The 288,358-nt window shown below is 41.4% G+C and overlaps 3 protein-coding genes, 2 long non-coding RNA genes and 2 pseudogenes across 9 annotated transcripts; 2 read left to right on the forward strand and 5 right to left on the reverse strand.

The window, feature by feature from the left end:
- Positions 1-12,146: 12,146 nt before the first annotated feature.
- On the reverse strand, positions 12,147-13,358 carry LOC308653391 (sperm motility kinase Z-like; the record flags this gene model as incomplete). The annotated part of the gene is made up of 1 exon (XM_081301972.1): positions 12,147-13,358. One exon carries the CDS (start codon positions 13,356-13,358, stop codon positions 12,147-12,149), a length of 1,212 nt encoding a protein of 403 aa, XP_081158098.1.
- Positions 13,359-25,216: 11,858 nt separating this feature from the next.
- On the reverse strand, positions 25,217-27,237 carry LOC308653148. The gene is made up of 4 exons (XR_014022994.1): positions 27,106-27,237; positions 26,170-26,251; positions 26,007-26,073; positions 25,217-25,349 (listed from the first exon to the last, which is right to left on the reverse strand). It is a non-coding gene; the product is annotated as an uncharacterized lncRNA (long non-coding RNA).
- A 58,704-nt stretch (positions 27,238-85,941) lies between these two features.
- On the reverse strand, positions 85,942-136,588 carry LOC308653147. Its single transcript, XR_014022993.1, has 4 exons — positions 136,355-136,588; positions 102,744-102,879; positions 86,264-86,306; positions 85,942-86,158 (listed from the first exon to the last, which is right to left on the reverse strand). It is a non-coding gene; the product is annotated as an uncharacterized lncRNA (long non-coding RNA).
- On the reverse strand, positions 128,109-129,096 carry LOC308652727 (EEF1A lysine methyltransferase 2-like; annotated as a pseudogene). Its single transcript, XR_014024275.1, has 2 exons — positions 128,926-129,096; positions 128,109-128,837 (listed from the first exon to the last, which is right to left on the reverse strand). The product of XR_014024275.1 is annotated as an EEF1A lysine methyltransferase 2-like (transcript).
- On the forward strand, positions 136,003-199,858 carry MASP1 (MBL associated serine protease 1). 3 transcript variants are annotated; one of them, XM_081301651.1, is made up of 16 exons: positions 136,003-136,262; positions 141,580-141,811; positions 163,159-163,336; positions 164,902-165,033; positions 167,850-168,046; positions 170,770-170,917; positions 172,364-172,482; positions 173,482-173,560; positions 179,760-179,897; positions 181,594-181,668; positions 191,933-192,070; positions 194,190-194,303; positions 194,822-195,007; positions 196,786-196,853; positions 198,726-198,825; positions 199,159-199,858. In XM_081301651.1, exons 1-16 carry the CDS (start codon positions 136,258-136,260, stop codon positions 199,347-199,349), a joined length of 2,100 nt encoding a protein of 699 aa, XP_081157777.1. In that variant the 5' UTR covers positions 136,003-136,257; the 3' UTR covers positions 199,350-199,858. The 3 variants fall into 3 exon arrangements, with proteins under 3 accessions (XP_081157777.1, XP_081157776.1, XP_081157778.1); XM_081301650.1 differs by lacking the exons at positions 191,933-192,070; positions 194,190-194,303; positions 194,822-195,007; ... (1 more) ...; positions 198,726-198,825; positions 199,159-199,858 and adding an exon at positions 186,225-188,693 and having other exon boundaries at positions 136,007-136,262; XM_081301652.1 differs by lacking the exons at positions 179,760-179,897; positions 181,594-181,668; positions 191,933-192,070; ... (3 more) ...; positions 198,726-198,825; positions 199,159-199,858 and adding an exon at positions 175,939-179,753 and having other exon boundaries at positions 136,015-136,262.
- On the forward strand, positions 166,789-167,780 carry LOC308653477 (adapter SH3BGRL-like; annotated as a pseudogene). Its single transcript has one exon. The product of its transcript is annotated as an adapter SH3BGRL-like (transcript).
- Positions 199,859-217,039: 17,181 nt separating the features above from the next.
- RTP1 (receptor transporter protein 1) lies at positions 217,040-219,611 on the reverse strand (the record flags this gene model as incomplete). Its single annotated transcript, XM_081302736.1, has 2 exons — positions 217,040-217,559; positions 219,340-219,611. 2 exons carry the CDS (start codon positions 219,609-219,611, stop codon positions 217,040-217,042), a joined length of 792 nt encoding a protein of 263 aa, XP_081158862.1.
- Positions 219,612-288,358: the final 68,747 nt, after the last annotated feature.

Here is a 288,358-nt window from a genome sequence, read left to right on the forward strand (position 1 = left end):
AACCAACCCACGCTCTAACTTTGAAACCAAGTATTTGGTTCCCCTGGATGGGTGCACCGTTCCTGGAAGTACTGCAATACCAGGTTGATGCGTGGAGTGGACGGAGCAAGCTCCTATTCCATCTCCCTTCTCCCCAAATCCATTTAATATATTGTCCTCAGATAGAGGACATATCAGATAGTGAACTGATAAGAACAGAGACTATACTTGATCTTAGCCAAAAGGCCAAGAGTCTGTCTCTTGATGGGAACAGGACAGTCACATTTTCTTAAGAGCATGTGGACTGTGATACTATGTAGCCATAATACCTGCAAAAACTACAATGTGCCACGAAGATGATGAGCACACAGTATAGGGGCCAGCAAACATTTTTCTGTAAGGGCCAAAGAGTAAATATTTTAGACTTTAAAAGCCATGTGGTCTCTGTTACAATTACTCAACCCCACCATTACAGCATAAAGGTAGTCACAGTTGATACCTAAAAGGTTATTGCTGGATTCCAATAGAATTTTCCTGTAATTCCAGCAACTTGGAAGGTTGAGGAAGGAGGATTTCAAGTTCAAGACCAGCCTTGGCAATTTAAGAAGACCCTGTTTTAAAATAGGGGGAGAGGTATAGCTCAGTGGTAGAGTGCTACTGGGTTGCATCCCCAGTATAAAAAGAAAAAAAGAAAAAGAAAAAAAATCCACTTTATTTACAAAAGCAGAAGCAGGACAGTTTTGGTCCAGGACTATAGCCTGCTAACCTCTGCTATAATGCATGACAAATAATGAGAGTTCCATAATAGGAGCAATTGCTATTGTCAGTGTTACTGATGGCTCTTGAAAACCACCAATCCACTCCTCAGTCCCCCTTTCTTTTAGGTTTCTAATTCTTTATTAATAATGTCACAGAAAATCTTAGGATCATTGTCTTATTAGGGAAAACCATATAAAATTTCTTTCATATATAAACAGTAGACCTCCAAGAGGGCATTTCACATTTCTGAGTATAGTGACTTGTCATAAATACATTAAAATCAATACACGGAGTAACATGTTAATTAACAAGTTTGTTAGCATTTTTTGTTAACAAGTTTGTCATTGATATCCTTGTTGTAGTGGTTTTTTTAATCAGTTTTATATTATCATCATTGATACAGGCATTCCATGTCAAATCTTCAAAATAACTTCAAATTTTCCAAGTGTTTATATGATACACTTCACTCATTAATTAGATTATCAAACAACCCAAGAGCCTATCTACTGTCGTTATGGAAACGTTATCTTTTCCTCTTAATGAATTACTGCCTTTGGTTATTTTTGGTTTTGTAACAATTTGCTTTTCTACATCAGAAACTTCTATAAATTTCCTTACTCATCTTGATCATTATTATTTCATGTTTCATTAATTTTTAATATAGTCTCTGCACTTTGTTATGGAAATTTTCAAACATAAAAATATTGAATACAAAGGTACAATAAATATCCACTAATTTTTATCTGATTATCATTCTATTTTCCAAAAAATCATTTGTTCAAGAAAAAAACAACTTATTCATTTTTGATTCTCCACATCAAGTGTTATTAAACTCTCATTTGACTTATTGAGATATTCAATGTCTTTTCCATTGAAATGGTATATTTAAATTAACTAACTTTCTGCATACTGTTGTGCATCTTCATCATGTTTAGATAAATGAAATACATAAATACACCCCAGTAAATTCAGACTAAGTAGATCCCAAATTGAACTTTCACACAGCTCAAACCCAAAAAGGCTTTCAACTAAGTTTATGTCACTTTCCTACTAAATGTGAGATGAAGGCAGATTCACAGTGGAAAACAGTTTTAATTCAAAGTAATTTACTTTAATTTTGAGAATTTATAAGACCAGATGAATACATTGCCAATTTCTGATGCCTGATTTTGTTTATGGATTTTTTTGTTTCGTTTTTTTGAGAAAGAATGAGAAAGGCAAACAATAGAGTACAGCAAGATTTATGGACTCAAGATCAGCATCCTCTTCCAATAACTGGACTATAAGAGCATTACAAATCTCTTTTCCTCCCCAAGTCCAATTCTGTGTCCCCAGCTCAGTAAAAATCCACCTTATCCTAGATAAAAATGTGAAGATGTAGGGCTGAAAAGAATCCAGGTACCTAAGACCAAGTCATGAAAAGCTTGATTGACATGACGTTTTTGGGTTTTCATTATTTGGGAGTATTTTTCTCCAAACTTCATCTTTCTACAAAATGAAGGGCCAGAAGCTTATTTTTTTAACAAACTCTCCATTATTTTACCTCATACCTCATAAATATCATCAAAACATACCCGTTAGCTAGAAATAGATTATCCCAGATGCCAAAAGAAAAAAAAAAAGCCCACATAATTTTCTACACAATGACTCTAGAGAACCTTTTGCAGAAGACAATTGATTTCCACCAGTATATTCATTAATTTTCATGACATCGTCTCTAAGTTTGGGAAATAAATGAAGTTATTAATATTTGACGACAGTGGGCAGTATTTTGGGTCACTTCATTAACGGAGCTCCACAGTCAACTAAAAACAAGGAGGGGGGGCTGGGGATGTGGCTCAAGCGGTAGCGCGCTCGCCTGGCATGCGTGCGGCCCGGGTTCGATCCTCAACACCACATACCAACAAAGATGTTGTGTCCACCGAGAACTAAAAAATAAATATTAAAAATTCTCTCTCTCTCTCTCTCCTCTCTCACTCTCTCTTTAAAAAAAAAAATTAAAAAAAAAATAAAAACAAGGAGGGAATTCTAAACCCAGACTCTAGACCTAGAGCTGAGCCAATGGCAAGCCAGGGGCTCTCCCAATACAAAGGGTTTGGACACATTGAAGAAATCAAATTGATGTTTCTCATCCCATGTTAAAACACACACACACACACACACACACACACACACACACACACACACACTCGGAGATGGGTAGTCCAGGCCTGAATCTGGAGTGACACCCTCTATAGAGTCTGAGATTTGTTTTTATCTTTTAAACACAGAAAAAAATAATCCCTACCTCCAGAATACAATCTTATGAAATACCAGCATATACAAATGTTTTAACCAGAGAGCTATATATAAATATGAGTGGTAGTTCCCTTTAAATTAGCCACTTATTTAGAAAACTTTTTTTTTTTTTAGTTACCAACAAATTGCCTACCTGTTCAGTGATAGAGACCAAAGAAAGAAATAAGGAGCTGTGTTTAAAAAAATGAGGGGCTAACTGCCCAGGTTTCCCTATCCCACCAGTGGTGATGTTTGTTTATTCATTACTTCATTCATTTGCAGTGCTGGGTACCAAACCCAGGGCCTCAGGCACTCTAGGCAAGTGCTCAACCATTAAACTACATACCTAGACCATTGTGGTGATTTTTAAATGTCACTTTAATATTCTAAAACAGGTAGAGCCTTGGGCAGATTCTTTCCTCTCTCAGCCTCACTTTCCCCAGCTGAAAAGGAGAATGTGCATCTGTAACTTTAAAGCTTCCCTTCAGCTTAGAAAATTCACAGTTCTCTCTTTAACAGAGTCAAAGCTGTTCCTGTTGCTCTTCACCATTACCCTCACTTGTGGGAATTTCTCCATGAGCCAGGACAGTGGTCTTTCTCCTGCAGAGCTTGGGACTGGCTCAGGAGTCCTGCATCTGAACCCAGCCATGAAACAGTCTTGTGTCGAGAGCCATCTGTGGGCTGTGTGTAGACTACATGGGCATTGCAGCCTAGTGAATAGGAGAATCTGGTGTCTGGGAACTTCCAGTGGAAATTTCCTCTGGCTAAGACCACCCAGACATATGTGACACTATTCAAGTTCTGCCTGATCCCACACAGCACTGGAGATGGGGTGACCTGCTGCAGCCACACAGCCTCTCAGAGGTGGGTGTGACCTGCCAAGATGCCAATTAACCTACTGAATGCAAGACACCATGAAGCAAGATTCCATCCCTGAAACCTTATCCCTGCCTTTGATGTACCCCCTTAAATAAACCACAGGAGCCATTTTCTAATTGTCCAGCTCCAGCTCCTATGTGGGCTGGGCCTTTCAGGTGCTCCAAGCTTTCTTTAAAATTATTTTTTCCGATTCTGTGTCTTTTGTTCTTTACTAATTATTTCTGACTTATCTTCTCAGGTGGTTTACAGCCTTCACAGGCAGGAAGAAGGACCCCTTAGGGGGGCGCTGGCTGCCTCCCCATAGTCCTATAGGAGAAGGCATCTCAGGAGGGAAACATCACAAGGCTTTACTGACAGAGGACTTCCTCAGGAACACTAATATTCTCTCTTTAATGAGCTTAAGCACACGATCTTATGGAATAGTGTTTGCTTTCTCTTGATTTCTGGAAATAGCTTCGGTTTCTTCTGTGGGAGAAGAAATAAACAAACATACTACTTATTTAGACTTAAGAGACAAAATTCTCACCCACAGGTGCATAGGAATTATGCATGATACATGCCTTCACAGAGAAGAGAGATTCCAAGGAAGAGATTCCAAGAAGGAAGTAAATAAGGCCCACTATAGACAGAAAAGACTTCCTTCCTAAGGCTTGAAGGATGAGTGAGATTTGGACTGAGACCAAAAAAAAAAGGGGGGGGGGATTCCATATGTCAGTAAGTCTGTGGTCCCTACTGGTATCTGTTAGATCATCTGTTGAACAAACAGCCCAACCAATAATGCCCCAAAAGGCAGTGCAGTGGCCTAGGCCTGTAATCCCAGTGGCTGGGGAGGCTGAGGAAGGAGAATCACAAGTTCGAGGCCAGCCTCAGCAACTTAGCAAAGCCCTAAGCAACTCAGTGAGACCCTGGCTTTAAATAAAATATAAAAAAAGTTCTGGGGATGTGGCTCAGTGGTTAAGTACCCCTGGTTCAATCCGTGGTACAAGGAAAAAATAATAATGGCCCAGGTTCTTAGGACCTTCCGTTGGTTTTGTGCCCGATTTTCTGTTCTCAGAATCCCCCATTGTGCATTTTCACTTTCTCTAACATCACTTCTTAAGTTACTGTTTCCCTAACTAGCTTTTTCAGATTAATTTTAGATTAATGTTAATGTTCTCATTGGATCATTTGCTTAACTCTTTTGGGGGAGGTGGTGTGCTAGGGATTGAACCCTGGAGTGCTTTACCACTGAACAATATCCTCACTCCTTATTCATTTATTTATTTATTTATTTATTTAGAGACAGAGTCTTGCTAAGTAGCTGAGGATCTTTCTATGTTGCTGAGGCTGAACTCAAACTTGTGATTCTCCTGTCTCAGCCTCCTAAGTGACTGGAATTGCAGGTGTGTGCCACTGAACTCAGCTGCTTCACTCTTGACTCAGTATGTTATTCAATTTTTCATTGCTGTGACCAAAATACCTGATATGAACAACCTAGAGGAGGAAAGGTTTATTTTGGCTTAGGATTTTAAAAGTTCAGTTCCTGGTCGGTCAGCTCCAAGGCAGGAACATCATGATGGCGGCAGGAACATCATGGTGGCAGGACCTAGCAGAGGAAAGCTGCTTGGTTCATAATAACTGAGAAGCAGAGAGAGGAAAAGGAGCCAGAGAGAAGTTAAACCCTTCCAGGGAATGCTCCACGTGACCTACTTCCCCCAACTAGGTCCCAGTAGTCCATTTAGTCATCAATGGATTAATATGAGGTCAGAGTCTTCATGCTCTGAGCATTGCCTAAAAGCCACACCTCTGAACCTTGCAGCATTGGGGACCATGCTTTCTACACTTATGCCTTTTGGAGGACATTCCAGATTCAAACCTTAACATACAGTTTTTACCCTTGTATTCTATTTGTTTGAAATGGACAGAATTCATCAGCCCTGTAACAAAGTCCAGCTGTAGGGCAAACCTCAAAGTCCACATAGGCTGGTGGCCCCAGCTCTGATTTCCCATGAAGCTGCTGCATCCTCAGCCTATAAGTGAGACAGCTGCGGATGTTCCAGACTTCAAACCTGGCACAGGCTGTGCAGAGAAATTGAGAGTTTCTTCTCGAAAATTCTATGCTTTAGGTTAGGCAGGACTTTTTCAGAAGCCCACTGAAAACTTCTTGCACCCCACTGACTATTTTTGTGCTTCCTTCTGAACCACTCACTGGACAGGGAATATTATTTTCCTTGGATAAATCAGTCCATCCCTTGGAAGGAGGGATGAGGCATGGGAGCTTTGTGAGAGAGAGGTGGACACCAAGACACACTGAGGCCCTGTAAAGAGGAATGGAAATGGAAGCTGGGTCTGCAAACTACAACATGCACTGAGTTCAATGTTGACATCTCTCAGGGCTCTGAACTCATTTGTTCCATTCCCTTGCCTGTCCTAATTTTTCTGATTTTAGCATAGTACCAACAACAGTGGTCCCTACTTGTTTAAAGGTGGAATTTAGTGGCCAGAAAAATAGACTACATGAGAAAAGACACGGAGATGGTATGGAGTCGGGGAGATTGCTAAGCATAGTACTTAAGGACAAATTTGAGAGTAAGATTTCCAGCTCTGTGGTTGTCAGCCTGGGATCTTGAGCAAGATAAAATCTCACTAAGCCTCAGTTTCCTCCCCTATCAAATAAGGCTAATTGTATTGGCTTTCTTATTGCTGTGGAGATTAATTGAGATACTAGAAGTGGAATGTAAATAACTGACCTTTCCAATAGATGTTCCAAAAACATGGGTCTTTTATTACTATTTGGTGGGGAGGCTGAGACACAGTACATAAAGAAAACCCTGACTTGACACTCAGCCTGGAGAGAGAGGTTTGATTTGAGGAGAGGGGGAAATGGACTGCAGTCATTCCTATGTAGCTCTACTCTCTTGGTTTTATATATCAGGCCTCAGAGAAATACCCCTCACTCCTCAGCTGGGTTAGGAGGCAGAATACTAGCTCCCCCAGTGCAGAGAGCTCTGTTCCTCTTGCTTATCCCCCATACATCACGTACACAGAGCAAGAGTGCCTCAGCACAGCTGCATGGACTTGGGTACATTTGGCTCCTTATCTGGGCCTTCATTTTTCAATCTCTCATATTCCTCTGGCCATAATATACTGTACAACAAAGAAAAAAGAAATTGAAATCTTGGCCCCACACTTTCAAAAGTCTCCCATTTCCATCTCAGATTGTGTTCTAAACTTGGTATTATGATATTTCTGAACTTTACTGGCTATAAGGAACTTGGTCTTCTTGGATTTTTTTTTCTCTTCTTATTTTAGAGGATAAAACGACTGTAAAAACAAACCTGAGAATCGGGGCGTGGGGGTAGCTGACTCATTCTCCTCAAGTTATCTTTTGAGTGGTTAATAGCTACCCCGTGCTACCCTCTTCCTTATCTACCTGAATTCCATTTCAGACAAGTAAACAAGATGATCATGAAAAAGGCAATCTCAGAGAGACGCTGTCAAGCCTGATGGACTCTGGTAATGAAACTATTCCAACCTCTGCCACCCACACAGATCTGGCAAGAACAAAAGAACAAAAGGGTGTTTGTGCAGATGCCTTCTCATAGTTTGTAAGCGGCTCAATGTCATTTGCCTCAGGCTCCCAAATCTCTTGGCAAATAGTAACTCACTCATCCACAAGCCCCCCCAGAAGGAAGGCATTTGCATTCACTCTGAAGAGGAGCGAATTAGATCTTTCCTAAAGCCAAAACTGCAATGCCAGCTCCGTAAACCCACCTGAGGCTTTCTAGGTTCTGTTTGAAAGTTATCACCCCCATTTTTGGGAATGAGCTATTAGAGAATCCTTGAATTTAATCTCTGAAAGAATGTTCAAGGACACTATGCCAAACAAGCACACTCGGTACTTCAATCCAGTTAGTTAAGTATCACAGCCAGAGGGTCCTCAGGCCTCACTTGAAGGACTCTAATGAGGATTCCAACTGAATGTGCTATAAGGACTCAGTGATTCAGAGAGGGCGTTGCAGGGCCCAACATGGAGCCCAGAGATTCCTAAGAGAACCCCTAGAGCATGTAGAAGAGGTGATGGAATGGTCCAGAAATCCTGCAAAGTACTGAATCCTGTAGAGTAAAGAAGAAAGAAGGTCTCCAGACGAGGCCTAGGCTTTGGGGAATGTAGAGCAGGCCCCAGTTCAGGTTTACTCACAAGTAGGTGTTTGCATAAGCAACTGCAGGTAGGATGTTCAGGCTATGCAGATAAGAAAGGAATCTACCATTTCTTCAAGCATTACCAATTTGACTCTTGGACATCTTGGTCTTCCAGAATTACAATGCCGAAAGTATTGGTTTAGTTATAGGAGACCTCACTTGCCATCTTACATCTGCTTGCAATTACCATTGTGACCTTGGACAAGTTTAAAAAGCATCTGAAACTTGGAAATAAGCCAGAGAGATTATTAGGTGTTCTTCTAGTGCTTGACTTAACTATTTACTAGTTTACTTCACTGCCCAGTGAAACTAATAGCCCCAAAGTTTATAGTTTATGATCCTGTTAAATATAAACCAGTTTTTTTTTTTTGGTATAGCTTATAACCCAAAGAGCTATTAAATTGATTTTATGTATCTAGCTTCTCACATGCACTTGGGCCAATATCTTACTGTTCTCTCATTAATTAATGAGTTTCAGTAAAAATCTTTGAAATGTGTTCATTTACTATCTGGGTGAAAGATTTTACCCTTTTTAAAATTGTACTTTAATAGGCAACTCAGTTCTGTCTCCAAGGATCTGGTGTCCTTATCTGTTCAAAGATGCATTAGGACCAGAGGGTCTCTAAAAGCTTACTTTAAGGTATCTGAGCCACTAAGCCACCTGGGACCCCTCTTTCTCAACATCCTGGGGTCTCCAGGGAAAAGGACATCCTATCTCTGGAGCGAGAATAGTGGCTACAATACTGCTTCCGGCCATGCCCAGCCCCACAAAGAGGTGGTCAAATTGCATTAGAATGCTTTAGACCTTCAGCGACTCTGAGGTTGCTTGGAAGTTCTCAAGAGCCGGAATACATTGTTTGGTCCACTTTACCTCATTTCTCTGCCTCTTTCTCCACCAACCACTCCCTACTTCTTATTAAAAATGTGAAAGATTCCCAGTTCTACATCTACAGCTTTTAGTTTAATCCAGAGGTTAGGACATCACCCTTGAGTGTTCACCTTTTTGACATCCTTAAGTGAAAATCTGTGCCTTTGATCCCAGAGGTCAAACAGAACCACTCCTCTCACTGTGCAGAAGGGGGGGGAGTATTCCTCTCTAAAATCACTTCTGGCTCTGACATCACATGAATCTTTCCTTCCAAACCTCCAGAGGCTTCTCTTCTTCCACCCTCCTGGCCTGAGGATGTTCGGGGCATCAGGCTCCAGGCTAAAAGTGCCTTGTTCACTAGGGTGAAGATGCGAAGTGTAGTTGGGAGCAGAGAACATGACAGGTGGTTGAGGAAAGGTTGGGGATTGCATTTCATTTTCTTTGAAATCCATAGCTTTTGGCCCTGAGCTATAATTAGTTAACTAACACGTAGAAGAAAAACTTCTTCATTTCTGGGGATGACTGAATCTGTTAACAGCAGTTTTCCCCGTGCCTTCTCAGGTCAAATCTCTACTTAAGAATCATCTCGGTCCTTATGATACTCACAAAATAAATATCTTTCTGTTTCTGATTTCTGTTTAGCTGCCTGGCCTGGTTGATAAGTATCATTCAGGGCTTAGTGGGAGCTGCTGAATTTCTCTTCTCACCTTTCTTCCCTCCAGTACTATCCCAATCAATTTTTTTTCAGAAATAAATAAATTCCCAGGCATGAGGATAGAATGATGTTTCCCAGTATCCTCACTACTCATGAACTGATGTTGTTCAGAATCAATAATACATGATGATAATAAAAAATAGACAAGTTTTCATGACTTTCATTATGAATTAAAACTTTTCTACACTCAATGCACCCCTCTATTGGGTACGGCAGAGTCCACCTACCACCCCCACCTTATACTCACCTACAGCTCACAGAGTTGGATCTTAATAGTATAAGTAGTGTTAGTCTAGGGCTGTCTCATCATGGAAAAAATATTCTTCCATCTGAAAACTGTGAAGTTGTGACCATATCTAATTTCTGATGTTTGTAGTGAAACATTTTTATTCACATACTTCTCATTTTAGGTACATCCTATACGTATTTCTTTGTGGTTCCCATTGTGAGTTCCATTTAACAGGAGAAAGGGACATCACCCTGACGCAAATTGGCAGCAAAAAAAAAAAAAAAAAAAAAAAAAAAAACTTCAGTAGTGCAGAGATTGCTGGTGTTGTGCATCTCCATCCCCACCCCTCAGCTGCTGATGTCACAATGTTACATGTGTAGGCACTGTGTATTTAATACCATAGAATACAGTTGGGGATTTCTGCTACATTATTATTCTCTTACACAGAAAGAAAAGAAAAGTGGCACTAGCTTTTATAATTGTCACAAAATCATTTTACCAGAGATCTTTCTTTCTGCCTTCATGGAGATATGAGTTCCTAATCCAATGTCCTTTGGGTCAACCTAAAGGACTCCCCTCAGATAGGGCACATCTGGTGGGGACCAGCTCCCTGAGCTCTTGTCTATTGGGTACTGCGGTTGGAATGTGAGTGTTTCTCCAAAGTTCTTGTTGATGCTTCAGGTTCAATATGACAGCACTGAGAGGTGGGCCTTGAGGAGGTGGGTAGGCCATGAGACTCCAACCCCAGGGATTGATGTGTACCTTAAGAGTGTTTCTCCAGCATGTGCAAAAACCTGGTTCCCTTCTCAGAGCTCAACACCTGTGCACATACACATGCACACACATGTGCATGCACACATGTGCATACACACATGTGCACACACATATGCAAAAGTACATTTGTCAAGCTGGGAACAATGGCACATGATGGTGTTTTAATTAGTTTTTTCATCACTGTGACCAAGACACCAAAGAAGAACAACTTAGAGAAAAAATTTGCCTGGAGGTGGGGGGGTCATAGTTTCAGAGGTCTCAGTCCACAGATGACGTATTCCATTGCTCTGGGCCCAAGATGAGGCTGCCCATCCTGGGAGAAGGGCCCAGCAAAAGAAACTGCTCACCTCAAGGCAACAAAGAGGCAGAGACAAGAACTGAAAGAGGGTGGGGGAATAATTGCAGGGATACAGCACACTTACAGGACATGAACACTGTGACCCCCAGCCATGCCCCACCTGCCTACAGTTACCAGCCAGTCAGTCCAGTCAACCTAGGAGGGACTAATATGGTTTCAGCTCTCACAATCCAATCATTTCACATATGGATATACCTGAACTTATGTAAAAAACACGTCATATTCAAACTGACAGGTTGTAATCCTTTCTATGGGAAACATCAAGGCAGGAGGATCACACTGAGCCACCTTTCCCTTGTGTGCAAATGGGAACATGGAGATGATGCCACAGAACAGAGTCTCCAATGCCTTGACACATGTGTCTTCTCCAATAGCTGCCACCCACCCTCTCCACATACCTCAGGGAGGGGCCTGATGCCAGCCAGAGGGATTTTTCGAAACCAAAGCAATGAGCTCAAACAGACTTAAGGCAAGAGAGTCCCCATCTACACTGGCTCAAGGTGTTTGAGTCCCCATCTACACTGGATCAAGGTGTTTGAGTCCCATCTACACTGGCTCAAGGTGTTTGAGTCCCATCTACACTGGCTCAAGGTGTTTGAGATCCCATCTACACTGGCTCAAGGTGTTTGAGTCCCCATCTACACTGGCTCAAGGTGTTTGTGCCCTGGCTCAAGGGGCAGGAGTTTCTATTTACACTGAACAGGAGAGAGAGGCACCTTGGTCCAGGCCTTGGGCAGCATGATGGCTACTGGACTCCTGCCATTGCTCTGAGGCCTCTCCTCCTACTTTAAACATGTTTACTTTTTAAATAAATCATTGGAACATCAATCTTATATACAATTTTTAAGAAATAGAAATTTATTAAGAACCACCTCTGCTATGGCAGAGAAGAGCAGGGCAGGGGGAAGTGTCTGAAGGAAGAGTCTCTGATGTCTCTGGCAGGTGGGGGCAGAGGAGAGTCCTGGTGGATCCAGATGCGCTCATGGTTGGAAATCTGCACAGAGAAGACTGATCCAGTTGGTGCGCCTCACTTCTGAAGCTGTTGGAGTTCGCATCCTGACCGTTGCTGGCGCCATGAGATCCGGATGCTCCGAGCTCGGGTCTTCTGGCTGTCCATGGGTCTGTCTCACATGGGCATGTTCCCTGGAACCACTCTGTTGTGGAACCTATGGAGTCTGTGGCCCACACCCCTCGGAGCCACTCTGTTGCGGAAGGCGGGCCCACGGAAGCACAGCAGGCAGCAGCACAGTTGTTGCAGGCAGGTGGCCATCCGCCTGGTGACCCCCCTCCAGCCCCTGCTTCTCTCACCTGGCTGCCCTGTGGAGCCACCCTGGGAGGCCAGAGGGTCCTGCTGGGAGGCTGGCTTGGAAGGGGGTGTCTTCACGTGGAGAAGGTGGAGAGGACAGACAGACATGCTGGCACATGTGGTGTCCTTCTGCCCGGAGGGCGTGGCTTTGTCAGGCGGCTGCTGCTCACAGGGCAAGGCAAGGGCAGGCTCATTGGGGCACTTGTTGGGGTGGATGCTAGAAGGATCCGCCCCAGGGACCTGGCGACGCCCAGCCATCCCATTATGCACAGCCTTGTCCCAGAGCGCACTGACCGGCCCCTGGATTGTCTTGTGCTGGAGGAGGAGGTAGGTAGCCATGGCCCCATCGAATTGACGATTTGCCAGGGACAACCGGGCTTTGTATGGGTTGTAACTCATGTGGAGCATCAAGGTCATGATGCTGGGGTTGGGTCGCTTGGGGAGTGTCTGGCTGGGAGGGCTGAGTGAGGAGTCCTCGCCCTGGCTCAGCCACGGATGCCCCATTACCTGCTCTAGGATGGGCCTCTCCGTGGGGTCCTCCATTAGCATTTGTTGGATGAGGCTGCGCGCTCCCTCAGACACATACCAGGGGATGTTGTACCTTGCCCTCAAGATCTGACGCTCCAAACCCTTATTGGTGAGTGCCCTGAATGGCTTTTCCCTGTCAAAATAAAGAGTGACGCCCAGGCTCCAGACATCTGCTGGTGGACCCTCGAATTCCTTCCCCTGGATGATTTCAGGGGCACAGTATGGCAGAGTGCCCCTGAACCCATCCAGCTTCTGCCCAAGCATGAAGCTGGTGCTCAGGCCAAAGTGGATGAGCTTGGGGTGGCGGGCCCTGGAATCCACCACGAAGTTCTCAGGTTTCAAGTCGAGGTGCACCACGCCCTTCTGGTGGCAATATTGCAGGACGCGCACCATCTCTCTGAACAGCCTGCGGACCTTCACCTCCCTTATGCCACAAGTCAGGGGGATGTGACTCAGGAGCTCTCCTCCATGTGCACACTCCATGACGAGGTACATGTTGTCCATGGTCTCCATGACCTGGAAGAGCTGGATCACGCTTGGTGTTCTAGGACCTTCAACGAATCCCTTTCGCTTATCAGGGACTTGTCTTCCTCCTTCTTCCGCAGAACGTTCACCGCCACCTTGACCCCGGTGAGAAGATGGTGGGCTAGTACCACCTTCTCGAAGAACCCCTCCCCAATGGCCCTCAAGACCTGATAATGGTCTGTGAGGGCCTTCTGGTAGCAGGAGCTGCGCCCCTGCACCACTACACTACTCTCTCTAGGCTCTCTGTGCATCCCTAAACCGGAACACCAACTAAGCTTGCTAACTAAAAAAAATAAATAAATAACAAGCCCCAACAAAACACCAAAAATAACAACCAAAAAGCAAAACACAAAACAAACAAACAAAAACCCAAATCAAAAAACCAACATCTTCCCTCTCTACCTCCTCTGCTGTTGTTCAATTCTCTCCCCTTTTTCCCCCCTCCCCCTTGCCCCTCATAACCGCTTATAATTTTGTGTATCATTGAAGGTCTCCTACCATTTCCATATGCTTTCCCTTCTCTCTCCCTTTCTCTCCCCCCATTCGTCTTTGTTTACTGTTAGTCTTTTCCTCATGCTCTTCCTTCCTGTTCTGTTCTTATTTGCTCTCTTTATATCAAAGAAGACATTTGGCATTTGTTTTTTAGGGCTTGGCTAGCTTCACTTAGCATAATCTGCTCTAATGCCATCCATTTCCCTGCAAATTCTATGATTTTGTAATTTCTTAGTGCTGCATAATACTCCATTGGAGGGGATGGGAGGGGGGATAGTAGGGGATAGGAAAGGTAGCAGAATACAACAGTCACTAATATGCCATTATGTAATAATGTGAGTATGTAACAGTTGTGATTCTGCAATCTGTATTTGGGGTAAAAATGGGAGTTCAAAACCCAATTGAGTATAATGTATGAAAGATGATATATCATGAGCTCTGTAATGTTTTGAACAATCAATAAAAAAAAAAAACAACATCAAACCACCACAAACACCAACCACAACCACCAACCACCAAACGCGCTAGCTAGCTGGGAGTCCGACAGGTCACCACCAAGAACTTCCTGTACTTACGGACAAAAACCCACTCACGGGCCACTTTCTTATATACCCGGTGTTGGACATTCCCTGACAGTGGCTCCTTAGAGGTCAGAGCAAGAAATGACGCAGTCACACCTGAATGTATCCTCCAGGGGTCATCTCACTTGGGGCCTCTAGGACCTTTTTGACTTTCATGAGGAGAAGAAGAAAAAACCCCAGAAGCTTTTTATTTCCATGGGTTATGGAGACTGATATTTACCTGTTTAGACATGAAAACCAGTATGATGCCTCAACGGTCTGTTCATCTGGATCTGAAAACCCATAATAACTTTCAGCTTTTAAAGACCTCATCATATCTACACTCAAAAGTATTCAATTCCCCTTTCTTTCAACCCACAGTGATTAGGATCCAAGGGATGGGAGCGCTTCAGTCACATGGTGATGCTATAATAAAACTCTCTGCTCCCTAAGATGCTCTAGAACTAGGCATTAACATCTATGGGGTTGAGAGGGAGGGAGCGTCCATCATCATTTCCCCACAAGGTTCTCATCACATTTCTCACTAGAATCTCCTGGAACACAGCAGGTTGTGGGTTGGTATGTTCAAAGTGATGAGAAATCAAATACAGAAGCCGACATCCTAGAACCAGCAAGTGTCCTTCCCATTGGGCGAAGAAATGGAGGCATTCCCATACTCCTGGGTCCCTTTTGGCTGCTGTTAACAAAACCCCTTAGACTAGATTATTAGCAATAGAAATCCACTTCCCACCACTCTGGAGACTGGCAAGTCCAAGGTCGGGTGCCTTGTTGCTGTATCCTCACATGATGGGAGGGGCAGACATGCTGACCACATTCTCTCAAGTCTTGCTTTCTGTTTGTTTTGTTTTGTTTTTTTGTTTTGTGTTCTTTGGACATACTGGCCTTGGGCATGTCATCTACAGATGAAATACTTCCCTAGTCCCCCAACTTTCCTAGTGGTTTTTTTTTTTTTTGGTTTTATTATATTTTGTTTATTTTATTTTATTTTATTTTGAAAGAGAGTGTCTTGCTATGTTGCTCAGGTTGGGCTTCAACGTGTGTTCCTCCTGCCTCAGTGTCCTGAGTTGAGAGCATTACAGCCTATTATGGTTCAGTTGTGAGGTGTCCCCTGCACAGGCTCCTGTGCTAGTGCAGGAATACTCAGAGGTGAAAAAGTGGGATTGGGAGAGCTGTAACTTTATCAGTCCCTCCTACATAGAAAGGACTGGCTGATCACTGTAGGCAGATGGGGCATGGCTGGAGGAATGAGGTCACTGGAGCCATGCCCTGGGCCTGTGACTCCCTGTGACTCTTGCCCCACCCTCTTTCTGTCTCTGCCCCTTTGGTGCCCTCAGGTGCCCTCAGGTGAGCAGCTTTCCTGAGCCTGTCTTCCATGATGGGCTGCCTCACCTTGGCCATGTGTGCTCTCAGACCTCTGACCCGTAATCCCCAGGTACACTTTTCCTCCTCTATATTGTTCTTGTCGGGTGTCTTGGCCACAGCAATGGAAAAGCTCATTAAAACACCGCCATATGCCACTGCTCCCAGCTTAACAAAACTGTGTGTGTGTGTGTGTGTGTGTGTGTGTGTGTGTGTGTGTGTGTTGGAGGTATGCTTGGAAGTGAACCAGGTCCTTGCACATGCTGGAGAAGCACTCTTAAGGTACACATCCCATCCCATGGGTGGAGCCCATAGCCTAACTGCCCCCTCCAGGCCCACCTCTCAATGCCATCATGTTGAGGCTGAAGGGTCAACAGGAATTTTGGACAGACACACACATTCCAACCACAGCCACAGACAGACAAGACATCCCCACCAGATGTCCCCTGAGGGGAGTCTTTCAGGTTGACCCAAAGGACACCAGATTAAAAACTCAGATCTCCATGAAGTCAGAAACATCTCTGGTAAAGCAAATTCATGACAATTAAAACTAGTGCCACTTTTGTTTTCTACAAGATGTAACAGATTCGTGTAGCAGAAAACGCCAACTGTGTTCTATGGTACTGAACACACAGTGTCTACACAGGTAACCACTGTGACATCAGCAGCTGAGGGTGTGGGATGGAGAGGCACAGCAGCAGCAGTCTCTACACTACTGAATTTGCCCTGCTGCAGATTCACACCAGGGTCATGTCCCTTTCTCATGTTAAATGGAACCACAAAGAAAGGGAGCTACAGAGAAATACCTAGAGGACAGACCCCAGTGAGAGATGCAAATACTAAAGTGTTTCACCACAAACATCAACTAAACAGGAGAGAAGATGGTCACAGAAAGGCTTAAGTCATACTGAATCAAAACTTGCCCTGCTCTCCTTATAAGGAAGCAGGCCACACCGAATCAAGAGTCCACCTGCTCTCCTTGAAAGGACACAAGCCAGGATGAAGCAAGAGTGTACCTTAGCCCCTTATGACCCCATCATAAGTAACTACATCATAATAACGCCACTTCAGAAAAAAAGACCTCATCCTTAGGTGTGGAGTTTTGAACCTACACATGTCTTTGGGGGATATGATTTATTCCATAACATACCCTAGTCCTACCTGTCTGAGAGTTCTTATCAATGGGGGTTGAATTTTGCTGTATCTTTATTCTACATCAATCTTTACCATCATATGTCTTTCTCAGCTTGTCCATAAAGTGCTTTGTATAGATATATTTGGATCTACATTCACGATGGAATTCGGTCTTTAAATTTTGGTTTCTTTCATGGTGTTTTCCTGGAATCATTTTTTCTGGGTTCAGGGGCCAGGTAATACCAGCTTCATGAAATACATTGTGATGGTCTCCTCTGCTTCTACTTCCTGAAAATGTTCATATACAGTTGGCATTAACCCTTCTTCAAATATGTGGTAGAATTCTCAATGATGTCATCTATACCTGAAGATCTTTTTGAAGTTTTTTCCTACTAGGAACTTCATTTTCCTGATGGTCACCCAACCATCTAAAAGCAGGTACCTCCTGCTTCTCCAGAAATCTTCCATTTCATCCACATTGTATGGGTTTGTACACTGTTGAGTTATTCTTCGTGTTTATTGTTTTCCTTGAGCTGGTTTTGGGTTTATTTTTATCATCTTTTTCTGTTTTGAAAATGGTCATTAAGTTTTTTTATTAAATTATGTATTTATTCTAATTTGTTATACACAATGGCAGAACGCAATTCATTTCCTATTACACATATAGAGCACAATTTTTCAAGTCACACAAAGTATTTTTGCACCATTTGTGTCTTCATATATATACTTAGGGGTAATGATATTTGACTCATTCCACCATCATTCCTACCCTCTTCTTTGCCCTGTCTAAATTTTCTCCATTCCTCTCATGCTCCACGACTCCTGCCGCCCATATCACCATTATGAGTCAGCATTCTCAAAGAAAATATTAGACTTTTGGTTTTTTGGGACTGGCTTACTTCACTTAGCATGATATTCTCCAACTCCATCCATTTACCTACAAATGCCATGATTTTATCCTCTTTTAATGCTGAGTAATGTTCCATTGTGTATATATAGCAAAGTTTCCCTTATCCATTCATCTACTGAAGGGCATCTGGGTTGGTTCCACAATTTAGCTCTTGTGATTTGTGCTGCTATAAACATTGGTGTGGCTGTGTCCCTGTAGTATACTGTTTTTAAGTCCTTAATCCTAAATGCAACAGCAATAAGAGGTGGAAGGAGTGGGGTAGCTGGGTCAAATGGTGGTTCCATTCCAAGTTTTCCAAGGAATCTCCATACTGCTTTCCAGATTGGCTGCACTAATTTACAATCCCACCAGCAATGTATAAGTGTGCCTTTTCCCTCACATCCTCACTAATACTTATTGTTGTTTGTATTCTTCATAGCTGCCATTCTGACTGGAATGAGATGAATTCTAGGAAAGAATCCCCTTTATAATTTCCTTCCCCTCATCTTCTGATTTCTTTTTCTGGAGTTCCTGTTCTTTAGATATTGGGTCTTTGGACCTAATCCACTAGTTTTATGTATTTCCTGCTTTCTATGTGTGGGCAAATACACATAGAAAGCAGGAAATACAAGAGAAACCAAGAATGGATGCTCAGAAGACTGTGAACAGCAAATCCAATAAAACAATTAGGATTTCTTGCTCAGTCAAGATCTCATCCAGTTTTCAGACTCAACCCATTTTCTGAAAGAAGTGGTAATTTCCAGGGTATTGTCATTCAATTCACCCATCTGGCCCCTAGAAAAACCAATCATATCCTAGAGTATGACAGTGGGCTATCTCACACTCAATCCAGCAGAGGTATGATTGCGATTGCTGTGCCAGCAGTGGAATTTTGGCTAGGGTAAATTAAGATAGTTTTAGATGCATGGGATTTGCACATTGACCTGGCATATGCAATCCTTTTCATCTTGAGCATTTCCCCCCACCCCACCCCCAAGTTTGTGAGTTGGAAACTTAATCCTAAATGCAACAGCAATAAGAGGTGGATTTTTTATTTTTGTAAATTTTGGATGCTAGGGATTGAACCAAGGGCCTTCTACATCCTCAGCCTTTTTTAAATTTCATTTTGATACAGGGTCTCACTAAGTTGCCTAGTTTGGCCTTTACCTTGTGATCAAAACAGACTAAGACACTACTCTAGAGGTGGCAATGTTAGGGTTGTCACTTATCACTAGCCAACAAAGAAAAGGCCAATCTTGATTTATGCTCAATATGTCATGAAAGCTGAAAAAATACCTGCAAAAAAGGTATAAAAATAAAAGCCCCTCTAGGGGCAGCAGATCTTTCTGGAGGCTGCTTGTAACTTGCAACCTGTCATCCCATCTCTTCTTCTTTCGCCAACACCACTCATCCCTCAGGACCTTGGATCCCTTCTGGGGCTGAACCCTTGCACCCCAAAGCATAACTCTACTTTCACTTATGGATATAAATAATACCACTGCGTAGTATCCAATCTGCCAAGAGTATGTAAGCCCTCATTATGGTCTCATTCCTTGAATATAAAAACCAATAACATGGTGGCAAATTGGTTACATTACACTTCTCCCATCATGGATGGGGTAATGACTTACTTTGATTGAAAATGAACACATATTCCAGATATGGGTTTGCATTTCTCATTTGCAGGGCTTTGACAGGCACAACTCTCCCAGGGTTTATGGGTACTTGATCCCCAAACCTGGGACCTCATATGTTACGCATTGAATCTCACACCCCTAAATTCACATGTTGAAGTGCTAACCGCTGATACTTCAGAATGTGATGTTATTTGAAAATATGGTCATTAAAGATGTAATTACTTATGATGAATGCTAGGAGCCACAACCAAATAATATGAAATAATATGATGCATGGCACTTTTGGTTGTAAGGTGACACCAGCTAGCCATTGAGATGATATGATTATGTTAAGATTTACATTCATATGGAAATTGGACTCCTGCTGTTCACCTTGGCCTGTCATGTTGCGGGACTCCTGGAGAGTTCCCATTGGTTGGGGAAGGATAGTAGGAGGGAATTCCTGGGGAGGTCCGCCCCGGTTCCATAGACGCAACCGCGTGGGTGGACCGGCTTGCTTGCCGGCGCGTTCGAAGTATTGGCGGCATTTTCAAAAATAAAGTTTTGTTCCTGCTTGAGTGGCTCGTGATTCTGTGCCCAGCTAGACTGCGGCAGATGAAGTCATACTGGAGTCAGCAGGCCCCCACTTCAATACAACTGGTATCTTTATTTTAACAAAAGAACATTTTGACACATATAGGTACACAGGAGAATACCATAGGAAAGAGAGGTAGGGATCAAAGTGATGCATCTTTGAGCCAAGTAACTCAAATGTCTACAAACAAACCCCCAGAAGCTTAGCATCAGGCATGCAGCATCCTCACAGGCCCAGCCAATTAATAGACCACATAACATCCCCTTAGACCAAGGGACAGAATTTGTAGCAAAACTATCAACAGCAGTGCACCATAGGATTTCCTGGTTTTATCAATCATAAACTAACTGACAGATCAATGATCTTGAACATGCAGCATCAGAAGATGCCTTCTTCTTAAGATGAGCCACCATCTATCATAGCACCATGTACACCCTGGTCATTAAAAGATATCGCAACCCCAGTAGGTAGAATATATGGTTCTAGAAAAGAGAGGAAATAGGAGTAACCCTGCTTACCATTACTCACACCAATTTAGTTGCCTTTTGTGTGTTTCCCACCTTAAACTCATTAATACTGCCAAAGAGAAATCTTCCCTCTGCATATTTAAGGGTGAACAGGTAGGGTGTAAGACTGGGGAACTAGGCTTAACAGTGGCTAATGGGAGTCTCAAGATTCTGTAGATGGACTCTCACTGTCTTTTAGAGGCTGGGTGGCACCCTCTCAGAGGATTTCCTGAGCTCAGAGTCCCTGTGATAAATGTCTTCAGAGAATAAAGCTCTGCTCCTCTTGGATTGGGTAAAAAGCAGTCACCAGGTTACATGAGAATAGGAGAAAAGAAACTTGCTATAAAGGCAATTAGAATCCTACTTCAACATTCCTATTATCTACTTTCAAAGCTACTGATTGACTACAGTTTTGTAGGCTTTCTGAAATTGTGCCATGGTTTTCCCATATTTACCATAAATTCCAGACCTTCTATTCTTCTCAGTTGCCTATCTTTAGTCCATCCGTTTTATAGTTTCTAACCATTCTCTTTGCCCTTGTAAACTGTTGCCTTTATTCTCCCTTTTACTGTCACTCAGTGTGATTTCAAGAGAGATCTGAAGTAAATGCAAGGGTTCAATCCTCTATGTTTTACCTTAACCATTTTTTTTAGTTGAAGAAACTAAGGCCCTAGGAGGGATAATGGCTTGCACCAGGTTATACAACATAACCAGGCGACAAGTGAAGTCTCCAGACAGGTATTCAGGTCAATATTCTCTGCAAAAGAACCAAAAGGTATGAAAATAGGAAGATGCAGTAATTCAGTAGGGTGGTTTGGGGAGAGGAATAGGAATAAAGGCAGAGAGTATTGTGAGGGTGGGCTGAGAAAGAGATTTTTGATGTTTCCATTAGTGTATTATACATAATAGTGGGGTTCACTTTGACATAGTAATGAATGCAGGGAATATAATTTATTCCATTTCAATCCCCAGTACTGCTTCTTTCCCTCCCCACGTCCCTGTCACTGTTCCCTTTCCGCTATTATACTGGCCTTCCATTTATTTATTTATCTATCTATTTATTTATATTTAATTGTTGCTTTATAGATATAGATAAAGGTGGAATTCATCATGGTATATTCATATGGGTACATAGCATAATATGGTCGATTTCACTCTGCAGGTTTCCCCCCATGCCTCCTCCCTCTCCTTCAATCCCTTTGCTCTACTCCACTGCTGATTTCCCAAAGGATCCCCCCTACCCCTTCTTTTTCCTTTTTTTTTTTTTTTGCTCTAGCTTCCACATATGAGAGAAAAAATTCAATCCTTGACTTTTTTAGTCTGGCTTCTTAAATTAGCTGCTAGCTAATGACATAATCCTAAATATAGAAGACCCCCAAAAAATTATACTAGAATACTTCTGGAGTTGATAAACAAATTCAGCAAATTATCAGGATACAAGGTCAACATACAAAAACCAATAGTTTTTCCTGCACTCCAATAAAGAATCCACTAATAAAGAAATCAGGAAAACTATAATTTTGAAAAAAAAAAATTATACTTTGGGAATAAATCTAACCAAGGAGATGAAAGACCTCTACAATGAAATCCTCAAAACACTGAAGAAAGGAGATGACCTTAGAAGATGGAAAGATCTCCCATGTTCTTAAATACTATTATCAAAATGGCTATATTACCAAAAGCAATCAGATTCAATACATTTTCCAGCAACATAACGATGACATTCTTCACAGAATGAGAAAAAAAAATAGTTCTAAAATTCATTTGAAATAACAAAGGACCCAAAATAGCCAAAGCAATACTGAGCAAGGAAAGTGATGCTGCAGGCATCACAATACCTGATCTCAAATTACATCACAGAACCAAAGCAACAAAAACAGTATGGTAAAAAGCAAACATGAAGACCAATGGAATAGAAAAAGTAGAGAGAAATCCTTATCAATAACTGATACTTGACACCGGTGCCAAAACTATTATGTTGGGAAAAAGACTGCCTTTTTTAACAAATGGTCCTGGGAAAACTGGACATCCATATGTAGAAGAATGAAACCAGATGCCTCTCTCTCACCCTGCCTGCACAAAAGTCAACTCAAAGTAGATCAAAGACCTAGGAATTAGACCAGAAACACTGCAACTGCTAGAAGAAAATATAGGATCAGCACTCCAACATATCGACACAGGTACCAATTTCCTTAACAAGACCCCTAAAGCTCAAGAAATAAAACCAAGAATCAATAAATGGGACTGTATCAAATTTAAAAGCTTCTACATTAAAAAAAGGAAACAAGAGTGTAAAGACAGAGCTCACAGAATGGAGGAAAATCTTTGCCAGCTACTTCTTTAATGGGGGATTAATATTGAAAATATATATAAAGAATTCAAAAAACTTAACACTAAAAAGAGGGGGCCCCAACATAAATAATTGGGTAACAGAACTGAATAGACATTTCTTAAAAGAAAAAATACAAATGACCAATAAATATATGAAAAAAAAAATTTTTGAACATTCCTAGAAATCAGGGGAATTGTAAACCAAAACTGCACTGAGATTTTATCTCACTCCAGTTAGAATGACAATCACCAAAAATACAAATAATAATAAATTCTGGTGAGGATGTTGGGGAAAATGTACACTCATACAATGTTGATGGGACTGCAAATCAATATAACCACTATGGAAAGCAGTATGAAGATTCCTCAAAAGACTACTCAAGAACCACCATAAGACCCAGCTATCCCATTCCTTGGTATTTACACAAAACAAAAGAACCAAAATCAGCATATTATAGTGATACAGGCACACCTATGTTTATAATAGCATAATTCACAATAGCCCAAATGCCCACCAAAAAATGAATGGATAAAGAAAATTTAGTATACACACACACACACACACACACACACACATACACACACAGTGGAGTTCTACTCAATCATGAAGAAGAATAAAATAATGGCATTTGTTGATAAACAGTTGGAACTAAAGACTGTTATGCTAAGTGAAATAAGCCAGATTCAGAAAGTCAAGGAAAGATATTTTTACCCTTGAATTTTCTGGCTTCTATATTCAATATTCTGGCCTTTGGCTTCTGGTTGACTGTCTTCAAATTCCTTCAAATTATTCATTGTCTTCAGCAGCTCCAATCTGTTTGCCAGTGTCCTATTGCAAAACATAGTCCTATTTCTATTCTATATTCCTTCCCAGAAAATAGAATGTTTTCACAATGTGGTTGTACTCAAATAGCCCAGATCCACAAATGTTCACAATGATTCCTAACTACCTCTGGGATGAAACCCAAATCTCTTGGTTATTCAATAATGCTGAATTAAGTGGTTAGAAGGGATAACTGAGAAAATGAGAGGCAAGAGATGAGAGCAACCTGATACAAGAATATATGATGAAGGTTGGTGCCAGAAGCTAAACATGACTCCAAGGCCATAGGCGTGGGTGACTAGGGAGAATTAGGACAGGAAAGTCAAACATGCAGATTAATGTGGTTTCAAACATGGTAACAGAGAGAAGGTAGTGTGATGGCCACACAGAAATGAGGGGACAGATGAAAAGTAAGTGAAAGAGGTAATCTTGCATAATGGGATCACAGGATCAGTAGCTTTGTACATGCCTCCTGTTATGGTCTGTATACAAAATGTCCCCAAAAGGTTTATGTGATAGAGACTTGGTCCCCAGTGGATGCAGAGATGCACAGAGGTAGGGCTTTTAGGAAGGGACCAGATCATGAAGGCACTAAACTCATTAAAGGATTAATTCATCATGTTGAATAGACTATGGGGAGGTGGTGGAAACTGTAGGAGGTGACACCTGTGGGAGAAAGTAGGACTCTAGTTATTATCCCTTTGATAATGCAAAATGATCTGCCTACTTCAAGATCCTCAAAGTAACACATCTATAGGTCCAGGGGAGTACACATAGACATTCACAGGGGAGCTTCATTCAGTCTACTATAATAACTTTCAGATAACACTCATAACCATTAGGTTTTGTCAAGATTTGATCAATATGTATTAATACCAGGAGTGAGTGAATGAATGAATAAATGAAGACCTTTCATTAATTCAATACATATTTATTATTGGGTCCATCATGTGCATAGCCATGTTTTAGATTATCTTCAGAGTATGTTCAGGAAACCAGTGCTTATTTTACACAGTTAACCCTGCTTGATCTCAAAGCAAACCCTCTGTCATATTAGAATGGTCACCACTTTATTGACTAACATGGAATCAAGACAAGAGAACAAAGAAAACCTACCATTTAGACTTATTTTGCTCAGCACATATGACTATCCATACTATAAAAAATAGTGCAAAACAGAAAATCCTTATAATGTCATCTGAAGTAAATTCTAAGGGTGGGTCACCAGGAATCTCATTACCATACAAAATTAAGAATCCTGGGTTTGGGCCAGAACGTGGAGACTCGGTTGGCTTTTTGATAGGTACCTGTGAGCCCCTTACACAGATGCCCAGAATGCACGCCTCACAATTGCTCCTGTCATGGGGCCCATTCAACCCCACGACCGGAGCAACCGGCATCTTCCTGAAGTTATGCCCATGGTAGCTGTGCAGAATATACTGAGCCAGGTTGTTCAGAATTCTCATGGTGGTGTCTGAAGAGAACTCAGGATTCTCAAATTGAGACCAGGAACACTTCTGGCACCTCTGAGCAAAAATCCGCAGAAGCACCTGGCCATTGTATATCCGGTGCTGTGTAGACATGTGGCACAGGATCTTCACTTGAGCAGAAGCCCAGCTTCGATGGCACGAGGAACAACAGAACCTGCAAACACAAGGAAGAAACTGTGTGTCCTCGACTGGCATTGCTGACCCGAGGGGAAATGGCCTTGATCTGAAATCCCTTTCAATTATTTAGCACATAATTAGATAAAGGTTTTTCCTGTGTTCATCTGAGTTTCTGCTCACGGGTTGCCCCAAATCTGCCTCTTTGCTAATAAAAACATCTTTGGATGCCTCAAAAGAAAAAGAATTACTATCATTGGCAGTGAAATTTGTTCCCCATTGTGGTGACAGAAAACTTTTATGAAGTACCAATTTTGAGGCAGGTACTGTGATCAGTGCCTTACAATGTCATTTCACTTAATTATTCCTATAAAGTAGGTATTATTGAGCCCAATATCCAGATAAGGAAACCAGGTCCTAAAAGGTCTCCACAATCTCTTCAGGACATACAGGGTAAGTGGTAAAGGGATGTTTTCCAGTAGTAGTTCAATGTATATGAAAATACTTGATAAAATACAAAATGCTTTTCAAAAGCTGATTGATATTTTCCAAAAGCAGGCTGGTTGGTTTCTTTTCCCATCTCAAAATTACTATCAAATCAATTATCTAGTGTCAAAATGATAAGGGACATTGTGAGTCTGGTGTGGAGAGAGACACTTCACTGAATTACAAAGCAGAACAGAAGAACAGCACATGCGCTCTGGCAGGTGGCTTGAAAACTGTTCTTCAGAGCCACAGGAGGCTTCCTTTTAAAAAATCAGATTCTGTAGGTCAAAATGAATATATAGATTATATAATATTTTTAATATTAGATTATTTAAAAGTATATATTACTTTTATTATATATACATAGCCATTACCTTATAAGAATGTAGGAGAAGGAACTTCCTCTGCTCAGGAGGACCAGCAAAGGCCTTAAGGAGGCTCAGCCCCTTGGATGTCCTTGAAGGGTGAGTTGGGATAGAGTGAGGAAAGGGGCCTGCCAATCAGGCACAACATTTTCACAAGGATATGGAAGCCTGAGAGTGCATGTCCTGCTACTGGCTCATAAGGAGTGGCACAGAGCAAGCCTGAAGTAGGACAGGGATAGGCAGACAGCAGGGTAATAGGTAAGATAAGTAAACTGAGGTCTTGGTTGTCATATAGAGGACTTGATTGTCCAGGTCAGTCATGCTCACCCTACTGACATGGGTAAGGAAGCTGGTTCCTGAAACCTGGAGGCTTGCTGGGGGTTAAAGAGGGAATATCCAACAGGGAGGGGTGTTATTACAAACTCCTTGGACTGGGGTTTAGATTTGGATTTTGCAGCATCATTATCTCCTGTTATCCCCAGGTCTTTAGTAATGTTCAAAATGACTGCTTGATATTAGTAGATTGTTAGAATGTTAAAGCAGGGATCAGGTCCCAGACTAGTAACCAGTGCCAGGGCACAGAGAGTTGCTGCAGCTTGGGAGGCAGGTCAGGACTGGCTGATGAGAAAGACTGCAGAGGAATCTAGGGGTGATTGCAACAAATGAGTAATGAGAGACTAGGAGGGCAGATTTATAGAGCTTGGAGGCATTTTGCAAAGATTTCCAGAAACATTTAGGGAAGGAAACCTAGTAAAAGAGGAAACTTGCTGCATTTAAATAAGATGGAGTCTTACAGTCTTTTAGACCTTAAAGAGCACCATAACCACAGAAGCTTGGAGAACATGATGACATTTATTGTTTCAGCAAGCTCACAAAGGGATAACACAAGGCTGAGCTGAGCCTCTCTGCTCAGGAAGGCCTAATGCTGAGCAAAACCACACTTACCTCCCAAATGCTCTCTGCATGTACTGCCTCCATCCTCGGGCCATGCCACCGGGCTGAATGTTCTCATCCAACTTCAGGGTCCATTTGGCCCAGGGTTTCTCCTGCTGGATCAGTTCTTGAAGCTTCTGCTCCCATGTACTGATATCCAAATATATTCTCCTTCTGCCGAGCATCAGGATTTAATGAACAGGATTTCAGTTTTGGCCTAGGATGGGGAGAAAGGTAATCCTGTCTTCCCAGAGGTTAGAGAATGGGAAAGGGAGAGGAGAGAAAAACAACAAAACCACCGTTTGTTTCCCTTGTTCGGTTCAGTTTCAGTTTCCTTTTCCTAACACAGACTGTTTTTTTTTTTTCCTTGCATTTTGAACTGAAAACACAGAACAATTCTTTGTTCTGAAGACAGAGGGCAGCAGAGGGCAGCAGAGTTGCGTTATTTGTTAAGAGGCCTTGCTGAGAGAGAGCCGACTACAGGGCTCTGTTCTAGACTTTGGTGGCACATACAAGTCAGCTTTCATTTTATTTTTCTCTCAGTTTTATAAAAGGCAAAGCACTAATTTTGTCATTGGAATAAAGGAGGAATTTGCAACTAAAAAACAGTTCCTACCCCAGAAAATAGGTGGAGGGAGGATACGTTCAAAACTATTCTCACGTACCTGAGAAGTCCTCATTGCAGTCCCCCAGGAGAAGATTTTCCTATGTTTTGCAGGTAAGCCACACAGACAGCTGGGGTACCTTGCCCAAGGCCACACAGCAAGTAAATGGAACAGTGGTCCACCTCATGCTTTGAATATAGCTCATCCCACTCTGTCACTGAGGCTTATTTTAAAATGGAAATCTTTTTTCTCCTCTCCCTTTCCCCTTCCCTAACCTCTAGGGAGACAGAATCACCTTTCTCCCCATCCTAGGCCAAATTATATGTCCTACAGCACACATCCACCACAGGATCCAAATAATTTAGACTTCAGGGATGGCACAAGAAGATCCAAGAAATGGCTATCTCTCAAATTATCAAGTGAATCACTGCCCTCCCCCTTCACCTTCCAGGAAATACCTAGAATAAATTAATTTTCAAAAAATCTTCTGTTCTCCTTGATGGGCAGAATCATGCCTCTGGGACAGGAGTCCCCTGTGTTTCTCCTATGCTAGCAAAGCAATAAACTTTCCTTTTCTTCTTTCTCAAAACTGTGTCCTTCTTATTGACTTGGCATCATGGACAAAGACCTGGTTTTGAATAAAAGCTTGGCAACCCAGATGGGACTCACAAGTGGCTTCTGCTCTGGCTTTGTTGTTCAGGTCTGGCACTCCAAGCAACTGCCCTTCTGTGCAGAATTCCTGTGAGTAGAAAGACTGAGGGACTGTCCCAGAAGCTGCCAGAAACCCCCTTTGCTTTGGGGGAAATCCTGCCTTCTCCCCCTGAATGATACTTGTGGGAGACCAATCTAGCATGTGACTGAGTTAACTCCCCTGCTGGGTGATGTGGCGTCAGGCACCCACGCTGCTAGATTGCCGCGCTCTTCTAGGATTTGAGTGACTGTATCTTCATGCCTGGGCGTGGCTTCCTACAGCCCCATGGGTGGAGCTATGCTCACCTGTTCCTTTGTAATATTACCCCTTACCCTGTTTAGGATAGAATGTTCCATGGAAGTGCCTTGTGTGTGTCCCCTTCTCTTACTGTGCCCTTGGGTGTGGTCAACCTAGATGTCAGTCAACCTGCTGACAGCAGACATCAAGAAGATAGACTCAGCCCCCTTGAAACCTGACCCCTTGCCTTATTTGAATAGCTTCTCCTCAATAAAAGGGGTCAGCGTATTCTCTCTCTCCCTCCCCCTCTCTCTCTCTCTCTCTCTCTCTCTCTCTCTCTCTCTCTCTCTCGACCCTTAAAGTATTTGTGTCTCTTGTGTGGTTATTTTGCGCAGCCCAGTTAGTCCAGTTTACCTGGAGTGACCCCTGAGCCTTTTAGTCGTGAACAAAACCCCGTAGATACTGATTGCTCCATCTTGGTCTACTTTGAGGAAAAAAAAAAAGAATGCAGTAAGTTGTGACACTGTTGGCCATCTGGTTAAGTCCCCTAGTATGCACGCTGAGACCCTTCATTCCACACACCTAATTCTCCTTCATGGGAACGTCTGTGGCACCTCTGTCATAGGAGTCACAGTTAAGCGAGAATAAGGAATTTGGAGAAATTTTCCCCTATCTGGTCTGTCTGTTTTAAAGGTTCCTATCTTTCAGCCATGGTTTTGGGGGATCCTCTCTGGTCATCTCTCTGTGTGTTTTTGTTTGTATTTTTTACTGGCCCTTTTAAGACATGAGCTATACGTTGTTGGGCCACCTGTAGGTATAAGCCTGAGAACAAGATGCTATTTTTCTATAACACAATGTGGCCTTTAAATGGCTTTCTGAATTATTATACAATCTGTAGTCAGAGGAAAAATAAGTGGAAGAAATTCTGTATGTACAAGTATTTTTGCAGTTACAAGATAAGGAGTCAGAAACTTAGCTGAGGGTGCAGAGACCACTGCCTCTGGCGTGCAAGGACAGCAGGGCACCAATAGAAGGGTTTAAAAAATTAAATTCTTTCACCCCAGTGCTGCCAGTCCCAACACTGACTTTCCTGCCTGGCCCCAGGTATTCTCAGATCATCTCATTGTAGGTCAAGAACATCAGTCTTGTGCTAAGAGGGGAAAAAATCCCAGCCCTGGGTTTGGGCTATAGAGAAATGGGCAAGGAGGACCTGGCCTCTGCCCTGCCTTCCAGCCTCTTTTTGCTCATGTGATAAAACAAGCCTGAGAATGGGACTCAGTTCCTCGCTTCTGCTGTCAGGTGGGGTCTGTGATGGCTGCAGGCCTCATTGATTCTTCTCTGGGTTCTTATCTCACAGGTTCAAAGAATGAAATCCATGTGTTATGGTTTGGATATTAGGTGTCCCCCAAAGTTCATGTGTGAGACAAGGCAAGAAGGTTTAGAGATGAATGGTTGGGTTATGAGAGCCTTAGCCTAATCCATGGGTTCATCCCCTGATAGGGATTAACTGGGTGATTACTGTAGCAGGTAGGATGTGACTAAAGGAGGTAGGTCACTGGGGGCATCTTTCTGTCTCTAAGCTTCCTGGTGTCATGTACTGAGACACTTTCATCCTTCAAACTCTTCCACCATGATGTTCAGCCTCACCTCAAGCCCTGAGGAATGGAAACTGTCTATGGATTGAAGCCTCTGAAAGTGTGAATCCACCAAAGAAAACTTTCCTCCTCTAATTGTTCTTTTCAGGTCTTTTGGACATAGCAGAAGAAAAAAAAAAGCTGAATAAAACACCATGGATGGTGACAGAAGGCAAAAGTTAAAGGACCAAGATTGAAAGACGAGGAAAGATGGAGCTCCTAAAATGTAAGGGGTGCCCTGGACATAAGAAAAAAGAATCTTCAATGTACAGAGGGGACAAACTGACATAAACCCCTCACAGCCAGTTGATAGTGATTTTATGATATATATATATATATATATATATATATATATATATATATATATATATATATATATATATCTGGCAGGAATAGAAAACTAAAGCAAACCTTTGGGGGTTTTTGGCAGCCTCCACAAAGGGATCCTCAAGGAAGGAAAAGGATAAAGAGGGCCTCCCTCCAATAAATACCAATATGCCTACTGTAAGAAACCTCACCCCCCCCCAAAAAAAAAGCCTCTGGGTAAAATTGGCAGTGGGAAATTCACTTAAAGTTGTTAGCATTATGATAATTATAAGGGTGATCCATCAGGCTCAACAATAGCCTGTGCTCCAATCACTTGCATGCCACCTGGGAGAAAAAAGATTAAGGCACAATTTTTTGCATATGACAGATTGTCCAATCCCGCTCCTGAAATAAATTTTTTTTGTGTAAATTAAATGCATAGATAACATTTATAAGAGTTGCTTCAGAGTCATAATTTAAGTAAGGAAGGATCTAAAACTAGAAAAGAGATATAAGAAACATAGTTAAGAAAATATATTTTAGTTTGAAGAACTAGAAGAAAAAAAAATGTTATGGTGTTAGAAATACAGGGGTGCCCCCAAGGAATCAAATACATGCCTGAAAGTAGCTCAGCAAGGCAAATTTACCTCTGCTAGAAGGGTTTGATACTGAACATGGCTAGCTTGGGCCAGCAGTCTGCCTCTTTTTATCCCTAACACAGTACTGCCCTTGCTCTGTTAGGAGGAGCTTGGGATTGCAATCTATGAGACTGGCTAATTTTAATATTGGGGATGGCAAATGGGAAGGCTATAGTTTAAATAGATATTATTGGATCTTATAGCCCAATTAAAGCTAATTACTATATTCTGAAAATAGACACTGGACTGCCTATTTCTCACAAGGCCCCCATATTTTCTTTTTATATCTTTTGGTCTCATTTTCATTTTTTGTTCTTGTACCCTTTTGTATTGCCATGTGGAAATTGCCTACGGTCATGAGTTCTCCCCTTTTCAGCAGTTCAAATAGACACCCCAGTGATCACGAGCACTTGGTAAGATCCTTTAAAACTTAGTTGAGGATTTTCTTCTTTCTAAGTCTTGCTTAAAATCAAGTTGCCAGGCTGGAAGTGATCCTTTTCTGCAAACTCCAAAAGAGGACTCTGGGCAGCAGCTGATAATAATTATACCAGGAGAAAGAAAGAAAGAAAGAAAGAAAGAAAGAGAGAGAGAAAGAGAGAAAGAGAGAAAGAGAGAAAGAGAGAAAGAGAGAAAGAGAGAAAGAGAGAAAGAGAGAAAGAAAGAAAGAAAGAAAGAAAGAAAGAAAGAAAGAAAGAAAGAAAGAAAGAAAGAAAAGAATAGGAAAGAAAACAGAAAAAGAAAAAGAAGAAAAGAAGCACAGCACAGGTCTCAAATTGACTCAGAACAAACTTGTGGCTCTGACAGAGCTTTTTGTGATATTTATCGGGTACCTGTATAAAATCTCTTCCTTTAAAACCTCCCAGTTTTACTAATTTTCGTGAGGTCTGACACAAAATGTATATCTCAAGTAAAAGAACCATTGTCTTACCTTTTAAATGTCCATGTATGGCAATATTTTGGCTACATGCTCCTTCCAGGTGTTTAAGACCAAGTTGGCCAAAAATGACCTTTTTCCCATCTACTGTTAGAGTCAGCTGAGATTTGTCAGGGATCACTTTTGGAAACTTGTGAGAAGCCTCTTGGCTCCTTTTTGGCTTTTCATCTAACATTTGTGCCATCTCCCAGGTTGGATCAGGGTCTTGCTGACCTCATGTGTCTTCCCTTGGAAGCATCAAGGGCATTTCCTTTTTCCATGACCCTCCTCTTTGCAGAATGTTCACTGGTTGTCTTCCTGTTCTCTAGGTTCCTCTTGATTCCCCAGATTGGGAGGTCAGGTGACTCATTGGAGTTCCAAGACCTTTAGAAGGGTCCCATCATTCCCTGAATCCTTTCTGACCTTAAAGGGCAAAGGCCAAAATATTGGTTGCTTTTTCCTTGGCCCTTTTGCTTTCTTAACTTTGGTCTTCAAGTTTTGGTTTTAAACATCCAGCAGGTCAGTTTCACCACTCTTGAAAGAGGAGTACTGAATTTTGAACTTCAATGTCGATAATCTTATAGTTACCTCTTCCATTTAATTGGGATCAGTATTAAAACTGGAAGTCAACTTCAAATTCTATCTGTCCTGTATGTGATGGTTTTATTGTCTCAAACCTAACTCAAGTTGTTCTTTAGAAGCCGTAGTTCTGTAAAACACTATCAGACACAAACTTATAAAGTTCTATAAGGAGACTACAAAATGAAATTAACAAGACTAAAATTATATTTAGTTTATATAATAGCTTTCAACCAAGAAACGTAACTTCTATAATAACACTAATATATCTTTGGTACCTATTTTTTATCCATAAATTTATCAAATCAATCACAATAAGATACTTTATAAATTTTGCTTCCTTTAAAGACTCGTTTACAATCTTGAATACCTTTTATAATTTACCCAAACGCTTATTAGTTTTGTATCATATCCTTGTTTGTTTTTGAAATTGCAGTAATCTTTAGAACAAAAATTTACCTTAGATCATAACTTTAAATGAGCTTAAGTCTACTTTGGAGACATCCTAACTTGTAGTCAGATAAGAGGCAGAGCCCTATCTCAGGTGAAGTGGGGCTCTAGACGAATTCTAGGTAAAATATTTTATTTCTGAAGCTGATCTTTGCCTCTCTCTTAAATATCATTTTACAAGGTTCTCATATATTGTTTCCTGAATTTATCTGAATATTAGTTAACATAATACAACATTACATTTGAAACACAAATCAAATAGAAGGGCTGAGAGAGCTCTTAAACAAGTAAAATGCTCCTTATTACCTTGCAAAAACATATTTAAATTCCCATCCCAATGTAAAAAGTAACACAACATTCTATACATAACTTTCATTAATATAATAGTTACTTTTATCCAGCTACAGAACATTAAGTGGCATAAATAAATCCGTAATTAAATTTGCTATTTTCTATATAAATCTAAAGGAGGCTACCACTATAGACTGTAATGGATAACTAGCCCAAGCCTGTATGCAAAATAAACTAAGAACAGGGTCTTGAGAATTAGTGCCTGGGAAAGGGAGAGTCCTCCTCCCCTTTCTCCTCAGCGGTCTTCAGGGAACCTAGTTAATACCATGCACTCCTACTTTTGGGTTGTAAATGATTTCCTCTAGGATCTAACTACTTTCCTTTGAAGTGTAAATGCTCCTGTGGTGGTTCCAGCCCAAGGGCTAGAGAAGGCCCTGTATGAGGAGCCAGCTCTTCCTCCTTATTGCACTCTGCTTCTGCAAACATGCTTTCCACTTGAAACCCAGTGCACAACCAGGTATCGGTTAGACTAGGAAATTTATGATACTAGAAAGCCTAGAAATGTTGTGGAAAAACTGGAAAAAGGGCTCAGAATTTGGAGTCTGGTCTCCTCTGGGCCCACTGGTGTAAAATAATGTTTGACTTCTCCCACTTTTCAAGTGTTTGGCACTTCTTGTCTGATGCTCACAATATGGACCACTTTAGTTTGGAGAGCACCAGTTTGACAAAGTGCTCCCTTAAGCTTTCAGATGTACACATATCTCTAGTCATATATATGTGGGGTATCTGGCAAAGCTGACTCAATTCATGTTTTAAAAATTATCTAGAAGAGAATGGATCCCCAATGATGCTTACAAATTTATCTAGAAGAGAATGTCCCCAGTGATACTTGTCTTAAGGGGGATATTTATATATTTGTTTTTCTTTTCTTTTTTAAAAAAAAAATAAACACTTTTTTTCTACTTCAGATTTATCGCATTATTATACAGACATGCAACTGATTTTTAAAAATTTGTTCTAATTAGTTATACATGACAGTAGAATGCATTTTGATACATTGTACACAAATGGAGCACAACTTCTCCTTCCTATGGCTGCACATGGTTCAGTCACATCAGTAGTGTAGTCATACATGTATAAAGGGTAATAATGTCCATTTCATTCCACCATCCTTCCTACCCTCATACCCCTTCACCTCTCCTCACTCCCCTCTGCCCAATCCAAAATTCCTTCATTCTTCCCTCCCCCCATCTCCCATTATGGCTCAACATCCACTTATCAGGGAAAACACTTGGCCTTTGGTTTTGGGGGTTTGGCTTATTTCACTTAGTATGGTATTCTCCAGCTTCATCCATTTACCTGCAAATGCTATAATTTCATTCTCCTTTAAGGTTGAGTAATATTCCATTGTGTATATGTACCATATTTTCTTTGGCCATTCAGCTGTTGACAGGCATTTAGGAGGGTTCCATAGTTTAGCTATTCTAAATTGAGCTGCAATAAACATTGATGTGACTGCATCACTGGAGTATGCTGATTTTAAGTCCTTTGGGTATGAACTGAGGAGTGGGGTCGCTGGGTCAAGTGGTGGTTGTGCCCTCGCCAAGTCTGACTTATTTCATTTCTGTGGTGGATGTGAGTTCAAAGACAGATAACTCTGCCTAGGATGTGAAAGAAAGGTAATCCTGTTTTCCCTGAGATTTCCCTGAGAATAGGATAGAATAGGGAGGGGGAGAGAAAGAGGAAGAGAAAGAAACATGAGTGTTTTGAAAATGAATTTCAGTAGCAGAGAAGCAAAGGCTATTCAGAGCATTAAGTGGACCACTGTTACAGTGAGACAGGAATGAAGGTCTATGTGATTCCAAAGCCTGAGTGTCTTCACCCACTTCACTCCCAGAGGAGAAGCCAAGAATGGTGTTTCTGGTTCCAGGTTGGACCCTGTGCCGGGGGAGCCATCTTGGAAACCTGACTTAGCAGTTAGGTCTGGCAAGATTTCCTATATTCTGGGGACCAGGCTTCCTGAAAGGGATTATTTACCTCTATTTTCACATGTAAATTATCAGTTGAAGCAATTGGACAGGTGTGGGAGACATCTTTCAATAGAAGAATAGAAAGAATTCCCCCATTTAGAGGAATAGATAAACTTTAAAGACATGTTTGACTCAAAGAGTCTGTAATTGCAAAAAGTAAGCTTAATCCCTTGGAGTTTATAGTTTAATGGGGGATATAGGATAAGCAGGACACTTTGTCCTTCAAAGCCCCACTACTGGTTCTGTGTCCAAGACAGCCTGTGTTCTGGGATCTTCTTGGGTTTAATGTGGCCTCTTTAGGGGACAAAACCATCCTGCCCCACCCCCAATAGAATATTCTGCTCTAGACAAACTCTGCTTTTATAACCTTTGGAACTGAGGGCACATAAGTGAAGGCAATCCATACAGAAAACTCTGTGAACTTGGATTTGGATCCATTCTGTATAGAATATTAGTTAAAAAGCCCTTTGGAATCAGCTTGCTCTCTTTTACCCTCCAATTTTTATTCTTTTTTTTTTTAAAAAAAAGGAAGAAAGAAAAGTGAGACCCAGAGGAATGAAGTCTCCAGCCCAAGGTCACACAGCAAAGTAAAGTTAATACAGTACCCAGCATTGAACTTGGCTCTTCTGCCCCACCCCAAAATAAATATTTTCTCCACTCTTTCTATTCTTTTTATCCTTTATCTTCAGAATATGCCTTCAGAGTACCCTGACCACTGGATCCTTCAATATTCTGTTTTTCTCAAAATATAGACTGATCCCCTGCACTGCTTCATGATTTCCTTCTGCCACACTGTTCGGAGTGTTCCCAATGGCATACACAATCGCTACTGTTGGCCTGGTCTTTGACATGGAGGCTGAAGAGAAGGAGGAGATTAAGAGTAGGATTTGTAATTTAAGGACCAGAGCAAGCCCATACCTTCCCCCACACTGAGAAGAAAAAGATGAAAAAGCAGAAGACAGAAAAAGGAAATTACAAAACCTTTTGCAAACCCATGATACACTTAAACCACCCCACGTACATTTTATATCCAAGCATTGTAACTCCAAGATAATGGAATCGTGGGGACTCCATAGTTGAAAAAGATCATTCTGTTGAGACGCATTGAGGAAAACTGACTCATCTAAGGCATACAATGTGATTGTGGTTGTCTTCAGACTTTTTTCAACTGTTGGTGACTTTAACAGAGGTTCGCTAAAGAACTGCTGAGAGATTGCTGTAAAACAGAAAAAAAATCTCCAAAGAAAGAAAAACACAAATTAATTCTGGAAAAGGAAGGCATAGAAAAATCTAGATTCTTAGTGGTTTAGAGCTGGAATGAGTCCACAATAGCATCTAATCCCAAGATCCCTGATTTTTCAAGACAGACATTAGCAATCTTTGCTTTTACCTTTTTTTCAGGGCCTGGGTATGACTTCAAGAATCCCCCATATCACAGAGTTTCAGAAAACCACTACCAGATGCTTGGGAGATCCTTGCCATTCCTGCTATAGTCCAATTCCCTTATTTTACAAGTGGCAGAAACTGAGGATAACGTCTGGTTTGACCAAGGTTTAATGATTTTGCAATCTGAAGGACGCCCCTGTTTTGGGAATATCATATAATCTATCACAAATAGGACTAACACAAAGTTTAACACTAAGACATTGTAGGCTTGGAAAGAGAGAAGACCAAACATGGATGATAAGGTTTGATGAAGATCAAACTAAATGAGTAAATGAGGCCCTGCCATGGCACTTATCTGTGTTATCATTTATTTTTAAAGCTCTACTAGTTTGGCATGGATTCAGCTTGGTTAAGAGAGAAACGAGAGAGAGAGAGAGAGAGAGAGAGAGAGAGAGAGAGAGAGGCAGGAATAATATTATTTACATTTTAAAATGTTTTTGACTATTTGGCATAAACTGTAGGACTTTATAGAGCAGATAGAGAAAAAATACTTAAGATGACTGAATGGGGAACATGTTTCAGCTCTTTGGAGTAGAGGGAGATGAGTTGAACTAAGGCTCCCAGATGTGTTCACAATGGCAAACTCTACCTTTACCTCCCTTGACCCTGAGAGAACCACTTTAATAAGTGGTAGAGTCGGAACTCAAATTTCTTTGATGCCACACTAAATCTCAGTAAAAATGTATATATTCAAAAAGAGGGAATGAGTTGCTAATGGTGGAGGAATAGGCAGGAGGCACAAGGAGCTATTTGGGGGAATTCCAAGTGGATATCTTTACACTGCTCCTCTAAGGATTGCACTCTCTGGGGTCCCTGGGCACATGCAAGTGAAGCCAGAATTAGTCAGGCAGTCAGTGTAGATAGGTAAATCGAGTCAGGTCGGATCTAGGAGGCCAGTTTTGAGTGAGTCTGGGAAGTTGGGGACTATCCCCTGAGGGATCTTATCAAGAACCTACCCCCTGCTCCAACCTGTTGCCAAGGTTAACCTGTCCCAGGAATTTCCTCTCCCTCCAGGAAGCTATAAGGTTGTTAATGTGTCCTTGTCTACTCAATCCTGCTCTTCCCCCTTCAGCCCACTGGTTTCCCACCTTTTGTACATCCCACTGAGCATTCCTGGACCTAATCACATATGCAGGAAGGAGAAAGATAAGGGGGGAAAGGCAGGAGAATAAGGGAAGCCTAGGACATATAAAAAGGGCAGAACACCTCCCCTCTTGGGATACCATGATACCAGCTATGGTCCCCTTCTCCCTCGCAGGAGAAGATATGTTACCCCCTTTTAAATAAACCCTGCTTTATATGCTTGCCTCTGTGCTTCTCTAATGTTCAAACTTCAACATGCGGGGAAGCAGGTCTCGAATAACTGGCGGTATCACAAGTGTGGTCCACTGTACCAGTGAACACTACCTTGCCGCAGTCTGGTTGCAGCAAACTAACCGGGGGTTGACGAGCAACTTGTGTACATTGATATAGCAGGAGTGGGAGCCGTTTATTGTAGGACAGGAGGGGTATATATACATTCCACACAGCTTATCTTAATTAACATAAACTAGATACAGTAGTCAACCAATAAGGAATCTCCACACTAATGGCTCGCTGGCGTTACTTCACAAACCACTCCCTCTGGCAAAATGCCAGGCACCATCTTGACTTGTTTACAGACCCTAACACTACCTGTCAGCACAAGGTGAGTCCAGAGAGGAAGGAAGATGTCCAAATCTGAAATGTGATGGAAGGGGCTGCTTTTAGTCTTCACCATTGCCCCTATCTCTACATTATGGATAGTCACGACTATGTGTGACAGGAGTTAAGGAAAAGCACAATTAGAGAGTGGGCTTAAAAAATCAAATTACATATTTATCGGATGCATAAAATCCCCAGTTTTTATCCTTACTTTTAGGCAGGGCTCATTTCAGTCCAAATGACAGGCCTCCTGCCGACTCATTCCAGCTCTGAACTTCTGAGAATCAATTTTTCTACACCCTCTTTCACAGCTGATCAGTGCTTTTCTTCCCTATGGGATACTTCCTCCTTTCCAGCTGTCTCTCATTTTCCCCATGTCACTTTTGTGAATTTATTCCATGAGTTAAGAGCACAGATCTAAAGTCAGTCTGCCTGTGCTGAGTGCTATTGACGCCACTTACCACCTTGATGGCCTTGGCCAAGGCCATGAACTGTTGAGAGTCTCAGTTTCTCTCTATAAAAGTAGGGATAAAAATATTCCCTACTTCATGGGGCTGTTGTGAGTGACTTAAGAGTAGTTGCCAGCACTAGCAAATAGACGTGTTTGTTCCTCTTGTGGTTGCTATGTTGCATGTTTCTGTGAAGTTACCATAACATCCTTCTTGAAAATACAAGAGAAAATTATGAAATCATTTATTAAAAATTATAGTGTAGGGAGAAAAAAAGTATAATATGCCTAGTTGTCAGAGAGCACAATAGTCCTTAGGAATCCAGACTGAGTCAAATATATATTCCTGTCATACCATGTTATCTACCCCTGCCCCACTCTGTGCACTTCCCTGGGCAGTTTCTTCTCCAGGACATATGCCCCAACCCTATCTAGGTGGCTAAACATGCTGTGAAAGGTGAAGAAGTGAAACAAGGTGTGAAGTCTAGAGTCAGGTGCTGTTCAGGCCCAGAGATCATGTCTGCTAAAAAATATATAAATAAATAAAACCCAAGAGAGCAAAAATCATCCTAAAATAAATCTATGAGAAAGAATTAAGATAAAAATTTATAAAATTTCAAAGGGACAATTTGCTTCAGAATTTCTATGAAAACCTGCGTGGCTTCAGGCCTCTTGAGGTCCATCACTGGGATGCTGGGGTCGACCGCCATAGACAAATGGATATCGGTAGAAAATTTTTCCAAGTATCTGAATAAAGCCAAGACCCAGAGAGGAGAGGTGACCAATCCAGGGATGCCCAGCTAACTGAGGCTTCTGTGTTACCTTTTTGTCACTGTGACCAAAATACGTGACATAAACAACAGAGGAAAGATTCATTTGTGTTCATAGTTTCAGACTTTTTAGTTCATGGTCAGCTGGCTCCATTGCTTTGGGTCAGCCTGAGGTGAGGCAGAACATCATGGTGGAAGGGTATGATGTAGGAAAGCTGCTCAGTTTGTGGCGATCAGGAAGCAGAGACAGACAGAGAAAGGGTGGGTAATGAAAAAACACCTTCCCAGGACAAGCTCCCAGGGACCTACCTTCTCCAAGTAGGCCCACCTCCTAAAACTTTCACCACCTCCCCTAATGCCAGTATATTATTAAACCTTCAGTGGATTAACCTCACTCCTGAATGGGTTGCTTTTGGGGGGACTAAAGCTTTAACAAATGAAACTTTGGTGGACATTCCAGATCCAATCCATAACAGCCACTGTAATTAGAGCCTCAAATTCCATTCATGATAGCCGCTTTCTCCTTTTCAGCACAGGTGATCCATAGAGCCAGAGTCAGAACTCTTTGAACTCTGTTCCAAGGCTCTGGTGAACATACGTACGGCACAGGAGCAGGGTCTGGAACCACCTTGAGAATTCCAGGCCAGTGTTGGGAAACAAGCAGGCCAAGTATACCGCTTAATAAGTTTCTCCTGTCCCTGGCTCACTTTATCAATTTCTTGCTCTGCTGTCAGGGGTTGCCTCTCAAACTAACTACTTAGGACAAAACTACCTGCTAGAGACTCTGCCTGTAAAAGAACCATAACCAAGAAAGATCAATTTATTTTGTCTTTCTTTATTTCCTTTTTATGGAAGAAAAAGGCAGTCTCCGGTTTGACTTATAAGGAATGTAGAAGTCATCACTCCCACCCTCACAATAGGACAAAAGCTGAACAAATTGGAAATCAATATCTCTTCTTAGACCCATTAGAGAATTGAGGTCATAGGGCAAAATGCTGCCCTGAAAATTGGAGAGAGATGGATATAGAGAATCACTACTGAGACAGGAAGATGGCGGAAGTGAGCAAGGCAGCCCAGATCTCCTCACAACACAGAAAGGAGGCAGAGAAGGAAAAGCAGAATCGAGAGGTTGGTGACAAAATAAATGCTTTAAGACTCAATATTACATAGTCTGAGACCTGGAGAGATTGGAAGATAGGTGACCAGAGGAGAAAAGAAACTCAGAGCCCCCTCACCCCAAACCCCAAACAAGGGGGAAGGGCAACAGAGAGAGAAATAAGGAGTGGAAATTCTCTTAAGCTCACCCACTTAAAAACATTTGGAAAGACAGACACATTGAAAAAGAGCAACAATAACAGAAGGGTCCTTAGAATAGCACAATCGATTGACCTTCTATTCTTCTCATGTCCCCATTGTAGGGTAGCTTCCAAGTATCAGTGAAGACATCTGACCTTTGGTTAGGGGGATTGGCTTATTTCACTTAGCAAGATCATTTTCCTGTGTACATATATGAATGCACCACAGTGAATCCCATAATCTGGTACCTCCTCAAGAATGGGGTCATAATTAGAATAAGATATATTCCCTTCTTGTATAATTATATCAAAGTTGATTCTACTGTCATGTATAACTGAAAAAAAAAACAATAACAGTTTGTTTGTTTTTTGTTTGTTTGTTTGTGTGTGTGTTTAAAGCACAAACAGCTTAACACCAAATCATGAAAAGAAAACTGATCCAGGGTTCCACAGTCAACTTGTGGAGCCCTCAGCTGATCAGTCGCCCTTGTAAAACATCACAGCATCTTCCCATGCCCAAACAGCTGCAAATTAAACCAGAGGGAAGTCTTAAGAATCCAGCCAAGGGCTGAGGATGTAGCTCAGTGGTTAAGTGCTTGCCTGGTATGCAGGTGGCCCTGGGTTCAATTACCCACACACACAAAGAATCCAGCCAGAAAGAACTTCTAGAAGGACAACCTCAAGTCAAAAATTGTTGAAACCTCTTTTCCTTCTCCCTTGCCATGAACAAGGGAGCAAGCTGGTGGGGACCTATGCCAGGAAGTGCACCTAAACCTGCTCAGTCCCTGTGACCTATGCAAGGGTGGAAAGCTCTGTGCAGTTCCCACTTGCTTGAGTCAGAGACAGCAATGAAGCCACTTTGGTTCCAAACACAGAAAAATTGGATTTGCCACACCCCAACTACTGACATTAAAGGGGGGCACCTTGAGAAGTCTAGGGACAGTTCTGGTATAGTGAAGCCATACCAGAGGGAAGCTTCCTAGATATCACCAGTGATATAGAAAATTATCAGAGCACAGCAGGCAGGAGCTGACCCCAACTTTAACTGGTGCACAGCCTGACCCATGATCACAACTGGTAAGTGAAAGGGCATCATTTTGATAGTTGTGGGACCTTGAATCAGACTTGGAAAACTGAGGCATTCAACACCTGCCATTCACAATCTGGGGCAGTAGAAACCGGAGTCCAGGTGAACCACTTGAGACTTCACTACAGTACCTCGGAGAGCAGTGTCAGCCAGAAGAATACTTCTGCACCACAGAACACTAGTTGAAAACCCACAACCAGAGTTCCTGCACTCACTCACAGGCAGCAAGCAGGGCCTCCTCTACCTTGAAAAGGACAGAGGAGAAGAGATACATGGTGACATGCCATAGCAAACACATGGACACTCCTGCCTCCTGAATACTGCACACAATAGAAACAGCCAAGCTACAACACTGCACACTACAAGCAGTCAGCTGCAGGGCCCTGAGCTGACAAACCAGAAGCTGGCAGGAGTTTCTTAGTAACCAGAGAACTGGTTCCTGTATCCCTGAAACTCAGGAGAGATCCCCAGTCAAAGACTGATGGACATCTGCTAAATGTCCAAACCCCAGTGAAATCCAAACCAAGATTCAACAAGAATTTTCTTCACTTTGACATTATTCACTATAAACAACTTTATGTTAACTTTGATCATATAAATAACTCTTTAACTGGAACAATAATTGTTAAACCAATAGCCAACATTTTGCCTTTAACTCATTTGAATGTATTTTATTTAATGGTTTAAAGCATAATTGGAATCAATCTTCTCATCTTTGTTTTCCTAGCACTAGTTTATATTTGCTCCTCTTACCCCCTAGTCATCCTCTTGCATCCCCTGCTACTTCCTCAAATACCCAACATTCATCTAGTTCTCCTTTCTACCTTGTTGTAATTTTTTCTGTTATATCTTCCTTCTCTTTCACTCTCTTTCTCTTTCTGTCCACTCTCCTTTTTGCACAATTTTTCTTCTTCCACTCTTTTAGCCCCCACTTAAGGTTATAGTAATTTTACTAAATGTAACAACTAATATTTTAACCTATTCCAGACCTTTCTTATAGGTTTACATCTGAATTTGAGGGACCATGGAGAAAAATTGCAACAAGCTTTTGTTTCTTATAAGATTGAAAAGATTGGCTCTGAAGTGATTAGAGTAAACAGGGCTCAGTGGCATTTCTCAAAGTGTGGCTGATGTTGGACCAGAAAAGGTCACATGTTGACTTAAAATGTCTTTATCTGGATATTAACCCAACCCAGAGCTCTTAAGAGAAAGAAGCTCACAAAGTAGTCCTTCACTTAAAAGAAGAAGTCGGAATTATACCAATAGATAGGTTGACATACAAAAAAAAATTTAAAAATAGAAAATCAAGGGAACAAACCATCCCAAACAGCCCATAATGCTTTGACAACAGACTTTATTGACACCACAGTGGAGGAAATGTCAGAAAAGGAATTTAGAAAGTTCATAGTTATGCTGTTCTATGAGACAAAAGAACATGTGAGGTGTGAAATCAGCTACAAAATACAGATAGGAAAAGATCAATTCAATAAAGAGCTAGAGATTCTGAAAAAGAACCAAACAGAAATCCTCCAAATGGAAGAATCAAAACATCAAATTAAAAATTCAATGGAAAGACCACTTTGAAGATAGATTTTTTTCCAGGCCCCAAGGACAAAGTATGTAATCATGAAAATAAAGTCAACCATAAAGAAAAGATGTTAAGAGACCATGAAAGAATATTCAAGAAATCTGGGATAAGATTGAGAGGTCAATATTAAGATTCATTGGGATAGATGAAGGCTCTGAAAAGCCAACTAAAGGAATGCCCTGTCTTTTCAAGAATAATCACAGCTTACCAGAGTTGAAATGAAGGAACAGAAGTCCATGGCTGGAACCGGCTCTGATTAGGTAGGAACTCTTTATATTGTGACTGCAGAATTGCTAGAGGCACAGTGAAGACTAACTAGGCTGAGAATTAAGAGGGTCCACTTTCATGAGTTTTCCCTCCACAAGCCCCACAAGGATCTCACTGGGAAGACAGAGAAAGGTCTTGTGCTTCTGACAGGGGAGGAGAAATATAACCATTTTTTACAAACACCAAGAGTTCTCTGCTCTCCTAACATGGTCTGTCCTCAAGGGAATCTCTTTGGCACATGACAGACTTGAGTTTTATCAAAGTCTAACCTTATGAAGGGAAATACTCAATGCCAGAGGTCAGGAACCTCCCCACTCCACCTCAAGTGTGACTTCCTTTCTGCTAATAATGAGAACAAAGTCCACCAAGATGGCAGTGACCAGGAGAGAACCTGGTCTATGATCAAGAGTCAGGGCTGCCTGCACTTTGTGAGAGGAGCCAGGTCCCGCACAGTTCAGATTAATTCTCTACTCAGTTTGTAATATCTGAGGGAGAAATAAAAAATTTAATCAGTCATCAAATTGTCCAAAGTCAGTAAGAGTCAGTAAGCCTTCAAGCTAGAGGGGAGATTTTAAAAGTCCTGTAAGTCCCAATTCTTTCTTGCTGATTTTGTAATGATTAATGTTTGAATTATACATAAACTAGATAGTATGCCTGGAGTAATTCAAGACAAAAAGTAATGGACTTAAAAATTAGAAGTCAAAGGTATAAATTCTACTGTCAACATTTTCTGAGTTGCTTAACCTCTTTGAACCTGAATGTTTTTCCCTATAATATGGAAATAACAATGCCAACTGTATGGTATTTAAAGATATGTATACGAATATGATTTAGAGATGGACCATGATGACAAACTATTAGACAGAATTATTTCAAAAATGAAAGAATATGAGAAAACTTGAAATAATACCATTTGGATGGAATAAAACATTTAAACTCAATATTTAAAGAATGAAGAAGACATAAAGGCACACATATGGAAAGGAGAGAGGTATTTAGACCAAGAAAGTGTCTGTGTCTTGGTATTGGAGAGGAAAAAAGCAAAATATAAAATGAAGAACTAAAATTTAGAGCCCTTTATCTCTTAGAACATATTCACATACTTCCTCCCCCTTGCCCCACATCTACATGATCCGTATAATACCTCAAAGGCCAAGACTTTTATTAAGGAAGGTTCCAGAATGGATGCATCTAATGAAGCTTTGTAAAATGCCCAGGCCTACCTCTGGAAATTCTGATTCTGCAGGTCTGGGATAGGGCTCTGTATTTTTAAAAGCTTAAAGAATGATACTGAAATACACTTCTGGATACAAATCACTGTAAATAAAAAATCCTGCAGCTCAGGAAATGGGAGTGACTTGCCAAGATCTAACATTATGGAGGCAGAGACAAGATTGAAGCAAGGTATTTTGATTTCTACCTGTATGCTTTTTTTTTCTCCCTACAGTGAAATTATGTAAATCAAGGTCAGGCTTCATTCATCTAGTCATTATGGTTGAGTTGACCTGGCACCAGAAAGCAGCTAGATCTCTGATGGATGGAGTCCAGAAGACAGCCACAGCCATAATGCATGAATTTAATTAACAAGAGACCACATTGAAAGTGAAGGAGGAGAGCAATAAAAAATGGAGATAGATCATTCAAGGCCATTACAAAGCAAAACTGAGGAGACATTGCACATTAGTGCCACCAGTATCACGGAAAAGTGGGAACCTTTTTACTTTCTCAACATTGATCTGGATGTGAGAATGCAGCTCAGGCCTCAGTGAGACCCCTGTGTCAGAGAGAAGTTAAAATCTGTGCAAAGGGCAGCTGACACCAGGAAATAAGCAGGACCAAGCAGTTCACCCAGGAGTGACTTTGTGAATATATTAAAGGACTCCTGATCTTAGCTTTGGTGAAGATGTTTTGCAGAGACTCAGACTTGTTTCCCTAAGCACTCAGCACATTCATGCTGAGTTTGATTCATTTCAGAATTTGACCTGGAGTTTTCCACTGAAGTTATTGATTTCTCCCAAGTTCATCCTAACAGGTCATTTTCACAGTCTGTTTTGTGTACCTGTTTGAGTCCCTCTTTCATTCCTAGTTAAAAGAAGTCTATGCTTCCTGTGTCCCTGCAGACTCTTCATCAGAGGTCCCCCTCTGTTTTCATTTTTAAAACCCCAGATACATTATAACCTTATTTTATGAAGAAGCAATAGATCGGCCCTGTGAGGTTTAATTACTGGGTGTCAGTCACATATGTCAAATACACAGAGGGGGATCAGCGAGGGTTTCTGCTTCAGAACATAGCCTGCAGTGTTCGTGACACACTCTCAAGAAGCAGAGTCTGGGCCATCACAGGTGATGGATGCTGCTTGGGGCAGCAATGCGGTGGCACTATTTTCTCTCCTTGTTTTTCCCTCTCAGCCTCAGGATTTATAATGCTCTGTCTTGTCCATTTTTGGTCGAAGTCTGATGAATGTCATAAGGCTGTACACACTCTGAGGTTTTATTATTTTTGCATGTGTTTTCTCCTCCTTTTTTATAATCCAGGTCACCCAGTGGCAGATTAATTTTTGGATTCAATTTTTGTTCTTGTTAAGCTCCTGAGGTTTGAGAAGTGAATATTCAAAGTGAAAATATATAGCACTGAGCTGAAAAATTATTCAGGCGTAAATACCTGGAGAGAAGAAAACACAATACTGTCTCAGAGAATTTGATAAACATAAACAGAACCAGATCAGGTATGAGAAGACCTAGATTTAAATGCAGTTTGTGCCTTGAATCTGAACAAACTGCTTTGTCTCTTGCCTCAGCTTCCCTTTCTGCATAATAAAACACGAGATTAGCTGACCCCCTCAGTTCTAGTTCTGTCATTCTGTGGGTGGAACAGGTCTCTGGACCTTTGTGAGGGAAGAAGAGTCCTACTAGATCCATGGTAGTGCTATTTTGTTTTGGGACAAGTACTAGCTTGTTTCAAGGGCCTAGCTGAGTAATGACCTTGAATGAGGTCCTCTGGAAGGCAGGGGGCCTACTTCCCAGTAGAGCTCACTTTTCCCTCAGAGGAAGCTAGAAGAGGATGAGAACAAAGTGTTCTTATTTCCAATAAGAGGAGATAAGAAGGAAGGGTGGGGCTGGGGATATAGCTCAGTTGGTAGAGTGCTTGCTTCTCCTGTAAAAGTCCCTGGGTTCAATCCCCCTCACCACATTACTCAGAATCTGCACTTACCTGGAGAAAGATAAGATTCACAAGAATGATGGCTACTTGAAAACATCAAAGGAACACCTCTTATATGCAAGAAGCAGCTATTTAATCCCTGACATGCAGGAGAGAGAAGCTATTGGAAGAGTAATTATCTCAACCTAAGGGGTAACTGAATAAAACTGTCACTCAAGGCTAAACAAAGCTGGTAGGTGATCACAATCACCACCTTCCTCTCTCTAGTAGCTTCTAGGCTTGTGTGTGTGTGTGTGTGTGTGTGTGTGTGTGTGTGTATGCGTGTGCGCTTGCGCGCGTGCACACATACATACAGTGCTAGAGATAGAACCCAGGGCCTTGAACATGCTAAGCAAATGTTCTGCCCTGAGCTCCATCCCAGCCCTGCAGAATTTTGATGTAGCATAAAAAAGCCAGATTAAGAATTAAAGATCCGGATTCAACCTAAACTCTGCCAGGAATGGGGTCATAGTGGTCAAGTGAGGATACTGAATAGTTCAACACCAAGTATCAGTTGGAGGAAATAGCTTTAAGGCCTCTTTCTTCCAATCCCACATCTATGAAAATCTTGGGGTATATCTTCCCTTTCCTCCAAATCGAAAATAAAATATGGGAGAAATCAACAACACAGCCCTGCTTAGCCTGATACAAGTCAAACTCTTAGCATAAGTAGGTTAAGTGGCTGTTTGATTGCAAATGATTATCATAAAGTCTAGGCTAACCTTCATGTCAATGAGCACACAATGGTCTGTACTCTTTTGTAGCCTCCTGAAATGTTTCCATTATTCTCTGTATGATTTCCTTAAGTGCAAGTGCTAGACACATTTGAAGTATAACAAGTACTATTGGGTCTTGCTTTCTGGATGAAACAATTCAGAATTGAAACAAAAACATTACTCAGAATCTGTACTTATCTTACTTAAGAGACTTATCTACTTCTATTCTTCAAGACAAGTCAACTTTGATGAAGAAAATCCATTTTCTAATCCTGATTCCATTCATTTTCAATGACCTTCACTCCACTCATTTAAGTCACTCAGTTCTGTGGTCACACACTTAATCTTGTCATAGATTTGGTCATTCATCTTCCTAAACACATTCAGTTACTCCCACCAAGCCTATTATTAGACCTTGTCAGCCCCTGACTTTCTCATCCTAAAGTCTTTACCTCCTACTCTCTCCAGTTTAGGTAATGTGGTCTAACTTTAGGCCTAGTCCAATCCAACCATAAAAATCTCAACCTAAGATGAATTTACTTCCTATTTTATTCTCTTCTGTAAGTACCTATAGAATAGTGTTGAGAAAACACACACACACACACACACACACACACACGATGCCATTGCATATCCATGTTCCCCAATTTCAAAAGAGCCTTCCATACTGACCCAAACTTGTTACCAGAGGTTGAGGATCAACTGTGGAGCATTGTGATACTCAATTCTTGGATGTAATTGTCTCAGATTAGGCAATTACCCTGGTGCAGAAACATAAATATATAGTGAGGCAGAAATAGATAGTGTTGAGGGCAGGTTTACTGCAAGGTGAGAGAAAGGCAAGAGAGAGTAAGATGCACACCAGAGAGGGGGGGTGGTGAACAGATGGGCTAGGAGCTGAAATATGCTGACAGGATTGGGATTTGGGGCTTTTGTTAAGATAGGAGGTGAGAACTTGCAGTGGCCCACATGCTCTCTGGGCCCAGTGCTTTGTGCAGCTGCCGCCCATTTGGGGGAAGTCCTATGCCTTCACCTGGTGAAAATCAAAGGCATGCATTTGCCTTTCTGGTCTAATGCCACTGGTGGCAGTCATATAATGCTGAACTGACCCTTGGAGCACCTTGGGGGTGCATGTGTGACCTTGGGAACATGATGTGTGCTGGGCCTCTTTCTGGAGTCTGGTACCTCCAGGCCTATTGTTGGTCAGGGTCCCTTTACAGTGGCTTCTCTCTCCAGTCTCCTTCTCCCATTCCTTCCCATTCCAGCTCATCTCTAGCTAAGCTACCTACAGTAACAAAATCTCTCTGATTCATTTTCTCCTCATTTGCTATAACTATCTAACCTGAGTCCAGGCTCCACAAATTGCCTCTCAGCTGTTTGCCTGACTCCCTCTCAGCAGAAGATTTTACCTGGACTCTTCAAATGAGTGCTTTCTCAGCTACCTGGAGCAAACCTGTACGTTCCCCTTGATCTGCACCCAGCCCTCCCTCCTGTGCCCCTGCTTTGACAGTAGAGTCACCCTGTAACTCGATGGGGGCAATGATTTCAGTCCTTCTCTAAAACCTTGACATTTTAATTTACCCTTTTCTGTAGCTCTAATCTTTTCTCCCCACTGTTAGCTGCTTCCTCTCAGAATTCAAACACGGTGAAGTCTTTGTTGTCTCAAAAAGCTTCCAACCTTGATCCTGAACCCTCTTCCAGCTACCACTGAATCTTTTCTACCTGTCACAGCCATGTTTCTCCACAGGTCGCCCATAAGCACTCCTGAGCTTCTATGTACTCCTCATTGTGCTTCATCTGACTCCCAGCCTGAACACCACTGGGAGCCTGGCTCCCCATGGTCGCCCTCAACTCTGTTGCTTCTTCACACTATCTAATCCTCACCCAGGATCACATACTGCTTGTCAATTTGAAACCATCTTTCTTTGACCTTATGACACCATACACTCCTGGTTTTGTCTTTCTCCTCAAGTTTCTGGCTACTCTCATAGTTTTCTTTGGCATTTATTTTTTCTATGCCTGCTAGTTTTCTCTACAGTGTTGCCTTCTTATCTCATGCTGCACTTTTCTTCCATATTCCACATGTTCTCACAGGCTTACTGTATTATACACCTGATGCTCATGTGTAGTACCAATCTTTCCAGTTTCAAACCCCTACTAATTGAAGTATGTTTAATAACATCCTGGCCTCTACCCACTGACGCCAGGAGCATCACCACCCCAACTGTGGTAGCCAAAAATGTCTCCAGACATTTCCAAATAGCCTCCCTCAAGGTGAAATTAACCTCAGCCAAAAGCTGCTACTTTAAACCAATCCCTGGCTGCATCCTACACCCTGTATGTTTGAAATTCTAGTCAAGTCAATTTCTCTCATTCAACTAATGGACCATTTTTATTTATTTTATTATGTTTTATATTTATAACAGCTTTATTGAGATGGAATTCACAGAGCATACAATTTATCTATTTAAAGTGTACAAGTCACTGGGTTTTAGTATGATTACAGATTGGTACAACCATTACCAAAATCAATTTTAGAACATTTGTATCACTTGAAAAGAAACCCCATACCCATTAGCAGTCATTTCCTATTTTCTTCCAACTCTCCCAGCCTTAGGTAGTCACTAATCTGCTTTCAGTTTCTATAGATTTGCCTTTTCTGGCAAATAAGTGGAATCATATAATATGTGGTTTTTTTGTGACTGTTTTTTTTTTTTTTCACTTAGAATGTTTTCAAGGTCCACACATCTTACAGTATGTGTCATTATTTTATTCCTTTTTACTGCTTAACAGTATTCTATACAATGACGTTTCTGAGGTTTGTTTCTATCTTATGGAAATTCTGCACGTTTTCTTTCATTCAGACGCTGCCCTTACCTTCATTATACAATTGTCCTTGGCAGACTGCCAACCCACAGTCTCTACCCTCAGTTCTAGAAACAAAGGAGCTTTAATGGAGGGCTTTGACAGGCCAAACTTAATGTCATCTTGCCCTGATTTTGTGTTAATAATTGGGGTCCTCCTCAGTGAAAACTTTCTTAATTCTCTTTCTCTACTTTGTCCCCTATTCTTCATCACTCCCCCAGTGATTGCAACCAAGTTTGTAAGGTCAGAACTTTGGAGTTGTTAAAATAGTGTCCTCCTATGCATATTTTTCCCAAAGCACCAGATAATGTAATGCTTGTCTTTCTCACTATAGATGGTCCCTGACTTTCAATGGCTTGATTTATAATTTTTTTTTACTCTATGGCAGTACAAAATCAACAGGCATTCTCTAGAAACTGTACTTTAACACGCTTTAACCATACATTAATGATAATTACCATACAACCATACTGTTTTGACCTTCAGTATTATATTCGATAAATTACATGAGATAGTCAACACTTTATTATAAAATAGTTTGTTTTAGACAATTTTGTCTAACTGTAGACTAATGTAATCATGCGGAGCATATTTATGGGGGGCTAGGCTAAGCTATAATGAGTTAGGTTAGGTGTATTAAATGCAATTTTGACCTATGATATTTTCAACTTATGATGAGATTATTAGGATGTAATCACATTATGAAATGAGCATCTCTAATTTAAAATTTTTGAAGAGAAAGTCAATGTATTTATATTAATACCTCCAATAACTATCACATTTTCTGGCACATTTAAAAAATTTAATAATTTTTTTGCTACATAGATGAAACAAATGTGTTACTGCTTAGATAATGTGTTTGGTTTTGTAGCTTTCTCAGACCTAGGCCTAGCTTAGCTCTGATCAATCATACCAGAGATGGAGCCTCAGCTTTTCCCAGGGTATTACAGCTATAACAAGGACCTGCTCTCAGTATCTCTGACCAGCTACCTGTATCACTATCATCTGGCCTCCTTTTTTTCCTTAAATGTACACATGATCATCTCTCTGGGATTCCCCACTAACCCTCTTCATGTGGACTTAATGACTGAATTTCTTTCTCCCTGTTTCCAATGTTTTCTTCTCATCTTGTGCTCCAGCCCATCTTTGAACAGTCCAGAGGCTCATGATCATGGAAGAACAAAGCAGTGTAGTTTTGGAGCTGGGTCCATTATTGCAGAAGTCAGAGAATAGATATGGCTACCTTGAACAGGAAAACAACAAAGTAAATTCATTCTTATTCCTTATTGACTGATGTAATATAGAAAGATTATTTTGTTTTTTGGTATAAGACTTAGTTTTATGTAACAAAGTACTATTTGCAAGAGACTTATCTCATAGGCAAAGACATTCAGAGACTGAAAGTAAAAGGATGAAAGAAAATATTCCAAGCAAACTGAGCCTAAAAACAAGCAAGAGTTGCTATTCTCATATCTGATGAAGCAGATTTCAAACAAAAATTAATTAGAAGAGACAAAGAAGGTCATCACATACTGTTAAAGGGAGCAATCCAACAAAAAGATATAATGATATTAAATATTTATGCCCTAAATGACAGTGCACTTAATATACATAAAGCAAACACTTCTTGACATTATATCCCAAATAGAACCCAATAATGGTGGGTGATTTTAACATACCTGTTTCACTAATAGTCATTCCAACATAAAATCAATGAAGATAGTTTCAACATAAATAATACTATAAATCAAAAGAACCTAACAGACATTAGTAGAATATTTCACCAAAACAATCAAATTCACTTTATTTTTGGCAGCTCATGGAATCTTTTCCAAGAGCAAACAAATTCTAGGTCATAATGTAACTATTAGCAAAAACAAAGTAATTGATATAATATCATGCATTTTTTTAGATAATTATGGAATGAAATTAGATATTGGAACAAAAAAAATTATAGAAACCACACAAATATATGGAGATTGAATAATACTAATTTGAATAAGAAATGAGAGGAAAAATTTAAAAATTCCTAGAAACAAATGAGAATATTGATATACCATACCAAAATCTCTGAGACACTAATGGCAATTCTAAGAGGAAAGTTTATAGAAGTAAGTGCCTATACAAGAAAAAAGAAAAGGAAAAAAGAAAAGAAAAAGGAAAGAAAAGAGAAAGAAAGAAAGAAAAGAAAAAGAAAGCAGAAAGATACAAAATAATCAATTGCTACATCTCAAGGCCCTAGAAAAAGAAGAACACACTAATTTCAAAGTAAGTAGAAGACAGGACATAATTAAGATCTGAGCTAAAATTAATGAAATGGAGAATGAAAAAAACAACACAAAGAATCAGTGAAATAAAGAATTGTTTCTTTGAAAAGATGGATAAGATTGATAAACCCTTATCCCAACTAACCAAAAGAGAGAAGTCCTACAAAAATCAACAAAATTTGAGATAAAAAAAATGAGATGGTGACACAGACATTGCTGAAATCCAAAAGATCACAAGAGACTATTTTGAAAACTTATATTCTAATATGTTGGAAAATCTGGAAGATATTGAAAGACTTCCAGCCATATGACCTACCAAAATTGAACCAAGTGGATATAGAAAATCTAAACAGACCAATATCAAGTTATGAGATTGAGTAGTAATAAAAAGCTTTCAACAAAGAAAGGCCCAGGAAAAGATGCCTCTTCAGCTGAGTTCTAACAAACTTTTAAAGAAGAAAAAATGTCAATCCTTCTGAAATTATTCCATGAAATAGAAAGAAAGAAAACACTATGAAAACACTGTATGAAACCAGTATCACCTTACTTACAAAGCCAGATAAAAAAACCACATCAAAATATGAAAACTGAAGACCAATATCCCCAATGAACAAATACAAATATTTTTAATAAAATATTAGCAAGCCACATGCAAAAACATTAAGAAGATAATGCACCATGATCAAGTTGGATTCATTCTAGGAATGCAAGGTTGGTTCAAAATATATAAATTAATAGATGTTCTGTAGCACATAAGTAGAATCAAGGACAAAAATCCCATGATCATCTCAATAGATGCAGAAAAAGCCTTTGATGAAATCCAGCATCCATTAAGGTTAAAAATGTTGGAGGAAGGATAAAAAGAACATATTTGGATACATTAAGGCTATGTATAGCATAGCCAACATCATACTGAATGGAGAAAAACTGAAAGCATTTCCTCTAAAATCAGGAACAAGACAAGGATATCTATTCTCACTACTCCTATTCAGTATAGTTTGTGAAATTTAGCCAGAGAAATCAGGCAAGACATAGAAATTAAAGTGATAAAAATTGAAAAAGAAGTAAAATTATCTGTGTTTCCTGATGACTTGATCCAGTACTTGGAAGATCAAAGAAACTCTGCAGGCTCTAGAGCTGATAAACAAATCCAGCAAACTTTCAGGATACAAGATCAACACATGAAAATCAATAGCTCTCCTATACTCTAATGATGAATCTGCCAAGAAAAAAATCAAGAAAACTATTCTATTCACAATAGCCTCAGAAAATATTAAATACTTGGAAATAAATCTAACTATGGAAGTGACAGGCATATAGAACATTAAAGAAAGAAATTTAAGGTAAATTTGAAGATGGAAAGACCTTCCATGTTCTTAAATAGGAAGAATTAATATTGTTAAAGAGCCATATTACAAAAAAATTATACAGGTTCAATGCAATCCTCATCAAAATACCAGTGACATTTTTCACAGAACTAGGAAGAAAAAAAAAAAAGTCCTAAAATTTGTTTTGGAGAATAAAAGACTTGAAATAGCCAAAGCAAGACTGAGGAACAGGAATGATGCTGGAGGCATCACTATACCTGATCTCAAATTAGAGATAGAGTAACAAAAACAACACTTTATTGGTATAAAAACAAATACAAAAACCAGTGAAAAAGACTAGAAGACACAGAAACAAATCAAAATAAATGTTGTCATCTGATCCCTGGCAAAAAGTTGCTAAAACCATACACTGAAGAAAAGATAATATCTTTAACAAATAGTACCAGGTAAACTGGATACTCACACATAGAAGAATGAAACTAGATAACTAGCTCTCATCCTGCACAAAAATCAACTCAAAATAGATCAGAGATCTAGGAATTAGTCCAGAAGAGTAAAACTGCTAGAATAACACATAGAAGTAAGAAAACTTGGAATGGAACATCATTTGATCCAGTTATCCCATTCCTGCTTATTACCAAAAGGATTTAAAATCAGCATACTATAATTACACAGCCACATCAATGTTTATGGCAGCTCATTTCACAATAGTTAAACTATAGAACTAATCAACATGCCCTTCAACAGATGAATGGATGAAGAAAATGTAGAATATAAACATAATGGAATATTAATCAGCCATAAAGAAGAATGACTTTCTGAATTTTGCTGCTGATAAATGGATGGATCTGGAGACTATAATGCTAAGTTAAATAAGCCAATCCCCCAAAATCAAAGGTTGAATATTCTCTCTGATATGCAGATTTTAACACACAATAAGGGGGAAGGGAAGAACAGAAATTAAGAGAAATAGACAAAGGGAAATAAAGGGATAGGAGGGAAATGGGAATAGGAAAGTCAGTACGATGAACTAGACAAAACAATATATGAATTATTCATATATTCGGTTCATATATGAATACACGACCAGTGAAACTCTGCATAATGTACAACCACAAGACTGAGGTCCTAATTAAAATAAGTTAAGCTCCCTGTATGTATAATACGTCAAAATACACTCTGTCATGTATATTGGAAAAGAACAAAAGAAAACATAGAGGTAGAAATCCAACACATTGGGACAGGCATCAAATGCCTAAATAAGACCTTAAAGCTCAAGAAATAAAAATAACAACCAATAAGTAGGATAGTATTAAATTTAAAAGCTTTTGCACAGAAAAGGAGACAAGAATGTGAAGAGGCAGCCAACAGAATGGAAGAAAATCTTTGCCAGCTACTCTTTCAACAGTGAACTAATACCAACAAATATATATTTAAAATATTTAATATCCTTAGCAATCAGGGAGATGCAAATCAAAACAACACTGAGATTTCATCTCACCCCAGTCAGAATGGCAAGAATACAAATAATGATAATTGCTGGGGAGGATATGGCAGAAAAGGACTTATATGTGGTTGGTGGGATGACAAATTAGCATAACTACCTTTGAAAATGGTTTGGAGATCCTCAAAAATGGTATGGAATGGAGCCATCGTATGACCTAGTGATCCCTCTCCTTGGTATTAATCCAAAATATCTAAAATTAGCATATTATAGTGATGCATGCATACAATGTTTATAGCAGCACAATTTCCAAACTATGGAACTAGCCTAGGTGTCCATCAGTGGATAAATGGATAAAGAAAATGTGATATACAATGGAAAATCTACATTCCACACCAATGGAAATCTATTTAGCATAAAGAAGAATAAAATGATGTCATATGCTGGTAAATGGATAAGAATGGAGAGCTAAGTGAAATAAGCCAGACTCAGAAAGTCAAGGGTTGAATGTCAAGGGTTGAAAGTCAAAGGTTGAAAGTCAAAGGTTGAAAGTTAAGGGTTTTCTCTCATAGGTGGAAGTTAAGAAGATAACAGGACCGGCATGGTAGACACATCACCCCAATTGGACTAGGGGCAGAGCAGAGCCGCCGACAGCGCCCAGAATAGGCCCAGTGGCCCGCCGGCGTGGTAGTCACATCACCCCAATTGGAGTAGGGGCAGAGCAGAGCCGCTGCCCGCGCCTGCAAGGTAGGCGGACCTGTGACCGACCAGCAGAACAGGCCCAGGTGACCGCGGGTGTGGTAGACAAGTCACACCAACTGGAGGAGGTGCAGAGCAGAGCTGCCGCCCACGACTATAAGGTAGGCAGACCTCCGACCGACTGGCAGAACAGACCCAGCAGCCCGCCAGCGTGGTGGACAGATCACCCCAATTGGAGGAGGAGCACAGCCGCTGCCCGCCCTGCAAGGGAGACTTTTCAACTATACAAGAGCAATAAATATATAGGGGGAAAATTTAAAAAACACAACAGTTTCACCAAGCAGAAAGAAACGCGAGCAGTATGAAACAAGGAAAGAAAGGACCACAAGCAATGCAGGTCAACTCAACTTTAGAAGAGGTAATAGCTGCAGCAGATGGAATGTCAGATAAAGAATTCAGGATATACATGCTTCAGATGATCTGGAGTCTCAAGGAAGACATTAGACAGCAAAATCAGACAATGAAAGATCACTTCGACAATGAATTACATAAACAAATCCAAGAAGCAAAAGATCAACTATACAGGGAGATAGAGGTAATAAAAAACAAACAAACAGAAATCCTAGAAATGAAGGAAGGAATAAACCAACTTAAAAACTCAATTGAGAATACTACTAGCAGAGTAGAACACTTAGAAGATAGAAGATCAGACAATGAAGACAAAGTATTTCAACTTGAAAAGAGCATAGACAGCTCAGCAAGACTGTTAAGGAACCATGAGCAGAACATCCAAGAAATATGGGATAACATAAAGAGACCAAACTTAAGAGTCATTGGGATACAGGAAGGTATAGAGCTCAAAACCAAAGGAATGAGCAATCTGTTCAATGAAATAATACGAGTAAACTTTCCAGACTTGAAGAATGAGACAGAATCCCAAATCTTAGAAGCCTACAGGACACCGAATGTGCAAAATCATAAGAGATCCACACCTAGACATATTATAATGAAGATGCCGAGCATACACAATAAGTAGAGAATTTTAAAAGCTACAAGAGAAGCAAACACATTACATTTAGGGGTAAACCAATCAGGATAACAGCTGATCTTTCAACACAGACTCTGAAAGCTAGAAGATCCTGGAATAACATATTTCAAACACTGAAAGAAAATGGGTTCCAACCAAGAATCATGTATCCAGCGAAATTAAGCTTCAGGATGGAAGATGAAATTAAAACCTTCCACGATAAACAAAAGTTAAAAGAATTTGCAGCTAGAAAACCATCTCTTCAAAACATCCTCGGCAAAACATTACAGGAAGAAGAAATGGAAAATAACAATGAAAATCAACAGTGGGAATTAGGACAGTAAAGGGGGGAAAATAATCAAAGAGGAAAACAACCATGTTTAGTAACATAAATAAACAAATATGGCTGGAAGAACAAACCATATTTCAATAATAACCCTAAATGTTAATGGCTTAAACTCACCAATTAAGAGACACAGGCTAGTAGAATGGATCACAAAACAAGACCCAACAATATGCTGCCTACAGGAGATGCATTTGATAGGAAAAGATATACATAGACTAAAGGTGAAAGGTTGGGAAAAATCATATCACTCATATGGACTTCGGAAACAAGCAGGAGTGTCCATACTCATATCAAATAAAATAGATTTAAAGCCAAAGTTAATCAAAAGGGATAAAGAGGGACACTACATACTGCTCAAGGGAACCATACACCAACAAGACATAACAATCATAAATATATATGCCCCAAACAACAGTACAGCTATGTTCGTCAAGCAAACTCTTCTCAAGTTCAAGAGTCTAATAGACCACCATACAATAATCATGGGAGACTTCAACACACCTCTCTCACCACTGGACAGATTTTCCAAACAAAAGTTGAATAAGGAAACTATAGAACTCAATAACACAAATAATAACCTAGACTTAATTGACATATATAGAATATACCACCCAACATCAAGCAGTTACACTTTTTTCTCAGCAGCACATGGATCCTTCTCAAAAATAGATGATATATTATGTCACAGGGCAACTCTTAGACAATATAAAGGAGTAGAGATAATACCATGCATCTTATCTGATCATAATGGAATGAAACTGAAAATCAATGATAAAAGAAGGAAGGAAAAATCATGCATCACTTGGAGAATGAACAATAGGTTACTGAATGATCAATGGGTTATAGAATACATCAAGGAGGAAATTAAAAAATTCTTAGAGATAAATGAGAACACAGACACAACATATCGGAATCTATGGGACACATTGAAAGCAGTTCTAAGAGGAAAATTAATTGCTTGGAGTCCATTCCTTAAAAAAAGAAAAAAACCAACAAATAAATGATCTCATACTTCATCTCAAAATCCTAGAAAAAGAAAAGTAAAAAAAAAAAAACAGCAAAAGAAGTAGAAGGCAAGAAATAATTAAAATTAGAGCTGAAATTAATGAAATCGAAACAAAAGAAACAATTGAAAAAATTGACAAAACTAAAAGTTGGTTCTTTGAAAAAATAAATAAAATCGACAGACCCTTAGCCATGCTAACAAAGAGAAGAAGAGAGAGAACTCAAATTACTAGCATAAGGGATGAAAAAGGCAATATCACAACAGACACTTCAGAAATACAGAAGATAATCAGAAATTATTTTGAATCCTTATACTCCAAAAAATTGAAGATAGTGAAGGCATCGATAAATTTCTTAAGTCATATGATCTGCCCAGATTGAGTCAGGAGGATATAGACAACCTAAACAGACCAATATCAATTGAGGAAATAGAAGAAACCATCAAAAGACTACCAACTAAGAAAAGCCCAGGACCGAATGGGTATACAGCAGAGTTTTACAAAACCTTTAAAGCGGAACTAATGCCAATACTTTTCAAGCTATTTCAGGAAATAGAAAAAGAGGGAGAACTTCCAAATTCATTCTATGAGGCCAACATCACCCTGATTCCTAAACCAGACAAAGACACTTCAAAGAAAGAAAACTACAGACAAATATCTCTAATGAACCTAGATGCAAAAATCCTCAATAAAATTCTAGTGAATCGGATTCAAAAACATATCAAAAAAATTGTGCACCATGATCAAGTAGGATTCATCCCTGGGATGCAAGGCTGGTTCAATATATGGAAATCAATAAATGTTATTCACCACATCAATAGACTTAAAAATAAGAACCATATGATCATCTCGATAGATGCAGAAAAAGCATTCAACAAAGTACAGCATCCCTTTATGTTCAAAACTCTAGAAAAACTAGGGATAGCAGGAACATACCTCAACATTGTAAAAGCAATCTATGCTAAGCCTCAGGCTAGCATCATTCTGAATGGAGGAAAATTGAAGGCATTCCCTCTAAAATCTGGAACAAGACAGGGATGCCCTCTATCACCACTTCTGTTCAATATAGTTCTTGAAACACTGGCCAGAGCAATTAGACAGATGAAAGAAATTAAAGGCATAAAAATAGGAAAAGAAGAACTTAAATTATCACTATTTGCAGATGACATAATTCTATACCTAACAGACCCAAAAGGGCCCACAAAGAAACTATTAGAGCTAATAAATGAATTCAGCAAAGTGGCAGGATATAAAATCAACACACATAAATCAAAGGCATTCCTGTATATCAGCGACAAATCCTCTGAAATGGAAATGAGGAAAAACACTCCATTCACAATATCCTCAAAAAAAAATAAAATACTTGGGAATCAACCTAACAAAAGAGGTGAAAGACTTATACAATGAAAACTACAGAACCCTAAAGAGAGAAATAGAAGAAGATCTTAGAAGATGGAAAAATATACCCTGTTCATGGATAGGCAGAACTAACATCATCAAAATGGCGATATTACCAAAAGTTCTCTATAGGTTTAATGCAAGGCCAATCAAAATCACAACGGCATTTCTTGTAGAAATAGAGAAAGCAATCATGAAATTCATATGGAAAAATAAAAGACCCAGAATAGCAAAAACAATGCTAAGCAGGAAGTGTGAATCAGGCGGTATAGCGATACCAGACTTCAAACTATACTACAGAGCAATAGTAACAAAAACAGCATGGTACTGGTACCAAAACAGGCGGGTGGACCAATGCTACAGAATAGAGGACACAGAAACCAATCCACAAAACTACAACTATCTTATATTTGATAAAGGGGCTAAAAGCATGCAATGGAGGAAGGATAGCATCTTCAACAAATGGTGCTGGGAAAACTGGAAATCCATATGCAACAAAATGAAACTGAATCCCTTTCTCTCGCCATGCACAAAAGTTAACTCAAAATGGATCAAGGAGCTTGATATCAAATCAGAGACAAGGCATCTGATAGAAGAAAAAGTTGGCTACGATCTACATACTGTGGGGTCGGGCTCCAAATTCCTCAATAGGACACCCATAGCACAAGAGTTAATAACTAGAATCAACAAATAGGACTTACTCAAACTAAAAAGTTTTTTCTCAGCAAAAGAAACAATAAGAGAGGTAAATAGGGAGCCTACATCCTGGGAACAAATCTTTACTCCTCACACTTCAGATAGAGCCCTAATATCCAGCGTATACAAAGAACTCAAAAAATTAGACAATAAGATAACAAATAACCCAATCAACAAATGGGCCAAGGACCTGAACAGACACTTCTCAGAGGAGGACATACAATCAATCAACAAGTACATGAAAAAATGCTCAACATCGCTAGCAGTCAGAGAAATGCAAATCAAAACCACCCTAAGATACCATCTCACTCCAGTAAGATTGGCAGCCATTAGGAAGTCCAACAACAACACGTGCTGGCGAGGATGTGGGGAAAAGGGTACACTTGTTCATTGTTGGTGGGACTGCAAATTGGTGCCGCCAATTTGGAAAGCAGTATGGAGATTTCTTGGAAAGCTGGGAATGGAACCACCATTTGACCCAGCTATTCCCCTTCTTGGTCTATTCCCTAAAGACCTAAAAAGAGCATGCTACAGGGACACTGCTACATCAATGTTCATAGCAGCACAATTCACAATAGCAAGACTGTGGAACCAACCTAGATGCCCTTCAATAGATGAATGGATAAAAAAAATGTGGCATTTATACACAATGGAGTATTACTCTGCATTAAAAAATGACAAAATCATAGAATTTGGAGGGAAATGGATGGCATTAGAGCAGATTATGCTAAGTGAAGCCAGCCAATCCCTAAAAAACAAATGCCAAATGTCTTCTTTGATATAAGGAGAGTTACTAAGAACAGAGTAGGGACGAAGAGCATGAGAAGAAGATTAACATTAAACAGGGATGAGAGGTGGGAGGGAAAGGGAGAGAGAAGGGAAATTGCATGGAAATGGAAGGAGACCCTCAGGGTTATACAAAATTACATACAAGAGGAAGTGAGGGGAAAGGGAAAAATAATACAAGGGGGAGAAATGAATTATAGTAGAGGGGGTAGAGAGAGAAGAGGGGAGGGGAGGGGAGGAGAGGGGGGATAGTAGAGGATAGGAAAGGCAGCAGAATACAACAGACACTAGTATGGCAATATATAAATCAGTGGAAGTGTAACTGATATGATTCTGCAATCTGTATACGGGGTAAAAATGGGAGTTCATAACCCACTTGAATCAAAGTGTGAAATATGATATGTCAAGAACTATGTAATGTTTGAACAACCAACAATAAAAAAATAAATAAATAAAAGAAGATAACAGGGGGCTGGGGATGTGGCTCAAGCGGTAGCGCGCTCGCCTGGCATGCGTGCGGCCCAGGTTCGATCCTCAGCACCACATACCAACAAAGATGTTGTGTCCGCCGAGAACTAAAAAATAAATATTAAAAATTCTCTCTCTCTCTCTCTCCTCTCTCACTCTCTCTTTAAGAAAAAAAGAAGATAACAGGAATTAAAAGGGGCTGGGGAATCCTGTAAAAATAGAAGAGAGAGGAGTAGAACAGAAGCAGGAGACCACTGGTGAAGGGAATGGAAGACCTCCTGGAGGGAAGAGAAAGAAGAACTGGGGCAGAGAATTGACCAAATTATGCTATGCACATGTATGAATACATCACAGTGCATTCCAATTTTACATGTAACTACAATGTACCAATTTTAAACATAGATAAATAAATAGAAGGAAGACCAATACAGTAAAAAAAGGGAATTAGAGGGGGAGGAAAGGGGAGAGAAGGTGATAATAGTGGGGATTAAAATGGAAAAAAACAGTGTACACATTTATGAATATGTCAAAATAAATGCCATTATTCATAACTTCAGTGCACTAAAAATAAAAAAAGAGTAGTTCTCACATGAGTAAATAAATCCAAATATCCCTATTTCTTTTTTTAAAATTTTTTTTTAGTTGTAGATGGACACAATACCTTTATTTGTTTTTCTGTGGTCCCAGGAATAGAACCTAGTGCCTCACACATGCTAGGCAAGTGCACTGCTACTGAGCCACAACCCCAGCCCCCAAATATCCCTATTTCAATATCAAATTTTAGTATCATCCTATGAGCTTCTCTTAGACTACTTGCTGTCCCCTCACTGATTTGGATTAAGAGAGCCTCCAAGGGAACTAAAATCAAACTACCGGCTAAGTGGCTTGCCCAAAACTCAAACTCACAGTCAAAACTGGCTTACACAATTTTAGTAAACTGTTATATATTAGACTCACAAATCTAAGAAAAAGTCTACCCTACTGTATCTCCACCACTTCTGGAACTTGCCTCCAACTCTGAGAACACACCAAGAGGGACATTAAAAACCTGAATATATTATGGATGACTCCCTAGTCCTGTCATCCATGCAGCCCTTTCCCCAGGGAAGCAGGTGAGTGATGGAACGCAAGTGAACTGACCCTCTTTCAACCCTGGGGGACAGCGGGAGTGCTAAAATGGTTCTAAGTCAATTAGTGACATTTCATTGCACTTCAACTGCAAGTAGTTTGAGTCCTCCAGTCTGAGCCAGCCAACTGCCAGGTCATGTGGTGCCCTGAGAGGAACTCTGGAACTGAGGCAACTCTGTTGTTGCCTTAAGAAAGTCCATCTTTGGGGTGAAGCTAACGTCTTGGAGGTGGAGAAAGGAGATCAAAGGAATCTTGGTGCATGACAACATCACTGGCTGTGGGAAAACCCTTGTAGAGCCCAGCTTATCTCAGTTAACTGAACACATGGTTTTCCTTTACTATCTGAGCCTGTTGGAATTGTTTCCTAATCCTTGCAACATAAAGGACATACCAGCACACTGGAGCCTGTCCCAGGACAGACAAGCTGGTGGGACAGAACCCTGAGGGCAGGAAAATGAGGCCAGCAACGAGTTGAGGCTCAGATTGCACAGAACAGAAGAAAGGGAAAAGGATACCCTCATTGCCCCCACTCCCTCCTACCCTTTCCAGGCCTCAGGAATGCAGACTGGCCTGGAAAGCCAAGCCTTGTCAGTCTCTCATTGTTTAAACCAAAAACATTTAAATGGTCTATAAATACTTATTGAGAATTTCAGGCTCAACATTTGATATTGGGAAAGTTAGACTTCTGGAACCAGAGCAACATCTCTCTATTGTAAAATTGCTAAAGAAAAGACATTTAATTTGTATTCTGAGGCACCTTATTTCTTTGAAGAATACATGTAGTTTGTGGCCGGGGTTGTGGCTCAGTGGTAGAGCGCTTGCCTAGCGTGCGTGAGGCACTGGGTTCAACCCCCAGCACCACACACACAAAAATAAAAATAAATAAATAAAATAAAGTTATTGTGTCCATCTACAACTAAAAAAGAAAAAAGAAAGAAAAGAAAAAAGAACATCATGTAGTTTATAAAGGAAGAACTAAAAACAATGAATGCCACCACCAAAATACAAACAAGGGGACACTGGATATGGAGGAAAAGGAAAGCAGGAAAGAACAAATTCAACAAGGTCTCCCAAAATCTAAAGGAAGGGAGAAGTAGTGAGCCACTGAACAATAACCACACAAAAAAAAAATTAGGGAAAATGCAGAGGATCCCATTTAGGTATGAAATAAAATGTAAAAGAAAAACAGTACAAATTGAGGATAAATATTAAAATCAGGAAGAAAAGAGGGCAAAGAAGATGTGTGTATCACTTCGAAAGGATTTCATGAAGAGCAATAAAAATTAATTAGTAGACTTCTATACATGCATATACTTCAGTTTTTATTGTGAAATATATATATATATATATATGGAGTGGGAGAGCCTATATGCACCCAGGCAGATATGGAAGGAGTGGCTTACCTACAAGGAAACAAAAATTAGATAGGTTTCTGATCATTCTTAATATTAAAAGCCTGCAGAAAACGAAGTAACATTTGCAGAGTTTAAAGAAAATACATTCAAGACTGAAAAGCTATCAAGTCATTTTCAGTTGCAAGAGCGAAAAAACATTCTTAACAATACACACTCAGTACACATATAGGCACTTCCCAGAAATCTTATTTAAAATGTGCTTTGAAACATAATAAGAATAAAAACTCTAGAACAGGGATGTCTTCAGTACTTCAGAGTTTAGCATAAATATTTCTGTTAGATCTGATATTTTTTTACCATATTTAGGATGCTTCATGTTTTCACAATTTTGCATACAGTTTTAATCATTAATGTGCAGCCTCCACCACTTAGGGAGATTGCTTTTTTTGTTTTGTTTTGTTTTTGTTTAACAATACCCATACTACAAAAGCATCTAGCATGTAGTTGGTACAGGAGAAATATTTGTTGGAGGAATATTAAAGCAGATGCTTAACCAAGTCCAGGGCCTTACCCCTGCATGGTTTTTCTTATAAAATAATGTTCTGATTACGTTCATGGATTTCCTAATATTGAACCACACTTTTAGGAGTTGATACAAAATTAACTCCTAGTTGGTTTGAGCACTAGATTTTCTGGTCACAGTGAATGGGTTCATGCTGGGTATGGGAGCCTAACCAACCAGTGAGACCCCCTTCTTAGGACTTGGGCTAGAATTGTTGGTAGAGAGATGCTCTTTTCTGTTAAGAGTTCCAGGTTGATAGAATGTCAGCTTATCCCTCTAGGTAGACAGCCCGCCAGAGCCAGGTAAAAGTGTGCTTGAGAAGAAAAGAAGAACAAAGGCAAAGGTTAAGTGCTTATTCCTAGCACACCAAAGTACATACTCCCATACTTTTTGGTAACATGAAAAAATATGATTCCCCTTTTAAGTCAGTTTGACAAGATTACTATCATACTCTTAAACTAGAATTGCTTTTTTTTTTTTTTTTTTTTTTTTTTTTGGTGCTCTCCTTATCAAGTTTTAGTGTCAGGTCAGAAAAAGGTTGGGAAGGTTTTCATTTCATTACACTCTGGGATCCTGGAAAACCAATTACCCATATCTCCTTCCATCCATCTTTAGACGCCCTGAAAAAGAGGCACAGGACCTAAGAGGAAATTAAAACACAGTGTGCTCTTTATTACCTGCAAAGCTGGACTGAAGAACAACTGGAAATCTGGAGTCAAAGTGGGGTCTTATTCCTAGCTGAACTTCTCAGCGCCGAAAGGTTCCAGGAAGCCGTAGCATCACCATGGTCACTCCCATATGCACATATACAGAGTGGGGATGACTGGAGATCCCTTAATCAATTTGCTTATCAGTTAATTAATTTTCCTAAAGATTTGCACATTTCACTTAAATTTTTTAATCTAGCTATGCTTTTCTCCTATGCTTTATATTTTTATCCAAATTCCTAGAAACTTGCCTAATTTACAAGAATCATCTCTTTTATCCATTAGCTCTATTTTCGTATTTTTAGCATCCTGAGTTAATTTCTGCTCTTATTTTCTTAATTATATATGTTATTTTATATACTTAACTTGTTAACTTTTCTACAGTCTTGAGTATTGAAAGCCTGATGGCTATTTTTTTGCCTTTCCCATTTAAATCTATGAATAATCTTTAAAATACTTTTTGGCAGCAGCTTACAATTTTTTCTAAATACTATCTCCATTTTTGTTGATTTTTAGATAACCTTAGACTGTAGTTTTTATTTGGTTTTCATTTTCTTTAAAGAAATTGTGAAGTTTCATTTGTTTTAAAATTTTTCAAGGTTTCAGCTTCAAACTACCATTTCTGTGGCTCTAGCCTGATTGTGTAATGCTCCGAGAATTTGGTCCATAATTTTTTTTAAATATTGAAATATATTATTAAGGATATTCTTTATGAGTAAGCACATCATGTTTTTCTCCTGCTTCCATGGGAATGTGAGAATACAGATTCTCCACAAAGTACCATGTACTAGAGTATCTATAAATTTATCCTGCTTATTCTATGATTAAACTTGGTAAGACAGCTTTCGGTCACTGTGACAAAATACCTTAGAGAAACAAATCAGAAGAAAGAAAGGTTTATTTATTCAAAATTGCTCCCAATGACCTACTGCCTTGACTAGGACCCACCACTTAAGGATCTAGCATGTCCCAATAGCACCATCAACTAGGGACAAATCTTTAGTACCATAGCTATTGTGGATTGTTGAAGATATAAACCATAACATATTCTGTTTTTAATAAGATTTTGTCTATTTGGTTGGCCAAATAGATAGGGTATTAAAATTCTTTAATTCTATATCTGGGACAACAGACATTCATCACTGCTATTTTTCTATATTTACCTTGAGCCTCAATATTTACTTTATCTATTATTATATTGAAATCTTTGATATGTTTTTGCTTTGTTTTGATTTTTTAAGTTATTTTTCTTTATACATGCATGTATATTTATTTATTTATTGTACATATTAATGGGGTACAATGTGATGTTTTGATGTATGTATACGTTATGGAAGGGGTAAATCCAGATAATTAACATAGACTTCCCCTCACATATTTACCACTTTCTTTGTGGTGAGAACATTTAAAATCCATTCTCTTAGCAATTTTCAAGCACTGTATTTTTTTTTTTTACTACAATCACTATGCTGTTCAATAGATGTTCCTTATTCTTCCTGTCTAACTGAAACTTTGCACCCTTTGAGTGACATTTCTCCTTTACCCCTCACCATCTTCCTGGCCTCCACTAATTACCATTCTATTCTTTACTTGTATGATTTCCACTGTTTTAGATTTCATACAAAATGGGGCAAGGACAATCTCTTCAATAAATGATGCCGGGAAGCCTGAATGTTCACATGCAGAAGAACGAATTAGATCTTCATTTCATCCAAAATACAAAAATAGGAATAGATTAAAGCCTTAAGCCTTGAACTACAGTACTAATAGAAGAAAACATGGGGAAAACTCCCTGTCATTGGTCTTGGCAAAGATTGTATATGAGCCTAAAAACCCAGCAACAAAAGCAAAAATAGAGGAATGGGATTAGATCATACTACAAAGCTTCTACACATCAAAGGCAGCAGTAAACAGAAGAGACAACCTACAAATTGCAAGAAAATATTTGCAAAGCATATATCTAATAAGAGGTCAATATTCAAAATATATAAGGAATTTAACTCAGTAGCAGGGGAAAAAAATGCTGTTATATTTGGATGTGAGGTGTCCCCAAAAACTCATATGTGAGACAATGCAAGAAGGTTTAGAGGACAGATGACTGGGTTACGAGAGTCTTAACCCAATCAGTAACTTAATCCCTGATAGGATTGACGAAGTATAACTGAAGGCAGAGAGGGTGTGGCAGGAGGAGGTGGTCATTGGGGGCATGCCCTTGGGGTATATATTTTATATTTGGCAAGTGGATTCTCTGTTTCCTAGTCATCATGTGAGCCGTTCCCCTTTGACACAGTCTTCTGCCATAATGTTCAGCCTTATTCTTCAGGCTTGCCTTGAGGAATGGAGCCAGCTATCTATGGACTGAGACCTCTGAAACTGTAAACCCCCAAATAAATTTTTCCTCCCCTACAGTTACTCTGGTTGGGTGTTTTAGTTGCAGCAGCGAAAAAGCTGACTAAAAACAAACCCTAACTTAAAAATAGGTCCTTTTCTTCTCAAAGAAGACATCCAAATGTCCAAATGCTACATGAAAAAATGTTCGACATCACTAATCATCAGGAAAATGCAAATGAAAACTGCAAGATATCACTTCACACCTGGTTTAATTGAAAAGACGAGGATAAGTGCTAGTGAGGTTTTGGGGGAAAAAATCTTTGTATGCTGTTGGTGGGAATGTAAATTAGTCCAGCTATTATGGGAAACCATATGGATGTTTCTCAAACAGCTAAAAATAGAACTACATGATCTAGCAATCTCACCATTAATATATATCCAAAGGAGAGAAAAGCATTCCATTTAAGGGACACCTGCACTCCCATGTTTACTGTAATACTATTCACAATAGCTAAGCTAAATTAGCCAGGTGCGGAGTAGGGGTGGGAAGACCTTTGGGTTTTAGTTCGTTTGTTTTGTATTTTACTGATACATGGTGAATATTTTATCATGAAAGGTAACATACAGAAAAAATGCATAAAACAAATATATACTGTAAAGTACACTCATCTGACCACTTCCCAGGTCCTGTGCTAGGATGTAGGATGCTGACCAATCTCCAAAAACTGCTTCTTCTCAACCTTACCCTCAAATACTACTACTACTCTCACTCTTACAGAAATTGTCTCTTTTCTCTTTTTCATATTTTAACCACCTAAGTGCACATTCCTTAATCTATGGTTTAGATTTGTCTGTTTCTAAAATTTACATTAAAAATTAGTCAGCAATCTGTATACGGGGTAAAAATGGGAGTTCATAACCCACTTGATCGCTTCTCGGCCTTTTGGCTAAGATCAAGTGTAGTATAACCCACTTGAATCAATCTGTGAAATATGGTATATTAAGAACTATGTAATGTTTTGAACAACCAACAATAAAATAAAAAAATTAGTATAAATCTTTTTGTCTTATTGTTTTGGACAACATTACATTTTAAAGATTTATTTCTATTGTCTGTAGTTACAGCTTTTGAGATTGCTATTGATGATGCTTTATACTATTCCAGTATTTAAATATACAGTTATTTTCCTCTTCCTCTGTCACCTGCATCTGGGTTATTTCTAATTTTGGAGTTGTTTCATTGAATACTTTTGAACAAGTTTCCATTGGCTATGTAACAATAGGTAGAATTGTTGAAGAATGGTGGGTTTCGTCACATTTGATATTTAATAATCTGTTCTATAAAAGGGATTGTACCTATTTACAACTCATAAGCATGTATTTCTATTGAGTGTATTCTATAATGTATTTCTATTGAGCCAGGTTTTCTCCAATAGGAAATAAGGTTAGTCCTGTCAATCACAACCATTCTGGTGGTATGCAGTGATTTCTTTCTGTGATTTTAGTTTTGCATTCCTGGGATTACTACTGAGATTACTATTATTACAAGTTAATTTCTCCTTGAATTTTCTCTTTTGTGCAATGCCTGTCTGCCATTTTCTTATTGTTTTTTTAAATTCTATTTTCTGGAAGTGAGTCTAGTGTATAAATCATCTCCCACTCAGCAGCTTGTCTTTTTCATTCTTTTAATAATCTTTGAGTATAAATAATATACTCAAATGGAGGTCACCTTGATTGGGACACATCATCCTTTTTCAAATATTGCTAGAGCCTGTGCAGAACTATTTTAGGAACTTCCTGCTTAGGTAACCTCCCGGTTCCATTTTAGGACTATGTATCTATAAGTTAGAGTTACCTGTCATTTTCCTTTTCATGCCGTACTTCTCATATGTTGGTGTCAAGATGATGTTAACCTTAGAAACAAATTAGAAAGTACATCCTCTTTCAATTAGCTGGATGGTTTGTGTAAGACTGGCATTATTTCTTCCTTAAATGTTTAGTAGAATTACTTACCAAAATTATATTGAGCTTGACCTCTTTATTTTATATTTTCCATTTATATAATTTCTTATAATTCCTCTTTTTCCTTTCCTCACCTTATTTGATTTGCTTTTTTTTTTTTTTTTTTTGGTGGGGGGTGTCGTAATTGGGATTGAACTCAAGGGCACTCGACCACTGAGCCACATCCCCAACCCTATTTTGTATTTTATTTAGAGACAGGATCTCACTGAGTTTCTTAGCACCTCACCTTTGCTGAGGCTGGCTTTGAACTCATGATCTTTCTGCCTCAGCCTCCCCAGCTGCTGGAATTACAGGTGTGTGCCACCCTGATTTGCTTATTTTTCCTGGTGGACTGTTAATTCTACTGTAGCTTTCTATTTTACTAATGGTTCATTTTTAACATTTAACAAACACACTTAAACCTATTCAAAATGCAAAACTTGAAAAGGTAAACCATTATGTTGATATTTCCATGTTAAGAGACTCTTTGAATAGCGCTTCTCTATTCTCCTTCTGCATCTTTTTAAAATGATTAGAATTTTTACTCTGGGTTATTCAATATTCATCTTAGTGTTTCCTCTTCTGTGCTAAGAAACTTGATTTATATTGAAAAATGAGATTTACTGGAATCCTTGAGGATCAAAATTTTTCCTCATTCTGATATCGTTTTCCTGATTAAATTCTAATTTAGAAGGCATGCCGCACGTTCTTTGTAAAAACATTCACAGGTTCAGATTTTTTTGAACATTGCAGTCTTAGGTTGTGTAAGATTCTGGAATCAGTTCTTTTCCATTGTTATTCTTTAAATGTTTCCCAAAGTCTTCTGGCTTCCTGTGTTGTAAATAACAATTCTGACTCCAAAATCATTCTCTTTCCCGTGAAAGTAACCTAGTTTCTCTTTAAAAACTTGTAAAATGTGCTTTTCATTCCTGAAAATTAAAATTTAAGAAACAAATATTTGTGTAATTTTATTAATTGTTGGCGTAATTTTTTATTTTCAATCTCAAAATGTTGGTCATTATTCAGTTCCAGGAATTTCCTTTTTAAAATTACTATTTCTTCATTCTTTTTCTCCTCCAGAGCAACAAGTCTTTTGTGAGTGTGGGGAAGGTGGAGTACTGGGGATTGAACCAGGGACACTTTCCTACTGAGGTACAACTGCAGCCCTTTTTATTTTCTATTTCAGACAGGGTCTCACTAAGTTGCTGAGGTTGACCTTGATCTTTTGTCTCAGCCTCCCAAGTTGCTGGGATTACCTGTGTACAACACCATACCCTGCTCAGATATACATGTCTTTTTCAAACTCTCTGTTCTGAGTTTATCCTTCATTTTTCTTTATTCTCACTAATATTTTTATCAATTTGTCTTTTTTTCTTTATATTCTGAAGAATGTTTTAAGTGCATATTTTAAATCAATTATTTGATTTCAGCCCCCTCCATATCTCTCTACTTCTATAGATTAATTTCAGAAATGATTTTTTAAATAATTTTCTCAATTTTTTGGAGTTCTTTCTGATCATCTCTAATACATTCTTGTCTTAAATCTCATGAGAATTTTTTGGAGTTCTCTCTTTTTGTTCTCCTCTTTGCCCACTTTGTTTAAACCAACACCTCTTTATTTTGATGTGTCAATGTTAAATCCCTCCCTTTGGACTTCTCATTCTCTCAAAGCCACAGTACTTATTTCATAATATTTTACATTTGTGTGTGTGTGTGTGTGTGTGTGTGTGTGTGTGTGTGGCCGACTAGCACATGACTGTGTCTGACTTTCCTGCTGACTGTTGCATCAGGCAGTCATGCTGTGATCTGGACAGCCCTACTCTTCTAGGGTTAGAGCAACTGTGTCTTCGTGCATGGGCATGCCTTCCTACATCCTCATGAGTGGAGCCATGCTCACCTGTTCCTTTGTAATATTATCCCTTGCCCTGTTTGGGATAGAATGTTCCATGAAAACACCTTTTGTGTGTCCCCTTCTCTTACTCTGGCCTTGGATGTGGCCTTCCTAGATGTCAGCAACTTGCTGACAGCAGACATCATGAAGCTAGACTCAGCCCCTTGAAACCTGACCCCTTGCCTCATTTGAGTAGCTTCTCCTCAATAAAAGGGGTCAGCGCCTGCTCTCTCTCTTTCTTCCTTTAAGGTTAGAGGAGCCATCACAGCACCCCAAAGAAAAAGGTATTTCTGTCTCTTGTGTAGTTATTTCGCACGGCCCAGTTAGCCCAGTTCCCCTGGAGTGACCCCTGAGTGCTTTAGTCACAAGCAATCTGATATGTTTTCAGTCTTATGAACCTAAGCAGACACCTACCAGCACTGTCAGGCTTGTAAGTTTCAACATTGTGAAGGCCAGGCTTTGGGGATTTCAGGTGCTGGTCCCTTTTCAGATGGGTCAACAGCAATGGGGTAGACAGGCTGGAATTCCCAAATTGAGGAAAGGGGAAGGCCACTGGGTCCATAAACTTCTGAAGGCATATCTAGAGAAAAAAAAAAAAATGAGCACCAGAAAAGAGCAGGGCCCTGTAGCAACCCAGGGCTCCACCAAAACAGCTGCTGTGAGCAGGCAAGTTCCTCTGGGGCTGTGAACTGCACACTGCTGGAAGCCAGGCTGCCCTGAGGTTCACTCCTAACCTCCCAGAAGCCCACAGTCATGTACTCACTACAGGTAGATCCCAGGATGTTGGGGACAAATCACCCCGAGAATGAAAGCTAATGTTACTATTCGTATCAACAAGAACTAGAGCTATAACAAAAAAGAAATTCACTGCTTCAAATAGTAAAAAGTACTCCTGTCACTGGAAGTATTCACGAGGAAGTTGCATAACCTCCTAGGGCTGTTTGGGGACATTTATGCATAGGGCATTAGAACCATTCATCTCGGAGTTCCCGTTTCAATTTTCTGAAAGTCTGTGATTCATCTAGCACTCGGAAGCATTGTAGGCCCAGAAACCAAAATTTCCCTGAAGTTAATCTCAACTCAATATAGTTGAAGTCAAGTAGGAGCAAATATATATTGTAAATTAGGGTAAAGGATAGCCTCGATATGTGGCTAATGCACACAGATTTATCATTCACTAATGACAGGAAAAAAAAATAGGATGGGAATTTTTCCATCAATAACCAGCTGCAGCCCATTGGCACCACCCTGGCAGGCCGAGGGAGTGATGGACCCCAAATTTAATTAGCAAAACTTGACAAATTCTCTCACCCTGGGCTCCAAGCCCAACTGTTCCTATTGCTTCACGGGCTCAGAACTCCAAGTCTCCTGTCTGTGCCTAGATGTGGTATAAATTGATAAGTTTATAGGCTACAAGTTATCAAGAAAATTCATCCACCTAAGCTCAAGTGAAATCTAAGCAAAAATCATGGGCTGGGGATGTGGCTCAAGCGGTAGCGCGCTCGCCTGGCATGCGTGCGGCCCGGGTTCGATCCTCAGCACCACATACCAACAAAGATGTTGTGTCCGCTGAGAACTAAAAAATAATAAATATTAAAAAAAATTCTCTCTCTCTCTCTCTCTCTCTCTCTCTCTCTCTCTCTCTCTTGCTCTTTCTCTCTCTCTCTCTCTCTCTCCTTAAAAAAAAAAATCGTATCTCTGACAGTTACCCTGGCCATTATAATCTGAAAACTAAGGAGCCTTGTTTGAGTTACTTGACTCATTAATTCAACCAGCTGATAATTCTTCATACAGAGGGGAATCCATAAAATAACTGGTGACATGTTTTTTTTCCCTAAAGTATTTATAGTTTCAGGTGCCAACAAACTATGACAAAGTAGAAAGTAACTGTGATAAAAAGTAGGAGATTCAGTTAATGGAGAGGGAGATTGTTTCTTACTACAGAATCAGGGAAATTTTCCTGACCCATATTTGAGCTCAATTTTAATGAATGGGAAAGATGCAGATGTGCCAGGAAAAGGCCTTACTTGGGAAGCAGTGAGTATAGGACTGTTCACAGGACAGAGCTAATACATTTACCACACGTTCACTGTATGCCAGGAATTGAGCAAAGCCCTTGAAATAATTACTTCATTTGATGGAGAAAACTGAGACACAGAGGTATTTACTACCTTGCTTGAAGTCACACAGTTTATGATAGAATAGGTTGTAATTTGGGGCAGATATGTAATAGCTACAGATGCTAGATCATGAGGATATTACATGCCAAGCTTAGGTGGCAAATATATACAATTCTTGAAAGATTTTCTATAGCTTTTGTTCCCCAAAAGACTCAATGTGTATCTCTTATATTGCAGCTATATTTTCCATTTATCAAAGTGTTAGCCTTCTGTTGCTGTAACAAAATACCTGACATCACCAACTTGAATGGAGGGGTGGCTTATTTTGGCTCATGGTTTAGGATGTTTCAGTCCAGGGTTACTTGACCCTGGTGCTTTTCGCCTGGTGACAAGGCAGCACAACATGACAAGGAATATATGACAAAGGAAAACTCTCCCCTATTTGCACCCAGGAAGCCAAGAGATATAGATTGGGGTTATCTTCAACACATGGGCCACAACACTGGTTTGGGTAATGTTGAAAACCTGGACTTTGAGGATGGTGGCACACGCCTGAAACCCCAGAGACTCAGGAGGCTGAGGCAGAAGGATTGCAAGTTTAAGGCCAGCTTCATAGCCACTTAGTGATGCCCTAAGCAATTTTGGGACCCTGTCCCAAAATTTAAAAAATAATAATAATAAAAAAAGATAAAAGAAAACCTGGACTTGGACGGAAATGGAAATCAACTGCTGTGCTTTCTTCAGCACATGCTTCTCATCCTGAATAGGTGGAACTCTGGAGTGAACCTAAGTGTGTGTGTGTGTGTGTGTGTGTGTGTGTGTGTGTGTGTAGGAGGTGGGGGCACCCTTGCTATGGTTAGAACCTTCAACTCTGAAGGAGCAGACTGCAGAGCCTTGCCACAGGTAGGCAACTGACGGGTCCAGTCTGGTGGCCCACCATCCACTGCAAACTGAGAACAATAAACCCCATTAGATGGGAAATAGAAGAGTCTAGAACAAGGGTAGACAAGCCAGGGGTCAGGAAACCAGGCTGGCTTGCATTTAACATTTTGTCAAAGCAAAGTCACGTTAATTTATGGGGTTTTTTTCATACAATAGCAATGATACTGACCAGTGACAGCAGTACAACAGAGACCATGTAGACCACAAAGCCTAAAATATCTGGCCCTTTTCAGATAAAGTTGCCAACCTCTGAAATAGAAAAAACAGAAAATCTTAGCATAATCCCATTGGAGGAAAGGATGTAATCATTCATTGTATTCCTCCCACTTCCCCACTCCCTCCCACCCACATACACACAGACAGAGTCTGAGCCCCAGAGATTGGCCTACTATCACAGAACTGGTAAGGGAGTGTAACTGGGGTCCCTAATATTGTATTAATGTTAAATTCATGCTCCTTCTACCACACCAATCCTAAAAGAGTCAGGTAACTGATTCTCTAATCACTCAATAATCCTGAAGACACTGGGCACCCAGCACCATGCTTTCTCAGAGTGCTGCGGAGAATATGAGCGGCTGAAGGCTGGACGCCTTCCCTTCATGGTGTTAGGTAGCTACTCAGTCATGAGTGGGTGAGCAGAGACAGACTATGGAGGGTAACTGAAAGCCACAGGGAGCCTCATCTGACAGACAAGCACCTGGAATATGGGGCTGGGTATGTCAAAACCTCCCCTGGCCATAGCTATATCCCCTTAAGAAAAGGATGGTTTCAAGATGATGTCACACCTCGTCAGGTGGCCTGGACTCTCCCTGATCACTGAAACTACATCACAACCCTATCATTCTGATAGGCAAAAAATCAAGACCCTCACAAAGAAGAGTCAATCTCAAGAACCTGGGGTCAAGTAGACAGCAGAGTACAGGAGAAAATTTGTGCAGCTTCAGTTTCTGGAGAAGCCCCAGCCCTGTAATAATGTGATCTACTCCAGAAGTGGTAGGAGACCTTTCAGAATAGAACTGCACTTTAGCACCCTCAGCATCTGCAGGAAGATTATTCACCATCAAAATTTTCCTTAACACTCTCACAGGAGGGCCCCACCGTAGAAACTGACACTCATCAAAAGTGAGCCAAAGCCAGGGGTCAGCCCTCCAGGGCTGGGAGTGATTTCTGCTTTTTGGCAATGACTCAGATAAAGTTTCTGGTTTGCATTTAGCAGCCATGTCATTCAGGATGCCTCATGGCACCCAGAGAGTGAGTCACAGTGAGGATACGGCAGCATGTCACCCCCATCACACATAAAGACTGCCCGGGGTCTCTGCTTCCCAAGTAAAAGGCCAGGTGGCATTCCCACATCATTCAAATTACTTTTCTACTCTTCTTTCCCCTAAAGCTTGTGAAGTTAAATGAATGCAAGCAGGACTCCATGGAGTATTGGAAGCAATTTGAGAATGAGGTAGTGCATGTCAAAATTCTCAAGGTCTAGTAGAGATTGTGTTGGGGAGTGTGTGTGTGTGTGTGTGTGTGTGTGTGTGTATGTGTGTGTGTGTGTATGTGTAGGAGGTGGGGGCACAAATGTTCAGTGAGGCTGGGGATTTTTCTGAACAGAAAAGTCTTTCTGGAAATAGCAGAACTGGATTTTGTATCTAAGATTGACAGAATCTTATAATCTGAATGTCACTTGAGGGCCACTGATGCAGATTTAGCCCAAAGCAGAAAAGAAATCAATTTATAACTTCTAGTCCTGTCCCCAAAACCACATAAAATAAGTTTTTATATCTTTTGTCATGGTGGTTCTTCAGGTGTATGCCTAAGGCAGTCAAGATGCCCTTCCCACCCCTTCTTCTGTCTTCCTGATCATGGAGTATGAATGTGTGATCATGGAGTACGGAATGTGTATGCCTGCACACGTGGCAGGCACGTGTGTGCACATGTACATATGTATTTAGATGTATATGGGTGGGAAAGAGAGGGAAGTACAGCAGTTCCAAATTAGTAGAGCATAAAATGTAGGTGTAAGAGGGGGTTGAAAAAGGAGCAAGCTGAACTTCATGAGACATTATAAGCCAAGCAAAGATTGCTGGGATTTAGGTGGGAGGGTGACATAGCCAGACTGGCAGTTTGGCCAGATTATTCTCTCTGTATTATAGAGGAGATGCCTATAGGAGCAGGACAGGAAGGTCTATCAGGAAAGTTCTATAAGAATCCAAATCAAAGAGAATGAGACCTGAACAAATCAGAGGGCCCAATAATGGAGAGACAGAGACACATTTAAGGAATGTCCAGGAGGGTAGGTACTTGGCAAGCCTTGGTGACAGTTTGAAGTAGAAAGAGGGATCTGGTATGGAACCAAAGGATTTGGCTTGGAGTTATGGGACAGTGAACATATGGATCGTCTCCAAAAGGTTGCCACCACCAGAAAATTGCCTTCCACAGCCTCCTTGGAGCCTTCTCAAAGGAATTTCTGCATGGAGAGAAATGATGCATTAACTGCAGAAGTTGGCAAGGAGCAAAGAAAAGGAAACACTAATTACCGGCCAAGATAATTAACCAGCAAGTGTGGGATCAGCTGTGGGTAACCTCAGCTCATCTGCTCCTGAAAATGGCCAAGGGAGGATGTGAGGGGAAGAGAGTGGGCAGGACATTTTACAAATGCTAAGGGAGCAGCTGAGCTCAGACCTCAGTGACACTTGAGCTTGATGTGCTTGGCACTTTGGCTTCAGTTTCTGGAGCCCTTGGGGTGCCAAATGCATTGTAACCAGCCGGCCAGTTGTCCACACGTCATTCATGCCTCTGGGCCACTAATTACCGGGGTCCCCTTTAGCCTAACAGCTACACTCCATTAGAAGCTTGTTGGTGACATGTACAGGAAATGCATTGGAAGCCATTAGACCATCCAGGTTGGAAAAGGTCAGGTCTTGCCTCCTGGGAGAAAAGTCTGGGCACTAGTTTTGTAATCTGGCGCTAGAAGCAGGAAAAAGGTCAAGGGACTAGGAAAGAGGAATAAATTCTTATTGCAACCTAGTCATATGACTTAGACAACAAAATCACCTCAGTGCACCAGCCTCTATGACTCACCCCAGGTTGTGAAAATCAGGTGATGGCAGAGGCAAGGTGGCGCCTTATAAAAGGTAGATTCATTTAAGGAGCTGTTGTGGTGTTTAGGTTATCTCCTAACATGAGCAGTTATGTGCACTGGACTGGAAATGAATAAAATGGGGTTCTAGTCTGATTTCTGCCACTAATAGTTGTATGATCTTGGGCATGTCACTTCTCTCCATGCTTCAGTATCCCCATCTGACAATGGAAAACTTGGTCTAGATCAGGGGTCCTCAACCAGAAATGTACATGAGCTTAATAAAAATGACCAAACTTTTCCTCTGACCTATGTTGAAGTTAATCGTTAGGAAATCTCCAAGTTAGTCTCTTGTACCCACTGAGAACCATAGGAATGGACAGTGAAGCCCTGACTACCTCCCACCTCTACACATCTGCTCCCTCAGCAGTTGGTACTGCCTGGTCACCATCCTCAGGAAAAGGCTGACCACAGCCTCCAGCCCTATACTGTCCTCAAGTGGAGGTGTTTAAACAGCCTCAGACTAAAGCTCTGGACCTTTCAAGGTCCCTGGTGCCGAACTGTCTCTGACCTGCTATGACCAGCTCACATCTAACCCTGGCCAATATCAAGCTGTGGCACTCACCTCATTCCTGGGTGAGCTACATAGTGGCCTTGCCCAGCCTGCTTGGAGGGTATTGTCTTGCTCTTTTCAGAATCTGAACCTCAGGCTATTAAGAGGACCCCTGCAACTGGATAAAAGGTTGCCCTGCTCTGGGCCACATGATGGATTATGCAAATATTACCTGTTATAGGTCCCTCCTTTTGTCATGTCATTGACCTCACAGAGAAGCCCACTCCTCTCCTAAACTTGTGTTGGACACTGATACACTTCCACCATAGGACTGCATATGACTTGTGGCCTGAAAAAACAGGTGGCATTTTTCTGCCCACAGGCTGTCTTCTAGAGGCCTATGGCTTCATTCCCTCCCCTTGGATACTTGGTTCTTACCCAACCCAGGTCACTCTGGCCAGTAATGTCCCACCAAGTAATTTCAGTGGTTTCTAATATTCTGAAAAGTTAGTACCAGAGTGGTTTCTTTGGACTTCAGGAAAAGCTCTGGGCCACTGTGGGCCTCAGTTTGACTGTCTGTGGAACACAAGTGACAACATCTGCCTTCTAAAAACATTCTCTGGCTCCTTTCCTCCTCACCATTTATTAGCAAACTAACTCCAGTCTTAGGTCTTAAACATCGCTTCATAACGGAGATTTCCCTCTGCATCATGCTACCACCACAGTTCTGTGCTCTGATAGCAACCTGCACTTTTTCTTTGCAATTCCTTAAACTTGTGTAATTGTTAATTATCAGCTTTAAGTCTTTCTCCAGATCACAAGTTCCATGAGGCCTGACACTATATTTTTCCTACTATTACCCCCACCCCATGCCTGGCACATGGTAGACTTATAATACGTATCTGATGACCAACAGATGAAATGTTGGTTTTCCCATGCACATACAAGGTGCTCAGTGAATATTATTCCCTCCTGACCTCAGGAGGTGAACCCTCAGCACCGGGAAGCCCAGAGGAGGGCTCAGTTGGTGCTTGAGACTCATGCAGCCTTCCTCTGGGCCCTGTGCAATCTGCAACCCAAGCAGGAGCCACCAGCAAGTCCAGTAAGAATCATGCCCAGATGAACAAATAGCGATCCTGGAATTCTCAAGAGTTCTATCTGGGGATTTTTTTTTTTTTTAATTCTGGTGCCTGAGCCCTACACACTGAGATTTTTATTTAATTGGTCTGGAATGTGGCCTCCTTTGGCATCTTTCAATAATCCTTTCGATGATCCTAATAGGAAGCCATTGATCTGCTCTAATCACCATTTTTCAGATACAAAGGCTAAGGTACAAGAAAGAAAGAAATTAACCCAAGAACCCACAGTAGTTGAACAGAGTCGGATCTACAAGTTAGAAGAGTGAACTTTCCACCCACAGCTCCTTCCTGTGCACCAGTAACAACTGAAATCCCCTTTATCCATAGCAGAGGCGGTTTTCCTGGCATCAGACAAGGTTGGGAGCAGAGCATTTGTTTTTCCACCCTGGAAGGTCTGTTATTAAAAGCCTGTTTTTGCAAGAAGAATATAATTATAAGTAAATGAGTGTAATTCCTTTATCGCAATGAATATTAATTAAAGGTAAACACAGCATCAATATTCATTTAGGAAAAGATTGAGGCTGAAAGGCAGACGGCTCATCCTAGTGTTGTCAATTACATCAGAAAGTAATGAGATGATTGGACCCCAAATGCAAAATGTGGTTCTATTTTCCTCAAATTCTCTTGGATTTAGGAGTTAGTCAAGATGCAAATCTACTGTCAGGCTGGGCCTCCTGACTGAGCACAAAACTGCCTCTCTCAGGGCACAGCCCTCAGAGGGCTTCAGGCTGGGAAGACTCTTCTTTAGATAGGGACAGGACACAGGAGGGACAGCTGGCCTCTTTAAAGGGAGGGGATGAACAGGTGGCGGGACCAGTCATGTTGTTCTGAACTGTAAGCCCTGGGGAGAAGAGCAAAAGCACAAAACTTCCTAAGGAAGAATTCCCAAGGTCCCCCAAGGTCAAGGCTGATAAATGATGATCAAATAGGGCGGCTTTGGAAAGCACAGATGGGTCCTCCTGAATCAGTCTTCTGAGCATAAGCCTGGGAATAAGCATTTTAACAAGCTCTCTTGTAAATTCTGACCTTTAGCCAGCTCAAGACCTTCATTTTGCCGGGTCAGTTGGTCTTAGATGATTTCATTCATCTGATGAATGTTTACTGCCCCTGTGCTAGTCATGGATGAAGACAGAGACCTGTCCTCTGCTTTCTAGTTCTTTGTGGTCTAGCTAGAGAAACAGACACACAAGAAATGTGATTGCAACCCAGAGTTGATGGCTATTGCCATGGAGGGAGAAAAACTGGACTCTACGGAGGGATCAGGAAGACATTGCAGTAAGCAGACAACTTGGCTGAGCATATATTCCTTCAGCAGTGAAGGTACAGAGCCCTGGAAAAAGAACTGGAGATTGGATTGAACTGGAGGACAGAGAGAGGGGTGTTGCAGGAGGCTGATGAGTCCTGAAAGGTGAAGAGCATCAGGGTCATCAAAGCCCTATGGAATTCATCGTGTCAAAAGAAAATTATAGCTGGGTCACCTGACAGGATGTAACTATCAGTGAGAAAGGGAGGAGGTTAAAGATTCAGGAAATTGAAGCATTTGAAGCATTTAAAAATAAGGCCAGGTAAGGAGTTAATGTCTATTTCAGATCCAAGACAGTAAGTGTTTAACAATAGTGGAAAGCAGAACAAGAGATCAAGAGTTCAAAGAAGTGACATCTTCCTAAAGAAGCCAAGACACCCTGAACAGGCAGGAGGGAAAAGTTATTTCAGAGGCAAGGTTCGGCACCAGCCCAGCCACAGCACTCAGCATGGGCCCTAAGCCCTATTGCAACCCAAGAAAGTTTTTTATCTTTGTGGGAAAATGCTTAACAAGTTCCTAAGAAGAAGGGGGCATTGTTTAGCTACTACTGCAGAGCAAAGCAGCAGGGTGACCAGCCCTGCCAATCAGGAGCAGCTCTGTGCTCATATGGTTCCTATGGGGTAGAATTTAAAAGGGAGTCAACTGATTCCATCTTTTCTGAAATTGATCTCACAGAATCTGAGCTCCACCATACTCGCAGTGCCCACTGAGCTCCTGCATTCCAACACTCACAAAAGCAAATGACTTGAGAGTTCAGGGATCCTCCCGTTGTCAGTGCCATCTAGTACTACGTGAGTCTTTCTTCCTTGAAATACCAGTTAGCAAACTCTGCTGCACATTGGATTCACTTGTGGAGTTTTAAAAACTGGTGATGCATGGAATTCACCCCCAGAGATTCTTCCTTAATTAATATGGCAAGAAGGGGGCTTGGGCATTGAGCATTGTGAACATTACCCAGGTATATACTTGTGGGCAGCAAAGATGGAGAGTCACGGTCCCCATTCTTTTTAGTTAGATAGTCACCCAATAGGCATTAGAAAGAAGGTAAGAAATAATTCAATAATTAAGATACTAGATAAGGCTGGGTGTGGTGTCACATGTCTGTAATCCCAGCGGCTCAGGAGGCTGAGGCAGGAGGATCACAAGTTCAAAGTCAGTCTCAGCAAAAGTGAGGCACTAAGAAACTCAGTGAGACCCTGTCTCTAAAGTACAAAATAGCCAGATGATGTGGCTCAGAGGTTGAGTGCCCTTGAGTTCAATCCCCAGTACCCATCCCGCCAAAAAAGATAGTGGCTAAGAATGCTAGTCCTTTTTTAATGGAGGCATTTAAAAATTCCTTTTGTACATATTTTGCTCATTTTACTCTCAAGTTACAAAAGCAGTTCACACTTCTTACTGCAGTCCAAACAATACGTTAAAAATTTGGGGGTAATCTAAAATTAAACTGTATGTATATTTTTCCCAATTTTTAACAATAAAAGTGTTCATCTCCTCCTTCCTACATCCTACAAAGGGAATATTTTCTTTTGGGGATCTGGAATAATATTGATTTTGATTATTTTTAATAGTCAGCATTTATTTCATTTTCATTGGGTGTGTGTGTGTGTGTGTGTTTACTCAAGATCGTTTCTCTTCTGATTTCTCCTTTTATTTCTTTTTCATTTTGACAGACTAAAGCTTTCAGAAATTCTCATGAGAGTGTTTTGTGCAGGTTTTGTATGTCTGAAATACATTTGGGGGACTTTACATTTTAATGATCATTTGAGTAGGTACAGAATTCTAGGGTCAAATTCATCTCTACTCAAATCATTGAAGTCATGATTCCAATGTCTGTGGAAGCCATTATTCACAATCAGAAACTTCTAGTTCATTGTTAAGATTCTTTGTCTTTTATATATAATTGTGGAGTTTTTTTTTTTCTTGGAAACTTTTAAATTGTTCTCTTGATTTTTTCAAAATTTCATTAAAATATGTCTACGTTGATTTTTTTTTCACTTATTTTTATCAGAAACTTGGTGAGCCCTTTCAACCTAAAAACTTCAGCACCAGGCTTTTCTCTTATTACATCTTTGATTTTTCTCCCATTCACTTTGTCTATTCGATCCATGTTTGATTCTTCATATACAGACAATGGCACTTGGGGTCTGTGCTACAAGGGTCTTGTTCTCTCCATATGTTCTTTCTTGGTCCTTTTGTTTTAAGTTTGGTCAGAGTACCTAACTCAGTCTTACAGCACACTAACTTTCTCTTTGCTCATGTTCAAGTGTTCTGCAACTCATTTACTGTTTTTTTTTTCTTCAACAATTTTTTTTTCATTTCTAAAATCTGTTTTGACATAACAGCCTATTTCCTTGTTTCATACACGTTAATAGTAATCTTCTTCTCTGTATTGTATTTGTTGAATTTTCTCCTTTTTAACATGCTAATTTTTCTGTTGGCTATGTTTCATTTCTTTCTTTCGTGACATATGTTTTTTTTTTAAATATTCAGCAATTCTTGGTAATAAACTCAAATTTGTATTCAAGAAGTTTCTTTCAAAGTTATCTGAAAGTGTTTTTCCATCACCAAAATTGAACTCTAGTCCTGTGGTATAGAAATAAATTGTGCTCTAGGATATGAGTTGTATCTATGGCCAGACTCTGGTGGGGCTCCTGGTTACTCCATGCGGGTTACTGTTCCTGCCCTGCCTCTGTAGCCACAGCCCTCAAAGGCACTGTTCTGTAGAAGGGTGCTTGGGTCAGGAGTTTGCTGCTTGGCGCAGTGAAGGCAGGTGGAGGTGAGGACTGGCAGTACTAGCAGTGGTCTAAGTATCCTGTCAAAGCTCACTTGAAGGGGAATTGGGCCTCTTTTCAAATTTTGCTAGTACTGGGCTCAGAGACAGATGAGAAGTATATGAACCCAGCCCTCACTTAACTCAAAGTCAAAAGGATCTTTAAACATTTTGCTGTATTGCCTTTTCTTATTCTAGGGTGACAAGACCTGACACTAAATGAAAGACAGTCACTTCAAAAAAGCATTCTTGACAGAGTGTATTACTGTCACCAAAGGTTGTATATTATCCTCTTATTTCTTCTGTCTCCACTCTTTCTTTAAAATCATATGTTGAGTTGAAATTGACTTAGATGTCATTTATTTCAATCCTTTTATTTTTACTATTTTAAGGTTAATTAATATATTTATATGTTAAGGTTAAATAAAGCATTTTATTGTAGAAAACTTGGAAAGTACAAAAATGGTAAAATAAAATATTGAAAAAATCCAAAAGCCTATTGCCAGAGATTATTAGTAATAATATTGAAACCAGAATTTGAGGCAAAACCAGATTCTCTGCTTCTCTCAGTGGATAGAGTCTGTGTAAATTACGGGGTCTTGTGAATTTCTTTCCAGGTTGTCTCACAAATTTCAAGAATGAAATTCACAGATAATGAAGGGTGGATGTAAAAGAGTAGAATTTATTCCACTGAGAAGAAAAGAAGAAGCAAAGCTCTTACAGAATGAGTGGGGCCTGGTTGCAGCTTTTCATTTAAATGGGCTAGTCCAGAGTTAATATGGCCTCCAGGTCAAAAATCTATGCTAGATGGTATTAGAGAAGTGTTAAGGATGTTGGTTCAGTCCTGACCTCTGATTGGCTCTGCTTTATTTGGCCCTTGAGTTTGAACTTTCCCATCCCTCTCTTCAGGTCTGCCCCGCTTCCATTTTCCCTGCAACTCTGGGACAAAGGGCCTTTTCCCCACTTCTCCAGGACAAAGGTTTGGTGGGAATCTTTGGAATGCTTCTATGGATTAACTTCATGGAGTGCTCTTTATATTGAAAAGGGGCCGGGTAGGGGGACATTACCCTGACTGCCTGCCAATTTTACTGTCTATCCTATCTTAATATTAGTGTCATGATTTCTGAATTGTGGCTCAAGAAGAAAAATGGTGGGCCAACAATCTATCAGTGAACAGGTCATTGGGCAAGTTACCCCCAAACCAGTGTTCTGTACTCTCTGAATCAGAAAGACTTGGATTGTTTTTTCTAGTAGTTGGAGAAACACATGATTGGCTACAAACCTGCGTAGACTTACTGTCTCCTATAATAAAACCAGATGAACCTTCCATTCTGCCTGCTCATGACCTTTTCTGCCCATAATCTCATTGGTCACAGGGTCTGTCTCTTGAATTTCATGGTCTCCCTGAGCTGAGGAAATCATTTTGATCTTTGATTGTCATAAAGTATTAGTGTGCTATGTGTGTTGTCATTACAGGTACGAAGGTCCTGGCAAGATCATTCTGGGGAAGAGAACTATGAAGGATGTGCAAATATTCCCATAGCCTAAAAATCTCCTCTAGGATGTTTAAATGTCACCTCTATCATGAAGTCAGTCTTCATCCTGGGTAGTTGTTTGAGCCCAGATCAGTGCTTTTTAGCAACCCTTGCTCCTGTAGCATATACAGGCTATTTGTTTATGGGTCCATCTTACCTGATGAGTTATGAACTGCCTAAAGGCAAAGATGCAACTCCTAAAACAATCCCAAGCACGTACCAAGGGTTCAATGAAAGTTTAATGAAATTACTGAATTTTCAATTGAATAAACTTTATTAGGGATATTTACCAAATTTTCAGAAACATTTTTGTTAATATTAAAAGATAGCCCCTAGAACAAATAAGACAATTTGACTTATTGTACTAAAAATGATGCAAACAATGATTTGCTTCTTAACTCAATCACGTGACCAGCATTTCTTCTATTAAGTATAGATTTGCTCCATGATGTATCTAGAATCAAAAATAGAAGGCATGTGAGTGTGTGAGTGGTTAGTTACTCTAATGCCACAATCATTGCTTGAATTTATTTTGCAGAATCCCAGAAAGCTTGCTCACCTCAATTCATGACTCTTCCAGGTCATCAATTCTCCAATTCACCCTATTTCACATTCAAGAAAACACTATTTTCAAAGGGAAATATTTCTGAAGACACAAATATCATTGAACTTAAAGGTTTATTGAGGAAGTCGTTTTCTGCACCTATGCTATAGAGTGTTTGTTTTCTTCTAGTAGTTGCAAGGTTTCTCTTCTAACTCCAAAGTCTTTAATCCATTTTGATTTGACTTTTGAAGACTATAAGAAATAAGGATATAATTTCACTCCTCTACATATGAATGTCTAGTTTTCCCAGCACCATTTGTTTAAAGGCTATATTATCTACGACATATATTTGGGGCACCTTTGCAAAGTATCAGATGGCTATCAGCACATAGGTGTGTCTCTGTGTCTTCTAGTCTATTCTATTGGTCTTCATGACTATTTTGATGTCAATATCATGTTGATATTTTTACTGCTATAGCTCTGTGGTATAATTTGAGATCAGGTATTATGATGCCTCCTGTATCACTCTTCTTGCTCAGAATTGCTTTGGCCATTTGGGGTCTTTTGTTTTTCCAAATGAATTTCAGGACTGTTTTTTCCTAGTTCTGTGAAGAATGTCACTGGTATTTTGATGAGGATTTCATTGAAAAAACATATGTTAAAAAATTCAACATCTCTAGTAATCAGGGAAATGCACATCAAAACTACACTAAGATTTCATCTCACTCCAGTCAGAATGGCAATTACCCAAAACACAGATAATATTAAATGCTAGTAAGGATGTGGGGGAAAAGATGAACATTGCTGGTGGACTGCAAATTAGTATAAACAGTGTAGAGATTCCTCAGAAAGCTAGGAATGAAACTACCATATGACTCAGCTATCCCACTCCTTGGTATTTATCCAAAAGAACTAAAATCAGAATACTATGCTGATACAGTCACTTCAGTGTTTATAGTGGCACAATTCACAGTAGCCAAATTATAGAATCAGCCCAGATGCTCATCAATAGATTAATGGATCAAGAAAATGTGGTATGCATATAAAATGGAGCTTTACTCAGCCATGAAAAAGAATGAAATAATGGCATTTGCTGTAAGTGGATGGAAATGGAGAATATCATGTTGAGTGCAATAAGCCAGACTCAGAAAAACAAGAATTCAATGTTTTCTCTCATATATGGAAGCTAGGGCAAAATAAGGGAAAGAACTTAGGCAGGGTGGGGTCAGATATCATAAATAGATAGGGAAGATCAGTGGAGAACAAGAAGGAGGGAGGAAGGAAGAGAAAAGGGAGAAAATATGGAATGAACTAAACAAAATCATGTTATATGCCTATACTAATGTACCAAAGGGTATTTCACCTTTATATATATGAAGGAAGTACCGATCAAAAATAAATAAATAAATAAATAAATAAGCAAAAGGAAGATCAGTAGATCAGGAAGGAGAATAGGGGGAAGGAGGGGGAGGGAAAGGTAGTGAAATGGAGACTGACATCAAATTCTTTGTATGCATGATTTTGTCAAAATGAACCCAATCACAATACAATGTGTAACTATAATGCTCTAATTTAAAAAAATTAATAATGCATATTAAACACAAATAAATAAATAAAGTTAAAGGTTTAGATTTGAAGTCTAGATCTGCTATTGACCAATCTTTGGATTCCTGCAGCATTCTAAGCCTCATTGTCTTATCTTGAAAGTGGAAATAATTATTGTTATCAGAAAATGACAATGACTACAAAGTGAGAAAAATAAACACAAAAAAAACTGTCAACGGTGCAACATTGTATACCTTTAAGGGAAAAAAGACAGGGAGTTTGTGAGGTTGGTGAGGTAAAAGAGAATAGATCCTTCTTCAAAGGGAGGAGTCCCTGGAGTCCGGGAATATCCCGAACAGGAAGGCATTGATAATGGGAACAGCCTCGGGGCTCCAACCTGATACCCCTCCTTCCACCCTCTGTCCTCCCATCTTTCTCACCCTGTGTCCCTAGGGAGGGACCAGCACAGGATCTAAGCCTCACTGCCTGGGTTTGGATTCTGGTTCTTCCACTGACTGAACCTCAGAAAGACTAGACTTCTCATCTGTAAAATCCCAGTGATCAGATTGTCTCCACATAGAGTCCTTTCCTCCCAATTCCTTGATTTTATATCTGGAATCCATCACTACTGCTTCCTTGGGCTTACTCTCAGCTCCCTTTCCTCTCCTTCCCTCCCTGTGCTGTTCTTGCTTTGCAAAACCACAGACCTTCTTCATCATCCCTCTCCTGCCCTGGGCTGCTGAGTGAGGTGGAAAGAAATTGACAACCACACAAAACTGCTTCAGATACAAGACAAAGCGGCCGTGCCCGAAGGCTGCCCGGCTGCCTGCAGTATTTCCTTGTCTGCTCATTCTCCCACCTGCTAGAAACAAAATTCACAACTTCCCTTCTCCTCCATCTGCCACTGCTCACACCTTTAGCTAATGACCTTGCTTTTCACATCTCTGCAAAAATGAAAGTAATGAAAAGAGCATTTTTATGGATTTTTCACAAATATATCTATAAACCTGCCAGCATTTTCAAACAAATACTCTATCTTCCCTCCTATTAATAATGATGAATAGTCCATTTCTTATCTAAAGTTGTTATGGATTGAATGCACCTCCAAAATTGCATATGTTAAAAAGTCTTCTTCTTTTCATGCGTTGAAGTCTTAAGCCTCCCCCCAACCCCTACCCTTGACTGTGACTTTATTTGGAAATACAGTTGTTGCAAATGTAATTAGTTAAGATGAAGTCATACTGGAATAAGGTGGGCCCCTAATTCGGTATGACTGGTCCTTTAAACAAGGGGGAAATGTATTCACAGACAGGTGCACAGGGAGAATGATATGTAAGAATGAAGGCTGAGATCAGGGAGATGAGCCGGCAAGCTGAGGAACAGTGATAGTGGACAATGTCCAGCATGCCACCAGAAGCCAGTGGAGAAGCAGGGGACAGGGACGGAGTCTCCCTCACAGCAACCAGAAGAGCCAGTCCTACAGACATCGGATCTTGGACTTCTAGTCTCCAGGACTGTGAAAGGATAAGTGTGAATTCTTTAAGCCACCCAGTTTGGGTACTTTGTATAGCACGCTCTTTTTTCTCCGACAGTGCTGGTTCTCCCTCACTACTGTGTCATTCTCATCAGCATCCACACAGGATGTCAATTATCCCATCTTAAGAAAAAATAACATTTCACTTCCTTTGGCCCTTCTTCTCTTTAGCACCACCTCTTTTCTCTGCAACACTGCAGCAGAAATTCCCTGTCTTCAATTCTTCTGCTCCTGTTTTCTCTTAAAGGTATTCAGATGAGTCTTTCATGCTTATCACTCTATAAAAAGGGTCCTTCTCAGAGTGTCCAGTGATTTCCCCATTGCTAAACACAATGGTCAATTCTAAGTCTTGCTCCTACCTGAGCCACCAGTGACCAGAGACGTTGGACTCAGGGGGTCACTGCCTTCTCCCTGAGGCATTTCAAGAGGGTAGCCTCTTGTCCTGGTCCTTCTCCTCTGACTTCTCATTCTCCTGGGGTGGTTGCTCAGCTTTTCTCAGTCTTATGGAGTTGGAGGCCCCTGGCCCTGGGTTTTGTGGTTCTCTGTACATGTTTCTTGGTGAGCTCATCCAGGCTCAAGACTTTATCTACCATCTTTGTGCCAAAAGACTCCTAAATTTATATCTTCAGTTGGGTCTCTCCAATGAACTTCATACCAACATGGCCAACTGTCCCCTCTAATAGGATAAACGTAGCATATCCTGAATAGAACTCCCCCTCTTCCTCCAGCATTGTTCCCTACCTTAGTGAAGGGGAGCTCCATTCTTCCAGGTGGTCAGGCCAAACTCTGGTATCATTTTTTGCTTTTTGTCTTCTGTCCTACCTCAGATTCCCGAAGTCAAGAAGCCCTACTGACTCTACAGTTAAATGTATCTGAAATCCAAACCTTTCTCAACCTCTGTGCTGAGCTCTCTATCATCGTCTCTCCCCAGAATTATTGTGATGTCCTCTGCACTGGTCTCCCTGCCTCGACCCTGGCACCTTGTCTATTCTCAACACAGCAGTTAGATGGAGCCCACAAAACAAGAGTCACATCAAGTCAGCTCTCTCTCATTGTCCTCCAGTCGGTCCCTTCTTGGTCCTGTTCCATTTGAGAGAAAGTTGAGCTTCACGGTGTCTCCCCACAGGGTCTTCTCTTCTTGTCCTCTGATCACCCTTGTGTCTCTGACCTCTCTATCCCTGTCTTCACGCCAGTCACAGGGCTCCTCCTTGGTCCTACAGCACCCAAGTTACTATCACTTCAACGTCTTTGCAGTGGTGGGTCCCTCTGCTCTGGACACTGCGCCCCCAGGTGTCCATTGGGATCACTTTCCTACCACTTCCATCTCCACCCAGACATCATTTCCTCAGTAAGTTCTCTTGGATCAACTGTTGGACATTGCAGTCTCTGCTCCCCTCCCTTTCCATGCCTCATCACCTCCTAACATATGACGTATTTATTTGCTATGGTTACTATATGTGTTCTGTCTCCCGATGTCAGAGTATAAGGACTGGTTTTTCTGTTTCACTTCCTTAAGTATGAAATAAGTATTTGATAAATGTGCGTTGAATGGGTGAATAAGCACGTGAGTGAATATAAAATATTTAGAACAAGGTCTGACACCAAGTAAGTGGTTAAAAATCATCAGCCATAATCCACATTACCACCATCCTTCAGATCCAATTTTGCAGCTTAAAGCTATAAGATCTTGGTGGAAGACACCCCGGGAAGGAAAGACAACAGTTGAGGGGGGAGACCTGGGAATACTGGCAGGTTAATGAAGCTCATCCAATCGTCATTTATTTCCCCTTGACTTTGCTGGGCTTTTTCAGTTCCTGTCCAACTACTCTCTTGTGCCAGCCTTGGATGGATCCCTTGGATCTATCCTGGCAGGGCTCTGCTAAAATCACAGCTCTGGGCTTCTCAGGAGAACCACAGGCCCAATTTAGCTAACAGGAAAAAAAAAATAATAACCTCAAAGAAATCTCAGCCTATTTCTGCTCTTATCTCATTTCCAGGCTTTTTCAGTCATTAAAAGTAAATAAGAGAATTAAGTCCAAACCTAAGAGCTACTAGTAATTAATGCTATTAAGCAAAGGACAGGCAGATTCAGCACAGTCTGTAGGATCATTCTAAAGATCAGTAGGCAATCCAAATAATTTTCAGTACGTTTTGACGGAAGGGTTTACAAGGAAACCTTGTATGTGTTACATACGTATTTAAATCCCTGCCTGTGATTTAAAAATAAGAGTGTAGGGTGCACGGGCAAAAGTGGGGAGGAGGGTGATGGTGACTCCAACGCCAGCGTGGAGTGGAAAAGGGGAGAAACAGTCAGATTCAAGGAGGGTCATGGAAGTGGAATCCATCAGAATTTCATGTCTGGCTTGGACTGTGGCCCAAGGGGTCAAAACCAACTACAGGGTTTTGGGGGCTGAGCTCCGGGGAGGACAAGAGAAGGCTAATCGTGAGGAAGCCATCAGAGCAGCTCACGGGACCTTGGGACACTGTCAGTGTTCAGCAGCGCAGGTTGCACTATTGTTTTGTACATGAACATGGAGCCCCTTCATTTGGACATGTTTTCCTGTTGTCTTAGAAATAAGAAGAGAAGCCATCCTCAGATCCTCACTCAGTAATTCTTCCCCTTCTTATCTTTTCACTCTGTCCAGGAAAATGAGTTTGGGGAATAATTTTCAAGGTCAGTACCGTCCACACACCCAGGCCCTCTTTGGGGTGAACCCAGCCCCTTACATGAGGTCTGGTCTGAAAGCCTGTTTCTATTTAAAGCCACCCAGTAAGAGGAGTTGAGGACAAGGCGGGCGCCGGACTTTGAGCGGCCAGATTCTAGCTCCCCGGGTTGCTTTGGCCCAGGGCGGGGGATCCTTCAGGGACTCCAGGCTGAGGCCAGTTACAAATGGATTGTGCGCTGAGGGGCGGCGTGGCTCTGATTCCCGGAACAGTTTTGGCCCGGGGCTAGGGAGCCCGCGGGGACTGCATCTTTGACCCTGCCCCTGGCAGAGCGTACACTGAGCTGGGAGAGGTTGGAGCGGCCAGGCTCGGGCTCCCGGGGCTGCTTGGGCCTGAGGCTGGGGTACCTCTGTGGAGCCTGCTCCTAGAAGAGTGTGGCAGGGATCAGAGAGGCTGGGTTCTGGCTCCCGTAGCTGCTTGAGCCCAGGGCCGGGGAACCTGTGGGGACCGCGAGCTGAGGCCAGCTACAAGTGAAACTTGCGCCAAGGGGCAGCTGGTCTCTGACTCCCGGAACAGTTTTGGCCCGGGGATGGAGAGCCCTCGGGAACTGCATCTTTGACTCTGTTCCCAGCTGAGAGTGCACCGAGCAGGGAGAGTCTGGTGCGGCCAGGCTTGGGCTCCTGGAGCTGCTCTGACCTGGGATTGGGGAACCCGCGGCGGTTGCTCTGTGGAGCCTGCTCCTAGCAGAACGTGGCCGGGATCGGAAAGGCCGGCTCCTGGCTCCCGAAGCTGCTCTGGCGCAGGGTTGGGGATCATACAGGGACTGCTTCTTGGTCCGGGTCCTGCTGGGTGCTGCAGGGGCCTGGGGGGCAGAGTGGAGCTGCCACCTGAGCCCAGAGCAGGCTAATGGACCCGCCGGTGTGGTATCACGACACCCCAAGTGCAGCTGGGGCCGAGGAGAGTAGCCGCCCACACCTGGAACAGGACCAGCGGCCCGACGGCAGGGTAGCCAAGTCACCCTATTTGGAGTGGAGGCCGTGAAGAGCCGCCGTCTGATCCTGCAAGGTAGGCAGACCTGCGTCCCACTGGCAGGACAGGCTCGGCAGTCTGCCAGAGTGGTGGACAAGTAGCATCGAGGCAGTCACGTCACACTGGTTGGAGTGGGGGTTGAACAGAGCCGACGCCAGTGTCCGGAAAAGGCCCAGCGACCCGTTGGAGAGGCAGTTAGGTACCCCCACTGGGTGTGGGGGCTGAGCAGAACTGCCGCCCAAGCCCGCAAGGTAGGCAGATCTGAGACCCACTGGCGGAACAGGCTTAGAGGCCGGCCAGCGTGGTAGACACGTCACACCAATTGGAGTAGGGGTGGAGCAGAGCTGCCACCCACATCCGGATCAGGACCAACGATCCGAGGACGTGGTAGGTACGTCACCACAATTGGAGTGGGGGCAGAGTAGAGCAGCCACCCGCGCCCGCAGGGTGGGCAGACCTACGACCAACCAGCGGGGTAGATAGATCACCCTAATTAGAGGAGGAGCACAGCCACTACCCGCCCTACAAGAGAGATCTCCCAACTATACAAGAGCAATATAAATAAATAGGGGGAAAATTTCAAAAACACAACAGTTTCACCAAGCAGAAAGAAACGCAAGCAATATGAAAAGACAAGGAAAGAAAGGACCACAAGCAATGCAGGTCAACTCAACTCTAGAAGAGGTAATAGCTGCAACAGATGGAATGTCAGATAAAGAATTCAGGATATACATGCTTCAGATGATCTGGAGTCTCAAGGAAGACATGAGACAGCAAAATCAGACAATGAAAGATCACATTGACAAGGAACTACAGAAACAAATCCAGGAAGTAAAAGATCAATTTCACAGGGAGTTAGAAGTAATAAAAAACAAACAAATAGAAATCCTAGAAATGCAGGAAGCAATAAACCAACTTAATACCTCAATTGACAATACTACCAGCAGAGTAGATCACTTAGAAGATAGAACATCAGACAATGAAGACAAAGTATTTCAACTTGAAAAGAACATAGACAGCTCAGCAAGACTGCTAAGAAACCATGAGCAGAACATCCAAGAAATATGGGACAACATAAAGAGACCAAACTTAAGAGTCATTGGGATACAGGAAGGCACAGAGCTCCAAACCAAAGGTATAAACAATCTATTCAATGAAATAATATGAGAAAACTTCCCAGACTTGAAGAATGAAACAGAATCCCATATCCTAGAAGCCTACAGGACGCCGAAAGTGCAAAATCATAAGAGATCCACACCTAGACACATTATAATGAAGATGCCCAACATACAGAATAAGGAGAGAATTTTAAAAGCTACAAGAGAAAGAAAGCAGATTACATTTAGGGGCAAACTAATCAGGATAACAGCTGATCTCTCAACACAGACTCTGAAAGCTAGAAGATCCTGGAATAACATTTTTCAAACACTGAAAGAAAATGGGTTCCAACCAAGAATCGTGTATCCGGCGAAATTAAGCTTCAGGATGGAAGATGAAATTAAAACCTTTCACAATAAACAAAAGTTAAAAGAATTCGCAGCTAAAAAACCATCTCTTCAAAAAATCCTTGGCAAAACATTACAGGAAGAGGAAACTGAAAATAACATTGAAAACCATTAGTGGGATGTAGGACAGTAAAGGGGGGAAAGTAATCAAAGAGGAAAACTAATCAGGTTTAGTATCATAAATAAACAAATATGACTAGAGGAACAAACCAAATCTCAATAATAACCCTAAATGTTAATGGCTTAAACTCACCAATTAAGAGACACAGGCTAGCCGAATGGATCACAAAACAAGATCCAACAATATGTTGCCTACAGGAGACGCATTTGATAGGAAAAGATATACATAGACTGAAGGTGAAAGGCTGGGAAAAATCATTCCACTCATATGGACTGCGGAAACAAGCAGGAGTGTCCATACTCATATCAAACAAAATAGATTTCAAGCCAAAGTTAATCAAAAAGGATAAAGAGGGACACTGCATACTGCTCAAGGGAACCATACACCAACAAGACATAACAATCATAAATATATATGCCCCAAACAATGGTGCAGCTACGTTCATCAAGCAAACTCTTCTCAAGTACAAGAGTCTAATAGACCACCATACAATAATCATGGGAGACTTCAACACACCTCTCTCACCACTGGACAGATCTTCCAAACAAAAGTTAAATAAGGAAACTATAGAACTCAACAACACAATTAACAACCTAGACTTAATTGACATATATAGAATATACCACCCAACATCAAGCAGTTACACTTTTTTCTCAGCAGCACATGGATCCTTCACAAAAATAGATCATATATTATGTCACAGGGCAACTCTTAGACAATATAAAGGAGTAGAAATAATACCATGCATCTTATCTGATCATAATGGAATGAAACTGAAAATCAACGATAAAAGAAGGAAGGAAAAATCATGCATCACTTGGAGAATGAACAATAGGTTACTGAATGATCAATGGGTTATAGAAGACATTAAGGAGGAAATTAAAAACTTCTTAGAGTTAAATGAAACCACAGACAGAACATATCGGAATCTATGGGACACATTGAAAGCAGTTTTAAGAGGAAAATTCATTGCTTGGAGCGCATTCCTTAAAAAAAGAAAAAACCAACAAATAAACGATCTCATATATCATCTCAAAATCCTAGAAAAAGAAGAGCAAACAACAGCAAAAGAAGTAGAAGGCAAGAAATAATTAAAATCAGAGCTGAAATTAATGAAATCGAAACAAAAGAAACAATTGAAAAAATTGACAAAACCAAAAGTTGGTTCTTTGAAAAAATAAATAAAATTGACAGACCCTTAGCCATGCTAACAAAGAGAAGAAGAGAGAGAACCCAAATTACTAGCATACGGGATGAAAAAGGCAATATCACAACAGACACTTCAGAAATACAGAAGATAATCAGAAATTACTTTGAATCCTTATACTCCAATAAAATAGAAGATAGTGAAGGCATCGATAAATTTCTTAAGTCATATGATCTACCCAGATTGAGTCAGGAAGATATAGACAGCCTAAACAGACCAATATCAATTGAGGAAATAGAAGAAACCATCAAAAGACTACCAACTAAGAAAAGCCCAGGACCAGACGGGTATACAGCAGAGTTTTACAAAACCTTTAAAGAGGCACTAACACCAATACTTTTCAAGCTATTTCAGGAAATAGAAAAAGAGGGAGAACTTCCAAAGACATTCTACGAGGCCAACATCACCCTGATGCCTAAAACAGACAGAGACACTTCAAAGAAAGAAAACTACAGACCAATATCTCTAATGAACCTAGATGCAAAAATCCTCAACAAAATTCTGGCGAATCGGATTCAAAATCATATCAAAAAAATTATACACCATGATCAAGTAGGATTCATTCCTGGGATGAAAGATTGGTTCAATATACGGAAATCAATAAATGTTATTCACCACATCAATAGACTTAAAAATAAGAACCATATGATCATCTCGATAGATGCAGAAAAAACATTCGACAAAATACAGCATCCCTTTATGTTCAAAATTCTAGAAAAATTAGGGATAACAGGATCATACCTCAACATTGTAAAAGCAATCTATGATAAGCCACAGGCCAGCATCATCCTGAATGGAGAAAAATTGAAGGCATTCCCTCTAAGATCTGGTACAAGACAGGGATGCCCTCTCTCACCACTTCTGTTCAACATAGTCCTCGAAACACTGGCCAGAGCAATTAGACAGATGAAAGAAATTAAAGGCATAAAAATAGGAAAAGAAGAACTTAAATTATCACTATTTGCAGACGATATGATTCTATACCTAACAGACCCAAAAGGGTTTACTAAGAAACTATTAGAGTTAATAAATGAATTCAGCAAAGTGGCAGGATATACAATCAACACGCATAAATCAAATGCATTCCTGTATATCAGCGACAAATCCTCTGAAACAGAAATGAGGACAACTACTCCATTCACAATATCCCCCCAAAAAATAAAATACTTGGGAATCAACCTAACAAAAGAGGTGAAAGATCTATACAATGAAAACTACAGAACCCTAAAGAGAGATATAGAAGAAGACCTCAGAAGATGGAAAAATATACCCTGTTCATGGATAGGCAGAACTAACATCATCAAAATGGCGATATTACCAAAAGTTCTCTATAAGTTCAATGCTATCCCAATCAAAATCCCAACAGCATTTCTTGTAGAAATAGATAAAACAATCAGGAAATTCATATGGAATAATAAAAGACCCAGAATAGCAAAAACAATGCTAAGCAGGAAGTGTGAATCAGGCGGTATAGCGATACCAGACTTCAAACTATACTACAGAGCAATAGTAACAAAAACAGCATGGTACTGGTACCAAAACAGGCGAGTGGACCAATGGTACAGAATAGAAGACACAGTAACCAATCCACAAAACTACAACTATCTTATATTTGATAAAGGGGCTAAAAGCATGCAATGGAGGAAGGATAGCATCTTCAACAAATGGTGCTGGGAAAACTGGAAATCCATTTGCATCAAAATGAAACTGAATCCCTTTCTCTCGCCATGCACAAAAGTTAACTCAAATTGGATCAAGGAGCTCGATATTAAATCAGAGACACGGCATCTGATAGAAGAAAAAGTCGGCTATGATCTACATACTGTGGGGTCGGGCTCCAAATTCCTCAATAGGACACCCATAGCGCAAGAGTTAACAACTAGAATCAACAATGGGACTTACTCAAACTAAAAAGTTTTCTCTCAACAAAAGAAACAATAAGAGAGATAAACAGGGAGCCTACATCCTGGGAACAAATCTTTACTCCACACACTTCAGATAGAGCCCTAATATCCAGAGTATACAAAGAACTCAAAAAATTAGATAATAAGAAAACAAATAACCCAATCAACAAATGGGCCAAGGACCTGAACAGACACTTCTCAGAGGAGGACATACAATCAATTAACAAGTACATGAAAAAATGCTCACCATCGCTAGCAGTCAGAGAAATGCAAATCAAAACCACCCTAAGATACCATCTCACTCCAGTAAGATTGGCAGCCATTATGAAGTCCAACAACAACAAGTGCTGGAGAGGATGCGGGGAAAAGGGTACACTTGTTCATTGTTGGTAGGACTGCAAAATGGTGCAGCCAATTTGGAAAGCAGTATGGAGATTTTTTGGAAAGCTGGGAATGGAACCACCATTTGACCCAGCTATTCCCCTTCTCGGTCTATTCCCTAAAGACCTAACAAGAGCATGCTACAGGGACACTGCTACATCGATGTTCATAGCAGCACAATTCACGATAGCAAGATTGTGGAACCAACCTAGAAGCCCTTCAATATATGAATGGATTAAAAAAATGTGGCATTTATACACAATGGAGTATTACTCTGCAATAAGAAATGACAAAATCATAGAATTTGGAGGGAAATGGATGGCATTAGAGCAGATTATGCTAAGCGAAGCTAGCCAATCCTTAAAAAACAAATGCCAAATGTCTTCTTTGATATAAGGGGAGTAACCAAGGACAGGGTAGGGACGAAGAGCTTGAGAAGAAGATTAACATTAAACAGGGATGATAGGTGGGAGGGAAAGGGAGAGAGAAGGGAAATTGTATGGAATTGGAAGGTGAGCCTCAGGGTTATACACAATTACATATAAGAGGAAAGGAGGGGTAGGAGAAAAATTATATAAGTGGAAGAAACGATTTATAGTAGAGGGGGTGGAGAGAGAGAAGGGGAGGGGAGGGGAGGGGAGGGGAGGGGGGTAGTGGAGAATGGGATAGACAGCAGAATACATCAGTCACTAGAAAGGCAATTTGTAAATCAATGGAAATGTAACTGATGTGACACAGCAATCTGTATACGGGGTAAAAATGGGAGTTCATAACCCACTTGAATCAATCTGTGAAATATGGTATATTAAGAACTATGTAATGTTTTGAACAACCAACAATAAAAAAAAAAGAGGAGTTGAGGAAAGACTAGGGGCAATATTTTATACTTCTAAACATGTGGGGTATGGAGGAAACCTGTTTATAACCCGGAGTCCTCTGGTCAGGTGGACTTTGGCTGCTGCTCAATTGCAACCTTAGCTCCAACCCAGAGGCAGAGCCAATCCAGAGGGAACTCCTGGAGATGAAGAGGGGTTAAGAGTGTGAAATGGGAATGTAGAGTTCCCCAGCTCCTTGTTACTACTGTTAATTCACTCTACCTACACAGCCTAGGGTTATGCAGGACCATGTGAACCAACAGAACTCAGGGAAACCTTGACTAGATTGCTTGGGGTTATCCATTGGCCTGGGAGACTCAGGACACCGTGGGGAAGTAATGCATACAAAATAAAAGCAGGGGTGCTTCCAGTGCCCAAAGGAACCAAATGAGTTGCCCTGGCCAGGAGGGAACCAGGGACTCCGGCCTGTGACCCTGGAACGCCTGTGCAAGAGCAGTGCTTCAGCCTGTCATCAGAGGGGAGCTATGCTACGAAGCGCCTTCTGCTAAGTCAAGGTGCAGTCAAGGTGGTTCCTTAATAACTTCACCCTCATCCCTCATCCCCTTTGCCTTCTTGAAGAACAAAAAGATATGGAATTAATGCTTCAAGCTGGAAGTGTTGGTAACCCTGGGAAGGTCCATGAGAGTATGTCAGGCTGGTGGTCTCACAGGCATTGTTGAAAGGTGGAGGACAGCCATCTCAGGATGTAGGAACCCACCTGCCTCTCAGACCAAGAGGATCCGACGTCCTTCTGCAAACAGAACAAAGGGAAGCAAAGAAAGAAGGGACTGGGTGACAGGAGAAGAGGTCACTGGGAAGCTCCGCTGCTCCGTGCTTCCCCTGTAGCAGCAGATGTAGCATTAACGCAGGGAAACTTGGTGCTCTTCCAAGATCACACGCCAGTCATTTTCACTTTCTTTTTTTTAATTTTTATTTTTTTCCAGTCATTTTAACTTTTTAGGAAAAGTCTTTCAACCTTTGAAATGTTCCTCTATGAAGAGAAGATAGCCATTTTCTCTCAAGAAACCTGGTCTGGAATAGACACTTCAGAATGTGAGGTGGGATGAGTGATTCTGACCAGGTAGCACATCTCCGGTGCAGGGAAAGAGCCTCAGGCGCAAAATTTAGAGATCTTTTTTTCCAGTTTGGGAGCTGTCAGGGGCTGCACTGAATCTTTGTGGACACATCACTTTGGTTCTTTATGCCTCAATTTCTTCATCTGTGTAATGGATGAGAGAATCCTCTGGCCTCTTCAGCTAATAATTCAGTTCCATCTGCCAGAACAGTGGAGGCTGGATCAGGAAACTATAGCTTGGAGGTTAGGAGATGACTTACCTTGAGTTAACAATGAATTGCCAATGGATAACCCTAAGAAAGACCAGATAATGACTTGAGCACATTTATATCAGCTAGGTACTGCTGCATAATAAGGCACATGATAACTAACTATCTAGTATTTTTTCATAAACCTACAGATCACCTGGCTGGTTCTACTGGACTCTCAGATGAACTTGACCAGTCTTGTCTGGGCTTGCTTTATGTGTCTGTGGTTGGTCAGCTGGTAGGTTGCTGGGGATTCTGGTCAGCTTTTTTCTACCTGTCTGACCCATCTCTCCAGCAGCCTATCCCAAGAATGTTCTCATGGTAGTGGTAGAGTTCCAGGAGAGAAACCAAATGCTTTTTAAAGCCTCTGCTGGCATTAGTTTGCTATTGTTACAGAATTGTCAAGCATAAGTCTCATAGCCAATCCCCAAGTACCAATGAGAGAGAGAACCCAAGGGCACAGACACAGGGAGACCCACACAAAAATTAATGTGATCAGTCCTCTACAAAGGCAGCCAAGGAGTGGATGAATGTAAGAACTGCTAGAGGAAGGGCAGAAGGTTGAAACCAGCTGTGACCTCAGCACATCTCAAAAAGATGGACTGCGTAAAAGGGTTTTGAGAAATAAGAGGCTTTGCTTTAAGTGAGTTGGAGTTTGTTCCTGAATAGGCTCAGGTAACCCCAAGCCTGCATGACCAGGAAACAAGATGAGACCTGGTCACCACACTGCACAGTGAGGTAGGGGACTGGCGGGGAAGATGAAAAGCCAGAGAGGGAACGAGATTTTAGGAAAGGGGAGGATTCAGAACTCCTCACTACTTTGAGGTCAAAATCCTGTTCTTTAGAAACATCTCATTTTCTACAGCTTATAATTTTCTGTTTTATTTCTGTTATTTTATATCCCACTTAATCAACTATGCTACAGAAAAAAAAGAGGTGAGGAGTAGGGCTTCAGCTGGGGGAGGGCAGGAAGCTAGAGGCCCAGCAAGTGGACATGGTCAGGGTAGCAGGACTGGAGGGCGAAACCCTGTGGGGATGACACTCAAAAGATGCCCTGGGATGCCAGATCAGCACCGCCATCTTGCTCGCATCCATGTGATCATGCTTTTCTCCCTACATGCTTTGGAGGACTTTGTGTTCTGTTTGAACAATGGTGGTCCCAGTGGCCACCAAGTTATCTTCCCAGAGAAAGACTGCAATGGAGGAAAGAGGACAACGGGCAAGGCCAGCCCCACTGTGGTTTTCTGTGGACCAGGGTCAAGACCTATGGACTCTGTTTGGAGATACCTTCTCCATATTTGTGAAGTTTTCAACCCTGAGTCTGTGTTTCCTGCCACAAATTCCATAAAACCATTCAAACAAAAACAGAAAGAAGAGTGTGTCAATAGAGTACTTCATCGTTAAGACAAAGTGCTCAAATATGCTTCCTGATTTGATTCTCTAATAATCCTTGACTGTCAGCTCTATCGTGTCTATTTTATTCATTGTATCTACAGTGCTTGGGGCAGTGGGTGGCACATAAAAGATGCTCAATGTATGTTTGTTAAAAGAACTCTATGAGAAGAAGGAGTCATAATCTCCATTTTATATCAGTGGCCCAGAGTCCCTCAGTTAATAAATGGCAGCCAGAACCAGACTGAGACTCTTAATCCCAAGCTCATTGCTACTTCTTTTGTCCTATCATGCTTCTAGGTTACTAGCTTCAGAATGCAAAGAACCTTACAGGCATGAGTGTACAGAGCAGTTGCCCAGTGCAGAGAAAAACAGGCAGACTCTCTGGGGCTTCCTAGACAGAGAAAGATCTACAAATGAGACTCAGGACAGAGATGTGGATTCATACCTGGCAGGAAGCTCCATTTCCTTCCTGTGCAGCCAGGGCATGGTCTCAGAAGGCAGGCGAAGACAATGTGGCTCTTTAGCCTCCCCTGCAGCAGAGTTTCAGAATGCAGCCTCTCTACAGGGCTGAGGAAAGCCAGGAGCCAAAGGATGTCTCATGTGTTCCGATACACTCACCTAAATAGTGGGACTTATCACCTCCACTACTTCTTCTCCAGAGGCAATAACTAAATCTCTAATCTTACTACAGATTAGGAAGCTGCTGTACATAGCTGGTCATGAAGCATGAATACAAAACATTGGTTTCTTAGGACTAAGAAAAATCCTAAGTTGTCTATAGTGTGGGTTCCTGAACAAATGGTCTGAGAAAATGCTAAAATAAGATGCATATGATGAACATTCTGGAAGGAGGGTTCATAAATTTTATCATATCCTCAGAAAGGTTTCTGATTCAAATTGAGCTTCATGACAATCTAGAATGACCTCTTCAGTCCCCTAACTTCCCAGTTTTGCTCAGAGCTCCAGGGATGGTCCTTACAAGGCAGCTGATACAGTTTCCTGTGATCAATACCTGTTTGGGAGACAGTGAGGAATAGGGAGTTGGTCCCACTGAGACCAGAGCAGAGATTCTCCCTCCAGGTGTCCAGCACATGGCATCTGAACCACAGCTTCAGGATGAAAATACTGAGACAGTCTCCAAAACACACCTATAAACACAGCTAATGACTAGACATTTCATTGAGTCCCCCAAGATGAACTTTTCAAACAGAAAATGGAAACACATGAGAAATTTAAGTGATAAAGTCTGACTGTAGATCTCAGAGAGATTAGGCATGGAGCTGGTGGCACCTATCAGCCCCCAAATTCTATGGACCAACCAGGAAGAGGTGTAAGTAATGAAGACAAAGGCCCAAGTTGTACTGAAATACTCTGCTGCCATCTGGTGGCCACTATTATTACTGCAACCTTTCAACCATACTTTAGTATTCTTATCTTTTCAAGCCAAATTGAAGTTAAAGTCACACCTTTTCTTACAAGTGAGCTGGGGCTCAGACCTTGTGTAATCAGTGTGTCACACTACTTTCCAATGACAGAGTCTGGCAGGCAAAGGCGTCCCTCTTATTCCAGAACTCTTTTCAACTCTGCACAATGTTTCCACCTTTAACCTTCCATACCACCTTTTCCCTTCCCCAGGACAGAAAATTTCCATCTGAACCCAAGGTCCCTCCTCTGTGCTGCCACAGTCCTCTGCATTTCCCTCAGTAAAGCATCCTCCCTGCCAAGTGATCAATACTGCCTTTCACTGAACAAGGCGCTTGATCCAGAGAGTATTCACACTGTACCCCAGGACCTGTCCTAGAGCCTCACACCCATGCACGAATGAGTGACTAGCACCCATCACCCAGGAAAGCCATGCTTCGTGCCTCTGAACCAACAGCACCCTTGCCACACCCGCCTCCCCATTCTATGCTATGAGCCTGGAGAGAATAAGATGTGATCACATCATACTGTACTCAAAGCTGGTAGGAGGCCCAGTACTGAGCTAAAGCCGTACACACAGGTGCCCTAGGGCAAAGAGAACACACTTGGCTCCATCTGTGAAGCTCACAGTAGTTTCTGAGATTTGAAGGTGAGTTTAGATGAAATTTGGTGGAGTGCATTTTGGCAACAGGAAGAGCCAGGCTCAGAGGTGTGAGCAGACAGGAGTATTAAGTGTGTACCTGGAGTACAGACTACCCTCAAGAGTTCAAGGGACAATCCAAAAGTTGTGCAGGGGTAAAATCACAAAAGGTATTTCATGACAGAATGTGGAGCTTAGACTCTGTTCCTAGGGATCAGATCCCCATGAAGGATTTTAAAGAAGATGACAATGATGGTGGGACTGCAAATTGGTGCAACCAATATGGAAAGCAGTATGGAGATTCCTCAGAAAACTTGGAATGGAATCACCATTTGACCCAGATATCTCACTCTTTGTCATATACCCAAAGGACTTAAAATCAGCATACTACAATGATATGGCCACATCAATGTTATAGCAGCTCAATTCACAATAGCTAAGCTGTGGAACCAACCTAGGTGCCCTTCAACAGATGCATGGATAAAGAAAAAAAAAAAAAAAAAAAAAATATATATATATATATATATATATATATATATACACATACACACAGTGGAATATTAATCATCCATAAAAAAAGATTGACTTTATGACATTTGCTGGTAAATAGATGATCTGGAGACTATTAAGCTAAGTAAAATAAGCCAGTCCCCAAAAAAACCAAAGGCTGAATGTTCTCTCTGATATGTGGATGCTGACTCACAGTAGGGGGATGGAAATGGAGGTTCACCAAGATTGGACAGTGGAGAATGAGGGATAAGGAAAGAGGTTGGGAATGGGAAAGATAGTAGAATGAATTGGACATAACTTTTCTATGTTCATATATGAATACACAGCCAGTATAACGCCATATCCTGTACAGCCACAAGAATAAAAAGTCATACTTCATGTATGTATGATACATCACAATACATTCTACTGTCACGTATAACTAAAAAGGACAAATAAGTATACTATTAATAGGAAAAAAAAGATGAATCACAGATGCGGGTGGGAGGGGAATCTTTGCAAAGCATATATTTGATAAAGAACTTATCCGGAAAAAAAAGAAAAGAAGGAAAGACAGCAATGAGCTGGGGTGTGGGCAGTAGTGGAAATGATGGGCTAGAAAACACTGAAGAGCATGGCCCAGGGAAAGTCTGGGGTGTCTCCTGGAAAAATGGCTTCTGATGCAGATTCCTAAGCCTCCTGCAGAGCTTCTGACCCAGTGGGTATAGGCCATCATCAGTCAGGAAGAGCTTTGGGTGCTTCTTCTACAGATGGCTCTTGGAGAACCACTGAGAAGAGCAAGAGGAGGAGAGCCCGTGATAGAAGGCAGCAGGTCAGGCCCGGAGAGTGAAAGGGCCAAAAAGAAACTGTCAGTGATGTGAGAAGGAAAGAGACAAGCGTTTCCCCTCAAACTGATGAAAGATTGTTCTAAGAAAGGAGAAAAGAGTTCACAGAAACCCAACAGGAAAGTTAAATTAGCTATGAACAGAAAATGGGTTGATTGGATTTGGGTAACCACAGGGTCTTTAATGTTGTCTGGGACAAAATGTCCAACAAGAGAGAACAAGAACCAGCCAGAGAAGAGAAATATCAACATTTAGGAGAGGCTCCTCTCTCTAGAAGCTTGGCAGGTTAGAAAATGAGAAAGACGGAGCCTGATGGGGAGGGAGATGCTGTGCTGGAGAAGGATTTTGTTTTTCAGAGAGGAAAGTTGGTCGTCTTCCTGTGCCATGGAGGACGAGCAGGCCGAGTGACACGCAGCAGATGCAGGACGGAGGGTGCAGGGCTGGAGAAGGGAGGCGCCTATGTTACACTGTAGAGTTTCACTGGCTGTGAATTCATATATGAGCATAGGAACCTCCTATGGAGGGGAGGTCCAGAGCCCCAAGGGAGGAGGGGCAGGTGGGCAGGACAGAGCAAGTGAAGTGGAAGTACATTTGCAAGTTGAGTAAAAGTGGGGAAAACAGATGTCCAGATGACAAAAGCGCTCTGGGTAAAATCTGAGTTGATGTAATTATGGCATTTGCTGGTAAGTGGATGGAAATTGAGAATAACGTGCTAGGTGAAATTAGCCAAATGCAGAAGCTCAAAGGTCAAATGTTTTCAGGATAACATAAAGAACCAATCAAATATAACTTAATAAACAAGCAGAAGGTAGTCTAGTAGAGCAGAGGAAGGAGAACGGGAGAGGGGCCTTGGGTATAGGACGGAAAAGGGGATCATGAACTAAATGAAATCGATTTCAATATATGTGTGAGTTTGTTGGGATGAGCCCAACTACTATTTGTAACTATAAAGCTCTAATTTTTTTAAGAATTTTAAAATAAAAAAAAAATAAAAGCAAAGTGAAATTCTGTTGGCAATAACAACAACAAAAAATTTGGTATGTGTAAATACAGGAAGGCGATTGAACAATTAAAAGAATGAAGGAATGGTGTTCACCATTTGACTTAAAAGCATATGAGGCTTGTAAAAGCTAAGAATTCGAGGTTCTTGATGTGGGTTCTCAGTGGCAGATTCTAGCCCACCCTGTTTCTCCCTCCCTTTTTGAAGAGATGAAGGCAAAACAATGACAGGGGTGTCACTGTGGAAACAACTCATCCTATACTCTGCTTTGTAGATTTTTGTAAAAGACACTTATTTGCTAGCCTTGGTATTTTAGCCACAATTGGAAACTAATTTTTTGTCATCTATCTCAGAACTGATTCCACTAAAAGATGTCATCATGAATAAGGCTCATACACATCCCTGACTTTGTAAGAATGGAGATCTAAGACCCCGCCCCCCGCTCACCCCTGGGTCACACTGGGAGATTCTGGTTGCCTAGGTCTGGGGCCGGGCTCCTTGAATCATCCTGGTGATCTGTTAGGTTTGGGGCACTCTGCTGGTTGAGAGACAGGTGAACTAGATTGCAGGCAGGGGTTCTCAGCCTAAACTATTATGAACGCAGAGGCCTCCGTGCTTCATCAGTATTCAGAACCATCAGATAGGGCCTTCAGAAAACATAACAAACTTACATGCTTGAAACCATGGCTAATGATGGTTTATTAGGGGCATTTGTTGATATTGTGTATAAAAAAGTAGAGAACCACGTGCTGCAGTCTCAGCTGCCTGGAAGACTAAGGCAGGAAGAGGAGGTCGATCACTTTTCTTTAAAAAAAAATAGTTTTCAAAATAAGTCTGATTGGCATAATCTATACCTAACCTATTCTTTTTTTTTTTTTTTTTTTTTTTTTTTTTTAGTGTGGCCAGTCGTTTGAAAATGGCATCTATATATAAAGATGTGAAGAGAGACTAGTAAAGTGGTAAAGGAACTTTGGAACTAACTCAATGGACCCAGAGCACATAGTGCAAATGAACAAGTCATTTTACCCTTTAGGTTTAATTTTTTTTAGTTGTCATATGTCTTTGATATACAATTTACATACCATTAAGTTTTTCTACTCTAAATGTACAGTTTGAGGGTTGTTAGTAAATGGATACAGTCATGCAAATATCACCACATTTTCAGACACTTACATTGCCCCACTAAGCTCCCCCCACCTCCTGTTTACAGTCTTCCAATCCCAGCAAACCTCTGATCTGCTTTTTTGTCTCTATTGTTTTGCTTTACTAGAAATTTCATATAAATGGAACCATAAAATATTTAGTCTTTTGTTTTTGGCTTCTTTTGCTTGACATAATGTCTGTGAGAATCGTCCCCATTGTTACATGTATACATAATTCATTCCTTATTTTTAGCTCTTAGACTTGAGTCTGCAATGCATTTTTAATCAATTTTTTGTGCATCATATGAAGTGTCTAAGTTTATATATTTATGTATATATGCATTTATTTTCACATATGGAGATCCAGTTGTCCCACAACCATTCAAAAAAGACTGTCATTCCCTATTGTACTGCTCTGGCACCTTGGTTGGAAATCATCCCACCATAAATGTGTGGGTTTATTTTTGGACTCTGTCTTCTGTTCCACTGATCTACATGTCTGTCCCTATAGGAAGGGTATGTCTTGGTTTATGAAACCATTGTTTCAGTTACATATATTAAGTTGTTCTATAAATTGTATCTCTTATTAAGGACTGTGGTAACAATATTTTTAAAAATATTTTTTAGTTGACAATGGTCCTTTATTTTATTTATTTCTTTTTTATATGCAGTGCTGAGGATCGAACCCAGAGCCTCACACATGCCAGGCAACTGCTCTACCACTGAGCCACAACCCAACATTTGTCTAGGCAGTGCTGGATAATATTCATAATGAAACAAAAAAAAAAAGAGTCCAAGAATAAATGAATAGACTATTGGGACCCACAAAGATCATGGAACTCAGTACAGACTCAGGCTTTGTACAGGGGAAAACTGAGGTCCACAGGGAAGAAGCAGAGGAAATCCAGATACCCTTTCTCCTGGAAGCCCTATCTTCCCATTGCCCCACACTGCCTCCCTGCCCTTCAGCAACCCTCCCAGCTGTTTCACCTCATGGAGGTCCTGCAGCAGAACTGGCAGAGCCCCCGTGGCACAGGACTAGGCAGTGGCCCACCGTGCTCCTGTCCTGTCCTGTTCTGTACCTCCCACCTCTGAACCTCACTGAAAGCCACCCTGGATACTACAGCGCCTTGGTAGATCCAGACCCAGACAACTGCACCCTTTGCTCCTACCCCCTCCTTCTACAGGGTGGAGGAGATGACATTCCTTCAGGGACTCTTTTAAGAATGGAAAAAAACACTTAGCAGAGCCATGGACGTCAAATGGCTCTTTCACAATGGTGGCATTTTACTGAGAATTATGTAAATAGCCCAGAAACATACAAATTGAATTTCCCCCAACTTGCCCAGCAGTGCAATAAGTCAGGGTTATGAAGACAGGCTGCCACTCAGCCTTGGCACCCAAAATACTTAAGAAAGTTATTGTCTTCCCATCCCCAGAGCCTTCTTACTCTGGAGCACTCTGATTCCTCTCAAGTTCCAAGGGCTCCTGCACTCAGCAGAGCAGTGACTGGCTTGGCTCTATCCCTGACAGGCTGGCCTTGCACATGACAGGAGAAGTCAATGCCTACACCCTGTCAAGCAGCGCAGCATATGTTTCCTCATTAGTTCATTCACTCATCCATACACTTGAGCACTGCGTGAGAGCAGGAATACAACAGCAAACACAGAAACTCAGTTCTACTCTCAAGTCCAGAGAAAGAACTTTTTAGCACTCCAAGTCAGCAAAGTTTTTGGATGGGGTGAGTTCCCAGCAGGTATACAGCAGAGATTGATTGAAACTCAGCATCGGATGAAGAATTGGGTGGTTGACCTTCAAGATCCCTCCCAAGGCAAGGTTTAGGGGGGCAGTTATCCCTGCACCTCTACCCCTGCTCCCTTCCCACCTCCTCTCACCAGTCTAGGTGTCTTTGGTGTCACCTGCAGGAGCTGGGAGTCAGAGGCTTTGTGGTCCCTGGAGAAGCAATGACAGGTCCTGGAGAAGCAGATGCCACCTTTCTTGCCTGACAAAACCCTCCTCACTATTGATTTTCTTTATTTTCTGGCTTCTCTGTTTCCTCAAAGGAGATCTGGAAACTTTTCTCCTGAGTGAGGATGAACCGGAAGAATAAAACCAAACCACTCACACAAATGCAGAAGTTCTAGGTCAGATGTCTTCACTGGGGAAACTTGAGCAAAGCCACACAGGAGTTATCTGCATTTTTTTTCTTGTAGCTGAATGCAAATCTACAACTTCCTCAAAATAAAAAATTCAAATGCCCACAAATTCTTTTTTTTTCTTTTTTTTTATTTTATTGTTGGTTGTTCAAAACATTACATAGTTCTTAATATACCATATTTCACAGATTGATTCAAGTGGGTTATGAACTCCCATTTTTACCCCGTATACAGATTGCTGTGTCACATCAGTTACATTTCCATTGATTTACAAATTGCCTTTCTAGTGACTGATGTATTCTGCTGTCTATCCCATTCTCCACTATCCCCCCTCCCCTCCCCTCCCCTCCCCTTCTCTCTCTCCACCCCCCCTACTATAAATCGTTTCTTCCACTTATAAAATTTTTCTCCTACCCCTCCTTTCCTCTTATATGTAATTGTGTATAACCCTGAGGCTCACCTTCCAATTCCATGCAATTTCCCGTCTCTCACCCTTTCCCTCCCGCCTATCATCCCTCTTTAATGTTAATCTTCTTCTCAAGCTCTTCGTCTCTACCCTGTCCTTGGTTACTCCCCTTATATCAAAGAAGACATTTGGCATTTGTTTTTTAGGGATTGGCTAGCTTCGCTTAGCATAATCTGCTCTAATGCCATCCATTTCCCTCCAAATTCTATGATTTTGTCATTTCTTATTGCAGAGTAATACTCCATTGTGTATGTGTATAAATGCCACATTTTTTAATCCATTCATCTATTGAAGGGCTTCTAGGTTGGTTCCACAATCTTGCTATCATGAATTGTGCTGCTATGAACATCGATGTAGCAGTGTCTCTGTAGCATGCTCTTGTTAGGTCTTTAGGGAATAGACCGAGAAGGGGAATAGCTGGGTCAAATGGTGGTTCCATTCCCAGCTTTCCAAAAAATCTCCATACTGCTTTCCAAATTGGCTGCACCAATTTGCAGTCCCACCAACAATGAACAAGTGTACCCATTTCCCCAAATCCTCGCCAGCACTTGTTGTTGTTGGACTTCATAATGGCTGCCAATCTTACTGGAGTGAGATGGTATCTTAGGGTGGTTTTGATTTGCATTTCTCTGACTGCTAGCGATGTTGAGCATTTTTTCATGTACTTGTTAATTGATTGTATGTCCTCCTCGGAGAAGTGTCTGTTCAGGTCCTTGGCCCATTTGTTGATTGGGTTATTTGTTTTCTTATTATCTAATTTTTTGAGTTCTTTGTATACTCTGGATATTAGGGCTCTATCTGAAGTGTGTGGAGTAAAGATTTGTTCCCAGGATGTAGGCTCCCTGTTTATCTCTCTTATTGTTTCTTTTGTTGAGAGAAAACTTTTTAGTTTGAGTAAGTCCCATTTGTTGATTCTAGTTGTTAAATCTTGCGCTATGGGTGTCATATTGAGGAATTTGGAGCCCGACCCCACAGTATGTAGATCATAGCCGACTTTTTCTTCTATCAGACGCCGTGTCTCTGATTTAATATCGAGCTCCTTGATCCATTTTGAGTTAACTTTTGTGCATGGCGAGAGAAAGGGATTCAGTTTCATTTTGATGCAAATGGATTTCCAGTTTTCCCAGCACCATTTGTTGAAGATGCTATCCTTCCTCCATTGCATGCTTTTAGCCCCTTTATCAAATATAAGATAGTTGTAGTTTTGTGGATTGGTTACTGTGTCTTCTATTCTGTACCATTGGTCCACTCGCCTGTTTTGGTACCAGTACCATGCTGTTTTTGTTACTATTGCTCTGTAGTATAGTTTGAAGTCTGGTATCGCTATACCGCCTGATTCACACTTCCTGCTTAGCATTGTTTTTGCTATTCTGGGTCTTTTATTATTCCATATGAATTTCCTGATTGTTTTATCTATTTCTACAAGAAATGCTGTTGGGATTTTGATTGGCATAGCATTGAACTTATAGAGAACTTTTGGTAATATCGCCATTTTGATGATGTTAGTTCTGCCTATCAATGAACAGGGTATATTTTTCCATCTTCTGAGGTCTTCTTCTATATCTCTCTTTAGGGTTCTGTAGTTTTCATTGTATAGGTGTTTCACCTCTTTTGTTAGGTTGATTCCCAAGTATTTTATTTTTTGGGGGGATATTGTGAATGGAGTAGTTGTCCTCATTTCCGTTTCAGAGGATTTGTCGCTGATATACAGGAATGCATTTGATTTATGCGTGTTGATTTTATATCCTGCCACTTTGCTGAATTCATTTATTAACTCTAATAGTTTCTTTGTAGACCCTTTTGGGTCTGTTAGGCATAGAATCATATCGTCTGCAAATAGTGATAATTTAAGTTCTTCTTTTCCTATTTTTATGCCTTTAATTTCTTTCGTCTGTCTAATTGCTCTGGCCAGTGTTTCGAGGACTATGTTGAACAGAAGTGGTGAGAGAGGGCATCCCTGTCTTGTACCAGATCTTAGAGGGAATGCCTTCAATTTTTCTCCATTCAGAATGATGCTGGCCTGTGGCTTATCATAGATTGCTTTTACAATGTTGAGGTATGATCCTGTTATCCCTAATTTTTCTAGAGTTTTGAACATAAAGGGATGCTGTACTTTGTCGAATGCTTTTTCTGCATCTATCGAGATGATCATATGGTTCTTATTTTTAAGTCTATTGATGTGGTGAATAACATTTATTGATTTCCGTATATTGAACCAGCCTTGCATCCCAGGGATGAATCCTACTTGATCATGGTGTATAATTTTTTTGATATGATTTTGAATCCGATACGCCAGAATTTTATTGAGGATTTTTGCATCTAGGTTCATTAGAGATATTGGTCTGTAGTTTTCTTTCTTTGAAGTGTCTCTGTCTGGTTTAGGCATCAGGTTGATGTTGGCCTCGTAGAATGTCTTTGGAAGTTCTCCCTCTTTTTCTATTTCCTGAAATAGCTTGAAAAGTATTGGTGTTAGTTCCTCTTTAAAGGTTTTGTAAAACTCTGCTGTATACCCGTCCGGTCCTGGGCTTTTCTTAGTTGGTAGTCTTTTGATGGTTTCTTCTATTTCCTCTATTGTTATTGGTCTGTTTAGGCTGTCTATATCTTCCTGACTCAATCTGGGCAGATCATATGACTTAAGAAATTTATCGATGCCTTCACTATCTTCTATTTTATTGGAGTATAAGGATTCAAAGTAATTTCTGATTATCTTCTGTATTTCTGAAGTTTCTGTTGTGATATTGCCTTTTTCATCCTGTATGCTAGTAATTTGAGTTCTCTCTCTTCTTCTCTTCGTTAGCATGGCTAAGGGTCTGTCGATTTTATTTATTTTTTCATAGAACCAACTTTTAGTTTTGTCAATTTTTTCAATTGTTTCTTTTGTTTCGATTTCATTCATTTCAGCTTTGATTTTAATTATTTCTTGCCTTCTACTTCTTTTGCTGTTGTTTTGCTCTTCTTTTTCTAGGATTTTGAGATGATATATGAGATCATTTATTTGTTGGTTTTTTCTTTTTTTAAGGAATGTGCTCCAAGCAATGAATTTTCCTCTTAAAACTGCTTTCAATGTGTCCCATAGATTCCGATATGTTGTGTCTGTGATTTCATTTAACTCTAAGAAGTTTTTAATTTCCTCCTTGATGTCTTCTATAACCCATTGATCATTCAGTAACCTATTGTTCATTCTCCAAGTGATGCATGATTTTTCCTTCCTTTTTTTATCGTTGATTTTCAGTTTCATTCCATTATGATCAGATAAGATGCATGGTATTATTTCTACTCCTTTATATTGTCTAAGAGTTGCCCTGTGACATAATATATGATCTATTTTTGTGAAGGAACCATGTGCTGCTGAGAAAAAAGTGTAACTACTTGATGTTGGGTGGTATTTTCTATATATGTCAATTAAGTCTAGGTTGTTAATTGTGTTGTTGAGTTCTATAGTTTCCTTATTTAACTTTTGTTTGGAAGATCTGTCCAGTGGTGAGAGAGGTGTGTTGAAGTCTCCCATGATTATTGTATGGTGGTCTATTAAACTCTTGTACTTGAGAAGAGTTTGCTTGATGAACGTAGCTGCACCATTGTTTGGGGCATATATATTTATGATTGTTATGTCTTGTTGGTGTATGGTTCCCTTGAGCAGTATGCAGTATCCCTCTTCATCCTTTTTGATTAACTTTGGCTTGAAATCTATTTTGTTTGATATGAGTATGGACACTCCTGCTTGTTTCCGCAGTCCATATGAGTGGAATGATTTTTCCCAGCCTTTCACCTTCAGTCTATGTATATCTTTTCCTATCAAATGCGTCTCCTGTAGGCAACATATTGTTGGATCTTGTTTTGTGATCCTTTCAACTAGCCTGTGTCTCTTAATTGGTGAGTTTAAGCCATTAACATTTAGGGTTATTATTGAGATTTGGTTTGTTCCTCCAGTCATATTTGTTTATTTATGTTACTAAACCTGATTAGTTTTCCTCTTTGGTTACTTTCCCCCCTTTACTGTCCTACCTCCTACTGATGGTTTTCAATGTTATTTTCAGTTTCCTCTTCCTGTAATGTTTTGCCAAGGATTTTTTGAACAGATGGTTTTCTAGCTGCGAATTCTTTTAACTTTTGTTTATTGTGAAAGGTTTTAATTTCATCTTCCATCCTGAAGCTTAATTTCGCCGGATACACGATTCTTGGTTGGAACCCATTTTCTCTCAGTGTTTGAAATATGCTATTACAGGATCTTCTAGCTTTCAGAGTCTGTGTTGAGAGATCAGCTGTTATCCTGATTGGTTTGCCCCTAAATGTAATCTGCTTTCTTTCTCTTGTAGCTTTTAAAATTCTCTCCTTATTCTGTATGTTGGGCATCTTCATTATAATGTGTCTAGGTGTGGATCTCTTATGATTTTGCACTTTCGGCGTCCTGTAGGCTTCTAGGATATGGGATTCTGTTTCATTCTTCAAGTCTGGGAAGTTTTCTCGTATTATTTCATTGAATAGATTGTTTATTCCTTTGGTTTGGAGCTCTGTGCCTTCCTGTATCCCAATGACTCTTAAGTTTGGTCTTTTAATGTTATCCCATAATTCTTGCATGTTCTGTTCATGGTTACTTAGCAGTCTTGCTGAGCTGTCTATGTTCTTCTCAAGTTGAAATACTTTGTCTTCATTGTCTGATGTTCTATCTTCTAAGTGATCTATTCTGCTGGTAGTATTGTCAATTGAGGTTTTAAGTTGGTTTATTGCTTCCTGCATTTCTAGGATTTCTATTTGTTTGTTTTTTATTACTTCTAACTCCCTGTGAAATTGATCTTTTACTTCCTGGATTTGTTTCTGTAGTTCCTTGTCAATGTGATCTTTCATTGTCTGATTTTGCTGTCTCATGTCTTCCTTGAGACTCCAGATCATCTGAAGCATGTATATCCTGAACTCTTTATCTGACATTCCATCTGTTGCAGCTATTACTTCTTCTAGAGTTGAGTTGACCTGCATTGCTTGTGGTCCTTTCTTTCCTTGTCTTTTCATATTGCTTGTGTTTCTTTCTGCTTGGTGAAACTGTTGTGTTTTTGAAATTTTCCCCCTATTTATTTATATTGCTCTTGTATAGTTGGGAGATCTCTCTTGTAGGGAGGGTAGTGGCTGTGCTCCTCCTCTAATTAGGGTGATCTATCTACCCCGCTGGTTGGTCGTAGGTCTGCCCACCCTGCGGGCGCGGGTGGCTGCTCTACTCTGCCCCCACTCCAATTGTGGTGACGTACCTACCACGTCCTCGGATCGTTGGTCCTGATCCGGATGTGGGTGGCAGCTCTGCTCCACCCCTACTCCAATTGGTGTGACGTGTCTACCACGCTGGTCGGCCTCTAAGCCTGTTCCGCCGGTGGGTCTCAGATCTGCCTACCTTGCGGGCTTGGGCGGCAGTTCTGCTCAGCCCCCACACCCAGTGGGGGTACCTAACTGCCTCTCCAACGGGTCGCTGGTCCTTTTCCGGACACTGGCGGCAGCTCTGTTCAACCCCCACTCCAACCAGTGTGACGTGACTGCCTCGATGCTACTTGTCCACCACACTGGCAGGCTGCCGAGCCTGTCCTGCCAGTGGGACACAGGTCTGCCTACCTTGCAGGATCAGACGGCGGCTCTTCACGGCCTCCACTCCAAATGGGGTGACTTGGCTACCCTGCCATCGGGTCGCTGGTCCTGTTCCAGGCGTGGGCGGCTACTCTCCTCGGCCCCAGCTGCACTTGGGGTGTCATGATACTACACCGGCGGGACCCTTAGCCTGCTCTGGGCGCAGGTGGCAGCTCCACTCTGGCCCCCAGGCCCCCGCAGCACCCAGCAGGACCCAGACCAAGAAGCAGTCCCTGTAGGATCCCCAACCCTGGGCCAAAGCAGCTTCGGGAGCCAGGAGCCGGCCTCTCCCAACCCTGCCACATTCTGCTAGGAGCAGGCTCCACAGAGCAACCGCCGCGGGTTCCCCAACCCCAGGCCAAAGCAGCCCCGGGAGCCCAAGCCTGGCCGCACCAGACTCTCCCTGCTCGGTGCACGCTCCTCTAGGAGCAGAGTCAAAGACGCAGTTCCCGCGGGCTCCCCAGCCCCGGGCCAAAACTGTTCCGGGAGTCAGAGTCCCGCTGCCCCTCGTTGCAAGTTTCACTTGTAACTGGCCTCAGCTCGCGGTCCCCGCAGGTTCCCCGGCCCTGGGCTCAAGCAGCTACGGGAGCCAGAACCCAGCCTCTCCGATCCCTGCCACACTCTGCTAGGAGCAGGCTCCACAGAGGTATCCCAGCCTCAGGCCCAAGCAGTCCCGGGGGCCCGAGCCTGGCCGCTCCAAACTCTCCCAGCTCAGTGTACGCTCTGCCAGGGGCAGGGTCAAAGACGCAGTCCCCGCAGGCTCCCCAGCCCCGGGCCAAAACTGTTCCGGGTGTCAGAGCCACGCCGCCCCTCAGCGCACAATCCACTTGTAACTGGCCTCAGCCCGGAGTCCCCGAAGGATCCCCTGCCCTGGGCCAAAGCAACCCGGGGAGCTAGAATCTGGCTGCTCAAAGTCCGGCGCCCGCCTTGCCAGGGGCGAGCCCCGAAGAGTATTCTCCTCAGATTTTCCAGTCCCGAGCCTGAGTGATCTGTCTGCGAGACGCAGGCAAATACCAGCCTGGAATCACCTGTTCCGTAGTTGAATGAGCTGAGATCAGTAGAAAACAGGGATGATTGCATCAGCTCTCCAAGATGGCGGCTGCTGTCCTCCTCCGTGTTCCGACCAGTGTCGGGAATCGAACTGGACCGGTTCTCTCCTCTGTCTCAAAGCCGGAACTCAGCACTCAGTGCGGCCAGTGCGCCGCTGGCAGGAGCCTCCAGAATCCACTTCGCTGTAATCCCGCTCTGGTACCTCACCGCTAACTCACTAGCGCACGCCCCAGACTCCATCCGCGGAGCGGTCCGCCGACCAGGTACTGTTCCACAAATTCTTAATAGTTATACCATGATACGAAATATGTTACCATTACAGGAAGACAAGGAAGGGGATGTAAGGGAACTCTATTATTTTTGCAGGTTTTCCATTAATCCAAAATTACTTCAACATAAAAAGCTTAAGAACTTTTTTTTTTGAAAAATCAAACAACTATTTATTCATAAGGTAGAGGTGGAGCACTAAATTAGGAGTTGTAGTCGACCTTTTATGTGACCGTGGGCAAGGCCTTTCTCTGACCCTCAGTTTCCCCATCTGTAACATGAAAGTATTCAACAAGATGATCTTGACCCCTCCCTCATGTACAATCTATGCCATCTGTGGTCTAATCTATGGTCCCACATCTGTATTCCTGCTCCCCTCTTTTCTTCATCTTCTTCCAAGCCTAACTCTTTGGAGTCCCCATATATAATGAAGGAACAAATATCATTTCCTTTATAAAATCATTAGGTTAAAAATCAAAGCAACTGTAGATTCCAGGAGGCTGATCCACATTAGGTGGTCAGTAAACATCATGCCCTTGCCTCTTTCCTCTCCCTCTACACAAAGCACAAAGCAGCTATTCAAGCAGCTGTGTCTCAGCTCCCAGTCCCCCAGCAAAGCTTGAAAGATCCTCTGGGTGCTTGGCAAGAAGCAAAGTGGAATGCTGGGGCCCTCTGTTTCCTTTTATGTTGGTTCCTTAGAACAGCAGTTTTCAAACTTGAGTGTGCCTTGGAATTGCCTGGGGACCCTTGTAAAACCACGTATTGCTGGGCCCCATCCCCAGAGTTCTCATTCCACAGATCTGGAGTGGGACTATGTGAATTTGCATTTCTAGCAAGTTCTCAGGTGGTGCTGATACTGTTTGAGCCCAAAGGACAGCTACCTCCCCAGGTCTCAGAGAGAAAGCAGACTTCTGGGGAGCTTGGCTCTAGGGTTGGAAGCAAGAGCTCTGAGCAAAGGAGCTGGGGACCCAAGCCCAGGGAGAGAGTGAGCTGGGGTATCTCAGAGGGAAATAGTAGAGGGAGAAAGTGATGCAGCCTTTTCTCTTTTTTCTCTTCTGACCCACAATATACTACCCCCCACATACACACCCCCAACCCACTCTGAGTCAAGTGAGTTTGGAACTCAAGTACAGAAAGATAAGGATAGAGGTCAAGCTGAAGTGTTGAGTTTAAGGGAAGGGGGAAGGGAAGGGAAGAGTAGAGGAAAAAACCCAAACCCAGGGCACACAAGCTGGGAGGGACATAACAACTTGGTCAATTCCAGACTGGGTTGTTGGTGGAAATGTTCCTGGGTGGTATGGGGAACTGCATAAGTCAGAGGTTGCCTGTGGCAGTGTTTGTCAACATCCATGCGTTGTTGTGGAAAATGAATAAGAATAGCTAACTTTTATTAGACATTTAAGTAAGTGCCTGGTGGTGTGCTAAGTATGCATTCTATCTTCATGAAATAGGCATGATCCCCCATTTATTTATAGTAACTGCAAGTTACACAGATACCCAATGCATCAGACCCTGCTCTACGCAAGGGTTGCTTCCAAATCTCCCAGGCTCTGTCATTTCCTATAAGCTTTGTGACTTTCAGCAAACCAACTTTGAGCCTTAGTTCCTCTGCCAACTATAGAAGTTATGTCAAGCATTCTCAGAAGGACTTTGAGACTCAGATAAAATAGCAAGTGGAACTACTAAGCAAAATACATGTTGTTACACAAATGTCAACCACCAACCTAACGGTTACCAGTAATTACACTTCTGACATTCATAAGGATACACACTTAGAGATCTTACATTTGGTCCTGGACATCACTGAGTTAATATTTTCATCCTGTTTTAAATAAAACTATTACTCACTGGTGTAACTAATGTTTTATTATTACTAATTCCAGAACCATTACGCCATGGAGCCTGAGTTTGAAAAGAATTTAATTGAAGACCAAAACATGCTCAGTAGCAAATGCCTGTTTTATAAATATTTTCTGTTCTAAATTCTAACTTGGTTCAAAAAGTTATTTTGGTACATTTCATTTTTCAGTGTGTGATAGCCAGTGTTTCCATTGTACCTCTGTGGAGAATGCTGAAACGTTCAGAAGAGTCGTGATAACAGTTGTTCACCTTTGAACAGTGTCAAGAGCAGGACTGGGCAGTGCCTGGAGTTTCCTCATCATGGCGAAGGAAATGAGCTCAGGCCAGTTACAAGGGACACTCAAGATATTAGGCAGGACTAGAGCGGTGTCCACCTGTTATGGTTTGGGTATGAGGTATCTCCCAAAAACTCCTGTTAATGCAGGAAGAGTCAGAGGTAAAATGATTAGATTACGAGAGCTGTGTCTTAATCAGTCCATCCTAGTTTGAATGGACTGACTGGTGGTAACTGTAGGAAGGTGGGATGTAGATGGAAGGAAAGGAGGTGGGTCACTGTGGATGTTCGCTGGAGGGACTCTTCTTCCTATAAACTCATTTTCTCTCTCTTTCCTTCCTGGCTGCCACAAGAGAGCAGCTTCTCTTTGCCATGCCTTTTCACCATGATGTGCTGCCTTACCTTGGGCCCAGAGCAATGGAATCAGTTGTCCATGCACTGAGACCTCTGAAACCATGAGCCACAAATAAACTTTTCCTCCTCTTATTTGTTCTGGCCGGTTATTTTGGTCACAGCCATGAAAAACTATCTAAAATGCCACCCATTCAGGGAGCTTGGGTTCAGGCCCAGTGCTCCTTGTCTTACACCATATACATAGGACATTTGAAAGAAAGACATGTCTCTTTCTGTCCCATCAACCTCACCTCACTCCCCTTCCAAGGCCTCTCTTTCGTATAGGTGTATATTAGTAATAAACCAGGAAATGCTCCTTGAAAATCAAAACTAGTCAGAGTTGGGGAACATTGGAGCTCAGCTAATACTCTCTTTGAGGTATAGAAATTTTGATAAAGCAAGACACATGATCAAGACAGCATCACTGCAAGGGGCTAGGACCCTTGCCTTTTTTCCACTGAAGATGTGAGAGGAAATTTCACTTCTCCTGAGATGAAGATAAATGCTACCATCCACGGCCCTAGAACTCCCTAAAGAAGAGAGAGCAGAAACAAAAGGCACTCAGGGTACAGCTGTCAAAGGTTGGTGGGTGTGCCTCCAGAACATCATAATGTGGAAAACTGTGCATGTTGGGGGAGGGGTCCCAAATCTACGTTGTAATTCATGTCCTTGAAGTGTTGTTCAATTAATAGAAATATCAGTCATTGGAGGTGAATGAGATCTTAGTCTATTTTTCAAATGGGGAAACTGAATTTCAAAGACCAAACGTGACTTGTTCAAAGTCAAATACACTTGATTGTGACAAAGACATTATTAATAATATTTAAGTACTAAACCATGCACCAAATATAGTGGTAAGAGACTCTCATATGATTCTCCAAACAAATGAGGAGCGGGGCTGAGTGAAGGAAGACTTCCCCTAGGTCAAACATCTAGGATACGTAGAGTCTCCCTTCACCACTAGATATGTTAGGCTTCAAGCTCATGCTTCTGGCTCCATCCATTATTGCTTTTCAGTCTGTGTTTAAGAAGGATTGCTGGTGCACACAGTAAAAGATGAATTTGAAAAAGGGTCTTAGAAAAAGGAAAACTAGTTCAGTAGTGCTCAGAAATTTCCAAAAAGCACAGCGATAGCTTCAACTAGAACAGTAGCAGAGGGATGATAGGTAGAGCCATTTTAGCATTTGACCCATCCACTGCTGAGACCTGGCATGGCTGTTAATAAGAAGATAAATGACACCACCCCCAGGAAAGTCTGCATGACCCATAATATACATTCTGCAGGAAGTCATACCAACTGTGAACAAGATGGTAAAGGGTGTTTTTAACCCTTCTCTGACCATGATACATCAGACCTGGAGTACATTTCAGATACAGCTTTGAGCCAGCCACAAAGGAGCATGTCAATGTAAGTGGGTAACATTTTTAAAATATCTCAAACCAATGAGGATGAAAATAATATAAATGTATCAGGGACATTTTTGTAGAGATCTTCACCTAGGTTCAGCAGGGTCTTTCTGGAATGTCCAGTTCAATATCATTTCTGATTTTATTCATTTGGATACTCTTTTATCGATTCAACACATATTTATGGACTATAAAGCACTCCTAAATATGTGAAGCATTGTGCAAGTCACCTTGGGGGATTCAGCAAGGAGGTGGTTATAGGTACATTCCTCAAGGAGCTGAAAGTTTGATAGGAAATACAAGATACAGATATAAATAACCATAACACAAGTGGACAGAGATAGATAACTCAAAGAGAAAACCTGAAATGGTACTTCTAGTTGGAGTCATGTAAGGGAGAAAGCAGTTCAGAAGACTTCCTAGAGGAGATGGCAGATAAAAACGTGATTTTGAGATTTTTCCAGAATGTTTACAGAATTTCTCTGCAGTTCTCAGGGAAACACTGGAGGATAGATTGAGAAGGTATTGGGATCATTAAACCACAGAAGAGGGACCTCCAGGAAGTGAGCTTATTTGTAAACATTCATACTACCAGAAAGAAAGGAGAAAGTAGTACTAAATCCCAGATCTTCTGTTCTCCATCCTATTACCATTTAGGCCACGTTTCTGGAGTATTTAGAGAAATCTCTTTCATATAGCATAGGTCCCCTTCCTAATTCCCAATGGGCTGCTTTGCTTTTCTTAGATGCTGGGAAATGACTTTGAACTGACTTGACCAATTTGCTATTTGATGGAGCTTTGCTGATCCTGTTCTCTGGGCAGCTGGGTGGATTCACAGAGCCCCAGGAGTTTCCTGTTGGAACTATTGTCTCAGAAAGAGTCTGGAATGACTATCAGAATACTTGATTGTTTTTTATCAGAAATACAAGTATGAGACATATTCTGGAGTGTCTATTGACACATTCTCTATCTTTTTTATTTAATTGTTTTTATTTTTTTAATGCATGACAGCAGAATGCATCACAATTCTTATTACACATGTAGAACACAATTTTTCATATCTCTTTTTGTATATAAAGCATGTTCACACCAATTCATGTCTTCATACATGTACTTTGGATAATGATGTCCCCCACCATCATTGCTAACACCCTGCTCCCTCCCTTCTTAATAGGTAATAGAACATTGTGGTTAAGATTACAGATTCTAATATCACACAAACAAACATTGCCACTTGCTAGGTGTATGATATTAGACAACTTACTTAACCTAAGTCTTCAAGTCTGTGCGTTGCAAATAATAATAAGGCTTAATTCAGAGTACTTTTAGCTTACACTAAGCACTTGGTATGTGTAAACTCTTGTTTTAATTATGTCTTTCCTAACCTTCAAAATAACATACACTCTTCTGCTTCTAGTGAAAATAACTTTTAAAAATAGGAACAAATGAAAGACTTCTACATATTTACAAAATTTTGAAAATTCATCACCATCAGACCCACATTAAATGAAACATTCAAGGAAGTCCTTCAGACAAAAGAAAATAATACCCAATGGAAATATGCAACACAAAGGAATGAAGAGCATTAGAAATCATAACTACATGGGCAAATACATGAGGCTTTCTTAATTATCATTTAAATCTTTAAAAAATTAATTTCCTTCTTAAATTAAATAATGCCAATGCATGTGAAGTTCATAACACTTAAGAAAAATTATTGTCACATTGGTATAATGATGCAGGGCAGGAAAATGAAAATATGTTATTGTAAGGTTCTTAGGGTACACATGAATTAGTGTACTATCATTCAAATTATACAGTGATAGTTAATTCACAAAGCAAACAAAATAAAGAATTATAATTCATAAACTAACAAAAGAAATTTTTTAAAAATTGTAAGTACATTATTTCTAATGTGCATTAATATAAAAGAAGTCAAAAAATAAAAGTAAGAACAAAAAGGACCAAGAGCAGATGGAACAAATAGAATACAAAAAGCAACATTATAGACTCAAACCCAACAATATTAATAATCACAATAAAGGTCATCTGTCTGGGTCAACAAGATGGTAGAATAGGAAGTCCACTGACTGTTTCCCCCACAACAACAAGAATTTGGCCTTCATACATGGACAAAAATGTCTTTATGGGAGCTTTGGGACCCAGGGTTCTGAAGGGAGAAATGACTCCATGTGCCCTAGAAGGTACGTTTTCCAACCTTAGTCCCTCAGAAAATCCTGAAACTCACTTCTCAACCCTCTCATCTGGGTCTGAGAGCAGCCTTGTCTCAGATGAGGCACACTCATCCCAGCCCTGCAGAGCTCAGTCTCAACTGAGGGCCTTTAAGCCACTCTCTGACTTGGTCCTTCTCTCAGCCACAGTCCAAGAGCAGTTCTGATTGACTGGGGCCAACTCAGTGGCCAGTGAGAAACTTCCCAGGGACCCAGAGAGAGTCACAGCTGGTAACAGACCCACCATCTGTGGACCCAAAAGGCAAACCTGAAATAGAACCTTATTTCAATGCCAGTTCTATTGACCAAGATCCTAGAGGCTGTTCAGTCTTCCCAGGGACCAGATGACTCATGTCCACTCAGCCCCCTGGTAACAGGCCCAACAACTGCAGACACCTCTATAGTCTCAACAAAAGCTATGTGATCCAACTTCACTCAATTAGAAGCTATCAGTCCAGAGACCCAACAGGAGAAGGACTTCATCTGCTGAAAGCAGTCTATAAAAATGAGAAGAAATGTTAGCTCCTTTGTAAAACGCCAGGAATAATGAAGAGCAGGAGAACATGGCACCACCAAAGGAAACTCCAGCAATCATTCCTATAGAAATGTAGACCTATTTGTTGCCTATTAAAATACACAAAGGTATCTCTTAAGCCAAATGAGATGAAAGAGAACATAGTCAAACAATTGAAATCAGGAAAATAACGCACAAACAAAATTAGAAGTTAAATAAGGGAATAGAAATCATAAAAAAAGAATCAAATAGAAATCATAGAGTTGAAGAATACAATAGTAGGACTAAAAGTACACAGTAAAGCTTAAACAACAGATTCAGACATGCAGAAGAAAGAAACAGCAAACTTGAAGAGACAACATTTGTAATTGGTCAATTAGAGGCACACAAAATATAACAACTAACAAGAGTGAAAAAACCATAAGGAAACTATCAAACAAACAAGTATATGAATAATTGGAGTTCAGGGAGATAAAAGAGGGAGAGAAAGAGGCGTTAGGCTTATTTAAGGAAATAATGACTAAAAGCTTCTCATGTATTGGGAGAAATATATTGAAATCCAGAGTCCTGAAACTTAAAGGACTCTCAGCCAGATCAAACCAAATCAGAACATCTCAAGACACATTACAATCAAATTGTAGAAAGGCAAAGGCAAAAAAGGAAGGAGGAGGAGGAGGAGGAGGAGGAGGAGGAGGAGGAGGAGGAGGAGGAGGAGGAGGAGGAGGAGGAGGAGAAGATGAAGAAGATTTGAAAGCAGAATGAAAAAAAAGAGACACATTAGCATCAAGGAAACCCCACAAGGCACTGCAATTCCCATGGGGGGAAATGATAGATACGAAGGGTAGAAGACTACCTTCTGGAGAAGGAATGAAGGCATTTTGGGTTGCACCAGGAAAGTCTCCAAACTATCCAGTCTCTCCCCTTTACACATAATCAGAGAATAAAGAGAATTTGACAAGCTCAGTAACCTTCCAACCCCAAAATACTTGGTGATGCGGAGGTTCCTCTAGTGTTACAAACGTATTAAATGGTGAACTGGTTTGGTTAGGGATTTGTCTGTTGAAGAATACATACTTACACTATATCTAACATTAAAAAAACTCTAGTGCCTTTTCATTTGGCTAAGGGATGGCACATTCAAAACTATCTCTTGCTATTTTTTAATCAAATATATATGAATTATGTCCCTTTCGGACCTGAAAACTCTAAAACTTATTCACTTGTTTCCATGTTAATGACTACAAAAAGTGAAGCACTTTATAGATGCTTATTTGAAGATTTTAAGAACTTTGAATCATTTTAATTGAATACCCAAATTGTAATGACACAGATGGAATTGGATATGGTCAAGACCTCCAAAGGTGGATTTCAATGTGTTACCAACAAAGTTTTATTTTTTTCCCCATTCATCCCTATGCATTTGGTAGGAAATTCAGATGACCATGTGATAGAACAATGACAAAAAAACCTTAGTTTTAAAATGTGTCATTTGTCTGCTTTAGTGTTCCTTCCAGCTGATGAAATTCCAGGAGCTCTTAATGAATTAAAGCCATATTTGCCTGAATAATTCAGCAAAGTAACTGACTAGTTTAAAATTTATTATGTGGAGGGTAAGAAGCCACTTACGCAATGGTATTTGATTACCAGTACTGTTTCCACCAAATTTGTGGTCTCTATGAACAAATGAAGAATAGTTTTCTGTGAAGCCCACACAACTTAGAAGTATGGAACAGAAGATGGGAAAATTCAAGAGGGAGTGTTCATGCCAGTGTATATCAAATCACGTCAGAGTTAAGAATGTGAATGTGTTCTCCAAGGTTCCAAGAAAAAAAAAATAGCTATTCATCATGATGCAGCATTTCCAAATATAGTTAATAATTGTAAAAGATGATCAGTTCTTATGAATAACCTTTCTGCAGTTGTCCATAATGTATCCTGGTAATATACTTTTGTGGGGAAGGGCACTGGGGATTGAATTCAGGGGCACTCAACCACTGAGCCACATCCCCAGTCCTAGTTTGTATTTTACTTGGAGACAGGGTCTCACTAAGTTGCTTAGCGCCTCACTTTTGCTGAGACTAGCTTTGAACTTGCAATTCTCCTACTTCAGCCTCCCGAGCCACTAGATTACAGGCATGCACCTTTTTTATATGATGAATTCTCTCTTTGGGCTTTTTGTTTTTTTCTTTTTCATTTTTAGCATTTTTCTACTATTTTAAAGTGTTAGCATTAGTTTTATAATTCTCTATGCTATATATTTCATCTCTTCATTTCTAATACCAAAGATAAAAATTGTGAAAAGACTTTTAATATACTAATTTGTTTTATGCATTGTTTTGTGAATTTAACTCCACAAAAGTGCATTATTACAAAGTTGGCTTTGTGTGTAAACATTCTGCATGGATAGAAAAACATTAAAATTTCTTCAACAAATGAAAAGATGGCTTTTTGTTGTTGTTGTTAATCTTCGGGTGTGAACACTAAAATTTCTCAAGATTTCTGCATTTGGTCTGATGGCGTATGTGGTGGTGATCCACAGTGAATTAATGCTGGGGAATAGATGGTTCCTTTTATTGGCTTCAGATAATTTTGTGAAGGGAAAGAATAGAATCAACTGGGAATAGTTGGGCTCAGCCTCATGACCAAAGCATGACTGATGTCTCAAGCATCATCCAAGAGAAGACCAGAGGTCATGCTATCACTGGGAGATGTTGCAAACCTCAACACTATACCAGGTGGAGGAAAGAGGTGCTAGATGGTTGGTGGGTAATAGAAGTCGCTGGTTGTAAGCCCTTGCTGGCCCCACCAGCCTTGGAGGATGCTGGTGCCTGTCCAGTCATGGCTTTGATCAGTGCCACCATTTCCTTACCCAACCACCAATTCCTCCAACCTTCAAAGAGGCTGAATCTACACCCTAACCTGGGAAAGGGTCTGAGTGGGGCTCAGTGGCTGCCTCTGCTGTTATCACTATCTAAACATGTACCCAGCTAGCTCAGGGAGGAGATACCATATGTGTTTGATACAGGGTCAGCTGTCTTTCTGCTTTTTTGGGTACCTGGGGTGAATGCCACCTGGTACTGCCATTTGCTTGATCCAGTATCATGGTGTTTGATTGATCCCATCAAAAGATGTAGATTGTCCATTACTGAGTTTCAGATGTTATAAAGCTGGTGGACATGATTACCAACCAGAGTGATATACATTTATATATCTTACTCTTTTACCTATTTTCTTTATGAATATTATTATTTATTCATAACTATTATAGCTGTGAGGCTACCACTATCATTAATATACTTGAGTGTTTCTGCTTGCAAAAATATTTTATTTTTGCCTACTTTGTTGTGTAAAGTGTTCTATGAAGTGTTCTGTTGTGTTTTTATGTGTTTCTCAAAATTTATAAAAAAATTTTTAATGTTTTCTAAGGAATTTTTAAAATTTTTTAAATGAATTGTATTTTTGAGAATTTTACCTTTTCAGATTTTAACATTCAGAATTATGCTGTTCAGAATTGTGTCCTTTGTGATTATGGCCCAAACCCAGATGTAAATATGTAGTCAAATTCAGAATAGTGAAGGTCTCAACTTACAAGGGTTCAACTTATGGTTTTTAAACTTTCGATAGTGCAAAAGTGACACAAATTCAATATAAAATGTACTTTAAGTTATGAATTTTGATCTTCTCACTGGCTAGCAATATGTAATACAAAACTCTCATGACCAAAGGAAAACCCCCAGAGCCCAACTGCCACCACCGGCTTCCCACAAGCCTCTCAACCTCCCCCACTCCTCCTGCTCTTGAGGCCGATTGTCTGGGTCACGTGGGCGGAGCCAAAAAAAGTCCCCCAATGAGTAGCTCTGTGGTCTGAAAGGGCGGAGAAACAGCCCAATGAGCATAGAGGAGCCAATCAGTTGGCAGCTAGAAGTTTGCTGGGGCCGCTGTGAGCCAATCATCAGCTGGCAGCTGGAAGTTTGCTGGGGCCCCTTCAGCTGTGGCTCTCAACATCCCCCCTCTCTGTTTAAACAACAAGCATTGGCTTAGGGACTGTGCCTGCCTTAGGTTGTCCAATACTACATATGGTCCCTACCCGTCATCGGATGAGCTGACCTCAAGGCGTCAGCCTCCTGTCTTAGGTTGGTACCATTGCAATTGGATCTTACCCGTCATTGACTACCGGTCCAGTATACAGCCACACCTGTGGATAGGTCTTTGTACGGGGGGGGGTTCTTTGCCTCTCCGCTGTGTGCTGAATAGAGGCACCAAACCCACTTAGCCATGTGATCACAAGAGTAACTTGGCAGTCTACCATGTTTCTAAGCTGTGATGTCTAGTAGGTTAGGTATATTAAATATATATATTTGACTTATGATATTTTCAATTTACAATGGTTTTATAGAAATATATCTCCATCTTAAATCAAGAAACAGCTGTACTTATATGTAACGGTGGTGCATAAATGACTTTTAACTCCATGGTAAATTTTTTTTAGCAGATTTCTCTAATTTTATTTAACTATATATGAATGCCAATCTTTTCCCAGGTGTTAATTTTGAAAATAACCACCATTCTACCCAAAGTAGTATTTCTTATTATGGTTCATAGTTTAATAAAGTTGTTTTGCTTATTTTTCTGGCCCTGGAATGGTTTGGTCAAATCTTCAAAAATAGCTCCATTCAATTCGACTTTACCAAGGCACAAAACTAAAGAATACATGCTTTTTGTAAATTCATTTACTACTTTTAAGTTTTTAACTGTTTAGAGTTACAGGGGATTTTTTTTTAAATCAAAATGAAAAATATTTACATTTCAAATACAAAAGATTTTAAATTACTGTTGGTTGTCTACATGCTCATGATTCCTTTTTTTACTATGTTGTGTAGCTTCTTTTAAAAAGCTACCTGAAATTGTCCCAGGAAAAGTCTCACAATTTTTGGAAAACCAATGCTGCTACACTGTTTCCAGATCTGCCTCCAAAACTGAACTTGGGTGTCGGCAGCTCTTCAAAAAGTTCAAATCCTTCACTAAATTCATTTAGCAACTCTTCCGTGGTCCAATTACATGAAGTTATCAGGGAAAAAAACCTTTTACTCTTAACACGCTGGAGAGAGATTTCACATACTGCTTCCTCTTCTCAACTGCATTGTCAGGATTAAGGCTGATGGCATCAAAAGTTCCTTTATCAATACAAATATGAAATCCAGACAGCTTTGTGGAAATATTCAAAAAGTCTTCTACCTTCAAGTTAATGTTAGATAACCCTTCTTTCTCTATAATATTTCCAGAAAGCTGAATTGCAGAAGGAGAATAATCAATTCCAGTAATATTAGAAAAACCAAATTTTGCCTTTTAAAGGGAATGAGTGGAAGTTGTGCACAAGAGGATTCTATGGTGCTGGCAATGCTTTATTTAAATTTGTATCAGTAAGTTCAACCAGGAAAACACCATTTCCAGTTCCAATATCAAGCACTGAAGCATCCAGTGGAATCTTGTGTTTCTGCATCCACTTTATTAGTCGATTCATACTCTCTTCCCCAAACCAGATTTCTCCTGTATCTCCATATTCTTGAAAAGTTTGTAGTTCTCTCTCATAGACAGCAAGCATCCCAACGCCCCAGGCCTCGCCATCACGCCCCCCCCCATGGTAAATTTTTTTTAATATTTAATTTTTTAGTTGTAGTTAGACTCAATACCTTTATTTTATTTATTTATTTTTATGTGGTGCTGAGGATCGAACCCAGGGCCTCACACGTGTTAGGTGAACACTCTACCGCTGATCCACAACCCCAGCCCTCTACAATAAAATTTAAAGGACAAAACTATCTTCCAAATTGTAATTATAATGATTTGCTAATAGACACACAAAATAAAAACATGCAAAACGTGGCAACAATATCATAAAACAGAGGAGTGGTAAAAGTGTAGTTTCTGTATGAGATGGCTGCTATGTCATTATCAGGTTAAAATAAAACTTTATAACTATTAGATGCTTATGTAGGCCCCTTGGTAACCATAAAGTTAAAATCTCTTGGAAGTGCATAAATGGTGAAGACAAAAGAATATAAACCTACCACTCTGCCACAGATAAATCACCAAATCACAAGAGAAGACAGCAAGAAAAGAAAAAGAAACACTCAAACTGCACAACAACAACAACAAAAAAAAAACAGTTAACAAAACACAATAACAAAAGCCTTACCATCAAAACTTTTATTAAATGTAAATAAAATTCTACAGTCAAAAGATAGAATGACAAGACAAGATTTTTTTGTAGAAAACAATATGAAATAATTTGCTGCCTTTTAAAAGACTCATGTCACCTTTAAGGATACACATAAGGTGAAAATGAAAAAATAGTGAAAGGTATCACACACAATGGTAAACAGAGAGTAGGGGAGGGTACACTTATATCACAAAAATAGACTGTCAGTCAAAATTGGTCACAAAAGACAAAGATGGTCACTGTATAATGTTAAAGTGATCAAGAAGATATAAGATATATATATATATATATATATATGTATATATATATATATATATATATATATATGCGCTTCACATTGGAGCATCTAAATATAAAAAGTACATATTAACAAAACTAAATGGGTAAATGGACAGGAACACAATAATAGTAATGGACTTAAGATATGTACATTACTCAACCTGCCCTTTTCACCCAACAAAAAGGGTTGGAGTCAAATCCATATTGATTCATATAGATCATTTTTGTTCTTTCTAATTAGTGTTTAATATTTCATGGTATGAATACAACATTTTATAACTAGCCACTCTTTGTTGAGGTCCAGTTTACTCCTTGACAAATAATACTACAACAAAAATGTTTATACATGTGAGGGTGTTTTTAAAGTAAAATTGCTGATTTTTAAGATAAGCACATTTTTATTTCACTAATAGAACCATATTACCCTTTAGAAAACTGTCACTTTATACACTCACATGCATTGTATGAATATACCCATTGGTGTTAGTTAGCTTCTTTGCTACTGTGATGGAAAGACCTGCCAAGAACAATTTTAGAGGAAGAAAAATTTATTTGGAGTTCATGGTTTCAGAGGTTTTATTTCATAGATTTCTTTTTCTTTTTTTAAAGAGAGAGTGAGAGAGGAGAGAGAGAGAGAGAGAAAGAGAGAGAGAGAGAATTTTTAATATTTATTTTTTAGTTCTCGGCGGACACAACATCTTTGTTGGTATGTGGTGCTGAGGATCGAACCCGGGCCGCACGCATGCCAGGCGAGCGCGCTACCGCTTGAGCCACATCCCCAGCCCATATTTCATAGATTTCTAATTCCAGTGCTCTGGACCTGAAATCAGGCAGAATATAATAGCAGAAGAGTGTGGTGGAGGAAAGTGGCTCAGACATGGCCACCAGGAAGCAAAAAGAGACTGATCCCCTCCAAGGGCATGCTCCAGCAACTTGCCTCCTCCAGCCACAACCTGCCTTTCTATAGTTACCACCCAAATAATATCTATCAGGGGATTGATGTGCTGATTAGGTTAAGGCTATCCTAATCCAATCATTTTACCTCTAAGCTTTCTTGCAATGTCTCACACACGGACTTTTGGGGGATACCTCATACTTTTTAAACCATAACACCATTTCTCCACAGTATTGTCAATACTATCTCTAACAATTTTTGTCCCTCTTGGTGCACATTTTTCAGTAATGCTTTCTGAAAAGGTCTTTAATGGTAAATTTTAAAGTCTGAATATATCCTTGTTCCATCTTCAACTGTACATAGTATCTTTTGACTTGTGTACGATTATAAGTTTAAATGTCTTTTGCACATTAAACGATCTTCTATTTTCCCCTTATTTCTGGATGGCAATTTAGAAATCTGATGTTAATCTGATCTTCATTCTTTTGTAGACAATTTAACTTTTGTTCTCCAGTAATTTTTAAGATAGTTTTCCTTGATATACTGAAAGATTAGTAAATGCTCCTAGATATAACTCTTCTACTACATGTCCCAATTGTGGCTTAGTAGATCCTTTCAGACTGAGGCTTAATGACATATTTTTCATTTCTTGAAAAACTGAAACAAATATTTCTTCAAAGATGGAGATGGAACTGGAGACTCTAGTGTCCCCAGGGTTTTTTGGTTGGAATTGGGAAGGAGAGTGAACAACGGTGCCACAAACCTAAGTTCTTCTGGAAAGAGTGAAGGAATGACAGAGGTGAGAAGGGTATGGAACAGCCAGAGTGGAAAAAGAGCAGGAGAATTTGGAAGGAGGGTGGGAAAGTAATGTTCAGGAAATAGCTGTAGGGAGTTAGGGAAGCCAGGGTCCTAACTCCTCCCAGATCTGAGAGCTGTCCCCCACATGGTGGAACTCCAGCTGATTGTTTGCTTTTTGTGGCTCCTGGCTCCTGGCCCGTGGTCGAGTCTGCTTGCTCCATGTGACCCTAATTCCTGGAGAACTTCCAGGGAGGGGAGACACAGGGAGTAGACAGGACCGTAATGGGTACAGGATGGATTTAGGTGAGAAAATTAGTGAGGTGTGAATGGTATGTTGATGTACTAATAATTATTAATTACTCATCATATTAATTAGTGCAATCATGAATTAATTAATATATATGAATATATTCTTGCAGAATTCTGGAGGCTTGTAGTCAAGGATCAAGTGCTGCAGGTTTGGTTTCTTCTGAGACTTTTGTCCTGGGTGTGAAGAATGCTGTCTTTCTTCCTGTGGTCTTCCCCTGCATGGCTGTGTCTTCATCTCTTCAGAAGACACTAGTCATGTTGGACTGGAGCCTACTCCATAGACCCCATTGTAACTTAATCACCTCTTTATAAGCCACCAAAGTCATGGTCTGAGGTACTGGGGTTGGGATGTCAACATATGAGTTCAAGGGGGGCTTAATTAGCCCCTATCAGATCCTAAAAGTTCATCTTTTAAATGTAAGCTATTTTTTTTTCCTTCTCTGAAAAATTGTGTAATCCCATGACAGCATGACTCATGAATATTTAAATTCCACAGGAAGTATCAGAAGTCTGCAGATGAGGGGGAAAAATCCTGGATTTGGGATTAGGAGCCTGAACTCCAGACAATGATCATCCCTTTACAGACACACTCATTTTCTCTGAACAATGTGGTCTTCATCTGTAAAAAGATGTGACTATTACATGCAAAAACATACATGAAAGAGTGTGGTATTACTAGGTATTATCTCATCAAATCTAAGACACCATCAATTATAAGATGTACCATTATGTTACATTACCAAAAATGGCAAAATCACACCAGGGGAGATTCTAAAATTGCAAATTCAGATGCCCTTACAAAGATTCATTGAATTTAAATCTCCTGGGATGTAGCTCCAGGTTTGGCATTTTTAAAATTACTTTCAACACAGTTATTCAATATGTTGAAACACCCAAAGTTTAACTCTAGCTACGGTCTTTGGATCTATTTATCAGTTTCTTAGCTATTCTATAGGGAGCCCTGGGTCTCGGGCTTTGCCAAAAAACCTATCACCCAAATTCTTTGCATTGTCGGACACATTCATGGAATTCCAGAAACTTGCACTCAGGAGTTACACAAAATAAATACTTTGGTAGAACATGTAAACCAAAATCCTCCAGTGGTAGGAATGCTGTAGCAGTATTCCACAGAGGTAAGCTCTCTGAAACCCCCCTCTGACAGTAACCCAAGAGCAGCCAGGCCACCTCTAACATCATACACTTGTATGATTCTAAATAAACTATTAGTTCCTCATATTCATTTTTAAACCATTTTTATCAAACTTAAAAAAAAAACTCATTGAAACCCTTTAAGTGCTATTCCCCCCACCCCTGAATATCTATGAAGGAATTCTGAGTAATGAATGGTGACCACAGAAAAAGCAAGTGCCAAGATGATGAAGACTACTCTAGATACCTTGAGTACTCAAGATACCTTGACTCTTCAGTGGTCTCACGATCCACTGAGCCTCCTTCACACTATCGTTGCACGACCTTCACGTTCCCATTAGTGTGCTCCGTAAGTTCAGCCGAGTCCAATGCATGGATTTGATGGCTGAGCAAACTGATGTCCTCCCCCAAGAAAGAAAATGACTCTCCTAAGGTCACACACAGCTCACAGACACTGAGCCCAGTTCTCCTAGTCCCCGTCCCTTACATGCCTCCCCTGCCCCACCCACAATCTGATAATGACATAGGAGTTCACATCAAAAGCACAGGACACTGTCGCAAATGCGGTCTGACCCAATGTGGATCTGCGCTGGTTCTCCCCGAGATCCCTCACTGAGCCAGTTACAGTTCTCATGCAGATTTCCTCTGAGTCTTGGCTAAATCCCAGGGAAGCACACATATCAGATCTGCTGTATATTGGCAGAACTTTGGCTTCGAACATATTTCAAATGCCTGCCACTGAACACTGGCAGCCTTGGAAAAACACCGCCAGGAAATTATTCTGGGAGGCCTAATTGTTCTATGACACTTGAGAACAAGAGGGAACGGTGACTTTCTCTTCCAAGCTCTTCCCTCTGTGCCCAGAACCAGAACAGATGATTGCATTTCCCAGTGTGTCCCCTAAAATCGGGGAGGGCGAGCTCAGAGGCAGCATGAATCCAGGGAGTCTTTCCTGGGCAGGGCCCTCTGCGCAGCACTGTGTGCGTTTTGCCAAGTTCTTTCTCCTTTGGTTTTAAAACCTTTGTGTATTCCAAAAGAAATGCAGTCCATGTGTTTCTGATTCATTTACACTTAAATCATTAAAATGTTGTCTTGTGAGAGTTATTTGATGTCTGAGGAGCCTGAGATTCTTTTTTAATGGGAATTTTAAAGGCGGTTTCTCTTACCCTGCCTGCAATAGAAAGCAACATTTTGTGAAAACTGTGCCTGAGTTCAAACATATGTTCTCATCTGATATACTTGTACCTGTGTTCTTGACCACAGTCTCCTGATAACTCCAGGCTTGGCAAGACCGACATTCTCAAGTGGAATGAGATTGGAGCAAAAATGGGACATGACTTACAGTGAGAGCTCAAGTCATTGGTCCCCAAAATGTGCCAGAGGAATGGCGTCTTAGAGAGGGAGTGCACGCATTTGCCTCCTGGGTTTGAATAGCAGGTAGCTCTCTGGACAACTAAGATAGCCCTTTCACAGGCATAATCTCATCTCAAGCCTCATGGCAACCTCCATTTTGCAAATGCAAAAATAAGATAAGAGATATTAAATTACTATGCCCAAAGTATGCAATCAGCTTGGGTAAAAAGAAAAGATTATAGCTAAGTTCTGTCTCTGAGTCTAATGCTTTCCTCAAAATGAATCAAATTGGGGTTCTCGGTGAATTCTGCGTGTATGTGTGCTGTGTGTTTGAAATTCTTCATGCATTATAATATATTAGTAAGAAGCAATGATATACAATGCACAAGAGCTCAAATTCTTCCTCAAACACTATCTGTGTGACTCTGGGCAAGTTACTTAGCCTCTCTGGGCAGTTATCCCATATGGAAAATGGGAATAATATTACTATCCCCCTTTTTAAGATATAAAAATAACTGAAGACAATTAATCTGTTGTAGTAGTGGTGGGGAGTAATAAATACATTGCTAGGTAAACTTGGCAAATTAGATAATCTCTGAGCCTGTTTCCTCATTTGTAAAAAAAAAAAAAAAGAAAAGAAAGAAAGAAATATATAATAGTAGGATCCTCACAAGTTTGTGAAAGTAATTTAAGAAACACAGAGAAGATGCTGTAACACAGAAAAGATGCTCAATAAAACCTGTGTTTCACATTCAAACATGCCTCTCCCTCCTCAAAGTTGGTTGCTATATTGTGGAGGAAGTTCTTACAGAGGGACTTATCAGTGTGGAGGGGATCATTATCATAGAGAAGGTGTTTCTTATTATTCAGCTCAGCTCCGATCCAGTGTTACATTTCTCCACAAACCATCAACACAGACATATACATGGGCCCAGGTCTTGCTATACCTCTGGGGCACCTGGCCTCCTGGCACTGAGGGATCCTTCCTAGGCTGGACTGGACCTCTGCATACTCTGAGTTGGTAAATGGCACCGAGTTGCTTTTAAGTGGGGAGAGACAAGTAACTAACTGCAGAACTTGGTGCTCCCACATGCTGTCTGCTAGGGGTTTTGGCTCACAGGAAAACCTGTAGTCGTTTGCAGATAGTCGGAGGCTTTGGCATCTGCAACATGTTTTCTTCCTAGGGTAGATGCTAGCACTGCCTTCTTAATTGGCTCTTTCTGTGTAATTAATGTTCTTTTGCTGATGTCCTGAAGAAGAGCAAAAAAAATTTTTAGACATCAGACATGGGAGGCTGAAAAGAAATTAGACTTTGTCCCTCTCCCGCCCTCTTCCTACACACACACACACACACACACACACACACACACACACACACGGGGTGGGGGGGGCGGGAGTACCTATCTGAGCTCTGAGTTGTTTTCTTTCCAATGTTGGAGTCCGCCACACAGGATAAAGGAGGGGACTGGCAGAGCAGATCTCTTAAGGAAGAAGACAGATTCCGAGTGTGTAGAAGAGCAGTGAGAGCAAAGAGAGAGAGAGAGGAGAGAGGAAAAGCCAGAGGGAGAGAGGGGGAGAGGGGATCCGTTGCAGGCAGGGGAAGGCGTGACCTGAATGGAGAATGCCAGCCAATTCCAGAGACACACAGGGACCTCAGAACAAAGATAAGACATCGCTGACACCACACCGGGGACGATCTCACAGACTAGTCCGGCAGAGGGGACCCAGGCCAGGCAGTCAGGAGCGTGCAAGGCAGGAGAATGAGGTGAGTATCAGGGCAGGAGAGGGCACTGTGCCCTTTGGGGAACCAAGTGTCAAGTGGCCCAGAGGGTCCGTCCTCTCTCTGGGCAGGCTCACCTGCATGTCCTGTGGGTGGCCGGGGTGGAGGTTCTCTCCCACTGAAGGGGAGGCTGGATGCACGGGAGACTTGTCCCTGGGAAGCTGGAGTTTGTGCAAAAGCCTGCTCTGGCGGGCACAGCTGAAGCTGGAATTTCTCCCTCTGCCAGCGCAGGGTGCTGCCTACTGGTCAATGTGACCTCCTCCCGTTGCCCACAAGGCTGATTTTTCCTTTTCCTCTTCTGCAAAGACCATTGAGTCCTCTCTCCCAACACTTTGAGAGTTAGCTATGTATTTGTGTGTTTATTTGTTCTGACCGGAAAAGAAACCAGCTTCCCACAGCCCAGCTCTGTGGTTTCAGAAGTTTTCCTGTGAAACCCCAATTTAGAAAACTCAAAACCTGTCCCCATTTTACAGTTCCCTATAAATTTCTGCATTTCTCACTGAAATCAGAGGCAGCTGGTGACATGAATCAGGCTATGAATTGCACCAAATGGCTCTTAAAGGGATACCACAATTTCTTTAAGGATCATTTGGAGTTCCGAAGCCCAAGACTTTAAACTTTAAATTCCAATTGATTTGAAGCTCTTCAACCTTTCTTATTCCTCATCTTACTTAATGTTCCTTATCAGACATTCCTTACAAGATTTTTTCTGCAGGTCTGGAAACCTAACCACTCTAATTAGTTTTGCTATTTATAAATGTTATTGCTGCTAGAAATATACAAAAAAGTGAAAATATAAAAAAAAAACACCTTTCTCTCTATAAGTCCCTATATAGCTCTTTTCCCTTTGATTTTTCTCTAAATCGGGGGATGTTTCTGTCTGTTTCTCTTCTGCAAAGTCACCCAGCAACTTTGCTGAGTCCAGGCCAATGAGGGGCTTCGGCTGCATAACTCTGAATTCCAGTTACTTGTAGTGCAGAGAGATACTCGAGTCCTTAATGTTAATTCAATCATTTCATTCTTTTTAAATCCTTTGTAATTTTGAACTTGCCATCAAACTTCATTTTCCATTCTTTCCCCTAAAACAAAATTGTATTTATGCCCATCTACTTTGAACCATATCTGAATCACCTGCCAAGGAAATGAACCCACCCTACCACTAGTGCCCCAGCTACACCAAAATACAGGACTCAGTGACAATCCTGTGTCTTTGTATATGCTTGTCCCTTAACCTAGAGCAATCCTCCTCCTTATTTTCCACCTAAAAGATCTGTTGGTTTGATCTCATTCAAATATCACTTGCTTTTCCGATTTCCATCCCCCAGAGCAAGCATCTCCTCCTTTGTTCTGTTCTGTGCTTTGGAGCGATGTCTCCTATTGTCTTTGGAGTACCTCCTTATTTAAATGCCGACTTCTGTGACAAGCAGGGAGATCAGTGTTTTCATCTCTGTAGGACCAGCACCTAACATAATGTTTGTTTCCTGCTAGGCATTCAATAAATATTTGTTGAATTGAACTCAACTGCTGAATAGCAAAGCAGCGACTAGAAAAGTGTTTCACTACAAAAGTCTGTAAAGGGTCTTGCCTCACATGCTTGTAGCACTTCAGAGGTTGCAAGGCAGTTTCATGTGCACTGTGTCACCTACAGATTGAGGATGACGAAGGGTTTATGGATAAGTGAGAATAAAAGCAGTTGAGCAAGTTTCTCAAAGCCACACTGATGATCTGGAAAAGCCTCAGACACAAACTTGGATCTTCTTTGGGCCCCGAGAACAGCATTTTTTGTCCTACTATGTTCCTCTAGACTCTCAGTCCTGTGTACACTAGAATGACCTGTGGTGCTTTTAAATGCTCATGCCCCGGCCCCAGCCCAAGCCAATTAAACCAGAAGCTCCTAGGAGAAGGGCCCAGGCATTAGTAGTTTTTAAATTTCCCCAAAGCCATGGATTTTAAAATTATTTTTCACAGGGTTAATTGCTTTGGCCAGCTGCCTGGGCATGATATGGGCATGGACCCAACTTCTTCTGTGAGCCTTTGTTATTCCCTTCTTCGTTGAAGCAAATTCACCATATGGTCTTGGGCATGATGTGACATCTCTTGGGGTATTCTTTTCATCACCTGTCAAATGAGGGTGGAGCGTAAGGAGCTCAACAGTCCCTTCCAACTCTTCAACTTAAAAAGGGAGGCCTGGTGTTGTGTACGTTGAAGTGAGAGGAGTGAGTGTGGCAGGGCTAGAAAGTGCCATCTATTGCTCCGTCATATCCCCAAGGGGCATCTTTACACATCCCCAAGAGCTTGCACCCACGGAGGAGCCCATGAAATCCCAGCTCTGTATATTACTTTTGACATTTCAAGCAAATGGAGCTCAACTCTTTGATGAGCCACAGGATAGATAACAGGTGTCAGGAATTGTACAGCTGGTGCCTGATATATGAGAAGCCAAAACCATTCAGAGGGTGTGATGGGGAATGAAATCTGCCACTTAGATTCTTTGATTTATAGCCCCTAAAGCAAGCAAGCAAGCAAGCATATGCTCAGGCCCATTATGTGAAAGGAGATATTTGCTTCGTTATGTTTGAAACTGTGTTAGATGCCAACAGGCCTTCCTCCCATGCTGACCAATTGCCCACCACACATGGCAAGGGGCTTCTAGGATAGACGGACTAGTCAGCCACCAGCCCTTGACATATTTCAGCCTGAGGAATCTGAGACACTCCTCTATGTCGTCTGGAAAAAGCAGACATAGAGAAAGTTGACCTTTCAGCCTTACGTAATCAGTTGTCACTATTTCAGGGAAGTCCAGTTTGGGAGCCAAAGCTTATGCCTAACACCTGCTTTTTGGGAAGCAGCATGATGGAGTAATCAGCAATAATGTTTGCCCAGGGCTGGACACTTAACCAAGTATGTTCCAAAGCTCCTGAGGACAGCAGGCCTGTGGGAAACCATTATTATCACCAGGTAATAGACAAGAAAACAAATTCAGACGCTCCACTTCCTTAAAATGGGTAGGATAAATAAAAGCAGGGCCTCAAGTTGATCTACTCTCCCCTCCTTGGGATGGATGAGCATAAACTCCCAACCCTGTTAATGACAGTACGTTTCCTCACTTGAAATCTCGAGTCCTGGGCCCTGCAAGTTGGAGTTTCTGGAATGGGCCTTCCTAATTCACTGTAGAACTTGGACCTGTGCCTTCCCTGATCACTGCCTCTGAGGTCCTTCCTTCACAGATTGGTGTAAAAAGAAATATATTGACAGTGGCAATTGGATTAAAATATTTTGTTTTCTTAATAGCATCCCACATGCTGCTATTGTAAGAGCCTTGGGAAAAAAATATACTACTTTATTTTCCTTTTATTGAAAAAATAGCACATGGTCCTTCTAGACCAATGTGAATATTTTGCATACACAAAACTAAAAACACTCCTATTTCCCTTCCACCGACAACCACTAATAATACCTTGGTGTCTATCCTTGCAGACCTTTTTATATTTATCTATTTATATTTTATGTAAATAATACATGAAATAGCCAGATAATCTATGAATGTACTTCTCTTGCTGTGTGTATACACTCAAAAATTCATCTGTATGCATATATACAAATCTACATCTGAATGCGTGACTGGGAGTCCTGGCCAGGAAGCAACTTCCTGATTAGCAAAGATAAAACTACTAATCCAAAAATGCTGTCACAGTTTCCCAACGTTGACTTTTGTAATTCTTAGACTGGTCTGTCAGTCTCAGACTCTCTTTCCTCCCTTCTTTCTTTCAATTATAATCTACAATATAGCAGACTCTACACTGGATCCTTGACATATGTTATTGCTAATGTTCATATGAATCCTGTCAAGTAGGGACAATGATCCTCATTTACATATGTGGAAACTAGAACTCAGAGAAACTAGTTGCCCATGTTTTCATAGCTGTAAGTGGGAGAATTGGGAACTGAACCCAAGTACCCTCAACTTCAAAGGCTGCAGTGTGGCCGTCACTCCAATAGGGGGCTGTGGAATCTGGAGCGATGAAGAGATAATTCACAGCCCAGGAAAGAAAAATGGGACATCAGCAGAGGAGCAATGAGCAGGGCATGTGCCATGGGGCTGAGGCATGGAAGGGGATGGCCTGACTGGCACTGAGAGAGGGCTAGATGGGCAGATCAGCACCAGACCCCAAAGGGACTTTTCAGCCATTCCGAGGCAGGTGTTATACCTGCAGACACAGTGTAGCATGATGGTGGCATCTATGTCATAGGAAACCAGCTTTGGCAGAAGATTGCTGAATGGTATAAGGGGGCCAAAAGACCAGTTAGGATGCTATAGAAATAGTCCAGATAAGAGGGTTTAAATTTAAGGAATTGACTAGAGAGGAAGAGAGATGGGTCTCCAAAACAGGCAGAAGAGTCAAAAAGATTTGGTGACGATTATATGTGGTGTAAAAGGCAGGAGAATGGCAGCATTTCAGGCTGAGGGAGCTGGTGGAGGAGATCACCACTAAAAGAAATCAGAAACGAGAGCAGGAATCTGTGAGAAGACACGCTGTCCAGCCATGTTTGCATGTTTGAGTTCAAAGTTCCTGGGTGCTGGTGGGAAGTGAACATTTGCCAGTTGCTGGTGTGCAAGTGTTGACCATTAGGCTTCGACCAGCCTTGGTTACTCTGCCTCTTTATTGCGCCATCCGCGCTTGGCATGTTCTGAGAGTTTTACTGAATTTCCCTTCCCGCTTTTTGCAACAGTTATCCTGGATTCTTACAGAAATGAATTAGAGGCTTTTACCCTTGTATTAGAACCTTACCAAGGAAACTCCTTTGCTCATTCCAATTTTATTCAAGATTTTGCATGCCATGACTGATTTGGTAATGCAAAACTTCTTTCAAAATATTAAATTGGTTTAAGGTCTCCAGATTCCACCATGGAATGTAAATCTCATCCCAATATTACCATGCTATTATTACTTACATTTTAGAAAAATGCATAAAGAGTTTATGATTCCTAAAGGAAGCCAAACTGAAGAAATGAGACCAACTTTCACCTAATAATATAAGTTACCTTTTCAATAGTAAAATAATATGGTACTTTCTGGAAAAGTTTAATACTCTTATCAAACTTTTAAAAGAGCAAAACTAGAAGCAGCTTCAGAAATCACCTAGTTCCTTCCTCCCATATTACAGACGAGGTAAGCAAGGCCCAGATGAGGGGATCTACAGCAGGGTTATGCTGAGGAGTTGGTCTCCGGGCCGCTGACTCAGTTTAATGCTGGGGCCCTGCATCCAGGAATGTAAGTGGAACCACATTCGTGTCTTTCAGGTGGCTCCTTCTCTGTCATGCTCTGTGCTTCTCCCTGTTGAAGGCTTCATCCCACACTGTGGAGCTGAATGACATGTTTGGCCAGATCCAGTCACCTGGCTATCCGGACTCCTATCCCAGTGACTCAGAGGTGACTTGGAATATCACTGTCCCAGAGGGGTTTCGGATCAAGCTTTACTTCATGCACTTCAACTTGGAATCTTCCTACCTTTGTGAATATGACTACGTGAAGGTGAGACCACCCATGTGTTCTCTCATGAGGCCAGGCTCTCCTCTAGGAGTTAAAGAAGTCTAGGTGGGATAGACACTGTCTCTTCCTTCACAGGGCCACACAAGGACACAATGTGATGAATGAAGGTGGTAGGGGGTGACAAGTTCAAGCTGAGTAGGTAGAACTAGAAAAGACCACAAGGGGAACTTGGGCTACTGGTGTGTGAGCCAGCCAAACACAACATTTTTTGTTTTCTTTCTCAGGGTTGAGAGTGTAGTTCAGAGGTAGAGCGCTTGCTTAGCAAACCCAAGGCCCTGGTTTTGATCCCCTACACACACACACACACACACACACACACACACACACGTATACTTACACACAATTCTGTTCCCAGTCTGTAATGTCTTCACTAGTTCCCACTCCAAGGTTCCAAGGCAAGAGGAACAGAGACCCCCGAGGAAGCAGCAGTCAGACAGACACATAGCCATAATTGTGCCCAAAGATGAAGTATTAGAAAGCATTGCCCAATTCCCCCAAATAATTATCAAGTGTTTGGAAAGTGCAGGGTATGCTGGAGCCCACAGGAGGAAGCAGTGCTGGAAGGCAGGGTCAGGGTGCAATTCTGAAGGGTCTTGAATGCCAGGCTAAGGGGTTGGCAATTCACCAGCAAAGGGCATGGGCAGCAAGGGAAGTCGCTATCAGAAGGGTATTTTAAAAATGTCTTAGGGGAGAGCTGAAGAGGATACAATATCCAACAATATTTCCTAGAATCTAGAGAGTACTCATAAAAAATTGCCATAAGTGAGATATTCTCACTTTAAAGTGGGGCAGAGAAGGATCAGAGTATTCTGAGAGATCAAGTTTATTAAAGTTGTACCTACTTTTAAAAGGTGCGCAGATCCAGGAACCTACTTTCTAAGCTCTCTCTGGCTTCCTGGGAGAGGTTCTCATCAAATAACTTCAGAGTGGATGGTATGTGTTTTTAGTATTCTTGTAGCATTATTTTCCCACAGTCATTCAGCAAAAGGTAGCCTTGTAGACAATGTTTTATCCACAGCAAAGTAGTAAATTTGTAAGGTGCTTTTGAACTTATCATCTCATTTAAACCTTTTAACAAACCTATGAGATAGTAACTACTCTCCCATTTCACAACAAAGAAACAAACCCAGGAAGTTTTAGTAACTCACATAACATTGCACAGCTAGTGGATGGCAGATCAAGGTCCCAACTCCCATCTTATGGCCTTGAATCCTATACTCTTATGGCCACACCAAAGAGCCCACAAGCCATGCTCCACCGAGCCTCAGGCAACTACAGGTGTTTCCAAGGGCACAAGATGGGGAAGATCTACTAGAGGCATTGTGGCCCCACTCCTCTTTAACTCATTTTATACGTGGGGTGCTGTAACTAAATATTCTGAGTTCACAAGAAATAGCCCTTGATGCTGCATGTTGGGGTTTCTCGATCTCAGCACTATTGACATTTTGAGCCAGAGAATTCTGCAGTTTTGAAAACCCAAACTGTCTCCTGACATTGTCAGTGTCCTAGAACATTGCCAGGTGAGGTGCTGCAGTTTTTTGGATGCTGTGTGCTAGGTACTATCACCTTATCAGGATGCAGAAGATCTGGTCCCTTACAAAGAGAGAGGATTCTAGAAAGCAGGATCTCTTGGCATTTTAAAGAAACAACTCTTGAGGCAACTCATGGACTGATCTGCTACCTAAAGTGCCCTACAGATCTTGATCTTGATCTCTGAATTAGATGCATTTGTCTAATTCCTTTGGGGGAAATTGGCTTCTTTGGGGAGGGGGCTTGTATAGTGACTATTCTGGGAATGCCCTCCCTGCATGGCACTAGCCTCCCTGCAGCCATGTCCCTGGCAGCCAGGAGACATAAGCAGATCTCCCCCTCTGTAGGAAGCTGCATCCTCATCAGTTGACAACTGGTGCTCACAGGGAGACAGTACCCTGCATCCATGTTCACACACTCCTGAACAATTTCCCTCAAGAATCAAGAGCCCACAGAATGTCAGGCTGCAGAGGCACTCTGAAGGCACATCGACTCCTAGGTTGTTGATGTTTTAAAATTTTTTCTCCCTAGTGAACGTGTTCTTCCAATGACCCTTCAATTAGGCCCAATATAGAAAAGAGATAGAAGTGGAGTTGCCCAGGGTGAAGGTGACCCCAAAGCTCACTCTGCCTGCTCTTCCTCCTTGGTCACTACTCTGCAGCACCTCGAGAACTTATGGCTCGAGTTTTTTGCTCTTGTCAAGTTCTCACTGAATGCAAGAGACTGTAGTACTCCACCTCTGAATTCTGGATTAATCCAGAAATCTTATACACATAGTGAAACCTGTTCATTTTTTTTTTTCAAATTTCCTTTTCATTCCCAGGCTCTAGCGCTTTTTCTGGCTTTGAATGAGAGAGAAGGCGGTCTCTTTCCATTTGAATAAAAGCATAAATAAGTGTGCCTTGTGACTCAGGATAAGTCAACACCACTCTCCAAAACTCTGCTATATCACCTGTCAATGAGAAGGTGTATGAGATGATCCCTAAGGTACCTTAAATTCCAGAATTCTAATTTTAATTCTTCTTGCCAGAATTTCTCAGATGAACCCACTAAACCCTGATTATCCTAGATAGGATAATCCCAGAAAACAGGAATGCCTTGTTTACTGCAGCCAATTCTCAAAGTACCATGGCTATTAACACTCTGGTTAAAGCTTAGAGTCTGCTGAAGATGTCTTAGTGGCACATTATTAGAGTAGAACATGTAAATATATCCTACCACGACTGTCCTTTAAAAGGCATTTTAAATATGACTGATTTTCCTTTGGTGGATTAGATCCCCTGTTTTAAGGCTTTTTACTCCCTGACTGACCCTGCAGCTGAGGAGTGGACTTTAAAGGACCTTCCAGCTCATAGGTATCCTTTCCAGCCCAGTCCAAGCCCACAATCAGCCCCTCCCACCCAGGCCCATCCCAGGGGCCATGGCGGAACTGCTGACTGCACAACAGTAGCTTGAATAAGAACAGGATCCCAGTCCAGGGCTGTGGACGGGATGTTCACATTTATGAAAATTCCTCCCCAGCCTGGTTTCCCGCGATCCTTGGTCTTCAAGGCACGTGCACATCTGCACAGCATTATCTGCTTCCTTGGAATGAGGCTGCTGCTGTGGATTTCTGAAGTGCAGCGATGAGGCCTATGAATCGCAGCTGGCTGATGCTACAGGCAAAGCACAGGCACTGGTGTGGGGACGGGAGGCCTAGGTCCTGCTAGTCATTCTGTACTAACTGACCATGGACACATGACTACTACTGGAGGGGACTCTTTCCTACTCTGTCAAATGCAAGGAGTTGGGCCAGATGGTGTCTAAGTTATACCTAATCCTGATATTCTATGCATCTAAGACCTTAGAAATCAAGATCTACCTCCATCATTGTCATGTCCAAAACCTGGGGAAGGGCAATTCACTGGCCAGCATCATTCCTGCATCAGAATTTACATCTTAAGATACTCAGTCTTTTAAAAAAAATATTAATGGATTTATTAGTGGATTCCCATCTTGAGAATGATTAGGATTTTAAGTTGTAATATAAGGCAAATACCGCCTATGGTCAAATGTATGCTTAAAAATCCCCTAAGTATAAAAGAATATTATCTTTTAACATGTCAAGAAGGGACATTATTTTTCTGTAATGGAACAAACTACAGTTCCTTTGGTTGACCACCAGATGAAATGGTTGACTTATAAAGGAGCCGCAGGGCACTAGTTACAGAAAGAGGCATAATTATTTAGAAACCAGAAGCCCCAAGAGAACAGCAGATTCATACATGTCATTTTCAAGTTCACTTCATCGCATCTGTTCATTGAAAAAGGGGGCATGGATCACCTAATTGGGTCTCTCTCTCTCTCTCTCTCTCTCTCTCTCTCTCTCTCTCTCTCTCTCATTGTGCATAAATTCAGTTGATATCTGTTTAATGCTCTTATGATGCAATGCCACTATTCTCCTATTAGCCTGACCTTGATGAAATCAACATTTCTCCCATCCTTTCCACTTAGCCTTAGTTCCAATTCTTATTCTTCTTACCTAGTCTGTTGCAATACCTCCCAAAGTCTATCAGGTATCTGCTTTAGTCCATGCTTCACATATATCCAGAGGATTCTTAAGCATTGCTTTGATTGCACCACTCTGAAAACCTTTCATTTTCTATCATGAAATCCAAGCATTCTATTGAAAACCTATCCTACGCTGCACACTGTACCCAAACTGGCCCCACAAGGATAATTAAGGTAGCCCTGCCCTCCAGGAATTTGGTTTCATAGTATGTAATGAGATAATCACATAATTGATAAATTAAAGTCAAACAAAGCAGCATAAAGGGCATAAGACAACATATATATTTGGGAGTGGTCATTTCTGTGTGATCAGGAAAGCCTTCAGAAACAATTGATGCTTCTATTAAGTCCTGAAGGATACATAGGAATTCAACAGTGTGCTTCCTTACATGGGGTATCAGCAGAGCCACCATGGTATGGAGGATGGAATGAGACAGATTTGATGTGTTTTAGGGAGGTACAAGAGAAAAGCCCAGAAAGATCACCTAGGGAGAGACTAAGAAATGGTTGGTAAATGTGGGCCTCAGCACACATACCCAAAGCCACAAACACATGATCAACATGTTGAATTAATCCTACAGATGTATGTTATTGACCAACCTAGAATTGTCTGGCTCTATGTTTAAAAAAAAAAAAAAAAAAGAATAACAACAACAGCAACACAATGAATAATGTCAACATAAAATTTCTGATCTCACACAAAATTTTGCATCTCTACAACTGGCAATTTTGATGGTGTCCGGTATGCCAACACAGCTGGACCGGCTAGACGCAGTCCTGTAGGTGAGTCCCCCAATCTGGACAGCTCCCGCAGGCCAAAGCTTCCTCACCTCTCTCTGGCTTCTCATACCATGAAGAACATTAAATATTTTCCCCTAGTGCTCTACAAAAAGCAGAAGAGGTGAAAGCGATTGAGGACAGGAAAAATCCATGAAGATATTGTTTGAGAAGAATATCACTGTGCATTTCCTGTGCTGTATGTTTCTGTCTAAAGAGCACAAAGCAGCCTGTTTCCCTCACCCATGCTCTGTGCCTGGAATCTTTTGGCATTTCAGTCTAGGGGATTAGAAGTTTTGAAATGTTTGGGGGCGGGAGACAGGATGCAGGTGACACAATTAGGGGTATGTTTGAGGAATTTTGATCTGGAAAAATAGGTAAGGAGAGTTAAAAGAGTAAAGCCAAAGAAATTGGAGTCGTTGAAAAGGCCACGTTGAGGTGTGTATTGAATAGATTGAATGAGGCGCCAGTTGAATCTAACATATGTTTCAAGGAACCCCAGGAGATCTAGGGACACGGTGGAAGCCCAGGCAGAGATCCATGCAGGTAAACGCCACAGGGACTGGCTGTGCATGGGAGAGGGAGATGGAGGAATCAGAGGTTTCACAGTCAGATTAGGACGACAGAGTGCTACTCTCCCAGCAATGGAGATCAGGAACACTAATGAAGCCAGAATTCAAGACGGGCAGTCAGTATGGATAGGTGAATCCCGGTTGGATCAAAGAAATGAGGTCAATTTGGGTCCAGGAAAGTTGGAGACTGCCCCTGAGGGATTGAAATGCTAATGCTTCAGAGCCCTTCCTCCACCCTTATCAAGATAACCCCCCCCTCCAACCTGTTGCTAAGGTAACCTGTCCCAGGGATTGTCCCTCCCTACAGAGAGTTGTAAACCTTGTTCATTAATGTACCCTGGACCCCCTTCCTGCCATGATCACTCCACCTTACCCCTCCAGCCCATCTGTTTCTCACTTTTTGGGCATTCCACCAGAGCATCTCCTGGGCCTCCATTACCTCCTCAGGAAGAAGAGAGATTAATAAGGGGGAAAAGAGCAGAAGAACAAAGAAACTCTATGATGTTAAAAAGGTAGAACACCCTCACTTCTTGGGAGACCAGGATACCAACCATGGCCCCCTTCTTCCTCCTGAGAAGTCTGTTACCCCTTTTAAAATAAACCCTGCTTTATATGCTTGCCTCCGCTTGCTTCTCTAGCATTCTACTTCAGCATGTGAGGGAGCTGAACCGATCACCAGTAACTAGCAGTATCATGAAGAGGACAAGTAGATTTAGAGAGCTATAAAAGTGTGCGGAAGTGCACTGAGTTTGGAATCCAGCTGTCTGGGAAATGCTGGCACAGATTTCGAGACAGGGCTTAAAGACCCATAAGGGCAAAATTCTGCCTCTGCCACTAAGGAGTGAAGAGCCCTTTGGCCAAGCTTCTCCATCTTCCTGAGCATGAGTTTTGTCATCAGTAGAAAAAAAGTTCACAGTGGATACAGCATGTTTCTCACAGATTATGAGAGGGCGTAAATAAAAATGATGGCTGTAGGTGGAATCAACACTGCGAAAGACAGTGGCGCTCCACGGTTTGGGCCCAGGATTTAAAGACAGTCAGAACCAGGGACAGGTCCTACATCTGCCTGGGGCTGATGCTTCACCTCTCTCTGGTTCCCTTTCCCCGTCTGTAAAATGGAGATAATCATGATTCCCCTCTTGTGGGCTAATTGTGAAGGCCCAATGAGGTAAGAGCTTGAATCACAAATGCCTGACACATATGCTGTTAGCTCAATAAATGTGATTGTACTGGCAGTGATGGTGGTGGTGTGAGCAATGAAGTGCCTGACTGGCATCCCTAGGTGCTTGATGAACATCATCTTTCTCCTTTGTTCCAACTCTCCCACCAACTAGCAGTACAGGATGGTGCTCTCATCATTCAATGCTTCCAATCAATTCATGGAAGTGCCCTTTGAAAGAATTGCTGGAACACAGGAGGCTGTTCATTTGTCCTGTGTGTTTACCTTGTAGCCTCACAAGTTTTATGGCAGTTTCTAGTCAGTCACCTCATTCGATTCTCATGGGATAGGGAGACCAGGGATTATCATGCTTAACTTCCAGAAATGGAAATGGGGGTACAAATTGATTTGTCCAAGTTTATACAGAAAAGCCAGATCTCCATCCCTGGTGCTCATACTCCAAAGTCATGGTTCTGTCTCTCTAAGGGTCCTTCTTAGGCAGGTTGTATTCTGGAAAGGATCTTGCTAGGTTTCCTGGCCAGGCATTATGTCTAAGACAACAGTGCCTGCCATAGTGATTAAGTAATGTTTACAAAAGGACCTTGAGGGTTCTTAAGGGTCCCAATGATGTCTAGATTTTGTTAGAGGACTTTCGTTTATTCTGACTTTAAGAGAGAAAAAAAAAAACACTTTACAAAAGAAAAATAATAATAACGAATGGAATCTGAGCTACAAAGAATGGGAAACTGGTCTATTTATCTGGGCTCAAGGTCAATCCCACTGGACTGCAGCCCCATGAGTTCAAGGCCCATGTCTATGTTTTCTCCAGTAGCAAGCACAATCCTGGGGAAGGACAGGAAAAGACATACTGTATGTGAAGCAAAGGACTCTGGCCTGGAAATCAGTCACTGTCTCCTGTGGAGACCTTAGGAAAGTCCCAGGTCCATTCTGGGCCTCAGTTTCCCCAGTGAGAGAATTGGATTAAGTGACCTCTGTAAGCCCTTCCAATTCTGCTGGCTAGTGACCCTCAGTGCATTGCCCCTTCCCTGGGCCATATCCGTCAGTCTGCAATTTGCTGTATAGTTGAAAGATAAATCCTCTGAATGGGATCCTAATTCTGTGCAGTCCTCTGTTTACTTAGAACTGCACTGACCCCAGCCACAGCAGCAGCTCTGTTAATTCTCTGGGAGTGGACAGGAGGCCTTGGCCCCAGAAGGAAATGAGAAATAGATGAAAGTTTCTCATGAATTTCAATTGTACTCCCCAGCAGGATTCTCCCCTCCAGTGACACCAGGTCCCAAACACCAATTCCAGCTGATTCAGAAGAATCAGGAAGTGAAAATGAGCTTCCTGAAAGTGTGAAAAAAGCACTTTTTATGCAGGAAGTGTGAACAGCAGGAGATCTTGGGTGCTGCAAAACAGAGGGAAGGGGCCCAAGCTGGGCCAGGGAATGCAGTGAGTGTGGAGTGCCAGTATGGGAAGAGTGCTCTGCAGAGAGGGGGGCACAGAGGCACACATGCGTGTGCTTGTGCTCACAAAGAACACTCCTGGAAACATCTCCGTAAAAAACAGAGCCTGGATTTACCTTTTGGAGCCAAAAGATAGGGAAAGAGAGGTTTTTATTTATTCAACATGTATTTGCCAGGGAGGGGTTGCACACTAAACAAACTCACAAGCGAATCATGTAGTGATGACTAAGTTGATAGGCAAAGAAATGAAATCGAGCAGATAAAGGGGTCTGCATAGGCTTAGGAGGGTTTTGATTTTAATATGGTAGACAGACTAGGCCTCAAGGAGGTGACCTTTAAGTCAAGACTTGAAGAAGGGGAGGAAATCAGCCATGTGCTTTCTGGAGAAAAAGCATTCCAACAAAAGGGGATAGGCCCTCAGGTGGGAAAGAACCTGATGTGTTTGAAGAACACCAGGATGGTAGTATGGCTGGAGGGTAGAGTGAGGGTTGAAGATCAACAGGCACAGGTGGGAGGTAGGGAAGAGGCAGGGAATGGGGTCTGCAAAATGCTGCCAGGTAATGATGGAATTCATAAGCTGCTTCCATCCCTGAGTCTCCTTTGACCTCGTGACTCTTAGAGGACAGCATTAATGCCCACCTTTTATAGCTGAGAAAACCCATGCCTGGAGATGGTGATGTGTCTACCTATAAATGAATAGCAGTCACACTGGGGCAGGGGAGAAGGGGAGGAGAAAAGTGTACCTTGTACCTTGGCACACCATTTGCCATCCTGATACAATACACATTAATTACCTCAACAATGTGGATCACAGAGCAACAGTAAAATAATCAGGAAGTTATGAATTTCCATATAATTTATTTGTTTCTAATACAGTTGATTTAAGTATAAGTTTTAAGGGTAGCAAAATCCCCCAAAAGTTGACAGTGGGCTCTTTAATTGAGGAGCTCCCAGCTCTCACATACTACTGTCTGGGGATGTGGAAGTGACATCCCAGTGGGAGAGCTGCGACCAGAACCCAGGGTCCTTTGGTCCCTATTGCAGTGCCCTTGAAGAATTTCTGTGCAATGAAACTGCTGCCGGACGCTGCTCCACCCGTGGCAGGTCCCTTCTGTGCCCAGTACTGGCCTTATCACTGCCTCCACCGAGTCCCGACTGTGACATACCTTGAGCCCGGCAGCCTCCACCGCAGAGGAACACAGCAACCCTTTGTTCAGAGCTATTTTCCTGTCAGCCTCAGAGTTGCCCAAGAGATTTGCATGTGAATGAGCCAGTGGCTCTGAAGTCCCCGAAGTGGTGGGATGGAGGAGTCTGAGCCATTCACCAGCTGAAGAGAGTGTAAATCCTCCCTGGCCCTCCTTCCCAGTCACAGTTCCCAGACTCTTCCCCGCCCAGCCCCTCTGTATCCCTACTCCCACTGAGACGGTGGGCACCACTGGTTTCCCACCTGCGGGATGCCCGCTTCCCAGGCTCTGGGCAGGACCCCTCCCTACCAGCTCTTTCTTCTCTCGCTGCCCCTGCTGCCCTTTTCTGTCCAGCCCTCCCTGAGAGTGGGCCATTTTTCCTGGCAGCAGTGGGAATCCTGGACTCTCAGGACCTGCGCAAGCTCTTTCTCAGGCCCCCTCATTCTTTATGGTGTCTCGCTTGTGCATGTACACAATACCTTCTTAGGGGCTCACCCAGCTCTATTGGGGGGCTTTTACTCTGATTAACAAATACCAAATAAGAACAATGTCCTGGAAAGAGCAGTACAACTGGGCCCTCGTCTTGGCTCTGCCATGTGACTTTGAATGAGTCTTAGTTTCTCCACCAAGGAATGGTATAGATTTGAAGGCCTTGAGTGCCCTTTGCAGCTCTGATCTTCTGTAGTTTGATTCCAACTATTGAATCAGATCTGGGAGTCATGATATGTGGGGTTTTTCTCCCAGGCTTTGTGGCCTTGGAGAAGTCACATCACCTCTCTGGGCTCAGAATTACAATGTTTGCTTGAAGTGCATTTATTATATGATTGTTATTAGGAGCAAACAAAATAGTGAAGGTGAAAATGTTCCATTAACTAGAAAGAAGGAGGCATTATGATATTATGAACATCCATCATCATTATTATTGTTTATTCATTGTGATCAAATGACTTGGGCCAGGATTGCAGCTTCAACAGCCAGCACCTCTTATCTAAGCTCAACTGCAGTCTCAGATCTGTTAGTTTTACTTACATGGCTTTCAAGAGCCCCTGAAATGTAGCTCAACAAACAACATACAGCCAAGTGTGGTGGTGCACATTATAATCCCAGCAGCTTGGGAGGCTGAGGCAGGAGGATTGCAAGTTCAAAACAAGTCTCCGCAGTTTAGCAAGGCCCTAAGCAACTTAGTGAGACCCTGTCTCAAAGTAAAATACAAAAAAACGGGCTGGGGATGTGGCTCAGTCATTCAGTGCCCTCTGGTTCATTCCCGGGCACCCCTCCCCTCTGCAAGAAAACCCCAACACATATCAGGTGCATCTTTTTTTTTTCCTAGACCCAGATTCTTGCCTGGTATCTGATACTTTAAATTTCCTCCTACCTATGCTCTATAACTGAAATTTGAGGCTACCTGGCAAATAGCAAGATTGAGCCAATCAATCTTTGGCCTCAATTCCTAGGATAGCCTGGTGGACTTTTAGGGAAGGTAAGCTCAGGAAAACAGAGTATTCATCTGTGAGCAGGAGTCCTGTGCCCAGGGCTACTATTAGTCTACATTCACACATCTAGAAAAATTATTGGAAGCACAGGAAATTAAAGAGAGAGATTCCTAAACACTAAACTAGCCTTCTGTGGACAAAAGCCTTCAGAGATCTCTTCATTACTCTGGTCATCTCTTATACAAAAAAATACTTTCCCTTGCCATCCATTCCGGGAATCATTGGGAAGCTTTGCAAAGTGCAAGGAGTCAAGCAGACCTAAAGAGCCATCTGCCACATGAGGAGGCTGGCTGGGAGGTTTCTCTACGTTCCCTTCCAGTGCTGATGGCTTCAGTAAGATTAGTAATGAAGAAGTGAAATCTAGAAAGTGGTACATCCAGGAAGAATTTGGATCTCTAAATGAGACACACAAAGTTATCCAGGCCCCACTAGCTGGGAGCCCAGAGCAGGTCCTTCCTGTGGCTGGATCTCAGCAGTCCTTTTCATACTGATTTTCTGAGTGCTAACTACGTTCCAGCATTTCACATGTACTAACGCATGACATATGCACCACAGTCCCGTGACACAAATTCCACTATTTTCACTATTTGAGAAAACCTATATACAGAGTATACTATTTTCTTAACAACCATAACCACAACAATCCAAGTGTCTTAAAACAGCAAGAACTTATTCTTATGTAGTTCTAGAGGCTGGAACTCTGGGATCAGGGTGTCAGCAGGGCCCTGTTCTCTCTGAAGTTACTAGGGGAAAATTCTTGCCTCGTGTGGCTTTCTGCAGGTTGTAGGCCGTCCTTGGCATTTCTTAGCTCATGGCAGCCAAACTCCAATCTCTGCCTCTGTCTTTGCATGACTGAATTTCCCTCTATGAGTTTCTATGTGGCAATTTTTGTCTTTTTTGTAGGGACACCAGTCACTGGGTCAAGGCCCACCCTGCCTCTATGTGGTGTTACCTTGGCTAGATTATGTCCACAGAAGGAAACTTCCATAAAGTTCACATTCAGAGACACCAGGATTAGACTTCAACATCTTTTGGAAGACACAATTCTCTCTGTGACATAGAGAGTATAAGTGCTTTTCCAACCTCTAATAGTTGGCGAAGATCGTGGGCAACCCATATGAAAACAGGGTACCACATGATCCAGTATCAATAAGGGGCTACAGCCTAAGAAGTAGAAAACTTTTTTTTTTTTAGAGAGAGAGTGAGAGAGGAGAGAGAGTGAGAGAGAGAGAGAGAGAATTTTTAATATTTATTTTTTAGTTCTCGGCGGACACAACATCTTTGTTGGTATGTGGTGCTGAGGATCGAACCTGGGCCGCACGCATGCGAGGCGAGCGCGCTACCGCTTGAGCCACATCCCCAGCCCCAGAAGTAGAAAACTTTAAAAATTAAAAGCAATTCACAATTGCACTCACCCTCTTGTGTAACAAAGCAAAACAAAAGGCAGCAGCGGTGTTCTCATTGCAAACTTTCTTAAGTATCCAATATCAGTCCTGTGTGTGTGTGTCTGTCTGTCTGTCTGTCTGTCTGTCTGTCTGTCTCTCCTCTCTCTCACCCCACCCTTCCCAGAGACTTCCCATGAAGACTTCCCAAAGTCTTCATGATCTCCAGACTAAGAAATTCTTTTTTCTTTCCTAATCTGCAGTGGTTTGGATATAAAGTACACCCTGAATACTTGAAAGTGTGGTTCCCAAGACAGCCATGTTCAGAGGTGGGGATCTGGGGAAATGACAGGATCATAAGGGCTCTGACCTCATTAATGGATTAATCCATTGAAGGATTTGCATTGATGGCGTTATTGGCAGGTGGTAGAAAATGCAGGCAGTGGGACCTACTTGGAGGAAGGAGGCAACTGGGGATATGTGCTGATCCCTTCTTCCCGCTCTTTCTCTCTGCTTCCTGGCTCTCCCGTGTGCTGAGCAGCTTTGCTCTGCCACCCATTCTGCCATGATGTTCTGCCTCACCTCAGGCACAAAGTAAAGGAGCCAGCTGACAATGGACTGAAACCTCTGAAATGATGAGCCAAAAGGAACCTTTTCCTCCTTTAAGTTATTTTTATCTGACATTTTTGTCACAGAGGCAGAAAGCTAACTAACACATCATCCATCCGCTTGTACCCAACCACTCACTTGCTCTTGGATCACAATCATAAAATCTGCCCCGTAGCATGAGGCCTCCTAGTCTGGCCATACATTGCCAAACGGGAATTTTAGTTATTCTGAGCTTCTTGATTGTATTATCAACATTTTATTGTTTACAAATAAAAGGTTTCCACCTGCTATTCAACTCTGTTGGGACCAAATGGGTAGGAAAAAATGAAAGGAGGTAACAGTGATAAGAGCTGTCCTGCACACCATTTCCCACAAGGTAAGGAGGACAGAAGATGAGGGACCCTGAATTTCCAGTCTGGGTTAGTTGCCCTCCTGTGTGTTCCTTTGGTTTGTTGACCAGAACTGACTAATTTTATACCATTTGGAAGAAGACAGAGGAAGCATCCTTGGGCCCAAGTGGGAAAACAAAGGAAAAAGAATAATCTACAATTCCACTAGCCATTATTGACAGTTTGCATACATTCCTTTCACATTTTACTTTTGATGCATGCTATCAACATATACAATTTTATTTTGTTTTTTCACTTAGGAAGAATCACCTAGTGAGAGTATTTCTAGATCATCATACATTCTCTAGTAATGTGATAATTAATGGCTGCTTGACGTTTGCTAAAAGAATGCCAATTGATGCCTCTGGAATTGGATATTCATCTTGTTTCTCATTTTCTATTATATATTTTTGATTACTTCATCTTTGTTCATGAAAGTTTTTTCCATGTTTGGAATATATTCCCCTAGCTTAGATCCCCAGGTTTGAGACCAAGGTTTGAGACCAAGTTTCTAAGGTAAGTATGATCCAAAATGTCTTGATCTATACCTGGAGGTACTAAACTTCTTAACTTTGCAGCTGATAGTAATAAGGTGGTATGATGTTTGGTAAGGATGTAGCAAACATGAAGACCTGATGATTTTCAAGGCCCTGAGAATCCACTATATTATGATACTCTAATTTCTACTCACAAATGTCAATCTTACTGACTGTCCCAAATCACTTCCTTACTCCCCCATGAAAGTTATTTATAACTGTGCAATAAACCACTCCAATCCATGGTAGTCAAACAACATCCATTTCATATACTTTTAATTCTGTGGTCAGCATTTTGATCTGGCTTAGTGGGATGGTCCTTCTTTTGGATTTGCCCAAGGTCTTTCATGCAGTTGTTAAGAGCTTCACTAAAGCACAAAGGTCCAGGATGGTCTCACTTTCCCATCTGGTAGCTTCTGGTGAATGTCAGCTGGTTGGCCTAGATATCTCCACTGGACAACTCATCTGTGCCCTGTGTAGCCTTTGGTTCTCCAGTAGGCTTCCTGTGACTTTGTCACACCAACCTCAGGATACATGTGAAAAAGTGTTAAGGAAAAAATTGATACTTGTCAAAGAACAATAAGGCAAATGTTATTTAGGACCAACATGGTAAGTACAGGGACCACAACAATAGGATTTTGTAGTAGTACAGGGGAAGTTATGCTCAAGTATCAATACAGCATGGGCAAGTGGAAATCTATAGCCAAGGAGCAGAATGGCAGTGAATGGCAAAGTACTAGGAGGAAACATCAGAGTTAAGGGGGATTCTGGAAAAACTGACCTAATACAATTCTTGCTTAAGAAAGGCTAGGGTGATCAGGTATCATCAGGGTGATGGTGGAGGATGAGGAGTACAGTTAGATATCTATGGTTGAACATATCAGTTTATTAACTGATTAATAAACATATCAGTTTATTAATCAGTTAATAAACTGATTTATCATGGTTACTTTCTAATACCGGACTTCATAAGGTAGTATGCAGATGAGCCTAGGAGAAAGTTCAGAAGCTTGACTAAAGTTTGGACAGGCAAAGAATTTTTATCAATAACTACAAGGCTCCTTGAATCCTGAGTTTGGAAGTCCCATACCACTTCTACAAAGTTACATTGCAAAATGGACTGTGTATAAGAATGGAAGGAATTATTGTGGGTATTTTTTTTTGCAAGCAAAATAATTCATGTCCTCTTTATGTGCCATATATACTCTTGCCCTCTTTTCGCATTGCATTCAGAATCAGGCTTGAAGTCTGGGACCTCGTGATCTATATCAGGTTTACAAGCAGATGAACCACCAAGGATATAGATTCTTTGGTACAACTCCTTTTCCCAAAAGGAAAGTTATTTGTCCTCCATGTACTCAATATTTTCTTGATTTGGTGAGTCAAAAATAAGATTGCCACAATAGAATTCCCACTTAAAAAATGGGAGAAATGGGAGTTATGTAATAATTACTGCCCCATAGTAATTCTGAAATTCAGCCAGGTACGCAATGCCTACTCCAGATACTAGGAATGTTCTTTAGAGCCTAGTTCTGCTTCTTGGGAATGGTTCCCAGTTCATTGCTATCTGTGCCTCCTGATTGTCTTGACTCTTCCTCTCTCTTTTTAGCTTTACCTTCTGAGACATTCTTCCCTTTCCACAAGAAATGGGTCTTGTTTGCAACCAACGCCTCTTTCTGGGCCCAGAGATATCTTCTCATTTTGAAATGTCTCAGTCATCTCTTTTGGGTCTCCTGTTAGAACACACACACACACACACACACACACACACACACACACACGTACACATTCAGTGTTCTTTTCAAAATACCTTCTCTACTTTGCTAAGCATGTCAAAGTCCTTAAGATCCTTAGGTGCCTTTTAGTCTAGCAGATACAGAGTAAAAGTTACTGGCTTAAATCTTTTAGATCTTAACCTACATTTATTATAGTCACACACATGACATGATATTTACCCTGAATCTCTTCATGCTATTTTTTTCCCAACCCAGCCAGCCACTCCTGGGCCTGTCTGTCCCCTATGTTATTCTTACATGCTAAAGTCTTACTTCTTCCCAAAGACCTTGCCATACAGGATAGAATTGCAGGCTATACTTTCAAGATTCTCACTAGAGATCTTCTTAGCCAGATCCATAAGTTCACTGTGTACATTTTTCTACCTTTTTCATTACCCAAACACAATTGCCAATTGTGTCACCACTACAGAGTTCAGGTAGCTGTTTTTCAAGATTTCTGTAGTAGAATCCTCACCTATGTTCTAGCACTCACTTGTTAGCCAATTCCAAAACCAAGGCCACATTTTCTAGTTTTTTTGTGTGGCTACAGCAAGCATTCTACTCCTGACACCAATAACTCTATCAGTCCATGTTCAATCACAAAAGCAAAGCCTCTATGCATATTTTGAGACACTTGTGAGCATTACAGCTCATGTAATCATAGAAAGAACTGAGGAATTAATCATTGGTGATGAGAAGTTAGAGAACCACAGAAAAGGTCACCCACTGGTTCTTGTAGACTTTGCCATGGGTGAAGGTGTTGGCATCTGCAAAGAAATCTGGTAAGTCAAGTCTTTTGGACCAAAGTGGTACTGTGACTGCAAAGCTCATGAAAACAGGTGCCTGAAAGCTTTGAGCTCCAAAAAGCCTCGGTGGAATAACAAGCAAGCACCTGGTGATAGACATGGGCCACTCTTGGTCATCAGAGCCAATGGTTGAAAGGAAGCATGGGATGCCGAGTAAAGGAATGTGAAGAAGTTAAAACTTATTGTCACAACTGCATCTGTCCAAACAACCTTCATAGAATAATGGCTATTGCTTTTCAAACTTGCACAAATTCCTCTTTATGCCAGCTCTAACCTGAAAACATACAGGGAAGGAAATTCTGGAGCATGTAATTCAAAGGTTAACTAAATTGTCAATAAAATAATTGCTTTCTGCTGCCTTGCCTCAGTTTTGCCTGGGAACTTTGTGTTTGAGATATCTCATGGAAAACAAAGACTCTGCCTTCTCATCCTGAGATCTGCTTCCCGGCTCTCTACCTTCAACAGAGCCCCTCTCCTATACCAGGTGTTTGGAGCAGGGGACAATGGAACATAGTGGAGACTCTGGATACCCCAAGGCTTTACTATTCCCTCTGTTCTCCCCACCACTCCAATCCTCCACCTACTCTTCCTACCTGATAAATCTTACTCACCTGCTATTCCTTAGCTCAGAGGACTTTTTTTTTCCCAAAGTGTGTGTGTGTGTATATGTGTGTGTGTGTGTGTGTGTGTGTATGTATGTTTTGTTTTGTTTGATTTTGGTTTTGGTGGTGCTGGGGATCAAACCCAGGGCTTTGCATGTGCTAGAAAAACACAACAATCACTAATCAACATCCTCAGCCTCTATGTGTTTTCTGATCCCCTTCATCTGGATGCAGTTTTTCCCTTTAAGCCCCTGAGCCTTCCCATCTATCATTATAGTTACTATTTACCAATAATACTCTAATATACACATTTGAGTACTTATCTTATTTTCCTACTAAAATGTCACATTCCCAGAGGCAGGGGATATGCTTATAAAGCTCATGCTTTATAAGTGATTTTTTTAAATAAAAAGTAATTTTTTACATCCTCCACATGATAGTTCAGAAAGAACTTGGTACCTAAATATTTGTCAAATGGAGCTAAAAGAAAACAAATTCACTACATACAACCACATACTGGTGCCCTCAATAATTATAGTCTGCAAGGATGCAGTTGCCCACAAAAAAAAAAAAAAAAAAAATAGAAAGGGTGTCTGTGATCCTCAGCCACATGGTTCTCTATTGTTATAAATTTACGTCTTCAATAGATATGTTCCCTCCATGTTGATATGATAACCTCAGAGATGGGAGAATACAAACAGAAGTCAGGGCTCAGTCCTTCATCCCTATTCAGAGACAAATGATCTTTGTAGAACTTTATAATTCATAGCAGGACATGCAAATATTAACCAGGGCCAGTGACCCTTCTGTTTAAGTTAAGGCTGTCACTGAGCCACATCCTCTTTGGGAGACAATCCATGCACCCAAGATAAGGTTTTGAGAGGCTCTTGAGCCAGGAAAATTGTTTGGTCAAGTGTCTATGCCTTTTGTCATGTACTCTTTGGATTTGTGGCTCCTTTCCCCCAGTCTAAAAACAGTTCCAAAAGCAAAATTGACATCAGAAAATGCTCAGATTATCTGTTTACCTTTGTGTAAGTCACTCTGCCATTTCTGAACTTCGGTTTCCTCTAGAAGAAGGGAGATTGAAATAACTCTTCAAGGTCCCTGCCAGCCCTGATATCCCAGCACTCTATTCTGGGCTTCACATTTAATTCCTATGGCCCTAGGCTACTGTCTTTCTCCTCTGCTTCTCAAGTTTGTATGACTCATTTTTGTCATGGCTCTCAGCGGGGACATGCTTCCTTGTCCTCTGGAATAGTTTGGCTCTGCAGGCAGTGTGTTTATCTGTCATCATGAAAAGTCCTTAATTCCAGAAGTTAAGAGGAGGACAGATATTTATCACAGACCCTCAGTAGGTCTCTATTTGATTTAAATAACCTCTGGTAGGTTTCATTTGAAAGTGTCCATGCTCTAGGCACTACTTGGGGATGCCGGGTTAGAGGAAAGAAGTTGATGTGGCTGGAATTATTAATGCTCAAGGCACGACTATTCTTTGATAATCAATTTTATATTACATTGTATATTAGTCAGCTGTTTCACTGCTGTGACTAAAAGACTTGGTAAGAACAATTAGAGGAGGAATAATTTATTTGAGGGGCTCACGGTTTCAGAGGTCTTGGCTCATAGACAGACACCTCCATTTCTTGGGGTTCAAGATGAGGCAGAACATCATGGTGAAAGAGTGAAGGGAATGAGCTCACATGATGATCAGAAAGCAGAGAGAGAGAGAGATTCCACTCTCCAGTTACAAAATGTATACCCAAAAGCAAGCCCCCAGTGACCCTCCTCCAGCCACACCTTACCTGCCTACAGTTATACCTAGTAATCTCTATCAGAGGATTAATGCACTGATTAGGTTAAGGCTCTCATAAACCAATCATTTCTCCTCTAAATCTTCTTGCCTTGTATCACACAGGAGCTTTGCGGGGGACGCCTATTATCTAAACCATAACACATATATATATATAAATCATAAATAAGCTTAAATTCATTCATAAGCAGCAGCGATCTGTGTTGAAACTCTTGCTCATTGTTGGTTGATTTAATATAAAACAAAGACGATTTGTAAGAATGCTAATATATCCAACTTGGAAGGGAATCTAGAGTTTAGCAAGTTCCAACTCCTGACTTACAGGTGGATAACTAGAGCTAAGGATGGGATGATAATAGAGTAGTCTATGGTAGAATTAGGAATAGGACGTAAGACCTCCATCTACCAGGTTCATGCAACTTACATTACTCCAAAACTGAGGTCACCAAGATAGAAGCACATGATTCATGCAGTTATGCACAGAAGAATCCCTTTCCCAAGCCCTCACTCTCTATTTATTTAGTCTCCTTTTTATGAAGTTCCAAGAAGAACAACTCAAGTGGTTTCTAACTCATAACATATTAAAAATAAAAAGACAGGAAATGGAATAATACATAAAGAAGATATAAGAATTGTAAAGGCGAGTTGTTCGGCAGTAATTTCATGCACGGAAAGAATTACGTAATTCAGCATCCCCAACGGTCTTCTTTGAATGTGACAGTTAAAGTACATAAAAATGTCCATGGATTATTAAGAAAGAGTTACAGGCTTCACTACAAACAGGGCTTTGTATAAAGCACTTTTGTTTTTTAGGGGGCTGGGTACTGGGGATTGAACTCAGGGGCACTTGACCACTGAGCCACATCCCCAGCCCTATTTTATATTTTATTTAGAGACAGGGTCTCACTGAGTTGCTTAGCGTCTTGCTATTGCTGAGGCTGGCTTTGAACTCCTGATCCTCCTGTCTCAGCCTCCTGAGCCTCTGGGATTACAGGCATGTGCCACCGCACCCAGATAAAGCACTTTTTAAAAATAAATATTGTACCTAAAAGAAAATCATTTTAAAAAATTACAGTTAGGTGAACTTTTAACCAGTTAACCAAAATAATATAGCAGCTGGAACAGTCAAGGAAGTGAATTTTCAGCTGTGTGAAGAAGGGCACATTCTGCATAAGAAGACTGGTGTGAGTTCACTGGTATCAGCAGAGAAAAAATAGCAAAGCCATGATCTCATTTTCTGTTTACATTTCAATTCCCAGCGTTAGTGATTAATTGTCCTTGTGTTTTGTTGCCAGGGCAAATTGTTTTTCTTTAAAACTCCTTCTTATTTTAAATAAATAAACCATTAGTTTCAAAACAGAAGTGTCAAATGTCAAGATACTTCTGGCATACTAAGCTAATGAACAAAACAACAAATTTATTGGAAGCTAGCAGAGATGGACAGCCTTTGTGAACTTTCTTTCAGTGACTTTGAAAGACAGAAGCAATCATTCCTGGGAAGATTTTTGCCTGTATCTTGTCTAAAACATCAGCCCAGAGATCCCAAACACAAATGCAAGCTTTAAAAAATTGAGTTAGGTGTAAGATGATAGAGTAGGTCAAGTATTCATAGTCAAATGACTATACCAACCAGCTTCTACACTGTGCTTCCCAAACCAGACACACAAAATCAGCTTTAGGCAACCATGTAGAATTCCTGCTTCACTTTCTGAGCTCAAGCAGAGCCTTTAGCTCTTCCAAAGCAGGGAATTCTATCAGCAACTATGCAAAGTTTCCATCTATCTTACACACACACACACACACACACACACACACACACACATTTTATGTATGATATCAATAAGCAGTTTCTGTATTTTTAAGACTATCTATTATATCACACGACTTCCTGTTCAAAAGTTTTCCATATCTTCCACTTAGAGAATTAATGGCATTCAACATCAGCCATGATCTACTTTGTACCTCTCTTCCTACAGTACCTCTCTTCCTACAGTGTTCACAGGCACCCTGGCTTCTCATAGCTCTCAGAATAGGTCTCCTCTTTTAGTTCTTGTGAACAAATATTCATTGGACAACTGCTATGTGCCACGTGTTATTGCATGCTTTGAAGAAACAGCTATAAAGAGCAGTCCTAATCTCCTGTAGCAGGGGTCCTTCACCTCCTCCTGCTGCTCCTATCAGAGCACTTACCAGGCTGCACATTAGCTCTATCCTCACTCTGAACACTGCTGTCCTGTGCATGGCTCTCAGTCTTCCTCTTCTCTCATCATCCCCATCTCATGTTCTGCTCAGCGGCAGGCACACTGGATGCCCAATGATTGATTTATATTGTACATACAGTCTTTTTTCTTTGGAAATGTGATAAGTTCTTGTTGTACAGAGAACCCATCTGCAGAGTTATCTAACTCTTTGGAATTTTAACATTGAGTTATTTTCAGTAACTAAGCCACTTGACTGGCAACAAGAATGACAAATATCAAGCTACCCCTGTGGAACTAAACAATGTGAATGCAACTGATCAGACCGCCACATTGACTTAAGCTGTAGTCTCTCTCCCCAAGTCTAAGAATCCCTCATCCCCCTTCCTCGAGTTTCCCAGGCTGCCTAGTCTCTTTCTTCCACGAGATCAGGAGAGAAGCTAAATGTGAAGCTGCTCATCTTGTTCCCTTTCACTTTGACCTCAAAGGTAGAAACTGAAGACCAGGTGCTGGCAACCTTTTGTGGCAGGGAGACCACGGACACAGAGCAGACCCCTGGCCAAGAAGTGGTTCTCTCCCCTGGTTCCTTCATGTCTGTCACTTTCCGGTCAGATTTCTCCAACGAGGAGCGATTCACAGGCTTTGATGCCCACTACATGGCTGTGGGTAAGTGAGGGGACTGGGTGGCTCATCCTCCAGTCTCTTGTTCTCTGTAAAGGTGCAAGCTATCTGTGTCCTCTCCTAGACAGCAAACACCTGTTTACTCACGACACAGATTCTACCATTCATGTCTTACAGCATTAGCAAATGTCATCACCTGTCTACCCATCTATCTTCTGTTTATCCATCAATTCCTCTTTTTTGATACATCAAAGTAATTGCAGACATCAGGACACATCTTCCTAAATACTCCTTCATGGATATAATTTTGCTAGAGTTTTATATCTGTTCAGTTTTTTTCTTTAGTGCAAAATTTGCATACAATGGAATCAAAATCTTAGTATATATTTGTTGAATTTTTTAAAATTTATATTTGTGTGTAACCCACACCCCCAATAAGATATTGAATTTAAGCATCAACCCAGAAAGTTGGCTCATGTTCCTGCCAAGTCAATCCGTGTTCCCAATTCCCTTAGTGGAAATAATTCTGGTTTTTTTTTTTTCTGCCACAGATTAATTTTGTTTCTTTTAAAATTTCACATAAATGAACATACAGAAAATATATCTGAGGGTGAATGTTTTTACTCAGCATTATGCTTTTGAGATTCACTTATGTTGCTGCATGCATTAGTAATTTATTCCTTTTCCTGTCAGAATAGTGTTCCATGATAGGATTATACTATAATTATTTTTTATCTGTTCTCCCTTTGAGAGACAACTGGGCTCTACCCATTTTTTGGCTCCCATTAATAAAATTTCTATGAATCTTCTTGTACAAGTCTTTTTGTGAGCATATACTTTCACTTTTATTGGGTAAATATTTAGGAATAGAATTGCTGAGTGATAGGGCAGCTATGCTTAGTTTTGTGATAAATCGCCAGATCTTTTCCAAAGCCATCACATCATTTTATAAAAGTCCACAAATGCCTGGGAGTTCTGGCTGCTCGATATCTTCACCAACATCAGATGTTGTCATTTTTTTAATATTAACCACTCTGCTGGCTCTATAGTGTATCTCATTGTGATTAAACCACATTCCCCTGACAACTAATGATATTAAGCATCTTTTCATGAGCTTATTGGCTATTCATATGTCCCTTTAGGAGAAATGTATACTCAATGCCTAGGACAGGATTGGACCCATACTAGGGGCTTAGAAAGAAAGAGACAACATGAAGTAGAAGTTAAGAACTCAAGCTCTGCAGCCAGCCCATCCCAGATCTCTATGGCTTTACTTCATCATCTATAAAACAGGGGTAGTAACAGCCCTGAGCTTGCTGCCTGGCACGCAGTAATTATCACAGCTGTTAAAGGATAGTTCTTCTACCAGGAGTCAAGTTGCCTAGGTTTGAACCCCAGTCTCTGAGGTCTGGGATCAGCTGATCCACTTTTCTGAGTTTCCTCATCTGTAAAACGAAGATAATAACTACCTCTGGGCTTTATGTAATGATTAAATGAGACAACTCCTAAACCCCCAGTGGCCAGGGAGCAGGCCACACTAAGTGCTGTATATGTTGGGGGTCATGTTCATCATCACGCATGCCCTGATTGAGGCTCTATCTTCCTTGCAGATGTGGACGAGTGTAAGGAGAGGGAGGACGAGGAGCTGTCCTGTGACCACTACTGCCACAACTACATTGGCGGCTACTACTGCTCCTGCCGCTTTGGCTACATCCTCCACTCGGACAACAGGACCTGCCGAGGTAGGGCCTAGGGGTGGTTCTATACATTGCCATGACATGCCACACCTTCCAGTACAATTAGAAGAGGCTCAAGGGAAAGATAGATACACAGTACAGACAATTAACAATGAAGTTAGAGGTGTGCTTCAGATACCATGTGAACAGAGATACTGAAATAATGCTCCCTCAGCCTGGAAGCCTGGGTTCCTGTTCTCAGTGAAATACAAGAGAAAATATTTGACTACTAGGACATCTTCCTGGGCAGAATGTGTGCTGCATAGGTCCTGTCTCTTTTCCTACAGAGGGTGAACAACATGACCAAGGTAGGGAGAAACCTGGGGTCCCCAGTCCTTTCTCTCTGAGCCATGAACTAAGCCTCTCCCAGCAGTTCCTTTTTCTCTTTGCTTTTGATAGCCTCTAAGTTTCTCTATGACAGAGAGAAACTCAGTCCAAAAGGAGGAAGTATAGAGGCAAAAAGAGAGGCAGCAGGAAAACTTTCCACCCCTTCTCTCTCTCTGTTTTCACCTCCCATCAACATGGTAGCCATGCTGTGGGCTTGGGCTGAGTCAGGGATGGAGAGATGGAAGGGCTCAGCCACTCTGCAGCAGTAGTCCCTAGATTACTGGGGCAATAGTCCTATAAGCAAATGGTTAGATGCCGAAAGTGCAACATTTGCTACATTTATGTGAAGGAAGTGTAGATAGCTCAATCAGACCTGAGCTGGCCTGGAGAAGTGGAAAATACTCCCCCAAGATGATGACCCTTGGCAGAGATGAAAGTATAAGGAGAGGGAGGGCATTCTATGCAGGGAGAATGGCTTCTGCAAATATTCACAGGTGTGATAGAACTTGAGGCACTTGGGGAATTGCCAACAGATTCGTGTGACCCAGGGATCTCACACTAAACTTGAGTGAGGCAACATTGGAGGGAGGTGAGACTGTAGACAGGAGCTCTTTTTCTTTCTCCTTCAAAAACTGCTCATTTCTGAATAAAGCCCAAATACTTACTCATCAGAATAAAGCAGTATAAGACAAAAACAGCAGGTACATTTTCTTTGGGGGGGGTATGTTTTCTATTCTTATTCAGTAAGTATTTATTAGCTATCTACTCTATACTGAGGCTAGGGAGGGCTGAAGGTAGAGCAAGTTTTCTCAATCTGTCTTTATTTTCTGCACCCAGAAGCCCTTTTCTTTTTCTTTTTCTTTTTTCTCTTTGATACCACAGACATGCTGTATATCTGCTTATGCACTATATGTCTATGCATTATGCATAAGAACAGCAAGACTTCCTACCAAGAACCAATTTTAGTCCCCTTTGGGGTGAGATTACCCCTATGAGAATGCTTGTGTAGAAAATGAAAACAGATGGGACTTTAAGAGACCTCAATCTAAACCTTGTTCTGCAAGTTCTGTGGGACTTCAAGTTAGTCACGCCCCGCCTTTCTGGGCTACAGTTTTTTTTTCATTTGCAAATGAGTAGGATGAACAAAGGCTTAGCAAGCAAGGGCATCCCAGCTCTAGGATGGGTCAGCCAAGGGCAAAAGTTTAGCAGTAAACAAAGGTGCCTGGGCAGGGTTAACTAAGGGCCAGGCCAGGCCAGGCCAGGACGGAGGTCCCTGGTTGCAATAAATGCAGTGCAGAACAAAGTCAAATCCCTGAGCTCATGGAACGCACAGTCTAGTGGGCCAAAGAAACCAACAAATGAATATGTGACATAATGTCAGGCAATGAGAAGCACTGAAGGAAAAAAGTAAGAAGGACAGGGCTGGGGTTCAGCCTCTAGCTGGATCCCAGCCACCGCTGCAGCTGCTCCACAGCCCTTTCCAGGGCCCAGACAACTGCCAGCCGCTGGTCCCAGGATGGTGATTCGTGTATATATTGCATCTTCCTCCAGCTCTACCGTGATTAAGAAGAAACAGCAAGATGTGCTTGGTGCCAACAAAATAGGCTATACAGAAAAAGATCCTGTAGCCAGTGAAGAGAGTCAGAAGCGGATGAGAGAAAATGCACCTGAAAATAGTGGACCCGCCACAGGGTCCTCCTTGCCACCTCAGATTTTCAATGACAGCCAGAATTGTGGGGACTAGGATGACTTTTTGGAAGCCCAAGAAAAGAACACAGTGTATGCCTTTTTAGGCTTGATGGCACCACCTGGTTTAAAGGAAGCAGAAGGCCAGGCACAGCAGCAAGCAGGAACCTTAAGCATTCTGCTTTAAGCATCTTGAAAAATGCATCTCCATTGCTTTCATAAAATAACAAAATTTTCTTGGCTTCAAAAGAAATAGGCGTAATGTTGAAATAAATAGATTAGTTGGTGTTCCTGCATGCAAACAATCAAAATGAATATGTCCTTAAAATGTGAATATCATGGTGAAGGGGAAAACAAAATAAAGGAAGGACAGGGCTGGGCTGGGAGAGAGGGTATGTGTGAGGTCTATATTACAATAAGGACCAAGGAAGGGTTTGAGCAGAGACCTAAACGAAGTCTGGGCAAGGGGATGAGTAGGGTCAAAGAGGTCCAGATAACCCCATGACTACTCCATCCCAAGCCTCTTCCTTATCAGAGTCCTTCCTGCTCCTCACAAGTAGCAGAGAATCTGCTGAGAGGTGCCATCACACAGGGTAAATAACTCTGGACAGACAGAGACGTCTGCATTTGAGTTTTGACTGCAAATTGCTAGGTATCTAACTTTGGGTAAATCACTTCCCTTCATGGAGTTTCCCCCATCAGTGAAATGGGGATACTGGTTCCTTCCTGGCACTAGAAGGATCACAGTGACATAGACAAGAGTCTGCTGTGGTGTTGGTGTGCCATGTTCTCTGCTATGTTTCCCACAGTGGAGTGCAGTGACAACCTCTTTACCCAGAGGACCGGCCTGATCACCAGCCCTGACTACCCCAACCCTTACCCCAAGAGCTCTGAATGCCTCTACAACATTGAGCTGGAGGAGGGTTTCATGGTCAGCTTGCAATTCGAGGACATTTTTGACATTGAGGACCATCCTGAGGTGCCCTGCCCTTATGACTATATCAAGGTAAGCCTGCAGAAGGTGTTTGTCCTGGGAATGCTGGAAAATCTTGGCTGAATTGGGAAAATTGATATTCTGCTGTTTTCATCTTATCTCAGGATAGAAGGCCAGGCAGCTAGTTTATCAAAGTCATTATTAAGATAACATCTACCAGCTTAATTAGATCTAGTCTAAGAATCTTCCATGATCCAAAGCAAGCTCCTTGGCCATCAGTGTGGTTTGAGATAGACAGTCCAAGATTCAAGTCTGCATTAGCAAAAGTCCCTGGGGGTACACTTAGTTTCATGGACCTGCAATCTGTCCATGTCTCACAAGGCTCTATACTCAAAAAGAACCCATAGTTGGTTTACTGTTCTACTGTTGCTATCCTGAACTTCTTAATATATTTTGAACAAAGAATCTACATTTTCATCTTGCACTGTATGTACCCATAAGTTATGCTACTGGTCCTGCTTGGGAGAAGAGACTATGTAAAAGGCAAACAAAGAGGGAAGAGAATGTCACAGGCCAATAACCACTGAATTTGTGGTGATTCTACTAGTATAGATAAGATGCAAAGGTAGCCTAAATTTATGCTATTGGCTGGGATACTAGGAGAGATATTGTTTAGACATGTAGGAAGCAAATCAGCTATTCTTAGAGAGGGACCAGCCAAAACATCCAGGTGGACCTGCATGTTGGAGTCTGACCTCAGGAGAAATACTGAGCTGGGGAGAAAAAGGGATGCTACTCAAGTGTACAAATAGGTGCTTGTTTAGACTACATGAACAGTGAGCTGGCCTAAGACAGATGGAAGGCAGAACAGAGGCACCCTCGATGAAAGGGCCATAAAATGAGAGAGTCAAAAATGGACCTGTCAATCAGGCAGGATGGCATACGCCTGTAATCCCAGTGGCTTGGGAGGCTACAAGTTCAAAGCCAGCCTCAGCAACAGCAAGGCACTAAACAACTCAGTGAGACCCTGTCTCTAAATAAAATAGGGCTGGGGATGTGGCTCAGTGGTTAAGTGCCCCTGAGTTCAATCATCAGTACAAAAAAAGAATGAAGTTGTCTACAGTGGGAGAAGTTTGAGAGTCTATGAAAGAAAACTTGAGAACTTAGAGGCTGTCCTATCCCCTACTTGAATTCAGAGGCTAAGAAGCAGCTTGGCCACAGGTAGACTAGCAGAAAACACAGGACAGGAGTATTCGTTGCTGTGTAATAAACTGCCTCCAACATAAAAGCTTACAGCAATTCTTTTTACATTGTTTTGAAGACCAGAAGACCCAGAAGATTCACTTGGGTTCTTTGATTAGGGTTTCCCTAGATGGAAATCAAAGTATCAACTGGATGGGATTCGAACCTTGAGGCTCTGGGGCAGAATCCCATTTTCAGGGTCATTTAAAATTGTTAACAGATCCTTGTAGTTGTAGGAATAAAGTTCATTGCTGCTGTAGGACTGAAATCCCATCTTCTTTCTGATGGCCAAGAGTTCTTCTCAGCATCTAGAAGCTGTTCTCAGGTCCTTTTCTACTGTCCCCTAGGGGATAAAAAAAAAAACAACCTCTTTTTCCATGTAAGAAAACATAATCACAAAGCAATGCCAGGGGTGAAGGTTATGGTACTGTCTTAGAATTCTGGCTACCACACAGAGTTCCCAGGAGCTATGCACGGGAACCTCAACCAGACACTTCACTTTCTGGGGCTTCACTTTTACCCCCTCTCCATGATTAGATGAAGATGCTACCCAGGATTGTGGAAGTCACCAAATGCCACCTAATGGGCCCTGGTCCTGGTCCTCAGAGATGGAAGGAAAAATGCACAGGAAGAACCCAGGACTGGGAATGGGGGACTCTGGATCAGCAAATACTTCCTGCTACCTTCTCTCCTTCTCCACTGCCTCTGTCCCAGTCAAGCCCCATCACCTCTCCCGTGCTCAACTGCAAAACTCTCCAGCTGCTTTTCTTGCTTTCACCCTTGCTCTATACAGTCTATTTACCCATAGTCTTGAGAGTTAAAAAAAGAAAGTAGATTGGATCAAGATTTCACTTGGAATTACACATAAATTCCTCAACGCAATGTGGCCCTTGCCTGCTCTTCCAACCTCAGGTCATGCCACTCCCTCTGTCCCAGCCACATGGTTTCCTTCCTGTGCTCCACACTTGCCAAGCTTGTTCCCACCTTTGGCCTTGGCCTTTTCATAGCTATTTTCTCTGCCTGGAAAATGCTCCCCCCTCCTCCTCTTCAAACAGCAGGCTCCTACTCACCCTACACGTCAGATTCAATGTCACTTCATCACGAGACCTTCTTTGGGTACCCATTTAAAGTTACTAGCTATTATACTACTGTCTGTTATATAAATGATGGCAGAGATACCTGTGTTATGTTGATTATTGTTTTTTTTATCAGTCTCTCTTTACTCGACTACAAGTTCTTTGGCAGCAGAGAGCTCATCTGTTTTGTGTACTGGACAGGGCTATGTCCTCCGAGCCACAGTATGTTTGTCTTCGAGCAGAGGATTATTAACCTACCTTGTCCACTTCCTAGGTCATTGTAAATTACAAAATGAGAGAATGGAGATGAAACTGTTTGGTGACTGGAAAGGCCCACTCAAACCATGAGTGAAAAAATCATGGATTCACACAGAGGCTTCCAGAAGACTCTGGAAGGCAGTGCAGAAGAGTTGCCTGCAGCAGTGCTCTCAGCTGCTCAGATGTGACTCTTCTCTTTCTCTGTCTTGCCTTTTTTAGATTAAAGCTGGTTCAAAAGTTTTGGGACCCTTCTGTGGAGAGAAAGCCCCAGAACCTATCAGTACCCAGAGCCACAGTGTCCAGATCCTGTTCCGCAGTGACAACTCGGGGGAGAACCGGGGCTGGAGGCTCTCGTACAGAGCTGCAGGTAACTTGTCCCCTCTCATCTGAGTGAGCCTCTGTGCTCAGCATTCACAGAGAGGGTGGTTGGGAGGGGGTGCAGGCCTGGAACTTCTCTGGTGACCTTATGGGACTCTTAACTGAGAACCTTGGGACCAAGACATATGATCTCTCCTGACTCAGTTTCCTATCTGTAAAAGGGGCCCCAGGGCAGCAATGATGTTAAGTTTGAACTAGACTGGAAGTTTTCAAAACTAGCTGTATTTCAGCATCGTATGGGGAGACTTAAAAAAAAAAAAGAAAGAAAAGAAAAAGAAATCTAGTTTCCTGAACCCCACCCCTCACACAGTGATTCACTAAACCTGGAAAGGGCTCTTTCAGCTCCAGCCTTCTCTAAGTCTGGGGCTGGAATTTGAGCATGGGTTTGTAGTTTCCAATGTTTCATTATGGTGGAGCCCTTGTGGGCCCCTTGACTGGCAAAGCCTACAGGTCCCATTCCTCAGCTCCCCAAGGCAGCCAGTCCTGGCTCAATCTTGATAGAGGCATTTGACCCAAGAGGTCTGTAATAACTCAAGAAGAAAGAGGTGGACATCAGCCAGGTGTGACTTCATAGACCCTGAAACCCTGGCTCTGCCTGCACTAGCCTATCCAGTGCCCAGTCTGGGGAGAGGAGTGAGCAGGAAATTAACAAAAGAGAGTTTGTCCAGGAAAAAGTGTCAGGGATAAGCTCTGGCCATGAGGATCTTGTCATGAGGATCTTTTGAAAAGATGTCTCAGAAGTATATGATTCACAGTCTCTAAATGCTTTGAAGAAGGGTCTTGGGGGGAAAAAAGGGTAATTGGGGTCCTCTGCGTGGTCCAGTGAGTAAGATTTACAATGGAAGAGATTTCAGCTAAATAGGAAAACTCTGTTCATTTAATCGGAGGATTCCACATGTAGAAGTTATAGGTTTGGGAGGAATTGAGTTCCCTGTCTTATAGAAATGCAAAAAGATGTTGGGTGTCTACTGTGGAGAATGTTGTAAAGAAAACATCAGGACAGTGTTGGAGTCAAAGACACTTAATATTCCACCCAACCCTGAGTTAGCTCTTCACTGACTGTTGGGATCCAGGGTTATTGCAGTGGCTCTGACCCTGACTTATTCTGTGATTTGAACCAGATTCTTTACCTCGACTTGACAATAAAGAATTTGAACTAGCAGAATTTATGCAGTGATTCTAAAATAATATAGTCCATGTAAATCATGAAATCATCTGGCCAACCATCTAATTTTAATAATAAGCAATCGGGGGGGGGGGGGGGGTGGAGGAGTCTTGCAATTTGGAAAGTGACTTGCTTCTGGTTTCGGAGTAAGTCCGCGTGCAGTTCTGTCATTTCCCTCCTCCCTCAGGGCTTGCTGTGTGGGTCTGGCCCTCTACTGCCAGACTTTTCCTCGTTTTCTTACCTGCTGTCCTTTCATTTGCTTCCTGCCAGGAAACGAGTGCCCTGAGCTACAGCCTCCTGTCCATGGGAAAATTGAGCCCTTGCAAGCCACATATTCCTTCAAAGATCAAGTGCTCGTCAGCTGTGACACAGGCTACAAAGTGCTGAAGGTGCAGCGCCTGCCTGGGTGAAGGCCAGAGAAAATCTCAAGAGTTCCCCAGGGCAGATGGGCTGCCGGAACTTGGCAGAGTGCCAGCACAGTATTTCCTAGCTGCCACAAAAGCCTCCCAAATGTTCTAGAAATTCTAAAGCATGTGTCCCAGATTGTCTCTCGCTTCTGGAAGTGACACAAAAGTCTTTTATCAGAGAATGGGCTGGCTTGGATTAAAAAAGCAAGTGGGGGGGGGGTGCTGTACAGCTCTCTAATCAGGGCTAACAACCTTAATAAAGTTCATCAGGCTTATGGGGGTAGGGTGGAGAAATAAAGGTTTTAAAGGTGACAGGTACTCCTTACTTTTCCATCGTCTGAGACAATGGTTCTCTTACTTAGCTTTAAAAATTTATTTTTTTTAAAAAAGTCATCTCCTACATCTTAGTTGAGATTAATTAAAGCAATATCTTTGGGGTTGAAACTGAGGCTTGGCTTTTTTTTTTTTTTTTAATGTTCTCTAGATGAGCCTAAAGTGCAGCCAAGCTAGAGGACCACTGTTCTCAAGGAATAGTTCTCAATGAAAGGTCCCTGGACCAGTAGTATCAGCATCACCTGGGAACTTACTAGAAATGCTAATTCTTGGTTAGGTCAGACTCAATAAATCAAAATATTCTGAAGACACCGGCCAGGAATCTGTTTTAACAAGCCCCCAGGTGGTGCTGACCTCTTGCTCAAGTTTTAGAACCAGTGCTCTGAAAAAGGAGTCAAGGCTCCAGTTTTTCTTTCAGAGACAATTGCCCAAGCCCCCCTTGTGCATAGCCCTTGCCTCTCCATAGTACGAATGCAGAATATGAGTTCAATATCTATGTTTTCCTTATCTTCAAACTTGGCCTTGGAGACTTGGGTGGAAAATCCCATTGAGGACAGTGAGGCTTGGAATTTGAGTTTGTTTTGCTGGGAAGCAAACACTGACTCCACCCCTTCCTTCTTCCCACTCCCTTCTTTGGTTTCTTTCCAGGATAATGTGGAGATGGACACATTTCAGATGGAGTGCCTGAAGGATGGGACATGGAGTAACAAGATTCCCACCTGTAAAAGTAAGAAAAACAAATGGCTTGATATAAGGATAATGAGTTCCCTCCTGCTGTTGGGATCAGACCAAATTTCACACAGGGGTGACAGCCTGGCAGGAAGTCTCTGAGAGGGATGGGGGGAAACTCAACAGACACTTGGGGCCAGACAAAAACAGTATTAATGCCTCTTTTAGCGGTAAGACTTTAGCATCCCCAAACAAATGTTTTTTGTTGTTTTTGTTGTTGTTGTTGTTGTGGGCCCCAGTTTATTTTCTAAACACTAATTTTACCTCAGCCTGCAGACAGGTTGCCAGATTTGCTAGAGGAATACATGTCTCCAGGTCTAAAGCCAGCTCTGGCAATTGCTAATTCAGGGGACCAGTATGGCACGGATTCCCAGAGCTGAGTAAGCTTGTTAGTCTCTACATGGCCACCACCACCCATGGCAACTAACTCTTCTGGGTTGATTTGGAGCTTTGGAAAAATGACTGTGGGGTCAGCATAGTAGACCTAGTTGAAGCATGGAACACAACTCTTCACTTACTGTTGGGGTCCGAGTTCTTGCAGTGACTCTGACCCTGACCTGTTCTGTGATAATGAACCAGATCCTTTACCTTGACTTGACAATAAAGAATTTGGACTAGCAAAATTTATGCGGTGATTCTAAAATAATATAGTCCATGAAAATCATCTATTGAGTTTTGTAAGAATACAGATTTCCAAACACTAGCCCCTCTCCCTCCACATGTAGGGGATTTCAATACAAGAGTTATAAGGACAGCAATTTTAGAAACTTATGTATGGCAACAGTGATGAGAAGAGGCACAGTGACAGAAAGGGCCAGGAAGGAAGGAAGGAGGGCAGGGGTTTGCTTTAGAATGCAGAAATGAGAAGTCAAGAGTTGGGGTTGCCCCATCCATCCACATTTCAGGAGTGCTGTCCTATTCCTTTGTCTTAAATGGTTCCCATCCAGTAGGAAGATAGATCTCTTCCCACTGCCCTTAGGAGGTGCTCTCAAGCAGCAGGGCTCCTGGAGGCAAAAGCCAGGCAGAACTGGAAGCAGAATGTGCTTGTTTCCTCTTTTATATGGTGATATTGCTGCAGTCAGGTCTCAGTGTGGGAAGAGAGGAGCATCTCATGACTTCAACAAATTTTCAGCAAACATTTACTGGAAGCCTGTGCAGACTTAAATCCAGAACTCAGAAGGAAAAGTTAAGGTCTAGATAGGAGGGACTCGATGGCTCCTCTTAGTAGTGCTGTGACTGGATGCTGAGCCAGGCACTCAGCAAGAGAGAGCAAGGGTCATTTTGAAAAAGGTAAAGGAGGATTTGAGATTTTCAGGACAGAATCTGACTCTGGAGTCAGGAAATTCTGGATTTAAAATGCAAATTCTATCAGATGAGTGTCCCTATGCAATTTACTCATTTTCTGTTGGCCTCAGTCTCCTTCCCTCAAGATTGCTATGAGAACTAACTGGTTTAATATATGTACCATGCCTGCAGAGTGCAGGAATAAGCAAAAGCTTAATAAAAGCTTATTTCTTTTCCAGCCCCCAGCATCACCCCTCACTACCAGGAGGTTTGTTGTCTCTCAGTCTCACTTTTGGAAAGTAGGAAACATTATTAATAGTTTTCCCTGATGAAACACACACATACTTTGTGTTGTAATGAAAGCATTGATAGAGTAAGGCACTATTACTATTATTACTATTATTAGCACTATTTTGTGTTACTTATGCAACAGAATGCCTTGCCATGTTGTACTCAAGAAAACAGGCTGGATTAGGTTGATGAGAGCTCCCATGCAGACTTACCCAGCATCTTTGCCTAATCAATACTTACTATTGGCATTTCTCTATACCATGTACTATGCTGGATCCTATGGAAGATGCAAAGATAAGACTGAAGAATTAAGAGTCTCTGGGATGATGGCATAAGGGGTTGGGAACAAACAATAAGTGTGCAGTCTATAGTAAAGAAAGATGCACCAGAACAGGAAGTAGGAATTCTGGATGATTGTCCCAGCCCTGCCTTCACTTTGCTGTGATGACAAGTCCTGGTATTCTCTGAATTCTATCTGTCAAGTGTGGGTTTGGACCAGATAAATGCAAATTTCCCTGCAGGGAAAGAATCTATAATCCTTAGGAGCCAACAAGTTTGAGTGCAAATTCTCAGAATGGTACAAATTCAACAATCCCAAACTGTCCTTCACACTGGCTATTCCTAACTTACATTCTTAATGGATTCTGAAGGAATGGTTTCTGTATTTCCTGCAAGAACTGTTTCTGCTTTGCTTGCTAACTTTTCTCTCTCTCTCTCTTTTCTTTCTCTCATTTTCTCTTCCTCTCTCTGCTTCCTTTCTCTGCGTCTCCTGGTCCCACTTTGACTTCACCATGGTGACAGAAAGCGAGATCGATTTGGAGAGCGAACCCGAGTCAGAGCAAGTGACAGAGTGAATGACAAGAACCCCACACAGTGCAAACATCCAGGAATGGATCACTCACAAAGACCCCTGGGTCCCGAGCTGCTCCACCCCTCCCCACCCACCAACACTCCATCGCCTGCTTCAGTGTGAATTAGGATGGAGGCTGAGCCCCACCACCTAGCCCCAGCAGCGGGAGCCGCTGTGCTATGAGAATAAATTATCCCCTTGAGGGTTTGGTCATCACTCAAAATTACTCCAGAAAATGACAAAAAGACAGTGGGAATTTTTTTTTTAAGTATCTCTAGGTGGATTGTACTCTTCTCAAAGGAAAAATGCCTTCAGTTCTAGAAACACAAGATTTAATGCCCAGTCATGTGGTCTGTGGCCAACCAGATCGAAGTGGGCACTGGTTTCTGATCTGGTTCACATTTCAAGTTCAAATAGGCCAGAATGCTAGTCACTTGATGACATTAAACTTTTTATTTGATGTTACCTTTTTAACCATGAGTAGCTAAAATGAGTAATAACTCAGTGTGCATTTTTGAGAATCTGGGTATTTTCTCATTCACAGAAGTATTCCTTCCACCCATACATCACACAGAGCTAAAATTCCATCATTATAGGTACTTTCCCCTGGGGATTACAGTTTTGTTTTTCCCAAAATTCACTGACAACTTTAAAAGGATAGAAAATGCTCGTGAAAGCAATGGTCCTCAGCTCTGGGACCACAGACATCTCTAGGTTATAAACAATGATGAAGAAAGGGCTGAGATCAGCAGCCTGGACAAGGTCTGGACACAAATATTAGAGAAGCCCTGAATTGGAGGGTGGCTACCTATCGATTTTAAGATTAACTGGCCACTTGGTGAAGACAGAACCCTGCAAGTATAGACAATGAGCAGTCTGTAGTCTGAGGTGCCATCCTAGGATAGAGACAACTCTGAGAGAGGAGATGGGCTAGCTGCTAAAGACAAGTGCCAGCTGAATACATGTTTGTAAGCCCACAAAGTATTAACAGACTTCATACTTAGTGTAATAGAATCCCAATGTAAGAGGGAGAGTTGATACGTGCTCGAATAATTGCAATATCAGAGTGTATAAGATCATGCCACCAAAGAGATATGAATAAAGAATTCCAGAACAAGGTAGCTCCCCTGTCCAGTTAGAAAGATTAAAAAAGGCTTTCAAGAAGAACTAGTTTTCTGACCATGGCCTCTGGGGTAGCCACATGGACACAGAGTGTCCCAAGCAGCAGTATGGCATGGAAGTGGAGACAGAAGTGACACGATGATGGGTCTGGTGACATTGGAAGATGGGCACACTGAGGGAGGGTAGAAATTGAGGCTGGAAAGGGGAGTGGGACCTCAACTCTGGACTGAGTGCCAGGGTGAGCAAATTGTGTAGAGTTCCCTAGGAAGTCCCCAGATTATGGTAAAGAGACTCAGAATCATCTGCAGGCCAACGAAGGTGTATCTGGAGGAGAATAAACAGCAGACAGAGAGGAGAGTGGAGACGGGGTGTAGGGTGGTGTCCCCCACGCCCCAGAATGGTGAGCAAGGAAATGGGAGAGAGAAGTGTGTTTGGATTCCAGGGTGTGGAAGTGGGCAGAGAAAATTCAGGAGGACCCTTTCTAAAGCAAAGATGGCCTCGCTGAGGGTGCAGGATCTGACACCCGCTGGTTGTGCCAGGCAGAGTTGCTCAGGGCTCTTGTGAGGAGAAGTTGCCTCAAGGTCCCTTAGATACATGGTGTTTAACCTCATTGTACACTTGGGAAGAAAAGTGTGCCCTTTCCTCACTCACTAGCTGACCAGACTCTTTCTTTTCCAATGGACATGGCCCCCCTCTCTCTGGTTGTAGGACCAGTTGTATCAGTGGGCAGAGTTGCTTCTCTGGAGTGCAGTGAAAATAGCCCCTCTACCCAGAAAACATCTCCCCACCAGCACCAGCCACACAAGTCCAAGGACAGCCCTAGATTTCTTCTACTAGAAGCCAGGTAGTTAGATCTTGATGATGCTTTAAGACAAAGGAATTGCTAAAAAGTTAAGGGAGACAAGAATGATCTCAATATGTATGTATCAGTCAATGGCATTTCCTAAAGAGGCGGTAAAGTCCACTTGGAGTCTCAGAAAAAAAAATTAAAACTATTTGTAATTTTAAATAATAAATATTATTACTTCTTATTATCTTGGCATTAACCTTTGCACATTTATCTCACAAACTATAAGAGTGTTTCTAGTTTTGGGTGATCAAAAGAAAATGGAAATGATTTGCCCAAGGGGACTGGAGCCCAGTTTTTTTTGTATTTTGCCTTCGTTGTGGATAAGAAGGACACACATTTATTCCCTTCCTTCATCCCTTTCCTCAAACCTGGAATCATACATGTTTTAAGTTAGTAGTCAATTTTAAAAAGGTGAATTTGAAGTCCTAAAATTAAAATCACAAAGTCTGATTAGCACTCGGGGTAAGTCTCTCCTCTCTATTCCCCAAGGTGAACAAGTGATATTCAGGAGGGGGTAGAACTTTGCAAATTTCATCAGGATTCTGGAAATACTGACAAGAAATGTTCACCACTAGCCAGCTAATATGTAACATAGGCCATTTAACATAGGGCATTTAAACAATCCTGAGAAAGTATCAATACCATTTACTAAAAGATCACTGAGTTTAAGATCTTGTTCTCACTCTGACATTCACTCACTGGGTGACTTTAGAATAAATAGCCAAGTCTCCTCTCCAGGCTTATGGGCAAAACAAAGAAGATATTCTAGATGGCTACCACCAAACTCCTGCTACACCAGTCTCCTTTCCATCTGTCAAACTCTATGATTCCTTTAGGATTCTTCAACTTTGGCATGGGTTGTTATGTCAAATATGAAGATTTCCTAAGAAATGAGCAGCATTGTTTAAAGGATCCCCCCTAAGAAGACATTGATGAATTGGGTCCTTAGCCTCTGATGTGGCCATGAAGAGGTGCCCTGAATCTGAGCTGACTCATGCTGAGATCCCTCAGGGCCAGCAATTCCCCTAAGAACTGGCAGGACTGAGGAGCTCCCCAAAGACCATCTCTGAGGAGCAGGCATCTTTGGTCATGTCTTATGCTGTGACTGCAACCAGCCCCAATATCCAGCTACCAGAAAACTGGAGAAAATTGGAGACTAAAATTTGATTCATCCGTGACCCTCTTCTGCCTTCTGTGGTGGAGCAAGCTGCCTGTAGAGAGCCAGCAGGGTGGGGCTGTGTACTCATGCAGGAACTGGGTTTTTTATTTGTTTGGGTTTGTTTCTTTCTTTTTTTTTTTTTTTGTATGTGTGTGTGCGCCAAGCTCTAATATGAGCAAATTAACTGATCTTAGTCAGCCTGTGGTTGGGACTGGAAGAATGGAAGATTCTTTGGTTCAGGTCAGCCAGAATTTTCAAACTGAGCATGGGCTTCATGCTTGGGCAGAAGTAGCAGAAAGGATTTCACAATAGAACTAGAAGTTGGAGAAAGAGGTTATGGTAGGGAAGAGACTTGGATCTCCTTAAATCTCAGCAGAGTTGCCTCTACTCTGAAATTGACACTGGGCCAGGTGAGTTGATCATAGAGTAATGTCATGATGGAAAGACCCCAAAAGCAAGGGCACTGGGAGCTGCAGAGGTTGGACCCTGTAAAATTCCAGGGGCATCCTTGACTTATAACTTTGCTTTCTGGAGTTGTGCTCATTGCGTAACCTGCACATCTGTAGAAGAAAAAAATCCAACAGATGGTAACAAGAGGAAGAACAAAAGATAGTGAAGAGGTCTCACTGCTTCTCTCTTAGTTGTAGACTGTGGAGCCCCAACTGAGTTGGAACATGGACTGGTCACCTTCTTCACAAGGAACAACCTCACCACATACAAATCTGAGATCAGATACTCCTGCCATCAGCCCTATTACAAGATGCTTCACAACATCACAGGTGAGCCCTCCATACTCTCCCCCTCCCACCTCACCCTCTCTGGGCCTCTGGATAGGCTGGAAGCTGAAATCGCTCTGTAAGGAACAACTGCTCATAGGTATGGGGTGCTTAATAATGCAAAAATTGTCCTCTCACATATCACCTCATCTAATATAGAAGCTCACAGGCCAAAGGATATACTCGTTATTTTGTGCATTTTAAGGTGCAGAGACTGAGTCTCAGGACCAACACCCTGTCCTTTTCTTTCTTTTTTTTTTTTCCTTCTCACTTTAATCTAGCCCAGATTCTACCAATGAGCATAGATCTTTTAGGAGCATAAAGGAGTCAAATAGAACACAGCAAAGGGAAGATGTGAGAACCTAAGGAAAGCCTGGAATGTCCAAAAATGAATTGCTACATGTTGCCTGAGGCTGAGTTGAGGTTTCCAGAAAATGCCCTGTGTCTCCACTTCAGCCAGTCTCAGTCTTGGTTTCTGTCTGAGTGTAACATATGACCAAACCAGAGCCATTTGGCAAGCCTACTAGGAATCTTACTTCAAAGACCTGTTTCTATTTTATGCACAGGGTCCAGGTGGAGTGGGGAATGGGAAGCAGATCCATCTGTCTCCCGAGGTATCCCAGTGTATGCCCTGACCAAGACTCCAACACAGTTGGAGCTGTCCCAGTCCAGGTCTCATCCACACCACCTGCCAGGCTCCTGGCTACCCCAGAGGTCAGACAGAAGCTCACAGGCCAAAGGGTGAAGGACCACCAGTGGCCAGTACACTGGTCACAGTGAAGGTTTGGGAAGAATTGGGAAGAGACATATGTGGTGATATGTCCCACCTTACCCTAGAATGAGTCTTTGAAGCATCCCAACACCCTCATGCATAGTCACAGTCCTAGCAGAAAAGAGAACCTCTCAGAGATAGAAAGGCCTATCTCTGCCTCTATGGAAAATGAGCACTAAGAAAACTCTCGCTGGTCATGGTGGCACATGCCTCTAATCCCAGTGGCTCAGGAGGCTGAGACAGGAGGATCATGAGTTCTAAGCCAGCCTCAGCAAAAGTGAGACACTAAGCAACTCAGTGAGACCCTGTCTCTAAATAAAATACATTAAAAGGCTGGAGATGTGGCTCAGGGGTAGAGTACTCCCTGAATTCAATCCCCAGTACCAAGAAAAAAGAAAAGAAAACTCTTCTAATTTCTCTAAGTCTCCAAGAACTCACTTTTCAACAAGGAACAGTGATACAGCTCACAGAGCTATTGTGAGACTCAAATGAGAAGGTGGACAGAAATGTGGCTTATTAAAGGGTTTAAGTGCTGAGAGGCATGTGTGCTGCAGAGAGCTGTGTGAACCAAGGTCTCAGTAATTAATGAGAGGGAGAAAACTGCTAAGGGATGGACAGCACAGGGCAAGCAGCCTCAAACCAGCAGGAGTCAGACTGCACAGAGCGCTGGACACCACGAAGAGTGTGGTATTTACTTTTAAGGACAGTGAGGATCCACTGGTAATTGAACTGTGGTTAGATTCCCATTTTAGAAAGACCCTGCAAGTTGCAAAGAGGACAGGCTCAGGGAAAATGATATCAGAGAGGGCATTTAAAAGAATTTTTTACAATAATCCACATTAGAGGAATTAAGAATCCAAACCTATTTTCCATGTGCTACACATCAATCATTTTCTTTCTCTTCTCCACCCTTTTTCACTCCTGTAGGAATGTATACCTGCTCTGCCCAAGGGGTCTGGACAAATGAATTACTGGGAAGAAGCCTGCCCACCTGCCTTCCAGGTACCTTACCCTCCAAGTCTTCTGTCTCAAAGTCTCCTGTTCAAAGCCCTAGAGCCCCAGGTGCTCTGGCTGTTAGCAGATGCTGAAAGGGAAGATGCTTTGATTTTTTTTTTTAAGAGATGTCTTCAAAAGGTTGAAGGTCAGAGAAGCCTAGTCTCACACTTTCTCAAACTAACTAGACTCTATATTCAGCCTGTTCTGTTGTGCAGGAACCCCCTGTTGCCTTTCTGTCCAATTCCACTCCTTTTCTACCAGATTTTTTCATCCAACACAACACAATCTGTTGTGCCAGAGAAATCAAGAGAGCAGGCACCCTGTCCTCGAGCACTCACCAGGCTCCAATAAGAAACAACTGTAGGACAGAGGAAGGAGTTCTTACAAAGAACAATGCATGCGACTCTTTTTGAGCTCTGCCTTCCCTGTGTTTTATCTGCAGACCCCACTTTAAAATGGAAAGAGAAGTTGGTGGTAGCATAGCGGGAAGTGTCACTGTGCATATAGTTTGGGGGGGATATTTTCTTTAGTGCTGAAAGTATGGATGATTTACATTTTAAGCAATGTGCATATTTAAATAAACTTTAGAAATCATAACCCAAAAATGCACATAGGAGGGTTAAACAAATAACTCACAAAAATTAAATTTAACATTTACAACACAGTAATTGATACATATTTAATTTTTTTAAAAAATCAAGTATAGCACTAATTAAATGATACATCATTCCAGGTAGCATTAAAAAAACTGAAAATTAATTATCCTTCCTGATTCCATAGGCACATTTGCATGAACAGCAGGAGCTATTGTGAGGCTCAAATGAAAAGGTGGACAGAAATGTGGCTTATTTTATCTGTAGTATGCTGAAGCTGAGTAGCCTTTGTATTTCACTGAATTACAGCATTGGGTAAACTAAGAGTATTAGGGAAATGGCACACATTCACTCGGTGGGCTTCTAGATGTTAGGTTAGACGTTAAATGGAAGGCCCAGGAGTTTTCTACCATTGATTCTTATGAAGTGAAGAACATATTGACATTTGAGAGTCAGTTTTCAGCCATCACAGGTGCCATGGGATCCCAGAGAAAGAGGAATTGACTACACTTTATAGTGAGAGGTGAGCACCAGGAAGGAAGGCTTCACATAAGAGGTCTTATGCCTAAGAAAGAACCTGTGAAGAGGGAAATAAAGAAAGGTCATCTTGGCCCCATTATGCTATCCCACTCACCTCAGTTTGGCTTGGCCATGAACATACTCAAGGACTCCAGGTAGTGAAGCTTCAGAGAAGAGGAGAATAGTGGAGATGTGGTAAACTAAAGGTTCAGTTTTCTCTTTTGTTAAAAAACTAATGTCAGCCAAAGAAAACCAGGGGTGATTTCATCCTGGGAGGCCATGTTGCCACACTCAGAAGGGAAATGCACTGGACTAGGAGTCACAGGCCTGGGTGGTATGCCGGTGCTGCTGCTTCCTAACTATCATCCTTAGTAAGTAATCTCGCCTCTCTAGGAATGGATTCCACACCTCAGAAGTAAGGGAGCCACACATTCTTTGAGATACACCACATTCTATGACTTGTAATGGTTATTACTCTTTAAATTTATACAAAGAATCTGGGATATGATGAGTCATGAAATTCTCTTAACACCTAGAGTTGGCCAAACTATGGTGTACCATTGGATCAGGCTGGAAATTTCCAAATTCTTTCCTCTCAAAATACTGAGACATGGAACTGAGATGCAAACCAGGAGGGAAAGAAAGCCATTTTATCTAGCACCATAACCTTCCAGGGGGCTTATTAAGCAAATATGAGCTGCCCCTTTGCTTTACAGATAAAACTCAGAAAAGTAAGGATCATAGTGGTATAATGATTTGTGCAAGGTTTTCCCCAGAGACTTAGGAGCAGAACTAGAGGATGATCCTGAAATTTTTTATGTCAACACAAGTATTTTAGTTGGCTTTTTTGCTGCTCTGACTGAAAGACCCAATCAGAACAACTGTAGAGGAGGAAAAGTTTATTTGAGGTCTCACAGGTTCAGAGGTCTTAGTCCATAGAAAGCTGGCTCCATTCCTTGGGGCTTGAGGTGAGGCAGGACGTCATGGCGGAAGAGTGTGGCAGAGGGAAGCAGCTCATATGATGATCAGAAAGCAGAGACTTCATTCACCAGATATAAATATATACCTCAAAGCCATAACCCCAATGCCCCACATCCTCCAGCCACATCCCACCTGCCTCCAGGTACCACTAAGTTAATTCCATCAGGGATTAATTCACTGATTAGGTTAAGGCTGTCATAACCCAATCAATTATCCTCCAAACCTTCTTGCATGGTCTCACACATGAGCTTTTCAGGGACACCTCACATCTAAACCATAACAATCAACAATGTTGAGCTCTTTTTGAGTCAGTCATTTTTTATGCCATCCTCATGCACTCAGAGTCCTGGAATGTCACCTTTTTATTCTAAGGGCCCTTCTTCCGTGCTTACCATCCTGTAAGCCCAAATCTGGCTTTAGCACAGCCAAAGCTATACCATTTCAAGAATAGTCCTTTGTCTCAGAAAAGTCTGGGGGGAGAAGGGCAACAGCCAGTAATGACTGCATTTCAGCTGGGTACAGCGGCATGCCCTATAGTTCCAGTGACTCACAGGTTTAAGGCAGGAGTATTGCTTAAGCCCAGGAGTCTGGGGCCAGCCTGGGCAATATGGCAATAAAAAAAAAATCAAGAATGACCCCATTTCAATGAGCTCTTTCAAAGACTTGTTGTATTATTCAACCTCATGAAAAGACAAGGGCATATCAAGGAGGAAAAAGAAGCTGGAGTCAGGAGTAATGGGTTCTACTTCTTTCTCTACCACCAATGAGTTTGAGTATATTATTGGCCTTTTCTAACCCTCTATTTTTCCATCTGTAAATTAGCTACCCTCAGAGGTTGCTCTGTTCTGACCTTCTATGACCTGGGGTTTGCCTCTTTGGAGGAAGGTACCATTCAGTGCTGGCCAGGGGCATTGTAGTGACCATGATTTGAGCCACAGAGGTGTGCCTTACCAGATGAGGATCTTTCAGTGCTACGAGAATTGTTACACAGGCCAGGCATAGACCTGCCTTGAGATATCACCTTGTAGGCTGCAGCTTCCAATGGGAGGCTAACCTTGAAAGGCCAGGTCACAGAGAGTTACAAAGCCCCATCTATATCTGACCTGGGGTGAATGTCAGAGTGCTCCAGCATCAAACAAGAAGCATTTGGTGTCAGCATCCAAATAACATTAGGCTGTTGAAAACCCTCCCTCCCAAAGTCACCAAGATACAAGAAAACTCAAATGTCCCTTGGTCTCTGAAGGATTGTTGAGAATATCCAGGGCCAAGGAGTATAGTCTGGCCATTTACAACCATAAGGGGACCTTCACAAACCAGACCTACCTCCCAGACAAAAGCACCCTGTCCCTGTGTGCTTGTTCTTAGCCAGTGGGAGGGCTGGTTCTGAAGACCCACTGCTCATGAGCCAGAGGCATTTGGCTGCAGGAGGCCGGTGGTGCATGTGCATGCTCGGGGTACAACTCAGTGGAATGAAGTTTGCTCAGACCTTTCTCCTTCCCTTGAAGGTACTACAGGGCTCCTGGGTGCAATGATGTGTGGTCCAAATAAGGCCCATGCATCATTGCTTGTGGATTATGCCACCTTTCCCCTACATACTATGTCCTGAGACTTAATGCACAGGCATCAGTGAGTCCTTTAGCCAGATGAGAAAAGGTTTGAGGGTCTACAGCTAGGGTCTTAATATGTAAACTGTCTTAAGAATCCATTTAAGACCCTATTATCCAACTTGATAACAATGTCCTCTTGGAATAGTCTCTTAACTGTCTTCATCCATAAACTGGGGGTAGTCAGGGAAAATGAAATAAAAATCAAAGGAATTTGGAATTTGAAAATTCTTGAAGATCATCTTGACCAACTGTTTCATTTGGCAAATCAAAAACTGAAATTAAGAGAGAAAACGTTCTGATTCAAAGTCGCATGGAAATAGAAAGACCAGGTAAAGGCTCCAAGCATCTTGGTACCCAATCCAGTAACTATTAGAGCTTGCTAGATTGTCTTTTATAATACTTCCATTTCTCTGTGCCCATGAAGATGGAGAGAAAACTTGTAGAAGTTCTTCAAGTGCCCACAGTATGAACAACTTCTGGGATATGAAATACCTTTTTAGGGAAGAAAGGGGATAAGTGGATACTGCTAGGGATAGTCCTGGCTAAAGACGGTCCTGGCCAAAAGTAGTCATAGCCAGAGGTGGTAGTTCAAGAGAGAGATGGCCCAAACATGAAATGATCTGGTCTAGAGATGGCTCCAACTACTGGGTTGCCATCACTGCGGGAGATGGGCCATCCTATAGAGACCTAGATACAAACTGTCCCAGGACAGAGCTCTGTTAGCATGACTCAGGCAGGTTAGGGTGCCATGGTGGCATAATCCACAATGGGTAAGATATGAATTTTTCTTAGTGGCTCTTTTTCAAATGGTTGTCCTAATCAGTCTTTGTCTCTTGTCCCCACTCCCTCCTTCTCCTTACAGTGTGTGGCCAGCCCTCCCGCTCCCTGCCAAATCTGGTCAAGCGGATCATTGGAGGCCGGAATGCTGAGCCTGGCCTCTTTCCATGGCAGGCTCTGATAGTGGTAGAGGACACCTCAAGGGTACCAAATGACAAGTGGTTCGGGAGTGGAGCACTACTCTCTGAGTCTTGGATTCTCACGGCCGCTCACGTGCTGCGTTCACAGCGCAGAGACAACACAGTGATACCGGTCTCCAAGGAGCATGTCACTGTCTACTTGGGCCTGCATGACGTTCGGGACAAATCAGGAGCTGTCAACAGCTCAGCTTCCAGAGTGGTGCTCCACCCAGACTTCAACATCCAGAACTACAATCATGACATAGCTCTGGTGCAGCTGCAGGAGCCTGTGCCCCTGGGACCCCATGTCATGCCTATCTGCTTGCCAAGGCCTGAGCCTGAAGGCCCGGTTCCCCACATGCTTGGCCTGGTGGCCGGCTGGGGCATTTCCAATCCCAATGTGACAGTGGATGAGATCATCAGCAGTGGCACACGAACCTTGTCCGATGTCCTTCAGTACGTCAAGTTACCCGTGGTGCCGCATGCTGAGTGCAAAGCCAGCTATGAGTCCCGCTCAGGCAACTACAGCGTCACAGAGAACATGTTCTGTGCTGGCTACTATGAAGGTGGCAAGGACACATGCCTTGGAGATAGTGGCGGGGCCTTTGTCATCCTTGATGACTTGAGCCAGCACTGGGTGGCCCAAGGCCTTGTATCCTGGGGAGGCCCTGAAGAATGTGGTAGCAAGCAGGTATATGGAGTCTACACAAAGGTCTCCAACTATGTGGACTGGCTGTGGGAGCAGATGGGCTCCTCACAAGGTTTGGGAGAGCTCCAGGTGGAGCGGTGAGCTGACTTACTTCCTCAGGGTCTGTCTACCCTGCCCCAGCTCAAGTGAGACTACACCACACACCTCCAACAGCACACTCCATGTTACTTAACAGACCAAATAGAATGGAACACAGTGACCTACTGGGGCACTCATCCTCCTAAGATGGACCCCAGGACCCTGAGAGGCAGCAGTGTTGTATAAGGAAAAGGTTCTAGGCAAGAGACCAACGTCCACTACCATGGTCAATTCCATTCCCCTCACTGGCCTTCACTCTTTCCAGCAATACAGTGGGAAAGCTGGACCAGAAGACCTCTGGGCCAATCTAGCACTCCTCTCTGGCAAGCTTTATACCATGGCCTTTATTCACCCCTAATTATATATCAAACCTATTGGGCCCACTGCTGGTATATTTGAGCTTGATTATTATGAAATGATTCCTTGCATTGGACTTAACTCTGCATTCATATTTTGACCTAGCTCTTCACTCTGGGCCTATATCGAATCCACTCCCTCCTCTAGGAGAAAACCATTCAGGTATGGGGGATAGAGATCATAAACCTGGGGGGGGGGGGCTTCCTCTCTAGTACAATAACTTGGAGCACTTTTGCTCCTAGGATTCCTCTTCAACCTTCTTCCAGTCCAAGTTTCATCCTTTATATTCCCTATTAAAGAAATATCAAGGACAAAGAGAAAACCGGTGACTGAGGAAGACAATAGCAGTAGGAGGGTCCCTAAGCCCCTGGAATTCCTACATTCAGCTCAGAACATCACTTGTGCCCACATGCCACTCCTGAATGGCTGACATCCCAGGCTGTCAATATGTACCACTCCAGACAAGTGCGAAGCAACCTTTCATCCCTGAAATGAGTCATCTGAAAAAACTACCTGAGCCTTGAGAGCAAATGTGGAGAGAGACTTGGTTGTTACTTGGGGAAAAGAGAAGGTGCACACTGAATCCCACTGTGCTTCTGGACAGGAAAATGGAAGAAAGGGTGAACTCAGGACTCTAGGAGTCACCTACGTCCTGCTCTATAGCCAATGGACCTAGCTCAGCAGAGAATCTACCCAGTAGGATATTCAGAGAGATCCAGTCCTGTGCTTTCTGGGAACCAGAGATCAAGGGAAGCAGAGACTCATTGGTGACAGTGAAAAGAGGGGAGAGCCATGAATGCTGGTTTCTAGCCCTGTCTCTGTCTCCAACTGGCACTGGCTATATAACCTTTGACAAATCATTTTCCCGTTGAGCCTCAGTTTCCCTATCTGTAAGGGAAGTCATAAGAGCCCCTTAGGGTCTTTCCATCTCTTGCATTCAGCACTTCTCTGATTGCCAGCAGCCTGTCTCTGGCTGTCACAGGCTGATTGTGCACCCTCAGAGCTCTTTTCCCTGAGAATCTTCATCAGACAAATGCAGCCAGAGAACAATTGGGAAATGTTCACTTTTCCAGTCGGTTCATAAAAACACACTCCTATACCTATGAATGGTGCATGTAGAGAATGCTATATTTTGTATATTTAATATCACATGCTTTGCTACTCTGTAAGGGGCCTCTGCACTCTGTCTCAGCTGTCAGGGGTCCAAAGTGGAAATAAACCCTCTGTGGATAACCAATAGCCTTAGTTTGGGAGTTTTGTTATTGTTGTTGAAGTGTGACCATTTGTTTTGATTTTTTAAATTGGCCCCCTCATTAAACCAAAATTTCCCCTGTTACAGAAAAAAACAAAAACAAAAAAACACTTATGGCATCTGGGCATCACCCAAGAAGAAGTGTCAAAGAGAGGACTTTGTTATTGATATGTTCCCTTCTCAGAGGGTGCATGCTCCTCCATTTAAGTGCCTGTCATTTGAGTCCTTGGCTTCAAAGAGCTCACACTAGCATGGGAGACAAAGTTGTGTTTATCTAAGTATTAAACAGGCAAAAGGAATTGGACATCATAAGAGCAATTGCTATTTAAATATCATGGGAATTTAATTAAAGGAAGATGTGATTTTATACAGCTAGAGGGGATCAGAATGGCTTTGCAGAGACTTCAAAGATGTACTTGGAGATGGGCAGGAAGAGGCAGAGTGGGCAAGGTTATCAACACAGGAAAGTGAGCCACATTTGGAGTGGAAGCAGTGTGCATCGAAGGAGTTGAAAGAATCTAAAAGCTGTACTCTGCACTCTGACCTGTGACAAGGGATTTTCTAAGTTTGAAGTCTATCAATCAGAATCATGGGGTAGGGGTGCTTGTTAGGAATGTATATTGCTGGGTCTCACCCACTGAAAATTGAGAATTTGGCAGGTCTGAGAGCCGGTGGTGTGATGTGGAAAGTGGAGGGAAAGGGACTGAGCTAGGGAGAGTGGCTGGGAAACTACTGAGACTATCCTGGCAAGAGATGGGGAGAACCCACCAAACCAAGGAGCTGTGACAGTGCAAACACGAGGTCAGAAGTTTAAATCCATTTCGGTTGTAATCCCAGTAAAGGTTGGCTTTAGGCATCTCTTGAGATTGTGCAAGCTTTAGGGTGCAGGGGTTGATGTGAGACAACCTGAGAGTGAGGGCTCTCCAGGGGACACACACATGTCTTGCCTTTGTTTGGGGTTTGTATCATGCTTTTATTTTTGTGTCATGCTTTTCACACTATTGAGAACTGAAAGAATCCTAAATTAGACTTCATGCCTCGTATGTTGCTGGTTTCAAGGACTATCGTATCCGGTGTTCTACTACATTTCAGATTCTTGTTTTCTTCTAGATGTTTGGAATTTATGTTGTGACATACCAAGATGCTGAGGTTCTATGGAGAATATTGGGACATGGATGGGGATGAGGCATTAGGCTGCTTCTCCTAGTGATTCAACACCAACTTAGGGACTGACTCGATATGGGGGTAGAATAAAAGGGAGGCAACAGAAATGTGGTTGTTGCAGACATTCACAGAGGTCTGGCTAACAAGAGGAGAAAGTTCATGAAAGCTGGTGAACAGGGCTTAGCATCTTTAACTTTGAAGAGTTTAAGTAGGCAGTAAAGAATAGTGAGTTCCAGAGAAAGAGGGCAGATTTAAAGACACTGAGATGAAATTCATTAGCATTTAGGTAGAATATGGCAGAGGGGTGGATTTTCATCTATTGGAAATGTGCAGAAAACAAAAAGGAGCCTAAGGCCTCAACAAGGCAAATACCAGCATAGAGATCATGAAGAGATGCCCCAAGAAAGAAACAGAGCAAAAGAAAGGACCAAAAAAAAAAAAAAAAAGTAGGGAGGGAGAAAGGAGAAAAGAAAAAAGAAAGAGGGAGGAGCAAAACAAGAAGAAAAGTATTCAGAAGCCAGGGACAGGAAATCGTCAAGAAGGGTGAAGAGCTCAAGGGCATGCATTACAGCTGAGGGTCCAGGAGAAGGTCCTGGGGTGGATGTTCCCCAGCACAGGCCCAGGTCTCAATGGCCATCTCAGGCAGGACAGAGAACAGGACCCCCAGTTGCATTATGTCTTTCTCTCATTGTCCCTCCACCGGGGGTGTTTCCCTCCTCCATTCCTCCAGCCTCTTCACTGGCTCTGAGAAGAGCTTCTACGTACAGTAAAAATTATGCACTCAGTCCTCCAGGGTTTGATTCCCTATTGACTACACGTTTTTGTGTGTTTGTTTGCTTTTGTTTTTGTTTTTATTCTTACCATAATCCCTACCTCTGCAAATGAAAAGTCTCTTTGTAGACATTGGTTTAGGCTTTGCTCTTTCAAAAGCCAAAGCCTATCCATTCTTCCCCAATGTGATGGGTATCCCAGCTTCAGTGTTTGGGGAATCCCAGGACAAGGAGAACTAATGCCTAGGAGGAAGAATACATCAGACAAAATTTAAGTCTGTATAGTATGTGGCACTTTCTTCTTCTAAATCCAACTCCAAAGGAGAGGGAAGACTGAGCATCCACCCCTCTGTGCAGAAGCTTGACTGTGGAAGGGAAAAGAAGAAGCTGTGGCACGAGAGAGAAGCAGGGAAATGGAAGTTGGTTTTTAGGATGAAAATGCTTGACCTTGTTTTAGAGGCAGAGGAGAAGCAGAGATGGAAAATACAGGAGCTGAGCCAGGTCCCTGGGAGTTAAGTGAAGAGATCCAGAGCACAGGATTGGTTATGAAGAGAGAAAAATTGACAAGAGGAGGATATCAGTGGAGCAGACCGACACTTCTTGTAGGGCTTCTCTGAGAATAGGCCTCTGCAGTTAGAGCATGAAGTTCCTTTATTAGTCAGAACTTTCTTTTCTAAATGACAGAAATGCAATATAAACAGCATAAGAAGAAAAAGAAAGAGAGAGTGTATAGGTTCCCATAATGAAGAGGTTCTACCAAACGGTCTCAATATGGTTAGTTCAAAGGGCTCAAAAAATCGGAAGACAATCTCTTCTCCCCTAGTCTTCCAATTCCACTTTCTTCCAGGTGAATAGCATTATTCAGCAAACTCTTCATGAGAGTATCACCAGCAGGTGTGGGCTTATGGCCAACAGCCAAGCAACCCCTGTAGAAAATGACTTTCTCTTTTTCTAGTATGCTTAGCAAAACTTTCAAGCTAGGCTTTCATTGGCTTGGCCAAGGTCACATCCCATCTCTAAGCAATTGCTGTGATCAGGGGATCCAGGGTTTTGATTAGTCACAATTCTCTTCCCTGAAACCAGAGGTGAAGTCAGTCCAACTTAGGCTACATGGACCAAAAAATGGACCCTGAAGAAAACTCATGGTACCATTATCAGAAGGGGCAACAGATGTTGGTTCATCAAAACTAACAGGTGTTCCTAAAAGGATGATAAACTGGTAACCCTGGAAATGGGCAAGATGGAGGCCAGAGTATGATCTGTACCTTCCTCCCTTGGCTGCAGTGTGTGGTCTTCCCAAGTTCTCCCAGACGCTGATGGCCAGGATCTTCAATGGACGCCCAGCCCAGAAGGGCACCGCTCCTTGGATTGCCATGCTGTCTCACCCAAATGGGCAGCCCTTCTGTGGGGGCACCCTTGTAGGTAAGGAGGAGGTGGAAGGGGTGAAGGACTCAGGACTGGTGGCAGGGTGGGGGCTACCTGATCCTGTTCCTGAAGGCAGACCAAGTTCTCTTTGTTCAGAATCGCTGTCTGTAGCAGTATACTGTGGTAGAAGGAACTCTTAACTGGAACCAGGAGACGTGTGTTCCAATTCTTTGAGATGCCAAACACCTCCTAAATCTCATCAGTCTCTGGCCCCAAGAAGGACCCAAGATTCCACATCAGGGAATCAGACTATCAAACATGAATTAGATGTAGATGAATGTAGATGATTTCAAGTTCATTCGTGTTCTTACCTCCAGGAATGGGTGAATTAGCAAATGGGATATGTGAAGTCCCCACTCTAATTCCCATGAGAGCAGAGATGAAGGATCACACTCAGTGGAGCCTCAATGGGACACAAAGAGCAAGCAAAGGTGTTAAAGAAAGGAAGAAATAAAGCCAGCTGTGGCTGAGGCCACCCAGTGGGGAGCAGGGCTGGGGAGAAGACCAAGAAAGATGAGGAAAGGGAGATAAACAGAGGGAGCCGTTCAGCAGCAGAAAGGACCAAGAGACAGAAAGAGACCAATAAGAGAGACCTAGGAAATAAGAGAAAGGAGACTGAGGGGTGAAAAGAGAAATTAAAAGGCACAATACAACAAGAAGACAGACTGGTAAGATGTGTGATACCCGAGGAAGAGGAGAAATCATGGAAGAAGAAAGGGAGGGTGGACCCCCACGTGCAGAGAGGAAGAGAGGAGAGCTGGTGAGGAAGAGTGGCAGGTGAGCTGAAGCCAGGCCAGGTGGCTTGTCAGGCAAGTGAAAGAGATGGATGATGTGCCCAGTGTTTTAAGACTTAAATTCATTGTTTTAAACCTTGAGTTTTAAAAATCAACAACGTTTCTGCCTTATTCCCTACAACTCGTGTTTGAGAGTTGTTTGAAGTTCACTTCTCTACCCTCACCCAAGCCAAGAGCTCCCTCACGCCTCACCCTCCCAGAGCTCTCACAAACTAGACTCTCTTTCCTCTGTGCTTCGGTTTTATGGAGGGAAGGAGACGTAGGAGAGGGCAGGAGAGCCCAGAGGGAGCTAAGGGATGGAGGAGATGGCAAAGCACAGTCTTGATGCCCACAGGGAGGCTGGGCAGAGGGATTGGCAGAGCTGGAGGGTGAGGCCATGCAGACAAGCCAGTGCACAGTGCTGGGCTCATCTAAATAGCCCAGATCCCCTTTCTGAGGCAGCCTCCCCTAAACTGGGTATTTTAGCCAACCTTACCTACCTGAAAAGTCAACCCAACATCTCCTGACCATGGGTGGGGTCAAGATCAACTAGAGGGGAAAGAGGGTAGCCTTGTGATGGTTTATGTAGAGCCAGGGGCCGAGGAGTTTGGGATCTGCTCCAGAAAAGTACCTCTTCCCTTGACTTTGAACGCTAACCTAATAACCCTGACGATTACCCCCTAAGCCTAGAGCCTTTCTTTTGGCTTGGCTCATCCAGGGTATACCTCAGAGTTCAGCTACTTATGGACTTGTCATCTGTCTCACCTAAAGGATAGCCTGGCCTAAACTAAACAAAAAAGTTGAGGAATATATCTGCCCAGGAGAAGAAGATAGCCAAGACATAAGAAATATACTTGGCTGCTAGCTACTGATCATTCTACTCAAACTGTAATGAGCCCATGAATTATTTAGGGATCATGCTAAAGTGCAGGCTTTGATTTGGTTTTCATTTCAAAGGAGTTTCCAGGTGAGGCTGATGCTGCTGATCCAGGGACCACACTTTGAGAAGTAAGGCCAGAGAGGCAGCCAGTGAGCACAAGTTGTTGTGGGCCCACCTTCAGCTGTTTATCACCCACATCATAGGTTTAAGGGAACCCTGAAACTCTCTTTAAAACATTCAGTCCTGGTGTGATTTGAAACAGGCCATTGAAATCAGGTTTTATACCTCATCTTCCAATTAGTACCAAGTAAGTGTCTGAGACCATGAGATGCAACAGAGAGGGGTTTGGCCTTTGTAAGGTCTGAAGGGGTGCCCTGGAACAGTCTCGAGTCCCTTAGCTCAAGACACTGGGAGGCAGGACAAGGTGGTGAAGGACGTGGTGTTTGTGTGTTCTGTTCTCCAGGCTCCAACTGGATTGTGACTGCTGCTCACTGCCTCCACCAATACCTGGATTCAGATGACTTGACCCTGGATGACTCATACTTGCTCAGCCCTTCTGACTTTATGATCATTATGGGTGAGTGAGGTGCAAATGAGAAGTGGTTCTTGAAACAGAGTTCTGCTCCTGCCATTTTTCAAGGCTTTCCTGTATAAGATCAATAGCTGATTCAATTCAGGTATACACTCTGCCAGGATTGAATGACACATTGTCATGAATATCTAACTCCTGCCCACAAGGAGCTACCGTATAACAGAGGAACAAGATACAAATGCAGGGCCATCTGACCCAAGGTAGGAAGCAGCTCATTTGGTAGTAGAGGGACAGGTGAAGGGCCACGGGAGTTCATAAGGGAAAGATTTCTAACTGAAATGTCTGAGAGGCTTCATGGAGGAGGCAATGTGTGACCGAGGCACTGGGAGGTGAGGATATTGGACTGTGGCAAGAGGCATAGGAAAAGTTTACTAAGGCAATGGGTGGGTGAAAGGCAAGGAAAAGGTTAAGTCTGGAAGCAGGCGCTGGATGGCACCAGATGTGACAAGGTGGGACCTTATCCTCCATTATCCTCGTGCCTCACATGTCTTCCTCTTGCACAGGCAAGCACTGGAGGCTCCGGTCTGATGAAAACGAACAGCATCTCGGTGTCAAACATTTCATCCTCCATCCGCTGTATCAACCCCACACATTTGAGAACGATGTGGCTCTGGTGGAGCTGCTGGAAAGCCCAATACTGAATGACTTTGTGATGCCCATATGTCTGCCTGAGGAGCCCCCGCAGGAAGGTACCTTCCCCAAACCCCGATCCCACCTCCGCAGCGCAGCTGGGATCTGAGCAGGGAGTTCTCCAGTCTTGGGGAGGCTCTGGTGCCAACTGAGTCAGCCATTGGTGGCTACATAATCCCCTGGATGCCTGCCCTAAAACTGCAAAGTCAGAACTAGTTTGGAGGTAGTGATAGGCACATAGTGAAACAGGCAGGCCCACTGATCCAGACAGGAAAACAAAATCCAGAGTAGTGATGGCTACAGAGAGAATTTATGATAGGGTATTGGCAGAATAAATAAGTAAAAGGGAAAAGCTGACTACCAACAGGAAGAAACCTCTACCTCTAGGTCTTGGGGAACAAAAGGAAGAGGCTGGAATTATAGAACCTAGAGGCTTGGAAAGGGGCCCTTTGGAGCTAGAACTTAGACTTCCACAGAAGAGGCTGATGTGTTAAGGAAAATAGTTGAAACCAATTGCCACCAGTAGAGTGAAAAACCATTAAGGAAATCCTCCAGTCTCCCTGAAAATGCCCCCTATGTTCAGGACACCAGCCGGACAAGCAGAACTGCTGTTTCAGAGTCTCACTCCTAGCACCACAAAGCAGAGCATAGACAGGTAAGGCTGAAGCCAAGGCAGAGTCAAATCCCATTGCTTGCATCTCCCAGTTAAGTGATCAAAGGAAAGTACTTGGCCTCATTAAACCCCGTCCACTTACTTCTAAACTGGAGACAATATCCCTTGGGGTGATTGTGATATTTAAATAGATAATATAAATGAGATAACATAAATCCAACATATAATAAGAGACCAGCTCGTGCTGGTTGACTTCCTTTTCATTCTAAATTCAGTGATACCATATCATAATTCGTTCCTTTAGCTCAAAGCTGCTAAAAATTTTGCTAAGATAGAATTTAAGAAGTTCTTATGGGAAGTAAGCTGACAGAAAAGGCACAGAGTCAGCTGACTTTAACCATTTGGGTGCTGTGTACTTATCACGTGCCAGCTAGTTTGTATCCCTTCACTTACTACTCATGAAAGCCTTGCACGCTGGTATTATAGTCCCATATTATAGATTAGAAAATCGAGGCTTGGCAAAGTAAAGTAATTCATCCAATATATAGTCTATAAAAAGCAGATCTGAAGCTAGTGTCCAGGTTTTCTGACTTTAAGCCCAGTGCTATTTTCAGTATCCAGGCTCTTTCTCAAGTAAGATTACAGTTGTTCTGTTAGCATTCAATCCATTTCCACATTGTCCCCAGATTTGCCAACTTCATAGCTTCTAGAATGTCAGAGCTAGAAAATATTTAGAGAATGCCAAGTCCAGCTTCATCATTTTATGGATAAGGGGGCTGAGGCATAGAAGGAGAGAAATCTCGGATAAGTCTTCCTAAAGGTAGCGTAGCATATTGTTGGCTAGGCTGGGCTTTTAATTTATTCACAATAATTTGTTGAGCACCTACTATGTGTCAACATCCTTAGAGGCCAGGGGATATAATAGTGAACAAGGTAGATGAGATTACTGCTCTCACAGAGCCTATGTTCCAGGCTTGTTGGGGGTAGAAGAAAATAGACAAATAAATCAGGTGACATATCATAGAAACAAATGTCCCCTATTCTGTCACAGATCACCTCCAACTCAGCAGCCTTTCCCATCTTCCTCTCCATCTTGCTGCCTTTTTCTGAAGTAGCAAACTCAGCCCTTCCTCTACAGGCAGAGGGTGACAGAACTACAAGATGCAGCATTCTGAACACCCCACAGACAGCCCCTGTGTCCTGACAGTGTCTCCTCTCCTCCAGGAACCATGGTCATCGTCAGCGGCTGGGGGAAGCAGTTCTTGCAGAGGTTCCCAGACACCCTGATGGAGGTGAAGTTCAATCTATATCCTACAAACAATGACACCTTGGCCCTTGCTGGCCTTCATGCTTCACATTGCTTTCTCAGGATTTGGAGGCGTGGGAAGGCTGGTGAAAGAGAGGCCAGAAATCCAGTCTCCCCTCCAAAGTTCAGTGGGACTTTGGAACCCAGAAACCTTGACTTGTTTATTCTGATGATGGTGGACTCTAGCCTCCAAATGCTTTTCAATGTCCATGGTAGCTTATTAAAGCCCCAGATTATGGAAATTCTCCAAGAAAACGACAGGTTTGGACACCACAAAGGTTCATGATTCATTTTACACCACGAGGACGACATATCCAAGAACGGGACAGGCTCTTGCAAACCCCAGTCCTTGCAAACATAAACTTCACCATTGCATTTAGAAGGTCACATTCCTGTCATTTTAGAAAAGAACTCCAAACTAGACATAAAGAGCCAAGCCCTGGCTCCCCATCTTGGCTTCTATTCATTTATTGGATTATCTGAAAAAGTCATTTTGCCTCTTTAGGCCATAGCATACCATCTCCAACTGCCAAGTTCAAGGGCAACACTAGATGACCTCTATGAAATGCCTGGCTCTAACATAACTAATTCTGTGACACAGCTAGCTTCTAAATCCTTCAATATGCATTATTTTAACACACTTTGAAATTGCACATCTGAAACATCCCTTCATTCATGAACTCCCAGTTGTTTATTTAGTGTCTCCTCTATAGTAGCTGTTAGGTGTACTGGGGTGGAGGGTGGATAAAAGGACAGATCTGGTTCCCAGCCTCCTTGGGCTTATAGTCAAGTAGGTGCATCAGAAAGTACTTATGGGTGTGATAAAGGTGATGATGGAGAAGTTCAAGGGACCCTGGAATGTGGGGGATCCAATCTTATCTTGGGGATTGAGGAAGACTTCCCCAGGACATGACACTTAGGTGATATACTGAATGATCAGAAGAGGTTAATTGGATACTCAACAGTTTAGTGCGGACATGTCTCACAATGTGGCTTCCTCTTCCCACTTATCTAGGCAAGGCCCTAGCCCAAAAAGAATCTGAATGGCCTCTGGTTCCCTCTTAATAAGGACCAACAGAAAGTGTATGTTGGAGCATCTGGTCCATTCAATTCTTGGCCAGGTTGAATGAGATTCATGTTTCCCCTTTTTATTTCAAATAGTTACTCCAACATTTACCACATGCTGAATCCAGAATGATGATGATCACAATATCTTGTTTTTATGTATCCATTTACACCTCAATTTTTAAAAAATATTGATTATTTACTATTTTCCCAGTTATGTAACATAGAAATGGACAACATACAGACTCAGTGTCCAGAGGCACATCCTGTACTGAGGGAGAGAAACACAGTGAATGTTTGCTGTAAAGCAACACAGAATGACCCCTAAAGTACTAATAGTTACAGCTTTTATACTTTTCAAAGCTCTTGTTCATTCGTTTCCTCTGCAAATAACTCCACATGATTAGTATGTCAAACACGATGGCTCCCACATTTTGGATGAGGAAATAGCCTTGGAAGGCCGAGAATCAGTGATTAAGCCATAAGCCTCATCCCACGGTAAGAGCAAGGGAAAGAAACAGACCATGGTTCTTGTACATAATGACATATTTGAACTAATGCATATGCTAGGCAAATTGTAGTATCTCCATTTTATAGATATAAGAACTGAGTCCCAGGGAGGCCAAGTTACTTGTCCAAGGTCACATATACCAACTGAGATGGGACCAGAACATGAGCCCTGGGTTCTCCATTCAATTGTTTCTTCACTGGCACCAAATCTAAGGTGGATCTAGACGCTCCAGGGGTGTCAGAATGGCAAGGAGTGGGAACCAACAATAGCCTTGTGTTCCAGATTGAAATCCCCATTGTTAACCACCATACCTGCCAGGAGAACTATGCTCAGCGGAAGAAGATCATAACCAAGGACATGCTCTGTGCTGGGGAAAAGGAAGGTAGGTTATGCTGACATACAACATGGGCACCAGCGCCCAGCAGTGAAGGGCCAGAGCCCTCCCAACCTGTGGGGAGAGCTTCCATTGCATCCGAGAGAAACATGCTAAGGATTTCCATCACTCCTTTCTTGAACCAGCACTTTCTAAAATCATTTTGAGCTCTGAGGCCTGAGGGAAACGACTCAGAGCTCAGGTTTGGGTCACACGGTCTGCTGCGCCCTCTAGTGCCAAATTCTCTAAACTACAAGTTAGACTTGGAGAGAAGGATGCTTCCTCTGGATTTGGGCTGGGAAGGGACACCCTAATTTTAATCTGCATCTCCTTTACATCTAGGGGGGAAGGATGCCTGTGCAGGAGACTCTGGAGGTCCCATGGTGACTCTGGATATGAAGAGAGGCCAATGGTACCTGGTGGGCACGGTGTCCTGGGGTGAGGACTGTGGAAAGAAGGATCTCTATGGAGTGTATTCGGACATCTACCACAACAAGGGCTGGATCCAGAGGGTCACCGGGGTGAGAAATTGAGTTCAGCTTTCAGTCAGCACTGCCTTCTGCGGTCAGTCAGCAGCTGAAGATAATTATCTCATGCTCACAGTCACTTCTCCCTGGCCCCTCAGCCTTCTCCCCTTCATTCAGCCCACCTGTCAAAGAGCAAGTGCAGGAACATGCTGTCTCCTTCCCCCTCTCTTTAAGAGGCAAAGTAGCAGAGTGGGCAGAACTCAAGGCCAAATCCAGGTCCCCTTCACTTACAAGCGTCAGGATGCCGGACAACTGATTTGGCCTCTGACTCTGCTTCTTCATTCATAACATTGCAAGTGACACACCTTACCTACCTCATAAAAGTCTGATGATGATCAAATTAATTAACATATACATAGTTCTTAACCAGTGCATAGCCTAAACTAAGTGTCCCATAGATGTGACTTAGATCAACTATAGGCAAATGAAGTCCCCTTGCAAAACCCCTGGCTGGGTCTCAGGCCTGATTAGTGATACACCTGTCCTCCCCCATTGACCATCTCCTCCATTTGCTCTCTATGTGCTTCTTTGCCACATACAACTCTCCCAACCCCAACCCTCCCCCATTAAGAATTAAAACAAACAAGGGTCTTAGTCCTGCGGCTTGCCCCACAGCAAGGTGGTTATGCCCTTGAGCTAGGTACCAAGTTGTGACAGTGACAGAGAAGCAACTGCCAGAAGAGAGACTGGGGATGGGGTTCTGGGAAGTCAGATATTTGATGCTAGAAACAGTTTTGTCCCCCTCCCAGCTCATCCTGTGATCCTATGCAAGTCATCTCAAAGGGCCCTTTCCCCTCATCTCAAAGGGCCCTTCCAGCTCTGACAATCCAGGATTCAATGAAGTCCTATTTTCCCTGATGAGATGAGTTAAAGCCAAAGTAACCCAAAGGCCAAAATTTCATTAACTTCAAAGAGCTTAGATGGAGACAAAATGCTGTTGCTGCTCCTGCCATCTCCACCACTGTCCACCACACCCTGTTTCCCAAAGACAAAAACCAGGCAAAGTGCAGCCAAAAGATCTTTCCATATTCCTAAGAAAAGCAACTGCTCTGGACCCTGGGCTCCTTGCCTTCCCTAGTCCCAGGCTGCTGCAGGTGGGCACTGGCAAGCTAGACCTCAGGCCCCTGAGCTCTCTGTGTCCACTGATGGCCCCAGGCAGCCATTCCCAATTCCTCACCCCTGTGCTGCACCCTGAGCTCCCTAGCCTTGCAAAGTCATGAATGTTCTCAATCAGTAATCCTCCCTCATCCAAGAACCACTTCCTCCTTGCTCAGGGGGCTTGTAAAGAACTCCTCAACTCCAGAGCTCCAAGATACAAGCTCTCCAGGGATCAGAAGTCCCGAGTCTCTGTCTTCTGTTCTGCCAGAATGTCTCTTGATGGAAAATTTGAGCTCTTGACCTGCAAGGCAGCTGCTGTGGTCATTCTGGGTCTCTTGCTAAATGAGGAAGTAAGCAAGTACTCGTAGGCATTAAGCCCTCAGCTGAACACTCAGGGACAGCCATGCAAAACCTGCCTCGACTTCTGTGTGCCCTGCTTTTTCTTCTGCAAAGGGCAGAGGATAAGGAAGTCCAGCTTCATCAGATGCCAATCAGTCAAGCTGGAGTTCTGTGTAAAACACCAAAGAAGAATTGTGACATCAAATTTTTAAATCACCCCAACAGTCATCCCAAGACACTGTACCTTCCCATGTCACAGCACTGCCTGGGAGTTCCACAGGCTTGAGGCTGTGCTGTCTGCTGCACCCGGTAGTGGGATGAGAAGAGTATGAGTCACGCCTTCCAGGAGCTCCTACTGAGAGACGTGACACCTAGATAAGTGACTGCAGTGTACAGGAATGTACCCCACAAAGTGCTAAGTTTGAGAGAGGCACAGAGGTCAAAGAAAAGTCATTCTGGTATGGAGATATTGGGGAAGGAAATGCCAGAAAAATCTTCCAGGAGGAGATGGTCTTGAGGAGGGTGGGCATCTCAATGGGTAAGACAGAGGAAGCCTTCCAGATGGTGAGAGAACAGGAGTAAATATTCACTCAAGCTTCTCTAGGTTACCAAAGCTTCTCCCATGAAATGGCACATCCTAGAGACCAGTGTCTGTGAGGAGAACCAATATCTAAAGGAGCCTTTATTCTTAGAGTCAGAATACTAAACAGGGCTTAGCCTGAGGATTTATGCACAGATATTGATTTCTGATCCAGTTTATCCTCTTTATTCTAAGTGCAACTTCATTCTTATTCAGAGACAATGTGTAAACGGGCAGTGGAATCTTGGCTTCCCCTTGATCTATAAGAATCTATTAAATGTGCAACCCCTGCACTACTGCTAAGGTCCAACCAACCCAAATACCTCACAGAGCCACAGCAGCAGAGAATAGGGGTGTCAGGACCATCTTACCTCTCTGACCTCATTCCTGAACCTTTCTAATGATGACAAACTCACTACCTCCAAACACAGCCCATTCCAACTTTAAAATATGCTGCTCTTAAAAAGGTTTCTCTTGGGGTACAGGGGTGCATGATGTAATCTCAGTGACTTGGGAGGCTGAGGCAGGAGGATCACAAGTTCAAAGCTAGTCTTGGCAACTTAGCGAAGCCCTAAGAAACTTAACAAGAACCCGTCTCAAAATAAAAGATAAAAAGGATGCAGTTCAGTGGCAAAGCACCCCTAGATTCAATCCCCGGTACCAAAACCAAAACAAAAAAGTTCTCTCTTCTATGCAACCAAAATCCACCTCCCTAGAATGTAGTCTGGATAACTAAAGCTATAATTTCATACCTTAAATGCTGTTTTAGCACTACTGTATTTCATTAGCAACAAAAGCTGCTGTTCTTATGGGAAAATACATATTCGTTCCAATAAACATCTGCATTGAGTCAAAAATCTGTGTTTGGCTTGTATGTTTTTTCATGCACTGATGAATATAGTGAGTTGTTTTCATGTTTCAAAATTGTACTGTATTTGACTAGAATCACTGTTCCATGAAAAGAGTGAGAGAGAAAGAGAAAGACTCTGATGGGAAAGTCATGTCATAAACACTAAAGCATATTCTAGGTTTTTTGGGTACCTTGTGTTACTATTCCTGTGAATTTCAAAATATCGTATAATGCAAATGTTTCAGCACCCAAATTCTATCTTTTGAATGCCACCCACACTCTATTTTCGGGGGGGGGGAGCTTTTCAGGTCATGTATTCAATGTTTGATTCAGAAAAAAATTTTTTGTGGCACTGGGGCACTGTGTCTAGATTGACCTGCTCTGGGTTGGAGTATATTCTTTCCTTCTGCCATGAGCTAATCTCATTCACAGAGAGCATGAAGCAAAGATATACCAGCACTGAGAAAGAGATAACTCTTCAAATAAGAGGCAGGCAAGAGTCAGGGAGGGAGATCTAGATCACTCATATGGCATAGGTGCAGACAATCATGGTCTAGAATGGCTATTGAAATCAAGAGACTTAGGGTGATTAAGAAATGTATGTTGACTCCCTTATCCGTTTCATTTTACCATCTATAAAACTTGCAGAAAAATCTCCCCTGAGATTTTTCAGTCAAATAAATTCACAGATAGGAAAAAGTAATTTTTGAGAAACATAAACATATTCTATAGGAAATAATAATCACTAACATTTTTTGAGCATTTACTATCTTGTCACAACTGCACTGAGCTCTTACACCCATTCTATAATTTAACCCTGAAAACAACCTCTAATGAAAGAGCTATTATTATCCCCACTTTACAGCTGGGCAAACTGAAGCACAGTTAAAAATGTGGCCCAACCGAAGAGCAATGACTTCCTAGCAGCAATGAGCACGCGAAGTGCTCCCGTCTTGGTTTCTAATGCCATTCTCCAATTAAAATGACAAGGGCCCCTTAAAGAAATGCTTGATTCTATTACAGGGGCAAGAAATATTCAAGATGAACATGGAGCATCATTAAAAAGGTGCTCAAAGAACTCCTCAGTGGCAGGATATGTCAAACGGACCCAGGAGCCTGTGGAAAGAGCTCAACAGCCAAAGCTGAAACAATTCAAGCAACAAAACAGATGAAATAGTGTCGTATAATAACCCAAAATATAAATACAAATACAAACCCATAAATTGTAAGAATAGACAAGTTTCCCAATGGAGAAGAATGGCATAGAATCCATGTAAATGCCCTTGAGGACATGGAGCAGAAGTGTGCCTCCCTTAAGGGCCGGCAGCACATAGTGACTTCCTTCCAAAGGGTCCAGGATGGACAGGGGGAAAGCAGGAACTCTACAGAGGAGAAACATAGCAGTGATACATCAGAATTGGTTCATTCTGACCTATCTACCCTACAAATGTAAGATGATAATAGTAGATAAACCTGGTGCAGGGGGAATGGAATTTTCTAGAGCATTCTCACTACTTTTTGTAAATCTAAAACTATTCTAAATATGAAAGTGTCTTTACAAAAAAAACATCACCCAAGATCTCTGAACTAGGAGACAAAGGAAACCAAATTCAAAACTGGTTTCTGATGAACTCTGGAGTCCAAGGCCTGAACTCCTTCACCAGTATTCAGACAAGGCCACCCTCAGAAATCCCCTGGGGAGTTTAAGAAAGGACCATAACTAGGCCTCTCCTTATAGAGCTTGAGGTGTAAGGGTTCTGATGTAAGGCCTGAGCCTCGGGGGGTTTTAAAGGATCCCAGGGCGATTCTGATCTGCATCTTGTTTGAAAGTCATTGTTTCAGTGTATCCTACCAGAAAGGGTCCTCTGAAGAAAGGTAGGAGCCTCCAGTTCCCAGGCTTGGGGTCTTTGACTGACATAACTCATCTGGTAAGAGACAGAGATGGGCTAGGTTTTCTGATGTTCTGGCCCATGATCCTGAACTGTTTTGTGACTCTCAGTAGCAACACCACTGCTAAGACATTTCTGTAAAGAGCAGTGTTATTTTACTTTTCAGTAATAAACTAAAGAAGGGAGAATGCATTCCAGGAACTGGGGAATAGCATACAAGAAAACAGGGATATGAAAGGACCATGGATATACGAGGGAAACTGAGTGACATGGAACCCTGGAGAGAAAGACAGGTTGGGGGAAAGAATGTGACGCCTTCTGGGGAGATCTGTAAGTGTGGTGTCAAGAAAGGCCCTGGATGCTCAGCTTGGTTTGGGGAATGGGGAGACACTGAAGGTTCTGGAACAAAATAGAGATGAGATCACTTTACCTTTCAAATGAGGTATTAATATGGAAAGTGAACTCAGGGAGACTCCAGATGGCTGCAGAAGATCTGGCAACAGACAAAATGATCCTAAACAAGGGCAGATCCATGCAAAGCAGGGAGAGGAGTCTGCCCTTGGGGCTCTGAGAACCTAGGACTAGACCTAAAGAGTCTTTTATGGATTCTCCACCTCTGTTAATACTTGAGAGTGAATTTGTGGGAGAGAGGGGAAACAGGGCAAGGGACCAACCCCCAAAGAAATCATGGTTTTCCAGATCCCTGATCTTTCTGTGACCTACTGGCATCAGTGCTTGCCTTTAGAAAGGAAGATGGGGCTCTCTGAACCTGAGAGTAGGAGACAAATAAGGCCTTTGCAATGCTTCCCTACATCTGGTATGCATTGGCCTGTTTTGTTGGTTTTTTTTCCCAAAAAGATCAAGAAAATGTTATTTGGATGCAAAAACACAGACTCAATTCCCAGCATTGAGCTTCTGATCACAGGGAGAAAGAGCCAGGACAATTGCAACATCAAGGCAGATCACAAAGGCTTCAAGGGAGTCCCTGCTGAGGCATGAGTATTAAGACAAAGCAGTGTTACAGACAAAGGGAAGGTGTGTCAAGCCTGGGTAGTGCCCAGGGCATGCATGCTGAACCAATCAACATGGGCAGGAAATGTCTCCCCCACCAACATCTGCTAGCCTCTGTAGGGACTCTGCAAAATAAGATGTTGCTGTGGTATGAATGTGGGTAGTGTCCCCTATAAAACCACATGTTAAGGGTGTGGACCCAAGGGTAGCACTATTGGGAGGTCGTTTCTCCAGGAAGGAGGGCCAAATAGGAGGTCCTTCCATCACTGGGGCCTTCCCTCAAAGGGCAGGAGGCTCCCTAATCTCTCTATCTCTTTGTTTCTTGGCTCAAGATAGAAAGCTAAATCTAGTATCTGTTCCTCACCACTGCCATCCACTGCCCTTACCGGAACTGGGTCAATGCAGGCACCATGCCCTTGAACCTCCAGAATAGTGAGCCAGCATAAACCTCTCTTTACTTCCTAAGTAGCTTGTGTCAGGTATTTTGTTGTATTAACGTGAAGCTGACTGCTATAGAGGTTATAAAACCCTGATCCATGCCAACTGGCCAGCACCAACCAGAGAAAACTCTAGAGATCTTAAGGTACAGTGTACATGCAATCTAGACCCAACAGCTCTGAAGATGCTGACATATTTTAAAAGTGAAAATTCTCATCTTCCCTTGGGCTAACTGTCCTGTGACATTACTCCATCTTGCTTTTCTCCTGGGACCATGTGGTTTATTTAATCGGTGATCATCAATGCCCATAGTGACCAAGGCCTGCCAATGGGATCCAAGACGACAGAATCCTTCCTCTAAACAACTCTGACAACACCTCCCTTTGGTCGGAGTTTGTGTGTCCAATTCACAAATCCATGTTGGCAGCCTGGGCCTCCCACCATGTCTTTTTATTTTAGTGCATTTTAAAATTATGAAATACTTCAAACACTTAAAAAAAAAAAGACAAAAATCCATGTCCTGCTCAGACTTGTTGAAAACAACACATCCCACACAAGGAACATGAGCAGGATTCCAATCCAAGAAATGTGAGGAGAAAGGTGCCCTGGGCCAAGGCAAAGAGCTCTCAGTCCTGCCGGTGAAGACCCAGGCTCCCGGCCCAGCTCCACTTCCAAGGCTCAGAAGGCTCAACCAAATATGTTCTCTGCGCCTGAGTTTCCAGTCTCCCCATTGCTTTCTCCTCATCTTTTCAACCTCTATGCCTGGAGAGCCCCAAGATCCAGTCCTTGAGCCTCTTGACCATCTGCCCTCAATCCTGGGACATTCCCACCCTAGACTTGTGACATCTAATGTCCCCTACATGCCGATGCCTCTGATGTTCTCTCAACACCACCTTGGCGTTTCTTGTGTCGTTGTCAAACAGAATGTCTGAAAAGCATCCAATACTCCAAAACCAAGCTCCTGATATTGTCTCTGAATTTGTTCCTCGTAGTCTTCCTCATCTCAGAAAGTGGTAACTCCATTTTTCCAGTTGCCTCAGCCAAAACTCCTAGGGACTCTTTCTCCTTTCCTTCACTCATGTCGCACATCTGAGTTGTCAGAACATGCTTCCCTCTGAACCTGGAAAATACGGCCAGGCTCAACCACAGTTGCTCCCATCAAGGTACAAAGCCACCACCCTTGAACAGGCCACTGTTGTCTCCTGCCTGAATGACAGCGGGAACTTCCGGCCAACTTTCCCTCTTCTCATTCTTGTCCTCTTGACATCCTATTAACATAGTGACAGTAACTTAGATAACACTACCTTCTGTTCAACTCCTGTAATGGCTTCCTGTCTAACTCAGGAATGTCCTGTCAATGACCTTGGTCTATGACCTATGGTATATATGCTCTTATCCCCAATTTTAGTACTACTTTACTCCAGCTACATTGGCCTCCTCACAGTTAATAATTTCAGGCTGCTAATACCTCAGGGCCTATGCACATCTTATTGCTCTTAGTTCCTTCATCTTTTTTCAAATGTCACCTTCTTATGAAACCCTCCCTGGCTACCCAATCTAAAATTTGTAACTCTATCTCCTGCTCTTTCTATACCCTTTGACTCTTTTTTTTCTTCTCCCTGTACTTAGCACTACCTAATATACCATACATCTTCTGTGGTTTATTGTCTAGTTCCTCTACTAACCACAAAGGTAGCAATTTTGTCTCTTCACTCTCTGTAATATCCCAGTTCCTGGTATATAATATGCACTCAGTCAACATTTGTTGATTGAATGAATCTTGAAAATAGGAATGTCTTATCACTCCTCAAAATATCACTCTGACCCTATTAAGATAGGGGTGAAGAATTATTGGGCTTGTTTTAGAAATGAGGGGATAAGACAGAGAATGAAATTCCATCACTACCACCCAAGTCCTTATATAACACCCTGTCTTTCGGGGTAACTGCTTCTAAAAACTCAAATATCTTTAGAGAAAAGTGAAAGAGTAAGATTGATAAAGGTTTGTTTCTGGATAGCAAAGGAAAGGAAGCTGTTACAAATGTTTTAAATTAGAAGGACAAACTCCAGCCAGGCCCAGCGATGTATACCTTGAAACCCAGCTATTAAGGAGGCTGAAGCAGGAGGATCGCAAGTGTGAGGCCAGCCTGGGCAACTTAGTGAGAGAGCCTGTCTCAAAATTAAATTTTAAGAAAAGAGCTCAGGACTTGGCTCAGAGGCAGAATGTTCCTAGGTTCAACCCCCAGTACAAACAGAGGAGGAGAAGGAAAAGGAGGATCTCCAAACAAACCTAGGCAGACTAAAATCCTGGGTTAACAATTAGATGACCCATTGGAAGGATCCATGTGAGAGTACCATCAGAAATGCCCAAGGTCAGGAAAGGTTAAGCAGCAGTTTGTGAGCAAAGACAAAGCTGTCAGGGACCCTCTGATTATCTTACCTTACATTTTCACAGACAGGGAAACTGAGACTTAGGGGAGGGGAAGGATTAAGTCACCTAAGACCAGCAGCCTAGATGAAAGCTCAGCCAGGACTGACCCACAGGCTGCCTGACTCCTTCCCCTTCTCCACCCACCCTCACAAGACCCCAGTCACTCAACTGTTCTAAGACAGGCGGATTTCATTTCCTTCCTGCATGTGGCAGTACCCATGCAATGCCAGAAATGACTCCAGAGGAAATTCCTTAGCCGGGAGTCTTGCAGAGAATCAGAATGGGACTTGGAAAAGAATTAAATTCCTTCTGGAATATTCCAGCCCATAGGAAAGGAGCCCAGAATTCACTGATGTTTTCTGTTTGAGGAAATTTTTTAAATAGCTACCTTTGAAGAATGGAGAATGGCCACTATGCTTCTAGAAAAACCAAGTCATGGCTTTGAAATACATTGAACAGGAAGAAAAAGAAATGACTCTGCATGTATTAAAATAAACTGGTTTTAAACCTTGGGCTGGGAAATCATCATTGCCTTTTTTTTTTTTTTCCTAAAATGTTTACCAACAAGAGTTTGACTGAAATCACAGAGAGGAAGAGTCTGTCAGGCTTCGAAGGGGAGTCTGCAAACGAAAAGGGAAAGAGGAAGAAAGAAGAACATAAATACGCAGTAAGTATATTCTCTGCAGCAGGCATTGCCCAGACAGTTAGGTCTATTGCTCATTCCTTATAATAGCTCTCCAGGGCAGGAAGTATTATCTCCAATTGATGAGGAGGTAAATGAGATTTTAAGAGGCTCAGCTGACTTGCCTAAGGTAAGAGGGCTGATAAGAAACAGAACCAGCACTCAAGCATCCACTTACCCCAAATGTCATGATCCTCCCCTACCCCGTGCTGCACGGTGCTGATTGAGTTCTCAATATCTCTTCTGTTCCTCATCTGTGAGATAAGCTCCTAGTCTCTAATTTGACTTACAGTCTATGATCTATGGACTTACTATATTAGAAATTTTCCTTATTTAGCAGACTGCTGGGTCCTCAGAGTTCCTAATCCCAGGAAGAGTTCTGAATGTTTTGAGGAAAGCAATGGAGAAAGCACTTCTTGTGGACCCTATATGAAGAATTCCAGTCTCTGGAATTCGGTGCCTATAGGTCTCTGGTTGGTGTGAATCTCAAGGCCAGTGTGCAAACACTCTGGTGGCAGAGGGCTGGAATCCTGGAACGTCCCCAAGGAATTTATTTATAACACATAGGGTACATCTAACAAGTTCATCGTGTGGCATGTGGCAATATGTGTGAAGAAAGAATCATCCCAGGAGAGTCTCTGCAAAAAATAAGGGCTGAGCCCACGAACAAGACAAAAGTATCCTCGCATGAGAGTCCATAAGGGAGACAGGACTCTCTTTAAATTGTCAATATCTTCTCAACAGTGTAGGAGGAGACCTGGGAAAGAGTTATAGACTAAAGCCAGCCAGGGGTGGGCTTCTTATTCTACACTATTTGGTGTGTTTTTGGATAAGTCATTCCCATGTTCTAGTTGCATTTTTGTCATCTATGAAATAAAGTAATTGAGTCTTTAATCATTCTTCCAACTCTAACATCCCAAGTCTATAAATATCCGCTTCCCCTAAATAGACTTTCAGAATCATGAAGCCTTAACCTTAGCGTGGGAAGCAGGGAGGGAGCTATGGAAGGAGAAGCAGAGGGAGGGACACAAGGTCTTAGCAGAAGTACCAATTCTATTCTTGCATGAATGAAATGAAGAGGAAATAGTGTAGGCTGGCAACCGAAGAATCAGTTGGAATTAGCCTGGCAAAGAGAAAAGAGGAACAGATGGGACCGCGTTCAGGAAGAAGCATTGCTATGGCGCTGGGTAGAGGCTGGCTTGTGGGAGGCACGAACAGGGAGAGCCGTTAAATCCACTACAACAAAATGGCAGGCTAACCAGCTCCAAGTCCATGTCCCCCACAGAAATGTTCAAAAACAACCATAAAGTGGCTAAAATAACCTTATGGAAGCTCAGGAAAACAAAGGTCCAAAGTGACCAAGTGGGTGTCCAATCAAGAAAAACCCACATTTGAAATGAGAAATTTCATGGTCTTTTGCTCACCCTTGACCCTCTCACTCCTCAGTAAAGCACAGTCATGGTCTGGAAGAGGCATCAGCCCAGTTCCTAATTCCCTCCCTTGGAACAGAAGTAGTAGAATAAAACTTATTTGCCTATTCTCACCTGTCCAGGGGCTACTTGGTCTCTGTCTTACCTAGGGTCTTCTGTAGGAACGCAATTCTGGAAAACTACAGAAAGACTACAGACCCACAGAGCAGGCAAGATATTACAGGGGGAGAAACACAATAGGTCATCTAAGACCCAGAGGAGAAGTGGGTGAGACTCTGGGACGTGAGAATATTCAAAAGTAATTCTGCAAATGGGGAGATTTAAAAAGCCACAGGCCCAGGAAAAATGTGTGCTCAGAAAAGACCCAAGAAGACAAAATGCATGATCAGAAAAGACCAAGTTAGGCTTTTACCTCCAGCATACCCAACTAGCTAGTGAAAAACTTCTTGGCACAAAGCCAGTCTGCAAAGACTGGGAGATGTGGTTATTTTTTTCCAGATGCCCCATTTTTAACAAACAGAATCACACACACACACAATGAAGCATGGATTCAAATAGAAAATTGTTCACCAATTTTCATAGCAGCGTTATTCACACTAGTCAAAAGTTAGAAACAACTTGACATCCTTCAATAAATGGATAAATAAAATGTGGAATATACATACAATAGAATCCTAATCAAACTTTAAAAGAAATTCTTTTAATGATGATGAGCCTTGAAAATATCATCCTAAGTTTAATAGGTCAAACACAGAGGAACAAAGATTGTGGCTACCATGCCACTGGAAAAATGAAATAATTGCTTTGAAATAAATGGGAGGGGAATAAAAGAAATGACTTTGCATATATTAAAATAAACTAGTTCAAACAGTGAAATTAATAGAGACAGAAAAATGGATTGGTGGTAAAATTGATAGAGACAGAAAAAAAATGGCTGCTAGCAAGTAAGAAGGGATGGGGAATGTATCAGTCTTTTCTCTGTGACTATAACACAATACTTGAGGCTGAATAACTTCATAAATATGAGGTTTATTTATATCACCATTCTAGAGGCTCGTATCCACTCCCATAAGGACCTCATGACAGATGCATGTGCACATGTGAGAGCAAAAGATCATATCACCAGACAGGAAGCCAAACAGAGCAACTCAGGGGTCAGGCTCACTCTCATAACTACTCCCTTGGAAAATAACACAAAATTCCAAAGGAAATACCTTCATTCCTTCTGAGGGCAGTGCTCCCAATGACTTGTGGACTTCCCACCACTAAGCTCCATCTCTTAAAGGTTCTACCGCTTCCCAACAGTGACAAATCCAGGACCAAGATTCCAACACATGAAACCTTAGGAGACAAACTCAAACCATAGCCAGAAGATAGCAAAGAGCAAGTTTTGATGGGAACAGCTTCAGTTTAGGATGAATAAAAAGTCCTAAAGAGAGGTACACAATCACATAAATATACTTAATGCCACTGCATTGTACAATTAAAAAAATGGTTAAAATGACACATTTGGGGGCTCAGAATATAGCTCAGTTGGTAGAATGCTTGCCTCACATGCACAAGGTCCTGGGTTCAATCCCCAGCACCACACACACACACTCAAAAAAGATACATTTTATGGACCACCAGGTAGGAAAACAAATTTTGCAATCCATTTGGACATGGGGACTCTGAAACAGTCTCCAAAAAATGGAGATATTAAGTAAGAAGGAAGACCACAGGGCCAGAAGCCCAGGAAAGTTCAGGCCTCAAGGCAGAGATTTCAGTCATTCATCAGCATATACGTAATAAATAAACCCCCAGGCTAGATGAGATCACATGGACAAACTAGAGAAGCAAACAGAAGGCACATGATAGGACCCTAAAGATAGCGGCAGGCAGGAGTCAGGCCAGGGCCGTGAAACCTATAAAGAAGATTGAGAGGGAGCCAGAAGACCAAGGCACATCAGGAGCAGGGTGTCCCTGGAACCAAGCACACAGTGTTTGCAGTTGGTCAATATTGTTATCCTTTGAGAGGTCAAGAAGAAAACAAGGTTTACAAGTATATATTGAGGTTGGGGATGTAGTCCAGCAGGGGAGCGCTTGCCCAGCATGCAACAGGCCCTGGGAGCCATCCTCAGCACTGAAAAAAAGAAAGAAAGAAAGAAAAGTACATTGTATGTAGCCATAGCCTGCTGGTAACCTGAGTGGGGTCAGTTTCTGTAAAGTCATGGGGGTGGGAATCAGCCTGTAGCATCAATGTGAGGTGACAATGTGGAGACAGAGAATGTGGACGGTGTTTGAAATACTGGGTTTTGAAAGGAAGGAGGAAAGGCAGGATCTGGAGGAGAACGTGGGGTGGAGGGAGGAAAGGGAAGTTGAAAACTGAGGGAGAGGGCAGATGGGCACAGGTCTGGGGTCCATGGTCCGAACTGACCACATGGACTGTGTCCAGAGGGGAACAGCCTGGTGGACCCATTGGGATAGGCTGAAACACACAAACACCATCTAATCTAAGCATGAAAGGGAATGTACTAGGAAAGTATGGGCCAATTCGCTGAATGAATTAGTGTTAACATATTAATATATATTGGAGAATAAGACTCAGTAAAGGAAAAATTTGACCCTGCTGGGAATGTGAATAGCAGGAAGTGTTTTACAGCCGAGCCAGGGGGCCACCACTGGAATTAATATGCTCCATCTGTTCTCAGGGTTTTTATCATTTTGCTCCTCATTGAAATTCCAGTTGCCTCTCTTGAGCCACGTGTCCTTGGTTGGGAGCGGGGAGAGGAGCCAGCTCCTTAAAACCCTCCAGACTACCATCCACAGGGAGAGGTCAGGGTGCAGGGCCCCCACAAAGAAATACAAAGAGGATAGAACTGAAAGGGGGGAGCTTTTTCTTTTCCTGAAAGTCAGAGCAAGGACACAAACCTTGTTTTCAGACCCCATTCAGAATTTATCCACTTAGTTAAGGCACTCAGGGCCCAATCATGAGTCTTTCAGGGGTAAACCCTCAACTACAGGGGGGAAAGAACCAGAGAAGAGAACCACCCCACCCCCACCACCCTGAAACACGTTTCCCTGGCGTCTCAGATGGTTCGGTGGGACCCAACTGTTGAGAGCCACAGCCGAAGGGGCCCCAGCAAACTTCCAGCTGCCAGAAAACTTCCAGCTGCCAGCTGATAATTGGCTCACTGCCGCCCCAGCAACTTCTAGCTGCCAACTGATTGGCTCCTCTGCGGTGATGCTCATTGGGCTGTTTCCCTGCCCTTTCAGACCACGGAGCTGCTCATTGGGGAACTTTTTTGGCTCCGCCCACACGACCCAGCCAATCGGCATCAAGAGCAGGAGGAGTGGGGAGGTTGAGAGGCTTGTGGGAAGCTGGTGGTGGCAGTTGGGCTTTGAAGGTTTTTCCTGAGGTGCTGTTTTGTTTGATGTGTGTGGTTCTAAAAATAAAGTTTGTTTCTTTTGACAAGTGGCTCCTGAATTGTGCCCAGCCAGACTGCTACACCCAACTGCCAGTCACCAGCTGAGGCAGCCAACTTAAGACTGCTTCTGTTGGCTTTCTCAGCTGCTCCGCCTCCTTACTGAGGTCCTGAGTTCACAGGCCTCCAGAAAGTACTTCTGCTTCTGCTTCCTGGGAACCCAGCCCAGGGCAAAGGCCACAGGGATCTGGAGCCTGGAGGTGGGTGAGGATTCAGGGTACAGCATGAAACAGTGTGGCAGAGGATCCTGGCTGAGAGGATGAGACCTGAGCAAAGGCTTGAGGGAGGTCAGAGAGTAGGTCCAGTAAAAAACCACTCAAGACAAAGAGGGCTAAATAGAGGTTCAAATAGGGCCCTGGGCAGGAGCATGCCTGCTGTGTTGGGGAAGAGCAAGGGAGCCAGGGTAGCTATAGAAGGAAGGGGGAAGCATGCTGAAAAGTGTCACTAAGATGGCTGGAGCCACATCCTATTTGGCCTCAAAGGACCTGGATTTTGCAGAACAGCAAAGGGAGCAGCAGAATGGCAGGACCTGACTTTGGATAAAAGAATGACAGTGTTGAGGAAACAGGAAGAACACTCCCCAAGGGATCCCACTTGTAAGAGCTCAACCTGGCAGATGAAAAAAGACAAATCCTTCAGAGGGAGGCCTAAAAGGAAAAAGCCTTCTTTAAAAGGTCGAGCTATCCAACAGTGGCCTGAGCTGTCTTGGGTGGTAATGATCTCCCTGACCCTAGGGGTGCTCAAAAAAAGACTGCATAACCTGTCATCAGAGAGGATGTAAAAACAATGCTTTATATGGGTTGGAACAGGGTGATACAAAGAAAGACCTTGAGATGTTCCAAACCCTAATACAGTACCTGATATCCAGAGAGAATGATGATCAGCTGAAAGTCCCAGGGAAATCTATCTAAAATTAAACCAGGACCCATATAGCTCCCTGTGCTTTTAGGGTTCAGAGCCCCCATATACAAGCCCATGACACCTTCTGGGAAAAAATCAAAACAAACTATCTTCTTCCAAATGCTTTGATTTAAATAGTTTATTTGGGATATATGAATATAGAATCTAGGAAAAATAAGAGGTGAGGAGAGAAGGAGACTCCAAATATTGTTATTAAAAAGATGTGCTAGGGAGATAAGGATCTGATTGAGTATGACCTAGCTCATTTGTTCATTTAGTTGTTCAAAACAATTTATTGTGTACTTGTTATGTGCTCAATATAGGTGAATAAAATGCATGAAATCTGTGCTTCTTAGCTTACATTCTAAAAGGGAATACAGCCATAGATGAGTAATAACCATAACTCTTGATGTGTCCCAATAAAGGTGAAAGAACTCAGTAAGGGAAACTCTCAGGAGGATTAAGTCACTGCAGCAACACATCTGCAAGAGCAGAGGGAGAATCCCGAACAGGGTGGAGAGTGAGTAGGGAAGCTGAGCCCTAGTCCTAGAGAGTTCAGGGGAGATCATCAAGAAGAATATCAAGGCATAATTTTTATAAAACTAAATGCAAATGGAAGCATATTTCTCAATTGGAAAGTATTATACCAGGAAGCACAGATAGATCACCTGGGAGTTCTATTATTATACAGATGCTTAGGGCCCCCTCCTAGAAATTCTGATTCCAGTGGTCCAGAGTAGAGGCGGAGCAATAATGTTTCTTTAAAAATTCCCAAGATTTCTCAAGTGGAGCCGGGGCTGAGAACCTCTGTGGAAGGCAGAGCCCTCTGAGAGACAGGGCCTGCCCACTAAGTGCCCTCTGTATCTAGCTCCTAAATCATGACTTGCTGCAGAGTAGATGCTCAGGATATGTGAACTGGGTAAAGAAATGAATACTGTGAGAATCAAGTGAAGGAAATCACAGCTAGTTACTAAAATCAGAGCAAGAATCAAACTGATTTCCAGCATCCCATCTTAACTATGGACTGAATTGGCCCAGAGTTGAAGCTAGCTGCAACCTCACAGGGGGTCCCAGAAAGGGGAGAGGGAAAGGTTCTGGGGAAAGATGCAGAAAACCAATGGCCCAGTATATCAGGAACAGTATGGAGAATTCAAACATGCATTAATGACCTCTAAGCCCAACTGAAGACATTCTGTCTTTATTTAAGTATCCCATCTTTATGTAAATGGCCCTTTTCTCTTCACCACAACAGATGATAGTGACTTGTTATTAAAGAGGAAAGTTGTAGGGGAAGGAGGACAGGGAGTCAGGTTATTAACAGAGGTGGATGAATAAGGGCTCTTCAACATCCAGGGTGGTATCCCATCTCCTGCCCTCTGCCTCTCCCCCATCCCAACCCCTACTGCCAGTCTCCTCTCCTGCCATCCAAACAATATTACATCCTATTTTAAAGGAATGTGAGATCCTAGGTACTTCTCTATGGACAAATCACTTGGCATCCTTAGTGTCCCCTCCTCTTTTTGAGGACACTCCATCCCCACGGTGTGGGTAGGCAGCCAATCTTTGACAAGATGGCCCATGTATAGCTGATGTGGGGAAGCTACTCAACTATAGTTGCAGCAAAAAAAAACAAACAAACAAACAAAAAAAAAAAACAATGGAGGCCAGGCTTCAACTCCAGTGTTCTGGCTATCAGCACTGCTAAGAATCTGAACTTTGAAAACCCCTCATTAAATGGAGAATCGTTATATATGTTTCCTAGAGATTTTGTGCTTTACTTCTAAAATGCTGTCTTCTAAACCTCCCCCAAAATTCTGTGCCAGTTCATTTGTACCAAGTGGGAAGCCTTGCTCTATAGGACTCTACCCCACCACCATCTTTCAGCCAGTCAGGCTCCAGGATCCTTCTGAGTGGAGAGAAGCTGGAAGCTGGGAAACAGAGTCAAGGAACCCTGTAGACCCAGCATCAAAGCAGCAGCCTAATGCCCTCAATCTCTCTTCTTTAGAGGGAAACCTCTGCTGGGTGCATGAGGCAGAGCTGTGGGTGAGGCTTCTGTAGTAGGCAGAGGTGAATTTAAGCCTGCATCTAGAGGATGTGGAGATAATGAGGAACAGGAGTGGAAACCTAACAAGAGAGCCAGGTCAAACTCATTGTTGTGGAAAGGCCTTTTCAGATCACCTAGTCCTGGAATTTTCAAACATTTTTAAGGCAATTAACCTTTTTTCATAAAAATAACTAAAGTAGAATTCCACCTGAGGTGCAGCTGTTCTGATAGAAGCAAGAGGAGTAAGTAAGAATTGGAGGTGGGTTGTTGGACCAGGAGTAGGAAACCCACCCACTCAGTCCACTTTCCAAATCCAAAAGTCCCTAAGGCACCTGCACAGAATTTTGGGATACTTGATCTTCCTTTGAAACACCCCGATCTATCCCAGATGGGGAACATAGGTAAACTGTCCAGAGTCCCCACTGAGACAAGGACAGCATTAGAACTAGAACTTGATCCCATTCCCAGGCTAGGTCTCTTCTCACCCGCTCCCACCAGCCAGCAAACCCCACCCCAAGCCTCTGGCCCACCGAGGAGGGCTTAAAAAGAGCTGCGGAAGGAGAACTGTAGGTAGATGATCAACAGGAGAACAGTGGCCCAAAACAAGCACCAGGGAATAGAGCAGAAGTTGCAGCCCGAGCCCTCCTCAGCCTGAGGCTTGGTGGGACTGGGCGCCCTGGAGAAGGTGTAAGTGGTCGCCTCCTCCTCCAGCAACTTCTCGCTGGGCTTCCAGTGCACGATGCCTTCCTGGCAGGCCTCGCAGAACTCTCCCCGGTGTCGTCGGTGGTCCTGGCGGCTGGCCACGTGGATGCGGTACTGGCCGCCGCGCTCCCCGTAGCACTGCTCGCGCAGACTGGTGATGAGGTTGTCCACCAGGCTCTCGATGTTCTCCTCCAGCATGCTGGACTCGTCCAGTCGCGCCGTGCCACACTCGTAGCACAGCTGCTTGAAGACCCGCATGCGCACCGAGCCTGCACGCTGGGCTCGGTCCAGGTACATGTGGAAGAGGATAACCACGTGGGGCGATTGCCAGGTGTGCCAGCACCAGGAGCAGTGGAACCTGCAGACAGGGGAAAGGAAAAGAAGACCGGACTGTGTGGAGGCAGAAGAAACAGGCCCAGGAAGTGGGTGAAGGGACATAGAGGGTCAGCAGCGCCTGGAGGTGGGGGCGGTGTGTTGACAGCCCCTTGGGTTTATCAGCCCCTTGGGTTCCCCAAGAGGCTGCCCAACCGGCCCCATTGTTAGCACCCCTGGGGCTAGAACAGGTTCCTTGGGAGTGGCATCCCACTGTGCTGTGTCTCCTGGGTGCTTTACAGAGGCCTCTGCCCCCTCCATCCCAGTTTCTTCAGGACTTGCTCCCAGATCTTTCTCTCTGGGCATCATTTCTCATCTGTAAAATGAGTGCACTAGGTGATTCCTTCCTGCCCAAACTGCCTAGGAGTCTGATCGTACAGGTACAGCCCTCATCAGATTGGAAATGCACAATCTATCTGCACATTCCTATGTCAATGCTGTCTGTGGTCCAAATCAGGAAAAAAAACCACATTATCACCTATCAGTCTCAAGTCAGTGCCAGAGTTAATGCATGCCAAGGCCTAGAAGTAGGGGCAGTCTGCGCCCAGATGTCTATAATTTCCCAGGCTAACTGGGTCCAGCTGGGGATCACAGGTCACAGGCCAGTGCTGGGCCATAAACCCTCCCTACTCAGTCCCCCAAGTCTTTCATGCCTTCAAGAAGCTTCTGAGTCCTTCAGGCAAGTGGCATCCTTCCCATCTGTTGATTTGGGAGTTTGATGTTTTCATGTTCATTTCTTCTTATTTATTCATGTCATTTTGGGACTATTTTTCCCTCTCATCACAGACTACTAAACTTGAATTTTAAAATGTCAAAATCTCAGAAATCTCCCAAATAATTCTTCATTTTTCTCTGAGATACAGAACCTAAGAGAGCCATCCATGTACATACAGCCAGCGGGGCGCTGAGCCAGTGCCCAGTAATGCTTCTTGAATTGAATTGAATTGACTGAACCAAGCAAAGCAGGAAGCCTTGCTTCAGATTCCAAGCTGAACCACTCAACCTCCCCATCTTATGTCAAGAGGTAAGTCTTGACCCTATGACAAGACCCATAGACAAGAGTACTAGAAGGTTGTCTCAGATATTATTGCATATACAAAGCACTTAGGGAATCTTATTAAAATGCAGATTCTGATTCAGGTCTAGAATGGAGTCCAAGATTCTGCATCTCTAGCAAGTTCTAGATGATGCTCCCTGGACCACAAAGCAAAGAACTAGAACTAACCCTTCATTTTGCAAATGAAGAAAGTGAAGTCCAAGAAAAATATTGAATTGCTCAAGAGCCATGGAATCAATAGTAGAGCTACTTTAGAACACCACGTGTGTTTGATATTTTAAATCAAACCAAGCTGAGTTAAATAGATTAAAATTGAACTGGCCCAGGAGCAAAGCACAAACCACACCATGGACCTCAAGCCTCCCATCTTTCAGTTTTCAACTATTTGTTTTTAAATATTAAAATCTGAAAATGTGCAAGATGCTAGAGTTTAGGACTAATAATCTATCCTACCTCTTGATTCTCTGGATGAGGAAACTGTGAGAAAAAAAAATTACGCAGGTGATGGATCAGTAGAAGAGCTGGAATCAAAGGCAGGCATCTAAGCTCCTTTTGGGGGACTTACTCTGCTTCCCAGTCTACACTAGTCTGACAGTGAGATTGAAGCTAAGCACTTGGGTTCTGCAAATCCTTATCTTTCCTTGCAAGATACCCCAGGGCTAGGGACTTGGGGACTGCCTACATGGCCCCTACTTTCTGAGCTACTCACCTGCCTGAGGCATGCAGTTCCAGGTACTGCTTCCAGCCAGGGGCCAGCACGTTATGCTTGAGGTTGGGGTCAATGATGAGGTCCCAGCTGTCAGCTGGCTTAGCTTCCTCCATCTTCTCATAGAAGACTTTCTTCCACTCACCTGTGGTCACACTTTTACACATATCCTCGTCAGTGTTAAGGGAGGGCAAGCTCCACTTTAGTGAGAATGTGGAGAATGAGGGCAAGTGCAGGGCAGGGCAGCGCAGTCTCCACGGTCTAAAAATCCTCATCGACAGGACCAGAAGGAAGCAGGACCCAGCTCCCTCCTTTGTCCGCAGAGGAACCTGTTTCCAAGGCAACCAGGCAGGGCGCCAAGAGACAGAGCTTGGAGAGGAGAGAGTCTCCAAAGAGGTGTTTCAGGGCCCGAACTGAGACTGCAGAGGCAGGATTTGCAGGTCTCAGTGATCCAAGACAGCACAGGGGCCTGAAGAGGCTCTGAGCTTCAGACCATTCTTACCTTGGCCTGCAAAGGGCATGGAGAAGTGAGGACTTGAGAGGTGGCTCAATTTCACCTGTTGCCCCTGGAGGCATCATCAGTATCTGGCTGCTATGGTAACCATGATACCTTAGGGAGTCAAGTAGAAATAAGATGTGGGAAGATGTAGACTGCTAGTAGGTAGAGCAATAATAATAAATTTTTTCTCTGCACACTTACCCATCCCGTGACTGATACACTGCCATTTAAAAAAAAAAAAAAACATAATTGGAGGTCTCTTAAACCACAGTGACTATTAACATTGTACAGATCAGCAGCCTGGGGCTCATCTGGCCCATAAATAGAGCTTCCATTGAAATCAAAGATGTAGACCCCATATCAATTCATTCACTTATTTATTTCACATATATTTATGCACCAGCTCTTATGCCAGATGCTTGTTCCTGAGTATGTACCCAATAACCATAATGTGATGAGATTCCTGCTGTCAGGGCTATGCAAAAGAGCAGCCATCTGTGCACTAAGGTAGAAGCCATTGCATCAGCCAGGGAGGAGTAGACAAGATGATTTCCAGGGTGATTTTAGAGGGGCATTACACACACAGAAAAACTGCCTTTATTATAGGTAACTGCTACTTTTTAATAAATTATTTTTCCTCAAAAATTCATATGGAATTATTATGTAAAAATTATAAAAATAGATAATATTAAACAAAGGTAAGACTCTTCCATCATACTCCAGCCAAAATGATTATAATTAATATGATGCAATTTTCCCACACATGTATGTATGTGTATATATAAAAATCTACATACACATTGTGACATATTAAATAATAATATATCATGAATATTTTTCCAGGTAATTAATATTATTCCAAAGCAGTGTCATGTAGGGTGCCTACACTCTGTTGTATGGATAGGCACAATTTATTTAGCCAATCTAGTATTTTGAGGCATTAAAGTCTTATGTCAGTCCCTTACAAGTGAACCATGTATCTGTATAGTTTGATCAAGAAGTTCATGAACCTAGATTCCAAGCACCGGAGACAATGCTTCATGCAATCAGAAAACATGCCTCAACTCCATTCTTCAAAAGTTTGGTGTAGCTAGCAGAATCTGAGCAAAATCTCCAAACAGTGTGAATTATGGACAGCCTGCAGATCCTGAAGTTTGGGGATTTAAAAAAAAAAGAATAGCCTAAAAATCCAATCTCCCCTCTGAGGAGAGAGACCAAAGACCACCTTCCAAGTGCTCCAATGCCTCTGCATGAACCCTTGATACCTTGATTTATATTATTTTAACCTGCATTGATTTATCTTAGCAATAAGATAATGAGGACGCAGTGTACAGATCTCGCATAGCTTACTGAGGTTTTTTTTGTTGTTGTTATTTTTGGGGGGTTTTTTTTGGTTTTTAATTACCTTATGTCTTCATAAGTATCCATTCTGATACACTTAATATGCATCTTTTCATTTTGGTAAAATATGTGTGGATGTTAAATGTAGATATCTTTTTAGTTTGCATAGTAACAGTAATCACTATATAGTACTTACTGGGAACCAGCTATTGTCCTAAGCACTTTATACATATTAATTTATCTCTCCTTAATAACAGTCTTTATTTAGGTAAAATATTTTTCTTTTTTTTTTTTACTTGTCAATGGACCTTTATTGAATTGATTAACTTATTTATATGCAGTGCTGAGAATTGAACCTAGTACTTCACACATGCTAGGCAAGTGCTCTACTACTGACCTATGACCCCAGACCCCCCCAAAAAATTATTTCTTACCTATGGTAAGAAATAGCAGCAGCAGCTCCATTTTATAGGTAGGTAAGCAAAAGCAGAGAGGTTGCCCAAGATTCAGTAGCTAATAATTAGTTGAACTGGGACTTGAACCTATATGATTATCTCCAAAGCCTCAGCTTTAAATATTATGCTGTCCAGCATGATATCTAGAACATAACAATTGCTAATTAAATATATATACCTGCCCTATTTTCACTGAATATGGACATTCTGGACTCCAAGGATTAGAGACCCTAAGAATCCATATTGTTTCAGCAAAAGGTTCACTAGGCCACTTGGCGATAGTCCCCCATAAGAGGCGAGAGTAGAATTTGACCTTCCCGGCTCCCTGCTACCACTGAGGATGCTGCACACTTCTGGATTTCATGATGCAATAGCGTCCATAGACCCTGATGCTCCAGGTAGATATTTTAGAACTAAAAGAGAAGTTTAGCTTAAAATCTTGTCCAAAAAATATGGTACAGAAAGTCATCTCTACAGATGCACACCAGCCCTATGAAACTGTCATCATCTGAGGCCAAGCACTCTGCTTAGTGGAAAAAGCACTGAACCGGGAGTTAGGAGATAAAAATTCATACTCCTGCTCTGCCAGGGTTCTGTGACCTTGGGCAAATCTCTGTCTTCTCTGCCTTCATTTATCTGCTCAACAAAGAATTAGAGTAGATGACAAATCTAAGATCCACCTGATGGTAGCCATAGATAGTTGCAGAAAGATTTATACTTAGAAACCAGGCTCCTTGGAGAATAGGAGGTAGGATGGAGGAGGAAAGCTTCCAAGGCAGTGGGCCAAGTTGTGCCTGGAGCCAGGCTCTCTCTCCTTGGGGCCTATGACATAGTTGGAGAACACTGGGGAAAGTGTCACTCTGCTAGATTTGTACTGAAGAAAGTGAGAAGGATAGAAATCAAATCTAGAACCACTGAACATTAACACTGAGAAGAACTTCTAAGTTCTTTGGATACTTCCTTAAACAGTTAATCCTTTGGGTTGGCCTTTTTGTCTCTGAATTAAGGCAGTCGACCCCCAGATAAGTAACTTAACCCCCAGATAACAGACTTAACCAGCCTCAGAATTGTGAACAGGAGCTACCTCAGGTGGCAGGAAGCCACAGGCCAAGGTAAGAAGGCTGGTGACTCTCCAGAAAATATGTGAAGCTGAAAGGAACTTACAAGAAAAAGCGTTACCCACATCCAGAACAAATCCTCTAAAAGTATTTTGCAGTTGGTTGCTACAATAAACAGTATGATGAAAAACAAGACAGAAAGTAAGAATCACCAGAGCTGTGTGTGTGTGTGTGTGTGTGTGCGCGCTTGTGTGTGTGTGTGTGCATGTGTGTGTAGCCAGCTGATGCAATCCCCATTGGCACAAATTAAGTTTAATTTAGGACCTGAGCTTGCGATGCAGAGGCCAATGCAATACATCCTACTGTATAGCAGTGTTTTCTCTAATAAAAATAGTTCTAACAAGATAAAAAACATGTGCTGTTGCAACTTGCTCTTTATCAAGAGAGCTATGATGCTGCGGAATCCACAATTTAGAGATTGCCTATCTAGCCATCTTTAAAGCTATGGGCCTCACTCTGATCAATTTTCTTAGAGTTTATGATCATAGTTTAAATGCCTAAAATGGTTTAAACCAAAACCCCCTACCAGAAAATAGAGCAATTATAAGAAAAGAAAGAAACCTTGTCTCTACTTTGTTATTTAGCTCAATAGAAAATATTTTATAAACGGTATTATTTTATAAAAATGAAAACTGTCACTTAAAGATGATACATTAATAAAAAGTGATTTTCAACCAAGGACAATTCCCTGTGGTGTCTAAGTGGCATTTTGAGAGATGGAGGGATATGTTTGGGGGCTAGGCCAATGACGAGAAGAGTCTAATGACACTCAGTGACCAGGAACCAAGAATCTAAATGTGCCTAACTGTCCCTCAACAAAGAATCTTCCTTCCCAGAATGTCCCACCTATGTTGAGCCAGCACAGTAAACCTCTCCATGATCCATTGATTGAAAATGCCCAGATAGTAGTGTCAACTTTCAGTTCAAAGGAACCATTATTTTCTTCCCTTGTGGAAACCTTTTTTCTTTGGGAACCAAGATCTCAACAACAGCAGAGTTCAAAGCTATTGGGACGGGAAGGGAAAAAGAATCACTAGTTTACCATTAGGGATAATATTGAGATTGTCATTTCTTTTTCTATCTATCCCTTAATCCTTGGAACTGGGAAAAAGCAGCTGATTCAGAACATTTGTCACATTCAAGAGAACATTATCCCAGCCCTGGAAGGTGCTGTCACCCAGTGGCTTCTGTAATTGAGTCTTCCAAAAATTATCCTGCTATTATACCAGGCCAGCTTCTTCAGGGTGATTGATGGGCCATATGACAAAATTAATGAATTCTATGATCTTTAAAATGAGTCCTGGTCAGAAGCAATGCTGGGTGGAGCACCACAAGGGTAAACCAGGCATTCTCCAACTCCACTGCTAATGCCCAAATGCCTATAGCAGAGATGGACACTGGACCCTTGATCAGGGCATGAGTCTGTGGATAACCAGCCAACTACCAGGTGTCCAGATGATTACGCAGACCATTTCCATTAAAACAGTGATCTATTTTGATGGGATAGACCATGACTCTGGATATGAACCGTCTTTCTCTCTCTGCATTGCCTCTACCCTTGGTGAACTTCCATGATGCCCTTCTCACTATTCTGGTTTTCCTGTCTGGCCACTACACTTAGCTGCTTAAGCTCCCTTGCTGTATGTAGGTTGGTTTCCAAGAAGGCGCATTGCAAAAGGAAGGAAATGGAAGTTTCTGGTTGTCTTAGGGTAGAGTAAGAAATCCAGAACATCTCTCCTGTCATACTCTATTGGTGAAAGCAGTCACAGGGCCAGCTTTATTCAAGCAATGGGAAATAAGCTTCCTCTTTTTTTTGTTGTTGTTGTTGTTGTTTCTCAGAAGGCAGCTTTATTATATTTTCACCTTCAAGACCCAAGAGGAAACATTATTTTTATTTTATTTTTTATTTTTTTGACAGTTGCAGTAATCAATTTATTTTAAAATAACACCTTTAAGATAACATTGATTGTTTTTTACAATTTGCTTTGTAAATTAACTGAATTAAGAAAGACTACTCAATATATAGTCATTCTGAGAGATTTTAGTCAGAAAACCCTGTCAGATCTGATAGTGAGAAAAATAATATAAGCATTAACAAATTTGGGAGAATTTATAATGGAAAGCCAGCTGCCCAGAAACACAATCAGAATTCAGTTTATATCTATACATAATGATAGAAAGATATCCATAAAATTTATAGATTTATAGATCTATTGTTGAATTAATCTAGATTAAACACTAGAAAATGAACATAATTTGAGGCAGAATTATGTCTGTAGGTGCCGCAGTCCGGCTGCAGCAAACTAACCCCGGGGGTTGACGAACAACTTGTGTACATTGATACAGCAGGAGTGGGAGCCGTTTATTTTAGGACAGGAGTGGTATATATACATTCCACACAGCTTATCTAATTAACATAAACTAGATACAGCAGTCAACCAATAAGGAATCTCCACATTTAATGGCTCGATGGCGTTACTTCACAAACCACTCCCTCTGGCATTTTGCCAGGCACCATCCTGACTTGTTTACAGACTCTAACATTTCCCCCTTTTGTTTAATTTAAATAACGACCATAGTGGTTTTTACACAAACACCATAAATAATCTGTTACAAGCAGAAGGGGAGGATACAAAATGTCACAATACCAAGCCAATTGATGGCTCCATGCAAGAAGCCCTTGGAAAAATTATACCAGCAATGACACCATTAGCAAAGATACCGAGTTACAATTTGTTGTACATTACAGTTTATCTCAGTCCAGATAAAACAGTGTCTCAATAGATTAACTCTCAGGAAGCCTTACTGTGGTTGATGTCAGACTTACAGAATTCAGAGGACAAAGCAAAGCTCTCCTGCACTGTCCCACCAACTCTCACATCAGTCCACTGAGAGGCCACCTAGGATGCATGTCCATAATTTTTCCTTCTTTTTCCTGTTCTCCTTTTTGTCATCTCCTCTGTGATCTCTTCTGCCCTACTGTTCTGTCTTCAGGGCTCTGATTCAACTTTCCAAGTGGAGCATCTACAAGCAAACAAACTTTCCTCTTGCTAACACTGACCACTTCCCATTGCATATCCGTCATCTCTATTATTACTCTAACAAAGTTTATTTATGTCTTTGCATCCTATTATATCAAAGGCCTTCTACTCACTAAGGTAAAAGGAAGAAGGAAAGTAGAGAAAGGAGAAAATTCTGTATTGACATACACTGCCTTCCCTCTGACTAGGGTCTTTTCAAGTAAAGCAATAAAATGAGAAAGCTTGGTTCTCTTCTTTGGAAATTAGAGAAAACTCTCTAGACACCAAATGTGCATTTCATGGTAGACACAAAATAATTATGGATCACATTTGAATTAAATTACTTTGGCTACTTCTCTATCACATGACCAGCAAATATAAAGATGTACAGAACAGAGTCAAGGAGAACAAGGGGTCTTAGAGATGTCTCAGAATCATCTGAACTCCTGTGTCTTGTAGCCATGGGCCACTAGTTTAATCATTTGTGGTCAGAAATTTTCCATGTATTTTCATTTCCATTGTAATGACAACTTTATACATAAAAAATAGTTCAGGAGCTGGAGTTGTGGCTCAGTGGTAGAGCACTTGCCTAGCACATGTGAGGGACTGGGTTTGATCCTCAGCACCACATAAGAATAAAAATAAAGATATTGTGTCCATCCACAATTTTAAAAAAAATTTTAAATAGTTCAAATATGTTCCTCTTATGGCCTCATATACTTACCAGTAAATGTATATATTTAGAATATATAGTGTAAAAAACATGTGTGATTGGCTTAGAATGGTTTATCCAGGACTCTAACTTTACAAGGCAAAAGAATTTTCTATTAAAGGAATTTGACAATCCTGGGGAGCTATAAGAGTTAAATAAAATTCCATTTATTCAACATCTATCCATTGGTTAACTCCTGCATGCTAGACACTTACAGACTGTGAGAACATAAAGACACAATATGCTTCACTCTAATCTCTCAACCTCGTTTTCAGGGAAATTTATGGTGTTGATAAAAAATAAAAGACCACAGGGATTCCCCAACATCTGGAATGTTGCATGATGTATAGGAGATGCTCAAGAAATGTTTCTTGAATGAATGAATAAGAGTATTGCTGGATATCACATTCTAATGCCCAGCTTCTCAAAAATGAATTAATTATTCAGAGATGACTTTTGAACTTAGTGGAAAAAAATAACATTTACTCCCTCCCATTTTCATCTTTCTAAAGATACATAGTACTCATTTATGGAGTATAGTGAAGCATTTCAATACAAGTATACAATGTGCAAAAATCAGATCAAGGTAACCTCAGTCATTTATCATTCCTTTGGGTTAGAAACATCCAAAACCTTCTGCGATAACTATTTTGAAATCTAAAATAAATTGTGATCAACCATGTCATCCTACTGAACTATAGAATATTTGAAGTTATTTTTTATATCCAAATCACTCCTCTCTCCATCCCCCTTACCAAGGCTTCAACGTTTGATTCACTGTGGTTTGGAGGTTCATTTGGAGCTTTGAACATAATTTTGGAGTTGCAATATTTGACACAGGTGAAGGAATTTGGAGGGTCGTGTGTAGTGCAAACGAGACAAAAGACAGTGAAACAACTAGGTGCAGCCTTCCCTGCTGGTCACATCAGTTGTCCAATCAATGACTTCTCCAAACACTACTCTCACTTTTCTCTTAGAAGCCACTGTTCATCTTTCAAGGACCTTTGTTGATTCCTTTTAGATCTGATTCAGGAGGAGAGAGCTAAAGGAGTCCTCACTTGTTAGCCACTCAGGAGCCAGGAGTCCTCTGAGATCAGATTCTCCCAGAGCAGATAGTTTCTTCCCTGAAAATGAGGAAAAGAAGTCTTGGGAAGAGAGAGGCCTCATTTACATACTTCCTGGAATAAAGGCCCTTCCCTTGAGGTAGGTACAGGCCAGACCTGCTTTAAGGTTAAGAATGACAAGTTTGTTCATCACAGGCATGGCACTGAAGAGGAGGAAAGTGAGCTGAGACTGGAGCAGGTCACATCCAGGATTAGGGACTGGTCAGCAGGCACGTGTGAAGTGGGTCTTGTTGAAGACTGCCTGGGCCCCAGCATCAGGAGCTCCATGTCAGTTTCCAAGAGTTCCTGCCCAAGGAATCCTGGCAAGCACCACAGGAAGGTGGTGTGGCTTTCACACCAGGTAGAAGGGCAAGGGGTCTGTAGGCCCTTATTTGAGTACCTGCAAGGAGCATGTCCAGAAGCCCAATCAAAGAAACACTCCAGCAGGAACTGGTCAAGTCTGCACCAGAGTCAACTCCTGAGTCACAAAATCTGGTGTCTCCTTACATAGCAGCTTGTCCAGGGCTAACTAAAGGCTAACTAAGGGCTTTGGCCCATAGACTTTTCCACTGAGACAGTACCTTTATTATTTTCTTTGGTCTTTTTCCATTGTTTGACCCACGTTTCTGAAAGCAAAGACATCTGGCATGACTAAGTGATGCCACATACACTTACATGTATAACTAGGGCCATCTCAGGTATAAATATGAAATTTAATTAATACATATCTACATTAGAACCTACAGAAGAGAGAGAGTGAATTAATAAGACGTGGGAAAACAAGAAAGAGAGACAGAGGAGATCTGCATTCTGTCACTGCTTTGTCACTTTGCTATGTGACCCAGAGGATGTGGCCTGACTGCTCCTATGTTCACATGTCCCTAAACTCAGTAGAACCAAGAGAACTGTATGGTCTTAGAGTTTCCTCTCTATTCCAACAAGTTGTTGGTCACAGTTAGCATTGGAGGGGACAGGATCCCCTCTCCAAAAGACCCCATGACAGAGAAACCTGTTTATGGAGCTGCTTTCTATCTTCCCAAAGAGAGAATGTTCTTATGACCACAACTTTTTTTAGATGTTTTTTAAATAAATAAGGACTGCTGGTTATCTAGGAAGCGCCTCAAAGTTTTAAATGATTGAAGTTATAAAATACCACCACCTAAAACAGTTCTTGGTAATCTCTTTACCTGAATCAATGTGTTTCCCAGGTTTGTTTTGTTTTGTTTTTCCCTAATTCTTTGTAAACTCAACAGAGTCACAAAAGAATGATACCAAAATATGGGAATCAACACCTGCTCTCACACTTTAGAGCCATCCAACTGGACTAATTGTTTGGCAAGATACTCAGATTCTCTCATGATCTAGTCTCAATCTAATTTGCCAAACTGGCTATGCTTGTCCTTTCCCAACATAGGACCTGAAATCCTGGGTCTATGTCTTCATTCTTGTGCTTTCTTCACCCTGAAATGTCTTATTCCCCTCTGCACAAAGCCCCTTTTTTCACAGTCGGACATACCTACTCTCCCATACTGGGGTGAGGTAGAGGTGGGAAAATCCCTCTGTTCCCCTGGAGTAGCCCATCCATTCCATGCCATCCCCTTTATAAAGACTGCTAGCACAGACTGAGTGCTTTGCATGTGCCAAGCAGGTACCCTACCGAGAGTTGACATTTTCCCTTGCACTAACTCTGTGAAATACACTTTTGTTTTTCGACCTTTCATGGGTGACTCAAAATGTCTTGAAATGGTCCAAAAACTTGCCTTGGATCACTTAACCATCATAACATAAGAGGAGGGATTTGAACCCATGCAGTTGAATAGCAGCACCCTTTCTCTAAACCAGTGGGCCTTGCAATGGCAGGTTTAGCTGTATCTTCCCAACAAATGGTAAATTCTCTAAGGCCGGGTTCCATGTCAGCTTACTAACTGATGCAATCCCAAAATCAAGTATAATGTTAAAGAAAGTCAGCATTGAGTGAATGAGTTAAAATCTTGCTCCCATGGGAATATGCCCCCCTACCCAGTCTTTCTTTCTCTTCTAGGCCAACACCCTTACTTTGCCTCTATTCCACTTATTGTATTATTTTATGAATACCTTAGTTGTGATGACAACTATTTTAAAAACTCACAACCTCCTTGCAGCACTGTCTGCTGCTTAGGCTTTTGCATTTGAACCAAGGTGAACTGCAGGAGGCAAGGGCTGGACCCAAGAAACACAAATACACTTCCTGCCCTCAGGGACCCTGGAGTCCAATGGGAAAACTAGGTCACACATTCACAATGCCTCTCCAGCCTCATAAGAGAAACAAACACATCCAAAAATGCATTCTACCCTGCTTAGTAATCTGCCGCTTGATGACTGACAGTCAAGAACATGGCTATGTATTTGCTCTGAGGTAATAGGCAGTGAAGTGTCCATTGGGTAAAAATATTTGTAGACATTTGATAGATTACTGAGCTAAGTATCTTACCAAATGGAGGGGAAATTTGCTAACACACAGAGTCCTTTACAGTTGTTCCTGGGCTCTTCTGGCTGAGCATCTCAGTGTCACACCTGCTATGCAATGATGCCACAGGTCCAGATACCCCAGGCTTACAAGAGATGAAGGTGTGGGTTCTGGAATAAACCTGCCTGCATAACACTCTTGGCTTCACTTCTTACTGACTATGTAACAACTAAGTGACTTGATCAAATTCCTGCCTATAAAATGAACAAAAGAATAATGCCTACTTGGTAAACCTATGAGGAATAAATGAGGCAAAGGGAATCGGAAGAAGGAAAGAAGTCCTTCTTGGTCTGGCTGGGTCGCTCTTGATGCATATCTATGGGACGATCACTCCCTCCAGGGAGTCATAAGGTAGCATTTACTAATCATAGCATAGTATTTGGCTAATATGGTAAATGTTAAATAAATGTCAGCAATTATTGTTTCTGATCTGGAATGGACTTTCAAGGCCACCTAGGTCAAATACCATTCCAGTGAAAGAATATCCCTGCCTGCACTTCAGCTTCTGTTTGAGTATTTCATCCTCGTTGGTTCCGATTTTGACCAAGCCCTGCCTTTCATCGGACTCCTTCTTTGGAGGAGGTGAGCCACTTGCTTTCCTGTTTCTTCCACACAGTGACCTCAGCTTTGCTCTCTGACCTACACTGACTCGATGTTACCTTGCTTCTCAACTTCATGGCATCTTTTAGATATTTAAAGGCAGCAGCTTCTCTGATCCTTGGAGTTTCCCCAGCCCTCATCTCAAGACACAAGCCTCAGAAAATGGTTCTGTGGCTTAACTTCCTCTCAATAGAGGATGCTAAAGCCCTGGGGGAAAGGAGAAAGGATCTTCAGAGATCTTCATCCTGCCATTTGTGAGATGCTGACACAAGAAAACACCTCCAGGGCAAGGCCCTGGCTTCTCTTCTACCCCATCCAACCCCACACTTTAAAGGACATTAGGCCACACCCTAAGCTGTATTTTCTATATTTTTAATTTTATTTTTTTTATTGGTTGTTCACAACATTACAAAGCTCTTGACATATCATATTTCATACATTAGATTGAAGTGGGTTATGAACCCCCAATTTTACCCCAAATGCAGATTGCAGAATCACGTCGGTTACACATCCACAATTTTACATAATGCCCTATTAGTAATTGTTGTATTCTGCTACCAAAAACAATAAAAATAAAAATATTAATCTGACCAAAAAAAATTAAAAAAATTTAAAAAAAAATAAAGGACATTAGGCTTTTGGTGTAGGATGTCAGGACTTCTTTCACAATGATCTGGTGCTTGGTGACCTATACAGACTTCAGATACTTTCAAAAAAAAAAAAAAAAACCCTTCTTCTGTCTACATTTTTGTTGCCTTACCCCTCAACTTACCTTCAAATTGTGGCCTTTTCCTCAGGCCCAGTTCAAACCTACCTCAGGGAGCCTTCCCAGAATCTTCTCGTTCGTAGTCTTTTTCTTACTGCCTTATATTTTAGTCTGTTTTCTCTTTGCATCTTATATGCAGGCCCAATATATGGCTGATGAACCTGTGTCTCGTTCATTCCTGTGACTGCAGAAGGAAGGAACATGCTGGTGGGTGAAGATGAAACACCCACACTGTGTCCACCTCCTGGACATCACTCCAGATCCCACCCAGATCCCCTCCTCTCTGCAGATGCTTGCATCCCTCAACTGTAAATACTGGCTGCTGGTGGCTCACTGGCAATTACCCTTTAAAACAGGATCCCAAGGCCAATAACTAGCTACTATAAGAATGCAAAGGTCTGACTTGAGACAAGTCTGCAGTGCTTTCTCAGTTCCAGGACTTTCCACTGGATGGGCTCGGGCTTGGTTGCAACTACATTGCATGCCAATTTCTTGTTGCCATTCCTACTTCCTTCACCTCATAGAGGCAGAATTCTCAAAAGCACTTTCATGCAACTCTATCCCATAGCCTGTTTCCAGGAAACTCAGTTGAGGCCCTGTTTGACAGTGCATAGCACATCGCCACTGCCACACACCTGGTGCATCTTGCTTTTCTTAACAAGCTTCAACAAGTGGAAATAGGACCAAGGGGATAATGATGTAAGATGTGAACTCATATGCTGCAAGGAAAGGAGCCACAGGGAGAGATTTCTGCCCCCACCTGAGGCTCTGGGATTGAGAGGACCTGAAGCTTCAGACTCTGTCACTTTCTTCATGACATGGGATGGAAAATAAGGGGAGGATTTGATAAGGTTTCCGGCATGTCATCCTCAGCAGAGACTGACTACATAAGCTAAAAGGGAAAAATAGAAAAAAATTAGACACACAGGAGGGAGAAAGAGAGAGGAGATGAGGAAGGGAGAAAGAGGAGGAAGAAAGAAAACAAGAAGACTGAAGGGGAGAGACAAGGGAGCCACCAGAAGAAAGAAACAGTTTGACAAAGAAGGCAGATTCTTCACAAGCATGCTTTGAAAGCCAGTGTTTTCTTACTTTAAGTTTATACTGCCTTTGCTTTCACAGATTCCATTTGGATTGGACCATTTTTATTTTGCTTAATTTGGTTTGTTTCCCTACTTGCTTAAATTTGAAAGATGGTCCTCTGAGGTCCATTGCTTGCCAGCAGACAGGTATAGATTTGTCTCTTTTCTGCCTCCTTTCCTGGGTTCCCCTCACTCAAATCACACCCTGGAGGGAGTCATCGTCCCATAAATGCGCATCAAGAGTGACCCAGCCATACCAAGAAGGACTTCTTCCCTTCTTCCAATTCCCTTTTGGATGACTGTAAAGAGAAGATAAGTTTGGACTCACCTCATGATTATACATTACACAGAGCCACAGCAAAAAGAAGCACAGACTAAAAAGGCTTTGAAAAATGATGACTATGACTATTGACATCTCTCTCAGAGAGGTACCACATGGGGAATTTCCTCTTATACCAAAAGCAAAGTGGTCTAAGTTTTCTTCCCACTCCTCCAGTCCCCATTTCCCATAGGCAGCTATCCCTCTGAAAATATTTTGGTCTTTTTCTAAAACTCCATCCAGAACCCATCCCTGTCAATTACCTTCCCTCAACAAAACATATTCACTCACCCTTCCCTTCCTCCCTAGATCTCTTGAGTTCTTTCCAGAGTGGCTCTATGACCAATGGGAGGTCTCTCTGCTCCTTCCCACTCTCCTCATCTTCCCATCACTCATTTCTGTTGGCACAACAAAGACAAGCAGGACAAGGAAGGAGTGGGGATTATCTCAAGGAAACAGTCCCCAGACTCACTGCCCCTGGGCTCCAATTTTGCCTAGGCTGTGTTTATATTTTGTGCCAGGAAAAAAATTAAAACAAACTCTACCTCCATTGTCCTTTCACCCAAGGAACTGCTGTGTCCAGTAGATGTGGTGAGTTAGAGATGAAGCATTTGGCATGGCTGGAGAGTAGGGGAGAGGCGTGCCAAGTCCTCTTGCCAGCATCATCATGACAAGCCTTCTGCTCTGCTTCACAGTTCAAAGTGAGTTTTGGCCACCAAAAGCTTGTCATTTTTAAGTCCCTCTGTGTTGCACTTAGTGGGAAATTTCCCAGACATGGGCAAATGGTCCATTGTCACCCTTAATTCCCACCTGTTAATTGGCCATTGTGTCCTTTGTGTGGTTTCTGCGCATTTTGATAAGAAGTGGGGAGATGGCATATCAAAGATAGTTAGGCGGATGCTATTTTAGATGGCCATGTTTTGACAAGGACAGTTGGTTGGCAGGTTGAAGGAGGATTCAAATGAGGAGAAACATCAGAGTGGCCATCTGAAGGCCACAGCTATCATCTACCCCAGATGGGTAGAAAAGGGTTTGGCAGGAAACAGTGATTAAGAGCATGCCCTTGGAGCCAGACAGACAAGGTTGACTCTGCCACTTACCAGGACTGCATCTTTAGAGAAGTTTTTGTCTTCTGAAGCCATTCCCTTCCCCATTTGGCTCATGTGGAGGGTGGGGTTGGGGGAGGCAGCAATCATTTCTACCTCACAGGTTCTTATAAAAATAAATAAGACAAATATATGGAAATTTTACATTTAACGTTACAATCTTAAGAAATCAGAGTGGTGAACAGAAAAGGAAGAAGTTGCTTTCAGGGTAAATGCCAATATTAGCACAAAAAATTCAGAGCTAAATTCTGAACAGTGGAAGAACAAAACCAACTCAAGTTCCCGAATTAGGCCTAACAAAGACAGGCAGATACAGAATCCTTGGTCTATAGCTTCCATGGGCTGCTGCAAATACAAGGTCAAATCTTCTCTGGAGGAAAGAATCCAGAATCCAGGGGCTGGGGTTGTGGCTCAGCAGAAGAACACTCCCCTAGCACGTGCGAGGCCCTGGGTTTGATCCTCAGCACTGCATATAAATAAATAAAATAAAGGTATTGTGTCCAACTATAACTAAAAAATTTTTTTAAAAAAAGAAGAAGAATCCAGAATCCAGCCCTAGGCTTTCCACAGACTGCTGAACTGAATCAAGGACTACAAAACTCTTCTCTTTAGGGAACAGATTTCCAATCAGCCTCTAACTCATCAGGGAGCTGGCTCAGAAAGTTCCTTTCTAATGAAAGAATCCTCTGCAAGGCAGGATGTGGCTGCTCCTGTGGCTTTGCTCTTGGGCAGCCTGACTTCAGTTTTCCTTTAAATGGCAACTACACTTGCTAACACTTTGCTATGGATTTTTTTCTTTGGCCAATGCATTGGTTTTGCTCTGATTCAGATTATATTTTCTGTTGCTAAGTTTTTCTTGTTTTTCAGAAAGTTTGCCAGTGATTCCTGTAATTTTACTCCAGAAGACCTGGATTCAAGCATTAGGATGTACAGGAACGTCTGGTGTGACTCAGCTTTGCCTTATAGGTCTGCTTATCATTAGAAAGAAGCATGACTCCATGGTAAGTATTTGAACAGGCTTCAGTTAGTACATAAACTAGAACATATATAGTCACATATAGTTTATGTAACACTGATAGTCAATTTAAATCTGAATATGCCATTACCAGCAAACTCTTGGTGTTTTCTTCATGAAAACTCTATGCTCTGTTGAAGCCATAGTCCATATAGGTCAATCTCTATATGGCACCATATTCAAAATGCATAGTACAAGGGCCAAAAAAGTACAGAAGAATCTTATGCATTTGCTTTTCCAAAGGAAACAGAGGTGGATCAAATTCACAGCTCTAGCACTCTTTCCCATATATCTATTTTTTTCCACTCTACTTTGGGCCTTCTTTGTCCTTTAGAAAGTCTCACTAGCTGCCTTCACCTCCCTACTATGTGGTCTACCTCCCATCCTCCATGGCCTCAAGTTTTCTCACCTCCATCTCTCCACCTTTCCCTCTCAGTCATTCATTCTTCCATAAAATCATTCTCTTTAAAATTTTTCTTCTATTTTTTTATATATGACAGCAGAATGCATTATAATTCATAGTACATATTTAGAGCACAATTTTTCATATTTCTGGTTGTACACAAAGTAGAGTCACACCATTCATGTCTTCATACATGTACTTAGGGTAAGATTCTTGGGGTTATGACAAAAGAAAAAAGACCAATGAAACCAATTTAGAGGAACTTCCACTGGCCAAAACTGAAACAATTCAGTCATCAAAAAGCAAGTGATTGAAATATACCAAATATGCTAAAAATCCATGAATAAGTGAGGTCCTAAGCAACTTAGTGAGGCCTTGTCTCTAAATTAAAAAGGGATGGGGATGTGGCTCAATATTTAAGTGTCCATGGGTTTAATCCCCAGTACCAAACAAAACCATACAAAATCAGAGAATACATAATTGTAATTTAAATAGAAAAACACCAGCTAAGTATTTCAAAACCAAATAAAACAAAAATGTCAAATATTTATCCTTGCTTTATTACATAAACTACATTCATTCATAGTAACCAAATAACAGTTGAAGGAGAATTTTTCTTTATAGAAGAATTCTATCTACTAAAAGAAAAAAGGGATTTGGGTGCAGCAAACTGATAGTATATGTGCTTAGCATGTAAGAGGCTTGAGTTCCGTCCCCAGCACCCCTGTCCCTGCAAGAAAAGAAAAAGGAATAACACAATCCAAATATTTCCTTTATGCAACTCCTAAAGAAATAATGATAGAGAAAAAAGTCATCTAAGTCATCTAAGTTAGTTGAAACATTGTGTGGAACTTTATAGTGGCTGAGACAGGCTGACACCATGGGACCTCACCAATCAATCATGAAAAGAAGGACCAGCAGACAGCAGAGTCTAAGATACAACACTAGCCATGCAATATTTCTGTCAAAAATAAATAAATCAGAATTGATTATGCTAGAGAAAATACAAGGTATGAGGGAAGATCTCAAATACCACCATGATCATGCTGTCAGCAAAGCCCAAAATGTAAAAATTCTACAAGACATGTGTTTTTTTCCAAATAAATAAATGATAAAGGAAAAAAGAGGGAGAGAAGACTATTAAAATTTGAGATATATACTCAAACATGATATGTGGATCTCCTTTGATTCTGATTGAATAAAATCAACTATAAAAAGACATTTGAGATAACATGAGGGATTTGATTTTAGACCGAATTAGATGCTTCGGTCAAGTGTGGTCCTTTGTGTCCTTGGCAACATCTGTTTCATTGAAGTGGTGGGGACACACACCTGATGAATGAGTGCAAGAGAGAAGGTGAAGTGAGAAAGTGGAGACTATAATACGGTGCACTCTTTGGGGTGGGGGGGTGCTTCTCTGTAAAGAGGAACAGAAAAATGAGAAGAACATGGGATCCACCCAGAGTTCACCTTTCATGATGACTGACATCCTAGCATGTTTGTGTGCTGATGGGAATGGTCTGCAATAGAGGGATAAATTGATGAGGCAGGGGAGAGGAGACCTTGAATCAAAGCAATTGCCCTTAAGAATATGAGAGAGATGGGTTCGATTTCAATCTGTGGGGTATCTTTTACTGTACCGATATAGCCACACATTAATAAAATCAGACATCTGGAAATAATTTTAAATGCAAACATTTATTTCAATTACATAAAGTAAGTTTACTCAGTGGTAGCAAAAATTTGTCCAATGGGTCTGAAAAGTTACCTTAGTGAACATGAGTTGGTAACGGTAACCCCCTCCTGCTAATTCCCCAGCATTGGTACACCCTCAAATAACAGGCTACCTGTATGGTAGGCTTCCACAGCAGGTAAAAACCCACGGGCAGAGACTGTGTTCTTTTCCTTTCCCCAGTCCTTTCTTAGCAAATATCAGCATATGGATCCTTACAAACCATTTGAGAAAGGAAAGAGAAAAGGGAATAAAAAGAAAGAAGGTAAGAACTGGACCTACTGAAGCAAGAACCATTCAAATGAAGCAAGAACCTGACATTATTTTGCAAAAATTTCTTCCTAACAGTTGAATGAGTAAACAGGTTTTATTCTTCTCTTTTTCATTTGTGAAAGACAAAGGGAAAGAAAGAAGGAAAGAAATGGAGATGGACTGAGTGTCCACAGTGGATTCAGTCCTCTGCTAAGAAGGTCACAGTGAGTTGCCTCTTTTATAGTCAACCAACCCAATTAAGAAAAAGCTTCATTCTGCACACTGAGTCACCAGTACTGTCTTTAGGTTAAATTAGCACATAATGTAACATAACTGTCATCTAATGGAACAGAATCCCTCAGATAAGAGTGAGTTTCCTCTCAATGGAGTTACATAAGCAGAATCCAGGTAGTATCTATGGGGAACCTTGGCAAATAATGTGTATCAGACCTTACACCTTATGTTCCTGTATAATCCTGGGATTCAATGAGTTCTAATTATATCATTCCAGAGCTGTATAATAGATACCTTGAGGTTTCACATCATCAAAATATAAGTATATATGATATGACTAAAGAAAGCATAGTATTTGAACATGCTGGTGCTGAAGTCAGACTGCCATGGACAAATTATGGTTCTGCTATGAACAAACCATACTATGTGACTCAGTTTCCTCATCTGTAAGATGAGAATAGCATCAAGATAAAAAAAAGACATTTGAGATAACATGAGGGATTTGATTTTAGACCGAATTAGATGCTTCTGAGGCATTCTTTTTGAAAAATTATTAGGAATTATGAAGAAGGATCGAGAAATTATAAAGAAATTTTAGATATGGTTTGAAAATTATGAACTAAAAATTTTAAAAACAGTAAAAAAAAAGCAGAGGGTAGGGGAAAAAAGAGTAGAACTGTAAATATGATGATCCAGGATGGAGTTTGTTGCACAAATGAATTCCATATTTTCACATGCATGTGTTAGGAAAGTGTTCACAAAACTGGCTCTATGTTTGCAGCCACCAAAGGGAAAAAGAAAATAGGAATATCAAGGAATTCTTGGTGTCCATACATAAAAAAAAAATATTTTTCAAGTAAAGCTCCTTTCAGAGGCTGAGAACTGAGAAAAACCTCTCCTGTGGGTCTTCATTAGAGAGCCACAGTGAGGTGCTAGAAGAAGCATCTTCAACAAAACAAACCCAGGGCAGGGTGCTGGTGCACACCTGTGATCCCAGGGACTTAGGAGGCTGGGACAGGAGGATCACAAATTTGAGCAGGCCATGTAAACTTAGTAAGAACCTGTCTCAAAATAAAAAATAAAAAGGGCTTGGAATGTAGCTCAGTGGTAAAGTCCCCCTGGGTTCAATCCCCAGTACTGCAAAATAAATAAAAGGGAGGTGTCTCTTTTTAATTTGATTCACCAAATGTTCACCAAAAGTCTTTACAACATCTTCCAACAAGCAAAACTCTAAGACCCAAAAGATTCTTTTCTTCATCACTAAAAACACATTAATTGAAGTCTGTATTTCATTATATGTGCCAGTCTCTGCATTTAGATCTCTATTAGTAAATGCTGGTGTTCTATAACCATATGATCATGCAAAAATGATGCATGTCATGGCAAAAGAAAGAAAGTCTGTGGAAGTACAGAGAAGAGCTCCAATTCAAATTTTCAGGACAAGTTAGGGTATTTTTCTGAAGAGTGGCATCAGCATAAGAAGGATTTTGACATGCCAGGGAATCACTCCACACGAAAGGAGAGGTAAAGACACAGAGGTGGTCTGCACATCCTTCTATGGTACTTAGTGAGTTGCATTAATAGGTGTGCCCAAGTTCCTATCATTCAGAAAAGTTACATATGGACTTGGATAGCTTCCCACAGAGGTAGTGACATTCAGAGGGTTCAAGAACCTTTTATGACTATTCCCTCCCAAGTAAAACTAAGAGATTAATCAAGAAGTCAGTAGCAGGGGCATAAGTTTGTTTGGGACTATTTGTCTCACTCTTGACACTCTGTATTGACTTTCAGAAATTATATAGACTCTTAAGAGTTGGGTCTGTATAGATTATAGCTAACCAACTTATGATGGTCAACATACAATTTTTCAACTTCACCATGATGTGAAAACAATATGCATTCATAGAAACCCTATTTCCAATGTTCAATTTCAATCATTCTTCAGACCAGCAATATGTAGTAGGATGCTCTCTCTCCTAATGCAGCTCCCAGGCAGTCACACCTTCACAAAGGTAGACAACTGATATTCCATAGTGCACAGTGTTGCTAAGCCATGAGGTTAGGTGAGATGTATTAATGCATTTTCAACTTGTGACATCTTCAGTTTATGGTGAACTTCCTATGATCCAACCCCACTGTAAGTCAAGGAGCATCTGTATTTTGTTTACATATGTGTTATTTGACTATTTAAATGCCATGTATGTCTCTCTCTCTCTCTCTCTCTCTCTCTCTCTCTCCATACACACACACACACACACACACACACACACACACACACACACGTAAATGTGGGTGTGTGTGTGAAGTATAATATATATGTAAGCATACAGGTTTATGTATACATCCATGGTGCTATTCCAATAGGACTATTTTCAGTGTTTAGAGAAGTATTTAATATGAGCTCGGCACTAACACATAAATGGTAAAATCTACAATGAGAGTATCTCTTCAAAGTCAACCTTGGACCTTCTCCAAGTAGCCAGAGACATTTGGCCACTCAATGCTCTGGAGAACTGCTAAAATTAGCTAGAGGGAAAAAAAGACACATATATCTTAAGGATAGCCAAGAGCTGAGTCCAATAAAGTGACTGTCAGAAAACTGTAAGCTTCAGGCTAAAAGGGGCTTCCAAATCTGTTTAACTTCCAACTGGTGTGTGAATTTCCTGTACAATACTAAATTTGTTAACTATTGCTACATAAAAAATAATTTTAAAATGTGTTGGTTTAATTCAACCAAAAACAAAACCAAAAAGATACCTGTTAGTGTCTCACATAGTTTTGTGGGTCAGGAATTAACAAATGGCTTGGCTGAGTCATTCTGGCTCAGGGACCCCTGTGAGACTACAGTCAAGATGCTGACCAGAGCCACAATCCTCTGAGGATCGGAGAATCTATTTCCAGCACATTCCTTTCACACAGCTGTGTGAAAGACCTCAGCTTTTAGTCACATGAGCCCATCCTTAAGGGTGCTAGAGAATCCTCCTGACATGATGGCTGGTTCTCCCAGAAGCAGTGAGGTAAAAGAGAATGAAGCAGAAGCCACAATGTATTTAGTGACCTAGTAATGGAAGTCACACTGTCATTTCTACAGTGTCCTATTGGTCATAAAGATCAGCTCTGTTTATAGTGCAGGACTGCACAGGGCTTGAATACCCAAAGCAAGGCAAGGATCATGGTGCCACCTTGGAGTCTGGTATACCAAACAGGGGCAGTCCACCTCGATAGCTTGTAGTGATGGATGCTTACTTCACAAGGCAACCTCTGATAGAAACTTCTCTTTCTTCAAATTATAAATACAATCCCTTCTTTTTAGTTTTTCTATTTCGAGGGTCACAAAAATTCTAATCTTTCTTCTGAAAAAAAATTTAAAAATCAGTTCTTTATTTTTATCCTTCTGGTTTCAAGAATTAGAAACATAGAAAGTCCATCCTCACCCCCAGTTCCTTCAGCCCTTTGTAGAGCTTTAGGACAAGATTAATTATTATACTAAAATATTAGTTTAAAAAGAGGTGAGGGCACTTATCCCCACCCCAGATGTCTCAGCTATTATCTCAGAATCCACTTCTTTCCTTACATAGATCAGCTACCCTGGACATAGTAGCCAGGTGCCATTTCATAGACTACCAAAACCAAGCTCATTTTTTTTTATCCAAAGCCAAGACTTTCTTTTAAAAGACCAAATAAGTCCCATACAAGTGTTACATGGAAGCAAAGGAGGGAAAAGAGAGCCCTTATCCTCCAAGGCTTTGTGTCAACTTACTTTCCTTCTTTACTTTTTGAAATTGGCTTTCAGGACAATACACTTTCTTGGTTTTCCTTCTACCTTGATTTGCTGGACTTACCACTTCTTCCAGCTTATAAATGCTAAGCATCCCAGGGTTCAAATATCACGCTTCTACCACCCACTACCCCAATCCTTATGTTGTCTCATTCAGCTCCATTGTTTAATACTGGCTTCTACATATAAACCCCCAACCTAACCTTTCTCCCAAGCTTCAGGCTTTTGTACCACCTGTCTAACTGGATATGTGCACTTGGACATGTTAAGAGACATCTCAAAGTTATCACATACACATAAAACTATTCTAAACTCCATCCTCCACTGCCGGCTGAAACCAAACCCTGGATTCATCTTGAACTTCCATTTCCCTTATCCCCCACAACCAAGTATGTCTTCAAAATACATCCTGACAACCAATCCCACTACTTTATATAACTACAAGGTACCAATTTTAAAAAAATCTGGAGAACTATTTTAATTTTTTTTAAAAATACACCCTGAAGTGATCACTTTTCACAATCTCTATCATTTCACCAGTTCAAAACTATCCCCATTTTTTTTTTTGGCCAGGACTTTTGCAATAATTTTCTATTTTATCACTTTGCTTATCCCTAGATTCAACTTTCTACCTGCAACCAGAATGGGAGCTTCAAAGCATACTGTATTCCCATCACTCTCTGAGTAAAATCCAACATTCTCACCATATCTATAAATTCCCACCCATCTCTCCATCTCATCTTCTACTCAGCCTTCCTCTCTGTGCTTCTACCACGCTGACCTTCCTGTGCCTCCAACATGGCAAGCTCCATCCACCTCAGCACTTTCGTCCTGGCAGTTCCTTTTACCTCCACTTTCCCTGGACCTTCCTGTGACTTGCCCTTGTTACTTTATTTGCATATCTGCATGTCACCTCAGACCATCCTGTTACCTTCTATTTCTTTATTTCTTTGCTTTGTAGCCTTCTCACTAACTAGCAGTAGATTGCAGCAGTCATTTGCCTATGTGTTTATTATATTTGTTCAATTTTATGCATTTTTTTAAAGAGAGATGTTTATTTTTTTTTTAGTTTTCGGCGGACACAACATCCTTGTTGGTATGTGGTGCTGAGGATCGAACCCGGGCTGCACGCATGCCAGGCGAGCACGCTACCGCTTGAGCCACATCCCCAGCCCAATTTTATGCATTTTTTTAACTGGTAACAATGTCCGGCACTCAGTAATAGCCAATAAATAAAAGAATGAAGCATCCATGGAAATGAACTTCCCTGTCCTGTTTTTAGAGTAGGACTTGGTATATGAGTTAATGATATTGTCAAAGTTACCTTCTCTGAGAACCATCTGTTAGTCCCCTGAGCACCTCCCAACTGTATAACAGCAAACCTATTCAGCCTGAATTTCTTTCTGTTCTGATTTCTCACCTCAGCAGAGTTAGGCAGAACTAAGATTCCTGCTGGTGATGAAAGCCCTTTCCACAGGAGACTTCTTTGTAACTGAGTGGTGTGGCCTCCTAACCCCCTCCGTGGAATTTGAGCAGGCTGTCATGGTGAAACTCAAGCTGGTTTTTCTTGTAAGGAAGGAGGAAGATTATATACGTGACAATGTTTTTTTATAACTGCTGTAAGACACAAGGGGGCAGCAAAATCAGGTCTTACTTTAAAGGTGAAATGGGAATTTTAATAACTACAATTAGACATTCAATAGATGGGACAAATTTCAGTACATCCCTACACTGAGTATTTAGGAAGTACTGAAAATGAATGAACTGTGGCGACAAACAACAACATGGATAAAGTCTCCAAACAAGGTAAGCAAACACAATGTTGAGTGAAAAAAAGCAAGACACGTGGTATGATTCCATGAACGTAATATTCAAAACAGGAAAAATGAGTATATTGTTTAGATTATGTTTGTAGATGGTCAGACTATAAAGAAAAACAAGGAAATGGTAGCCCCAAGGTGAGCCTTGTGAAGATAAAGCAGCTTGGGGTCAGCAGGGTGCACGTGAGGCTTAAGGGGCCCAGCATATCCTATTCCTCCACATTCACAGAAATTACACAGGTGCTTCGTTTGATATTTATGTGTTAAATTGAACATTAATGGTTTGTGTCCTTTTTAGTACATATATCTATATTTAACAATACAGGGTTTTAAGGAAAGGAAATGGAAAGAAAGAGATGAAGAAAATGGGAAAGAAAGAGATTAGGCAGTGAGAAAAATGAGAGGAATAGGTAGGAAAGTAGCTTCAGACATAAAGGGGAAAAGAGAAGCTTGGAGTCAGATGAGAAGAGACATCCTGATGAAGGAAGAAAAAGAAAGAGGAGGGGAGAAGAGAAGAAAGAAAGAAGCAGGAAGGGAAGAAGCAGGAAAGGCCCAGAGAGCAGGAAGGAGAGGGAAATAAAGAAAAAGAGGAAATGAAAGGTGAAGTGAGAAAGAGGAAAAGGAGTGCAGGGGGGGAAAGCAACAGTTATAGACAGTGTCCAAGAGGCATCATCAAATAGAAACATGTAGGACCAAGACGACTTATTTGGCCAGGCTAGACAGGTTGGAAAGAATGGGGACTCAGTCCTGCTACAATTAGAAAATAACTGTGTTAGAGTAAGACGTCCAGGTCTTCTGAGACTTTCAGTGTCAACAAAGAGTTCTTCATCTGCAGATCTGTAATAGAGAGACAGGGCTATGAAAGGCAGGGGCAGGGGCAGAGCCACAACAAGAGGATGACCAATTCTTAGCTGGCATCAAAAGGATGAATTCAGGATTACACAACTGTCCACCATATTTGGAGATTTTTAGGTGAACTCTACCAGCACACTCATGCATTGCTGAGGGCCATTACCAAGTAGGAATGACACATCGATTTCCTTGCCAGCGTACCCCATGTTAAATTTGCTGTGACCTTGCATGTGTGTTTGAGAAAGATGACCCTACTCAAAGACGAGGGTGGATCCAGGATTAGGGTGTATCCTGCAGTTTGAGGAAGTATAGTATCCCGGTCCTTGGGTTTAGGGCGTTCCCAGTTTAAGACCTTGGGTTTTAGGGAAGTTCGATGTTGAGGATTATTGCTGCTGGAAATAGGGCGTTCCTGCTACCTGAGCTCCCTTTGAGTTCTCGTGAGATTCAGAGAGTATTTTGGGAAGAAAGCCTCGTGGAGGAGGTGAGTTGGGTGGCAGCAGAACTGGGATTGCCCCAGAACGTGTGTGGAGGCCGGTGTGAGTTCGGGAATAAAGAGTTGCTGTTTGAATCTACAAAGCTGTGTGGTGGCTCGTGATTCTGTGCCCAGCCAAGACTGCGGCAATGCATGGTCTGTTTCCAGTTTTAGCGTATCATTTCCTCTCCCTCCTTCCCACTTCTACACCTCTGCTTCCTTCACAGGAATCCTGGGCCTACAGGATATGCTGGACATAGTGCTAATGTCCTCAAGACACTAGAAGTCTCCCTAATGGAGAAAATGAAACCAGTTAGCTCATTCTCTATCTATTGCTCAGAGAAGGAGGTTTATTCAAAACTCTACTGTGAACAGGTGCATGGACCCATGAAGCAGGGACTTTAGCTGTTCTTCTCAGTACCTTGTTGGTACCCACTTTCTCACCAATAACCAGTTCTATGGTTTAGAAAAACCCCAAATGCTACCAGGAATTTGGGTCCTAAAATAAATAAATAAATAATAAATATTTTTGAAAATGCTGTTTTTATTTGCCTTCTTCACTTGGTCAAACGGTGCCTTCCCCAGAGGAAGCACAACTCTGGAGACATGAATATGACTTGTTTGGAGAGGCCTTTGTTCTGGAGGAATCCAATAATAATTCTAGGTAAAACTCAAACCTTAGATTGAGTCATAAGAATAGATGTTATCAGAGAGAGAGCCTTCGTGTGCTCCCTGTGGCCACTAGGAGCCTTGCCAGTGGGTGAGCCAGAGGTGGACACGCTTCCTGGGTGGAGAGTAAGGCGTCTATAAAAAGCTTACACCTGGCTTCCATGCCTTTGGGCCTGCACACTGGAGGCAGGCCCACTGGAGGCAGGCCCACTGGAGGCAGGCGCACTGGAGGCAGGCACACTGGAGGCAGGCCCACTGGAGGCAGGCCCACTGGAGGCAGGCACTGGAGGCAGGCACTCTGCCGAGGCATCTTAGTGAAGATGTGCTTTGGCCTGAGTTTTTCATCTTCTTTTCCCCAACCTTCACAAAAACATTCAAAAAAGAGCACAAATATTGAGAAATCATCTATAATAATATCTATAAAAGGGAATAGTGTCGTGAATGAATCAGGAATGTGAAGGTATCTTTTGGGGGAAAAGATGGGATGATTCTACAAAAAGCTATGACCGCCCTGTCAGATGTGAAAAGGGCCTGAGAGAAAAATAAGATTAAGACCTAGCCAGAACCTCAGAGCCACTAAACTAGAGCTGGAGGCCTGGGAATCAGGGAAGGCCTTGGGCAGCTGGAGGTATCTGGTCTAGAAAGAAAGTCATGGTAAAAACAACAATCACTGTAAGCACACTTATAAAATGATGTGAGCCTGCAAAATAATTCTTGAAATGTAAGGTACATGGTACAAAAAAATTTAATAATTTATATATCTTAATGTTATAAGATGAGCTTTATTGAATAACTGCTATATACAAGCACTATGTTAAGTGCCTTATATGCATTATCTCACTAGGTACTAATATAGTACCTCTATGGTAAATACCATAGCTATATCCATTTAAAGGATGAAGAAACAAAGACTCAAAGGGAATGTAACCAAAACTACACAGGACCAAAATGTTAGCCAAGCTGGTCTGACTTTGGAATCTATACTTTTTTCATAAGGACAAAATATTTCCTCTCCTATAATTCCAACAAAAAAAATTTAGGGAGTCAATGGGAAAGACAGAGAGGTGTAGGCATAATTTCTAAATGACTCTGAGTTGAATGAACTTGTGATGTTCCCACAGGAAATGGGAAGTGTGGTTGGATTAGGGCTCAGATCCTTTAAAGTCCCTTCTAGCTAGAGTAATTTGTGAAGCTGATGCCTTGGGGACTCTTTCGGGAAGGATATTTTTATTTGTATTCATTTATTTTAAAGTTCACACTTGATGGTGAACAAGAAAGTGGTAACAGATCCTAACAACAACTATTTCAATTCTCACTTTAGTAATTTTCCATTCTGGGTCCTTCAAGGCTAGGAAGCAAAAACAGTTGGGAAAGTGCCCTTAGAAAGCATTATCCCTGATATCCCATAGTTCCATTCCCTCCCATGGAATCTCCATGTGTGTCAGTCAAACGGATGGTGGAGGGGAGCAAAGCAAGTGAGGTGACAAAGAGCCCTCACCAGGTCTCCAATGCAGGATGCATATAGTCATTGGATGCTCCAAACCAGCCCTGTCGTGCACACATGTGCAGGGATTGGAAGCCACTGAAGACTCAGAGCACTTGGGAACAAGCCACAACTTTAAGAAGCAGCAAGCAACTACATACTCCTGCTTTCAAGTCATAAGTCCAGAAAACCCCCTTGCACTTTATTCACACCTCACCTTACACACCTATTAATTCCATAGAGCAGGATTTTTTCCTACACAGAGACATTTTGAATTCAAAGCCTAGGATCTACCAACCAGATTTAATGTAAGCTCCAAGAGATCTTTGCTGCTCTTCCCTCAAACTCCACTGTCAAAGCAAACCCATTCTTCAAGGTATAGCTCAAAAGCCACCTTCTCCTAGAAGCTCTCCTGCTTCTCCCAGCCATAATCTCTCTCTTATTTCTGACCCCAAAGGTCACATCATGGTTTTCTCTTGCCACCTTTATTGATAGGGGTAGCCATGCAGCACAACACAGTGCCAGAGGCAGTCACAGAGTCTCTTAGGAAAAGCGCTGGATGCTGGCTAAACCCAACTGTGTTACTCACAGGGCCCCAGACCTCATCTCGGTGACCATCCTCATTGACTCACATTAGCAATCCCTGACTTGTTAATGTGGCCTCAACCAAGAATCATATATCTCAGAAAGACCACCTCTGCTGAGATGTGGGTCACATAGAAGAGTATCCATCCAGAACACAGCTGCCTCTCAGCTCAGCTATGCATGCATTCTGAACAGAGGACTATCACTGGCCACATGTGCAGCCCATTCTGTAGAAGGAGGTGCAAGCCAGGATATCCAGGGATTATTGCAGAGTGTATGCAGACAGCCTCAACTCTTATTATTGCCTTTATAAAGCCAAGCTAAATGGTTCTTAGAGGCTGCCCTCTCAATACTAGGACCAGGGTGTCTATAGGACCATGGCAACTGCCATCTCACAGAATTCACCATTTTCATGAATGCTCAGGTGGATGTCCTTTGCATATGTTCAGAAGAGAGCAGGGCTTTGAGGAAAAGCTCCATATGGACTCTGTCTTCATGCAGCCCCCACTCTGGGTGCTCCTCAACATGACCCTCTCCCTGGGGGCAGGGTCTTAAGTATTTTTGTCTTTCTCAGCCTTGTGAATCTAGTAGCCAAGGTTATGCCCCTATAAGCCAGGACCTCTTAACACTGCTCAGAAAGGAGGGGCAGAAGGGAAAGCCCCCAGGGCAGGAAAATGTCCCAGCTTCAATAAACCAAAGACAGGGAGGGAGCAGTGAAATGAGGCTTTCCTGTCCACCAGGGATAGGGAGTGGAGGGGAAGCACAAGAGGGGAGAAAGTAAGAAAGAGACAGAGGAGGAAAGTGAATAGAAAGGAAGGAAGGAGCCATAATAGTGATAAATGGACAAAAAGAAGGGATGGAGGTGGAGGAAGAGGAGGAGAAAAAAGAGGGAGACTCAATGAAGCAGAGAGAGAGATTCAGGGAGAGGATTATAAAAAGATGGGGGAGAAAACAAAGAACAGAGTCAGAAACAAGAATTGGAAGAAACAGAGGAGAAAGAACAAAAAGAAGGAAAAAGAAAGTCTGGGCAAGAACCATCAAAGAACAGGCAACAAGGAGAAAGAAACTAAGGGAAGCAGAGGTGAGGAAGCTGAGGATCCTAAGGAAAGGAGAGACAGAGGCAAGAGGAAGGGGAGTGAGATCAGAGAGAGAGCAGAATGAAGAAAGGAGAGAAAGAGAAGAAAGGGTCTCAGAATGCCAGAAAGATCTAAAGGGGAAGAAATGAAGAGAGATAAGAGGGTGGAGAGTGAAACATGGGGGGGGGGAGCTCAGAATGTGGAGGCAAGAGGCCAATAAGACAGAGACACAAGCACCCAGAGAAGGAATTGAGAGGAAGGAACGGCACAGCTAAGAGGAAGTGTGTGAGGAAGCAGAAAGCGGAATGGACATCAAAAACCAAAAAGAGAGAAGCCAAGCTGGGTCAGAGAGCATGTCTGAGCCTGAGTCTTCTCAACTGTAAAACAAACTGCTTTCTTCATTAATTTTTATGACCATTACATACCAGAATGTACATAAAGCACCTGAAATACCATTAGTCACTTAATGATTCTTTTAAGTTTGTGAATTGCAGCTCTGATGCCAACTATGAAGTAATTTTCAGGAAAACAAGGACCTCATTTTACTCACCTTTATATACCCGCCACCTAACACCCACCCCTCTGGGTAGCCTACTTCTGATGTCAAATGAACTGAACAGAGGGAAAGGAAGATACAGAACTCTTAGAAGCAAAGAAGATAAACACAAGAGAAGAAAAATGGAGATGAGAGAAATAATTTATTATTATTATTATTATTTTCATGAATGACTAGGAACAATGTAGAGAAAAGAGAAAGAGAAGCTAAGAACTTCCCCCGAGGCAACACCAGGAATGTCAGGTAGGATGCTCGTCCCAACAGTGTGGACCCGAATCCTTGGCTCTCACAGGATGTAGAGCCGCCAGACTGACAAATCTGGCTGAGACCTGGAGCAGCAATGAATGGTGGGACAGGAAGCAACTCTGAGGAGGATCACAGGAATGTTTAAGGACAGAAGAGCTCATGACTATCTGTCACCTTCTGGGGTTAAAGAAAAACAAAAGCAAAAACAAAAAACCCTGAGCCCAGCCTGATTTCTTCAAGCTCCATCTAATTTCAGCACATCATTCCTGGATGATGAGCTTAGCCTGGAGCAGCCAGCCCATCATGCTGCTGAGGCACTAGATCTCAGAACTTCATCAGACGGTGAAATTACAAAGCCAGGGAGGTTTTGGAAATCATCTCACTGGTAACAAAGGTTTGCCTAAAGGGGCACTACAAGTAGAATTGATTAATGAATGAATCAACCAAGCAGTTCCCTTACCTGTCTGCCCCCACACAGGGACATTATCTTTTCCCAAGAGATCTCTAATAAATTAAAAACTGGGGACTTGATACCAGAATCTATTCCTTGTATTGATATATGTCTGGCTAAACTAGCTTATTAGAAGCAGTAAACATGGGAAAGAGCAAGAAGTTTGACTCCGTGACATCAAATGTGAAGGGACTAGTCTGAGTTGTTGGGGCAAAGGCAAGGCTCGGGCCTAGGAACCAAAGTTTGAGGATTTGGCAGTTGAAAAAAAAGATGCAAGGCACAGTGGGAATACTGGTCATCCTTTATTCAGAGGTAGCCACAGTCCTTAGCCAGCCTCTTGAGCCATTTTCATAGTCTCTTTTTATGTACAGTTCAAACAATGAAGGCACACTGCCAACAGGTTACATAAGGGGCTGCGTGCCCACAAGTTATAGTTTATAACGTGCTGAATCAGAGTGTTTCTGGTCTTGACTAGCCATAATACAGCCAGTTCCCAGCCCTGGCTACACACTAGAAGTATAACATAAGACATATCATAACCCTCTGGAAGTCTCAATGAGGGAGCCTAACTACAGCCATTTTGAAGTTGCCCCAGCATGAGTATAACAGGGTGTTTGTCTCATGTTCTGGGGAATGAGGGCAAAGTGAATGTGGAATGAAAATGAAAGATCTTTTTTTAACTAAATACCATGTTAAGCACTGAGGCACAAAGCACCATGTTCAGGGTCAGGGTGCCCAGTAATTAATATCACACACAAAGGAGAAGAGTGTAGCCTCCTTCCCCGCCCTCCGTGGAATTCCTTGGAGCTTTGGTATATAATAGCTGCACTGCATCATGGTCACTTATCCCAGTAGGAGCTGGGGTACATCAGAGAGCAACAGCAGTGTCCAATGGGGCAAGATGGTACCCAGTGGGAGATGGTAGTTCCTGAAGAAAAGACAGCGGTATCCCAAATAAAGCCAATGGTAATGGTGCCCAGCAAAGAGGACGCTGTGCAGCTGAAATACTAGCAATGCTAAAATGAGTGGCCAAATTTAATACAACCAAAAATGAATGTCTGCAGGGCATGTAATTGGCAATGGTTGGCAGATAGAGTGATTGGCACTCCACAATACAGTGCCAGGACAGAAAAAGGAAAACCACCGCTGCCCTGATAACTCCCAGACATGGTTGTTAGGGAAGTAGTTCCTTATTAAAATGATAATTCTGCCCTCAAATCTGTCAGAGGGAGGAGAATCTATTCTTCAGGAGTTACGGCTGAGCCTAGCAGGCTATATTTCTCATTCCTTGAGAACCACCCTCTATTGGTCAGGAGTTAGCAGCTAACTTAGCAGCTAATCAGATAGTGGCTTATTCTAACATCACTGACCCTCGACATTCCTTCAGACTTACGAAAAATAACTCTGTTTGTTTAATCCAATTGTTGGACTAGTTTATATTACTTACACTTAAAAGCATGCTATTTCTAACCTTGAAAACAACTGACAGGAATTATACCCAAGAATGCAGAGCTAACTCTAACGACTCCCAGCCGCCACAGCTCCCAGCCCATCTTCTCTTAATTGGGTTCTCTGTCAACTACCAACCTTTTTGATATCAATGGATCCATAGGGACAGAGAAAGGGCAGTGAGTCCAAAGATGGCAGAAAAAGTTAACAAAACTTCAGAAAATAAAATTGGTTGGATGTGTGTAAGAACAAAGTAGATAGTCAGTGGTCAGAAAGCCTTAGGTAAAAGGATACATTTCCCACCTGAGGCATCCGCATCACCTGGGAGTGTGTTAGAAATGCAGATTCTCTGGGGCCACACTGGACCATCTGTATAAGACTTTCTGAGGATGAGTGCCACATAACTATGTTACAATGAGTTGTTTAGAGAGAGAGCGGAAATTTTTTAATATTTATTTTTTAGTTTTCGGTGGACACAACATCTTTATATGTGGTGCTGAGGATCGAACCCAGCACCCCGCGCATGCCAGGCAAGCACATTACCGCTTGAGCCACATCCCCAGCCCAGTATAGATCTTTCACCTCTTTCATTATGTGGATTCCCAAGGCTTTGTGTTTTTGTTGTTGTTGTTGTTGTTTTGTTGTTGTTGGGTTTTTTTGAGGCTATTGTAAATGGGGTAGTTTTCCTTGTTTCCCTTTCGAAGATTTCTCACTGATATACAGAAATGCCTTTGATTTATGGATGTTGATTTTGTATTCTACTACTTTGCTGAATTAATTTACTAGTTCTAGAAGTTTTCTGGTGGAATTTTTTGGGTCTTCTAGGTATAAATAGCCCAATCAATAAATGGGCCAAGGAATTGAACAGACACCTCTCAGAAGATGATATACAATCAATCAACAAGTACATAAAAATGTTCATCATCTCTAGCAATTAAAGAAATGCAAATCAAAACTATTCTAATATTTCATCTCACTCCAGTCAGAATGGCAGCTATTATGAAAACACAACAATAAGTGTTGATAAGGATGTGGGGGAAAAGGCACACTCATACATTGCTGGTGGGACTGCAAATTGGTGCAGACAATATGGAAAGCATTATGGAGATTCCTTGCAAAACTGGGAATGGAATCACCATTTGACACAGCTATGTCTCTCCTCAGTCTATACCCCAAAGACTTAAAAACAGCATACTACAGGGACACAGCCACATCAATGTTTATAGCAGCACAATTCACAATAGATAAACTGTGGAACCAACCTAGATGGAACCAACTCAGATGCCCTTCAGTAGATGAATGGATAAAGAAAATGTGGTATATATATATATATATATATCTATATCTATATCTATATCTATATACACAATATTACTCAGCAAAAAAAGAGAATACAATCATGGCATTTGCAGGTAAATGGATGGAGTTGGAGAAGATAATACTAAGTGAAGTTAGCCAATCCCCCCAAACCAAGTGCCAAATGTTTTCTCTGATATAAAGAGGCTGATTCATAATGGGGTTTTGGGGGGGTAGAATGGGAGGATTAGACAAACTCTAGGTAGAGCAAAGGGGTGGGAGGGGAAGGGAGGCGGTATGAGGGTAAAAGAAGATATGGAATGAGATGGACATCATCACCCTAAGTATATGTATGAAGACACGAATGGTTTGAATATACTTTGTATACAACCAGAGATGTGAAAAATTGTTCTCTGTATGTGTAATTATGTAATTATGTGTAATATGAATTGTAAAGCATTCTGTTGCCATATATAACAAATTAGAATAAAAAATAAAAATAATTAAAAAGAAGTATATGAAATGAGATCAGAAGGCTATAAAAAGAGTATTCGGAGAATAAAGAAGAGTTCTTAGAAATTTTAAATGAAATTAAACTTAAAAGAAATTGAAGAATAGTAAGGTAAATTTGAGATTTTTGAGAAAGCAGAAGGAAAAATATGGGGGGCAGATAATTTGAGAGAAGAGATAAGAAAATTAGAGGACCAGTCCAAGAGATTCTTAATTGAATAATAAAAATTGAAGGGGAGGAAATTGTAAAAAGAAATGACTTCCAGGAACTAAGAAAAACAAATTTATTGATTTAAGTGACCCAGTGGAGGTGTCACATATTCAATATAATTTTAGGATCTTTTATCAATTACTAGTATTTTGGGAAATTTCAAAATCCTAGTAATGAATAAAAGATCCTAAAATTTTCAAAGATAGGAAAAAGAAGGTAACATACAAAAGTTCAAGAACAGTTAGGCATTGGATTATTCCACAGCAGCCCTAGAAGCTAACAGATGGAGTAAGGTGTTCAATATTCAGAGATAAGATTAATTCCTACCTAGACCTTTAAAGACTATAATGAAGGCAGAATAGATACGTTTTCAGATATAATGTCTCACAATATTTTCCCTCACGTATTCTTATTCTTAAAAAGCTACTAGAGGAGGTTTTACACTAAAGCAAGGGAATAAATCAAGAAAGAAGATCTGAGCACATGGGAAACAGTTGTTGTTGCCAGAGAAAAAGGAAGGGGATCTTTAGTTGAATTATGAGGAACCTTCCTTAAAAAGCAGTCAAGGAAAAAAAAACTTACCCTTTTAGTTCTAATATATGAATTTAAGATTAAAAATTTCTCTAGCAGTGCATAAACTGCATGTGGCAAGTTTTGATATACTTAGTTAAATATATTTTATAATATCCTTTGTGATTGCTGCTTATGACCTATGGATTATTTAAAGATATATTCTTTAACTTACAAATAAATAAGGATTTTTTGAAAAAAAAAAGCAGTCAAGGAAAGATTTTGCAGAGATCTCTGCATGGAAGGCAGATTGAGGAGTTTGGCTTAACATTTCGCAATCCAAAGAACCATTGCATGTTTTCACTTCAGGAGATAGGAAACACTTCCAGGAAAAGGAAATATTAAGTTTATTATTGGAAGAAGAAAGAGCTAAGGACATCAAGTTCATTTCTGATGGCAGGGAATTTTCAGGTGGATCACAATGAGATGGGAAGTAGTAAGACAACAAAGGTTTTGATAACATATTTCTCACAGGGGACCTGGGAAAATATATTCATTATCTGTTTAGGCTTTGATCCAAGTCCACTGATCTGGCTCACAAGGTTGATTATTAAGACAAAGGTCAGGGAAGAGCCAGCACACCAGATATTTAAGAGGAATTAATGCCTTAAAGCAAAAATCCACTGCAATAAGATGAAACTCCTCCCCACAAAAATCATTTGTTGAAACCTAATCCCCAATGTGATGTTGTTAGGAAACAGAGCAATGAATGAGATTAGTGTTCTCACAAATCAAGCTCCTTTGCCCTTTCTGCCATGTGAGATCACAGCAGGAAGTCTCCACCTATGAGCCAGGAAATGGGCCCTCACTGGATATTGAATCTGCAGGTGCCTTGATTTTGGACTTCTCAGCCTCCAGAGCTGTGAGAAATAAATTCTGCTGTCTATAAGGCACACAGTTCATCGTATTCAGTTATAGCAGCCTAATGGATTAAGACATCCACCACTGTAATTTTCTCTACATACTCCAGTCTTCTACGTGCATTAAAACGCGCGCGCACGCGCGCGCGCGCGCGCACACACACACACACACACACACACACACACACACACGTCTTTTAACAGGAAAAGAGTTTAGTGTGAAGAGGTTTGGTCTGAAGATGGAGGATAATGTTCCCATTTCTTCTGGGAAGAAGAAAGTAACCACCAGAAAAAGAAGCGGAAATGTAGATCCTTCTTGAAAAGACACTAGGAGATTTCTGAAACTTCTAGTTCTAAAACTAGAGCAAATAGGGAGGACTAGGAAAGTCCATGAAGAATATGGAAGAATGTAGCAAGAGGACTCCCATAATAACAGATCTTAGAAAGAGGTGATCAAATATATAAAGTATACTTTCTAAAGACAGGGAACACTCTGAAATGCAAACCTTTAATCTTTTGTTTGTAACTGAAGGAATATAGTAACAGTTTCCCTGTTTACCATATTCCGTGGCTTTGATGTGAAAAATGGAAAATATAAAGTTGAATTATATAGGTAACAAGCTATGTATGTAGTAGGAAGAAAAGAGAGACTTTCAAGGTAAAAACCTTATAGCAGCCTTTTTCCATCAAGAGGAATAAGTAAAGACACACTTAAAACCCAGACTCAAAAGAAAATTCCTGCTCACAGGACCATCTTCATATGAACCTCTCACAATTCAATACATCAAAACCTCAGCTCATTCAAAACCTAGGCTACCAAAAGAGAACTGCAAAAGATCTATGCAAAGACCCTATAAGAACAAATGAGAAGAAGAACTAGAAAACAATAATAAAATCAAAAGACACTTATCAAGGCAAGAAACTTTTCATACATATATGTAAATATATATGTGTAAACTTCATACATATATGTATATACACATTTACATATATATGTGTGGTGTACACACACATACACAAAACTGGTCAGTTTAGAAAAGTAGTAAACAAGAATCAAAGCATTATAGAAAAAAAGGTGACCATGAGAATAGTAGAGGAAAAATACAAACTATAAAGTATCAGTAATGTACATTGAGAAAATAGAGCCAAATTAAGTGGACATAAAGAGTTAAAAGGGATTATAGAGAAAATAACAGATATCAAAAATACACAAGGAAAGCCTACATAAATAAATAAATACTTGGAGTCTTTATATTTAATGGGATAAAATTAAACAAATGATTTAGAAATGCTTTCCAAAAATAAAAAATTTGATTAAAAATTTGAACAGACACAATGTCCCAGGAGAGAGTAACACAGAGACATACATAATAAAGCGACAGATCTTCAAAGACAAAGAATTCTTTGGGGAGCTATGCAAAAATGTCATTTACAAAGGAAAAAAAATAAGAACAACCTCAAATTTCCCCAGAGTAAACTTCAAACAAGAAAATAGTGGAGCAATGCTATTATAGCTTGGATCTGAAATGTTTCCCAAAGGCTCATGTGTTGAAAGTCTGATCCTCAATGCAGCAATATTCAGAGGTAGAGCTTTAGGTAATTGGATCACAAGGGCTCTGATTGCTACATGGGCTATTGGGAGACCGCAGAAACTTTAGGAGCCAGGGCCTAGTTGGAGGAGCTGGGTCAATGAGGTCATGCCCTTGAAGGATATATTTATTTTGTTCCTGCCTCTTCCTCTCTCCCCTGACTTCTTTGCTGGCCACCATGAGGTGAGCAGCTTTGCTCCACCCTATGTTCCCCACCATGATGTTCTGCCTTACCATAGGCCCAGAGCAATGGGACGAAGTAACCATGGACTAAAACCCCTGAAACCATGAGTCAAAATAAATCTTTCCTCCTTTTAGTTGATTTTCTCAAGTATTTCATCACAGTAACATAAAGCTAAAAACAAATCCTTATAAAATTCTCAAGAAGATAAAGACATACACATTTTTGAATACATGATGAGTCCTTCTCGAAGAAAATACTAGATGATGAACTTCAGGAAACCAATAAATGAAAACAACAGGACTAGCATTGAATTTGAATCCACTTTATTGTAGGAAAAAAATGAAAGCAAATACAGAGATTAGAGCAACAGAGTAGAATGAAATTTTGAGAGAAGAATTGGTATAACTATTTCATACTAATGTATGTTCTTTCCTATCCTTTATAGAAAGGGGATAAAAGATACCATTGGAAGATGATAAAGTACAATTAATGACACTGATTTAGTAGGACAAAAGTAAATGCTAAAAAAAAGCACTAAAATTAAATGGAAAGGAGGCAGGAAAGAAAAAAAGGAAATATATGATTTGTGACTACTCCCAGTGTTAATAGCTTCTGTCTAAACAGAGGATTAAAGGTTTTATTCTGAATTATGGTTATAACAGTATTCTTAAGATAAAAAGAAAAAATATTTGCCAAAGTATTACAATAAACACACACATTTGAAAAGTTTATAAAACACATTTCACTACAGATATTACAACACCAAACCATAACATAAAATAATATGACAGAATTAGTTCAAGTTTAGTGATAGCTAGTGGTGTGCTGGTAAATGCTTAATGACAGGAATTAGATTGAGGAGGGGAAAAAAATAAAACACCTTCGCTTGTAGCTCTGCTGATTTCCATGGCCCCTCCATGGCCCCTTTCAAGCTATGAATCTGATTTTGCTGCATGTGAGCTGGTAGGAGCTGGTTCCAGCTCACCACTGCGGACAGCAATTAGCAGAAGTCAGCTTTGAAAAGGAAGTTTGTATTAGAATATAAAGCAAAGCCAATACATTACTTCATCCAAAGCCTCTTTTTTAAAAAAAAAATTGAAAACTTTGAAAGTAAAGCACTGGATAAACATATACAAGGCAAATGGTGGGAAAGGTGGGAAGAGGAAGCATTCTCTTACATCAGATAAAGAAAGCTGTATCAAATGAGATGTCTCAAAAAGTGCTTTATAATAATAAAATATGCAAAATTAAAATTATGAATATCTATTCACCAGCATAACATTAATACTTGTAGACAAAATTTGTAGGAGTTACGAGGAGAAAGGGATGATGTATTAGTGGAAAGAGATTTTACCACCCTCAGTCCAAGAAATCCAAGTGAACAGAAATGAATAAAAAAATATATAAAAGACTGAAATTGTATAATAAAATGTTGACAATCTAAACAACATACTAACACTTTATGTCAAATTACATAAAAAGTGGAAGACTCACCACTTTCTTTCCAAGAAAGCATGAAAAGGAAAAGTCATAAAAATCAGTGGCATATTAAACCACAAGAAGACACAAATCAAATTTGTCTAAATAGAGAAATACTCTTCAGGCAACATTCTTTGATCATAATAAAATCCAGAAGTTTATAATAAAGTTTTAAAAAGAAAAATTTCCTACTACCTGGAAATTCTAATTTCACAATTTTAAATAATTTTTGGTTAAATGGGAATTCAAAACTGAAATTGCAGAATATAGTACAAAAAATAATTATCAGATTACATATCTGAATATATTGGATGTAACTATAGCAGTGTTTAGAGGAAATTATATAGCCTAAATTTATACATTAATAAACAAAAGGAGAAACTTTTTAAATAAAAAAAGAGAGCAATAAAACCCAAAAGAAAGAAGCCAAGCACAGTGGTGCATGCCTGTAATCCCAGTTACACAAGAAGCTGCATCAGGGAGATCTTGCTTCAAGGCCAGCCTGGGACACATATCAAGACTCTCATCTAAATAAATAAATAAATAGAAAACAAATGGAAGAAAATCATGAAGACAAAGGCAGGTGTATTATGAATTCAAATGTTTTTAAAAGTTGGAATATTTTTTAGATATCCAAAAGCTGGTTCTTTGTAGGTCTAGGTAGAAAGTAATAAAACTGATTTACTGTTAATGTGATTTTATTAAAGGATACATGCAGTTTTATAAATTGGACTATAATAGAGGAAATAATTGCAAACAGAACTGTCAGAGTCAATTTTGTAAAACTCTATGCAACTAATTTTGAAAATTCAAATGAAATATATAGTGATCTAATAAAATTAATTATATTAAAATGTAACTTACCAAAATTGGTCTAAATAGATCAGTTACTACAAACTTATTTACAATGTGGCAAAGGCCTGTCTTCCAAAAATACTAAGACAGTTTCAAATATGACTGTTTCTAAACTTACAAAAAGCAGGTGATCCCAATAATATTTGGATTATGGTAGACCATAGAAAAAGAAAGAATTTCCATCTTGGAACTATATCTTTTAGGAAAAGACACTTCATTACAAAAAAAAAAAAAACCTATAGATCTTACTTAGGGATAAAGAAAGTCCTACTTAAATAAAATGTTAACAAGTAAAGCAATATATTGAGACTAATACAATATGAATAAATCCATTAGTATAAATTCCATATTAAATACTAACAGACAAATATTATTTTAATAATCATTGCCTTAGACACTAAAAAGCCATTAGATAAAATTGAACACCTGTTCTTGATGAAAACTCATACCTTACTAATAGGAATATAGAATGGTACAGCAGCTCAGAAACCAATTTGGCGATTTCTGAAAACCAAACTTGCAACTACCTTATGACTCAGGAATTGCACTTCTGGCTTTTTTCTCATAGAAATGATGGTTCATGTTCACATACAAAACCTGGAGACAAATTTTATGGAAACTTTCTCTATAATAGCTAAGAACTGGTGTCCTTTAACTGGTGAATGGCTAAACAAATAAATAATAGTATGTCTATACTTTGGAATACTGCTCAGAAATTAAAAGGCACAAACTACTGACCCAGAAAATTGAGCTAAGAATTCCAATCCCAAAACGTTATATACTTAGTTTACTTTTATGTTAACAATCTTAAAATACAAGATTATACAATGGCGAATAGATGAGTATTATCCTGGGTTGGGGTGGAGACAGGTGGCAGTTGGTGTGGCTATTTGAGAGCAGCGATGGATGGGCGAGAGGGCACCTCCATGAGGCCCTGACAGTTTCCGCCTCTTTGAGCAGCTAGAGCCCTAGTCTCCCCAGTCCCCTACAGGAGGTGCAAATCTTTTACTTGTCTATCCACCAAAAGCGCATAAAGTCACGTGGTATGCCGGCAACAGTTAGGTAAAGCTCTTCTGCAAACAGAAGACCAAGGAAGAATGGGGAACACAAAAGACAGCTTGTGGCATCACCATATGCTGTCCCCCTGCCATCTGGCTACTACTCCCCAGGAGGCGTGGCTGTACACGTGGCCTGGGGCGGGGCTTGTCGCCTAGGAAACTATTCCTGTGCAGCCACAGGCTTCCAGTCCCACTTTCAGTTGAACTGCTGTAGGTGGCCGTTGGAGCCCTTGGCCGCCAGTAAGACAAGGGGTCTCTGAGGCTCAGGGATACTGAGGCCCCTGGGACAATGTGGCTACCTAGGCCAGGTCGGTCGTGTAAGGAGGCAAGGAATTAATTCAGGTTTGCTGTTCCTGCACCTGGGGGAAGCCAGACCCCCGTTTCTCATCGATGTCCCAAGTCTCTTACAGATAGAGGTCTCCGTGGTCCTAGTTGGGAAAAGCAGAAGTGCTGACCGGACAGAGAGCTGCTGCTAGGCCCGATTTGGAAAGGTCTCTCCTGAACCTGGGCCTGAGTCCAACCTGAGAGTCATTGACTGGAAATGATGCCGCTGCTCCAGCAAACTCCCACCGTAGCAGCTTCTGGAAGCCACTCCTAGTCACCACCTGCTCCTGGCTTGGAGAGGGGAAAAGTCACAAAAGAAGCAGCCTTGGAGGGATTTGCTCTCAGGCCTACAAATCACCTTTTCAGATGTCAGACCCAACTAGGGTCCACAGTAGCTGGGCCTGATAAGTTTCTGCACATGTGAGTGACACTGATCAGTGTTTTCATCAGCAGAGCCAGGTTGTCTCACCTACCTCCTTCATTCCCTCACTACCTCTTTCTCCATTCTCCAAAACATCCTCTCCTCCAGTTAATTCTAGTAGATGTGACTGAGGAGGTCTTTAAGATAGCCCAGAGAACCTCATCACTGGCTTGCCTTTTACAGATCTGGAATTCTTCCAGAGACATAAGCCCTGCCAGGACCAGCTTCATCAACTTATGCAAGTGACACAGGGCTCAAAAGGGCCCTGTGTTTGTATTAATGATCTGTTCCCATCCTCCATAAGGTCTTAATTTTTGAACCAGGGGCCCCATGTTTTCATTTTTGCAATGGCTCTGGCACCAACTCTTGTCTTTTCACAAAGGCTTTCTTCTCTAACATTCAATTATTTTAAAGTATATTTTAAAAGGGATTCTTCTCTAGACCCATCAGTAGCTGCTAAGACATCAAGAGGTAGAAGAGGGTGATTCTGTTAACTAAGCTGAGAACTATCGGAATCATAAAAACTTGTTGATCCAATGTCCACCCCTCGCCCTTCCTCCTATTTCAGGACGTTTGAGAAATGAATAGAATGTGAAAGTGCCACATCCAATGAAGTCAATAGTATTGGATTCTTTGCTGAAGGATCTTGACAGGTAAGGAATCAGCTGACCATATACTAACAGAGTATTGTGGGAAAGGGATTTGACAGGAATCCAGGAAGGGCTGGTGCAGGTGAGGCGGGTGGGGAACTGAATTGTTTGGCATGATATGAAGAAGAAAGAATCTGCTTAAAGTTGGGCACAGAGGTGCATTCCGGTAGTCTCGGCTGTTCAAGAGGCTCAGGCAGGAGAATTGGCTTGAGCCCAGGAGTGTGACAACATCCTGGGCAACACAGAAAGACCTTATCTCTAAAATATTAACTAAGTAAGATATTTTTGTTTAGAGAAGAAATCTGAGAGAGTGTAATACTGAACTGTCCAATACCACAGCCATGAATCACAAGTGGCTACTGAGCTCTTGAAACGTGGCTAGTCTGAAATAAGATGCAATGTAAAATACACACCCTGTTTTAAAGTCTCATTTAAAAATATTTAATTTTACATTAATTACTTGTTGAAGTGATATTTTGGATAAGCATGTTAAAATTAATTTCACCTGGTCCTTCTTACTTTTAAAGTGACTTCTAGAAAATTTTAAATAAATCTTGTATGTAACTCATTCTCTATTTCTCTTGAAAAGCACTATTATAAATATTTTTAGTATTGGAAACTACTTACATAAAATGTTCAGAAAAACTGCCTCACCCTAAAAACTTTGCCCCTTATCTCCCAGAGAATATAGCTTTTTCATATCTCACCCAGATCAAAAACTTTTAAGCCTAGCTTAATTATGGGCCTTGGAGTCCTAACCATGAGTGGTCTAGGACTACGGTGTTATCATTTTAATGAGAGAAAAAGATTCAATCTTCTGTCAGCTCTGGCACTAGAACTAATTCAGTTACTGGCAGAGCAACTACTGCTTTGGTTAACTGACGTTGCAGAAGTGAAGTGTAAAGAAACTACAGACAAGGATGGAAGATGTGATCAAGGAGGGTGGTCACCTCCTCATTTGCTTTGGTAAAGAAATTTCTCGATGCTCTAGTCTGAAATAAGGAGACAGAAAAATTACCTGTAAATTTAATCTCTCACTTGAGCAGTGTCCCTTAGTTATGGAATATATTGAATGGACTTCAAAATCTTGATCTGTAGTGTTTTGGATGGATCTTAAAAGCATGTGGTGAGGGAAGATGTCAGCTCTAAATCAAAGTAGATAGGATGTTGGTCCTAATCTAGCCCTCTTAGAACTTGTGGTCGCCTTGTTCTCTGGTTACTAAAGTGTGTCCTTAAAGGGAACTGAGGCCCAGGGTTGTCAGTGTGTGAAGTATTCCATACAGAAGCAATTATCAGTGAATTGTTCTTGGTAGCAACCAGAGCATTTGCTGTGATCCTTCTAGCCTTTGGCGTGGCCTCATTATAATATCTGCAATTTGCTTTCATATCACCCATATTTTATTGATTGACTCAATCTTAGTTTATGTCTTCCCTGGAAAGATTTGGCTTTGTTTGTGTGTTAGATTACCCAGTTTCCTGGGTGCAGCTCACCCATTCCAGCATGGGGCTCAGTCTCAGCTATGCTCCTGGACTGCTTGGCCTCATGAGCTATACTGTTCAACCAAAGCCCAGAACTTGAATTCACCTCCTCAGATACTTTCAGGGGCCTGAAATGAAAATCTGCTGGGCTTCATCAGTGTGGAAGGACCTACCATCACATAAATACTTACTTTCTTATGAAATTTAGAAATGTTTAAGCAGAAAAGCCTTAGCAAGTTGAGCTGGGAGAGAATCTTTACCACCAACTCAAACTATTACATTTCTGAGATTCCCCTTTTGTTCAACTTTCAGAGGCCAAACTTTGTTGCAACAGTGCCTTACAACCATGATTAAGCCAGCATGCTAAGACTGGATTGAGATGTGTATATCAAAGAATGTGAAATGCTTGGGAACCCCTGGAAGCATAGAAGATGGCAGCTGGTGCCTTGGAAGACATTAACTGGATTCTGGACTTCCTGCAATTTCCAAAAGCTGAAGCTCAAACATTCCTCTTGGCACCAAGTAAAGCATATAGATGTGGACCAAAAAGAACTAGGTTGGGATTGTCCTGATTTCTGGCTTTTGACAGTGAAGGGCACACAGTTGTTTGTGACATCGTACTTAGCCTCTTAGCATCCTGAGACCTGTAGTATTGTCCCCTTTTTCATTCCAGACACAGGTAACTTGCATCTTCTTTTTTTATCAGTCAGACAGGGTAGTCTGAGCACTCCTGACATTCTGCTCTGGGCAATTATTTGTTGTACGGGGCTCACTTGTGCACTATAGGAAATTTGGCAGCAGTCCTGGTTTGTCTATTGACTGGATACCAGTAGCACTGCAGCCCAATCATGGTCACAACCAAATGTCTCCCAAGAGGCAACATTGTCTGTGGCTAAGAATCACTGCTTTAGACCACATTATCTGTTACCATGTTTTCTATATCTAGCATTTCTATTTGACACATATAGGTTTTATCTTTGCTAAAATTTCCCCAACTGTTCATTCGTGTTGTTGCCATTTTTCTCTCCAGAAACTTTAATATAGATGATGAATGTTATTTTGAATACTTTCTCTCATACTTCTAACACCTAGGTTTTGCCTTAGTCTGCTTCCCTTGATTATTTTCTCAAATAGTGGATGGTTCTTTTTCTTCCTTTTATTTGTGTCTTTATAATCTTTTATCAAATGCCAGGCATCTTGTATAGAACAGTAGAGATTGAGATCATCTATGCTTCAAGATAAGCACACTTTTTCTGCTAGGCCAGTCATGTGAGGTGTTGAATCTTGTCTACTCAGCAGTTAAGCTGGTTTGAATTTTGTTATTCCACCTTTGATACAACACCATTTTCAGTTTCCTCTAGTGTTACTTTTGCTTAGGTAACACTAAGAGTCCTAGAGGGATTGTCTCAATGATCCTGTTCCACTCTGAGCATCCAGCCGTCCCAGCAAGCCTATACCACAAAGGAGCCTTTCTCCATGCTTCTTTCCCTTGGCTTGCTTGTTACCTGATGTTTGCTATCTTGCTAATCTGGGCCAGAGGACTCCTGGTATTAATGGTTTAGATATGAAGTATCCCTGAATGTTCATGTGTGAGATAATGCAAGAACATTCAGAGGTGGAATGATTAGATAATGAGAGTTGGAACCTCATCAGAGGATTAATCCACTGATATGGATTAACTGGGTGGTAACTCTAGGCAAATAGGGTGTGGCTGGAGGAGGTAGGCCTTTCTTCAGCACTCATCCTGTTTCTCTTTGGTGGAGCCAATCTTCCCTTGGATTTCAGGCTTCTTGACTGCCTTTGACTCTGGCTAGGGTGATTGACTATTCTGGAACTTAGGAAATAGGACCTTCAGTACTACACTGGAAAAGTCCAGTTAGTCATCCTAACCTCAGTTCTCTGCTGGGTTCATGAAAAATTATTCTGTTTTTTTTTCTTCTTTTTTTCCTGGTCTTTAGAGTAGGACTGATGCTCTGCTACATTTCTATATCCTAGGCAGATGCCAAATTACTGAAATATTTATGCATGTTGAATATGGACAAAAGTGGTTCTTGAGATAGTGAGAAAACCATATGGGGAAACATCTGTTCCTTACTAAATAAAGCAGGGGAGTTTCTTGTGAAGATTTCCCTAAAATAGAAGATAAGCAAAGTGAGTTCAATCATTTCATTTTTGTCTGTCAGCAGCAGATGCATCTAGTTACCAAAATGAATTTTAGTTGAAGAGGTGGACCCACTCCTACTCTTTCTACAACTGTACTCAATATTCAAATAGCATCAGCTGTGTTCTGTACTCACAGCAGATGAGCATTCCCTATAGATTTTTGAGTGAAACTTAAAAAAAAATAATCTGTTTTGAGGATAAGGAAGAAGGCTGAGTGTCATTGTAAGTATTCAACCTCAAGCATGCTGACTACCCTCGAGTGAATGAGCATGTGTGTGCCCACTTGCATATATAGTCTTGCTATCCATTATCTGGGGGCACATTTGATTGATATTGTCATGGGGGTATGTTTTTTTTTATTTCAGATATCATGTAACCCAGGAGGATTTGTGACCCCTTCAACCATCATTAACGGCTATAAAGTAGGGAGCCTGAAGATGATGCTCTGCCTCTGGTGTGGTGATGAAGGTGCCCTCATTGTTTCAGTGACTCTTTTGAGTATCTCTGGGTATCCAAGACAAATGTAGACTTTCTGAGATTATAGACTATGTGTGTGGCATTTTCCAACTAAATGGTCAAGAGAGAGAGAGAGATTTATCTAGAAGTAATGGCACCCAAATTGCAAGACTAGGAGCATTTATAATTTCAATAGCTGTAGGGTTTATATGGCTATAGATAGAACAGTAACAGCTAAGACTAGTGTTTACTCTGGGTCAAGCATTATTCTAAAAGTTTAATATTCATTAACACATTGAATCCTCACATATGTAAACTTTTATAACTTTATATATGACTTATCTTTTCATCACTGTGACAAGATACTTGAGAAAATTAAAAGAAGGAAAGGTTCGTTTTGGCTCTTGGTTTTAGAGGTTTCAGTCCATGGTCACTTTGCCTCATCACTATGGGCCTGTGACAAGGCAGAACATCATGGCAGAGAGCATGAAGCAGAGGCAGTAGCTCTTACCTCATGGTGTCCAGGAAGCAGAGAGAGAGAAAAAGGAAGAGGCCAAGGACAAAATATACCCCTCAAGGGCCTGCCCCTAGTGACCTACATTTTCCAAAGAGACCCCACCTCCTAAAGTTTTCAGGCTAAGGCCTGAATCCATCAATGAACTAATCCATAATGAGGTTAGAACCCTCATGATCCAATCATTTCCCAAAAGCTCACTTTTAAAAACTGCTGTAATGAGGACCAAGTCTTCAACACATGAGGTTTTGGGGGACATTTCAGATCCAAACCACAACACTATGACATTAAGTATTATTATCCGCATAATAATATTTAAAAAGTGGTACAGACGAGATCGGGCGCGTTCAGGGTGGTATGGCCGTAGACAAAAGTGGTACAGAGAGGTTATATTTCAAGTGTATGTTAATAGACCTTGCTATGGGGACCATTTGATGTACCAGATATCTGTCTGGTACATCACAAGTCATAGGCAGCTATTAACTGCCAGAAATAAAACTTATAATTATAACTAATAAAATTGTTTCCTCGCCAAGTAAAGGTCAGAACTTGAAAAATAGGATTTGTTGATACTCTGAATCAAAATGACAAATATTTCTGTTTTCCAAAGTTTGTGAAAGATTCTGATCCCAGAAAATGTTTATTTTGTATAAAAACAAAAAACAGGTGTATATAGCCCAGATTCTATTACTGGTCTTCAAGGATTTGTGAGAATTTAAAGCACAATCTATGCTAATCATCTTAATTTAGTGTTTTTCAACCATTTTTATCATCCTTCTTCCCACAAAGAGACTATCTACAGTCTCAGACTAAGAACAGTTGATGAATATTGCTTTCACCCAGAGGTAAGGGTTATTTGAAAAGATAGGGCTACTACCTGCACTGGATATTCATTTTCAGATTGTATTTAAGAGAAGCAAGCATTTTTGGAGTAGAAAGTTCAGATTAGTAAAATGTAGGATTCTCCCTGACTCCTTGCTTTCAACTTTGAAAAAAAAAATACATTGAATACTTGTTAAAAGTTTAAGGTTGTTTTTTAGTTTCGCATACATTTTTAAATTGGGAACAAAGGCTACAGATAGTATATTTCCAAGTTTTAAACAACTTTTAAAATGGGGTTTTCAGAAACTTTAATTCTTTCATGTTTTAACTTTTGAAGCTATTTGTGAGCCAGTTACATTAGGAACTAAAGTAAAATACATTATATCTTGAGAAATTACAAACTTTTTCATTTTCTACTTTTGGTATTGATTATAGACAGGATAGTAGAAGGATTATGGATAGGATCAGTACAATGACATTAGACTTATTGAATAGGAAAGGAACAATCAGTTCTTTGATTTTCTTTAAAATATAAATATACAATGTTATGATTATAACTGTGTAATCACTACCAGGTTAATAGAAAACTACCAGCATTCCAGAAAGTGTTTGCATATTGCTTTCAAATAACAGCTCTTCTCCCCACGGGTGACTACTACTACCTTTATAGGGATATTAATTTCTCTCTATTTTTTTCAAAGTGTGGTTTGATATCAGCATCATCTGGGAATTCTTGGATCTTTTCGCAGACCTAATACATTTATATGTTTTGTGGGATTCATTTTATGTGATAAAAAAAAACTTGAGCATGTACCAGAGTGACTAGAAGGTCTACGTCTACTGAAACAGATGTTAGACCCTATACATAGTTTCTGATCATCTCTTTCTAGACCAAGTTATGGCAGTCATGATCATACCAATTAAATCTCCATGGCTATCATCGTGTTGATTGGATTTTTGTGGCAGTAGCTGTCATGCTGATTGGATTTTCATCTAAAAGAAAAGAATGTCAATGGACATGTCCATCCACCCCTGTCACCCTCTGGTATTCAGAATACCTGTCACCCTCTGGTATTCTGAGCAAGCTGGCCTGATACCTTGGCACTTTGGTAATTATTGAGAGTAGGTAATGAGGGCTTCAAGTTCATCATTCTTGCTACTTTTGTGGACTGTGGAGCATACTGTTGTGATCAGTAGGTTCCAAAGACTTCCTCCTACAATTTCAGACGACTTCTGCTGTCTTAGTTATTGATTCTAATCTTTTTACATGCAGAGTATAGTTGTCCCAGGAGCTATTCAGTGAACTAGAAATTTCATTTTGTAGGAACAACTGTCAGTCTTGCAATGAAGATAATTGGCTCCAAAGAGTTTTGTATTTGCTTTTGCCAGGCACCTGCAGGCACTGCAAGTTCAAAGCCACTTGCTCAAAGTTTGATAACTCCTGGACAACTCAGGAGGGTTTCACCACAATTGAATTCTCTCCATATCAGTCCAGTTTTTATTCACCTTCACTCCGATATCTTAGACCCCAGCTTGTTGAAGGAAAGGGTGTCCTGTCAGACTTCAAGTTACATGGACCCAAAGTTTTGTTTTCTGACTCCTTCTGTACCCTGAAAGGTTATCAAAAAGGTTATCAAAAAGATTCCAATTTTCTAGGATTAGCTAGTGCTTTCAGGGGAAGTGATTTAGGGCTTACTTACTCCTCCAGATTCTCCAAGTCTTGACTTTAGGGATAACAATTCCTACTATTTTGTAATCTCTTTGATGATTTTAAAAATATTATTTCAAGTGTATTTTATCCAGATTTTTAGTTGTCTTCAGCTGGAGACCTGATTCAAATACACTGAACCATTACCAGAAACAGGAAATCAGAGAATCAATTAATTCTGTGATTTCTCAAAACATTTTAAAAAAAGTGATGGATGTTTAGGTTATATCCTTGTTGGGGGAAAACATTCTCCTTTTAATCTATAACTTGAACCAGATGTGGACTCATGAAACTCATTTTGTTAAAAAGTACATAGTGTTCTATGCAAATGACTATAACCACTTGATATTGCTCCAATATTTAATCAGTGAGTTCTAAGGAGTACCTCACACAACTTCAGAAAGCCTCACAAAATGCAGAGATGTGCCTAGTATAGGATCCATTTCACAATATTTGGCACTTTTTATGAGGTTTAAGCTTAACATAGCTTTAACCAGCTTTAGTCAAGTTTAGGAAGAATTGATGACATGTGCGCTTATCCCTAGGAAGGTTTCTTTCTAGGATAGCATAAGGACTACCCCAAACATTATTGTCAAACTCTAAGCATTTGATAAGTGACATTTTACGTATCTCCCTCTGTCCCCAAATTATATACCATCTCTTTGTTTTGACTCTGTATCAGGTCAATTCTTTGAGATAAGATTCCAACATTCTCAGAGACATTTCTCCTTGCCAACCTGTTCTTGGCAAGTCAGAACACATCCTTTTATAGGCAAAAGGATAGGTCCTTATGGTTATTTTCAGATACCATATGAAGGATAATGAAAATGGGGATATATAAATGCTGCACTTGGAAGGTAAGCTAGTGGGCTTCCAGAGCAGAGGTGAGATGCCTTATCTTGAACAATTGGTGCATGGCAATTAGGATTTGTGCCAATCATTGCAGACTGGGGTTAGGATAGGAGAGAAAAACTCAGATAGCTGTTTCTAGAGTCCTTTCAGGTGCTTGACAGTCACTTGAATTTCAGGTTCACCTAAAGATAATATGGTTGCTTGTGGTGGAGCCCGAGTTCCCTGAAAACTTGTGGGTCAGCCTATCAGAATTTAAACATTATTGTAGCAAGAATCTCAGATGCTTTATCTCAGGTAAAGGCTATAACTAACTAGTTAAGGCAGGAATTCCTTAAGATAGTAGAGCTGTTACCCTGGATCTGTGGATTTATGTTACCAGCATAGGGAGGAGTCTCACTATCTCAGAGGGGTAATGAGACTCATCAGGGTTTTTTTTTTAATCCAAAGTTGATGCCTTTGCTATCTGTACCAGTAAATTTATATTCTGTTACCTCATTACTGGACCCAAAGTTCATGTTTTAAACAAAGACTTTTAAAATATACCAAAGGATACAGAAATTTAGCAGAGCAACATATATCAGGATATCTTTTTAATATAACATAGGGGTTTTCTAGGCATGGGGTTCTTCAATTACAAAGCAAGTCATAGCCAGCTACACTTCACCCTTTAGTTGATAACTTTTGTCTAGACCAGGCCAACCTGATGGCACCATTTATTTCCACACAACTCATCATTTGAAGTAGGGCTATTGTCTTCTCAACACACAAGATTATTTATTCTTGCTTTACTAAAAGATGTGGAGAATCTGGACCACATGAAGTCCACTCAGTTTAGTCACTTCTTATGGACCTACTTTTTTAATATGCTCTCCCCACTTCCCAACTAGAATATATAATCTAAGGACTTATGGTTTTAGGCCACGTTTCTTATGACTACAATGTCTTCAGCATTACATTTGCATGACTGGTCATTTGTAGTAGCTGTATCACAGATCTCTGCAGTTGTCCTGTTAATCTGAACTTTATAAATTATACAATGGATTCTGTTCCTGAGCCTCATGTGAATTTAGAGTCAGTCATTGGTTACCACTACTGTTCCAGTTCATCCCAGATAATTGCTCCCACTGGATTTCTCAAGACAGCCACATGGAATGCATGTGAGCTTCATATCCAGTAAATAGAAGAATTAGGAGTGGGATCCAACTTTTTACTAAAATCCAGAATCCAATTTTGGAAATGTAATATAACTGTTACTGTATGGGGCCTTAATGAGCATCCTTGATGTTACAAGCACTAATGTGTATGACCTCCAACTGCAGAATCATATATAGATAGGGTTGAGGATTATACTTAGGACAGTGCAGTAGGACTAAGAACATGTCTCAGGATTTGAGGAATAGATCATCTCACTGACAGCTCCAGTTAAATGGCCAACTGTGGCTAACTTTGTTGGAAGATGAGAGAGATTTGATAAGTCTTATGTGCCCTCATCTTTACATGTACTTCCTTTTAGCCACAGTAGGCCTTTCGGCTATAACTTTGTTTTAGTGGTTATTCCAGGATTTATCTTTACGATCTGCAGTTTCAGTGGTAGATGTCTCTGAGTTTCTTTACAAGAGTTTCCATGCAGAGTAAGTTCTAAATATTATATGTCATGGCATTGAACTTATAGGCAATGCGTGGTCCAAAGGTCCTGGCCCAAAGAGTCTCCAGAGGAAAACACTGTCCTCACCCGCTTCACTGAACTAGTACCTGGAATGGTATATAATAAACTTTGTCCTTCTGTACTTCTTTATCTTCTACAATAAACTTTTCTTTGAGAAGACTTTCAAATGAGAATGACTTAAGAATTTAAGCCAGTACAACAGCATTCTCAAGGGAGAGGATGTCAGACTCATTGGTTTTGTGAGCAAACAAGTCCTGTTTCTTCCCTCCACTCTATAAAGCTTATTTCTAAAGTGATTGGAGCACATGGCCACTGACAAATTGCTGTAGAGGAATGGTGAATTTACATGCAAAGAGCAGAACAGGGTCAGCTAGAGGCTTCGTAAGCTGAAGTCACTATGTGTTCCACCTCAGGTGAGCTGTGAGAGGCAACAAAGGTTCTCTGCTGCTGACATGTGAGGGGGAAGAAGAGAATATGGGGCACATACAATAGTGTGCTTTCCTCATATTAATCATTCATCATTTCTGAGTCTGTTATTACCTATATTAAGTTATAGACTCCTATGGAGATAATGGTGGCTTGGTTTCCAATATTTGATATTCCATGAAACATTTTGTATATTAGCTACACCCCTCTCTGTTCCAAAGCTTACTTGCCCAGTAAGTCTGTCACTTAAACATAAAGTTCTGTTGCCAAGTGTTCCCACTGGGAAAGTATACTATTCAGGGAATACTGGCCTCCTCATTAAGAGCTGTTCCCAGAAATGTCTGAAGTTCAGGTATTAGGGTAAAAGGGTAGTCAGTCTGGTTGGCACTCTCATTTCCCTTGGTATTTTCTTACCGTGACACTTATAGATTGCCCATCAGTTTGGTCTTTTTCTACCCAATCTTATAATTTATAGACTAACAGGTCTTTCTACTGAGAACTTTCTCTTTTTTTAAAGAGAGAGAGAGAGAGAGAGGGAGGATAGGAGAATTTTTAAATATTTTTCAGTTTTTGGTGGACACAATATCTTTTATTTTCTATGTGGTGCTGAGGATCGAACCCAGTGCCCCGCGCATGCCAGGTGAGCGTATTACCACTTAAGCCACATCCCCAGCCCTCTCTTTGACTTTTTTTTTAGACTTTTTCTCTTTAGTTATTTTATGAGATGGAATTAGAAGTCTTCCTAAGCAATCTTTTCCAAAATCATGTATAGGGAACACTAATGGTTATCTTTATCTACCTCGATACTCATTCATCCTCTGTTCTTTGTTAAAAGAACACTGATTTGCTCAAGGTGGGGCTTGAATGGATTGTGCTCAACTAAAATGAACAAACAAAAAACATCATCCACCCCTTACCTACCAATAAGGATGGCAGTCTAACATAGTTATTTTCAATGAAGAGTAACCCAAGGCGTTGAGTGGAATTTATAGTAAAGCTAATTTTTAAAAGATGGCTTCAAGGGCATGTGACCTGTTACTTTTCTGTCTTCCCCTCTTGCCTGCATTGGAAAAGAGATGCTGGACATAGAATAGACATCTCTCAACCATGAGGTGACCATGAGAGAAAAGCCAATAGAATATCCAAAGACTGGGTTAATAAGGTCCCAATTTTCCAAGGAATCTCCATACTGCTTTCCATATCGGCTGCACCAAGTTGCAGTCCCACAAAAAGCAGTGTATGAGAGTACCTTTTTCCCCACATCCTCACCAACACATATTGTTGTTTGTATGCATAATAATTGCCATTCTGACTGGAGTGAGATGAAATTTTAGAGTGTTTTTGACTTGCATTTCTCTAATTGCTAGTGATGATGAACATTTTTTCATGTATTTGTTGATTGATTCTACATAATCTTCTGAGTAGTGTCTCTTCAGGTCCTTGGCCCATTTATTGATTGGGTTATTTGGTTTTTTTGGTGTTTAGCTTTTTGAGTTTTTATATACCCTAGAGATTGGTGCTCTATCTGATGTGTGAGGGGTAAAGATTTGCTCCCAAGGTATAGGCTCTCTATTCTCCTCACAGATTGTTTCTTTTGCTGAGAAGAAACTTTTTTGTTTGAGTCCATCCCATTTATTGATTCTTGATTTTAATTCTTGTGCCACAGGAATCTTATTAAGGAAGTTGGGGCCTAATCCCATATGATGGAGATTAGGGCCTACTTTTTCTTCTATTAGACACAGGGTCTCTGGTTGTATTCCTAAGTCCTTGATCCATTTAGAGTTGAGTTTTGTGCATATTTTCTTTGACATAAGGAGGCTGATTCATAGTGGGATAGGGAGTGGGAGCATGGAGGAAATGATGAACTCGAGATAGAGCAGAGGGGTTGGAGGGGAAGGGAAGGGGCCTGGGGTTATTAATGCTGGTGGAATGTGATGGTCATTATTATCCAAAGTACATGTATAAAGACATGAATTGGTGTGAATATACTGTGTATACAACCAGAGATATAAAAAATGTGCTTTTTATGTGTAATAAGAATTGTAATGCATTCTGCTATCATAATAAAAAAGAAAGAAAAAATATATATATATTCTTAAAAAAAATAAGGTGGATAGGATCTATAAGTGAACTCAGCCAGCCAGACCCCAAATTTTTGGACACTACCACCACCCCCATGATTTTAGAGTTAAAAATTACCTTTGTAATAACAATTCCTTACCATGTAGGACTCTGTTGCCACAGTTTAATTATTCTTGCCACCTGAGACTTAGGATTGTTGCACCTAAATTCATGGAAGATAACTATGTGTACATCTTTGCCCAAGTTCAGAACCTGATATTTCTTAATAGCATAAGGCCCAAGATATTCCAGAGTAGTGGTGGCATGCAATTTGAAAGCAATTCAGAGTGGTCAATTTTGACTATTAGATAAAAATTAATATTCATAGCCATTGGTAATGATATTAATGTACTAGGAGGTAATTTGACAACACATGGTTTTAAATAGAAATAAAAAACAAGTAGCTCACTTCCAGAAAAATGTACAATATGAATCTATTTTCAGCCCATTATTTATTTTATACTACTTGTAATAGTGGGATGTTAGAACAGATGTAAAATCTCCAAATATAAAAAAAAAATATTGTAGCAATATACACAATTCAAAAAGTTATGTACTAGTTACCTGAATTGTGGTTACAAAGTAGTATCAACATACATTGTCTCTGTTTGTAGAAACAGGATTTTCTATGTGTTCATAGATCTAATTGGAAGTCTAGTATATTAACTTGTTAATATTTTTTTCCTATATATATGAGATAATATATTTTAAAGTGTTCTATTATTTTTATTTCATTTCTCTGTAATGACCTGGTATTTTTTTTGTAAAAATTTTTTTAAATATGGAAAAGTTGGGCTTGCTAAGCATTTGACAAGAGAAAAGAGTGTGCATGAGAAATGAGTGGCATCAAGTCAGGAGAGGTGGGAACAAAGGGACTCCTGCTTCTGCTACACAGCCACCTGCACAGTGGTCCGGATGCTCATGAACTGCTGCTGGGCCCACTTGATGGATTCAGAATGGCAAGAAGCCCTGGCTATGGTGCTATGGATGCTTGCTTGTGGGCTTTTACTTCCTCGTGTTACCTTACCCTATCCTATGTTTATATTGTCTCTCTGATCCTTAAAAACTGTACCTTTATTTATTCAATAAATATTATAATGTGTTATATGCCAACTCTCTGGGTAATGCTAAGGATACACTAGTGAGCCAAACAGACCTTCATGGAATTACAAGTCCATAGCACAGAGGCAGATGCTAATCAGATGGTATATAATGAAACAGAATAGTATAGAATACTGTGCTAGGAGGCTGAGTTACTAGGCAAGTGGAGAGACCCACATTACATTAGGCATTCAGTGTATATTCAGAGTTCAATTTAAGCTGAGGCCTGTAGGAGGGGCAGGAGTCAGGAAAGAAAAGATTGTCATGGATGGAATTCGTATTTTAGGAAGAAAAAGAGAAGGAAAGCCCTAAGCAGCAGTGAACCTTATAGACTAAGGAAGTGAAAAATATTGGCTACAACATGGAGAGTGAAGAAACTCCAGGTGAGTTTGCAGAAGTCAAGTCGTCGAGGCCAAACCACACAGGGTTTTGTAAATCATCACAGGATTTTTTCTTTCTCCTAAGCAGTCAACTAGTGAGACTCTGAACTGAAAAATTAATCAGCTTAGTATGGAAAATGGACTAGAGAGGGGTAAGTAGGATTTGAAGGAGCAGGAGGCTATTGATAACAAGTATGAATATCAGTTTGCTAGGAGCAATTGCCTCAGTCTGGCTGGGCACAGAATCACGAGCCACTCAAGCAGGAACAAAACTTTATTTTTGAAAAAGCCGCCAATACTCCCTACCCGCTGGCAAGCCAAAACCGGTCCACCCACGTGTGCGTCTACCGGAACAGAGGTGCCCCCCCCCACCTCCCCCGGAATTCCCTCCTACTATCCTTCCCCAACCAATGGGAACTCTCCAGGAGTCCCATAACATGAGTCCCGTAGCAGGCCAAGGTGAACAGCAGGAGTCCAATTTCCATATGAACGTAAATCTTAACATAATCATATCATCTCAATGGCTAGCTGGCGTCACCTTACAACCGAAAGTGCCATGCATCATATTATTTGCTTGTGGCTCCTAGCATCAGTTACAAGTGAAAGGCTAGTCACAGATTTAGTCACTGATATGGCTACTCTATTTAAATGAGACATTATGCAGAAGCAGTGGTAGACCATGACCCAGAATTTGCAAGAGCTGCTGCCTATTAGAGATTGTGGTCTCCACTTTTGATGGCTGCCTATCTTCGTTGTTCTCCATATGTGGGTTTCTGTGCTTGCCATAGAAACCCTTTTTAACTGTGGTTATGTCTGAGAGCTACATGGTTATCTTTTTGTTCTTCCCAAAGTATTGAAACCATAGTTATGAAAAGTAACGAACAAATAGGTGGTTATTATTAGGTTCCAGCCAGACACTATGGTAGGCACCAAAATATGGCAAAGATAGTGTCCCTATCCTCATGGGACTCATTAAAGTGAGAGCAAATGTTGAATCTTGAATATTTACAATTATGAACTGTGGGAGGACCATGTCTACCTGTCTTGTCAGTCACTAAACAAAATCTTAAGGAAATACTCTTCCTGGATCCCAGAACTAGGGCGACCTGGTATGACTGTGCAGCTGAGATGCCTAGGCAAGAGAGTCAATGTAGACTAAAACTCTTTCACCCACTTGTGCAAGACTACATCTTCCCAGAGAAAGGGTCCATATTTCTTTGTGCTAAGGCATCTTGTAAGTCTCTTTCTAGTATTAAGAAAGAATTCCCTATTCTCAAAATTGGGTGGCTCTACCTTGTAACTGTGTAACTTTTGTGTCTAGAAAAAGAATGGACTACAAAGACAATCTATGACACTGATATTTTTAAGACAATTGTTTTCAATAGGTCCTTTATCTACAGATAAGTAGATCAACAAAATAAACTTAAGACAAAGTATCCCAGTGGGAGACAGTGGAAGAAAATTCTAGACTGTACTTTATAAAGTACTGGGGTAAAGGAATTTGAGCTTCCAAGTAGGGAACTCTGGAAGAGGAAGGAGGAATATATAAATCAGGGATTGATTTCTGTATCTTCAGCCTTATTAATTGATCAATGCTTTATCTCATAATCTCAAGATTTCAGATTCATTTTCAAAATCATGGACTCTCAGCTTTTAGAAATGGGTCTGCATCTGGGAAGAATCCTGCCACAACAAATCAAGAGCCAAAAAACAAAGGATTGGGAATCACATAAAGTTTTGGCCCTTCCCAACAGTTGCATGATGTTGGCTAATCACAGTATATCTCTGAGGCTTTTACTTTGCTAGAAAATGGGAGAGCTCACTTCCTCTCTGAGTTAAAAAACTTGAATGAGATTTTTTTTTAAATAGCTTTGTTTAGCACAAGGCAATGACACAGGTTTTTCATGAAATGCTGGGTTTGAGAGTTTAGGAGGACTGACTCTGAGATGAGCTGGGCTGGCTGGATTGACTGAGCCTTTCTACCTTAGGATGGTTAATTTCTTGTAGCAGGCTTGATCATATGGTGGTAACAAGGGTGGAAGAAGGATGATTGGACCTGATCAATGCACACTGTATTCATGCATATGTATGATTAATTTGAGTTAATTTAAAAAAAAAAAGAAAAGAAAAAGAAATCCTAGTACAATTGACCACAATGGGGCCAGCATAGTGGTCAGAGCTGAAGGACGGTAAGAGAAACTCCTGAAGATGACAAGCTTGATTAACTGTGGGAGACCCTGAAGCTCACTCTTCCATGGACATCTTGATTTCATGAGCTAATGTAAATTCCTTTTTCCTTAACCTGGATTGAATTTCTCTTACTTGCAACACAAATAAAAAAAACTTTCAAAGATCAATAATAAGGAAAAAAAACACACTTTATAAAATAGGCACAGAATTTGGATACTCCATCATATGATATGTGAATGGCAAGTAGGCTCATGGGAATATGTTCATAATGATATGCAATTAATATCATTATAATACACAAAGCTACAATAAAATACTCCCACTAACATGAGAATGGCTAATTTAAATTAAAAATTTAATTTTAATTTTTCTTTTTAATTTAAAAAGACACACACACAAATAATCCTATTTTAGTCAGCTTTATCATCACTGTGACCAAAAGAACTGAACGATTTTAGAGAAGGAAAAGTTTATTTGATGCTCACAGTTCTCAGTCCCTACATGGCCAACTCCATTGCTCTGGGCCGGTGGTAAGGCAGAACATCATGGCAGAATTGTGTAAAGGAAGAAATCAGCTCAGGACATATACCAGGAAACAAAGCGCTCTTCTCAGCAGGAAAAAATATATATATACCCCAAAGCCACCCCCCTACCATGACCCACTTTCTTCAGACATACCCTACCTTCCTATAGGTACTATCCAATTCATTCAAGTGTATTAACTCAATGATTAGGTTAAGTCTCTCATAATCATTTCCCTCTAAACTTTCTTGCATGGTCTTACACATTTAAACCAAAATAGATACCCAAGTGGTGTCACAGATTCAGAGAAACTGAAATTATCATACATTCTTTGTAGGAATACAGGACAGAACAGCCATTTTGGGGGAAAATTTGCTCTTTTTTTTTTTAAATTGCTCTTTTTTAAAAAAAAAAAAAAAAAAGCAAAACATATCTTTAGCATATGACCTAACAATTCCATTCATGGATATTTAGCTAAGAGAGTAAAATTATGAATCTGTATCTTAATGTTTATATCTTTTCATTATCACTACAAGAGCCCAAACTAAATGTCCTTCAACTAGGGAATAGATAAGAGAATACCTTGATTCTCTTATCTATTCCCTAGTTGAAGGGCATACAGTGAAATTAGCAACATAATAAAATGAACTACATGAAAGTTTCTTAGGTGCATTGTATTAAGTAAAAGAAAAAAAGAAAACGTTACAAACTACACATCCATCTATATAACATTCTGGAAAAGGCAAAATCATAGGGACTAACAGGTCAGTGGCGGCGAGATCAGTGGTGGCGAGAGGGGAAATTTTATTGGTTGGTATCTTTTGGTTGAGTGAAGCCACCCTATAGTAGTTTCTTCAGGAAGGCTTCATAAGAACAAAATTTCATGTTCTTTGGAGTTTAAAAATATGTTTCTATAGCTTTAATAATTGAAGAGCAACTTGGCCGGATATAAAATCTTAGGTTCACATTTACCTTTCTTGCATTAAAAAAAAATAAAGCTTGTCATTGCTGCCTTGCTTTGTAGTTACATTAATAATTAGGTACCAGTGTAATTCTTTTGTCGTTGTAAATTATCTGATCCTTTTGTCTGGAGGTCTTGAGAATTTCCCCCCTTTATCTTCAAAATCTAATGGTTTTATTAACTCAGAGTTGATCATTCCATCTTCCCAGTTACCTGTAGCTTCTGGTAGGTAGTATTTTGTAGATCATATTTTATTACTAAGAAGTTTTCTTCTATTATAGTTTTATATTTTAATGTTGGTTTTCTTCAAGAATTTCAGTTACACCTGTTTCTTGGTCTTCTATGTCACTAGCTTTATTCCTTATATTTTCCTCCATTCCATTTCATTTTCTTGGTTGTTGGCTTATCTTTCTTCCATGCCCCTATTGAATCTCCCTTTGAGCACATCCTCATTGGGGACTGCAGCAGTTGAATGGTGCTCCCCTCCCCACCAAAATAAGTCCCCCCAAATGGGTGAATATTTTCTTCTTTGGAAAAGGGTCTTTGCAGGTCTAATTAAGTATCTTGAGCTAAGATCCTCCTAGATTATCTAGGTGAGCCCTAATTCCAACGGCAGGCACCCTTAGAAGAGAAGGGGAGAAGACACACTCAAAAAGAAGATGGAGGTGGGGACCCTGTGCTGTATCTTCGAGGCAAAAAAACACCAAGCAAGGACTGCTGGCAGCCACCAAAACCTCCAAGAGGGGGATGGAAGGGACTCTCAGAGCTCCAGAAGAAATAAATTCTGCTGACACCTCGATTTCAGAACTTCTGGTCTCTACACTGTGAGCAAACAAACAGCTGCTGGTTTAAATCACTCAGTTTGTGGTAATTTGTTAAAAGAGCCCTAGAAAACTAATTTAGGTGATTTAATTTAGTTTTAAATTTCAAGATGATTTCCTTTTTTATTCTAAGGTTCAAGAAGCTTTTAATTCCTTCCTATTCTTTTTTTTTCAAATCCTATTTTTAAATTTCTGTTTAGAGATAATTTTTAAAAATACTTCAAAGTGCCCATTTGAGCTTCTTTAATTCCATCTGGGGTGTCGTGTGGCAGTTTTCTTCTGCTTCCTTGGGATGGTTGCTGCCGCTGTTGTTACCCCTCATGGAGTGGTTGAAGCTCTCTCTCTTTTTTTTTTTTTTTTAAAGTAGCTCAGCACAGATTTATTTCATCTTCTTCAATTCTTTTCGCGGAGTTGGGCTGATTTGCAAGATTCTTGGTTTGATGGTGCCCTCTTCTGTCAATGTGGAAAAGTGCGGCTTCTTTAATGATTGTATTGGTGATTGGAAAGGGATTGTGTGTCCTCTACATGAAACCCAAGCCTTTTATGTACTGGAGAACACAGAGCCCTGCCTTAAGGCCCTCACCTTGCACATCAGTACCACGGGAAATCGTTGTCTTCCCAGGAAGCACTTCCAAAAGCACACAATACTCTCATGTTCCCCACATTTCTTTACATGGGAGGCTTTCTCTGAACCATTTCCACCTCTATTCCCATTTATCTCCCTCTCTAGGAATCACTGTTCTGAAATGTCCCACAGCCGGATGTGGTGGTGCACACTGTAATCCCAGCAGCTCCGGAGGCTGAGGCAGGAGGATAACAATTTCAAAGCCAGCTTCAGCAACGTGGAGGTTCTAAGAAACTCTGTGAGACCCCGTCTCTAAATAAAATACAAATTATGGCTGGGGCTGGGGCTCAGTGTTCGAGTGCCACTGAGTTCAAGTCCTGGTACCAACTCCCCAAAAACAGGAAGAAATGCCCCATAAAATCAAGAAAGTCTAAAGAAGCAGCAGTGTGGATGGGAAAGGAACAGAATTCAGAGGGAGGGCAGAGGAAATACCTGAGGGCTGATGACATCAAGTTCTGGGAAATACTTTCTCAGGATAGGGTTAGAGATCACCAGTTTGGTAGGATAGTCCCCCTATAAATCCTCTTGAAAAATAAAGCTGATAGAATACTTAGTATTTATAAATAAATGTATAAGAAAAATTTCATAACTCTGTCAATTTGAGGACAAAGGTGTTTATATTTTCAAAAGAACCCTAAGCAAACAAAGAATGTGATAAATAACTCTATGGCGGGGATGAGAAAAGGTTTAAAAGAAAGAAAATGTTAAATGTGAAACTCAGCTATAAATAACGTTTACATAATCAAAAACGTAGTTGAACAGTGACTTAACCACATAAGATGCTACCATAACACTATCAGAAGTGGGGTACAGGGGAAGTGTGTGGGAGTGATGGATGAACAATAATATAGTTAAGAGGTTTTGTAAACTGAAAAATAAAAACATGGTCTTAAGCCACTTAGTTTGTGGTAACTGAAGATGGCAGTAAGTACTACAGATGTGATTATTAGCATCACTGAATGTCTGAGCTATTAAAAACAGAAATCACTCCGGAACAAGACAGGGATGCCCTCTATCTCCACTTCTATTCAATATAGTTCTCGAAACACTGGCCAGAGCAATTAGACGAAAGAAATTAAAGGCATAAAAATTGGAAAAGAAGAACTTAAATTATCACTATTTGCAAATGACATGATTCTATACCTAGAAGACCCAAAATGGTCTACAAAGAAACCACTAGAACTAATAAATGAATTCAGCAAAGTGGCAGGATATAAAATCAACACGCATAAATCAAAGGCATTTCTGTATATCAGCGACAAAACTTCTGAAATGGAAATGAGGAAAAACACTCCATTCACAATATCCTCAAAAAAAATAAAATACTTGGGAATCAACCTAACAAAAGAGGTGAAAGATTTATACAATGAAAACTACAGAACCCTAAAGAGAGAAGTAGAAGAAGATCTTAGAAGATGGAAAAATATACCCTGTTCATGGATAGGCAGAACTAACATCATCAAAATGGCGATATTACCAAAAGTTCTCTATAGATTTAATGCAATGCCAATCAAAATCCCAACGGCATTTCTTGTAGAAATAGATAAAGCAATCATGAAATTCATATGGAAAAATAAAAGACCCAGAATAGCAAAAGCAATTCTAAGCAGAAAGTGTGAATCAGGCGGTATAGCGATACCAGATTTCAAACTATATTACAGAGCAATAGTGACAAAAACAGCATGGTACTGGTACCAAAACAGGCGGGTGGACCAATGGTATAAAATAGAGGACACAGAGACTAATCCACAAAGTTACAACTATCTTATATTTGATAAAGGGGCTATGAGCATGCAATGGAGGAAGGATAGCATCTTCAACAAATGGTGTTGGGAAAACTGGAAATCCATATGCAACAAAATGAAACTGAATCCCTTTCTCTCGCCATGCACAAAAGTTAACTCAAAATGGATCAAGGAGCTTGATATCAAATCAGAAACTCTGCATCTGATAGAAGAAAAAGTTGGCTCCGATCTACAGATTGTGGGGTCGGGCTCCAAATTCCTTAATAGGACACCCATAGCACAAGAGTTAACAACTAGAATCAACAAATGGGACTTAATTAAACTTAAAAGTTTTTTCTCAGCAAAAGAAACAATAAGAGAGGTAAATAGGGAGCCTACATCCTGGGAACAAATTTTTACGCCTCACACTTCAGATAGAGCCCTAATATCCAGAGTATACAAAGAACTCAAAAAATTAGACAATAAGATAACAAATAACCCAATCAACAAATGGGCCAAGGACCTGAACAGACACTTCTCAGAGGAGGATATACAATCAATCAACAAGTACATGAAAAAATGCTCTCCATCTCTAGCAGTCAGAGAAATGCAAATCAAAACCACCCTAAGATACCATCTCACTCCAGTAAGATTGGCAGCCACTATGAAGTCAAACAACAAGTGCTGGCGAGGATGTGGAGAAAAGGGTACACTTGTACATTGCTGGTGGGACTGCAAATTGGTGCGGCCAATTTGGAAAGCAGTTTGGAGATTCCTGGGAAAGCTGGGAATGGAACCACCATTTGACCCTGCTATTGCCCTTCTCGGACTATTCCCTGAAGACCTTAAAAGAGCATGCTACAGGGATACTGCCACATCGATGTTCATAGCAGCACAATTCACAATAGCTAGACTGTGGAACCAACCCAGATGCCCTTCAATAGATGAATGGATAAAAAAAAACGTGGCATCTATACACAATGGAGTACTATGCAGCAATAAAAAATGACAAAATCATAGAATTTGCAGGGAAATGGATGGCACTAGAGCAGATTATGCTTAGTGAAGCTAGCCAATCCCTAAAAAACAAATACCAAATGTCTTCTTTGATATAATGAGAGCAACTATGAACAGAGCAGGGAGGAAGAGCAGGAAGAAAAGATTAACATTAAACAGAGACATGAGATGGGAGGGAAAGGGAGAGAAAAGGGAAATTGCATGGAAATGAAGGGAGACCCTCATTGCTATACAAAATTACATATAAGAGGTTGTGAGGGGAATGGGAAAATAAACAAGGAGAGAAATGAATTACAGTAGATGGGGTAGAGAGAGAAGTTGGGAGGGGAGGGGGGGGATAGTAGGGGATAGGAAAGGTAGCAGAATACAACAATTACTAATAGGGCATTATGTAAAAATGTGGATATGTAACCGACGTGATTCTGCAATCTGCATTTGGGGTAAAATTGGGGGTTCATAACCCACTTCAATCTAATGTATGAAATATGATATGTCAAGAGCTTTGTAATGTTGTGAACAACCAATAAAAAAAAAGAAATATGTACCAAGAAAAAAAAATAAATAAAAAATAAAAACAGAAATCACACTCAGTCCCAAACCCTCAAGCAGAATAGCCCATCACTTGGAGGAGAGTTAGCTACACTGGACTCCATCCACTCTGTAATGGAAAATATTTCCTTCTGATTGGAATTGCCATATATTATAGGAATGAATTTTTCTTTCTGACCACAGGCCTCAGAGAATAGCATCACTATGTAGAGTGACTTGCTAATGTGACATACCATATAAAAATGCCTTGGATGTCTGTCTGTGGGCACAAGACTAAGGGATCCACCAGTCCAACTGCATACTTTGCCTTTAAGAAGGCCCTGTCCTAACAGGGCCCTGTTAGGACAGGGCCTTATTAAAGGTCAAATCTGCCTCTTGAAGGCTGAGTTGAGGTGGTGTGCTGTGAGGGTGGTTCCTGTGTTCTAGGTAGAATATATAATTCTGAGATTCAAGTGGTGGGAGTAAGAAGTGGCCCTACTTAGCATTATTCTCCAGTTGGAGAATTTGTACTTATCTTCCCCAAACTCAGGCTCTGTAGGTCTAAAGTCCTTTTTCCCAAAGGCGGTGTGCTTCTAGCATGAGACACATTAGGAATCCCATAAACTTAAAGCTATGGCTGCTAACTTGTTGTTGCCAGTAGACCCAAAGGTGCAGATATGAGTTACCATGATGACAAAAAAAATTGACTCTGATCATTATGAAAAGGTAGATCTGAGCTACACATAATGAAGGTGAGGAGGAAAGTATTTATCTCCCAAGTGGTTCACTGGGATACTTTTTGGTACCCCCATGACCAGCATTAAGTGTGAATGGGTAGGTATGACAACCGTGGCCTGATAAAATCATGGTAACCAGGGGTTCAGACTTCTCATGCTGAAGATCTGAATCATCTTTCCAAGCCCACCACATAAACCAGCAGAAATGAGAGCCAAGGGAAAGGGAATGCTACAAAGGATGGTAGAGAAGGAAAATGAAAAATATTTTAGATGCAATCTCAGAACCAACTGAAGGAGTGAGAACTGGGACATGCCAAGAACATACCCCTTGTAAGTTTTCCCCCCAGAATTCTTACATAACCAGAATTTTGAAGAAGCTATAAGAGGACAAAGTAAATTTAACGATGGAATGAGAGAAGCAAGCTCATCTGTGTGATGCAAGAGGAGAACTATAGCAGATGCTACTCATCCTTCAGATCTTCTCAGAGCTCTTGTGTCAATTCTGTGCACCTAACCTCCAGCTTCTGCATGCTTTGCTGCAAAGGCCTTAAATATGAGATGTTAAAAGAATTGATCAAGGGCTTTGGAGTTGCCTGACTTGTTTCAGCACTTGATTTCCATGCCCAAAATGTCTGGAAGTTTTACATCTCCCCAAACTCATTAGCCAATTACTGACTGGTGTGGAGTTCAAAAGCTGTTTCTTTGTTTGGGGGCAAGTTAGCTAAGCTATAATTTATACTCTAGTATTCTCCATAGGATCAGGCCGAGGCCAAAACCTCACCCGAAAGTGACCATTTGTTGGCTTCTTCCTCTTCTCTTTTATCTGTTCCTCCATACTTCCTCAAGAGTGAACCTCCTCAATCAATCACTACCACTTAACTCCTTAACTCAGCATTGACTTTTAGGAGAACCAATCTAGGATACACTGTTTAGTTCTATATAAAAACATCCTATGCCATTACTTTTGCAAGCTTGTGTTGTTACTTAGACCTAACAGTATTCTCTTTGGTACACATGTAATTTGACTTCCTACTACTCTGTAAACTCTTTTGAAAACAGGGACCATGCTGATATATATATATATATATAATCTCAGTTTCCTCATCTGCACAGTGGTAATAATGATAGTATCTCCCCCAAATGGTTCAAAAACTTCTGAGAAACTAAACAATTTCTCAGTAGTTGTTGCAAGGGTTAACTGTTACATCTGTGTTTACTTGGCTGTCTTTTGTGTCACCTACTTCTTTCCTGACAAAAAGTCAGGAAAAAGTCCTTCCATTCCAGTTGATACTTTAAGGGCATAGAAGTGTTTATGCACAAGGCAAGTGATATACAAGAGTTTTTCATTAATGTAGTCACTGTAGCTTTTGTAACTCTATTGTGTGTCACCAGGACTTGGCACAAAATATGCATACCAATATTTCTGATGGAAAAAAACAGGAGTAGAGGTGAATATAAATGGACATATGGATGAGTTTAATAATTAAAAAAGATCTATAGATATTTGCACACCCTTGTTTATTGAAGCACTATTGATAATAGCTAAGATATGAACTCGAGTTAGGTGTTCATCAACAAAAGAATCAATATATAAAATAGTTGGGAGTTAACCTAAACAAGAAGATCAAAGACCTCTACAATGAAAACTATAGAACACCAAAGAAAGATGGAAAGACCTCCAATGTTTTTGGATAGTCAGAATTTATATTGTCAAAATAATTACTGAAAGGAATCTACATATTCAATGTAATCTACATCAAAATACCAATGACATTTTTCACAGAACTAGAAAAAAGTCCTAAGATTCATTTGGAAGAATAAAAAACCCAGAATGCCAAGGTAATTCTGAGCAATAAGAGTGATGCTGGAAGTATCATATACCTAATCTCAAATTATATTACAGAGCTATAATAATATAAAACAGCTTTATAGTACAATAAAACAGCAATGAAAATAGCTTGGTATTGGTGTCAAAACAGACATGAAGACCAACGGAATAGATTAGAAGACATAGACATAAATCCACATAGATATAGTCATCTGATACTTGATAAAGAGGACAAAAACATACGTTGGAGAAAAGATAGTTTTTTAACAAATGGTTCAAGGAAAATTGGATATCCATAAATAAAAGAATGAAGCTTGATCCCTACCTCTCATCCTGTGCAAAAGCCAACTCATAGTGGATCAAAGACCTAGGAATTAGGTCAGAAATATTGCAACTGCTAGAAGAAAACATAGGTCAATACTCCATAATATAGGTGCAGGCATTGACTTCCTTAACAAGACCCCTAAAGCTCAATAAATAAAACCAAGAAGCAATAAGTGAAATGGCATTAAATTAAAAAGCTTCTGCATAGCAAAGGAAACAAAAGCACAAAGAGCCTACAGAACAGAATGGAAGAAAATCTTTGCCAGCTACTCCTCTAACAGGGGATTAATATCCAAAATATATAAACAACTCAAAAAACTTAGTATTATTGCAAAACAACTAACCCAATCAATAAATGGCCAAAAGAAACTAAACAGACATTTTTGAAAAGTAGAAATACAAATGACCAACCAATACATGAAAGAATGGTCAACATCTTAACAATCAGGGATATGCAAATCAAAACCGCATTGGGATTTCACCTCACCTCCATTATAATGACAGTCATCAAGAATCATCAAGAATCAAGGACATAAATAATAAAAAATGCCAGCAAGGATGTGGGGGGAAAGGTACACTCATGTATTGTTGGTCAGATAGCAAATTAGTATCATCACTTTGGAAATCAGTATGGAGATTCCTAAAGACTAGGAATGGAACCACCATATGACCCAGCTAGCTCATTCCTTGGTATTTATCCAAAAGAACAAAAATCAACATACTACAGTGATACGGTACATCTATGTTTATAGCAGTGTAATTCACAATAGCCAAATCATGGAACCAGCCCAGGAATCGGTCAATCATCAAATGGATTAAAAAAATATATGGTATATATACACAGTGGAGTTTTACTTAGCCAAAAAGAAAAAGGAATTATGGCATTTTCTGGTAAATGGATGAAACTGGAGAACATCATACAAAGTGAAAGAAGCCACACTCAGAAAGTCAGAGGAAGAATGCCTTCTCTCATATGGGAAAGAGAGCAAAATAAGGGAGAGAAAACAGGAGTTGGATTCCACAAAAATAAAGGGGAGATCAGTGGAATAGAGGAATGAGATTGAGGGGAAAGGTGGAGGAATGGAAAATGGAGGAAATGCAGCATGGAATTGACAAAATTTTGCTGTGTACATATATGAATACATCACAGTGAATTTTACTTTCTATATATCTATGAAGCACCCATTAAAAAATACAATAAATAAATGGAAGTTCAGTGGAGTAGAGGAAGAAAAACTGGAGGAGGGAGGAAGTTGAAAAGAGGAAGTACTGAGGACTGAAATGGAGCAAATTATATTCCATTATGACTATGTTAAAATGAACCCCACATTTTGTATAACTATAATACATTCATAAAAACATTTTTTAAAAGAAAACATGAAAAATACTAAAGTAAAATATGTGTGTTTCAGTTCAATTTTTCTTTGTTGTGACCAAAACACCTGACAGGAATAGCTTGGGAGTGGGGGAGTTTATTTGGAGTTCATAGTTTCAGAGGTCTCAGTTCAAAGACGGCTGACTGCATTGCTCTGGGCCCAGAATGAAGTAGAACATCATAGCAGAAGGGCCCAGCAGAGGACAATTTCTCAGCTCAGTGGAGGGGCAAAACACAGAGAGAGAGGAAGAGGCTTCAGGAAGAACAACCCTTCCAGGGCTTGTCCCCAGTGACCCACCTCCTCCAGCCATACTCCACCTGCCTACAGTTACCACCCAGTCAGTCTATTCAAACTCTGATTAGGTTACAACTCACATATGTAATCATTTTACCTCTGAATATTTCTGAATTAACAGAAGATTTTAGGAGACATGTCACATGCAAAACTTAACAGTTACAACATGCAAAACTTAACAGTTACAGTTTGCCAGATACATCAAGAGGGAAGAAAAAAAAATAATGAAAGAAACTGAGGTTGGGGGTGGTAAACAAAGGAAGCTTGAATTAGAACAGTGTACATTGTATGCATGTGTTGAAATATCACATTAAACACCATACATATGTACAATTAATGTCTGTTAAAAATAATTCTTTTTAAGTGTTAAAAGAAGAGGGAGCGAACAGAGAGCAGGCAGGATTAGGAGTACCATATTCAAAGAGTTTAAAATGTACTGTAGGTCTGACCTGGAGAATCTTATCAGCTGAAAGTCACTGAGTGACCCAGTAATAAAATCTTCAATGTAAGGATGAATTTGGAAAGTGTTACAACTCTTGAGCTGTATGCTGGGTTTGTGTTCTTTCAGTTGGCAAACAAAATACTGCTATGTAGCTTCTGATGGAATTTGCCATGGTCTGGTGAAAAATAACTCACACGAGTGAAACCAATGGGGAAAAATATAGAGATTACTAATGGCTGGC

The sequence above is a fragment of the Spermophilus citellus genome, assembly GCF_964194105.1.
Source record: "Spermophilus citellus genome assembly, chromosome: 7".
Lineage (NCBI taxonomy): Eukaryota > Metazoa > Chordata > Mammalia > Rodentia > Sciuridae > Spermophilus > Spermophilus citellus.

Coding starts and splice junctions, on each gene's coding strand:
- MASP1 (XM_081301650.1), top strand. Junction 168,047..170,769: donor GCCCTTATGACTATATCAAG/GTAAGCCTGCAG, acceptor TGCCTTTTTTAG/ATTAAAGCTGGTTCAAAAGT. Junction 170,918..172,363: donor GCTCTCGTACAGAGCTGCAG/GTAACTTGTCCC, acceptor GCTTCCTGCCAG/GAAACGAGTGCCCTGAGCTA.